At 41.1% G+C, this 288,358-nt stretch overlaps 6 protein-coding genes and 4 long non-coding RNA genes across 13 annotated transcripts in view; 7 read left to right on the forward strand and 3 right to left on the reverse strand.

Moving 5' to 3' along the window:
• Positions 1 to 31,208: 31,208 nt before the first annotated feature.
• LOC311291255 (atypical chemokine receptor 2) lies at positions 31,209 to 33,295 on the forward strand. The gene has a single exon (XM_084410179.1). The coding sequence runs from the start codon at positions 31,514 to 31,516 to the stop codon at positions 32,603 to 32,605; it is 1,092 nt and encodes a 363-aa protein (XP_084266305.1). The 5' UTR covers positions 31,209 to 31,513; the 3' UTR covers positions 32,606 to 33,295.
• A 2,960-nt stretch (positions 33,296 to 36,255) lies between these two features.
• Positions 36,256 to 38,286, forward strand: LOC311292140 (5-beta-cholestane-3-alpha,7-alpha-diol 12-alpha-hydroxylase-like). Its single transcript, XM_084411680.1, has one exon. It carries the CDS (start codon positions 36,312 to 36,314, stop codon positions 37,842 to 37,844), a length of 1,533 nt encoding a protein of 510 aa, XP_084267806.1. The 5' UTR covers positions 36,256 to 36,311; the 3' UTR covers positions 37,845 to 38,286.
• A 1,466-nt stretch (positions 38,287 to 39,752) lies between these two features.
• Positions 39,753 to 171,098, forward strand: gjc2 (gap junction protein gamma 2). 2 transcript variants are annotated; one of them, XM_084411627.1, is made up of 2 exons: positions 39,753 to 39,840; positions 167,039 to 171,098. In XM_084411627.1, the coding sequence occupies exon 2, from the start codon at positions 167,068 to 167,070 to the stop codon at positions 168,325 to 168,327; it is 1,260 nt and encodes a 419-aa protein (XP_084267753.1). In that variant the 5' UTR covers positions 39,753 to 39,840; positions 167,039 to 167,067; the 3' UTR covers positions 168,328 to 171,098. The 2 variants fall into 2 exon arrangements, with proteins under 2 accessions (XP_084267753.1, XP_084267752.1); XM_084411626.1 differs by lacking the exon at positions 39,753 to 39,840 and adding an exon at positions 93,082 to 93,329.
• Positions 171,099 to 188,191: 17,093 nt separating this feature from the next.
• On the forward strand, positions 188,192 to 190,463 carry LOC311291973. Of its 2 annotated transcripts, none has more exons than XR_014627641.1 (5): positions 188,192 to 188,539; positions 189,197 to 189,330; positions 189,513 to 189,575; positions 189,744 to 189,838; positions 190,207 to 190,463. It is a non-coding gene; the product is annotated as an uncharacterized lncRNA (long non-coding RNA). The 2 variants fall into 2 exon arrangements; XR_014627642.1 differs by lacking the exon at positions 188,192 to 188,539 and adding an exon at positions 188,664 to 188,808.
• Positions 190,464 to 201,054: 10,591 nt separating this feature from the next.
• Positions 201,055 to 288,358, forward strand: part of LOC311292113 — an 843,631-nt gene continuing 756,327 nt past the window's right edge. The window contains exon 1 of the long non-coding RNA XR_014627670.1: positions 201,055 to 201,385. This is a non-coding gene — a long non-coding RNA (uncharacterized lncRNA). The remainder of the gene's footprint in view (positions 201,386 to 288,358) is intronic.
• LOC311292509 lies at positions 250,716 to 251,178 on the reverse strand. The gene is made up of 3 exons (XR_014627730.1): positions 251,087 to 251,178; positions 250,928 to 250,988; positions 250,716 to 250,823 (listed from the first exon to the last, which is right to left on the reverse strand). It is a non-coding gene; the product is annotated as an uncharacterized lncRNA (long non-coding RNA).
• Positions 257,608 to 258,304, reverse strand: LOC311292372. Its single transcript, XR_014627713.1, has 4 exons — positions 258,213 to 258,304; positions 258,054 to 258,114; positions 257,837 to 257,949; positions 257,608 to 257,662 (listed from the first exon to the last, which is right to left on the reverse strand). It is a non-coding gene; the product is annotated as an uncharacterized lncRNA (long non-coding RNA).
• On the forward strand, positions 260,002 to 270,992 carry iba57 (iron-sulfur cluster assembly factor IBA57). The gene is made up of 3 exons (XM_084411685.1): positions 260,002 to 260,511; positions 267,967 to 268,319; positions 270,450 to 270,992. The coding sequence occupies exons 1-3, from the start codon at positions 260,171 to 260,173 to the stop codon at positions 270,839 to 270,841; spliced, it is 1,086 nt and encodes a 361-aa protein (XP_084267811.1). The 5' UTR covers positions 260,002 to 260,170; the 3' UTR covers positions 270,842 to 270,992.
• On the reverse strand, positions 272,345 to 285,987 carry jmjd4 (jumonji domain containing 4). Its single transcript, XM_084410879.1, has 6 exons — positions 285,353 to 285,987; positions 284,671 to 284,836; positions 284,408 to 284,533; positions 283,490 to 283,757; positions 280,306 to 280,452; positions 272,345 to 272,712 (listed from the first exon to the last, which is right to left on the reverse strand). The coding sequence occupies exons 1-6, from the start codon at positions 285,603 to 285,605 to the stop codon at positions 272,404 to 272,406; spliced, it is 1,269 nt and encodes a 422-aa protein (XP_084267005.1). The 5' UTR covers positions 285,606 to 285,987; the 3' UTR covers positions 272,345 to 272,403.
• snap47 (synaptosome associated protein 47) overlaps positions 286,179 to 288,358 on the forward strand; it is a 14,469-nt gene continuing 12,289 nt past the window's right edge. For both annotated transcript variants that reach the window (XR_014627599.1, XM_084410880.1), the window contains exons 1-2: positions 286,179 to 286,434; positions 287,593 to 288,132. Coding sequence is in view for 1 of the 2 variants with exons in the window: in XM_084410880.1 (XP_084267006.1) it covers positions 287,639 to 288,132 (494 nt within the window). In the remaining variant the exon portion in view is untranslated. The remainder of the gene's footprint in view (positions 286,435 to 287,592; positions 288,133 to 288,358) is intronic.

The raw sequence follows: 288,358 nt of genomic DNA on the forward strand, positions 1-288,358 counted from the left end.
TCGAAAACAGTTGTGTACAGTCTTTGATGAATAGAAAGTTCAAAAGAACAGCATTTATCTGAAATCTAAAGCTTTTGTAACGTTAAACACTACCGCTCAAAAGTTTGTGGTTAGTAATAATTAAAATTTTATTTTTTGGGGAAAGAAATAAAATAAATCAGTACTTTTATTTATGAAGGATGAGTTAAACTGATCAACAGTTACAGTAAAGACATTTATAATGTTAAAAATATATATATTTGAAAAATATATGCTGTTCTTTTGAACTTTACATTCATCAAAGCATTTTGAAAAAAAAAAAAATCTGTACACAACTGTTTTCAACATTGAAAATAATAATGAATATTTATTGAGCATCAATCATCATATTAGTATGATTTCTGAAGGATCATGTGACACTGAAGACTGGAGTAATGATGCTGAAAACTCAACTTTGATCACAGAAATGAATTACTATGTAAAATATTTTAAAATTGAAAACAGCTGTTTTAAATTGGAATAATATTTCACAATATTACTGTTTTTGTTTGTATTTTTAATCAATAAATGCAGCCTTGGTGAGCAGAAGAGACTTCTCCTAAAAACATTAAAAATATTACTGACCCCAAACTTTTGAACAATAATATATATATATATATATATATATATACATATATATGTATGTGTGTGTATGTATATATATATATATATATATATATATATAAATATAGCTGCGAGCAGCGATGGAGGGCCAAAGCCGGCGGTACCGCCACCCCGGTGCCTTTAGGTAACTAAAGGCACCGGGGTTGCGGTGCCACCGGCTTGGGCCCGTAATCGCTGCTCGCAGCTATATTTATTATTATTATTATTATTATTATTATTATTTTGTCAACCTTTCGGGCACTTTTGGGGCTCTTAACATGCTCGAAAACTCTTGAAATTTTGCACACACGTCAGAACCCGCGGCCATCAGGGCCGGACTGAAGCTGGTACCCGGGCGTGGCAGGGGGGCTCGACAGCGCCCCCTGGAACGGGATCCGAACACGTGTCCATAAATCAAACACGCTTGCATGTAATAATATGAAACTCGGTACACATATAGATCTCATCCGGCCGAACAACTTTCGTGCTCTAAGTTTTACGCCAGCCAAACAGGAAGTTGGCTATTTAGCGTTGTTTGGAAACGCATGCTGTGGAATTTAATGTACTCCTCCTAGGGAATTCATCGATTCGCCTCCAAACTCGGTGTGCATAAAGTCAAGACATTGAGGATGCTAAATTGCGGACGGATTTTTGATATCTCGAACGGTTTGGCCGTGGCGAGGAAACAAATTAATGGCGAAAAAATGAAACAGGAAGTGTGTTATAACTTCTGCATACATTAACTGATCTTGATGAAACTTCAGCAGTGTGTTCGTTGTAAGAGGCCGATCGCACAGATTTGACTATTGTGAGTCAAAGTTATAGCGCCACCAACAGGCAGCAGGAAGTACATCACTTTCAAAATGCTTTGAAATCAGTGTCTTATTTTTACCCGATTTGCTTCAAACTTTATGTGTACAATGTAGACACACGGCAGATGTAAACCTGTGAAAGGATTATTGATATCTTAGATACTGTTGCCGTGGCAACGCATCAAACTTTAATATTCTTTTTTGATGCTTTTGAGACTCTTAACATACTTGAAATTGCATGAAACTCAACAGACACATCACATTTATTAGCCAGTAGACATGTGCAAAGTTTCAGAAACGGGGGTGGTGGAATGGCTCAGTAGCGCCACCTTTAGTCAAAAATGGGGGGTTTAGTTTTTCCTAGAATCACAAAACTTGGTATGTGTATTGTTCTCATCAAGACGGACAACTTTCTAATTTACATGAACCATCTCCGACCAACAGGAAGAGAGATATTTTGGTTTGAATGTGGATTTTCTGAAGAATTTTCTCTCCCTCTCTCTGTGTCTGTGTGTGTGTGAGGGGAGGGGGGGATTTGACTATTGCTTTTATATTGTTAATCAAGGTTTCAGGGGCTTTTGGGGTCCTTAACGTGCTCAAAAACTCTTGAAACTTTGCACACAGGTCAGAACCCACGGCCATCAGGGCCGGGCTGAAGCTGGTACCCGGGCGTGGCTGGGGGGCTCAACAGCGCCCCCTTGAACGGGGTTCTAAAACTTGATCCATATATCAAACACGCTCGCATGAATTAATATGAAACTCGGTACACATATAGATCTCATCGGGCCGAACAACTTTATCCCGGTCAAGTTTTACGCCAGCCCAACAGGAAGTCGGCTATTATGGGTTGTTTGGAAAACGCTTGCTGTGGAATGTGAAATACTCCTCCTAGAAAATTCACCGTGTCCCCTTCAAACTCGGTGTGCATGTAGTCAAGACTTTGAGGATGCTAAATTGCGGACGGATTTTTGATATCTCGAACGGTTTGGCTGTGGCGAGGAATCGAATTTATGGCGAGAAAAGAGAAACACGGAAGTGGAATAACTTCTGCATACATTAACTGATCTTGATGAAACTTCAGCAGTGTGTTCGTGGTAAGAGGCCGATCAGATGGATGTAGCTATTGTGAGTCAAAGTTATAGCGCCACCAACTGGCAGCAGGAAGTGTGTCACTTTCAACATGCTTTTGACAAAAGTGGGGGGGTTACTTTTAACTACAGTAAAGAAAAAATAGTTTGTATATTGTTCTCATCAAGCCGGACAACTTTCTAATTTACATTCAATAGCTCTGGCCATCAGGAAGTCAGATATTTTGGTCTGAATGTGATTTTTTTTGCAAAATCAGCCTCTGAATTTTTAGCCACTCCTCTTAAACTATTTATTTTATTCGTACCAAACTTTTTCAACATGATGAAACTACATTAAATATGCTAAATTGTGAATGGATAATAAATATCTCAAACGGTTTTGCTATGGCGAGGGATTAAAGTAAAAATCTTCTAAAAATGTAATTATATACCATTTATTTCTATATAAAAGTATACAAATATCACAACTAAACCTATTTTATTCTGTTTTTGCAATTCAAGAAGAATGAAAAAGTTAAAAACAGGCTATTTAGTGCTATTTGTTTCAACAAAAAAGCAAACATAGGGCTATACTGCCCTCTTGTGTCCAAAAGGATATCAAAATAGTATATAAAACGTTTTACTAGGTAGGCCTATTGTATTTAAATATAAATTTATTAGGTATATGACTGTGAGGATATTTTCCCATCGGTTAAGCGACGTGTGACACGAGCGGGTGCTTTTAAATCGCTAATATAAAAGTGAAAGTAAAAAAACGGACGTCCGCACGGACATTGATAATGGTGCATGTTGGAAAGAATGATACTTTTAAACATAACACTAAACCGCCATTAGGTGTCGCCAGGCGACCATCTTAATGAGCGAGTCATTGATTCATTCGTTCAAACGATTCATTCCAATGACTGAGTCATTCATGATTGAGACAGATGTTTATGGATTGACCATTGAATCTTTGAGTCAAGCGATTCGTTTCAAAATGCTGAATCATTCAGTAATGAGAAAACAAGTTGCTGTGATCTTTGTTTAACTATTTTTGCTGCTGAAACAGAACAAAAACAGTCAATATTGCATCTAAAATGTAAGTGACTTGATTGTAACTGTTTATTAACCTGTTGTATGAAATCAATGTCACAGTTTCAATTGTGATTGTATTCAGGAAATAGTTGCCTACTCGTCAAGTGAGGTTGCTTAACTCTATCATATGTTATAAAATATATAAAAACTCCATATTTGTAATTTTTATAGTCAGTATGTTGTTAACTGGGTTGCTTTTTTGTGTGCTGCGCTCATTTGTTTACAATTCTCCTAGAGAAGCAGCATGAGCCTCAGCAGTGCAACCTTGTTACCATTGATCAGTAATACATTTATTATTAACTGCTGATTGCAACTTAAAATGAATGTAATGAAATTAGAATAATCTCTCGTTTTAGTGATTCCCAAGTTATTTTTTTGTTATTGACGTTCTAATCAGGCTATACTTTGGTCGGGCAAGTAAAATTCTCTTTCAGGTAGGCCTATTGTATTTATATATAAATATATTAGGGATGTGACTGTGATAAAATTTTCCCACCGGTTAATCGACATGTGACACCGCTGAGGGCTTTTAAATCGCTAACTATAGTATACTATATACTAGTAAAATACAGACGTCCGCACAGACATTGATAATGGTGCGGAGTAGAGCGAGCATTTTCAATGTATTCCTATGGATGTAGGAATTAACTAAAACATTTTATTTATGTTTTTGTGTCCACTGTTCAACCGCAACCGCGTCAAACACACATTCCAGAATTGCAATCTTGACATTCATTATAGCCCTAATACAATATAATAATAAAAATAGTCAACCTAACATAAACGAATTACACTGCTCTGTTTAAATAGTCAGTAGTACAATCTGTACCATTCACAGTAAGCAGAGCTCCACTGTGATGTTTCCAAGCACATTTTTGCGCGCGTGAAGAGGATGATTTTTTCCATCGATATTGGAACACGAGTGAAGTACAAAGCCTATAATAAAGAATAGTTTAGCATCCAAATACATCGCAAAAATTGAAACATTTTGATTCTAATGAGAGGGTTACGTGAGACCAACACTGCTTACTTTCGTTTTTATTTTTACATTAAATTTAAAGGATTTGTTGTGGAATATTTTGAGTGTATCATAAAATCAGAATAAGGTAATACAAGTAATATTTTCTGTCTTATAACTATATATAAATATATATATATATATATATATATATGTGTGTGTGTGTGTGTGTGTGTGTGTGTATATATATATATATGGAGGGCCAAAGCCGGTGGCACCGCCATCCCCGGTGCCTTTAGGTAACTAAAGGCACCGGGGTGGCGGTGCCACCGGCTTGGGCCCGCAATCGCTGCTCGCAGCTATATTTTATTATTATTTTTTTATCAACCTTTCGGGCACTTTTGGGGCCCTTAACGTGCTCGAAAACTCTTGAAACTTTGCACACGGGTCAGAACCCGCGGCCATTAGGGCCGGGATGAAGCTGGGACACGGGCGTGGCAGGGAGGCTCGACAGCGCCCCCTGGAACGGGGTCCGAAAACTTGGTCCATAAATCAAACACGCTTGCATGTAATAATATGAAACTTGGTACACATATAGATCTCATCGGGCCAAACAACTTTCGTACTTTTACTTTTTACGCCAGCCCAACAGGAAGTCGGCTATTATGGGTTGTTTGGAAACGCATGCTGTGGAATTTAATGTACTCCTCCTAGGGAATTCATCCATTCGCCTCCAAACTCAGTCAGCATGAAGTCAAGACATTGAGGATGCTAAATTGCGGACGGATTTTTGATATCTCGAACGGTTTGGCTGTGGCGAGGACACGAATTTATGGCGAATAATGGAAACAGGAAGTGTGTTATAACTTCTGCATACATTAACTGATCTTGATTAAACTTCAGCAGTGTGTTCGTTGTAAGAGGCTGATCACATGGATGTGACTATTGTGAGTCAAAGTTATAGCGCCACCAACTGGCAGCAGGAAGTGTGTCCCTTTCAAAATGCTTTGAAATCACCCTCTTATTTTTACCCGATTTGCTTCAAACTTTATGTGTATAATGTAAACACACGGCAGATGTAGACCTGTGAAAGGATTTTTGATATCTTTAATACTGTTGCCATGGCAACGCTTCAAACTTTAATATTCTTTTTTGATGCTTTTGAGACTCTTAACATACTTGAAATTGGATGAAACTCGACAGACACATCACATTTATTAGCCCGTAGACATGTGCAAAGTTTCAGAAACGGGCGTGGTGAGGGGCTCAGTAGCGCCACCTTTAGTCATAAGTGGGGGGGTTAGTTTTATCAACAGCAACAAAACTTGGTATGTGTATTGTTCTCATCAAGACGGACAACTTTCTTATTTACATGAACTATCTCTGACCAACAGGAAGAGAGATATTTTGGTTTGAATGTGGATTTTCTGAAGAATTTTCTCTCCCTCTCTCTGTGTCTCTGTGTGTGTGAGGGGAGGGGGGGATTTGACTATTGCTTTTATATTGTTAATCAAGGTTTCAGGGGCTTTTGGGGTCCTTAACGTGCTCAAAAACTCTTGAAACTTTGCACACAAGTCAGAACCCCCTGCCATCAGGGACGGGCTGAAGCTGGTACCCGGGCGTGGCAGGGGGGCTCAACAGCGCCCCCTTGAACGGGGTCCCAAAACTTGGTCCATAGATCAAACACGCTTGCATGAATTAATATGAAACTCGGTACACATATAGATCTCATCGGGCCGAACAACTTTCCCCCGGTCAAGTTTTACGCCAGCCCAACAGGAAGTCGGCTATTATTGGTTGTTTGGAAAACGCTTCCTGTGGAATGCGAAGTACTCCTCCTAGAAAATTCACCGTGTCCCCTCCAAACTCGGTGTGCATGTAGTCAAGACTTTGAGGATGCTAAATTGCGGACGGATTTTTGATATCTCGAACGGTTTGGCCGTGGCGAGGAATCGAATTTATGGCGAGAAAAGAGAAACACGAAGTGGAATAACTTCTGCATACATTAACTGATCTTGATGAAACTTCAGCAGTGTGTTCGTGGTAAGAGGCCGATCAGATGGATGTAACTATTGTGATTCAAAGTTATAGCGCCACCAACTGGCAGCAGGAAGTGTGTCACTTTCAACATGTTTTTGACAAAAGTGGGGGGGTTAGTTTTAACTCCAGTAAAAAAAACTCAGTTCATATATTGATCTCATCGACCCGGACAACTTTCTAATTTAAAGTCATTAGCTCTGACCATCAGGAAGTCAGATATTTTGGTCTGAATGTGGATTTTTTTGCTAAATCAGCCTCTGAATTTTTAGCCACCTTTATCTAAGTGGTTATTTTATTCCCACCAAACTTTTTCAACATGATAAAAATATATTAATGATGCTAAATTGTGAACGGATAATAAATATCTCAAACGGTTTTGCTATGGCGAGGGATTAAAGTAATGTCAAAAAAGTAAACACTAAAAGGCTCATATATTCTAAAAATGTAATTATACACCATTTATTACTACATAGAAGTATACAAATATCAGAACTTAACTCATTTTATTCTTTTTTTTTTCAATTTAAGAATGAAGTTTAAGTTTAAAAACTGCCAGAATGGTTGTTTAGTCTAAACAATAAATAAATAAAGTCAAACATAGTGCTATACTGCCCTCTTGTGTTCAAAATCAGGTAGGCCTATTATATCTATATAAAAATATACTAGGTATGTGACGGTGATAATATTTTACCACCGGTTAACTGACGTGTGACACTGCTGGGGGCTTTTTAATCGCTAACTTAAAAACGAAAGTAAAATATGTTCGTCCGCACGGACATTGATAATGGTGCGGAGCAGAGCGAGCGTTTTCAATAAATTCCTATGGAAGGAGGAATGACCTAAGAAACGTTGACTCTGTTCTGCTCGTTCCTCGCTGAGGACGCGCACCATTATGAATGCCTGTGCAGCCGTGAGCATTTTAGTTTCATTTTCGGGGCGGATTGCTTGAATGTATTTAAAAAAAGCACAATGTTGTGTTTTATTGCTACTGTACAAAAATATAAGTTAACACTTTGCAGTTTGAATGATGTTCTGAACAAAATGACAGAGTATGTTTTTATGTGTCCACTGTTCAATCGCGCCCTCGTTTTAGTGATTCCCAAGTTATTTTTTCATTTAAGTTTTTTACATTGTTCTAATCAGGTCAGGCAAGTAAAATTATCTGTCTTATCCCTTACATTTTTATATAATTATATAAATATATAATACACTACTGTTCAAAAATTTGGCGTCAGTAAGATTTTTAAGCTAAGTTTCTTCTGCTCACCAAGGCTGCATTTGTTTGATTAAAAATACAAACAAAAACAGTAATATTGTAAAATAGTATTCCAATTTAAAACAGCTGCTTTCTATTTTAATATATTTTAAACTGTTATTTATTCCTGTGATCAAAGCTGAGTTTTCAGCATCATTATTCCAGTCGTCACTGTCACATGATCCTTCAGAAATTATTCTAATATGATGATTGATGCTCAAGAAACATTCATTATTATTTTAAATGTCGAAAACAGTTATGTACAGTCTTTGATGAATAGAAAGTTCAAAAGAACAGCATTTATCTGAAATCTAAAGCTTTTGTAACATTAAACACTACCGTTCAGAAGTTTGGGGTCAGTAATAATTTTAATTTTATTTTTGGGGGAAAGAAATAAATAAATCAATACTTTTATTCATCGAGAATGAGTTAAACTGATAAAAAGTTACAGTACAGACATTTATAATGTTAAAAAAAATTATATTTGAAATAAATGCTGTTCTTTTGAACTTTACATTCATCAACGCATTTTGAAAAAAAATCTGTACACAACTGTTTTCAACATTGAAAATAATAATTAATATTTATTGACCATCAATCATCATATTAGAATGGTTTCTGAAGGATCATGTGACACTGAAGACGGGAGTAATGATGCTGAAAACTCAGCTTTGATCACATAAATTAATTACAGTGTAAAATATTTTAAAATAGAAAACAGCTGTTTTAAATTGGAATAATATTTCACAATATTACTGTTTTTGTTTGTATTTTTAATCAAATAAATGCAGCCTTGGTGAGCAGAAGAGACTTCTCCTAAAAAATTTTTTGTATAATATATATATATATATATATATATAAATATAAATATAGCTGCGAGCAGCGATGGAGGGCCAAAGCCGGCGGTACCGCCACCCCCGGTGCCTTTAGGTAACTAAAGGCACCGGGGTTGCGGTGCCACCGGCTTGGGCCCGTAATCGCTGCTCGCAGCTATATTTTTTGTTTGTTTTTGCGCACAAAAAGTATTCTCGTCGCATGATAAACTTAATGTAGTGCCACTGTAGTTACTTGGACTATTTTAACGATGTTTTAATAACTATTCTGGGCCGGTGAGTTTCGGTCACACTGGAAGCCTATGGAGGAGTCAAAATTCTGTCAGATTTCATCAAAAATATCTTAATTTGTGTTCCGAAGATGAACGAAAGACTTACATGGTTGGAACAACATGAGGGTGAGTAATTACTGACAGAATTTTCATTTTTGGGTGAACTAACCCTTTAATGTAAAATTTAGTTATTTTGGGTCATCGTTGTGCTGAAGAGTAGAGCAAACAGTGTTGCCAGTATTTTACTGTAAAAAAAGCCTGGTAAGGTCTAACAGTGTACCTCACAGGATCACTGTCATCAGAGAATTGTAAACTTATATCTAAAGTGTTTTAAATTGTATTCTTTTTGCAGATTGATTGCAGTGTCATACAGCTTATGACAGATGACCAGCTGAAGGAATATCTGCCTTCCTATGGTGACCGACTGGCTATTCATGGATACTGCAGGCGAAAAGAACAAGATCCCAGAGGCCGAAAAAGTAAACTTTTTGATCGGCTGAGAACCAGAAGCAGAGGTGTCACTGACAATGTATGTGAAAAAAGAAGGTAAAAAAATGCTCAAAAGAGTATGCGAAATATTGAAATGGGATGGATGCATTTTCAAGAAGGGAAGTTTATTCAGGTCCGAACAAAAAAAGGTGGGGGTAGGCCTACACGTAAAATTTGCGTGTCAAAGGACTGTACAAAAAGGATCTACTTGAAAAGGCTGCCGAGTTGTTTTTTCCAGGTGAAAAATGTTCCGTGGGAAGCTTCACAGATTTTGTGGTTGATGTAACAGACTTTCAAGAGCAAACAATAGATGACCAGATTACAGTTGGAGAACTTTATGAGCTGACCAAATTACAAATTACAAATTACGACACGACTTTGGTCAACAACAGTGGGAAAACATCGGCCGAATCATTGCATTTGGTTGGCAAAGAGAGAAGTACCTGCCTGTAAAAATAGCACCTGTAATGCTGGAACAAGTCTTGTGGATTGCTTTCTCAGATATGTTACAGAATCAGACAGAATGATCCTAGAATCATGCCGTTCACATTTTGAAGATGTCGACAAAGAAGAGCTCTTTGAGGTCATGGATCATCATAACTCTCGAAGAGTCCCAACAGCAGAAAATATCGAGCAGCTCTTGGAGGAGATGGCACATCAGAAGCTGATTCAAGAACTTGCGTTTGTGATAGAGCAGTGGCATAATGTGCTTGCACCTATGAGAATTGAGCTCCAGAACATCGCAGCTGTCTATGATGAACTACAACCGACATCAAGAAAGGTCATGAAATCAATAGCCTACCCTGCTACAATGAATTTACAACAAAAACACACTGGCAGGTATCTAAGTACATTTCTTAGAGAATCAGATAAACAACACCTGTCCCTCTTCCTTCGGTTTTGTACCGGCCGGGTCAGATTTGTTCCTAGGAAAGAACATCACTGTTAGCTTGGAAGGCTTTCAGAGATTGCACACACATGCGACTGTTACCTGGAGCTGCCTGTGAATTATGACAACTACCCAGAGTTTCGCCATGAAATAAACAAAGTGTTTGAGAGCAACATATGGGTCATGGATATAGTCTAGTACACTTAGTACAGACTTACTATTAGTAAGATTAAGCTTCAATTGAAGTTAAGCTTCAACAACATAATTGAGGTCACAACAGGCTTTATTTCTTGATGTTTTTTTCAAGATGTGTTTTACATGTTCACATTTCCAAAGTTCCTGTTAGTACTCTCTCTGAGGCACAAGTTTGAAAGGGTCAGTTACAAAGTTTCTACCATAATTTATTTTGCCATGTATTTTGATAAAAATAATGTTTTTATTTGAATGCACTTTATTATACAACACTTTCCTTTTGTTTTTCTAGTATTAATTTATAGCATCACTGTTCAGTCATGCCCAATAACACAAGTACAGTTTATTGTACAATTTTTTGTTATGCAATTTTGGAAAGTGTTATTTTGAGTCAATTAAACCATTCCCTGGTTAAAACACAACCTGTTTGTCTTCCGTACTGACTCTTATAATACAAATCTCAAATGTTGTCTTTAGCAACACATATTTTTTAGTTATGAGGCTCCAACTCACTTTTAATTAGCACTCTAAGAGTTATGTACAAGTCCACTGCTGCAAACACATCATTTGTATGGTTCAAATCATGCTCTGACATAAGATCAACACATACGTTAAAAGTGTCTTCATCGCATGGAAAGTCCTTGAAAACACACTCTTCTAAACAGACTTGAACCTTCTCCAAGACACAATGGATGCAGATGGTCTGTGGCTCCATATAGATGAGACACTGCATACATGATGGATGGTCGGCCATGTGGTGACCGTGAGTTGTGGACTGGCCGTATTCTGTGGTTGTTCCAAGCAAAGATATCTCATCAAGCTCTTCCTGTAAGAAAACATGTTTTGATAGAGTTAGATGTCTGGGAGGCTGTGTGTGTAGCAGGAGAATCACAGAGAGCATGAATCATTGGAACCAGGTAATCAAATCACAGAAAAATGTGCAATGAAGAGTATTTTAAGATATTTTACATTTTTGGTATGCATAATCAACCCGGTATCACGCTAAAGCGTGCAATACACACGCTGGTCCACTAGCGGATGCGTGTCAATGTCACGCTTTGTCAGGGGAGGCTGCAGACCTGGAGCCGGTAGATCTACACCCCAGGCAGTTTTACGCCCCAGCAGTTTTACGCCCCTGCTGTTCCAGATGCGTCCAGTAGGGGGAGACTGTACAGCGACACGAATTGAGGTATATTAAATAATCTAAGTTATTGTTGTTTAGCAATGATGCAACATTTATTATTTATAAACGATTAGCTTGATAGAGCAAAAAGTTCTGGACGGTCAGGTTGATGTTCTGTCTGGCTTAAACTTAGCTAAGCACGTGTAAGTTTAGCTGCCCTAGTCTTCTCTACTCACTTTCAAATTTTTTTTTTTTTTTTTGAATTTTCTTTTGTTGCCTGTCTTTATCTTGCGTGAGATGGCCTCTTCTGGTAAGACTATGTTTACTCCTTTCTGGTTTGAGTTGTTTCTTATAAATGAGATGATCTAACTATCTAATTTATATCTAAATATAAATTTTTCTTAAAATAGCTTACTGAACTGGACTAAAATGTAGGCTGTGTGCACTTAATGTGGGATTTATCATACTCTGTCTTTACCAAATTCTCTTTAACTTGCATCCCATAAAGGTGTGTGTTTGCTTTAGCTACTTAAGGAAATGAAAATCTCTCTCTCTCTCTCTCTCTAAACTTGTATAAACTATAATAAACACCCATCTCTTTTTTTAACTGCATTCCAAACCAATAGCTTCTCTAGTAAATAAATGCATTACAGAGACATACATGGACATGTTTTTAATGTCATTTTCAATTTTCTCTGCACAGTCGTCAGTGGCCAAAAGAAATCAAAGTGTCTTGACACTTTTTCCAAGTGTTCCACCAACAAGTGCCTGTGCCGTTGTACTTTGAAAATCAGGAGCAAATTGATGCAATCCACACTCACCTGACATAAATTCTGCAGCACACCCACACACACTGTGACAATATCAAATTCACCATGGATGTCCTTTTTACATTTTTTAATGTTTAATTTTTTTTTTTTTTTAATGAAATACCCACAGATATGAAACTCAAATTAAAAAGGCAGTTTGTGTTCACTTTCTTTTATGTGGTCTGTGACTCTTTTATGTGGGTCTACAGTGATACTGCAGGGTCTCCAATAAGTCTTATAGTTTCTCTCAGTTGCTTTGATGCATTTCTCAGATCACAACTGAAATCACATCATCTTGTCACTTGTGCACATCATAAAAGTAATTTCTCATTCTTTTATACAAATTGCAAATGCTTCAGTACATTCATGAAATTGATAATGTACAACTGTCTGCTGTTACATTATCAACTCTTTATGTCATGTTGATCAAAATATAGGCCTATTATACTATTTCTCTGTTGAATTGTCATACTTCTCAAAACATAGGCATTAGTTCCTTGCATAAGTCATTAAATGCAAAATGGCTGACTATATAAACTGTCAAGCATGTTTTCAATACATTTCTATTAGACTTTATTTTGTAAATGTGTCCTGAATTGATCAATTGCGGAGGTGATAAAGGAAGCAGCAAGGCAATTCATAACCAATTGCATGAATTTACCAAAGCACTGGCAATTTGTTCAAAAGTAGTTACGAGAATTTAAGTAGTGATCTGAGAAATGTACCAAAGCAACTGTGATAAAAAATTAAGTATTCAGGAATTTTATACAAAATTTAACACTGCTAACTGCTGCGTGTGAATTTGACAAGATCAAATTCACCATGGATGTCCTTTTTTTAATGTTTAAATTTTTTTTTTAATCAGTGAGCAGAAACACTTTGACAGGAGAATAGAAAAACAGTTAAAGACGAGTGGCAAGCCATAGGGGAGTCATCTACAGGAGTCATCATCATAATTCATAAATGGTGTTGATAAATAATGTTTTTGTGAACAACAATATAGTCTATTTCTTCTAAATGGCCTTTGGAATTTTAGAAAAGGGATACATTGTGTTTGTCTTCATAAAATGCTATGTAGGACACTGTTTTGTAGCTGTATGATGACCAATAGTGAATAGTACAGCAGATATTTAATCAAGGATCCATATGATTACACGGTGCTGTATGTCTAATGGGCTGAATATGGTTAATATCTAAATGTAACTTTATATAAATTCACAACAACATATTTCACTCAGTCTCCAGTATATAAAAATATTCTATATTATAAAAATATATTCTATATATTCGTAAAACTGCCTGGGGCGTAGATCTACCGGCTCCAGGCTATATGGGGAGGCTGCAGACCTGGAGCCGGTAGATCTACCCCAGGCAGTTTTACGCCCCAGCAGTTTTACGCCCCTGCTGTTCCAGATGCGTCCAGTAGGGGGATATACTGCGAAATAACACCATTAAATCGACGCTCAAAACTTCCACATTAATAACCTTCCCGTTCATAGACTTTGCCCAATTGTATGTTTTTTGTTAATTTAAATATAAACGTTACAGTGTTGATCTGCACTATCAATATCTGTAGATATTCAGTTGGGCTTCACTCTCTTCACTCAGCCTACAGATGACTGTTTGTTTTTGTAAATTAAAAAATAATAATACACATAGTTGGATCAGATGACAAGTAATGATATATGACCTACTGTAGAATAGTTCATTGAATATTGAATATAGAATATATTTTTATAATATAGAATATTTTTATATACAGGAGACTGAGTGAAATATGTTGTTGTGAATTTATATAAAGTTACATTTAGATATTAACCATATTCAGCCCATTAGACATACAGTCCACGTCCAAGTGATCTGACCTGACGTGTACGCAGACTGGTGCATAGATATATAAACTAGATGTCGCCTTGTCTACGGCAGTTCATTGGAACGAATGTCTTTAAGGCGACATCTAGTGTATATATCTATGCACCAGTCTGCGTACACGTCACACACCAGGATGCGCGCGCGCCCTCAGATCACTTGGATGTGGCTGTGTATAAGAGGTAAAAACGATATAAATACTGTTCGTTTTCTCACACAAACCGCTCGTTTCGTGTCTTAGGCCATCAATGTGTACTTACGATGGGGAATTGTTTAATTTGGATGACGGGGAATTGTTTTAATTTGGACTCTGTGCATGCTCTTTGAGACAGTGACCATAGACCTGCATTAAATGACTGACAGACAAGAACGGTTTGACCTAAAAATATAAAAATTGAAACTACTGCGGAAAAAAAGACACCTACATCTTGGATGCCCTTGAGGTAAGCTAAAACATACCAAAATTTAATTTCAAAGTGAACTATCCCTTTAATGCAGCTCAGAAATGGCATGTATGTATATACACAGCAAATTATAATTGCATAAATTATGTTAAGAGATTAATGTTTTAAATGTAACATTTTAATGTAGAAATATTAAATAATTGAAATAAATGAAAAAGTCTACTTTTTAACTATGAAACTAAAACCGCCAGTAGGTGGCGGCAAGCCACCATCTTAATGAGTGAGTTGAATTCTTTATTCAACCGATTCATTCAAAAATGATAATTCATTTAACTAAACAAACAACTGTATGTCTGAATGGGTAAATTAATAAAATTGTTTACTCGTCTGATTCGTATGCTGATTCTTTGCCCGGCCATGCTAATAGCACACATGAACTTATTTTTTGTAAGGGATATCAACAGACACGTTGGCCAAAACACAAGAAGAATGTTGATCCAGACTTACAGGGATACTTTCCTGTGCGACATGAGCTTGCTGTCGTGGATATGCATTGTCAGGGGAACATACCTTCTCTTGGTACCTGAGTCATTGGTACCAGAAGAAACTCATAGAACTGGCCCATGAATTGCATCAAGGTATAGTCCGTCTGAAGCAAAGACTTTGGACAATTGCACTGGTGGCCTAAGATGGACAACCATACTGAAGTTCTGATACACAACTCTCATACGTGCAAACAAAATTACAAGTCTGCTGTGACACATGATGCTCCTCTCAATCCTGTTGAATTGCCTTCTGCTGCATGGGAAAAGGTCTCCATTGATATTGTCGGACCATTCGAAACTGCGCCATCAGACTGCAGATATGCAATAACACTTGTGGATTACATCAGCTAATGGCTGGAAGTCGCTTTTGAGTTCAGGGTTGACACATCTACAGTTAAACAGTTCTTGACTACTGTTTTTGCTCGAGAAGGAAACCTAAAGGAGTTGGTCTCGGACCTCAGTTTATCTCTGCTGAGTTTCTGAGAGAGACATACATCATTTCAGATCTGCTGTTTATTATCCACGTGCGAATGGAGAAGTCAAGAGGTTCAACAGAGTCCTGAAAGACTGTCTACAAACTGCTTCAATTGAAGGAGAACCTTGAATCTAGGTTGAATCCAGGTGTTACACCATCTGAGTTACTCCATGGTCAGCGTATGAGAACCAAGTTACAAATCATGTACTTTTCTGTAAAAGAAACTGACAGAAACATTTACATTTGGCAGACGCATTTATCCAAAGCGACTTAAGCCTGTTTTTATACTTCTGCGTCGAACTCACGCCGTAGCTACGTCGTAGGCTGTGTGTAGCGCGCGTACCCTTCGGCGTACCCTGACGTGCACCTCTCCAAAAAAGTAACAACAACAAAAAAGTAACAAAAGTAACAACGCGTCAACTCTACGCGGACACAAGCGCTGTGATTGGTCTGCTAGAACCCCTTCCTCGGGTTTCACATGCTCCCTCTGCGCGCGTCAACGCGGACAACGACGCAGAAGTATAAATGAAAACCAATGCGTTGCCTACAGCGTAGAGGCTTCGGCGTAGGTCCGATGCAGAAGTATAAAACAGGCTTTACATTGCATTTCAAGGTACACATTTTTTTACATTCACACCAGTTCTTGCTTTCCCTGGGAATTAAACCAAAGTAGAAGAAATGCAAAGCCTTCAAGATTCCAACCTGGTGATCTAGTTCAAGTTAAGAAACCTTGGATGATAAATAAGGGTGATCGGAAGTTCACACAACCAAAAGCTGTTGTACAGAAGAAAGGTGATGATGGTAGGTGTGGAATGCCTCACGTCTTGCTAAAAATGTCGAAATCTAGTGCAAGTGTTACTCCTACTCAGGTACAAAATGGAACAACACTAAGTCCGTTGAATAGGTCTGCTAGAGTTAGACAAAAACCTGTCTGGACTAAGGACTATGTTTTAGATATTGAAAGGAATATGAAGAACTTGAGATAGCTGTGTTAATAACTGAATGAATAAGACACGGAAAAAAAAAACCAAAAAAACAAACAATGTATTTCATTGTTTCATAATACTTGTTTATTCTTGACTTGTTTATTTATGTTGTGATATACAAACAGCTGTATTCTTTCTGAAAAGGGGAAGATGTTGTGTTTTCTTTCCGTTGTATTGCTATACTATTCATTTCCAGTAAGATGGCACTGTTGTGTTTACATATTCAACTGATGTAAGTAGTTAGTTGAGTAAAGTGACTAAATTTTTTCACTGCAAATCTCAGTGTTTGTTTTGAAAATGAAGGAAATGGTTTGGAACAACTTGAGGGTGAGTGATGACAGAATTTAGAATTTTTATTTTTGATGAACTATTACATTAAATAGAAAATTCAGTGTTTTATTTGTATTTTTACCCAGCTTCTTCAAGAGCATGTGTCTTTTGGAACCTCATTATTTTGTGTCTTTTTTATAGTGACATTTGTCTTATTTGTCTTATAACAACTATGAAATCTTTGTCCAATGTACTGGCAGAAAAAAATAATTTGTCATAACATGTACAACATTACATTCACATTCTTTTTATTTACAATAGTATGAAGTTGTGATTTCCCCCCTATTTCCTCAACAATTTGGCTTCATTGTAATGAAGTAAATGATCTTTGAAAAGTTGGAAAAACTAAGGTCATTCGTATGAATTCATACGAATTGGCCAATTCGTAAAATATGTACGATTTTGCAAAAATCGTACTAATTCGTACGAAAGTCCTTACGTCACAAGTGTTGCAGCCAAGCTTCATGTCGAACCATTTTCTTTTCACTTCTGGGACTGTTCGATTAACGGATGAAACCCCATTAACTGCATCTGTAATATGCTGCAAAGCATTTTTACCTAAAGCATTTAGGTAAAAGCATTACCTAATACCTAAAAGCAAATTTCAATTTTTTTAGGACCCGATACGCCTCTAAGCTTGAAAATAAAATGTGGCGTTTTGAATGAACCAGTGGCGGTTCTACATTGAATTACACCCTGGGCGAGACCCCCTTCGAGCGATTAGATCTCGTGTTTGAGTTAAAACCGAATTATTGTTAAGCATAGCAAGATAACATAGCAAAAAGGCTAACAAATAAGAGTTATACCCACCAATTAATATTGCCCCTTCATTCATGACATGGATACCGTAATCATACAGAGAAAACATAGTTGCATACCTTTATCTTTCGCTCGTTTCTAAATTGGGCACCTGATGGCTGTGACCTTTCTTGTTCTTGTAGAGTTGACGCCCCCTCCCCTTTCCCCTTCTCAAACAAACAGCTTCTGTGCACGGCATCTTCTCAGCAAGCAGGGGCCGCAAATTTGCCAATTCCCCACACAGTGAAATGATAGATAATAGAAAATTATTTTTCAAATTTTTTATTTTGATTTATTTTATTTTATTTTTTTCTGCTCGTGCCGGCGGCGCCCCCCCAAAAATACTGCCCCGGGCGATTGCCCGGTTCGCCGTGCCAAAAAACGCTACTAGAATGAACTTCTGATAATAAAACTTCAATTTCTGCATCTGAGAAATTTCTCTTCTTCATTCGCTTTTGAGAAGGCATGTTGAAATCCTTCGTTTGGTGTCATAATATTATGCCCATATATAGTTGTCAGTCGGTTTTAATGGGCGGGATTTATGGTAATTGAGAGAATGAGCATGCACGCGCGTCCCATTTAAGACTGATTGGAATTCATTAACACACACACACATTTCACTATCAAATCTGACGTTTACGAAGTATTTGTGAATCAGGAGAAGAATTTTCGGGAATGTCTCTTTATGCGCAAATCACTCACATATTTACTCGTATATTTACGAATGTTTCATGAATGAGACCCAATTGGTATTTATATTTGTTCTAGCTTGACAACCTTATTGCCTTTTTGTTTATTTTCTAATATATTTCTAATTACAGATGGGTACACAGATTAAATTTCAAGTCTACCCCACAATCTTTTTGAAAATGCAACATAAACATACTTATTTTACAGTTACAAGAACAAGAACATAGCAAAATGATTCAGCTTTTAGTGAGTTTAAAGTATATGTAGCCTGCCTTATTTATAACCATGTGTAGGCATACTGCAATATATTTTAAATATTTATGTAATGAACATGCCTTCATTTCAAAAGTAATATGTTTTTTTTTTTTTTTTTTTTTACATTTTAAAAAGGACATTAATAAATAAATGTCCATAGCGCTGCTATACTATTCATGGCCACTAGGTGGCACTGTGGTTTTTACATGTTCATTTGTCAGAAGGAAACTTTTAGAGTCTATAAACTCATTGCAGCTCATAGATATGTACACTAGAGCTGTGTCCCAAAGTGAAGGCTGCATCCTTCGAAGGACGCAGACTTCAAATGATGCAGCCTATGCGTCCTCCGAACGACGCACCATGTAGCCTTCGTGGGATTTCCTAATTGCACAGCCAGGTGTTCCCGATTACCGCTCCATGGAGGCGCCAAGCAACGGTGCGAGAGTATGCTGCCATCCTGATAATTCATTTGATATAATTGAGTAAACAGCTATGGAGCAAGAATTGGCTATCATCATTTTTATGTTTTATATTTTACTGGAGGACATGGACATGGTACGGATGTTTCAGGTCATGTGATTTTGTAGGCTAGTGTATTATTTTTTATTATGCACATAAATAAACCATGGTAAATATATTTTCACAGGTTTTCAACCCTATTTGAATATAAAACCCAGTTGAATATAAAAAGTCCATGGCGAATGTTACTCCCGCTCTTCATCGACAGCTGTCAGTCACTGTTGCTAGGCGACAAGAACAATCCTCCGTAGGCTAGACCGGTCCGAGCGCTTCAGATGCGCCAAATGTGACGGAGCTGTAGTTAGCAACAATTTGTTAATATTGTGACAATAGGTCTACATTTTGTTACTTCAATTTTCAAAATAACCAGTGGTGATATGTAAGGAACTACATACTTCGTTAATACTCGAAGTAATTTTCCCACACAGGACAGCAACACTACAAAATTGTTATTTTAAAATATGATGCATTGTTTTACATTAAACTACACAAAAGTATATAGTTTAAATGTATCAACCTTGAAAATATTCAGAAGTAAAATGCAACATATGCAGTAATAAAAAAGCAGAACCATCATAAAAACCCTGACAAGTTTTTTTTCCTGCAGAATTCCTTTACTTTTACTCTTGATGCCTTAAGTACATTAGAGTATGCAAGATAATTTTGCTTAACTAAGGTTTAAAATATATGACTAGTAGTTTTTCCCCAATGTGGTATTAGTGGTTATTAAAAGTACTTTAGTGTAATAAAGTATCTCAATATTTATTCCATGAGTCAGCCCTGCAAACCTGTTGGTAGATAACTTGGTGGATAGTGAAAATATGCAGTCAAACACTCTGGAGAGCATCCCAGATTATGTCCCACCAGCAGGAGGCCTTACCAGGCTCTCTATTGTGGAGCCCATCCCGGTCCAGCAGCACACCAGGGTCTCCCACTCAGCTGAATAAGAGTCTACATCATTTTTTCTTATTTTATATACTGCAAATTTAAATATTTATGTTGATTTTGAGATGTTTAACGTATGTTGTAAATAGTTGGGGGGGAAAAGGTAGAGAAGAATTTGTTTCATGTAGAAATTATGACTGTCATTACAAAAATAAACAATGTCCAGAGCAATGAATTCTCTTTTATTTACACATTTAAAGTTGCATAAAAATAAATAAATGTACAGAATTTTTTTTCCCTTTTAAAAAATATAAGTGAAAAAAAGTTCAACAAGAATATATACTGTATATATATATATTTCTCAATCATTCTTTCAAGAAGAGAAAACAGCCTGTCCATCCTCTCCCTACTCTCCTGTGCTCTCCTCGCCTCTGCAGTCCCATGTCTTCTCTAATCAAGTCCAAAAACTCGTCCTCTCTGTCTCGCCTTCTTCGTGGTGCTGGTGTGGGTTCCCCTGGCTCTTCCTCTTCTTGGTCACCCACTGCTGAACTCGCCCTGGTGTGTCCTCAGGGATTGAGGGGTTGGTGCGATGCCTCTATCCCAACACCTCACCCATGAGGACAAACTAGGGTAAAGTTTCAGCAGTGGGTTCCCACTCACACCCTCTCCTGTCCCAGGACACTTGCAATCCTAAGGCAGAGCAAATTAACCATGGCTTGTTAACAACAACAGCACAAAACATTTCAGCAAAGATGTGATCTCAACTTTCTAACTTTGTATTTTTAAAATCATATTCATATTCAGAAATCATATTTATGAATACTCAAATTTGGTTAAAACCTTTGTAGACATAGCTTGCATGACAGCACTACAAAAACACATAAAAGTGAAACCCCATTGCCTTATCTAGTGCTTTTCTTATGTTTGTGGGCTTTATTGGGTGAGTGATATTTCTTATTTACACAAGTTAGACAGACTCGTGCAAATATTACAATAATTTTTTTTTAATTTAGTTTTTTTTTTTTTTTATTGCAATTTAATAAATTGGTCTGTCTGCTCCTTGCTCCCTGAAACAATTATTAAGTTAACATTAGCACAAGTTTTGCCTCAGACCACCTGACAAATGAAGCCACGCAATGGTGACGAAGGAGTTAAGTTTATAAGAAAGAAAAACTTGTGGCTTTTAACTCAGGTTTCGCTAGCTATTTGAGTAAATGAAAACATAATACTTACATTTAAATGTGAATTTGCCGTCCACCACCGAACTCTAGGCCGTCATAAAAAAAAAAAAAAATGCTGTCGTCACCGCCGCGCGATGAATTATGGGGTAGAATAGTCCGCTAAGTGTCCATTTATGTATCCTTCCTTTCACGGGGAAACGAAGGGTGCATTTGGCGTCGCTTTTACCTTCGTCGCGCAGCGATGACGCAACCGGCCTTCGAATACGGACTTCGGAGGATGCAGAATTTAATTGGGACAGCCTTCATAGCGCCGCGGTGACGCAATCGGCCTTCAAATGCGACCTCCGAAGTGTGCAGCCTTTGAATTGGGACGTCCTTCGTCGCGGCGCTGTGACGTTTAGTCGTGCCGCTGTGACGCAATCGGCCTTCAAATACGGACTTCGGAGGATGCAGTCTTCACATTGGGACACAGCTTAGATGTCGCCTAAGCATTTGTCAAAACCGCCGCCATCTTGGAACAGGGGTCTTGTCATAGGAAGTAGCTAGGTAACGCTGCTATCTCCGCCTGTACTTCGAATTCATGGATGATGCCGGACTTTTGTGCTGCGTATGGATGTGCGTATGGATGTTCGTATGGATGTTCACACGAACGAAATCTAAAAACCAGACAGCAAAATGCTTAACGTGTAGCCTAATTAAAGGTTGCGTTCATATTCTAGGCTCATCTGTTTTTTTGTACATAGATAGCCTACTTTGTTATGATTTTAGTAACATAATGATTAATAAATGCATGCACAATTATCCGTGAACTTGATTTGAACAAATGCCTTTCAACTTGTGTGTGCAAAATTCAGAATTAAATGAATGTGCAGCGATTTGTACAAATAGAGAGTCTGTAGGCCTACTATACTGTTGTAGCCATTAAATAAGCGCATTTAGTTTCATATTTGTTAAAATATTCTAATGTAATTTTTTTTCCATTTATGTTGATTTATGAAAAGTGAACAGCACGAGTAAGATAGGATGCGCAATATATCGAGAGACATGGAATGGGTCAGACATGATTTTGACCACTTCATTAAGTTTTGTTTTGTAGAAAGCCTTTCTTTAAAGTGAATTTCGTTTTGTATAAATTGTATCTTAATTTTAATAATTTTTTCATCAACCAAATGCCTGGATTTAATAAATAAGAAGCAAATACAGACAATATAATCATGGAGGCGCCAGCACGGTCACTTGCACTGCACGTTAACTGGAGCGCATCTCATCCTAACTTAACGAAACTCAGTGTATGCCTCACATAGACATGAGAAATACATCAAATACACAAAGCTTGAAATGTCTTTAAACGAAATAATTCAAAACGAAAAGAAAAAGGCTACTCTCTGCAGGGACGTGCACAGGGGGGTTGCTCAGGTTGCCCGGGCAACTGCCCATATGCCCTTCTCGACTCACGTTGCCCTTCCGAAAAAAAATAAAAAAAAATAAAAAAAATAAATAAATAAAAACAATGGATGCAGAATTTCACGTAGGCCTAAATAAAAAAAAAAATCGCAAAGCCTCATTCACTTCCATTCGGGCACCGAAAGTGAAAGTCAGTAGGGGAAGGGCAAACTCTGTTTACGTGGCTGCAGCGCTGCACGCGACCGGCACCTGAGTTGAGCCTGCATGAGCAGACACATGTGCGAGTTAAAATTGTATGTGGTCGCATTTGTGCGAGTGCATGGTCATGTAGCCTACTAAGTTAAATTCAGCATGAATTTTCCTGCATTGAACTTGTTTTAGCGCCCACCAAAGTGAATTTTTGTCCCGCCAAAGTCTTATTTGATCGGTGAGTAACGTAGATGAACTGCTGCGCTTGTGACAGGGCGCATGTTTAACTGAAAGAACGAGCAGAGAGAGAGAGAGAGACCCAGCAAACACAGAACGTTGGCGCAACGTAGCCAACCTTCTAACAACGTTTTAACAACATGGCCAAAAGGTTGCTATAACTACGTTGTGTAGTGAAGGTTGTTACAGCGTTGTCACAATGTTGACATTAAACCACCGTTCATGGCCATTGCTTAAGGTTGTGCCTAGGGTGTCTGGACGATCACTGGACTACATAATGTACTCGTCACTGCCCTGAAGCGCGAAAATCAGCCTTTTAAATTCCAACCACCTGTTGGGCTCGGTTGGGCTCATTGTGTTCTCATTCATCATCGAACAAGGATACGTGAGTATTGCGTTTAATTTAGCCTACCTCAGCTATCAAACACAACCTACAACTTTAATTTCTAATGTGATTAATGTAGCCTCGCTTGCACCTTTTTAGTTTGTCATTTGATTTTTCCGCTATCTCATTCGTTTCTTTGCTCCTCTGGATTTGTGGATGTTTCCCCGGTTACCGACCTTTTTCGGCCGGCTTTCAACTACTGTCTGCCCCAGACCCGGTTTTGTTCATTAAATGTTCTGATCTGACTTTGCTTTTTATGTTTTATTTATTATAGCCTACTTAAAATAAATTTGTATATTCGTTTATTTCTTTTCTTTTTTCTTTTTTTTTCACAAATGTATTACTTTTGGAAGTGCAATTTGATTACCATATGCAGATTTAATAAAGTTGAATTAATGAAACTTTCTGTCATTTTTACTCTTCAAATTGTACACTTGCAGGTGTTGATAGCCCCATTAAATAATAATATAGATAAACAATAAACGATAAAAAGTGGGGGATATAGCAGCATATAAAAATATTGTCAGAATGTCGTCTCTCAGTTGCTGAATGTCACGCAACAACGTTGCTACAGCCCTGTCGCGTCTTACAATTCTATGTTGTTACAATGTTGCGAGCACGTAGACAGCGACGTTGCCATAGCAGAAATGCAACGTGCCAGAGACGTTGCCACAACGTAAATGTGTTTGCTGGGGAGCCGGTCGCGCGCGCGCACTCTCTCTCTTCGGAGCCAGGCGAAAGTGTAAACAAGACTTCACCAGAGCCCGTCTATGGAGAGCCTGCCCACTCCCTATTAAGTCCTATTGTACCGAATTTTGGTTGTAGTTCCACCAGAGTTCCACTGGGGGCGATCACCATGAGTGCAAAATGAATGGGAGTCTATGGGGCTAGACAGCTAAATGTGTCTCTTTCACCCGATTGCCGTTGAGAAATCTCACATTTGAGTGTAGGTTCTCTTACGAGAGGTACTCTCGTACTGCGTAATATCTTACGCTATGGGGAAATCTCTTTTCCGCGAGATATTGAAGCCAAAAATTATCCTTAATTTTGTATTAATGTAAAACGCATTGCGGCAGCAGGCAAACATAGGCGAGACAGCTTGCGCGCCTATTGGTTGCCCTGCGGCAACTGCAGCAGCCTATCGATGAGGCCCTGTCGTGACGTCAGATCCAATGGGCCGAGGCGGGCGTGGCCTAGGGCTATAAATATAGCTTCGAGAGGCTAGCTCACCGATTTTTCATCTCTTCAGCGGAGCTCACGCATCGCTGGATCCTGAGTGAAGAAGCCGCGCCGTCGAGAAAACCTTTCAGCGGGACGAGCCGTGCATCTGGAGTCGCTGGCCGCGCCGCCTTCAGCCGCCGTTCCTGCTGTGCTATCCAGCGTTATATCCTTTCATTGCTAAGTGTGTGTTCGCCGTCGCGACTCACACTTCCTTCTCTAAAAGAGCAGAGCGTCTTTTTTAAGATGTCTCGAACCTCCTGTGGCTCATGCCGAGCCCCACTCAGCGACGGGGACCGCCACATCGTCTGCGTTTCCTGCCTGGGTGAAGGACATGCAGCTCTCGCGCTCACCGACGGCGGATGCCCTCACTGTGAGCTACTGCCTATGGCAACTCTGAGGACTCGCCTGGCATCCTTCCACGAGACTGCACTCCCCGCTGTGATGCCGCGCCGTAAAAAGTGCCGTGCTCAGCGGGTCCCTGAGCCTCCTCCCACCGAAAAAAGCTCGCCGGTTCGCCCGCCAGCTTCGCCGCCTGCTTCGCCTGAGTCTCTCACTCCTGGACAGTGGCCGCCGTTGGCCGCCGCTTCCGTTAGAGATGACGAAGAAGAAGCGGTAGTCATCGAGGAGGACAGCTGCTCTATTCTGGCGTCAGGCAGTGAGGATTGGTCGAGCTCTGCGGACCTCGCCCCTTCTTCTGCCCGCGAGCCGTCAGTTAAAAAGGGCCAGTATTGAAGCTGAGCTGATGCGTCTGCTCACACAGGCCACAGAGAGCCTCGGCCTCGAGTGGCCAGCGCCCGACGAGCCTGCACACAACCGGCTGGACGGTTGTTTCCTGCGAGGGGACCGCGTTTCGACGCCTTCAAGACCCGCCCCGTTTCTTCCTGAGCTTCACGAAGAACTAGCGAAGTCTTGGAGCGCCCCCTTCTCGGCCAGGCTGCGTACTTCTGCCTCAGCGGCATTCTCCGTGGTGGACGATGCTAAAGGCAGAGGATACCTCACTCTTCCTCTGGTGGAAGAGGCAGTAGAAGTCCATCTTTGCCCGCCCTCTGCTGGACGGCGTGCTAAGACGGCGCTGCCTTCAAAAGCCTGCCGCGCTACATCAGCCCTGCACAGTCGCGCTTATACCGCCGCTGGACAGGCTGCATCAGCGATGCACACTATGGCCACACTTCAGATCTTTCAAGCCAACCTTCTCCGAAAATTGGACGAGGAAGGCGTGGAAGCTATCAGCGTGCCGGATTTAAGGAGTGCTACTGATTTCGCACTCCGCGCTACTAAATCCGCTGCACAGGCCATAGGGCGGAACGTGGCTTCTCTCACCGTGGCTGAGAGACACCTTTGGCTAAAGCTATCAGAGATGCCGGACTCGGAGCGCTCCGCGTTCCTCAACGCCCCCATCTCGCCTGCTGGCCTCTTTGGATCGTCCGTCAAGGATTTCGCGGACAGATTCGCTGAGGTTCAAAAGACATCGCAGGCTATGAAGCACTTTTTGCCAAAGCGCTCTAGCTCCGCAGCAGGCCGCCCTAAACAGCTGTCTGCCCGAAGCTCGCAGCCGCCGCCCCTGCCGCCGCCTCACAGCGTCGACAAGCCCGGGACCCGAGACCGCGCTCTCGCTCTGCCGGCCGAAGATTGAGATAAAGCCCGAGGCCTCAAAGTCTTCCTAGCCCGCCTAGGAAAACGACGGTGTTCAAGTCCCGCTGCGGCCGGACTTCCACCAAAACTTCTCGCTCGTTCAGTTCCATTACATACGACTGTTCCAGTGTATTCTGCAGTAAACAAGCCGGTTACACTGCCCGCTTGCCTGCACACAAACGCCGTTTTTACGGCGACCCAGATAAATCCTGTAAAGAGTGTATTTTCTGGTGTTCCGGCCACGGCCGATGGTGTTATGAGTGTAGTAAAAATGCCCACTGCCCAGTGCCCATTCCTACACACAAACACAGCCCGACCCACAGGGCTCGCGCACATAAAATCGACTCATGTCGATTGCGCAATAAATGTAGTGAGCGTGCCCACGTCCCAGTGCCCACAAACACTACACACTGCATGTCTCTCAGTTTCTGTAAAAACGAAACCAACGCACATACAGTCTGCTCGTGCAGACGGTGTTTTCAGTGCAAATGTGCCCGCTGTCTCGCGCCCACATTCACTCACAGACATGCCGAATCCTACGGTTCTCCCCCCGCTCGCCATCTCTCAGCTACCCGCCGCGAAAAAGTCGAGCACAGGCGGACCGCCCGCTGTTATAAGCGCACCCCCCGCCTCGAACGCTGCAAGTGCGGTGTCTATATTACAGCACACAGAGGCTCTCCGGCCGCCACTAAGTCACGGCCAGAGCCCAGATCTCATTCAACCCCTAGCTATCCATGCGAACGCGTGGGCAAAGCTTCCCGGGGTATCAGAATGGGTGCTGAACATTATAAAAAGAGGCTATTCGCCACAGCTGCGCGGCGCGGATCGAAACCACGGTACAAAAGGAAGTAGCACATCTACTTTGTGCCGAAATTGCGAAACTGTTGAGCAAAGGGGCCATAGAGCCTTTATCTCAAGCTCAGAGCGAGGGGGGGCTATACAGCAGATATTTTCTGGTTCCAAAAAAAGACGGGGGTCTCAGACCCATTCTAGATCTAAGACAGCTGAACAAAGCGCTTTCAAAACGCCCGTTCAGAATGCTCACGACCAAGAAAATCCTCTCGCAAGTTCGCCAGGGGGACTGGTTTGTGTCAATAGATCTGAAAGACGCGTATTTCCAAATACAGTTAGCGTCACGTCACAGGCGATTCTTGAGATTCGCCTTCGAGGGCCAGGCATATCAATACACAGTCCTGCCGTTTGGCCTGTCCCTCGCTCCCCTGAAACTTCAGGGACCTGTCCTGTCCTGTCCTGAACTACTTGGACGATTGGCTGGTTCTAGCTCAGTCACACTCAGAGCTCATAGAACACAAAACCATTTTACTCAAGCATCTCGAGAATCTGGGTCTCGAAGTCAATTGGGCGAAAAGTTCACTGTCTCCCAGTCAGAGAATATCTTTTCTGGGCACAGAATTGGACTCACTGTCTGTGACAGCTCGACTAACGCCGCAGCGCAGACTGGCTACGCAGCACATGACGAAATCCTTCCGCTGCGGCGCTATAGTCCAACTCAAAAAATTTCAGAGGATGCTGGGTCTCATGGCCGCAGCATCGGCAGCCCTTCAGCTGGGTTTGCTTCGCATGCGCCCGCTGCAGTTCTGGCTGCAGACGCGAGTGCCGTGCAGAGCGTGGACTTCCGGTCATTTTCGCCTCAAGGTTGATCAGAAATGCATCTTAGCACTGGCACCTTGGAAAGCGACCGACTGGTACCAGTCAGGAGTAAGCCTGGGGACTTCCTCGAGTGTGAAGGTGGTGTCCACCTCGGGATGCCTCCACCTCTACGAGACGGCTCTATTCCTCAAAATGGTCCGTGTTCGCTAGCTGGTGCACAGCACGCGGCTTTTCACCCCAGAACTGCGGGGTGACGGAGGTTCTCTCCTTCCTGCAAGAGCTACTGGATGAAGGCAGAGCCCCATCCACGCTCAAAGTGTACGTGGCAGCCATAACAGCGTTTTCAAAACCAACGCTTGGCCAGTCACTGGGAAGGAACGATCTGGTCATTCGCTTCCTTAGAGGAGCCAGAAGGTTAAACCCTCCCAGACCTCCCTCAGTTCCCATATGGGACCTTTCCACTGTCCTGGAGGCCATGAAAGGTGCCCCATTTGAGCCAATTCAATCAATAGATATCAAACACTTGTCTTTCAAAACAGTGTTTCTTCTGGCTCTCGCTTCAGTAAAGCGCATAGGGGACTTACAAGCGCTCTCGGTGAGTGCGACTTGTATGGAGTTCGGGCCAAATGACTCGAAAGTCATACTAAAACCGAGGCACGGTTACGTTCCCAAATCCCTCAACACACCGTTCAGGGCTCAGGTGATTTCCCTGTCTGCCCTGCCGGTCTCTAACGAGGAGGAGGACGCCAGCTTCCTTTGCCCGGTCAGGGCATTAAGGACTTATGTGTCTCGCACGTCTTTTTTCAGACAGACAGAGCAGCTCTTTGTTTCACTCTACGGACGTTCTAAAGGACTTGCCGCTTCGAAACAGAGCCTATCCAGATGGATAGTCGATGCTATAACGCTGGCTTATACCTCTAAGGGCTTACAATGCCCATTAGGTGTCAGAGCGCACTCCACGAGAGGTGTGGCCTCATCGTGGGCTTGGTCTAGTGGGATTGCCTTGCAAGATATCTGTATGGCGGCAGGCTGGGCCTCCCCGTCTACATTTATAAGGTTTTATAACCTAGAGGTTCCCGCTTTGCAGGCTAAGCTGCTTTCGGTCTAAGATCGGTACTCTCTGCCCGGTAAGTTCGGCCAGAATACTGAAACTACTGTTGCCTTATCTTCTCTGAAAAGCGTTCAGCTGACATAAAACATAAAACTTTAATTAAACGAAAAAAACTATCCAGTGATGAAATGTTTTCTGTGTTGACACAAATCTTGGATGCCCATGTCCTAACTGCTGGGATAATCACACAGCGCGCATGACACGTCCAATTCGCGAACTAATGATCCCTTTGAACCGATTAATTTGAATGAATGTTGTTAAAACAACTGATCTTTCCAACACTGAACTCAGGAGACGTCTAAATCGGTGTATAACTAATCAGTAACACTTTACAATAAGGTTCTATTTATTACATAAATTACATAAAAAGTACAGTTTGCTTACTCAAGCTTAAAGGAGAACTCCGGTCAATTTTAACATTGAGCTAATTTTTTTGTACATTTGGAGTGCTGTCAGTACAGAGAACAACGACAAAAATCGGTGTTGCCTACAACGTGTTGACTTCAATGGGGCAAGTTTTAAACCTGCTTTTAGCCTCTTAACATCCTTGATGTGTCATTACAAGTGCACAGGTCATGTGAGTGATTCCTTCTGAGTGAACGCGGGTGAATCTGACTGCAGTAGATGTGAAAGAAATATATAAAAAATTATGTTTATTCAGCCAGCACACATACCTGTATTTACATCCTGTTTTCGGTCGAAGTCCACAATCGATTTTGTCGATTTACTGATTTACCGATTTTGTCGATTTACTGGCTGAATAAACATAATTTTTTATATATTTCTTTCACATCTACTGCAGTCAGATTCACCCGCGTTCACTCAGAAGGAATCACTCACGTGACCTGTGCACTTGTAATGACACATCAAGGATGTTAAGAGGCTAAAAGCAGGTTTAAACCTTGCCCCATTGAAGTCAACAGGGTGCAAATTTTTAAACGAGGATAACACGGTGTAGGCAACACCGATTTTTGTCATTGTTCTCTGTACTGACAGCACTCCAAATGTACAAAAAAATGAGCTCAATGTTAAAATTGACCGGAGTTCTCCTTTAAGCTTTCAAATAAATAAAACCACTTGTTTTTTTTTGAAAAGCATATGACTACATTTTTCCACACAGTGCTATCAAGAAGAATCGTTAAAGAACCTTTTTTCAGGTCAGAGCAACTGCCCCTCAAAATTCCTGTGCACGTCCCTGCGTGTTCGATTCTAGTACGTGGTGGATCCTACATTCAATATATGTTCTCATTGTTTCTGTAGTATCCTGAAGTAACCACTAGGTGTCATTTGTGTATCAAAGTTGTTGTGTTCTAGCTTGGAAAAGTTAGTTAAAGAAGATGTGCCATGCAGGAGGCATGGTGTGTTATGTCTGTTACTGTAACTGTTGTAAACAGAAAGTTAAGTATTAACTTCAACTAAATTCATGTAGTAGTATGATTTATATGGAAGATATTACAGTTTCACTGATGTTCTCTGGATATGCGAGTTACTGGTATACTGGGTGTGCCTGTAAAATGTCAGTAGAAGGTGTGTTAAGCTGTGCCATTATTTATAAAGATTACTTTATTGTATTTGAAGCACAAAATAATGATGCCATTATCAAACTTCAAATTTACTTGGAATGCAATGTGTTTTAAAAGCACTAAAAGTTTGTTTTCAGTATAATATGAATGTATTATCAACACTCTTGCAGTGTAATTGAAAATTATATTAAATACAACTTTAGTTGAATAAATGCATTTGTACAAATATAAATGTAATGCAAATGTAAAATGTAATTTGTAAATGTAAAATGCATTTAGTACAAAATTAGTTGTTCCAATTTAACAGACGTTAAGTATACCAATTTATAGTGGGCCACAAATACATTTAGTTATACTAAAGGACAAATTGTGCTTAAGAATACTATATATTTTTTTTTTCATTAGGGTAAGACAAACCAGAAAAGCAAAATTACTATTGCATTTTATGTGTGTTTGTCAGTGATATGCCCATTTCCTGCTCCTCCCAATGCTCAGCGAAGCAAGTTTCCTCTCTTATTGTTGATATAGACTGCTCTAAAAAAGTGCTTTAGAACTGCAAACTACTTCTCAGAGCCATTGTGTTAGTATTAGCATTCCAGGATGTGCACTCCATGCTAATATTTTCCATGCTTACGGCTGTTTTTTTTTTGTATTTCCAACAGACTGGGATTTTCCTGAAGAATGAAATGGAAAACGTTTATGGGCAAGTATCCTGAGTGCCATACTTATGTGAAAGTACTCTTAAGTTAAAGGGATTTTCTATCAATAACAAAAATTTGCAACAAAGACTTACAGCTGATTTCAAACCATGGATATTTTAAACTCAGAGGACAACAGCAATTATGAGGACTATCATAATGCAGAAGGACTTGAAGAATATGGACTCTGCAAGAAGACACATCTGAAGGAATTCAGCAGTGTGTTTCTACCTATATTCTACTCCATTACCTGTGCGCTGAGCATTATTGCTAATTTAACCCTCCTAATATTGTTCATCAAATACAAAACTCTGAGGAAGGTGTTGCCTCTGCACATGGTCATATCGGATTTTATTTTTACACTGAGCCTTCCATTCTGGGCAGTGTATGCCAGCAGTGAATGGATCTTTGGTGATCAAAGCTGTAAGGCAATCACATTGATTTACATGGTCAGTTTGTATAGCAGCAATCTCTTTGTTGCTAGTCAGAGCTTGCAAAGATTTATGGACATTGTATGTGTTGTTTCTAACATCAGGATCTTCAACAGTCCAAAGAGGAATACTATTATGTGCATTTTGGTGTGGCTTTTATCAGTTTTGGCTGCTGCTGTCCATGTCAGCTTTGTTGAGACTCAAAAGGTCCATGAACTGAACATTTGCACTTTCAACTTCCACAATAAAGTTGGCTGGAAAATCTATGTAAGATTTCAGATGAACATACTTGGGTTTGTCATACCATTTTTAGTGCTCCTATTTTGTTCCATCAGACTACCATGTGTTTCTGTGGTAAGGAACACATTCCAGATGTTTAAATATGAAATTGGATTCACTGTCATGTTTTTTCTCCTCTGGTTCCCCTACAGTGTTGTAATTTTCTTGCATGCTTTGCAAGACCTTCACATTTTTTATACATGTTCCACTAACATACACTTGGACTTTGCTATTCAGGTTACAGAATGTATTGCTTTCATGCATGTTTTCATAAATCCTCTTTTGTATATATTTTTAAACAAAAAAGTCTGGAAACTATTGAGAAATGCTTCCAAAAGTCCAAGGGAGTATCTGCTTGAGGAAAGCAACAGTTCATCAAACATGTCCTGTCAGGATGGTGCTATAGAGCTACGGTCAGTTCAGCAATATCAGATCCATGACCTGAGCTTTTGTGCTGAACGACCTAATAATTTACTACCAGAGCCAATGTAAAAGCTTGTGAAAAAAAAAGAAAAGAAAAGATTACTGTGTGTATCTCAGTTTAATAATTATACCAACACAGATTCCACTCCATTACTCACTACGGTTTATTTTCGCATATAATTATAAACACATATTTTTTGCAGTTTATATGTTTATATTAGCTTGGTTTTATATAAATTTTTTTAATGACAACATTTGTTGTTGAAGTTAGTTGAGCTTCTTTCCACAAGCAATGGCTGATTCAGCAAAAATAAAACCAAAGTCAAAATAACGTGTGTGCGCGTGTGTGTGTCTTTAAGATTAAACCCTGTGAGGTGGGGGGAAAACACTATCAGCATGTTGTTGTCAAGCTAAAATGCTGTTTTTTCTGCAAAACATTAATATTGACAATGTAAAATACAATGTTTTCAACAGATTTTGAGATATGCTGAATCAGTTCAACAAGTGACCTTTCCCCAACATTCTTATCATAAAGATAACGGTAGCCTTGACCTTTCACAGTTTGGATTAAAAATGACTCTGCTAGAAGCATAATTAAACAAAGCTCAATTATTCTTTTGTTTTCTTTTATCTTCTAGAACTTTACTTTAAGTTTGGATTGTTGGATAGTTATATAATGCAACACACTGGTATTTTGTTATATATTTTACAGATTTGTACAGTCTTTACCAGGATTATTATTTTTTTTTTACTTACAAATAAAACACCATTTTATATTCTATCTTTTTATTTATTTATTTTTCTCCAGAAATTACAATGGAAGGTCAAATTCATTACTTGTTTGCTGTTTAAAAGTCATGTCTCTCAAAAAAAAAAAAAAAAAAACCTGTATCTATAATGCAAAGTTCAAGGCCTATTTAAATTGTTGCTCTCAAACTTATGGAGGCAATCACTAGGGCCTTTATCAAGCTGAATGGCTAAGTCAGAAAGAGTATTTCTAGCCTAGATGTACAGTATCCGAATAGTGTATTTTTGAGGAGGTCAAATTTTTATACTTGTGAGTAATTTTTTTAAACTTAAACATTTGCTAAAAGGAATTTACAACACCCTCATCACACACCACTTTGTCCATATTGCGGTTTTAGGGGAGTGAGCATATGGCCCCCTAAAGGGCTAAAATGCAATGTTGTCAAATTGGACAGATGGTGAATGATGAAAACGGTGCTTATAGATGGAGTTTATAGATCATTTCAGATGATTGACACCCCAGAGTGTACCGGAATTTTGGTACTGATGTGTAAATAGTGTCTCACCAGTAAAAAGACAAAATACCATTGCTTGTGTGAACAGAAAATTTGTGTATTTACTGGAAAAGTCAAAATCTGGTAATTTTACAGTAGTTTACCGAGTTTAATGTGTAAAAGGGGCTAATGATTTCCACTGAGGGGGACCACCACCCATTTGGTCAGTAACGACTCTGTTCATCTGGGTGCTCCGGTCTGCGTGTTTCCCTGACTTCGGTCTGAGATGCAGGGATAAGCTCCACCATATGATCCTACAAAGAAAATAGATGGATTTAGAATTCAAGATTAAATAATTTATTTTCATAACAACTTTGTATTTTACATTATGGTCACTGGTCATCAAACGTCTTAGGGTTACATATGTAACCTGGTTACCTGAGAATGCTTCCAGTGTGTGCCGGTGTCTAAGGCAAATAAGAAATCAGGCCAGTGCTTTTGACCACGACAGTCATATGGCGTCACTGGCATGACTATAAAAGGTTGCTGACAATAAACACCATCAACTTCGATTTGCGGAGTAAGGGCTCACTCCACCAGGGGTTTCCTCCAGGTATTCTTTGGAAGTCTGAAGTGCAAGAGGCGTCTGAAGCCTGGCCCAGTACTTGAGATGCATGCCTGGCTGGTCAGCCTCTGTACTGGGCTAGATGCCCCAGTACCCTCCGGTAATCCCATTTGTGTATTCTCTCATGGTGTGATTTCCCTGTCAGTAAACCTGTGTCTTTCCCATGACAGATTTTGCTCTGCCTCCTCTCTGCATCTGTAGTGGTCCCGTCCCTTTTCAGGAAGGACCTACTGCAGAGATTCTTCCATACTGTATGTATCACTACCCCACACTGCTGCTGCTGCTGCTGCTGCAGAGCAAGTACAGAGACTTGCTACCGCCAGTGCCAATACATATTACAGACACACTGCTGTGAGCATGTAAGACATACTGCTGCTGCACAGATAGCATATATGAAACTGCCTGTAGCAGATCTAGGTGGAGCTCGGGAAGGTGGAGGGTTTCAGATGAACTCTGACAGAGCACTGCACACTGCTACAGCAAACACTGACCAACTATTTAAATGATGAGCAGCAAGATCTTCCTGAAAATCAATGATGTGGATTATCCAAAACGAACTCTCCCATAAATTATTACACTGTTTTATTTGTATTACATTTACATTTAGTCATTTTCCATTGTTTTTTTTTCCCAGAGCAATTAAAAAAAATAAGGAACATCACTTCATACTCTTAAAACTGCCATTTTAGTATTTTAAGTATGGTTGGCTCTTGATAAATTGCTCGTTGTGCTTGTTGTGTTCCTCAAATACGATTTGGATAAAAGCCTCTGACTAAACATGAATATATTGCAAACAATCAAACAAATAAATAAATAACATTTACATTTTTTAAGTTAGGTCATTCTGAATAGTTGACATTACTGATGTTCAGGATCTAAAATGACATGCTAATATTTTATCTTCAATGGTTAACTAAACTCAGCATTTACAAAATACAATTAATAATATTAATATTTAAGGAAATTGGACCATATACATTTCACCAAACTGTACTGATTAATATGTCTGTTATTCTTCAGTGCTCTGTAAAGTAAAGTAAATGCAGGTATTGGTAGACATTTAGCAACAGGCAATGAATCAAGGTAACCTTTATTGCAACATCAAGGTTATATCTAACTACTGCAACAAAATATATCTTATCTCAGTGATAAGAACAGCCTTGATCCTTTCCCTTCTACATCATGACATATATCTGCAGACTGTGATGTAGAAGATAGACATTTGACTATAACAGTAGGCTAATCTGAATCCAGCATAAACTATTATTTGCTTCCTCCTAGCCATAGTGTGTGAATGATTAGTATTAAACTATTGAATTATTATTAGTTAATAGATTTATTAATGTTTTGTACTTACAATTTGATATTTAAACCCCAGCTTTCTTTTCACATACTATTTGTTACTATATAACATTCATTTCAGAAAATAAATTATTCGATTTATAAATGATACATTTAGTACATCTGGACATGTAACAAGTGACAAATATCAAATGATATCACCTTGGTTGGGAATTTTTCATTTTTTTTTTTTTTTCTTCTTCATTTAAGGAAGCCCTGATCTTATACATTATGGCAATTTAATAATGTGATTCACCCAAAATGTCAAATTGTTTAAGTGAAATCTAAGCAAAATGTTGATAAACTGATCGCATAAATGATCTGAATAGTGTCCAACTTATGTTTTAAAATATAGCACAAAAAATAAATAAAAAGGATTATTTCCCAGCCAAATTCCTGCAGCGAATGGAACTGCATACACAAAAACAATCATTCCCTGCACTACAGAAATTCACAAGAAGTCATGTGATTTGGAATAACTGCAGGAGGTGGAGCCTACACACAGCTGCCAGGAAAGAGGAATTAAAAAGAGAGCATAGTGCAGCTACGAGAACGCCAAAAGAGGAACATGGGCAGCCTTTTTCAAATCCTGCTTGCACTTTTTATCTCTGTCATAGGGGCCCTCTACCTTTTGGGGTCTTTTCGCCGCAGGCGACCTGGAGAACCCCGTCTGGATAAGGGACCTATTCCCTGGCTTGGTCATGTTCTGGAATTCAGGAAGGACACAGCCAAATTCCTGCAGCGAATGAAAGAAAAACATGGAGATATTTTTACAGTGCAGCTAGGAGGCTTTTATTTCACTTTCATTACAGATCCACTTTCTTTTGGCCCAGTGGTGAAAGAGTCAAGAACAAAGCTGGACTTTACTAAATTTGCAGAACTACTAGTTGCAAGAGTATTTGGCTATCATTCCTTGGAAAATGAACACAAGTTTCTCCAGGCATCAAGTACCAAGCACCTCATGGGAGATGGTCTGGTTGTCATGACTCAGGCTATGATGTGCAATCTTCAGAATTTGATGCTCCACAGCATTGGATCTGGGAATGACAAGCCATGGCAAGAAACTGGACTATTTGCTTACAGCTACAACATTGTCTTTCGCGCTGGCTATCTTGCGCTGTTTGGTAATGAGTCACACAAAAGTACAGGGACTTTGGAAAAAGCTAAGGAAATTGACCGGGAGCATTCGAATGAACTTTTCTGGGAATTCAGAAAATATGACCAGTTATTCCCGAATCTGGCTTATGGTGTCCTGGGACCCAGTGAGAAGATGGAGTCAGAGCGTTTGAAAAGGCTGTTCTGGAACACACTTTCAGTGCAGAAGATGAGATCTAGAGACAACATCAGCGGATGGATACATGAACAGCAACAGGTGAGAGCTGACCAGGGCATGCAAGAGTTCATGCAGGATCGATACATGTTTCTGCTTCTGTGGGCATCTCAAGGAAACACAGGTCCTGCAGCATTCTGGCTACTCTTGTATCTGATGAAACACCCTGAGGCTATGAACAGCATTAAGAATGAAGTTGAGCGGGTGCTCAGAGAAACTGGGCAGGAAGTAAAACAAGGTGGGCCACTAATTGACCTGACTAGGGATATGCTCCTCAAAACTCCCATTCTAGACAGTGCAGTGGAGGAGACCCTCCGTCTCACAGCTGCCCCTGTCCTTACAAGAGCTGTCATGCAGGATATGACCATCAAGATGGCCAACGGACAAGAGTACAAGATCCGTGAGGGTGACAGAGTGGCGATTTTCCCCTACACAGCTGTTCAGGTAGACCCAGAAGTTTACCCAGATCCCTTGACCTTCAAGTATGACCGTTTTCTCACACCAGATGGAAGCAAAAAGACAGATTTCTACAAGGGTGGAAAGAAACTCAAGTATTACAACATGCCTTGGGGAGCAGGAACCACTATGTGTCCAGGAAGATTCTTCGCCACAAATGAGCTGAAGCAGTTTGTCTTTCTCATGTTGTCCTACTTTGACTTGGAGCTGAAAAATCCAAATGAAGAGATTCCAGGCATTGATATCAGACGATGGGGCTTTGGCTCCATGCAACCAACGAAAGACATCCAGTTTAGATACAGACTTCGATTTTAAAAAAATTCTAGTTATTATTATTCTATGATTAAATACACTGAAGCTTCAACAATACTTATTATCAGACAGTATTCCTTTATGCAAGCTGACTTTAAAACCGACATGCTCACATTTCCACTGTATTTATATGGTGAGATTGCTGGAAAAGGTTAATTACAGTCCTAAATACCTGAGGTGTTGCTTCTGATATATCTCACAGCCTGCAAGTCTCAACAGTCCCATGTGCTTGCATTTACTCTGTGTTACACAAAGATTGTATATATGCAAGAACAAATGTCATACAACATACACAGGAACAAGATATTTTTGTGTATAATCATCTACTTAAAAATAAAATAAAAATCAACATATTGTGATGATTTCCCGTGTGCTATTTGTGAGAAAAACAAGATATATATATGGTGTATATCATATATAAAATAAAGACATTAAGCTACTTGTCTTTTTGTTGTTCCTTATTGACTGAACTGATATTTATTTTAAATTGCCAATGTAAAATGCCCCATTTAAAAAAACTAAAAAAAAACTAATTTAGGGTCAACTTTATTTGCTTGACCTTTGCAACAAGGTACTTTATAATATATTTTTATATATTATTGACATAGAAAAATGCCTGCTAAAACAAAGCATTGAATCTGTCTACTTCATTTACACATTTACACTATCTATCAGAGATCTAAGTTCTTATTTATTTGTTGGACTTATTATTGTTGAATGTACTGGGAGTTATCACACCATATGTTACAAGAGCTTAATCTTGTGCTTAAGCTTGAGTCAAAAGTTTACAATTATATGTATTTTCTCCAGTAGTGATTCTTGGTGGGACAAGTTTAGGAACAGTTTATAAAGTTCATAGCTCCAAATTTTAACTTCAATTTACTCATGATGCATAAAATAATGAAAGTCCAATGTTACTTTGGACCCCAATCACATCTGTTGCATAAAAGTAAAACAGTTGTTAGTTATAATAGTTAAAATATCTGCCAGAAAATGTTTGGAATGTCATGAGGGTGAGTAAATGATGACAGAATTTTCATTTCTGGAAAATATCCTTTTAAGGAATGTGTCTACAGAAACTAAAATGTAACTATCCTGCGAAATTCTTTCTGCCTTTTATGGGAGTGGAAGTCATTATGACCTCTCTCCTGTTTTGTTTTATTTAGTAGGTATAAAGCATCAGATAAACAGGAAGAAACTATGAGTGTTGGATCAGTTTATCCAGGCAGGCTGGTGAGAAATCCAGAATAAACACCAGCTGTGTTGATTTCTGATGTTGGTTAGTGCTGGTATGAAGCTGGTATAGCCGGTTTTTTGTTGTTGTTTTTGTACACACAAACTCTAAAAAGGAAAAAAAAAGAGACAAAAGTCTCATATAGTTCAAATGACTTATTCCAAGACTTTTGAAGTCATTATTCTTCAGAAGTTATTATTCTTCACTGCTGCATTTTATCCAATCTCATTAATGTTTTTACTTGCTATGACACGTGCAAGTTTGTCATTACTGATTCTCCTTTTCAGGTTCCTTATGTTGTTTTGTTATTGCTTTTTCCCAGATTACGGATATGTCCTTAAATTATATGATATGACTATTATATTTCTCATTTTAAATAAGAAATGAAGATCAACCATTAGAAAAACATAACTGAACAATCTACTATAATTAGTGTTAAAATTAGTCCCCCTTTTAGGACTTAAACAAAAAATCCATTGCCTTTAAAGGGTTGAAGACTAACTGAGATGATGGCTCTGTGACAGAATCATGTTGGAAACCACAATAAAAGAAACACAAACAGAAGGGAGAACAATGGATCTATTGGCTTGTGGTGTTGCTCCTGTGTGTCACTGCCTGTACTTGGTAGTGAATGGTTTTGAGGGAAAATGATCCATTGTGCCTCTTTTCGCCTTGTTGTGTAGATAGAGTCAAAGTCTGTGGGTTTGTGATCAATTCATAGTAATTTTACAAAGACTTAAGAAGATCTGTCATCACTATGGAGAGGTAGGTGATTTGCTTGTACTAAGGAAAAATACTATTGGAAGAGTACTTTTTTACATCTTATACTACCGGTCAAAAGTTTTAGATCGGTAAGATTTTGAATGTTTTTAAAAGAAGTATCTTATGCTCACCTAGGCTGCATTTATTTGATTAAAAAATACCAACAAAAAGTCATATTGTGAAATATTATAAAAATTTAAAACAGCTGTTTTCTATGTGAATATACAGTAAAGTGTAATTTATTCCTGTGATCAAAGCTAAATTTTCAGCATCATTACTCCAGTCTTCAGTGTCACATGATCCTTCAGAAATCATTCCAGTATGATGATTTGAAGATCAAGAAACATTTATGATTATTATCAATGTTGAAAACAGTTATTTACATTTTTATTTCATGATGCTATGATGAATAGAAAGTTCAAAAGAACAGCATTTATCTGAAATGGAAAGCTTTTGTAACATTAAACACTACCCTTCAAAAGTTTGGGGTCAGTAAGAATTTTAATTTTATTTTGGGGGGAAATAAATAAAATAAATCAATACTTTTATTCATCAAGGATGAGTTAAATTGATCAAAAGTTACAGTAAAGACATTTATAATGTTAGAATATATATTTTAAATAAATGCTGTTCTTTTGAACTTTCTACTCATCAAAGAATTTTGAAAAAAAATTGTACACAACTGTTTTCAACACTGAAAATAATAATGAATGTTTTTTTTTTAGCATAAAATCAGCATATTAAAATAATGTCTGAAGGATTATGTGACAATGAAGACTGGAGTAATGATGCTGAAAATTCAGCTTTCATCTGAGAAATAAATTACATTTTAAAATATATTAAAATAGAAAACAATCATTTTAAATTGTCATAATATTTTACAATATATATATATTTTTTTTTGTATCAAATAAATGCAGCCTTGGTGAGCAGAAGAGACTTCTTTTAAAAACATTAAAATCTTACCGATCTAAAACTTTTGACCAGTAGTGTGTATATATATATTTATATATATGTAACATTATTTAATATTTGTAGTGGTTAATTAAATGTATGTTTTTATGTTCTCTTGTAAACTATTATCAAACAATCAGGGTGATTTGTTTCTTTTTATGCACAAAATAGAATAATTTGAATATCAGATTGATACACCTACTAGATTCATCCTATCTGGCAGGTCACAGCCTATCTTGCCAAACACATTTAAGTTGTAAGCAATGCACCAAGACTATTTTCATAGGGATTGAAAAAGACTAGCATGATTTAATACTCTAATAGGGGCTGAAATGACTAAGTCCTCCCAGCCCCGCGTATGTTAAGCTGGTGGAGGTAATGGCGTGCCAGGCTGGCTCGAGTTACCAAGGGAGTGAAGAGATGGCTCGTGGAAGGCTGGACGAGCGATTACTTTCTGGCCATAGCCCAGTATACCAAGCTGATCTGCTGGAGACTTGCACCAGGGTCAGGGTCTCTCCCCTGACGTGATCACCGAGTTGCGCCACACCACAGACCTAGGGTCTCATTTATAAAACTGTGCGTAGGATCCTTACTAAAAGTGTACGTGCGCCCGAAAGCCAAAAATGGCGTATGGCAAAAAAAAAAAAAAAAAATCAGACTTGACCCTGTGCAGAATTCCCTTAATAAATCCCAGTCATTCCCAGATTATGCGCACATGCATCTCCTCCCCGAAATAACCATATATGGAGCTTACAACACCTCGTTTTTCTATGCATATCCTCATCTGCATATAATTTGCATATATTCCTATTCTTCCACGTGATACTATGTTTAACGGTACAAGACATTAGGAAAATATGAGATACGGACATGCCGTCATATTAAACTGCTAAAAAAGTAGCCTATCCTTGTCTTGTTTTTGAATAAATAAATCAAATCGTATAAAATACATTTCAGAGAAAGTTTTTCTCAATCTTTTCCACTGGCCAAATAGTATTCTTAAGTGATTTATATTTTTAATGGAAACAGATAGGCCTTATTGTGCACTATTTGCGCGAAAATATTTTCTCAGACAATCTGCTATTATCATGGTAAGCAATCCTCGCTGTAGTTAAAACATTCAAACACAGCATGCCACAGGAAAAGTGTTCAAAAGCATCGCATCCACAACATATATATTCTATTTATTAGAATGTACTTTCTTTGTAACTTCTCAATAATGATTTAATGTAATATAAGTGCTTAACTCCATTAATGAGAATGGCATATTTAATCTAAATGTGTATATCTGTTCTGTCCTCACTAGACGTGTCACTTCTTGATCCAGCTAGACAGAGAGTGAACAGGCGAGATATTGGTTCATGGCTTTTAAAGGGATACTTCACCTCTGGAAAGATGAATGTGTATTTAAAATAGGTAATTTATGTAGAAGAAATGTGAAATTATTTTTGAATTTGGAGCTTTCTAGACTAAGAAAAGCCAGAAAATGTATTTTTGGCTTATGTGGATGAAAGACAACAACTCCCAGAATGCACTTGCTTCGCTGCCCTAGGAGGCCCCTCCCAAGCCATGCCTACCGGTAAGAGAGCGCAGTTGAAAACAACAAAGCTAGGCTACTAGCGAGTCTCCATGAGTCTCCGTTTGCCCTGGATTTCGAGATCGCCCAAAATGTCCAGGATTCGGCTTTTGCGTTCTACAGTCCCCATTCATTATGTTTACTGTGGCGAGCAGGACGAGGCTGAGGGCCGCGGGAGAACGCCGCGAGGCCGGTGGTGTGATTACTGAGACGCACTGGTCTCGCATCTCTCATGGAGGAGCGGGAATTTTATTAGCAATGTTAAAACGCACATCAACCGATCACTTGTTTAGCGATCATGTAAACACTACATTCAGATTCACCAATCGGAATGAATTCAGTTAGATTGAAACAAAAGGTGTGCATGTAAACAATGAATGGCGACTGCAGAAAGCAAAAGCCGAATCCCGGACATTTTGGACGATCTCGACGGCCGGACATGTCCGGGAAAAAGAGGATGGTAACCAGTGGCGTAACTTTGTTTTAAAAAGTGGGTGGGACGTTTTTTTTTTTTTTTTTACGGGGGGGGGGGGGTTATGAATGCTAAATCATAAATCGATGTATGTACAATAACATGTCCATCAATCGATTGAAATAGTACATGGGTTTAATTTGTCGTTTAATGAGGTTTGATATATGTTGGTATTGGTAAATCCTTTAAAAAATTGTGTTTGCTGAAATGGTCCAGTGGTAGAACTATTGCCAAGCGTGTAAGAGGTTGTGGGTTCTAATCCGCACTCGTATATATATTTTTTTTTTCTCATTAAAACCCATTATGTTTATCAGTGGTTGTATATCAGGCAATCATACGTTTATATGCATTTTGTTTTGTAATTTCACCGGAACGAATAGAGAGTCTCCACAACGGATTGAAGCACGCGTCCGAGTGATGACTGTGCGCGAGCCACAAGAGAACACAGTATCCATGCCTGTGTCTGTATCTGTATCTGCTCGCAGCGACAACGAGCACTTTGATCACTTGATTTCAAAAACAACACATTTCAGTGCTAGATCGCCTCTTACAAACGAACTAAATGAATGCTCTGCTAGTTAACTGGAGATCTTTTATTTATTTGTATTGGTACATTCGTGCCGCGAGATGTTTCAAAAGTGGTGGGGACAATATCGACCTTAGCAAAAAGTGGTGGGGACATGTCCCACCCGTCCCACCCGCAAATTACGCCTATGATGGTAACCCATACTACTCAGCTTTCTCCTACTAAGTTTTCTCCACAGAACAAGAGCCTGTTAACTTAGCTTCCAAAGAAAGACGGCTGAACTATCTGTACATTCTGTGAGTGAGATCCCACCCCCCATGGGCAGGTTGAGAACATGGGGACAGCTCCTCCTACTGGCTGTAGTCTTTAGCCTCTGGCCAGAAAATCCTCCGATGACACAATATGACGATTTTTGCATCATCTGAGGATTTTTTCCAGATAAAAAATACATAAATCTCTCCTCTCAGGGGGATATGAGGGTGGAAAGCAAGGTAATTCGAAAATACTACAGGTTTTCTACTAATACAAAGCTTAATGCTAAATCCTGAAGTATCCCTTTAATCTTCCATTAGCTTTCATGAATCTTTTCTCGTTTAACTTTAACATTGTAAAACTGTAAACAGACATAGAAAATACAGCAATTAGAATTGTACATATTCAAAGTGCATAGTGTAGTAACAGTGTAGTTGTAGATGTGAGTACAGAAACTAACCACTAGGTGTCAGTAGTATTACACTTACCGGAATAGTATGCAGACTGAGAAGCAGTAGAGTGGATGTGTTGTTGCTGTTCCTGCTCGCGACCTGAAAGTGAATAAAAGATACATTTTGTTACAAAACAGTTTCTTTAATGAATTAAGAAACATTAAATGGTACCAGGAGTGGTGATGATCACCAACACTGACAGTCGTCATGGAAAGTGTTAAACCGCCTGACGCTGTGAACTGGACTGGAAATATTTATCACGAATGGCGCACGTTTAAACAGAGATTTGTGCTGTACTTGCAAGCAGTGGGCCTTGATGAAGCGTCGGATGCACGCAAGATTGCATTGCTTCTCACCGTCGCGGGACCTCAGGCGATAGAGGTGTTTAACACACTCGTGTTTGTACAGGCCGAGGACAAAAGCAAATACGACATGGTAATGGAGAAGTTTGATTCACACTGCACACCGAAAAAAAAACGAGACTTTTGAAAGGTATGTTTTCTGTTCTCGTCTACAACAACAAGGAGAGACTTTTGACAGTTTCTTAATGGATTCAAAGTTGAAAGCTAGGACATGCAATTTCGGACTGTTGCAAGATTCAATGATACGTGACCAAATTGTGTTCGGCATCACTGATAAAAAAGTGAGGGAGAGGCTCTTGAGAGAGACGGAGCTAACCTTGAATGAAGCAGTGCGGATATGTCACGCCAGTGAGATAGCTCTTCAGCATGCTAAAACCTTTGGTGACAACACAAAGTTGAGCGGGAGTGACAGTTCAGCTGTAGCTGCAGTAACAGAAGATGCAGAAAAGCAGAATGAGTAAACTGAAACAGCAAAAGGAGAAAGAACTGTTAAACTGTAAGAGATGTGGCAAAAGATACCCGCCAAAACAGTGCCCAGCCTATGGCAAAGTCTGTGCCAAATGTAAAGGGCAGAATCATTTTGCCAAGCAATGCTTTTCAAAGGGCGGACAAAGTCAAAGAGAGTTTGTGCATGCAGTGGAAGAAACAACCCTAAGTGACACATTCTTCGTTGGAATGGTGCAGCAGGCCGATATCAGTCAAGAAAGAACAGAACAGACTGATGTGAATAGTGTGGCACGGGACAAGTGGATGACTGCTCTGGAAATAAATGGAGTAGCAGTATCACTCAAGCTAGACACAGGAGCAAAAGTCAATCTGATTTCGGAGTATGATGTCAGAGCAATGAAAACACGTATAAGTCAGAAAATGGTGCAACTCAAAGCCTATAATGGGCAGAATATTACAACAAAAGGAACATGCACTATCAGGGTAAAAGTTAAAAACGGAGAACATCAACTCATGTTCGTGGTTGTTCCAGATGGCCATGATTCTGTGTTGGGAGACAAGGCATGTGAAGACCTGGGTCTAGTAAGAAGAATATACACCATAAATAATGGGGAAACACAGAACAGTGTGGAACATATAGCGAAACAGTTTCCAGACATATTTGAAGGGTTTGGAGTATTACCATTCACCTCAAAAAAATACAGTTGAAAAAAGATGTGCAGCCAGTAGTCCACGCACCAAGAGCTGGAAAGAATAACATCAATGGGAGTCATAGAAAAAGTGGAAGAGCCTACAGAGTGGGTTAACTCAATGGTGTGTGTGAGGAAAACCAATGGTGATCTACGTGTGTGTATGGATCCAAAGGACTTAAACGCAAACATTCAGAGAGAACATTATCAAATTCCGACACGTGAGGACAGCATGAAGTATTCCACAGGGCTATGGAACACATAATTAAAGGCATCGAGGGTGTGCGTGTTTATGTTGATGACATTGTATTGTGGGGATCCACAATAGAACAGCACAACAAAAAGCTCATGGATGTCCTACAGCGAGTAAGGAAGTATGGGCTGAAATTGAATAAGAACAAATGTCAGTTTGGAGCGAAGGAAATCACATTCCTAGAAAATAAGTTGTCAGAAGGGGGTGTGGAACCAGACAAGAGTAAAATACAAGCAATACTCAAAATGCCCAGACCCACAGAAAGAAAGGCTGTATTGAGAGTGATGGGGATGATCAATTTTGTCAGAAAGTTCATACCAAACCTGTCTTCAAAAACAGTTTATTTGAGAGAACTGTTAGATGAAAGGCGAGTTCAAATGGACAGCTGATCATGAACAGGAATGGGGATGACTGAAGACTCTCCTCACTACAGAGCCTGTGCTGATGTTCTTTGACCCAACAAAGAGGAAAAAGATCTCGACAGATGCATCCAAAGATGGACTGGGTGCAGTTCTACTGCAGGCAGAGGGAGAGAATTGGAGGCCAGTAGCATATGCCTTGAGAACAAGTGTTGATACGCACAGATAGAAAAAGAGTGCCTGGGTTTGGTGTATGGAGTGGAGAGATTTCACAGCTATGTATACCGACATTTGTGGCAGAGACAGATAGCAAGCCATTAATTGCCATCATTAAAAAGAACTTGAATCAAATGTCTCCAAGAATCCAACGACTGATGATGCCACTGCAGAGGTATGATATGGAGCTAATGTACACTCAAGGGAAGTATCTAGTTCTGGCAGATGCTCTGTCCAGAGCTGTGGAACAGAGTGGAAAATGTGAAAGTCCCAAAGAGGCTGATGTGACTCATGTGATGCATGTGAACATGGTAGCTGAAGCTCTTCCAGTCACAGATGCAAAACTCAAACAAATTGCAGTGGAGACTGAGAAAGATACGTGTCTGCAGTTGGTCATTACACATCTGAATGAAGGTTGGCCTAGGGGAGAATGTGGCCAGTACTACAACATCAGAACAGAATTGAGTGTTGTCAAGAGGCTTCTGCTGAGACAGAAGAGGATAATTATCCCTCATTCACTGCGACAGGAAATGTTGAAAAAACTGCATGAGGGACACCTTGGAGTATAAAAATGTAAAAGAAGGGCTAGAACTGCAATCTATTGGCCCGGAATAAACGCAGACATCGACAGGATGGTGTCAACCTGTGATACTTGCTTGAAGCATCATGCTAAGCAACAGAAGGACCCAATGATCATCACTGATCCACCAGATGAACCATGGCAGAAAGTTGGGACTGACTTATTCTTCCTGGATGGACGAACTATTTGCTTGTGATAGACAATCTGTCAAACTATCCAGAGATTGCGTTGCTTCCCAATACATCTGCTGCTTGTGTGATAACACACATAAAATCCATCTTTGCAAGACATGGTATTCCGCAGGTGCTTTGCAGTGATAATGGGCCATGCTACAGTGGCAAAGACTTCCAGAAGTTTGCTGAGGAATATGTATTTCAACATGTGACATTGAGCCCATTATATCCACAGTCAAATGGAAAGGCAGAGAAAGGAGTACACATAGTGAAGCTACTACTCAAGAGAGCAGTGGACAGCCAATCAGATCCTTATTTAGCTCTGCTGAATTACCGTGCTTCTCCACTCGAACACAGTGTGTCTCCTGCCGAAATCTAGCCTGGAAATCTAGATGCACCCTAGCGGCAGCAAAATTTATTTTGCAGCCAGGGTAGTCTATTAACTCTCAGTTGACTTTCGAGTTGGAAAAAACAAAATTAGGTCAGGCCAATCACATCGTGTATAGAGTAGGCGGGGCGGGCTTAACATAATGACGACAGAGTTGCGATGGTTCCCTGCTACTTGAAAACAAAGAATGGCTGCTGCTGCTGGCGAACAGTCTTTCGAATTAGCTTTGGCCGCGACTCTGGAGGACTTAGAGTTAAAGGGACACTAAGTAGGAATTTCCCCCATCTAGTGGTGAAACTGTATTTTGCATTCAAACGAATAATGCTCTCCAGCGCCTCACTTTTTCAAATGCGCGTTGCATCTACGGTAGACGTTATGTACCAAAAAGCTATGACAGGATGTCTTATAATAGCACTTCGAGTTTTTCTTCGGGTGAACAGGTTTGTTATTTAAAACAAACTGAAACTTGAATCAACGAAAAAAAGAATGTTACAGTATAAATTACTGACTGTGAAAAACATTAACTATGGTAGTTAGTAGTAATGCCGCCTTTATTCGTTATATTTTTGAAGTACGTGCATCGTCATCATCCGTGCCTTCTCTAACGTTACTTTACTCAATAGCTGCTATTCATCAAAGAGCCTGTTTAACTTACTATGAATAGAATAGATAAATAGATATAACTATAAATGTTCTACTATCTATATAATAAAGTTCACAACCAAGCAATGAAAAATAAGCTTGTAATTAAGACCGTAACATTGACTTACCTGTCGAGAAGAAAGCAGGCAACTTCAGCATCTCTTGTTTTGAAAGCTTTCTCCTGCATTAGCTATCCCGACATTAACCCTTGTTTTTGTAATCTCCGGTCACGTTTCCTTTTACGGTCTATTTTGGACTTTTTCGATGACGAGGACTCCTTATCCTGTGACTCATATGTATGTATGAATGAACGGTGTATAAATAACCGTGCAGTGCAGCCTTTTAAACTTGCCGCGGCAGTGACAAGCGCCTCTCAACTGCTCTGCTCCTCCGCTTCTGCTGGCTTCAGTCATGTGACGCTGGCTCTGAACGAAACGCGTTGTGGAAACGCGTTGGCCTAGTACTTTTTGTCCCTCTCTGCTATTATAGTTTTTCAAGATGGCGGAACTACATGGAAGCCTCCGTGGACCTACCCGTCCCATGTATATAAAGATAATAAATTCTTCGTTTACGAGGATTAGTCTGATCATTGGCATAGGTATTTGTACACCATTGAGGGCATATTTATGAATAAAAATATTGATTTTAGATAATAAAATACCTAAAAAGCTACTTATTGTCCCTTTAAGTTTTTCTTTGACTTAAGTGCCGTTCTTTGCTCTTTTCTCATTCTTAAAAAAGGAAGATCGTAGTTTTGCCGGCCAGATATGGCAAAAGTTTAATCTATCAACTCGTTTAGCTCCGCTGTTGGGAAAACGCTCTGGTTGGTTGAAGCGCTGTCCTATTCCGTGCAGAGGGAATTTGAAAGACAGCCGTTTATCCCGCCCCTCGGATTGAGCCGTGTCTATGGTGAGTTGCCAGACCAAACATCTTGATGTAGGAATCCCAAAAATCCTAATGGGGCGCAGATTACGAACCACACTTCCTTGCTTAGCAACATCAAACAAGAACAAATATCTGAAAAGAAAACAAAAGCACCTGAAACGTAGACAAAAAGCTAATTATGACACGGCATCAAAAAGTCTAGAACAACTCTCCAAAAATGACACAGTAAGACTTGAGGATTGCAGTTCCTGGACTAAAAGAGCCACAGTCCTGGAGGAGGTGAAGCCAAGATCTTACACTGTCAGAACAGGATGGTCAAATCCTGAGGAGAAATCTGAGAAGTCTTTTGAAAACAAAAGAGACAGTACTGGTGGATACATATACAGGTGACACAGACTGTGCAGAGTCAACAACATCTGAAACACTTCCAGTACTGGATAACAAAGAGCCAGCTAAAGAAATGAGTTCAGATTTGCATTCACCTGTACTGAGAAGATCGAAACGCACAGTAAAGCCTCCTGATAGGCTTAACCTGTGAATTTTGCTTAAACATTTTAATTTTCATATAAGGAAAGGTCAATAGGGAAATGTAATCGTTTGATTATTAATACTGTGATTGCAATGTAAATAATTCTTGAGATTGTTGTTTGATGCATTACATCTTGTATAATGTGTACAGTGTTTGCTTAGTGTTAGCTAATCTATAAGTAATTAGTTGTAATAACTTGTTCTTTACGTCTAATGGAAAGGGGATGTAGTGATAGTGTAGTTGTAGATGTAAGTAAAGAAACTAACCACTAGGTGTCAGTAGTATTACACTTACCGGTAGAGTATGCAGACTGAGAAGTAGTAGAGTGGATGTGTTGATTGCTGTTCCTGCTCGTGACCTGAAAGTGAATAAAAGATAAGTTTTGTTACAAAACAGTTTCTTAAATGAATTAAGAAACATTACACATAGTTGACTGAACAGTATTTACTGCCTAAATAAAGCATTCAAATGAAACATTACATCAACACATTAAGCATTAAACATTACATTGTCATGTGCATCTGTTAATTATATTCCTTGTTTTAGGTAATGGCTTGTAATCACGGAATCCAAATTAGCCTAATAATCATAACAAAAGATCGCTAGCGAACGGCACTGACTAATGCTCACGCTTTACACGTCACTTTACGTTTCGTTTTTAGCAACATTTGCATCTCTAGATTAATGAGTTTACTGACAAACATCTTAAACCTACTAAACATCATATTTATATGACAAATGACTTACAGCCTTATGCGGGCCACGACTTCACCGCACGAGTCGCTCTTCAGCCATGATTGAACTCAACTCAACACAATTGTCATACGAAAGTTACCATACACCATCCTCGCCACAAGAGGGCGCTCAAAGGTCAACATTTAACCAAATCAAACTTTCCTTACAATTAAACTGAACCATTACAATATCAGATGTAAAACATAGTTTAAATCATTATTTTATTTATTTAAACTGTTATTGTGAACATGTACAGTATTTATGATTAGGACTCATAATGAAGATTTACGGGTGTCCTTCATCTGCCGTCAGATATGCTACAATAAGCTTCACTAAAAAGCCCAATGCGCTCGCTCCATGGAAATTTAAGAAGGGATGGGTGTTTTCTTTAAGTGAAAGGCTAGAGTGAAATGATATGTGTATTATCTTGCTGTATATGTGTAATTTTCTAGTGACCAAAAAACTATTTAACTCCAGCTCAACATTGGTGTCGCCAAACTGCTCCATCTCCAAAATGTTTGTACGCATGGGTTAGAGTTTGCATGCAGGTGTGCAAATTTTCCCGTCAAGTTTTTTTTATTTATAAATCACAACTTATGCGTTGGAAGTGGTGTACGCCTCTTTCAGGGCCTGTTTTATGCGTACGCAACGGTTATAAATGAGGCTCCTGACGCTCCGGGCCACCAAGCAGACCGCCGCTGCGGTCGGGAGATTGACTATGAGAAAAAGAGAAGTCCTTTCTCCTTTATGCTCCAGTTTCGCCCTCTGAGTTGTTCGGCACATTCGTCAAGGCGGTGGTTGGAAAATTCAGAGGCGAAGGCGCGCTCGGTGGCTTTTCGTTCTTATATACTGCACCGGTCCGAGTCTGCACCCAGACAGCCAAGGGGCCCTGGTCCGAGGACCGAAGACGGGGCCAGAGGAACAGTCATTGTCGATTTTTTAGTTGGTCTCCGTTTCCTCTAGCCCTTATTCTTGTGAAGCTGTTACAGGAACTCTGTTGCTGCTTTGTCCTAATGTTTATGCTAAAGCACGTCTAGCCTAGTGATAGCTGGAGATGTGGGCTTTCTGATTTAAGCCCCTCTACTAGATTTAAAGAGGAAGTAGTTCCTCTTGGCTTCCTCTCACTGCGAGAGTCATTCTGTTGAAGCCCAGACTGTGCTTAGTATGTTGGAAGGTCATAGGCCCATCAGCCTCCTCAAGTCACCTTTATTTATATAGCGCTTTTTTACAATACAGATTGTTTCAAAGCAGCTTTACAGTGATAACAGGAAAATAATGCAACAAACTTGTTTCTAGAAGAAAATAGCATCATAATCCAGCTTAAGTAAGTTCAGTGATGGTTCATTTTTGTTGTAAAAAAGTTATTAATTTAGTTAATTTATATATATAACCGCTCTGGAGAAAACCGTGATGTAGCCGTGATGTAGAGTCAGAAAGGGAGCTTCTCCTGTAGGCTCCTCACTCTTTGAGCTCCATCTGTTGTGTGCATCTTAGCCTTCCCCTAGATATCGTTTTACCTATTGTAAACACTAGAACCACATGGGTGTGAGAACGGTAGGCTTCCTCTTGTTTTGAGAGTCATCCAGTTGAGGCCTCTGCTTCCCAGAGCTCCATGGAGGCAGTACCTGTCTCTAGTTGGAGACTTTGGTCAGGTTCACTCTCTAAGGAGCTGAGTAGGCGCTTGTTGACACTGACATGCTCAGGTTGAGCTATATTGTTACTCCTCTCATTTCAGAGAGTCATTATACAGAGTATATGGCTCCCTAGAGTTTCTAGCATAAGCCCCAGCATTTGCCCAAGACATTTTCAGGCCTTCAACTGGAAAGAGACTCCTTGGTAGTCGGGCTGGTCTAGATGCAGACTTCAGCACTCCACTTGATTAAATGGTCACCAGGCTGAGTACGTCCCTCCTGGGGCCAAGTAGCTATGTCAAGCTGCAGCTTTGTAAGCAGACTTTCTTATTAACCTCTTTCCAGAGTCTAAATGCGCTTTTGTGAGTTGTTGGCCCACTCAGGGCCTCCTTTACAATAAGTGTTTTTACATAGAGTGGGTGTTGTACCTTTCTAACAAGGCTTTGTGTTACTACTAACAGCTCCCTAGAGCTCTGTGAATAGCATAGTGTTGTAGGGCCCTGTAAGGTGCCTCCACATTATTGCCACCAAGAAGCGTAGATAGTACTCCCTCGGTGGAGAGGGTATTTTTGTAGAGGTACTCCGTTTCTGCAATAGCCACTGGGTAAGCTTGCGTAGTACTCCCCTTGTGTGAGAGGGTCGATGTGCAGGGTACTTTTCTCCCTGGGCCTAAAGTGTATCAGGCCCTCATTGGTTTCTTTGGCCTAAGTACATATAGCAAGCTAGACATTGTTAAGTGACTGGCTCTCAAATAGTCCTCCTTGACAGTCAGGCTACTCCAGATGCAGACTTCAGTACTCCCCTTGGTTTAAGAGTCGCCATGTTGAGTACGTCGCCTGGGTCTAGATAGCTCTGCCAAGCATGCTTTTCATACCTCTTTTTAAGAGTCTGAATGTGCTTTTTAAGTCGTTGGCCCTCTTTGGGTCCTGCTCACTTTTGACTGAGAGCAGGTTGTTGGCTACAGTACGAGTTTGTCTCCCTGGTATGGGGGTTGACTTTGGTCCCTAGGGCCAGGGCCATACTTCCTTAAAGGAACCACCCTCAAAGATGGGTTCTGGTTTCCAAGCCTTTGAGCTTGGCTCTGGTTCAAGTCCTCCTTGTGAATCAGGAAGGTACTTCCTCAATGAGACATAAAGCTCAGACAGTGGCCAAAGGGTATAGTGCTACTGACAGCCTGGTGCGTACCTGTAGGGGAATTTAACTCTGGTATTTCAGTAAACCATGGAGCTAAATATTTTTCTGCTTGTCACAGCCAGTTAATGACAGGTATGCCCTCAGCATGACAGCGTGGGTATTTTGTTCCCCAAAGTGTCTCAGGAGTAGGGTGACCACCTGCTAATAAGCCCAAGGGGGGACAAGGGGTATGTTTCTGAGGGACAATGTGGGACACTGCCTGGCGCGGCGGTGCCCCCAGCCCACGGGCAGACTCACTGATAGTGGTTTACCCATTTCTAGCACATACCACCTTACATGGTATATTAATAATGCCCTATTCTCCTAAACGTGTAATTGCTGATGTATGCTCATGAATAGGCCAACCAATGTGTATTTTTTTTCTAAATAAAGACTCATCATATTTTGAACATTCAATGAATTGACAGATGTACTTCCACTTAAGATTTACTATTTAATTTTATTTATTTTTCATTACAATTTATTCACTTTAAATAAATTATAATATAAAATTATAGGATTAACAGGAATTGTAGCTGCTCAACAACACCACAGGAACAGTAAAAAAAAAAAAAAAGTATTTAAAAAAAAAATACGACTGACATCGTATTCCCCTCCATGTCCGATTGAGAAGGACGTTTTGCAAAGGTCACAAAAAGCCCTCTCGGTATCCCCCTCAACACCTTTCAGCCACAAATATTAATTTCCCCAGTCTTTCTTGTACCCACACCTTCTCTTTTTAATTAATGATGGCGTTGCCTCTCAGACTCAGTCTCTTTCTCGAATTTTTCGAATTGGAAAGCGCGCATCTAAAAGTTCCTTCCCAGTGTGTCTGGTATGCGCGTGCGTGCGCTGTCATGACAACAACGAAAATGTTGACAACAACCTAGTCAGCAGTTAGGGGTTTGTGTGGCAACAATAGCGTGCTAAAATGTCAAGTAATGTTCGTTTGTCTGCTTGAGGCTCGAGGATATAGCGCGACCAACTTTTTTTTGAGCAAGCATAGATTATGCGTGACACGGTCTCAATTTGCGGGACGCGTGAATTGGGCTTCAAACGCTGTGCGCGCACGCGCTATGCGGGACGGGTGGTCACCCTACTCAGGAGACACTGCGAGTTTCCTTTTGATAGGGAACGTCTCGAGTTACGACTGTAACCCTGGTTCCCTGATAACAGGGAATGAGACACTTCATCATTTTTGAAAAAGTGACCCAAGGCAAGTATTGAGAAATGTATCCTAGCGATTGTAAAATAAAATAAAAACATCTGTAAAGTGCTGTCCCAAGCTGAAAGTCAGTATGGAAAATTGTGTAAAGAATTTAGAAAAAGTGATCTAAGTATTGAGAAGTGTGCCCTAGCAATTGTTAAAAAAACCCTTTATTTAATTTTTAGATTAGGAATATTTCAATATGGTTTCACTGTTGAAATGGAGAAAATTGCTGCTTGTTAATTTTTGTATTTTATTACGTTTTTAACTTAAGTTTAACAGTTTTGAAAAGACTATGAAAACATGCAAATTACCATGTAGTTACATAAAGTTTTGGCGGTGGCTGTGTCTGAGTGAGAAAAGAATTCATATCATTTTAAAGTAGTAGTCATTGAATGACCTATGACCTTGTTCCATGAACTCATTTACCAAAGAATCATTTACTCGCGTGGGGCAGATCAAATGGCACAAATGTACCAAGACCATGTGATTTTGTACCTTTTTTCTTACAGTAAAAATAATATATAAATCTCACTAAAAGCATATTTTTTTTATGACAGTTGTAATGCTGCTGTGCACACACTCACGACTAAGATACTGTCCAAATAGTCTTTAATTAAACACACAGGAGATCACTGGAGACTCAAAAATAGGAACACAGGAGATCACTGCGGAGACACACAAATAGAAAAAACAAAGTAAACAGGAAATACAAATGCAACTAAATGAGACACATGCAGATCATAGGTAACCACAGAAACTAACAGGGACATAATCAGTAACCTAGGAAACAGAAACTAAACATGGAAGAAATGGGGACAAACGGAAACCGATCGGGGGGGTATTGCAGAAAGCAGTATAAGAAATTATGGTCTGTTCCCAACAACTTCCACTCCAATATATATATATATCAAAATGTTCCTTCACTTAAAAGAGCTTAATTATCATATAGAGACAATTACATCCAATCTCAGTAATATGTAAATAGTATCACAGAGGGCAACCAACAACCATCTTGATTACAGGGACTTCAAATAGCTCAAATATCACTTCAGATAGATTTTATCACCTAAACCTTTTGCTGTTCTGATTTCATTTACATTTAAAACAGAGCTTCATTTACATGTTGAAGGGAAAGACGATGTGCTTAATTTACATGTAGAGGGGGAAGACAAATGAAATAGAGGATAAATGTTTGAGCTGAGAGGATGAGATTCATTCTGTTTGACTCCGCTGAATCCAAGGTGCTTTGTGTACCTTGCCACTGCTATGCTGTAATAAACTTCATTTTTGAGATCTTCGACGTCCACTTCATTTTTTCTTACAGCAGGTTATGTGACATACCTGGGTATGTTTAAAAGTAAGTTACCTCCGTTTTTAGGGACAAAAACGGAGGTAACTTTCAGGGTAAGTAGCCATTGCAACTTACTCTCTGAGCATTACTCTCTGATGAGGCTCCAGTGGGCGTGACAGATTGTGCATATATATACAGTCACAATCTGTTCTGTTCTATTTCAGTTATCATGGACATTCATATATATATATATATATATATATATATATATAATTCTCATCTCACACATGATTGATCTGCATTTAGACGCTTTTTTTTTGCAACAGGACATATTCTATGCTATCATGTATTTCTAAAAAAAAAAAAAAAAATGATATATCTTACATTTCAAGCAACGTGGAAACAAAATTACTTTTACAAAGATAAGCAAGCAAAGATAACATTTAGTTTAAGTCTTTATTTGCATTATATAATTAGCATCAAACAATGTAGTTCTTATTCACAGTGATTAAAGATTATTAAATGAAACGATTGAAAAATGATTGCACAACCACCAAATAGGTGGCGATATTCACTAAGGACCCTATGTCAATAGAAGTAGTATGGTGTGTTTTTTCTTATAGTGACTCGTAGATTCGTCGCTCTGTTGAGAATGTTTTGTGTGTTAACTATGAACGGACGCGTTTTTGAAAACAGCATACTTCGAGGAAGCAAGGTTTGTGTTAATCAACAGAGAGATCAGGGCAGGGACGTGTCTAGAGGGGTGGCACGGGGTGGCACCGGCCCCCCCTGGAATATGATTGGCCTCCCCTGGGCCCTAGCTGTCTCACGTCACCGAGGTCAGATAAATCCCATCACATAGAGCCTCTTTCACCTAGATTTCATCATATATAAACTGTGTCTGTTCCCCGAATTAGGAAATACCAAAAACTTCCAAACCCATCTAAAAAATTTTGATGTAAAAAAAAAAAAAAAAAAACGGATATAATACAGATGAGCAAATTATAAAGCTTGGGTTGCTGAATATTCGATCCCTTACTTATTGTTAATGGTATGATTACAGACTATAACCTAGTTGTGCTGTGTTTGACAGAAACCTGGCTAAAACCAAACGATTACATTACTTTAAATCAGTGGTTCTCAACCTTTTGCAACTCATGGCCCTTGAGTGTTTAAAAACATTCCGAGGACCACCTTTCCACATATGATAGTATGAGAACACAGAATAACAGAAAATTCTAAAAGTACAATGATATACTCTGCTGTTAATCTGTTATGCCACTGTAGCAGAGTCAGCTATAGATGAAAACTGTCCTTGTATCAAAAAGACTTTGCAGGTTTACTCAGTAACCATTCCTGTAACAATAACAGGCTAACATACCTGTAACAACAGGTCAGACACACAAGAGGGGATTCTCTCTATTCACGATCACTATAACACAAATGTTATTTCTCGTGCCATTTATACGCCCCAAATTATTATTTTTTTGCTTGCATATAATTAGGATTAGGGGTGGGAAGTGCGTGCGTATTACACGCCATACAGTGCGTATCATTTGCACGCGAAAACTGCATCATATGCACGCCAAAATATTTTGCCGTATAAATGGCACGAGAAATAGGCCTAACATTCGTGGTATAGATACAAAATGTTCAACAAAGTTCATTCACCCCAATTTACATAGCCTATACTGTAGGCCTAAGTGTAATTTATCAAATACAGTTAGTGATATGAACATGACTGTTTAAAACAATATTAAACAGCCCAGTTTTGTTCAAATGTCTCTGAAGCTTTGATGGTTTTAGCGCCTCATTTGACAACATTTCTCCACATTCAACACCTGAATCCACATTCAACAACATTTCTCCACACGCGCCTTCGACTTAAGGGGGTCGCGCACCGGACGAGAAGCGCAGCGGCACGTCTTTAAAATTCGAACACATTATTTTCTATGAGTGTACACACCGGCGGCGTCTGTCCTCAGCGCTAGCTATGGCTCAATATTCTGTTCAAAAACCTTTCGCGCCACTGAGCGCCATTTACATAGTTTTATATTAAATTTACTACATTATATTTGTAAAGCGTCATTAATGTAGCCTATATACTGACTTCACCCTGTGCTGCAAGATACATTTAGTTTTATATTCAAATTTACAGATCAGCTGCGTGGATGAAAATGACCGGATTTTCAGGTGAGATTCTCAATTAATTCAGTTATGTACGTCCTGAGGTAAAGTGTTCAGACTGCAGACTCAGCAACGATTGTATTTAATTCGCTCCGTGCACAAAATGGCGACCGTTGACGTTTCGAACTTGAGTGTGTGGGCCAGTACTTCCGGTGAAAACTTCCGGTGATCTGACAGCGAGAGCGAGAGACAACCATAGACAGTAAAAGAAATGGACACAGCGACCCCATTGGAACTCAATTGAGACAAGTGAAGCCCATTTTTAGCGATTTCTTAGCACTTCCTTTCCTGACGCGCAGACTCAAACCGAGCAAAGCTTTACACGGACCACGTGAGCAACCCGTCTGTCTTCTAGTAGCTGTGCCAAGAAAAATCTGAATCATTCCCTTCCGAATCTTGCAGAGACGGAGAGTGTGAGTAGGAGCTGTCCATAAGCTTGGAGCAGGAGCAACTTTTGCTAGGTATTCTGATTAATTATATTGTCATTTTGCCTCCACGTCCCCCCGATTGCCCGCGAGCTTCTCCTCCCGTCCATACGGTAATCTCTCTACTGTGCGACAGAGAGTCGCGTGGTTATGACGCAATCGTTAGCCTACTTTTACAAAAACTGCTTCTACGGGGCCATAACATAAGCTACAAGGTAATGGAGCATTTTATACATTGTCGTGTTTCTTTAGAAATAAATAATGGACAAATGGAGTCTTTAAACGCCTCAGATGTAAAGTTATTCGCTGTCAAAGTGACGCCAAAATGAATGGGAGTCAATGGGATGCTAACTGCAGGTGAAGTTCTGCTACAAGATGGCGGCACGCGGCCGACTTCAACTTCCGGTCGACTTACTTCCCCCCTGGAGACAACAGCGACGGAGTTCCATTACCACAGCGATATTTTTCACAATGAGTGTTTTTAGGATTCAAGAGAGGTGACTTGCCTTTCAGAGGGTGACAGCCTCAGCACTTAATTGTTGTGTGCCGTTATGTACAGTTTCGTCACGTTATAACAGAGAAGTCAGTTTTCATGCATTCCCCGTTGACGCTGCAGTACAGGCTGAGTGGATGCAGGAGATCCGGAGGGATGACTTCAACCCGACCAAATTTTTAAATGCATATCATTTTCTGTGTATTTCACCTGTGCGTTTCTATGCTTTCTATTACTGCATTTATTTTGTGCAAGTGAGATGAGTTAAGACCATCTGTTTAATAAATAATTATCTGTCTGGTGTTTATATGCAGCACATACAGTATTGTACTACGTGTAAAATATACACAAACTTACCCATATTAAATTGTTTGTGGTACCTACAGTTAAAAATGTAAAATATGTGATAATAATATTGATCGAGCAATTGTAAGTAAAAACAGTAGTCAGATTAATGAATGAAATACAACTGTTCACGAACAGAATATTGTATTTGACTCATGCTGCATACGCAATAACAATTATGCCTATACTGTAAATGGGTCAATGACGTGACGGGTCATTTTTTTTTTGTCCAAAGGCCTTAATAATAATAATAAAAAAACAAATATATAACATCCAAAGTATGTAAGGTAGTACAACTTGATCTCTTTTACTGAATCCAAAAGGTTTTAATTATATTAAACTACATATAAAGGTATTTGAAAGATTTTGAAGTGTCAAAAAGTCATTCGGTAAAACCGATATATTAAATATTTAAATGGAATAATATTGCTTTTAATAACTAAAGGAACTACAATAATACAAATATTAAGCAGATAAGGCTCTTTTTTTTTACATTTCCCCCTTTCTCCTTCCCCTCTCCTATATGTTGGAGTGTTTAGAGTAGTCCAATAAATGATTACATTTATGAGATCAGTGATATTTTGTTTTAATATTTCTTCTGTGGTACACACTATATACTATCTCAACATCAATGTCAAATACATTTTTAACTTTCAAATCAGTGGTTAAACCGAACGACTTTTTTGGTGACATTTTTTCCATCTTGTAAAAAATGACAAAAAACTTTGTTAATTGATTGTACAAACCACAAAATCTTAAACTAAAAAAAACTAAGTAAACTAAAAAATGGTTTCAAATATAGTTATATCTCCATTCTATTTTTTTTACTTTTAAAAACCTTATTCGTCAATGACCCAAATATAGAGTTATAACTACGATTAGAGTTGTTTGCATAAAATGCACCGTGAACATTCACATGTTTGCCCTGTGATAGGCTGCCTACAATTATCTCCATAAATACTATTTTCTCAATTCTGCGCATATATTTTTACTTACTTAACGTACATCAATTGCTCGATCAATATTATTATCACATATTTTACATTTTTAACTGTAGGTACCACAAACAATTTAATATGGGTAAGTTTGTGTATATTTTACACGTAGTACAATACTGTATGTGCTGCATATAAACACCAGACAGATAATTATTTATTAAACAGATGGTCTTAACTCATCTCACTTGCACAAAATAAATGCAGTAATAGAAAGCATAGAAACGCACAGGTGAAATACACAGAAAATGATATGCATTTAAAAATTTGGTCGGGTTGAAGTCATCCCTCCGGATCTTCTGTATCCACTCAGCGTCAACGGGGAATGCATGAAAACTGACTTCTCTGTTATAATGTGACGAAACTGTACATAACGGCACACAACAATGAAGTGCTGAGGCTGTCACCCTCTGAAAGGCAAGTCACCTCTCTTGAATCCTAAAAACACTCAATGTGAAAAATATCACTGTGGTAATGGAACTCGGTCGTTGTTGTCTCCCGCTCTCGCTGTCAGATCACCGGAAGTTTTCACCGGAAGTACTGGCCCACACACTCAAGTTCGAAACGTCAACGGTCGCCATTTTGTGCACGGAGCGAATTGTAATTGAAAACTGAATTGCAATCATAACATAGTACAGACATTATCTTAATTTCGTAATGTCCTTAAACATAACAATATTGCTGGCCATAAACTGAGAAAGTGCGCGTGTTCGATACCTCGAGTTGTAGACGCAGCGCTGCGCTTCTCGTCCGTGTGCGACGCTCGACTCCCTCAGTACCTGCCCTTACTAACCAAATTAACCAAATTTAATGTATTCAGCGTCGTATTTTCTCACCACACACTTCGAAGCTTTTCCCTGCACAGGTCTGTCTCCCACATCTGCTTTTCTTTTCAGAAAACGATTAACAATATTACAGTAAGGTAATGTTACTGCGTCTGATCCGATCTGTGTTGTGATATTTAAACCTAAATTTGCTTTTAGATAATGCATTTTGACTTGACTTGAGTGTTTTTGATCATATAAATTCATAAGAACAATTAGATAATTAGAAAATAACAAGATTTGTAAATAAAAAAATAAAAAAAATAATAATTTGGGGGTAGTCTACCACTGCCTACACGGCCCACCAGAGGGCCGCGGCCCACCGGTTGAGAATCACTGCTTTAAATGAATCCACCCCCCAAGATTACTGTTATATACATGAACCTCGTCTGAAAGGCAAAGGGGGAGGTGTTGCTGTAATTTATAGTAATATTTTCAGAATTACTAAGAAGTCTAGTTTCAAATGTAATTCTTTTGAAGGGTTGGTGCTTAATGTAACAATATATAGTGTAAATGATAAATCACGTTTGAGATTTGTGCTGGCTACTGCATGCAGGCCACCAGGGCACCATACAGACTTTATCAAAAAATTTGCTGACTTTCTATCAGAGTTAGTACTGGCTGTGAAAAAGTCCTAATTGTTGGTGATTTTAATATACATGTAGATAACAAAAAAATATGCATTGGGATTGACATTGAAAGACATTCTTAACTCTATTGGAGTTAGACAATGTGTCAGGACCTGACGTGTCATTGTTGTAATCATACTCTAGATCTAATATTATCACATGGAATCAATGTTGATGCCATTGAAATTCTGCAGCAAAGCGATGACATCTCAGATCATTATTTAGTCCTGTGTAAACTTTATTTAGCCAAGGCTGCAAAGCCAACTCCATGTTACAAATATGTTGGACCTATCACTTCTGCCACTAAAAATTGCTTTATTAATAATCTTCCTGATCAGTTTCATCATCTCAGCATCCCAGATAGTTTAGAAGAACTCGATATTGCAACAGAAACTTTTAACTCTCTCTTTTCCAGCACTTTTTAGACACAGTTGCTCCTTTGCGCTTAAAGAAGATTAAAGAAAATAGTCCAATGCCGTGGTACAACGAGCACACTCAGGCCCTTAAGAGAGCAGCCAGAAAAATGGAACGCAACTGGAAGAAAACAAAACTAGAGGTATTTCGCATTTCATGGAAAGAGAGCACGATTGCATACAGAGAGGCCTTAAAAGCTGCTAGTTCTGCTTATTTTTCAAACCTATTAGAAGAAAATAAACAAAACCCTAGGTATTTATTTGAAACAGTGGCTAAACTAACGAAAAATAAAGCTTCAAGCCCAGAAGTTTCCAAGCAGCACAGCAGTAATGACTTTATGAACTTCTTCACTTATAAGATTGATAATATCAGGGAGAAAATTATAACTATGCAACCATCTACTACAGTATTGCATCAGGCAGTGCATTGTAGTCTCCCTAAGGAAAAATTGGATTCATTCATTGCTATAGGAGAGGAAGAATTTTCTAAACTCGTTAAATCATCTAAACCCACAACATGTATGTTAGACCCTATACCGTTTAAGCTACTGAAAGAGATGCTTCCAGAGGTCATAGATCCTCTTCTTACTATCATTAATTAATCTTTGTCATTAGTAAACGTACCAAAAACTTTTAAGCTGGCTATGATTAAACCGCTTGTTAAAAAAATGCAACTTGATCCTACAGAATTAGTCAATTACAGGCCGATCTCGAATCTACCTTTTCTGTCATAGATACTAGAAAAGGCAGTATCTTCACAACTATGTTCCTTTTTAGAAAGAAATTATATCTGCAAGGATTTTCAATCAGGATTTAGACCATACCATAGTACTGAGACAGCTCTCATTAGAGTCACAAATGATTTGCTCTTATCATCCGATTGTGGTTGTATCTCGCTATTAGTGTTGCTCGATCTTAGTGCTGCATTTGACACTATCGACCACAACATTCTTTTAAATAGACTCGAAAATTATGTTGGCATTAGTGGAATTGCATTAGAATGGTTTAAATCTTACTTATCTGACCGTTATCAGTTTGTAGTAGTAAATGAAGAGATGTCTTATCAATCAAAAGTTCAGTATGTACATGCTACCCTTGGGAGGAAGCATGGCATTAGTTTTCACTGTTATGCTGATGATAAGCAGCTCTATTTTTCTTCACACCCTGACGAAACTTACCAATTCACAAAATTAACGGAATGCACAGCTGATATAAAAAACTGGATGACTAGCAATTTCCTACTACTTAATTCTGAAAAAAACAGAGATTCTAATATTGGACAAAAAACTTCCTCACGTAATAACCTAGAATACTGTCTAACACTTGATGGCTGCTCTGTCAAGTCCTCGTCGTTGGTTAGGAACCTGGGTGTCCTCTTTGATACCAATATTTCATTTGAAAGTCATGTGTCTAGTATCTGTAAAACCGCATTTTTTTATCTTAAAAATATATCTAAATGACGTCATATGCTCTCAGTGAAAAATGCAGAACAATTAGTTAATGTGTTCATTACATCAAGGCTAGATTATTGTAAAGCTATTATGGGTGGTTGCCCTGCACGCTTAATAAACAAACTACTGCTGTTCCAAAATGCAGCAGCAAGAGTTCTTACCAGAACCAGGAAGTATGACCATGTTAGCCCGGTTCTGTCAATGCTGTATTGGCTCCCTATTAAACAACGTATACATTTTTAAATATTGCTGATTACTTACAAAGCACTAAATGGTTTAGCTCCCCAGTGCTTGAGCAAGCTCTTAACGCATTATAGTCCGTCACTTCTATTGCGATCTCAAAATTCCGGCCAGTTGATAATACCTAGAATATCAAAATCGACTGCTGGCGGTAGATCCTTTTCCTATTTAGCACCAAAACTTTGGAACAATCTTCCTAACATTGTCCGTGAAGCAGACACACTCTGTCAGTTCAAATCTAGACTAAAAACACATCTCTTTGGCCTAGCATACACATAACACATTATAGACTTCTATAATTCAATGTTAGGCTGCATAGATTAGGTCAGCCGGAACCGGGAACACTCCCCATAAATCCTGATGTACTTGTTACATCATAAGAAGGATGGCGTCTACGCTAATATTAGGCTCTCTGTTTATCCGAGGTTTACCGCAGTCCGCTGTATCCAGGCCGTATCCAGATCTGATGAAGGACCTGCGCCTGGACACGATGACAACGCAGTCCTGAAGTGTCAACCAGTCCCTCCCCTGTGAAGGCCTCCTTCCCTTCCCTTTACCTCAGTACAGATAAAATGTTGTCGGGATAATTCCAGTTCGTGTGGCTACGCAGACGCGAAACATATTTTCTGTATTATACATTTTTAAGGCCAGAAAAGTAGTTTATTGAGGGTTGATTTGTAAAGAAGGACTACACGCCTGCTATTCTATTTTGGCTCCTGAGATGGGTAGGGGGGCGTCCCATCCCTGTGCGTTGAGCCGACCAGATGAACCAGTTGTTTCCAGTGCTCACGATCTTGTGCCAGTTGCTCTGCATCCTCCACAGCAACTCCATGTTGTTGGAGGTCGCCCGCAAGGACGTCAAGCCATCGGGTTTACCTCGTGGTCGTCTCCAGCCTGCGGCACTCAGATCAAACTGGAAATTGGCTCTCGTCGGATGGTCAGGAGGAAGGTGGAGGACATGGCCGAACCAGCGGGTGCGACGTTGCGCAGCCAGGCAGGATGCTCTGGGCTGGCACGTGCGGGCTCTAAGCACTTGATTAGAAACCCGCTGGGGCCACCTGATGTTCTCGATGGTTCTGAGAGCCCTGCTATCAAAGCCATCTAATCTTGCAGCCAGTGTCTTGTTTAAGGGCCAAGTCTCCGAGCCATAAAGCAGGATGGAGAGTACTGCTAAGTTGTAAATCCGGAGCTTCGTCTTGTGTGAGATGGTCTGGTGCCGCCAGAGTGGCTTCAAGAGAGACTGTAGGGCTGACGCAGCCAGGGCTCTTCTGCGGGTAATCTCTGGTTTAAGGTCCCTGTTGTCTGTCACTATGGATCCCAGATACACAAAGTTCTTGACAGGCTCTACAATGTCATTGCCAAGCCGCAGGGAAGGTGGATGCAGTCTGTCACCGACATACATGAACTTGGTTTTCGTCCAGCTCACCTGGCTGTAGGACGTGCTGAGCAGGATGGTGTCGTCAGCATAATCCAGGTCAGTAGCTGCCGAAGGACACTCACAAACCCTGGACATCAGATGGTCAATGATGCAGTTGAAGAGGTCAGGAACAGCCACGCAGCCCTGGCGAACGCCACTGGAGATGGGAAACCAGTCTGAGTCTCTGCCGTTGATGCGGACACAGCTCTGAGCATTGCTATAAAGCAGCTTGAACAGGGCAACGATCTTGGGTAGTGCTCCAAGGGCCTGTAGGATACTCCACAGTGAAGTGTGGCAGACGGTGTCAAAGGCATCCTTCAGATCTATGAACCCAATGTAAAGATGGCGATCTTTACGGAATTCATAGGTCTTCTCTATCGGCAAGCGAGCGGCGGAGATTTGGTCTTTTGTGGAGCGGTTAGGCATGAAACCAGCCTGCTGGGGACGGCGGCTGCTTCTGATGGCTGGGAAAGCACGAGTGAGCAAGATCCTGGTAAAGAGCTTGCCGGGGATGGAGAGAAGGGTAATGCCTCTGTGGTTGCCGCAGACTAGCCTGTCACCCTTACGTTTCCAGAAGGGCAAGATGACTCCTCTGGTCCAGTCGCCTCATTGAATATGTGGGTAAGCCACTCGACAATGCTTTCACTGCCTGATTTTAGCATCTCAGCGGTTATTGCACAGATGCCGGGGGCTTTCCTGTTGTTAAATTTTTCCAGAGTGGCTCTGACTTCCTCAGGTGTGACAGGGGCTGTACTGCAGACAACACTAGGGGCTGCAGCGTTAGCGGCCGATGAGATGGCGGGATCAGCCGGGGAGGTACCGTGCTGCAGAAGGAGGCTGAAGTCCTCTTTCCAGCGTTCGAGGCAGTTTGCTTCAGTTGCTATAAGGTTGCCATCAGAATCTTTCACCAGGGCTGTCTTGATGCGTGGGCCATTACGGGCTTGGCGCAGCAGACTGAAGACACGGCTCATGTCGTTGTTATTGGCCGCGGACTCTAGGTGTTTAGCTTCTGCTTGCCAGAACTTCTCCCTATCCTTGGCTATAGCCACATTGCGCTGGCGGTTCAGTCGCTGATACTCCGTCAGGTCACCTCGGAGCCGGGCCTCACGCCGCCGGTTGATGATGTTGAGTGTCCTCTCCGATATCCAAGGCTTTTTCGGGGAAGGTTGTGCCGACAGGTGAGCCTGTGGACCGATCACTGCTGGACAGAGTGGCGTTGGCATCGGTGAGGATGATGGTGATGTCGTGTAGTGAGGCTTGGCCAACAGCCTGATGGAGTTGGTCAAAGAAGGCATCCTTCGCATCCTCATCAGCAACATCGGTGGGGGCATAAGCAACGATTACTGTCATCTTGCCGTGTTGGTGGAGAAAGCGGGCCGACAGTAATCTGTCGCTCAGGGGTGTCCAGCTGATGAGGGACTTGCGGAGGGCCTTTGGGATGGCAAGTGCCATGCCATAAAGGCCTGTCCGTCTCTCGGGGCCACTCCAGAAGTAGCAATGATCGCCTGCTGTTGTTTCGCCATTGCCGTGCCATCGGACTTCACAGAGCCCTGCCAAGGAGATGTTATAGCGGCAGAGCTCTCCGGACAGCAGGGTGGCAGCTCTGGGCGAAGGAGTGTCTGGACATTCCATGTGGCGACTCGGGTCCTGCGGCGAAGGTTGATCCGTACTCGTTGGTTGGGGGCAGGCTGGGGTCCGTTACCGTGTTGGGCAGTCCGGCTTCTTTCTCTGATCGGTTTTGTAACAAAAGGGTTTCTCCTGGGTGGGTTGTTAGCCCTCCGCAGGATAGTCGGTTGGTGGGGCTGCCACCTCACAGCGTACCGACATGCTGGGGTCTTTGTTTGTCTGGAACCTACCCTGGAGACCAGCCCGCCAAGGGTGACCCTACCAGGAGTGAGCTCCCGACGGTATAGCTCTCCAGGGTCACTGGAACGCGCAAGCCCCCTCGCCACGTCAAGGTCAGACCCGAGAGAGAGACACGCCTGCGCATATATATATTCAAACGCGCATACCTTGGGACTGGACACATGTGTGCGACATCTGCGTTTTAGCGGTTTGCGTTTTTGAAGTTTGCGCAGAGATAAAGGATAATCTTTTGCACCTTTGAACCTATTTCAGGCATCTTCGAGACTCCAGGCACTGTTGTTGTGCGGATGGGCGGCCGGAGCGCATTAGGGTTTTCCTGTTAGAACGGGGCTGTGTTATCGGCCCCTAAATTAATAACTAATGATCTTCGAACTTTAGCTGGACAATAACTTTATCCTAGAGCTGTTGTAAAGCCTAAACAATCTGTTACAGTAATTTCCTATTATCACTGTAAAGCTGCTTTGAAACAATCCATATTGTTAAAAGCGCTATATAAATTAAGGTGACTTGACTTGACTGATACGCCAGATAGATTATGTTAGCTAGTTAGTTTAGCTAACGTAACTTTGGCAGACTACTGAATTGAGATGACTTGTCAGTGTTATTCAGCGGCAGCGCACACCACCACATAAATATAAAATAGATAAATATTACTTTATCTGTTGTTTTAAAGACTAAAGGCACAATAATCTTTTGCCAAAAAAGCTGTGGCATGGTAAACATTAAAATGTGAGAATGTTAACTAACACTATAGCTACATGCAACTCTGTGTAATTTAGATACTTAATGGGTTTTTGTTTATTTTTAGGCAGAATTTAGTGGGGGAAAAAGTTGAGAATGAAAAGAGGACAGAGTCAGACTCAGCAACAGGACACCCAAGGTTTATTTAAGAAGAAACCATGTCAGAGACAGATTTCATGCAGAGAAAATTCTTGGTCCAACAGAATAGAAAGCTGTTTGGATGCCCAATGAGCACTTAGAACTATGTAATGGCAATACAACCAGGCTTTAACTGTGATTGATATTAGGGTCAGGCAGTGGTGGAAAGAGTACTGAAAAAACATACTCAAGTAAAAGTACCATTACATTCCAAAAAATGTAGTGTGAGTAGAGTAAAAAGTACTTGTCCAAAAAACTACTTGAGTAAGAGTAAAAAAATTGCTTATTTTAAAGTACTCATGAGTAGTGAGTAGTGAGTACTGATCTGTGGATTCTACCCCCTCATAATAAACACTGTGCACTACAATTAATAAAGTAAAAAAAAACATTGTACATATTGTAATTCACATTATGGTTTTGTTATTTGTCAGAAAGATTAAATATATATATATATATATATTTTTTTTTTAATGCATCAAAACAGTACACTCATCACCATTTAAATCACATTGTTTGAAATTATTATTATTTTTTTTAATTAGGTGTAAGGCCACTGAGCCTGAGCATGCTTGTTGCACATAAAATATCAATGTTCATAACTGTGCAAAGAATAAAAAAAAAAACGTTAGAAACTCATACGATAGTTCAGCATCACACACCATGAGATGGGTTAAACAGAGAGATAAAAAATACCCAATTTCTCTCCAAAACGGTACCAGTTTTTGTGTTCTGATAAAGAAATGAGAATCACTAATATAATCAGTTTACCTCATCTAATGCACTGAAACCTTGAAAAATGTTTTTGCGCAAGTGCACTTGCTAAATGAAGGCGGATTGTATTTAATTTGCTTAATTTGGCTTAATTTGATTTGACGACAGTCATAAGACTGATTACTCAAACCAAACACGTTGATGGATAAAAATAAAATTTTAAAACAAGCATGTAATGAGTAACGACCACAAACAGAAGGAAAATAGCGGAGTAAAAGTACCGATACATCACTTAAAATGTACTCAAGTAAAAGTAAAATTACAAAAATTTTAAACTACTCAAAAAAGTACAATTTCTGAAAAAACTGCTTAATTAAAGTAACGTGAGTATTTGTAATTCATTACTTCACACCACTGGGGTCAGGAGATCCTATTGATCCTAAAATCCTTTGAAGGACATGACAAGGTATATACTTTGTTTTATTTAAAAACATTTTTATTTTTTAAAGATATTTGTGTGGCACCAGGTTGGGCCTCTCCACACAATTTTATCAGAATTTTATCAATTTTATCAGAATTGTATAATATATTTGAGTATCTCAGGTTCTATCTGTTTGTAAAGGTGTCAGTTCCCTTTCGAGAACAGTTCACTCATATTGCGTCGCTAGACGCTATGGGAAAACTCCTTTTCTCGAGAATTTTGAAGCCTTTATTTTAAAACGCAGTGCAGCTGCACAGCCAGCACAGTGCAGAGCTGTATAGCGTGCTGATTAGCTGGGCTGCGGGAACTGCAACCTATGGCGAAGCGGCGCGAACCTATCAGGGTGCTTCCTGCCTTGCGCATGTCGAAAACCACCAGAATGGGCGTGGCTGCTGACTATAAAAGCGGCCCATTTCACTGCGTCCAAAGGCAAGGATTGGTCGGGCTCAACCATTGACCCCGCCCCCCTGTCTCTCAGTCCAGCGGAAGTGGCACCAGGGCGAGCACAGACACCGAGCTTATCCGTGTTCTCGCCAGGGCCGTTGAGGAGCTCGGCCTCGATTGGTCTTCACCAGAAGAGCCAACTAGAAGCCGCCTTGATGAGTGGTTTCTGCCAGGGCGCCAACAGGCCCCTCGCCAGCGGCCAGCACCGTTCTTCCCTGAAGTTCATGACGAACTAAGTCAGTAGTAGCCCCCTACTAGGCCCGCCTATGCACCTCAGCCTCTGCAGTGCTCTCAACCCTTGAAGGCGCAGAGGAAAAGGGGTCTAAAGGGTCTAAAGTTCATCTAAGCCATGCAGGACCACTTCAGCTCTCGCCGGCCGAGCCTACACTTCGGCTGGTCAAGCTGCCTTAGCCCTGCACACTATGGCGGTCCACCAAGTGTTCCAGGCAAAACTCCTCCGCTCCTTGGACGAGCCTGGACCGGACCCAACGGCCTTCAAGGATCTGTGCAGCGCCACTGACCTGGCCCTGCATGCCACAAAGACCACCGCCCATGCCATTGGAAGAAGCATGGCCAGCCTGGTAGTACTAGAGCGCCACCTGTGGCTCAATCTCACAGAGATAAAGGACGCAGACAAGATTGCCTTCCTGGACTCCACTATATCTACCACTGGTCTCTTCGGTCCCACGGTGAAGGGCTTTGCTGAGCGTTTCATTGAAGCACAGAAGTCTTCGCAGGCCATGCAACACTTCTTGCCCAAACGCTCCAGTTCAGCTTCAGGTCGCCCAAAGAATGCGCCAATCCCACAGCCAGCCAAACCAGCCCCACTGGTTTCTCAGCCCCGCCCAGCGGCTGAAACCAATCGATGACCACAAGTAGCTAAGCGCTTCCCGTTCCTGCAACACCAGGGCCCCCGGCCTAAAGTTATGCTGGACCCTGAGCCTCGGAAGCCTTCCTAGTCCAAGGACAGGAAGGAAGAGAAAGGGGTTAAGTCTCGCTGCGGCCGGACCACCCCCGAAGAGAGCTCATGTGCTTCCCCCAGCCCCCTCTTTAGTTCAGGTGGCTGGAAATGTTCCATTTGCAACCTACGGGCCCATTTCAGTTCACGCACAAATATAAAGCACAAACATTTTCAGAAAAAGAGCTCTTTTCCACTTCAAAACACCTCCCCTAAACTTCGTTCAGCCCCTAGTCACTCGGGTCAAGGCCTGGGAAGACAGCTCTGATGTGTCAAAATGGGTACTGAACACGGTAAAACGAGGTTACTCGCTCCAATTCGCTTGCAGACTTGCACTTCCATGCCTTAGTCGAAACATCGGTAAGGAGCAACGTGGCTCACGTCCTCCGCACCGAAGTGTAAAATCTAATAGCGAAAGGAGCTGTCGAGACAGTTCCCCTGTCACAAAGCGAGTCAGGCTTTTACAGCCGTTACTTCCTCATCCCGAAAAAAGATGGTGGCCTCAGGCCTATTCTAGATCTTAGATACCTGAACAAGGCCCTCATGAAATGACCATTCAGGATGCTAACAACCAAACAAATCCGCAGATTCGCCTAATCACAGGCCATTCTTGAGATTCGCCTTCGAGGTGCGGGCTTATCAGTACACAGTCCTACCATTCGGACTGTCACTGGCACCTCGTACGTTTACAAAATGCATGGACACAGCTCTTTCCCCCCCTGAGACAGCAGGGAATGCGCATTCTGAACTACCTTGACGATTGGCTCGTTCTGGCACAATCGGAGGCCGAGTTACAAACCCACAGATCCTGGCTCCTCAGCCATCTAGAATGCCTTGGGCTCAGGATCAAGGATCAACTTCTCCAAGAGTGTACTGTCCCCCAGCCAGCGTATAACCTTCTTGGGAACAGTTATCGACTCTGTTCAGATGAGAGCTTGGCTCATGCCAGACCGCTCTCTCTCCATTCAACAGCTAGCTGCTTCGTTCAAAGCGGGTAAGAACCTGCCCCTCAGAACATTTCAAAGGGCACTGGACGCTGAAGCCCCCAGTCCTGGCTCATGCATGGCGGTTTGGCCACCTACACATCAGGGTAAACCACGGCTGTATCAAAGCCCTGGCCCCTTGGAAAGACACCAGCTGTTACCAGTTTGGTGTAAGCATGGGTCTAGTCTCGAGGCTCTGTATGAGGGCAGGCCAACCTCTGGCCTCTGGTCGATCTCAGAGAAGCGGCTACATATCAACTGCCTCGAAATGAGAGCAGTCTTTCTAGCCCTAAAAACCTTCCTCACAAACTTGGCGGAAAACCACGTCTTGGTCCAGAAGGACAACATGGCAGTGGTGTCGTATATAACTCACCAGGTTGGTCTCAGGTCAAACAACCTGTACACCATGGCCAAACAGATCCTTTTATGGGAACACACCAACCTGCGTTCGCTAAGATCTATACTGAACCAGGGTGCAGATATGCTATCTCGAGACAATGTCCCCCCCGGGGAATCGTCTCTCCACCCTCAGACGGTTCATTTAATTTGGAGTGTCTTCGGGAGGGCTGAGGTAGACCTCTTCACCTCAGAAGACAACTCTCACTGCCCAACATTCTTTTCAAAGAACAGGGATGCGCTCGTCCACAAATGGCCCAGCCATCCTCTTTACGCATTCCCTCCGGTCTCAATGCTCCCTCAGGTCATCGAACGGATCAGGGAGAACAAGTGTGCAGTCCTCCTCTGTCGGACCCAAACATGGTTCCCTGAGTTGATGCAGCTGCAAGAGGTCCCTGGCCTATACCGCTGAGGAAGGACCTCCTCACGCAGGTGAACAGGACAATCTGGCACCCCCGTCCCGACTTGTGGGCCCTACATGTATGGCCCCTCAACAGGGTATCTGGGGGCCTCCCGGAAAGAGTCCTAAGCACTATCACCGAGGCTAGGGCTCCGTCAATGAGACGCCTCTACGCCCTTAAGTGGTCAGTGTTCACCGGCTGGTGTGTAGCTTAGAACCTAGACCCCTACTCGTGTGAAGTACCACTGGTACTTTCATTTCTTCAAGAGCTGCTGGACGCGGGTCGTACCCCTTCTACGCTCAAAGTATACGTGGCGGCCATAGCAGCCTTTCATGCTCCTGTGGCCGGCCAATCCTTGGGAAGGAACGACCTGATTGTGCGCTTCCTCAAAGGGGCCAGGAGGCTTAACCCGCCTCAACCTCCCTCTATACCCGCCTGGGACCTATCTACGGTCCTCAGGGCCCTTAAGGGACCCCCTTTCGAGCCGCTTCAGTCGGCTGACTTGAAGCCTCTTTTGCTCAAGACTGCACTCTTGCTAGCCCTAGCATCGGTCAAGCGAGTGGGCGATTTACAAGCGCTCTCCATGAATGCTTTCTGCCTTGAGTTTGGGCCCAAAGACTCCAAAGTCGTCCTCAAACCAAGACATGGCTATGTACCCAAGGTGCTCTTGACTCCGTTCAGAGCCCAGGTCATTTTGCTATCGGCCCTTCCCCTATCGGGAAGACGATAGAGAATCGAGTCTACTCTGCCCTGTTAGGGCTCTCAGAGTTTATTTAGAGCGTTCTGCCCCGTTCAGACAGTCGGAATAGCTCTTTGTATGATTTGGTGGCCGCACCAAAGGGCTCCCGGTCACGAAGCAGAGATTGTCATGATGGATAGTGGCCTCAATGGGCCTTCAATACCCCATAGGCGTCATGGCCCATTCCACAAGGGGCATGGCCTCTTAATGGGCATGAAGTACCAATTGAAGACATTTGTCGGCGGCCGGTTGGTCTTCACCATCCACATTTGTAAGATTTTGTAACTTGGAAGTGCCGGCTCTGCAGGCACGAGTCCTTTCTATCTAGGAGGTCTTGGCCCCTGAAGGGGGTATGCCCCTCTAGGTATCCCTTCGTGGGCTCTGACATTAGTCCGGTCCCCGTTGGATTTTGACTTTTAGTTCTACGATAAGCCTCTGGCTTCACAGCCCCAGACGTTAGTTCAGATCGAAGTCGTCAGCTAATAGCACAGTGTTTTGAAATGGGTTCCCATAGCGTCTAGCGACGCAATACGGATGAACCATTCTCGAAAGGGAACGTACTCAGTTACTAACGTAACCTCGGTTCCCTGAGAGCAACAGGAACGAGTATTGCGTAGACAGCCGTGCTATTAAGCTTCACATTCAGGTACTGTCGCTTCAGTTGTTTTAACCTGATTCCTATGGTGAAATGGGCCGCTTTTATAGTCAGCAGCCACGCCCATTCTGGCGGGTTTCGGCAGTGCATTTTAAAATAAAGGCTCAATATTCTCGAGAAAAGGATTTTTCTCATAGGGTCTACCGACACAATACTCATTCCCGTTACTCTCAGGGAACCGAGGTTACGTTAGTAACCGAGTACGTTCATATTTTTCAGTCAGTCTGTGCATTCGTTTTTACAGGCAAAAATGGCAATCACTCTGTAGTATGGTGCTGTGCTATAATGTTCCCATAGTGTCAGCTACTGACACTGACTTCAAACTAGTTCAGTTTATTGCTTTCTTTGTTATTGACTTGAAATCCTCACATTAGGTGATAGGCAATCTTATGTAAAAAGCAAGCTATTATTGATTATGAAATGTATGTTTGAAAAAATGTATAATAAAAAAAGCTATATTTTGTATCTCATGCAATAACATTCATACATCATTAAGTGTGGCTTAAGTGTACACTTATGGGCCACTGTATATATAAGTTAGATTAATTTACTGTATATTATAAGCTTTAGTTTAATAATCTAGCAACAAGGCTTCTGACCTTTTCAAGGGGGAACACGTGACAAGTTCAAATTCTCAACTTTGTTTGGATTTGCACTTACATATGCTAGAGAAAGTTTATATCAGTGTTTTTTTGTTTATATACAAGAACCACCTACAAGTAGGCAAAGGTTTCCTGCATATATATCTTTTTGTGCTTCTGTAAGAAGTCCTTTAAAATGATTAAATTCTAATAGAAATAGATTTGAATCCCATTATTAATCTGACTCTAAATCACATGAGTTAGATAGATATATTTGATTAATCGCAGTAATTTGATCGTTTAGTTTTTCATACTCATTCATTAGGGACCCTACAGTGCATTATCATGAGTTTCATGGTCTCAAACTGGCAAGTCTAATTGTAGTCAGAGGTTGCAGGGCTTGCTAATAACATTAAATCTGGCCTACTGCTTGCTCACAACTAAATTAGTTAATTTTAGCTTTGCATAGAAGTGGTTAAGTTGTTGATGATAAGAAATCTAGAAGTCCCAGATAATTGCCAAATGAAGTATTATAATTCTGGTCAGAGATTTTCCATAACATCAGACTCCTCGTAATCTACTTGGCATAATGATTTCAGAAGAATAAACCAAATGTAACACTTTCGTTTGGTGGGTAAAACTGATAAAAGTTAATTGTAAAAGAAAGAAAAGAGAGCGAGAGCGAGATGAATTTGAATTCTCTTTATTACAGTTTTTATAAAAGACACCACACAACTGGTGTGAGAACTGTGCACTTACAGAAAATGTGCAAAAACCAAATTATTGTCAGAAACAATAATTTTTTTTTTTTTTTTTGCTACACCATTTCAACTCAAAAGAAAGAAGATCCTCCATTGATTTATAAAAAATTATAATATTATTGTAAAACTAGATTTTACAAGAGACCAAGTAGAAAATTCAACAACTGACAGACAAACTGCCTTTATTGCACATATTAAAGCAGCACTAGGTAACTTTTCAACCTTCATAGTATATTTCCAAGACTCTTGTGATGGTACATCGACTTAAAATAGGTTGAATGACACGTCTGCCATAGCCTGACGGGGTCTGTATCGTTTTTAATCGTACTTTAAAACTTCGGGTTTCGGGTAGTAACCCGAGCAGCACAAAAAGAACTACAAAATTCGACTGCTTTACGGCAAAGGCTACCTCACTTCCCACAACACGTCCTCACATGCTGTTGGACTTGTAAATAACGTTATATTGCTTATATTGTACATCACTCGGACAAGCTTTCACTGGTTGGTGTGAGCTAAAAAGCACCTGGCGTTCTTGTTGATGGATTAGTAGACATCTTCAGAGGCTAGCTGTGCTTGTTCGATGTCCGACGATTTGTAACGCGTTGTGTTTATTCCCCAATCGAACTCGTGTAACTGTCTGTCACATGTTCTACCGTCCACAGCATTACTTGATAGACAAAAATAGGACAAGAATGAGCATCAAACAGAAACAACCCGCTTACGGGGTGTTCGAGGCGCACATACAATACAGACTGCCAGTTCAACAGGGCGCGCGCAGCTCTTAAAGGGGCCACACCTTATTTCCACTCGTTATAGCTTCCATCCGACTGAACAGGGACCGGTATACAGGGGATCAGGCCGTGAGTGAAGAGACTGCTGCGTGAGTGGTATTTACGACAGTAACGTTAATTACAAGTATTCCACAGCGACTGTAGGGGTCGTTGTTTGACCAAAACGGAAATCTTACCTAGTGGGGCTTTAACAACCCAAAACAAAAGTCATCAAAGATAATGTTTCATTAAAAAAGATTTCTCAATAAAATAAACAAAGGTTCCAACTTACCGTACTGTCTGAAAGCATGAGAAACAGTTTCTCTTTTATAACAAAAAGGACCCAACCTCAGGATTTAAAATAGAAATAAAAGCATTAACAGCCATTAGCCCATGGAGAACTCTCCACTGTATAATCACCTAATCTCTTTGTCAACTATGGCTTATACAGAACCCTCCATTCTGGTTTTCTACTTTGTTATTTAAACTCTCCTTGTTAAAACCAGAACACAGGATTTGTACAAAACTTTACCCATAGTTGAAAAAAAAAATACATCCCAAAACACTGTTTTCCTAGTTCTAGCTCCTGTGGTGAAAATCAAGTTTCTTTTAATAGGTTATCTAGACACTGCGAAGCGGTCGCTATAGGAACACCTTCTGTGTGACGAATGTCTGAAGCCCTTATACAATCACGCCAATTTGACTGGTCAGTAGCGCTTAGCACCGCCCAAAGAATACATCACCAGTAGCGGTTTTTGGCACGGGCGAACCGGGCAATCGCCCGGGGCGGCATTTTTGGGGGGGCGCCGCCGGCACGAGCAGAAAAAAAAAAAAAAAAAAAAAAAAAAATTGCGCCGCAAAGCGGTTTTCTATTATCTATCATTTCACTGTGTAGGGAATTGGCAAATTTGCGGCCCCTGCTTGCTGAGAAGATGCCGTGCACAGAAGCTGTTTGTTTGAGAAGGGGAAAGGGGAGGGGGCGCGGAGGCGTGGAGGCGCGGGCGCGGATGACAGTTCACCTCTGGGTCTCTTCCAAATGGAACGGACAAGAGGGGGGAACGGGGATCCATATAGTTATCTAAGTAAGTGACACCTCGACTTTCTTTCAAATAACGCACATTTCATTCATAATATTATAAATACAGGCCTCTATATTTCCTGCACATTTTTGTTTTTCTGAATTGTCTGAATGGCTAATAAAAATAGGTAATACAAAACGATTACTTGGTCACCACCATGGTGAATTGGTTTAGTTTTGACTTCTGGTCGTGACTCGTCGTGAGTGACAGTTGTTATGGGGGAGATCAGGGGAAATCTGTTGATTGTCGATGTCGAGTGCCAAATAAGAGATGAACAAGAAAGGTCACAGCCATCAGGTGCCCAATTTAGAAACGAGCGAAAGATAAAGGTATGCAACTATGTTTTCTCTGTATGATTACGGTATCCATGTCATGAATGAAGGGGCAATATTAATTGGTGGGTATAACTCTTATTTGTTAGCCTTTTTGCTATGTTATCTTGCTATGCTTAACAATAATTCGGTTTTAACTCAAACACGAGATCTAATCGCTCGAAGGGGGTCTCGCCCAGGGTGTAATTCAATGTAGAACCGCCACTGTACGTCACATAGCTTCATATCAGCGTACTATGAGCTATTTGATCATATTTTATTCCTCCAGGAAGCGTATTTTCTGTTGCCTGTTGGAAAGCGACATTTCTCATGTTCATTGCCATACTTCATCAGGTTCACTCCTCTTAAGCGGACACGATAAGCTACAGGAAATGCATCGACCCGTGCGACAGGTTCATCGCAGGAGGAGACACTCATGAGGGGTGCGTGAAATGTTTGGGCCTTAATCACTCTCATGCGGCCTATCTGACTGTCGACACTGCGATAGCCTGCGTTTAAAAGTTTTGCGAGCCAGAGCACATGGAGAGTGAGCAGACGGAATATTATCCCTTTCTCTCTCTCTCTCTCGCTTGCGCGACGCAGAACTTTGTTGATGATGTGCTGTCTTTGATGTGTCAGCGGCCTTTGACTCTGAGGAGCTCATAGACGATGTGTTTAGTTCTCTCCCTCCGAGCAGACAGGAGAAACGCACTTCTCTGTTGTACAATGAGCTGTTAGATGTTGTCACTCACGCTGTAGACAAGCTGGGGCTAGAATAGGAATGCGAGCCCGCACAAACTCAGGCCCAGTTGAAACTGGCTGATCGATATTTGACCAGCCTCACCCCAGCTCAGCCCCGTAAGCCTCTCCCCTTCTTCCAAGACCTCCACCACGAAGTTTCAAAGTCTTGGAAGCAGCCATTTTTAGCACGCATTACTAACCCTGCTGCCACTGATTTCGCCATGGTTTAAAAAATGGAGGAGCACGGCTACGCGGCAATGCCGGCCGTTGAAGAAACGCTCGTGGCCCATCTCACGCCGACTTCAGCTCCAGCTTGGAAGTCATGGCCCTTGCTGCCATCCGAACCGTGCAGGATTACTTCCGCTTCATGCTGGATGCCCCCATATCAAAAGACGGCCTATTTGGTGAGTCTGTGACCGTTGTGGTGGAAAAATGTCTGGCAGCGAAACAGCAATCGTCCTTGGAGGCCAGGCCCAGACCATCGGAGAGTTTAGATCAGGGGTGTCAAACTCAGTTCCTGGAGGGCCACAACCCTGCAGAGTTTAGCTTCAACCCTAATTAAACACACCTGATCCAGCTAATCAAGATCTTCAGGATTACTAGAAACTTCCAGGCAGGTGTTTTTGGAGCTGGTTGGACCTAAACTCTGCAGGACAGTGGCCCTCCAGGAACTGAGTTTGACACCCCTGGTTTAGATGAACGGCACAAGCGTATTCGTCTCTTTCATTGTGGCCTCCTGAAGCCTGACGTTAAAGTCTAATACCCAGACCAGAGATTGGATGCGTACTTCCACATCCAGGTCGTCAAGAGATACAGAAATTCCTCAGGTTTGCTTTCGAGGGGAAACCCTGTATTCTTCCGTTCGAACTGGCTCTGGCTCCTCGAACGTTCAAAAAGTGTGTGTACGCGGCTCTGGCCCCGTTGCGGCACCAGGGCGTCCGAATACTAAACTACCTGGACGATTGGCTGATATTAGCTCAATCTCAGGAACTGGCAATAGTACATCGGGATTTGGTACCCAGCCATTTAAGGAGCTTGGGTTTACGCATAAACTTGCAGAAGAGTGTGTTGCTACCACGCCATCAAATGGCTTTTCTGGGCGTGGAACTAGACATATGAGGAGAAACACCTCATATGTGCCACTCCCATTATAAGGGGCTTTCCTTGTCATTAATGCTTCGATAACACGCCTACGTCTCCTTTGATTAAAACTAATGGCTAGTACGGTGGCTGGGATATACATAAATCTACTAACATCCATTGCCATGATTTTTGGACTTATCGCGAGTGGAAAAAATTACGTTTTAGTCGCATAACATCGGCAACTTGGTGACCATGGTTATTGATTTAACGATCACATCTGTTTGTATTCTGTTCATTATCCCTGTGTATTTAAGTACCTCAGTTTGGTTATTTCATTTGTACTAAGCACTCTGTTTCGTGGTCTCTCGCTTTTTTTTATGTACCTGAGTGGATTTTGTTTAATAAATGTAACTTTGATTTTGAATATGGATCATCTTCATCTTCATAGGAAACTAGACATTACAGTCTTCATATCAAAGGGGTAAAGACGCATCTTTTTATTCAACACTTCAGCACTTCTTCTATTCTATTCTGAATCTCTCTTTTAAAAAAAAAACTTGCTACGTGCACTTTGCTAGACTAACTGGGACTTGACACAGCACTTACATGATTAAATGTAAAATAATGTCATCATTCTTTCGTAAATTTCTCATTAACGGTTATGTTTCAATCGCTGTGTTTCTGCATGTCTGTATAATTTCCACGAGTTCAGAATTCTCTGTATCTCTACCAGGATTAGTCTTTGCACTTTCGTGTGATTCTGTGCTTTCTGTACTTAATGTTTTCAGATCCGATGAGATTGATCTGGGCTCAGCTGTCTCAGTGGACAGTGCAACATCCGCCCCATTAGTTTCACGTTTTAGCAAACGTGTGGTGTAGGTAGATGGCAGACGAATAGGATAAATGCAAAAAGACTTCATTAACAGAGAATTTACCCATAACCATACTCAAACTAAACATTAACGAGAACCAACAAAGGGAACAGAAACACAGGCAAACAAGGATGATTGAAAAACACAGGTGTGGCAAGAGGGAACTGATGAGTAACAATAGTAACAAAAAAGATAGAAATTAGTATTAGTAACCAACGAGAACACAGGCAAACGGGAGCAAAGCAGACAGAGTGAAAATTAAACTAAAATGAGCATAGCTGTGACAATTAGTAGTAAAATCCCCTGCCTTGTCAACTCCGACTCGACCCGGCCCTCTATAGACGGAACTGCAACATTAGAGTCGACCATGAAATTAATGTCTGCTGTAGTATCTGGCGTTTCCCTTTTTTGTTAGGACAAGCAAGGACTATTCAAGGACTTTGCTGCATGAGATTATGCTTGTGTTAGGATTTCATCACCAACAGACGGGGGGACATTCGATAGAGTAATTTTTTTAGATGGCATTGAAAGAGGGAACACAAGAGTAAATTTCATCATCAATGATAATGGCACTAACTCTCCATTTTAAGAAAGATAACAGTAGCACTATTCATTCTCGAGGCTGAAAGGATACATTCATGCCCCACAACTTCTCCCATTCTCCCACTGCCAAGCAACACTCTTCCGCACCCACTGCGGATGCCACTTTTACCGCATGGTGCCGCGTGAGTGAATTCAAGCCTCTTTCACCCGGTCCCGTCATGCTTCCCCAAACACAGGTAGCACAAGGCCCGAACCTGCAATACCCCACCCAGAAAAAGCTCCAAAGCCCCACAAAAACTAATGACATAATAGGAAAGGAAAAAAGAAACTAGATAAGAGTAAACACTTGCCCACAGCACAGCAGTCACTCACACTCAGGACATTCCACCCACTCGCTCCCAGCAAATATTTAGAGATGAAAAGAACGAAGGATGCATGTGTGACAGCAGGGAGGCACACAGCATTATACATCCTGGTTTCACTGGTATTCATTCAAAGGTATTCATACGTAACTCTACAAGGTATAAGAACATACTCTTTTTTGTACATTTAGGTATATGCTGAAAAACTCACAGTTTGCTGGGAGACAAAAGAGTAGTAGAGGTAAATATCTAACTGTAACAGATTTTCTGATTATGGTCACAACTGGGGATGGAGATGAAAATTGTTGAATAAAAACTTGAATTTGGGCCTGTTCCTCAAACAAAATCAATCATGTTGATTGTAGCAAATTAGCTCTAAAGAAATATTAATAATCAATCATAACTTGTTATAATTGATTATGAATATTTGGATCAGTTAATCAGTTTAGAATTAATTTCAATTTGTAAAATTTATATTACAATCAATTAACCTGTTTGTGCCGTGAACACTCAGGGCCCTATTTTAAAGATCTGAAACGCAATATCAAACGCGAAACGCAAGTAACTTTGTGGGCGGATCTCTGACGCAAATCTAAAAATGGGTTGGTCTGAAGTAGCTACATTACTCATAGGTGTGATTTGGGCGTAACGTGAAATAAACCAATCAGACCGCCATCTCACATTCCCTTTAAAAGCAGGCGCGCTTGTTCCATGGCGGATTGCTATTATAACAGCGGATTTGCCAGGCGCACGCCAGGAGCGGTTCACCGCCGAGGAGACCGACGTTCTTGTCAGGGCCGTAAAAGACAGAGAAGTGACATTGTATGGGGATGGGAGAAACCCACCCAAATAAGCTTCGGTTAAACAGGCGTATAATAATTTTGGTAAATGTGTAAGCAAGATTTATGCCTATTTTTCACATCTTCATGGACACCACAGATTTCTCTCATGTGGAATGTTTTTCCTTGTAATTATGTATGGTTTGCAAAAATGGCAACTGTTGCGTCTGTGTGTAGATGAGAGAAGCAAAGTGTATGCCCGTTGTGCACACGCTACATTATGGCCAAGCATGCGCCCTTAAAATAGAATGCGCCACTGAAAACGTGCAACTGACTTTAGACAAGGTTTTTCCTGGTCTGTGGCGGAATTGTTTTCTGGAACTGCATAATACCACCAAGGAACATTTGCGCCGGAACATGCCTGCTCTTTTCGCTGAACCGCCCCCTGGGAGCGCAAGTTCATTCCCTAATTTACCGACGTGCGTCTGTGGAGGGAAAAGTCCGCTGTGCGTCAGGTGCAAAATAGGAATGATACATGCATCGGTGTACAAAGTCAATTGCGCTGGGTGCAAGATAGGGCCCTCAGTGTTAATTGTTTATTAATTCTAAGAAATGTACATTTGCAGGGTATGGGAAATGTCTTTCTTACTTTACAGTATACTACTAAGAGAAAGTAGTTCAAATCTGCGTGATTAGGGACTCCAGTATATATGAGCTTTAAATACGGTCAACTTTAAGTGTGATATGAACAAGACTTTATTAACTAGACTACACACTTAAACTACTCTAACATACATACATGCATACAGTTTACCAAGAAAAAGAGAACTGAAGCAGAATTCAGGAGAGCAAGTTATAGCATTGTTTGAAATTCAGTAGATCAACAGCCTTGAGCAAACCATCAGTTTAGTTCTAACACGCCCTTCTTTAAAATGGGTAAGGATACTTAATGTATCAAATAATGAGACTAAGTTCGATACTTGCATGTCTCGCCCATTTGAATTAAACTGTCCTGATGCATTTGTTGAGGCTCCAGTTGATCTTTGCTAATGTTGTCTTGATGAGAGAGAACCAGTGTTAGTCAGAGGATCTTTGGTGAATGGAAAGACAAGGCTGCAGCCTGGCACAAGCTTGGGGGTCCTTAGAAAACTAGTTCAACATCATCTTCACATTAGGATCTCAGAAAGGGACTAAGAGACGTGATCTTGTGATCAGTGATTTTTAAAGTGTTAAGATGTTACACCCTCTGGAGTTTATGATAATTTTATAGTGCATCAAATATTTATATATTAAATGAATTAAATAAGGGTTTATGAACATTTGTATATCTGTTAAGTTGTTTATATGTAAATAATGTATGTTTTAGTTGCTGTCAATATTGTAGCCTACATTTTAAAGTCTATGCAAACGTAAGTATATGTATGTGTGGTAGAACCACACTTTACGTAAAATACATACAAATACAAGGCCTACTCAAGCTCATGTTGCATTAGATGAGTGTTCTCGGTAAAGAACTCCAGAGAAACAAACTACACTGTTTGTATTCTTCAGTACAATTATAGTTATACAGCTTTCTAACTGACCACAAATGAGAAACATTAAACTTATTTACATCACGTAACTACTTAACCACAAGTCAATCTAAGCTTGATGCACAGGGGTCTTGTCCTATACTTGCTCTAATTTTTACGACCCTGCCATCTAGTGGTCATTAGTACAGATGCAAATTCTGAAACTACTGAAATTTTGTGAATGCGATTGTAAGGCTAATAAACCAATATTCTTATAATTAATTATTATTAACATTACATGTCATGTAGCAAAAATACTTCTGTTTTGCAATTTAGTTAGTTTCAATTTAGATTATCAGCATGAAAATTTGAGTGAAAAGTTAGAACAGAAAAATGCACATGAATGTGAGAATTTCAAGAGAACATCTCTCCTGTTTGGCAATATGCACTCAAACTAACATGGCCATGGTTTGTGCAAAGCCTGATGATCATTTTATCCAGCATTATTTTAGAATGTTGCAAAAAGAATGTTGTGCGCTTCAATAAAATCTAACCAAATGACATGATGTCATACATAATTTCAGTACAAACTGCTAATAGGATACAAGTACTTTCCAGTGCACAGGACTTCTAATTACAACTTATAACACAATAAATGTACATTGTAGTAGTTTCTTAACAGACCATTTGGTAGAATTGCTACCAAATATTGTGGGACCAGCATCCCTGTCAATATGTTAACCATTATCGCAGAAGTATATGTGACACATCACTGCATAAATGTGTTATGCTCTAATATGCCGCTTATGTCCTGACATGTATGACCGCCTGAGATAATACTTGTGAGCATAATGATCTTGGTCAGTGATGACTATTATTACTGTCAGAGCTGAAGTGGGGATGCCTAGGGTGTGAGTTGGCTGAGTTCATCCAGAACACTGCAGCTCAGCGTTCATCCTCCTCCCTGAGGAGAGGATGTGGCTCTGTGTTGCTAAAAAACCCTAGGACTGAAGAAGAGTCCTTGGGTTTAGCCTCACCCCCACATGACATGGGCAATTTTGACAAGAACATGTGAAAGAGAAAGAACCTTAGGCTTGCTGAAGTTGAGTGTTAAAAACAATTCCAAATGATGAATGCAGTGTCTATGATTAAGTTGGCATGCATGCAACAGTTGCATACCGCATGTACAAGTTTGAGTAAAAAAATACTCCTAGGAGTAGCTAATCCTACATGCATGATACCTCAAATTGCACAATTTGTTAAAGAAATGCTAAAAACACCTTAGCAACCACATAGCAATGGCCTGGCAACCAAATATAACACAATAAAACTATAGCAGTGAGTTTCGCATGAGTCTCACATTTTCTCCAGAATATGTAAAAGTTTCATCTATTAATGCTATTTAGTTTTGCGTTTACTATGCAATGCTATATCTGTGATATCACTGTCAAAATCGAATTTAGCTATTGGCAAATGGAGCAGCCTGTGCCTGTTAAGCAGCTGTTTTTTGAAGTATTGTTATTAACTTCAACTGGACCAAAGTAAATTGAAAAGACTCTAATCTCAGTTTACTGGAAGTTACTGGAAAATACATTGATGCAAGCAAAAATAATTCCGAACAAAAATGTTCTCAAAGACGTACATGTATTTTAAATGTAAATGACTGTGAATAATGTGCTTGTAAAACTCCAAATAATTCCACTCAGCTTGATTCAATGTACATGATAAATCCAATGGGTCTTTCACTACCATCTTCCATCTTATTTGAAAGAACTGCACCTAGGCCATAAGAAGAAGCATCATATGATAAAATGACATCCTTCTGAGGGTCATACTTGTGGACCAGAACTTGTACCAAGTGAAATGTTTTTTTTTAGACTGAGTAAAAGCAGCCTCTTGTTCCAAACCCCAGTTCTATTGCAGCAATGTGTGCACAGGGGTTAATACAGTAAACAAGTTGCGCAAGAAATTATTATAGTAGTTTAAAAGTCCAAAATATGCCTTCAACTGTCACATTAAAACAAGCACTATGGGTGCAGCCCATTCAGAGTGTTTAACAAGTTCTATGATGTTTTCTCTAAACAGGCATTATATTTCAGCTTATACCCTTGCTGCCTTTGTATAAAGGACTGGTCTGGCTTTGAATTTTTATTATTATTTCCTTGTCCACATAAATCTTCGCCGGTGGGCACTTCAATTCACTCAATTCCTCTTTAAACAATTCTGTATGTTAGCTAAGCACTTCAGGCAAGGTTCAGTTATTTCATTTGAAGAAGACGTGATTAAATGCGCATACACAGTGCTGGTTCATGTTTATAGAGCACTAGGATATATGAAATATGTCCATAAAAACTTGAAACATGCTTTCTCCTGTCCGTATACAATCTATCCCACATAGCAACATTGTGGATCAGATCTGGCCCACATCTGGCACATTTTGAATGATGATCTGGCCCACATGCAAGAACTACAACTGACTTCCAGCCACAGCCTTAGATGAAATCAGCTGAAGATAAAAGAAGACATCAAATCTCTCAAGAGTTGTTTAATAGAGGAGGATTAAACAACTCCACAAACAGCATTACCAGCTTTGCTTATTATTAATCAGACTGACTTTATTTCTGTCAGACATCTACAATAGTTATTATTTTTATATATAATATTTATATTTAACCCAATAATATTGGGTTTTATTTAAAGTCACCATAAAATTGATTAGTGTTTCCATTAGTTGGGCTCTTAACTCTTATTTGTAACATTATTATAACATTATTACAAAGTCCTGGATTTCTGCCCACTTAACTTAAACCAAAAACCTTCTATTTACAGTTATACAATATTTATTGGAGATATTAATATAGCAAAAGATAAATGCAGTAATAGATATGTTAGTTACTGAAGTGTATGTTAATTATTTGCCATGTTCAACAGTGTTGGTCATCTAAATATGAAAACATTTAGTGGAAAAAAGTAGTCAATAATAAAAAAATTTTTTAAATAAATAATAATGTTAGAGAAGTATCCTTTACATTTTTACACATAATTTAACCTGTTAAGGAGATACTTGAATGTTTCAATTTGAATATGGAAGACTCCTGTGAATTTTGTGGTGTTGTTAAAGAATCTGTTAACCATCTTTACTTTGGGCATTTCACCCATTTGAACATTGTTTTTTATTTAAAGTGGGTCATATATGTAGTCGAAATGTAAAAGAAATTTTGAATTTGGTGCCTTTGTGACCGAGAAAAGACAAAAAATAACTTCAGGACGCATTTGTATGAAAGACAACAACTCCCACAATGCACCACATTGCACAGCTCCGCAAGCCACTCCCACTAATCCAGAAAGCGCATATCTGCCTATAAGAGAAATCACTCTTCCGTCTACAAGTCTAGCTACCACCAGAGCTTGAAATTAATTTCACATTCACACAAAATGTCTAGATAGTTGGCAAACTCATTAGTGCATTACTCCTCGTTTGTATTTCTTTCGAAAAGGTGAATTATTGCATGGTACCTGGATGTTCAGTCAGAACATATGCGGTGCGAAACTAGGATAGTTCACAACACAAACGTCCGTGTCCTCGTCTGATTCAGAGATTTCGTCCAGGAGAAATTGTCATCGTTGAAATTCTTTGCCACAGACAATCTATGAGTTAGATCTTCTATCTCTGTGTTCGTAGCGGTTCATAGTTGCATAGTGAGATCACCGGCGCCACCAGTCCGCCCTAACCCGAGCCAGTCCGGGCTCCTCGTCCGCGGCAGGCAGGTCTTCTGCCTCGGCTGCTCTTCGCTATAATGCGGCTTGTAAAGGTAGCCACAAACACCTGATTCAAGCATCAGACTTCCGAAATCCTCTTCCTCTAGTCTATATCATATTGAGCACTCTCCTCCGCTATTGTCATAACTTTACATCTGTCTCCACAGCACCTGTTAGCTTAGCTTCAAACAAGATGGAGGATATTGCTTTCAGTTTCAGAGAGTAAAGTCCCACCCACTGATCTGTAATAGGTCTGTAGCGTGAGCGGGTCCCGCCCCCTGGGAAAGATGAGGAACGAGTGCTTGTAGTCTCAACAGAAATCCCCCCCTCTTACACTTCCTCCTACAATGACGCAAAATGACGTTTTTTGCGTCATTGTAGGAGGAAGTGTAAAAGGTAAATAACGGATTTCTCCCGTCTCAGGGGAAAATGAGAGAGTGTTGCACGACCATTCAATAGTATGACTGGGTTTCTAACAATACAAAGCTTAATGCAAATGGGTGAAGTGTCCCTTTAAAGGAGAACTCCGGTCAATTTTAACATTGAGCTCATTTTTTTGTACATTTGGAGTGCTGTCAATACAGAGAACAACAACAAAAATCGGTGTTGCCTACACCGAGTTATTCTATTTTTAAAATTTGCACCCTGTTGACTTCAATGGGGCAAGTAGTAAACCTGCTTTTAGCCTCTTGACATCCTTGATGTGTCATTACAAGTGCACAGAAAATGTGAGTGATTCCTTCTGAGTGAACACGAGTGAATCTGACTGCAGTAGATGTGAAAGATATGTATAAAAATTATGTTATTTAAGCCAGCGCAAATACCTGTGTTTACATCCTGTTTTCGGTTGAAGTCCAAAGTAGTCGATTGCCGAGTTCACGCGCATAGGTTTAGTTGCTATGATCACGCGCGTGAACTCGGCAATCGACTACTTTGGACTTCAACCGAAAACAGCGCGCGGCAACACTTTGATAGCACTTAGCTTAGCCCAGTTCACTCATTAGGATCCAAACAGAGATGAAGCTAGAAGCGACCAAACACCTCCACGTTTTCCATATTTAAATACAGTTACACGAGTAGTTACACGACCAAGTATGGTGACACAAAATAAAAGGTGGCGCTTTTCTAAGTGGGTAAAAAGGATAAATTGAGCGTCAGCGTCAGTTCTGGCAGGCCAGGTAGTCAAGACGCTGCTAATGCTATTTGCTAACAACCCTGTCCCGTCAGCTGATCTGCTCCAGCTGAGCTGCATTAGCTTATTAACTCCCCTCGCTGCTCAATGGCCAAAGCTCAAACAAGGCGCCCTATTTAAAGCACATTCAGTTTGCTCATACATGCTTGCTGCTCACTTCTGCTGCCCGCCACCTCCCCAGCTCCTCCTTATGCATAACGTGGCATTTGCTTTATGTCATGTTGCTTGCTCTGTTCACAGGGGGGATATTTTAGCTCTCACAGTCCTAAACTGTGTGAGCGTTCCCTTATGCTGCTGCTGCTGTCCTCTGACTCTCTGCTATTTCATGGTGCTCATGAAAGGTCAGAGGACTCCCTGAACAGAGCCATACCGCCAAATTTCAATTCAGGAACATCAACTTGTTTGCAATCTATTCAATAAAAATTCTTAAATTATTTTTATTGTCTGTGTGTTCTTGACTTAATGGACCTGACAGAACTATAATGTATGGCGGAATAGCACTTGGGAGCACTTCGACTCGGCGCAGGGAAGGAGACCAGATGCTGTTTTTTTTTTAATGGATGCCATTGGAGAAGAGGCTTAACTATACTGAATAAACCATTCTTGTGAGGAAAACGTGTAGTATTAAGTGTAAAACATGTTGAAGATTAGCGAACAGGCTGCCGATTCATTATAAGCTATTTCCTCAAAAAAGATGTTAATTCAGCGTAGTGAAAGCTCTCCATACGATTTGTAAACAAACAAACAAACGACTTTTATGATTTATTTTCATACAAAATCTGTTGCTCCATCAATGTTCAATAAAAAGTTTTTTTTTTTTTTGCAATCATACACTACGGGAGTAGTGAAAACCACATTTTTCTTAAGGTGTGCCTTTAGTCCCTGCTGTACCAACAATATCTTATTTTACTGTAAAAAATCACAGCAATTATTATCATGCTCCCACAATTCATAGCATAAATGTAAATATTTACTGTAAAATTTACAGAAATTGTTTACAACAATAACAAATAAAAATAAACATACATACAATAACTTACTGTATTTATCTGCATTTCTATATCACTATGTTACAGCTCCTTTTTATGTTACTGAATTTTGCAGATAGGTTGTTCCAAGCATCTTGGAGAAAATGTCACAGTTAAAAAATAGCAGATATTTAAATCACATACTGTACTTTCGGAGGTCCTGTGTGGAACTGCTGGTAAGATTAAAGGGAATGTTAACAGATTTTTAAGACTTCCTCTGCCTTTACAGCAGGGCACAGGATTTATCAATGTTCTTTTGCAATTCAGTGTAGCAAAAGAGTTTAAGGGGAATTTTTTTGTTTGTTTTCTTACAGTTTTGTGCTCAAACAACAAGTTTAAGTGTGAGCCCACCGATCTTGGATATGAGAATGCATTTGCTACCCTATATAGCAACTTCATAGCATGCTGCAGCCTTAAATATATATGTAGTTTGTGTGATGTTCTAGTGATGTCCTTCTGCACTTGATTACAGCGCTAGCCGAACAAGAGGCTTCATATTTTGAGGAAAGTTTCTTTGGCAATGTTGGCATGAACCTTTGGGCAGTTGTTCTAAGTCACCTCAGTGGATTCATGTTTTCATCAAACTCTGTGTAAGGGCCATTGGCCCAAAGGCAGTCGAAGCCTGGCTCAATGAGAAGATGTAACCAAATGAGACTGCCACAACAAAAACTGCCTATAGGTTAGCCGCCACACTAGCTGATGGGTCCACCCAATGTGTCTGTGTGTGTATGTGTGTATTTGTCTGTGACTGAGAGAGAGAAAGTATATGGAGTGGTTCTTTGGAAGGACTTTGGAGTTACATGCTTGTGTAGATTGGGGTCTTCTGTCAGTGTTTCTCTGAGGGCACTTCTCAGTCACATGGCTGAACTTGATCTATTACATAAACCCAGACATCTGTGACCCAAGACTACCCCCATCAACTTAAGATATTTGGAGAAACTGAAGTTGACTTTACAAAGAGCAAAAACTAGCTGCTCACTTCAGCAGCCACTCCAACTGCATCATCCTAACAATGCTATATCTACATTTTTTTGTTGTTGACATTATTCAACTGCTTAAAAAAAGCAAAAGCAAAATGCATTCAATGACCACTTCTTTCAAATTACATGAATTCTTTTCTCACTAAGACCAAAATTTGATGTACCTACAGTCCAATTAGCATATTACATACTCTTTTCATAACCTAAAACAACATAATACAAAACTAAATCAGACAGAAGTTTGCTACATTTCTGCAGTAATACCATGTTGAAATATATTCCAAATCTAAAAAAATTAAATACTATCAAAACAATTAGATGTAGCTGAACACTTACACAGTTGGGGAGACCTTAGGAATAATTTTGTACTGTAATGTAAACATTCTGATGTAACATAAACTGCAGTGAAATTTTCATTGTGTAGTGCCTGTTGTTAGTGTTTTTAGGTCATTGTTTTATTAGTTTTATGAGCTTAGAGTGTGTTTGTTGGGTGACAACATTTGCTATTGTTATGGAAGAATGAGCTGATTTAAGATTTGTATGAAATGTTTTGGTAGTTCAAGTGCGGTTTGAATTTGAAATTACAGTTTTTAAAATTGCTTACACAATTTTTGAAACTATTCCTCCTTTTCTTAAAACACTACACATAAAACCACAAAGCACACAAACGACATGAAAAACATCACACATCTCTTGCAAAGCTTTCAAAACGTTTGAACTCTTCTAAAAAATGTGCTTTTGCGTAGTAACTGTACACACAATCCATCAAATGATTAGCCATGGATTAGGTTTAACATGCCAATCTCATGGATATGACAAATGTAAAACACTACTCTCTTGTGTCTTTTGCTTGTTCAATGGAGTGTACAGGAGTTTGTCATAGACCTCACACGTGTGTATATACAGTATGTATGCACAACAAATTGATCATCTTTAGTTATTGAACTGAACTGAATCAACACTGAACTGACTTGAGCTATATAATGACACTATTGTGCTTGCAATTTTGCAGACTTGGTCTGAAGATTAGGTAAGTGAGTGAGTGAATGGTTTCTCTGAGTAGGCCTCAAGTATCACTTTTAGTGTGTGAGTATTTAAAAAAAAAACGGTAAAGCTGCTTTACAGCAAAATTTGAATTTCAATTTGTGAATCTGCTTTGAAATAATCTGTATAGTATAAAGCGCTTTAGAAATAAAGGTGACTTGACTTGTATGCATATTCAGTATATATTTACAAAATAAATAGAAATGCAAGACTGAAAAAATATTTGCTTCTCAAAACACTGAGTTTTGGTTTTTGAATAAATTAGGTATATTTATACTATAAACAGAAATGCTAGGTTGTAATAATTTATATATTTCTCAAAAGACTGAGTTTTAATTTCTAAGTGAACAAATTAGGTATAAGTGTTTCAGACATGATCATGTGGGTAATCGGTAAATGAGTGTGGCATTTAAATGGCAGTGTGAAACCAAGAGCTGTTAGTTTTGAATGATGTGTCTTCTGTCAAGTCTTCGTTGTCGCTTTTGAATCTGGGTGTGCTCTTTGATACCAATCTTTCATTTGAAAGTCACGTTTTTAGTATCTGTAAAACCGCATTTTTCCATCTTAAAATATTGCTGATTACCTACAAAGCACTAAATGGTTTAGCTCCCCAGTACTTGAGCGAGCTCTTAACGCATTATAGTGCTTCATGTCTATTGAGATCTCAAAATTCCGGCCAGTTGATAATACCTAGAATATCAAAATCGACTGCTGGCGGTAGTTCCTTTTCCTATTTAGCACCAAAACTTTGGAACAGTCTTCCTAACATTGTCCGGGAAGCAGACACACTCTGTCAGTTCAAATCTAGACTAAAAACACATCTCTTTGACCTAGCATACACTTTATAAACTTCTATAATTCAATGTTAGACTGCATAGATTAGGTCAGCCAGAACTGCAAACACTTCACATAAATCCTGATGTACTTGTTACATCATAAGAAGAATGGCTTGTCTATGCTAATATTAGTCTCTCTGTTTATCCCGAGGTTTACCGCAGTCCAGGATGTATCGAATGAAGGTGACTTGACTTGACATGTGTCTAATGTAAATAACTGTGTTTAGCATTTTGTTTTGTTTGTTTTACAATTGCAAACTGAGTGTAAAGCAGATAATGTGCTTGGAGTTTTGGAGAAAAATAGGTATATGAGCGAATGGGTTCACTGAGTGGGCTTCAAGTACCACTTTTAGTGTGCAGGCAACTTTGAAAAACTGTACCTGGGGTGCCAAGCTGAAAGTTGGTAAGGAGAACTGTGTGAAGAGTGTTGAATAACTAACTACTGAGAAATGTGTCCAAGCGACTGTAAAAAATAAAATTATTACATTAACATTTTAAGTCTTGAGATACAGGGTGATATGTGCGGCAATATCTGTGATATGTTCTGTGCTGGAAGTGGGCAGAGAGGCATGGCCTTTGGAGGATGGAAGCCAACAGCCCATCTGAATGGGTCGGCTGCTCATCCAGCCCATAGAGGCTTATAAGGACACGCATGTCCATGGAAGTCCACCAGTAGTTTTCTGCTCACTGAACATACATTGCTCTGTCATAGCATATCTATTAGCAAAAACAATGGTTGGGCACTCCCTCTAGACAACGGCCTTTCTTCTGTAGAGCTGTGATAAGCGGAACAAATTAAAAGCAGAAAGATATTAAAGTTTGTCTCTGTCTTTCTGGATTAATGATAAACAATTTATTGTTGGAGTTAGGGTTTATACAGGGCCTTAATAAAGTTACTCAGTTAATAATATTATATAATAGCTGCAAAGTAAAATTATCATATGTAGTCAAGTAAACAGAAAACAGTTCTCTCAAAAAATTCAATTCTCTGCAGAGTCGGGTGAAGTACTAGGCTATGTTACATGACAATGTGTAAATGGCAGATTTATTGTAGTATTTCCAAATTGTATTATTATAAGTGAGCAGTACGTACTCTATTACCTGCCTGCTATGTTCTACAAGATCACAGTAGAGTGATCATTTACAACAATAACTGTGCTGGAACACCCCAGCAGTCAGTCTTGGATTTTAAACCCTTGATCCAGGGCAATTAGCCAAAGGAACTATTCCCCCCCTCTTTATACTTCCTCTCTCGACAGTTGGGTATGCAAAACGAGCTAGACTCAGAGATGAGTGTGAGGCTTGAGTGAGAGAGACGGTCTCTCATGAGCTGTCCACAATGGGCTTGTGGGATGCGGAGCTGTCTGTCTCTTGCGCGCTGCAACTTTTAGACAATAATAAATCACAATTCCATTTGACTGTGGACAGGCGACCACAAGTGGAATGCTGAGACGACGCCACAGTTTTGCGGAAAATTATGACCGGATGGAGCATGAGTCTTCTGAAGGTGTTTCCTTGGCGCAACTTCCTAAGGTCTGTATGTAGTTTTTCTTGTTGTCTACAACAAGTGTACTTGTTCTTGTTGTCTTACAAGTGTAAGAGGCGAATGATATAAGCGATTTTAAAGTGAGCATCATGCTAAAATTATTATTTTACTTACTTTTTTTATAGGAATGGTTGCATTGGTTCTTAGTAATTCTTCATGTTATGTTACATTTTGCAATTATTCAAGTAGAAGATAAGTGACCAGATTATGAGACATATTTGAAGGTATGACGGAATGTGTGAAATGTAGACAACAGTAGTATAATATCATAAAGACTTATGAATGAACATCATTATAATCCATTACCATAGAAATTTGGGTAACCTTTATTTATTTATTTATCAAAAAAGTCTTAGCCCTTTAATTTATTTAAATACATGCTCTGTACTAATAAATATAATTTAAATGTAGCTAAATCTGCTGCTTTGACTCCTGCAAAAGGACATTCACACCAAGACTGTTGCCAACTGTATTAAATGGAAAGTAGCTAAATCCTGCTCGAAAAGTCGCTGTCGCTAGGTCATTACTTACAAATTGTAGTCGGTTACTGATTCCAAATTACATGACAAAAATTGCAGTTAGTAATGTCATCCATTTCATTACACATTTAGGGGGATATAATCAGACTACTTTTTTGATTACTTTTAGTAGGTGTGGGTGAAATGACAAAATCTTATATCAGATATGAGTAATTTTATTTCACAACAATGATGTATATCACAATATAGTTATGTTTGCTTTAAATAAGGTTATGATTTTTTTTGACACCATTGAAATTTCCTAGTCCAATACGACTAATAATACAAGCAGGGCTAGAAATAGCTGAGATTCACTGCAGACTCGTTTGGAAGATTTTTTATTATATATATATATATATCAATGACTTTTCAGGTGTATTTAAATATAAGATCTTCTATAATCTATAATAACATTAAACATATATCATGTTTCCTCCAAACAACGTTTTCTTAAGTATCAAGACACATGAAATATGAAAGGTCAGTGAACAACATTTGAACAACATTTATGAATTGTGTGTGGCACAAACACATTCAACTGAATTTCTGCTTAATTACCTGTTTGATTTTGGCCAAATTAAAGATACATCGTGTACGAATCTGCATGTGTGGTGCATGAGGAATTTAACAGGTCACACAAACATTTTAAATACATTTATCCTCAGCTTTAAGAAAACTGTAGAAAGTTTTGGATGGCAACCTCTCAGTTTAGTGCTTTGAAAATCAACTGTTATTAAACCATTTGAAGGTGAATCCTGTTTTAAGGGAAAGGGAAGCTAATGTGCATTCTAAAAATCTAAATAATTTGGATAATAATCTATCATATATAATTGACTCATCCCTTTTCTTAAAAGGGTTGAAATGTGATGTTTTTCATTTTATAAAACGTTTTGTTTTGAGGATGTTACTATTGTTTTTTTTTTTTTTAAACCAAGTTGCTACCTAATCATGTAGTTCTATTCTAATACAAGAATTGTCTAAAATAATTTCAACTGCTGGTTCTATTTCCCCCCCAGAAATTAAAGAGTATCCTATTAATGAGTTGATCGTCCCCAAGTTCATCCTCACAATTTTTTATTTATTATTTAAAATAGAGATTACAATTCTCCCACGATTCTGATCAGACAGCTAAACAAAAAAGATATGCAATTTACAAGAGATTCTGACAAAATGTTAGTTGATATGTGTGTGTGTGTGTATATATATATATATATATATATATATATATATATATATATATATGAATGATTCAATGAATCACTCATAGAGACCTCACTTTTTCATTACTGGATGAATCAGTGATTTTGAACAAATCTCTTTAATGAATAATTCAATGTCAACGTATTCAATGTATTTTTAACAGTCACATGTCACCACCTACTGGTGCAATTACGTAATTGATACAATCTTTATTTGAAGCATCAACTTACTTTCAAAATGTGATTTACTATGTCTTGATCGCTACCATAGACATCAGTGTTTATATCCGATATTATAAACTTTTTTTTATAGTATTTCTGTGACCATTTTAATTACTGTAACACAGAAATAATGATCCTGTGTGGTTGAAAAGACTGTTCGTGAAGCAGTTTCATAGGCCTATCTATACATGACAACTGCTGACTCAGTGGCATCTGAATGTGTGCTGTGATCATACGTGTCAAAGGTTTAATAGACACTGTCATTTAGGAGTAAAATTGCATAGATGTTTGAATTGAGATTGTGATCTTTTAATGATTAATCATGCAATTTTATTGCGCTATGTTTTTGTGCTGAATTCGTATCGCTTTCATAGGCTATTTGGAAAATAAAAGATAGAAATCCCATTCATTTCCCTAACAAGATCAAAACAATTTGAACTGGAATAGTTGCAATTCACTGCCATCATAAAGCTCAGATGCGTCAGGGTGTTTATTAATATAACTCCAATTGTATTCGTCTGAAAGAAGAAAGTCATATACACCCAGAATGGCATTCTGTTGTTGTTTCTTATTCACTCACCTGTCAAACTGCTGTATAAACACAATAACACACTTGTAGCTGTTATGGCTGTATATCAGGGCGATACGTTTAGAATCGCCTTTGACCGCTTCAGAGTGGCTGGCTACGGGCATGCACTAACATGTCCTTAAAACAACCCTTAAAGGGGTCATATAATGGCATTTTTGTACAAGCTAATATGATTCTTTAGGGTCTAAATTAAAAGTTTGTAATATACTTTAATTAAAAATTCTCATTAGTATGGTAAGAAAACGTACTCGGTTACTAACTGTAACGAGGTATGTTGTTACGGGAAGAAGGAGGCGGGAACCGGCGAACATTTAAACACTTTAATGACATAAAATAAAACAAATACAAAACGAAAGTAAAAGACAGCAGCCCCTCACGGACGACTGCTGTCACACAAAACAGAAACAAAACATCAAATAAAACACAGGCCTGTTCCTCTCTCGCTCTTCACTGTCTTCGCTCCTCCTTTATGCTTCCACTCCTACGTGAGAGATGCGAGACCGGTGCGTCGCGCACGTGTCGCTCATTATCAATCACGCCACCGGCCTCGCGCCGTCCTCCCACGGCCCTCGACCTCGTCGTGCTCGCCACACTAACGTAACCTTGGTTCTCTCTAGAAGAGGGAACGAGTACTGCGTAATATCTTACGCTAGGGGAAAATCTCTTTTCCGCGAGATATTGAAGCCAAAAATTATCCTTAATTTTGAAATAATGTAAAACGCGTTGCGGCAGCATGCAGACATAGGCAAGACGGCTTGTGCGCCTATTGGCTGCCCTGCGGCAACTGCGGCAGCCTATCGAGAGAGGCCCTTCGTGACGTCAGATCCAGCGTCACATCCCGCCAAAACGGGCGTGGCTTGGGCCTATAAATACAGCTCGACAGGCTGATAGAATCTGGTTTTTCATCACCGAAGCGAACCAGAGCGTGTTGCAGGCACGGCAAAGATACGCAGTACTCGTTCCCTCTTCTAGAGAGAACCGAGGTTACGTCAGTAACCGAGTACGTTCTCTTACGAGAGGTCTCTCGAACTGCGTAATATCTTACGCTAGGGGAACACAGTGTAAAACGGCGAAAAAGAACGGAGGTCCACGCTCGACGCGATACTCGTGCTTTTAGCCAGAACTGCAGTGGGCGCATGCGAAGCAGACCCAACTGGAGTACTGATGATGCTGAGGCCATGAGACCCAGCATTCTCTGAAACTTTCTGAGTGGGACTATAGTGCCGCAGCGGAAGGATTTCGTCATGCGCTGAATATTCAGTCTGTGCTGTGGCGATAGTTGTGCTGTCATAGACAGCGAGTCCAGTTCTGTGCCCAGAAAATATATTCTCTGACTGGGAGACAGTGAACTCTTCGCCCAATTGACTTTGAGACCTAGATTCTCGAGATGTTCGAGTAATATGGTCCTGTGTTCTATGAGCTCTGAGTGTGATCGAGCTAGAATCAGCCAATCGTCCAAGTAGTTCAAAACTCGCAAGCCCCGAAGTTTCAGGGGTGCAAGCGCCGCGTACATGCACATCGTGAATGTACGGGGTGCTAGGGACAAGCCGAACGGCAGGACTGTGTATTGATATGCCTGGCCCTCGAAGGCGAATCTCAAAAATCGCCTGTGACGTGACGCTATTTGTATTTGGAAATACGCGTCCTTCAGATCTATTGACATAAACCAGTCCCCTTGGCGAATTTGCGTGAGGATTTTCCTAGTTGTGAGCATTCTGAACCGGCGTTTCGAAAGCACTTTGTTCAGCTGTCTCAGATCTAGAATGGGTCTGAGACCCCCGTTTTTTTTGGTACCAGAAAATATCTGCTGTATAGACCCCCTTCGCTCTGAGCTTGAGATAAAGGCTCTATGGCCCCTTTGCTCAACAGTTTTGCTATTCCGGCTCGAAGTAGATGTGCTACTTCCTTTTCTACCGTAGTTTCGAAATCGCACCGCATAACGGCGGGGACGTCGAGCGAACTGTAGCGAATAGCCTCTCTTTATAATGTTCAGCACCCATTCTGATACCCCGGGAAGCTTTGCCCATGCACTTGCATGAATAGCTAGGGGTTGAATGAGATCTGGGCTCTGGCCAGACGTGGTGGCGACCGAAGAGCACAGGTATGCTGTAACATAGACGCCGTGCTTGCAGCGTTCGAGGCGGGGGGCGCGCTGATCACAGCGGGCAGCCTGCCCGCGCTCGGCTCTCTTATGGCGGCTTGCTGTCTCGCCGAAGCAGTCTCGCCGAAAGATGCCAGGCGAGTCCACAAAGTCACCATGGGCATCAGCTCGCAGTGAGGGCAGCCGCCGTCAGCGAACGCGAGAGCTGCATGTTCCTCACCCAGGCAGGAAACGCAGATGACATGGCGGTCCCCATCGCTGAGTGGGGCTCGACACAAGCCACAGAAGGTGCGAGGCATCTTAAAGACGCTCTGCTTTTTTAGAAAAGAGAGTGTGAGTCGCGGCGGCGAACACACACTTAGCAGAGAAAGGATATAACACGCCGGACAGCGTAGCAGGAACGGCAACTGAAGGCGGCGAGTTGTCGGCCAGCGGCTTCAGATGTAAACAGCTCATCCCGCAGAAGGCTTTATCAGACGGTGCGGCTTCTTCCTCTCAGGATCCAGCGATGCGAGCGCTTCGCTGAAGAGATGAAAAATCTGATTCTATCAGCCTGTCGAGCTGTATTTATAGGCCCAAGCCACGCCCGTTTCGGCGGGACGTGACGCAGTGGGCGCGAACGAAGGGCCTCTCTCGATAGGCTGCTGCAGTTGCCGCAGGGCAGCCAATAGGCGTGCGAGCCGTCTTGCCTATGTCTGCATGATGCCGCAACGCGTTTTACATTATTTTAAAATGAAGGATCATTTTTGGCTTCAATATCTCGCGGAAAAGAGATTTTCCCCTAGCGTAAGATATTACGCAGTACGAGAGACCTCTCGTAAGAGAACACTCATTTGACCTCGTGTTGCCTTGACAACAGTTGAGGGTATATTTTGAAGAATGGCAGCGGGAGTCTCTGAGGACACTGTGCAACCGTATCAATTTGAACCGGAGTCGGACCCGAACAAAATGACGGCCCCGAAGAAGTTCGACAATTAAAGGAGTCATAACCTGCAATTTTCACTTTTCCACGAGAATCAATGTATGTTATGATCGACTTACGATTATACACTGGCCGGGAAGCCGATATTTAAAAGTGAAACGTTTGTTTACCTCAGGGTAAATAAACCAGCGCGCGTGCACGCGCACTCAAATACGAGATTTTGATTTCAGCTCCCTCTTGACGTCATGAGGTAGTAGGATATACCATATATGGACACTGCAGCAGGAAGCCCACCCTTCCCCTCTCCCCCTCATATTCAGTTCAGTCGAGAAAGATGGAGAAACCGAGTGCACACCGGACTTGCTCTGTGGTTGATTGCCATAAAAAACATGTAAATGTGTTTTATCTCCCAAAATCGGACGAAACTATCAGGGACCAGTGGATGAAATTCATTTTTAATGATGCTGTCCCAACAACCCTTTCAACTGGCGTATCGTTATGTGTGTGCGCTTTATTGTATATTATATAACTATGACAACATATCATTGTATTGATTTTTTATAGAATAGATAACGATACATAGATAAATAAAACAAACAGTCAAGTAATAATAAACATAAAGAAAAAACACGTTACCTGTCTAAAGAAGAAAAATATTGAATGTCTAAATAACGTGAAACAAGGCAAAAACAGCACATGATAGTAAACGTCTCATCTCAATAACCACTGTAAGCTGATAAAATAAGTAGACTACATCTCCGTTAATGTAATCGACATCAAATAAAAGGTAAACCTATGTGGGAGAAAATAGCAACAAACGTTTTACCGATGTTAATGTATGTCTCAGTCAAAATGATTGTCTTTACCATTCAGAGACATCTTGATGCAGACGTCCATCCAACAACTCTACATCTTCCCTTTCCAGCTCTGGTTCAGAGTCCGGCTCAAACATGTAGGGTTGAATCCCGCAGGTCGCGGCCGGGTCGGGTTCATTCACCACTTGCGCCATGATGTCAGTTTGTAATGATGCTGAAGTTACCTGCGTGTCAACCCCCCTCCTTCCTTCAACCAATCAACGCGCCCCTCATTTGCATTATTAAAATGAGCGTCCACGACAGCCAAAACATCGCATTGATCTCGCGAGACAATAATGCCTTCAGAAATAAGGGTAAAAGTAGGTCTGTGTTTATTTTTTTTCCACTTTTCTTTTTTAGAAGGGCCTGAAAGACTATAATACAGCAGTAGGTATCCAATGTAATACTAGGTTATGACTCCTTTAAGGCTCGAACAGGACGTTTCTGAATGGTTGGTTAATGTAATGTCACTTTGATCTATCTTTGTGTGTACAGGCAGGGTAGAGTAGTGAGATACAAACGCTATGTGTTTACTGATGTATACGTTAGTTCATTGACAGATTGATGTTACAGCTAATGGTCATGAAAATTTTTTTCCGGTAATTCACTAGTTCACACTTACAAATAAGTCAGATAGAATAAATGCGTATTTGGCGTGCTGTCCGTTGTTCATTATAAACGTGGGATTATGAATTATATTGAGAACGTCGTACATATGTGACCCCTAGGGGGCGCTCTGACACACACAATTTGGATATCTAAACTAGAAAACCCAAACAGCGCTCCCCTTTAACCTATTTAGGCAGGTTGTATCCAATGAAGGCACAGAAATGGGACTGATGTACTCAAATATAATTTTATTAAACACTAGACAATAATATACTGATTGGCAATCAGAGCAGACAAATGTTCCCCGTAGGTAACAGTGAACAATTCTGCAATAAATAAATCACAGTGAATAAAAGTCTCATAGTAAATGAGGTACAGGATATAAAGTCTAACAATATCAAGACTACAGTGAATAAAGTCGAATAAATAGATACTGTTCACATACACACAACACTCCAACACTGCAAGAGACACTAACCAAATCGGCCGTGCATATGTAACCTTTGGTTAAATATAAAAATACCCGACTACGCCACCTAGGTTCCTTCTCTACCCAGGAAAGTATAAAGTAATACAAATAACCCCAAAAGAGAGTTAAACCAAAAAGAATTACAACAAGAGGAAGGACCCTGCTGGTTCGGATTGCACTGAAGACGGAGACGTGACTTTCCAAAAATATACCAAATTTATTTAAGTCATTCACTTAAAAACATCAAAATAGATCTCAAATACAGCTTACCAATTAATACCGACAGAAACAAGAGACCACAATTTGACCACTTTAACAGAAGGGAAAAACACAGCAAATCAGTGAGTAAACAGAACATAAAACAAGTGTCACACCAAATAAAGTGAATATCAAAAGAAAACAAATACACTCCCCCTTCTATTAAGCCTCAATATCACAGTTCCCGCCACCAGCAGATATAACTGGCAAATGGATTGAATAGGAAAAAAAACCAATGGAAGCACCTATGGTGTTGATATGGTGTTACTAGGTGGCTGGTAGTTGTCACAGATGGTTACTATGGAGTTTTTATAGAGTTCTTAGCATGATCTTGGCATGATTTAACACTTAACTAATCACTATTAGCATGTAGCTATTCACTGCTAGCATGTGTAGTATGTTGGAAGTGATGTTTGCTAGCATGAGTCAAAAGAGCCAAACCTCATCTCTATACGATGTTCTGATACAGAGATATAGGTCTTACAAAACGGTTGCTAGGGTACTCGAGTTTGGTTGCTATGGAGTTGCTTGGGAGCTGGAAGATTTAAACTTAACAAGTTTATAGTGGTTTGAAGTTTACAGTAGTTTACAGTAGTTTGAAGTTTGACAGATAGATAAATAAGTTAGATAGACACACACAAACACACACACACACACACACATACACACACACACACCCACTAACTCGCTCACACACTCACTCATAAACTCAGTGTGTGTGTCTGAGTTTAGAGTTTATAAGTGTATACATTGATGAGTTTATAAGTGTATGAGTTCTTGAGTTTTGAGTTTATAAGTTTAAATCAGTTTAGAGTTTATAAGTTTAAATGAGATTAAGAGTTCAGAGTTGATTAATTTATGAGTTTAAGAGTTCATAAGTTTATGAATTCATAAGTTTATAAGTTAATTAGTTTATAAGTGTTTATAGTTTATAGTTTATTAGTTTAAATGAGTCTCAATGGCTCATATAGTATATAGAACGGCAGTTTGGTTTAGTCTTCAAGGTGTTTAGATTTAAATTTTTGTCGGTTTGAATTTTTTAGAACTCCCCAATGTAAGTCAATGGAGTTTTTGAATGAGTTTTTTCGAGTTTTGATCGTCATTTTTAGGAAAACCGTAAGTCCGATCAGTCTGAAAAGATATAGCATACCGAGTCAGATCAGTTTGAGTGTCTGAGCCGAGTTTGGAGTATGTAGAGTTAAAGCTCTAGGAGGAGTTTGATATAGATTTTTTTAGGGTCAGAAGAATAATAATAATAAGTTTAAATAGGATTTCAATATGTTGGCTTTCTCAAGCCAACTTAATAAGTTTAAATAGGATTTCAATATGTTGGCTCTCTCAAGCCAACTTAATAATAACTAGATGCGAAAGTTCGTCGAGACAAACTTTAAGTTGGCTTGAGAAAGTTTGGACCGGAAAGTTTTTTGCTAGGCGGTTGTTAGGATGTTATGGGTGGTCGCTATGATGTTGCTAGGTGGTTGCTAAGGTATTCTGGGTGGTTGCTAGGCGGTTGCTAGGGTGTTTTGGGTGGTTGCTAGGTGGTTGCTAGGGTGTTCTGGGTGGTTGCTAGGATATTTTTGGTGGTTGCTAGGGTCTTTTGGGTGGTTGCTAGGCGGTTGCTAGGGTCTTTTGGGTGGTTGCTAGGGTCTTTTGGGTAATTGCTAGGCGGTTGCTAGGGTGTTTTGGGTGGTTGCTAGGGTCTTTTGGGTGGTTGCTAGGCGGTTGCTAGGGTATTTTGGATGGTTACTAGGGTGTTCTGGGTGGTTGCTAAGCAGTTGCTAGGGTGTTATGGGTGGTTGCTAGGGTGTTTTGGGTGGTTGCTAAGATATTTTGGGTGGTTGCTAGGGTCTTTTGGGTGGTTGCTAGGCGGTTGCTAGGGTATTTTGGGTGGTTGCTAGGGTGTTCTGGGTGGTTGCTAGGGTATTTTGGGTGGTTGCTAGAGTGTTCTGGGTGGTTGTTAGGCAGTTGCTACGGTGTTCTGAGTGGTTGCTATGGTGTTGCTAGGGTGTCCTAAGGTATTTTGGGTGGTTGCTAGGGTGTTCTGGGTGGTTGCTATGGTGTTGCTAGGGTGTTCTAAGGTATTTTGGGTGGTTGCTAGGGTGTTCTGGGTGGTTGCTATGGTGTAGCTAGGGTGTTCTAAGGTATTTTGGGTGGTTGCTAGGGTGTTCTGAGTGGTTGCTATGGTGTTGCTAGGGTGTTCTAAGGTATTTTGGATGGTTGCTAGGGTGTTCTGGGTGGTTGTTAGGCAGTTGCTAGGGTGTTCTAAGGTATTTTGGATGGTTGCTAGGGTGTTCTGGGTGGTTGTTAGGCAGTTGCTAGGGTGTTCTGAGTGGTTGCTATGGTGTTGCTAGGGTGTCCTAAGGTATTTTGGGTGGTTGCTAGGGTGTTCTGAGTGGTTGCTATGGTGTTGCTATGGTGTTCTAAGGTATTTTGGGTGGTTGCTATGGTGTTGCTAGGGTGTTCTAAGGTATTTTGGGTGGTTGCTAGGGTGTTCTGGGTGGTTGTTAGGCAGTTGCTAGGGTGTTCTGAGTGGTTGCTATGGTGTTGCTAGGGTGTTCTAAGGTATTTTGGGTGGTTGCTAGGGTGTTCTGAGTGGTTGCTATGGTGTTGCTAGGGTGTTCTAAGGTATTTTGGGTGGTTGCTAGGGTGTTCTGGGTGGTTGCTAGGCGGTTGCTAGGGTGTTCTGGGTGGTTGCTATGGTATTCAGGGCGGTTGATATGGTGTTACTAGGTGGTTGGTAGTTGTCACAGATGGTTACTATGGAGTTTTTGGCATGATTCAACACTTAACTAATTGCTATTAGCATGTAGCTATTCACTGCTAGCATGTGTAGCATGTTGGAAGTGCTGTTTGCTAGCATGAGTCAAAAGAGCCAAAACTCATCTCTATACGATGTTCTGATACAGAGATATAGGTCTTGCAAAACGGTTGCTAGGGTACTCAAGTTTGGTTGCTATGGAGTTGCTTGGGAGCTGGAAGCTTTAAACTTAAGAAGTTTAAAGTGGTTTGAAGTTTAAAGTAGTTTACGAGTTTTAGAGTTTTGAGTTAATAAGTTTAAATGAGTTTAGAGTTTAAGTTTAAATGAGTTTAGAGTGTGTGTGTGTGTGTGTGTGTGTGTGTGTGTGTGTGTGTGTGTGTGTGTGTGTGTGTGTGTGTGTGTGTGTGTGAACACACACACACACACACACACACACACACACTCAGAGTTTATGAGTTTAGAGTTTATAAGTGTATAAATGGATGAGTTTATAAGTGTACAAGTTTTTGAGTTTAGTGTATAAGTTTAAATGAGTTTTGAGTTTATAAGTTTAAATGAGTTTAAGAGTTCAGAGTTTATTAATTTATGAGTTTAAGAGTTCATAAGTCTATGAATTCATGAGTTTATTAGTTAATTAGTTATTAAATTTAAGTTAATTAGTTTATAAGTGTATGAGATTAGAGTTTATTAGTTTAAATGAGTTTCATTGGCTAATATATATAGAACGGCAGTTTGGTTTAGTCTTCAAGGTGTTTAGATTTGAATTTTTGTCGGTTGGTGAGTTTGAATCTGGATTTGAATTTTTTAGAACTCCCCAATGTAAGTCAATGGGAGTTTTTCCGAGTTTTGATCGTCATTTGTAGGAAAACCGTAAGTCCGATCAGTCTGAAAAGATATAGCAACTAACTTCAGATCAGTTTGAGTGTCTGAGCCGAGTTTGGAGTATGTAGAGTTAAAGCTCTAGGGCGAGTTTGAGTCAACAGTTTTTCACAGAAGATTAATAATAACTAGATGCGAAAGTTCGTCGAGACAAACTTTAAGTTGGCTTGAGAAAGTTTGGACCGGAAAGTTTTTTGCTAGGCGGTTGTTAGGATGTTATGGGTGGTCGCTATGGTGTTGCTAGGCGGTTGCTAAGGTATTCTGGGTGGTTGCTAGGCGGTTGCTAGGGTATTTTGGGTGGTTGCTAGGGTGTTTTGGGTGGTTGCTAGGGTGTTTTGGGTGGTTGCTAGGCGGTTGCCAGGGTCTTTTGTGTGGTTGCTAGGCGGTTGCTAGGGTGTTCTGGGTGGTTGCTAGGATATTTTGGGTGGTTGCTAGGGTCTTTTGGGTGGTTGCTAGGGTATTTTGGGTGGTTGCTAGGCGGTTGCTAGGGTGTTTTGGGTGGTTGCTAGGCGGTTTTGGGTGGTTGCTAGGCGGTTGCTAGGGTATTTTGGGTGGTTGCTAGGGTGTTCTGGGTGGTTGCTAGGCAGTTGCTAGGGTGTTATGGGTGGTTGCTATGGTGTTGCTAGGCGTTGCTAAGGTATTCTGGGTGGTTGCTAGGTGGTGGCCAGGGTGTTCTGGGTGGTTGCTAGGCTGTTTTGGGTGGTTGCTAGGGTATTCTGGGTGGTTGCTAGGGTCTTTTGGGTGGTTGCTAGGCGGTTGCTAGGGTCTTTTGGGTGGTTGCTAGGGTCTTTTGGGTGGTTGCTACGGTGTTCTGGGTGGTTGCTAGGGTCTTTTGGGTGGTTGCTAGGCGGTTGCTAGGGTGTTCTGGGGGGTTGCTATGGTATTCAGGGCGGTTGATATGGTGTTACTAGGTGGTTGGTAGTTATCACAGATGGTTACTATGGAGTTTTTATAGAGTTCTTAGCATGATCTTGGCATGATTTAACACTTAACTAATCGCTATTAGCATGTAGCTATTCACTGCTAGCATATGTAGCATGTTGGAAGTGCTGTTTGCTAGCATGAGTCAAAAGAGCCAAACCTCATCTCTATACGATGTTCTGATACAGAGATATAGGTCTTGCAAAACGGTTGCTAGGGTACTCAAGTTTGGTTGCTATGGAGTTGCTTGGGAGCTGGGAGCTTTAAACTTAAGAAGTTTAAATTGGTTTGAAGTTTAAAGTAGTTTAAAGTAGTTTGAAGTTTATGATAGATATATAAATAAGTTAGATAGATACAAACAAACAACACACACACACACACACACACACACACACACACACACACACACACACACACACACACACACACTCACACACAGACTACCTCGCTCACACACTCACTCAGACACACACACACACACACACACACACACTCAGAGTTTATGAGTTTAGAGTTTATAAGTGTACAAGTTTTTGAGTTTAGAGTTTATAAGTTTAAATGAGTTTAGAGTTCAGAATTTATTAATTTATGAGTTTAAGAGTTCATAAGTCTATGAATTCATGAGTTTATTAGTTAATTAGTTATTAAATTTAAGTTAATTAGTTTATAAGTGTATGAGATTAGAGTTTATTAGTTTAAATGAGTTTCATTGGCTAATATATATAGAATGGCAGTTTGAATTAGTTTTCAAGGGATTTAGATTTAAATTTTTGTCGGTTGGTGAGTTTGAATTTTTTTAGAATGCCCAATGTTAAGTCAATGGGAGTTTTTCCGAGTTTTGATCGTCATTTGTAGGAAAACCGTAAGTCCGATCAGTCTGAAAAGATAAAGCAACTCGAGTCAGAACAGTTTGAAGGTCTGAGCCGAGTTTGGAGTATGTAGAGTTAAAGCTCTAGGAGGAGATTGAGTGTAATTTTTTGGTAAGAAGAATAATAATAATAAGTTTAAATAGAATTTCAATATGTTGGCTCTCTCAAGCCAACTTAATAATAAGTTTAAGTACAATATCAGTAAGTTGGCTTTCTCAAGCCAACTTAACTAGATGCGAAAGTTCTTCGAGACAAACTTTAAGTTGGCTTGAGAAAGTTTGGAGCAGAACGTTTTTTTGCTAGGCGGTTGCTAGGATGTTATGGGTGGTTGCTATGGTGTTGCTAGGGTATTTTGGGCGGTTGCTAGGGTGTTCTGGGTGGTTGCTAGGTGGTTGCTAGGGTGTCCTGGGTGGTTGCTAAGGTCTTTTGGGTGGTTGCTAGGCAGTTGCTAGGGTTTTCTGGGTGGTTGCTAGGCTGTTTTGGGTGGTTGCTAGGCGGTTGCTAGGATATTTCTGATGGTTGCTAGGGTCTTTTGGGTGGTTGCTAGGCGGTTGCTAGGATATTTTAGGTGGTTGCTAGGGTCTTTTGGGTGGTTGCTAGGTGGTTGCTAGGGTCTTTTGGGTGGTTGCTAGGATATTTTAGGTGGTTGCTAGGCGGTTGCTAGGGTCTTTTGGGTGGTTGCTAGGCGGTTGCTAGGATATTTTAGGTGGTTGCTAGGGTCTATTGGGTGGTTGCTAGGCGGTTGCTAGGGTCTTTTGGGTGGTTGCTAGGGTCTTTTGGGTGGTTGCTAGGCGGTTGCTAGGGTGTTTTGGGTGGTTGCTAGGATATTTTGGGTGGTTGCTAGGGTCTTTTGGGTGGTTGCTAGGCGGTTGCTAGGGTGTTTTGGGTGGTTGCTAGGATCTTTTGGGTGGTTGCTAGGGTCTTTTGGGTGGTTGCTAGGCGGTTGCTAGGGTGTTTTGGGTGGTTGCTAGGGTCTTTTGGGTGGTTGCTAGGCGGTTGCTAGGTCTTTTGGGTGGTTGCTAGGATATTTTGGGTGGTTGCTAGGGTCTTTTGGGTGGTTGCTAGGGTATTTAGGGTGGTTGCTAGGGTGTTCTGGGTGGTTGCTAGGCGGTTGGTAGGGTGTTCTGGGTGGTTGCTAGGGTCTTTTGGGTAGTTGCTAGGCGGTTGCTAGGATATTTTGGGTAGTTGCTAGGGTCTTTTGGGTGGTTGCTAGGATATTTTCGGTGGTTGCTAGGGGTCTTTTGGGTGGTTGCTAGGTGGTTGCTAGGGTATTTTATTTTACAGGCAGGGTAGAGTAGTGAGATACAAACGCTATGTGTTTACTGATGTATACGTTAGTTCATTGACAGATTGATGTTACAGCTAATGGTCATGAAAATTTTTTTCCGGTAATTCACTAGTTCACACTTACAAATAAGTCAGATAGAATAAATGCGTATTTGGCGTGCTGTCCGTTGTTCATTATAAACGTGGGATTATGAATTATATTGAGAACGTCGTACATATGTGACCCCTAGGGGGCGCTCTGACACACACAATTTGGATATCTAAACTAGAAAACCCAAACAGCGCTCCCCTTTAACCTATTTAGGCAGGTTGTATCCAATGAAGGCACAGAAATGGGACTGATGTACTCAAATATAATTTTATTAAACACTAGACAATAATATACTGATTGGCAATCAGAGCAGACAAATGTTCCCCGTAGGTAACAGTGAACAATTCTGCAATAAATAAATCACAGTGAATAAAAGTCTCATAGTAAATGAGGTACAGGATATAAAGTCTAACAATATCAAGACTACAGTGAATAAAGTCGAATAAATAGATACTGTTCACATACACACAACACTCCAACACTGCAAGAGACACTAACCAAATCGGCCGTGCATATGTAACCTTTGGTTAAATATAAAAATACCCGACTACGCCACCTAGGTTCCTTCTCTACCCAGGAAAGTATAAAGTAATACAAATAACCCCAAAAGAGAGTTAAACCAAAAAGAATTACAACAAGAGGAAGGACCCTGCTGGTTCGGATTGCACTGAAGACGGAGACGTGACTTTCCAAAAATATACCAAATTTATTTAAGTCATTCACTTAAAAACATCAAAATAGATCTCAAATACAGCTTACCAATTAATACCGACAGAAACAAGAGACCACAATTTGACCACTTTAACAGAAGGGAAAAACACAGCAAATCAGTGAGTAAACAGAACATAAAACAAGTGTCACACCAAATAAAGTGAATATCAAAAGAAAACAAATACACTCCCCCTTCTATTAAGCCTCAATATCACAGTTCCCGCCACCAGCAGATATAACTGGCAAATGGATTGAATAGGAAAAAAAACCAATGGAAGCACCTATGGTGTTGATATGGTGTTACTAGGTGGCTGGTAGTTGTCACAGATGGTTACTATGGAGTTTTTATAGAGTTCTTAGCATGATCTTGGCATGATTTAACACTTAACTAATCACTATTAGCATGTAGCTATTCACTGCTAGCATGTGTAGTATGTTGGAAGTGATGTTTGCTAGCATGAGTCAAAAGAGCCAAACCTCATCTCTATACGATGTTCTGATACAGAGATATAGGTCTTACAAAACGGTTGCTAGGGTACTCGAGTTTGGTTGCTATGGAGTTGCTTGGGAGCTGGAAGATTTAAACTTAACAAGTTTATAGTGGTTTGAAGTTTACAGTAGTTTACAGTAGTTTGAAGTTTGACAGATAGATAAATAAGTTAGATAGACACACACAAACACACACACACACACACATACACACACACACACACACCCACTAACTCGCTCACACACTCACTCATAAACTCAGTGTGTGTGTCTGAGTTTAGAGTTTATAAGTGTATACATTGATGAGTTTATAAGTGTATGAGTTCTTGAGTTTTGAGTTTATAAGTTTAAATCAGTTTAGAGTTTATAAGTTTAAATGAGATTAAGAGTTCAGAGTTGATTAATTTATGAGTTTAAGAGTTCATAAGTTTATGAATTCATAAGTTTATAAGTTAATTAGTTTATAAGTGTTTATAGTTTATAGTTTATTAGTTTAAATGAGTCTCAATGGCTCATATAGTATATAGAACGGCAGTTTGGTTTAGTCTTCAAGGTGTTTAGATTTAAATTTTTGTCGGTTTGAATTTTTTAGAACTCCCCAATGTAAGTCAATGGAGTTTTTGAATGAGTTTTTTCGAGTTTTGATCGTCATTTTTAGGAAAACCGTAAGTCCGATCAGTCTGAAAAGATATAGCATACCGAGTCAGATCAGTTTGAGTGTCTGAGCCGAGTTTGGAGTATGTAGAGTTAAAGCTCTAGGAGGAGTTTGATATAGATTTTTTTAGGGTCAGAAGAATAATAATAACTAGATGCGAAAGTTCGTCGAGACAAACTTTAAGTTGGCTTGAGAAAGTTTGGACCGGAAAGTTTTTTGCTAGGCGGTTGTTAGGATGTTATGGGTGGTCGCTATGATGTTGCTAGGTGGTTGCTAAGGTATTCTGGGTGGTTGCTAGGCGGTTGCTAGGGTGTTTTGGGTGGTTGCTAGGCGGTTGCTAGGGTCTTTTGGGTGGTTGCTAGGCGGTTGCTAGGGTCTTTTGTGTGGTTGCTAGGTGGTTGCTAGGGTGTTCTGGGTGGTTGCTAGGATATTTTTGGTGGTTGCTAGGGTCTTTTGGGTGGTTGCTAGGCGGTTGCTAGGGTGTTTTGGGTGGTTGCTAGGGTCTTTTGGGTGGTTGCTAGGCGGTTGCTAGGGTATTTTGGGTGGTTACTAGGGTGTTCTGGGTGGTTGCTAAGCAGTTGCTAGGGTGTTATGGGTGGTTCCTAGGGTGTTTTGGGTGGTTGCTAAGATATTTTGGGTGGTTGCTAGGGTCTTTTGGGTGGTTGCTAGGCGGTTGCTAGGGTATTTTGGGTGGTTGCTAGGGTCTTTTGGGTGGTTGCTAGGGTCTTTTGGGTGGTTGCTAGGCGGTTGCTAGGGTGTTTTGGGTGGTTGCTAGGGTCTTTTGGGTGGTTGCTAGGGTGTTCTGGGTGGTTGCTAGGCGGTTGCTAGGATATTTTGGGTGGTTGCTAGGCTGTTTTGGGTGGTTGCTAGGGTATTTTGGGTGGTTGCTAGAGTGTTCTGGGTGGTTGTTAGGCAGTTGCTACGGTGTTCTGAGTGGTTGCTATGGTGTTGCTAGGGTGTCCTAAGGTATTTTGGGTGGTTGCTAGGGTGTTCTGGGTGGTTGCTATGGTGTTGCTAGGGTGTTCTAAGTTATTTTAGGTGGTTGCTAGGGTGTTCTGGGTGGTTGCTATGGTGTAGCTAGGGTGTTCTAAGGTATTTTGGGTGGTTGCTAGGGTGTTCTGAGTGGTTGCTATGGTGTTGCTAGGGTGTTCTAAGGTATTTTGGGTGGTTGCTAGGGTGTTCTGGGTGGTTGTTAGGCAGTTGCTATGGTGTTCTGAGTGGTTGCTATGGTGTTGCTAGGGTGTTCTAAGGTATTTTGGGTGGTTGCTAGGGTGTTCTGGGTGGTTGTTAGGCAGTTGCTAGGGTGTTCTGAGTGGTTGCTAGGGTGTCCTAAGGTATTTTGGGTGGTTGCTTGGGTGTTCTGAGTGGTTGCTATGGTGTTGCTATGGTGTTCTAAGGTATTTTGGGTGGTTGCTAGGGTGTTTTGGGTGGTTGCTATGGTGTTGCTAGGGTGTTCTAAGGTATTTTGGGTGGTTGCTAGGGTGTTCTGGGTGGTTGTTAGGCATTTGCTAGGGTGTTCTGAGTGGTTGCTATGGTGTTGCTAGGGTGTTCTAAGGTATTTTGGGTGGTTGCTAGGGTGTTCTGAGTGGTTGCTATGGTGTTGCTAGGGTGTTCTAAGGTATTTTGGGTGGTTGCTAGGGTGTTCTGGGTGGTTGCTAGGCGGTTGCTAGGGTGTTCTGGGTGGTTGCTATGGTATTCAGGGCGGTTGATATGGTGTTACTAGGTGGTTGGTAGTTGTCACAGATGGTTACTATGGAGTTTTTATAGAGTTCTTAGCATGATCTTGGCATGATTCAACACTTAACTAATTGCTATTAGCATGTAGCTATTCACTGCTAGCATGTGTAGCATGTTGGAAGTGCTGTTTGCTAGCATGAGTCAAAAGAGCCAAAACTCATCTCTATACGATGTTCTGATACAGAGATATAGGTCTTGCAAAACGGTTGCTAGGGTACTCAAGTTTGGTTGCTATGGAGTTGCTTGGGAGCTGGAAGCATTAAACTAAAGAAGTTTAAAGTGGTTTGAAGTTTAAAGTAGTTTAAAGTAGTTTGAAGTTTATGATAGATATATAAATAAGTTAGATAGATACACACAAACACACACACACACACACACACACACACACACACACACACACACACACACACACTCTCACACAGACTACCTCGCTCACACACTCACTCAGACACACACACACACACACACACACAGAGAGTTTATGAGTTTAGAGTTTATAAGTGTACAAGTTTTTGAGTTTAGAGTTTATAAGTTTAAATGAGTTTAGAGTTCAGAATTTATTAATTTATGAGTTTAAGAGTTCATAAGTCTATGAATTCATGAGTTTATTAGTTAATTAGTTATTAAATTTAAGTTAATTAGTTTATAAGTGTATGAGATTAGAGTTTATTAGTTTAAATGAGTTTCATTGGCTAATATATATAGAATGGCAGTTTGAATTAGTTTTCAAGGGATTTAGATTTAAATTTTTGTCGGTTGGTGAGTTTGAATTTTTTTAGAATGCCCAATGTTAAGTCAATGGGAGTTTTTCCGAGTTTTGATCGTCATTTGTAGGAAAACCGTAAGTCCGATCAGTCTGAAAAGATAAAGCAACTCGAGTCAGAACAGTTTGAAGGTTTGAGCCGAGTTTGGAGTATGTAGAGTTAAAGCTCTAGGAGGAGATTGAGTGTAATTTTTTGGTAAGAAGAATAATAATAATAAGTTTAAATAGGATTTCAATATGTTGGCTTTCTCAAGCCAACTTAACTAGATGCGAAAGTTCGTCGAGACAAACTTTAAGTTGGCTTGAGGAAGTTTGGACCAGAAAGTTTTTTGCTAGGCAGTTGCTAGGATGTTATGGGTGGTCGCTATGGTGTTGCTAGGCGGTTGCTAGGGTATTCTGGGTGGTTGCTATGGTGTTGCTAGGCGGTTGCTAAGGTATTTTGGGTGGTTGCTAGGTGGTTGCTAGGGTGTTCTGGGTGGTTGCTATGCTGTTGCTAGGCGGTTGCTAAGGTATTTTGGGTGGTTGCTAGGCGGTTGCTAAGGTATTTTGGGTGGTTGCTAGGGTATTCTGGGTGGTTGCTAGGGGGTTCTGGGTGGTTGCTAGGCGGTTGCTAGGATATTTTGGGTGGTTGCTAGGGTCTTTTGGGTGGTTGCTAGGTGGTTGCTAGGGTATTTTAGGTGGTTGCTAGGCGTTGCTAGGGTGTCCTGGGTGGTTGCTAGGGTCTTTTGGGTGGTTGCTAGGGTATTCTGGGTGGTTGCTAGGCAGTTGCCAGGATATTTTGAGTGGTTGCTAGGGTCTTTTGGGTGGTTGCTAGGCGGTTGCTAGGGTGTTTTGGGTGGTTGCTAGGCGGTTGCTAGGGTATTTTGGGTGGTTGCTAGGGTGTTCTGGGTGGTTGCTAGGGTATTTTGGGTGGTTGCTAGGGTGTTCTGGGTGGTTGCTAGGGTGTTCTGGGTGGTTGCTAAGGTATTTTGGGTGGTTGCTAGGGTATTCTGGGTGGTTGCTAGGGGGTTCTGGGTGGTTGCTAGGCGGTTGCTAGGATATTTTGGGTGGTTGCTAGGGTCTTTTGGGTGGTTGCTAGGTGGTTGCTAGGGTATTTTAGGTGGTTGCTAGGCGTTGCTAGGGTGTCCTGGGTGGTTGCTAGGGTCTTTTGGGTGGTTGCTAGGGTATTCTGGGTGGTTGCTAGGCAGTTGCCAGGATATTTTGAGTGGTTGCTAGGGTCTTTTGGGTGGTTGCTAGGCGGTTGCTAGGGTGTTTTGGGTGGTTGCTAGGCGGTTGCTAGGGTATTTTGGGTGGTTGCTAGGGTGTTCTGGGTGGTTGCTAGGGTATTTTGGGTGGTTGCTAGGGTGTTCTGGGTGGTTGCTAGGGTGTTCTGGGTGGTTGCTAGGGTATTTTGGGTGGTTGCTAGGGTCTTTTGGGTGGTTGCTAGGCGGTTGCTAGGGTGTTTTGGGTGGTTGCTAGGGTTTTTTGGGTGGTTGCTAGGCGGTTGCTAGGGTTTCTGGGTGGTTGCTAGGGTCTTTTGGGTGGTTGCTACGGTGTTCTGGGTGGTTGCTAGGGTCTTTTGGGTGGTTGCTAGGCGGTTGCTAGGGTGTTCTGGGGGGTTGCTATGGTATTCAGGGCAGTTGATATGGTGTTACTAGGTGGTTGGTAGTTGTCACAGATGGTTACTATGGAGTTTTTATAGAGTTCTTAGCATGATCTTGGCATGATTTAACACTTAACTAATCGCTATTAGCATGTAGCTATTCACTGCTAGCATATGTAGCATGTTGGAAGTGCTGTTTGCTAGCATGAGTCAAAAGAGCCAAAACTCATCTCTATACAATGTTCTGATACAGAGATATAGGTCTTGCAAAACGGTTGCTAGGGTACTCAAGTTTGGTTGCTATGGAGTTGCTTGGGAGCTGGGAGCTTTAAACTTAAGAAGTTTAAATTGGTTTAAAGTTTAAAGTAGTTTGAAGTTTATGACAGAGAGATAGATAGATAAATAAGTTAGATAGATACACACACACACACACACACACACACACACACACACACACACACAGACTACCTCGCTCACACACTCACTCAGACACACACACACACACACACACACACACACACACACACACTCAGAGTTTATGAGTTTAGAGTTTATAAGTGTATAAACTGATGAGTTTATAAGTGTATGAGTTTTTGAGTTTAGAGTTTATAAGTTTAAATGAGTTTAGAGTTCAGAGTTTATTAATTTATGAGTTTAAGAGTTCATAAGTCTATGAATTCATGAGTTTATTAGTTAATTAGTTATTAAATTTAAGTTAATTAGTTTATAAATGTATGAGATTAGAGTTTATTAGTTTAAATGAGTTTCATTGGCTAATATATATAGAACGGCAGTTTGGTTTAGTCTTCAAGGTATTTAGATTTGAATTTTTGTCGGTTGGTCAGTTTGAATCTGGATTTGAATTTTTTAGAACTCCCCAATGTAAGTCAATGGGAGTTTTTCCGAGTTTTCATCATCATTTGTAGGAAAACCGTAAGTCCGATCAGTCTGAAAAGATAAAGCAACGCGAGTCAGAACAGTTTGAGTGTCTGAGCCGAGTTTGGAGTATGTAGAGTTAAAGCTCTAGGACGAGTTTCATATAGAAATTTTAGTCTCGGAATAATAATAATAAGTTTAAATAGGATTTCAATATGTTGGCTCTCTCAAGCCAACTTAATAAGTTTAAATAGGATTTCAATATGTTGGCTTTCTCAAGCCAACTTAATAAGTTTAAATAGGATTTCAATATGTTGGCTCTCTCAAGCCAACTTAATAATAACTAGATGCGAAAGTTCGTCGAGACAAACTTTAAGTTGGCTTGAGAAAGTTTGGACCGGAAAGTTTTTTGCTAGGCGGTTGTTAGGATGTTATGGGTGGTCGCTATGATGTTGCTAGGTGGTTGCTAAGGTATTCTGGGTGGTTGCTAGGCGGTTGCTAGGGTGTTTTGGGTGGTTGCTAGGTGGTTGCTAGGGTGTTCTGGGTGGTTGCTAGGATATTTTTGGTGGTTGCTAGGGTCTTTTGGGTGGTTGCTAGGCGGTTGCTAGGGTCTTTTGGGTGGTTGCTAGGGTCTTTTGGGTAATTGCTAGGCGGTTGCTAGGGTGTTTTGGGTGGTTGCTAGGGTCTTTTGGGTGGTTGCTAGGCGGTTGCTAGGGTATTTTGGGTGGTTACTAGGGTGTTCTGGGTGGTTGCTAAGCAGTTGCTAGGGTGTTATGGGTGGTTGCTAGGGTGTTTTGGGTGGTTGCTAAGATATTTTGGGTGGTTGCTAGGGTGTTCTGGGTGGTTGCTAGGGTATTTTGGGTGGTTGCTAGAGTGTTCTGGGTGGTTGTTAGGCAGTTGCTACGGTGTTCTGAGTGGTTGCTATGGTGTTGCTAGGGTGTCCTAAGGTATTTTGGGTGGTTGCTAGGGTGTTCTGGGTGGTTGCTATGGTGTTGCTAGGGTGTTCTAAGGTATTTTAGGTGGTTGCTAGGGTGTTCTGGGTGGTTGCTATGGTGTAGCTAGGGTGTTCTAAGGTATTTTGGGTGGTTGCTAGGGTGTTCTGAGTGGTTGCTATGGTGTTGCTAGGGTGTTCTAAGGTATTTTGGATGGTTGCTAGGGTGTTCTGGGTGGTTGTTAGGCAGTTGCTAGGGTGTTCTGAGTGGTTGCTATGGTGTTGCTAGGGTGTCCTAAGGTATTTTGGGTGGTTGCTAGGGTGTTCTGAGTGGTTGCTATGGTGTTGCTATGGTGTTCTAAGGTATTTTGGGTGGTTGCTAGGGTGTTCTGGGTGGTTGCTATGGTGTTGCTAGGGTGTTCTAAGGTATTTTGGGTGGTTGCTAGGGTGTTCTGGGTGGTTGTTAGGCAGTTGCTAGGGTGTTCTGAGTGGTTGCTATGGTGTTGCTAGGGTGTTCTGAGTGGTTGCTATGGTGTTGCTAGGGTGTTCTAAGGTATTTTGGGTGGTTGCTAGGGTGTTCTGGGTGGTTGCTAGGCGGTTGCTAGGGTGTTCTGGGTGGTTGCTATGGTATTCAGGGCGGTTGATATGGTGTTACTAGGTGGTTGGTAGTTGTCACAGATGGTTACTATGGAGTTTTTGGCATGATTCAACACTTAACTAATTGCTATTAGCATGTAGCTATTCACTGCTAGCATGTGTAGCATGTTGGAAGTGCTGTTTGCTAGCATGAGTCAAAAGAGCCAAAACTCATCTCTATACGATGTTCTGATACAGAGATATAGGTCTTGCAAAACGGTTGCTAGGGTACTCAAGTTTGGTTGCTATGGAGTTGCTTGGGAGCTGGAAGCATTAAACTAAAGAAGTTTAAAGTGGTTTGAAGTTTAAAGTAGTTTAAAGTAGTTTGAAGTTTATGATAGATATATAAATAAGTTAGATAGATACACACAAACACACACACACACACACACACACACACACACACACACACACACACACACACACACACACACACACACACACACACACACACACACACACACACACACACACACTCAGACTACCTCGCTCACACACTCACTCAGACACACACACACACACACACTCAGAGTTTATGAGTTTAGAGTTTATAAGTGTACGAGTTTTTGAGTTTAGAGTTTATAAGTTTAAATGAGTTTAGAGTTCAGAGTTTATTAATTTATGAGTTTAAGAGTTCATAAGTCTATGAATTCATGAGTTTATTAGTTAATTAGCTATTAAATTTAAGTTAATTAGTTTATAAATGTATGAGATTAGAGTTTATTAGTTTAAATGAGTTTCATTGGCTAATATATATAGAACGGCAGTTTGGTTTAGTCTTCAAGGTGTTTAGATTTAAATTTTTGTCGGTTGGTGAGTTTGAATCTGGATTTGAATTTTTTAGAACTCCCCATTGTAAGTCAATGGGAGTTTTTCCGAGTTTTGATCGTCATTTTTAGGAAAACCGTAAGTCCGATCAGTCTGAAAAGATATAGCACACCGAGTCAGATCTGTTTGAGTGTCTGAGCCGATTTTGGAGTATGTAGAGTTAAAGCTCTAGGAGGAGTTTGAGTCAGATTTTTTAGTAAGAAGAATAATAATAACTAGATGCGAAAGTTCGTCGAGACAAACTTTAAGTTGGCTTGAGAAAGTTTGGACTGGAAAGTTTAAAGTTTAAAGTAGTTTGAAGATTAAAGTAGTTTGAAGTTTAATTTAGTTTAAAGTTTAAAGAAGTTTGAAGTTTAATTTAGTTTAAAGTTTAAAGTAGTTTGAAGTTTAATTTAGTTTAAAGTTTAAATCGGTTTGAAGTTAAAAGTAGTTTAAAGTTTAAAGTAGTTTACAGTTAAAAAGTTGTTGGGGGTTTTCTAGTGGGTTGCTAGGGTGTTCTGGGTGGTTGCTATGGTGTTGCTAGGCGGTTGCTAGGGTATTCTGGGTGGTTGCTAGGGTCTTCTGGGTGGTTGCTATGGTGTTGCTAGGCGGTTGCTAGGGTATTCTGGGTGGTTGCTAGGGTGTTCTGGGTGGTTGCTAGGGTGTTGCTAGGCGGTTGCTAGGGTGTTATGGGTGGTTGCTATGCTGTTGCTAGGTGGTTGCTAGGGTATTCTGGTTGGTTGCTAGGGTGTTCTCGTGGTTGCTAGGCGGTTGCTAGGGTGTTCTGGGTGGTTGCTAGGTGGTTGCTAGGGTGTTCTGGGTGGTTGCTATGGTGTTACTAGGTGGTTTTCTATGGTGTTACTAGGCGGTTGCTAGGGTATTCTGGGTGGTTGCTAGGGTGTTTTGGGTGGTTGCTAGGCGGTTGCTAGGGTGTTCTGGGTGGTTGCTATGGTGTTGCTAGGTGGTTGCTAGGGTATTCTGGGTGGTTGCTAGGCGGTTGCTAGGGTGTTCTGGGTGGTTGCTATGGTGTTACTAGGCGGTTGCTAGGGTATTCTGGGTGGTTGCTAGGCGGTTGCTAGGGTGTTCTGGGTGGTTGCTATGCTGTTGCTAGGCGGTTGCTAGGGTATTCTGGGTGGTTGCTAGGCGGTTGCTAGGCGGTTGCTAGGGTATTCTGGGTGGTTGTTAGGCGGTTGCTAGGGTGTTTTGGGTGGTTGCTAGGGTGTTCTGGGTGGTTGCTATGATGTTGCTAGGCGGTTGCTAGGGTGTTTTGGTGGTTGCTATGGTGTTGCTAGGCGGTTGCTAGGGTATTCTGGGTGGTTGCTAGGATGTTGCTAGGGTGTTTTGGTGGTTGCTAGGATGTTGCTAGGCGGTTACTAGGTTGTTCTGGGTGGTTGCTATGCTGTTGCTAGGGTGTTTTGGTGGTCGCTATGGTGTTGCTAGGCGGTTGCTAGGGTGTTCTGGGTGGCTGCTATCATGTTGCTAGGTGGTTGCTAGGGTGTTTTGGTGGTTGCTATGGTGTTGCTAGGGTATTCTGGGTGGTTGCTAGGTGGTTGCTAGGGTGTTCTGGGTGGTTGCTATGGTGTTACTAGGTGGTTGGTAGTTGTCTCAGATGGTTACTATGGAGTCTTTATAGAGTTCTTAGCATGATCTTGGCATGATATAGCACTTAACTAATCGCTATTAGCATGTAGCTATTCACTGCTAGCATGTGTAGCATGTTGGAATTGCTGTTTGCTAGCATGAGTCAAAAGAGCCAAACCTCATCTCTATACGATGTTCTGATACAGAGATATAGGTCTTGCAAAACGGTTGCTAGGGTACTCAAGTTTGGTTGCTATGGAGTTGCTTGGGAGCTGGAAGCTTTAAACTTAAGAAGTTTAAAGTGGTTTGAAGTTTACAGTAGTTTACAGTAGTTTGAAGTTTGACAGATAGATAAATAAGTTAGATAGACACACACACACACACACACACACACACACAAACACACACACACACACACACACACACACACTAACTCGCTCACACACTCACTCATAAACTCAGTGTGTGTGTCTGAGTTTAGAGTTTATAAGTGTATAAATTGATGAGTTTATAAGTGTATGAGTTCTTGAGTTTTGAGTTTATAAGTTTAAATCAGTTTAGAGTTTATAAGTTTAAATGAGATTAAGAGTTCAGAGTTTATTAATTTAAGAGCTTAAGAGTTCATAAGTTTATGAATTCATTAGTTTATAAGTTAATTAGTTTATAAGTGTTTATAGTTTAGAGTTTATTAGTTTAAATGAGTCTCAATGGCTCATATAGTATATAGAACGGCAGTTTGATTTAGTCTTCAAGGTGTTTAGATTTAAATTTTTGTCGGTTTGAATTTTTTAGAACTCCCCAATGTAAGTCAATGGGAGTTTTTGAATGAGTTTTTTCGAGTTTTGATCGTCATTTTTAGGAAAACCGTAAGTCCGATCAGTCTGAAAAGATAAAGCAACTCGAGTCAGATCAGTTTGAGTGTCTGAGCCGAGTTTGGAGTATGTAGCGTTAAAGCTCTAGGAGGAGTTAGTCTCAGATTTTTTTCCGCTCAGAAGAATAATAATAATAATAATAATAAGTTTAAATAGGATTTCAATATGTTGGCTTTCTCAAGCCAACTTAACTAGATGCGAAAGTTCGTCGAGACAAACTTTAAGTTGGCTTGAGAAAGTTTGGAGCACAACGTTTTTTGCTAGGCGGTTGCTAGGATGTTATGGGTGGTTGCTAGGGTATTTTGGGCGGTTGCTAGGGTGTTCTGGGTGGTTGCTAGGTGGTTGCTATGGTGTCCTGGGTGGTTGCTAAGGTCTTTTGGGTGGTTGCTAGGGTATTTTGGGTGGTTGCTAGGGTGTTCTGGGTGGTTGCTAGGCGGTTGCTAGGGTTTTCTGGGTGGTTGCTAGGCTGTTTTGGGTGGTTGCTAGGGTATTCTGGGTGGTTGCTAGGCGGTTGCTAGGATATTTCTGATGGTTGCTAGGGTCTTTGGGGTGGTTGCTAGGCGGTTGCTAGGATATTTTGGGTGGTTGCTAGGCGGTTGCTAGGATATTTTAGGTGGTTGCTAGGGTCTTTTGGGTGGTTGCTAGGCAGTTGCTAGGGTCTTTTGGGTGGTTGCTAGGGTGTTTTGGGTGGTTGCTAGGCGGTTGCTAGGGTGTTTTGGGTGGTTGCTAGGATGTTTTGGGTGGTTGCTAGGGTCTTTTGGGTGGTTGCTAGGCAGTTGCTAGGGTGTTTTGAGTGGTTGCTAGGATATTTTAGGTGGTTGCTAGGGTCTTTTGGGTGGTTGCTAGGGTCTTTTGGGTGGTTGCTAGGCGGTTGCTAGGGTGTGTTGGGTGGTTGCTAGGATATTTTGGGTGGTTGCTAGGGTCTTTTGGGTGGTTGCTAGGTGGTTGCTAGGGTGTTTTGGGTGGTTGCTAGGGTATTTTGGGTGGTTGCTAGGGTGTTCTGGGTGGTTGCTAGGCGGTTGCTAGGGTGTTTTGGGTGCTTGCTAGGATGTTTTGGGTGGTTGCTATGGTCTTTTGGGTGGTTGCTAGGCAGTTGCTAGGGTGTTTTGAGTGGTTGCTAGGATATTTTGGGTGGTTGCTAGGGTCTTTTGGGTGGTTGCTAGGCGGTTGCTAGGGTCTTTTGGGTGGTTGCTAGGGTGTTTTGGGTGGTTGCTAGGATGTTTTGGGTGGTTGCTAGGGTCTTTTGGGTGGTTGCTAGGCGGTTGCTAGGGTGTTTTGGGTGGTTGCTAGGATATTTTGGGTGGTTGCTAGGGTCTTTTGGGTGGTTGCTAGGTGGTTCCTAGGGTGTTTTGGGTGGTTGCTAGGGTGTTCTGGGTGGTTGCTAGGCGGTTGCTAGGGTGTTTTGCGTGGTTGCTAGGATATTTTGGGTGGTTGCTAGGGTCTTTTGGGTGGTTGCTAGGGTGTTCTGGGTGGTTGCTAGGCGGTTGCTAGGGTGTTATGGGTGGTTGCTATGGTGTTGCTAGGCGGTTGCTAAGGTATTCAGGGCGGTTGATATGGTGTTACTAGGTGGCTGGTAGTTGTCACAGATGGTTACTATGGAGTTTTTAGAGAGTTCTTAGCATGATCTTGGCATGATTTAACACTTAACTAATCACTATTAGCATGTAGCTATTCACTGCTAGCATGTGTAGTATGTTGGAAGTGCTGTTTGCTAGCATGAGTCAAAAGAGCCAAACCTCATCTCTATACGATGTTCTGATACAGAGATATAGGTCTTACAAAACGGTTGCTAGGGTACTCGAGTTTGGTTGCTATGGAGTTGCTTGGGAGCTGGAAGATTTAAACTTAAGAAGTTTATAGTGGTTTGAAGTTTACAGTAGTTTACAGTAGTTTGAAGTTTGACAGATAGATAAATAAGTTAGATAGAGACACACACACACACACACACACACACAAACACACACACACACACACACACACTAACTCGCTCACACACTCACTCATAAACTCAGTGTGTGTGTCTGAGTTTAGAGTTTATAAGTGTATAAATTGATGAGTTTATAAGTGTATGAGTTCTTGAGTTTTGAGTTTATAAGTTTAAATCAGTTTAGAGTTTATAAGTTTAAATGAGTTTAAGAGTTCAGAGTTTATTAATTTATGAGTTTAAGAGTTCATAAGTCTATGAATTCATGAGTTTATAAGTTAATTAGTTTATAAGTGTTTATAGTTTAGAGTTTATTAGTTTAAATGAGTCTCAATGGCTCATATAGAGCTGGTAAGTCCCGCCCCTTCCGTAAAACCCCGCTGGACCTCAAAGTTGAAAAACCGTCAATGCAAGTGAATGGGAGAAAATAATTATTTTCTGGTCCCGTTTGAATTGTGCCATGAATGTGAACATATGTTGTCTGTGAATTTTTTTTATAACTTTTCATGTTACGAGTTTGACAGTATATGGTATGATTCTTCAGCTAGCAGTTGTGGAAAAGACATAACGAGAAAGACTACATGTCGCCTATGTGACGTCACCCCATAAAGTTGACTTACCCGTGGTTTTCACCAACTTCAACGATTTTGTCCTCTCCCTGAAAGAAGGCGGTGAAGTGCACCAAAGACACAGCCATGTTTAGCGGGATCCGTGAGCTAGTCCGTGTGCTAGTGGTGTTGACGTTTCAAACGCGTCGAGAGTTGTAGTCCACAAAGTGCTCTCACACAAAGTCTAACCGTATCAAACTTCTACCCGCTAAATTGTATCATTCTTTACACGGAAAGTTATATAAAAAATTCACAGACAACATATGTTCACATTCATGGCACAATTCAAACGGGACCAGAAAATAATTATTTTCTCCCATTCACTTGCATTGACGGTTTTTCAACTTTGAGGTCCAGCGGTGTTAGCGAAGGGGGCGGGACTTACCAGCTCTATAGTATATAGAACGGCAGTTTGGTTTAGTCTTCAAGGTGTTTAGATTTAAATTTTTGTCGGTTTGAATTTTTTAGAACTCCCCAATGTAAGTCAATGGGAGTTTTTGAATGAGTTTTTTCGAGTTTTGATCGTCATTTTTAGGAAAACCGTAAGTCCGATCAGTCTGAAAAGATAGAGCACACCGAGTCAGATCAGTTTGAGTGTCTGAGCCGAGTTTGGAGTATGTAGAGTTAAAGCTCTAAGAGGAGTTTGAGTTGTAAATTTTTAGGGTCAGAATAATAATAATAATATGTTTAAATAGGATTTCAATATGTTGGCTCTCTCAAGCCAACTTAATAAGTTTAAATAGGATTTCAATATGTTGGCTCTCTCAAGCCAACTTAATAAGTTTAAATAGGATTTCAATATGTTGGCTCTCTCAAGCCAACTTAATAATAAGTTTAAATAGGATTTCAATATGTTGGCTCTCTCAAGCCAACTTAATAATAATAATAATAAGTTTAAATAGGATTTCAATATGTTGGCTTTCTCAAGCCAACTTAATATGTTTAAATAGGATTTCAATATGTTGGCTCTCTCAAGCCAACTTAATAAGTTTAAATAGGATTTCAGTAAGTTGGCTTTCTCAAGCCAACTTAATAATGCAACTAAGTTTTTTTCGGCTGTACAGCAGATCTAGAAGAAATAGCGTCACAGTCCAGCTTAAGTAAATTCAGTGATGGTTAATTTTTGTTGTAAGAAAGTTATTAATTTATGTAGCAGGGTGACTGAATCCACTTATGAGGATATAATTCACCTGTGCTTAGTTTATTAAGCCCCCTCCCCTTTCTTGTTAACCCCCGCATAACTGAGGGTTTCTTGGGCTATTCGTGAGAATCGAGTATCAATGCTGAACTGATCGCGTATAATTGCGACTGCGTCGCTGTTTTGCCTCGACATCCATCAGGATAGTAACTTTTTAAAAAAGTTTTTTTTTTTTTTAGCTGCTGTGTTTCTGTTGCACGTCGCTTGTGAAGACTGTGCAATTCGTCTGACTGTGCGGGCGGGCTGTCTCTTCTGGCCGCCGCCTATTGAATTCTCGTGTTTGTAAGCATCTTGTTTAGCTTTGTGTAAGCTGGCTGGCTGTCTCTTTTGGCCGCCGCCTATTGAACTCCATTGATTCATAAACGTATATGTATGATTATTTGTTTTTGTTCTTTTTATTTCGTGTCATATTTTTGATCACTAAAACTGAGTGAGCTTGTTTTCATGTGGTGTTGTGAGTCCTAATTCTAGGTCAAGTGGTTTAAATCCTTAAAGTATTTGACATCTTATCATCTTGGATTGTATTTATGTTTGTGTGTTTCTCATTGTTTTTTTTGTTGCAGGAGCTGGGGGTTTCTGGAGGGTGAAGGCGAAACTGCCATTTGTGTGGTGTGCTCACACCTAGTGCTGTGTCTGCTGACATCTAACCTTCACGTGTGTGTTTGGGTATTTGTAGTGGACTATTGGGGGAGGTTATTTTCCAATTTGGCAGCTGGCCCTTACCTCCAGATACCTCTGCTCTTGGTTGATGAGTTTCTTTAAATTTAGTTTTATTTGGTGTGCGCCCGTGCGTGCCGTGCGTGCGTGCAGATTCTGATTGATGGTGTTCATCATATTATAATGCCAGTGTAAGAGTTTAACTTTGAATTTCTAACTATTTATTCAACATTGGCGAACAAAATAAAACTTTTCTATTAATGACTCATGTCTTTTCACCCACTCACTCCAAACGAACCTGTGTGCCCTTAGGGCTATTTCCCTGGGTTTCCGGGGTGGCGTAGTCGATCATATATTGCCATTTCTGTTAAAAGTGTGGTAAACCTTTCTCAATTCTCTTACTCTCGCAACGCTACATTTAGTTAATATAGCCACTCTGGAGAAAAAAGTGATGTCATTGTCCAGCTCAGTTCAGTTCTCATATAATGGTGTCAATGCAGGAAGTTCAATAATACTGTGGAATATTAAGTGTCCCCAACTAAGCAACCCAAAGGCGACAGTGGCAAGGAACCAAAACTCCATCAGGTGACAGAATGGAGTAAAAAAACTTTGGGAGAAACCAGGCTCAACAACAGTGTATGATTATGATTCAGGCAGCATAACAGGTCAGAAGTCAGATTGGATTGGAACATTCAGAATATTTATTCAGTTCCATCTGGTTGAAGATCAGAGTCATCATGCTGGTATGGAGACTTGTTTGTTGAAGATCAGTGCCAATGGCTGTCGTGCCGATGAGGCCTTCACAGGGGAGAGTATAGTTGACAATCTCTGCTGACACTTTAGGGATGCGTTGTGGTTGTGTCTAGGCGCAGGTCCACCGTCTGATCTGGATACGGCCTGGATCCGGCTGACTACAGTAAACCTCAGAATAAACAGAAAGACTAACATTAATGTAAATGCCATTCTTCTTATGTTGTAACGAGTACATCGGGTGTGATAGGAAGTGTTCCCGGTTCCGGCTGACCTAGTTTATGCAGCCTAACAATCAATTCTGTCTGTATCATCTCAGTGAGCTTTCATGAGGGTTTACGCATGCGCTGTAAGGTGAATTTAGCGTTTTCCGACGTTTTGGTGTGGATGAGAAACTTTTGGAAAATGCCTGAAAACGGACAGAGAGCGTTTTGAAATGAAAACTCCATTTTCAAATCTATCCGGATTAATGTAGATGACTTAGTCTCTCTGCCTATTAACCCAGTTCAGTTGTTTGTCTCATCGCTAAGTCTTGTTTTGTGTTCCACAGCATTACTGAGCGTTTTCCTAGTTTTCTTCTATTCCTGGTTTTAAAATCTGCCCGTTGTTGTGGAAATTCTTTCTCAACTTTAAATAATAATTGGAAGACAGCTGGAGATTTCAAAAGTTATAAAGATCTTTATTTCTTGCAAGAAATAGACATTCACATACAGAACGCATCTGGTATGGGAAGGCCCCGACTTCTGCTTTTTGCCCAGCTTATATACACAAAACACATCCTGATTAGGCTTCACCATTCGTTTACCTTAAGAGGAGGCATCTCGTCCAAAATCTTTGTCTTGCATAAATTATATCCAAACAGAACAATATCATGCCTAGATACAAGTTCCTGTTTTTAGCTGCTGCTCAAAATTCACACCTTTTGTCTATCGTTATTTTGATCTGAAGCTGCGCACATATTTTCACACTTGAAGCCCAACAATAGGTCACTTGAGTACTCTTAGTCTCTTTGCTACTAAGTCTCCTATAACTCAAAACATTTTGTTCCTGCAAGCTTGTCTTAACTTATGCATTTCTAAAACTTGGTTACATATCTTTAATAACGTGCTTTAGCTTATATGAATATATTTCTTTAAATGCTCATGAGGAAAAAATAAAGTGACAGATGTTAATACAAGTTGTACACTTCTAAAAGCAAAAACACATCTAAGAGTAAAAAACACATCTAAATGTAAAATTTCTATCACATTCCACCCCATGTTCATTCAAAGAACATACACAAAATTTGACATTTACTTCTTCCATAATCATAGTACATTGCCTTTTAACTTTGAATCAAGTTTCATTATCCTTTGCTAAATTTCGAATCACCTTGATCTATTAGGCCTTTAGATACTGCTGATTAACCATTTTTCTTAACCTTATTTTACTAGCTTTTAATTCAAGCAGGCGATTGTTTTACTTAGTCAGATCTATTTAAGGATCTGTGTAATAAAATCTAACCAAAAAGTTCTAGAATACTTTCATTTTTATCCTTAACACAAATATCAATAATTATATTATTTTGTTTCAAACAATGTCATTAATTTTAAAATTAACTCTCACCCAGCTGTTGCCATGAGAATAGCTTTAGCTGCTGATGTCATTTAATCTTTTATTATCTATCCTAAAATCCTATTTTTCCAGAATTAACATGTCCTGCCTCTATTTGTTGGCAATGCGGAATAATTCATAATGGATCCATTGATCCAGATCATTAAATCTATAACTTCATTTTGAATTAAGAAAGCTTTTTAGAATTTTGTTTTATGAGCAAATATTCTATTTCACTGAAATGTTCTAACTGTTGAGATTCATTTCAGTTTAAATTTGACACGTTTGTGTTACATTGTTCTTGGTCTTGGTTTTAACTTTGTGCCCCCTACATAATTATTTTTAATTCAAGACCTTTCTCAACAAAACAAATCCATATTTCATTTCTGGAAGCCGGGCTAAATAAGCAAGCACTGTTACTGTATTCCTAGATAGACTAGACCCGCAGTCACCTCTCAGATATCAAATACAAACATTAGACAATACATGAAAGGAACATTTCAATAATCACACTGGTAACTTCTTTAACCAATAATATCCAGAAATTAAATATGTTTCCCAAAAATCAATCTCCTTTTGAAAGTTTTTCTTTTGCATTTTAACAAATGGAAACACCTAAAAAATATTTAATTTAGTCATTCATTCATCGCTATAGAAGTTTACCCTATTATCCATTCGGACCTAGTCCGGCAAAGTAACTTATCCTCTCTTATTAGAGAACAATTATTATTTTTTAGCATCTATTTAAAACCCTCAAGTTTCTTCAAAAATAGTCCCTATAGATTATTTATCATCTTTACAGTAATGTACCTAGTTAAGAGTCCCTATACTCTACAGAATTAAGAGATTTTCCTCTTCTCAATTTACATGTACCTGAAATATTTTCAAATTAATCAGTAATTGTTCAAATCATGAGATCTAAATACTCAAGTCCTACAGTATAGTTTGATTAAAACAAATAAAACATCAATAAACATCACACAAAATTAATTATTATACTAAGCTTAAAACATTAGTTGGTCCACATCTTCCTCCAGATGTGTTGATCATCTCGTTGCCCCATGGACGTTCCATCTTCACCAGGGTGATTCTTTGCGAAACGTTGCAATGGGCTCTCCCACGTCGGCAAGGGAGGAAAGTTACTAGCACTTCCTTTGTCCCTCACTTTACGCGGTGCATTGTCGTTGGTGTTGGCGTTTGGGGTTGCTGAGGGCTGGTTGGCGTAGTTTAAGGTGAGAAGCTTGGACGGAGGTGTCACACACTGCAACCTTGCTGATAGTTGCAAGATTTTTCCTCAGAACACAACCGCAGTCCACTGGACCTTGTTTGTGGAGTGAACCATAAGAACAACCTGTGAATGGAGACCTTAAGTATTTTTGTTAGTGACAACATGTATCATGTCGCCAGACTCATCTGCTTATCCGGCCGGTCGTCCTTTTTTGATGAGACCTGTAAAATTTCATGTTAAACAGTAACAAGACAATATTTTATACATTTGGAACAGAATCAGTTCTGTTCGATGAGATCCATCATGACATCCTGTAAAAAGTAAAACGTTAAGTATGGGTGGACAGGGCAAGCTAGCTTGCTCTCTTCCTTCCCAAAGTTATACGCTGTACGTGTGTGGCATTGTTTATTTCTGCCACAACAACAACCCAGCTCAGGATAGTTAGTCAAAATCATCCATGGCCATTATTTTATTGGGAATATTTTCTTCCCTGTTGGGTCATATTTTAATTTTTTAGATACAGCTGTTTTGATTGACATCATTTATGTCTCTCAACACCATAATTCACACTCTCACTTTCACACACTCCACACACACCTCTCTGGCCAGAGATTCATTCATTCATTCATTCATTCATTCTTGTCTGCCTTAGCAGTTTATGAACTGAATGGGGAACATATATTAGGAGTGGAATACCACCAAATATGAACGGTAACAAAGTTCGACGACGACAAACTACTGAACGTAGACACACTGTGGCATTCCCCTTGCGACAGTGTCTGTACGTTACGATATCAATTCTCAGTTGTCCGATGCAGTCGTCGTGTGTTTGAGTTTAACACCGTGAACGTAAACCTAACTTTTCAAAATCAAATAGATTAAACACTTTAAATAGAAATCGTATAGACCTACAATTGCAGTTGAGAGAATCCGTTTTAATTTCCCAAATGCAATTTGTCATTCTCTGCACAATTTCAATTTCCCAACTTTTTGTTGTTGCTCATAAGCTATTTAAAAGAAGATTTGAAAATCTTCACACAATCTTTGATCCATGGACAAAATAAAAAATAACATTTCTATCTCTTACCCCTGATGATGACAGCATGTGATTTCAAATGTTCATAATTAGAAAACATTGTTTCTATTGAATCTAGAAAATTACCTTTTAAATGAAATGGAGTGACCAATATTTTTGTCAACCCACAATTTATATTTAAAGTTGGTCACCCAATCTCATTCCCATATGCACAATGCACAAAAAAAGTATCTTAGTTAAACATACAGTAAACCATTGACTCTTAGAATCTCATAGATCAAAACCATTTTTCCACACTGTCTCCCAGGGATAACGGGATACAAATTCTAGACGCCTTCATATAAAAAGTATAATATTTAAACACGTGCAATTCATGTAGTACTATTTATTCATCACTTTAACAGTTCTGATTCCCTTAATATTTTCTCTTAGTAGTAGTGACTGTTTGTAAAACCCTGTGCTCTCAGATGGCCACACATTTTGTCAGCCACCAATCTTTTAGTGAGTCACATTGTTTCACAAAAAGCCCCAATTCTCTCCACTCTGCAGTCTGTGGTTTAGCTAAAAAGATGTGAGGGACGGCCCCCTCAACATCATACAGTGATGCTTGGCTATCAGTCAATTCAACCTTCACAGCACACCATTTATCTGACCAAATTAACTCTGAGGTTTTCAGTTCCTCAATCTCTAGTTCAGACCATTTTTCAGCAAACATTTCATCTGGCTCACTGCTAACATGACATGTGCAATGCAAATCACTTTCTTCCATGAAATCATGGTCAGGAGGCATCCTATCTGTGGCTTTGTTTTGCAGACCACACTGAGGAGTGCTCCATTTAAAAACATATAATATTTCAGTTGGCATTTCGCACCATATTCATATCAGCAGTGAGGCCACTGTCATCACAATACAAATTCAGCTTTAGTTTACACATCAAATCTCTTCCCAGAAGATTACAAGGACAGGTAGCAGTTACAAGAAAAGCATGAGAAAATGAGTGATCACCAATCTGACAAGACAAATCTGCTGTATATGGTTCCTTTACCAGATGCCCTGTGGCACTTCTGGAGGTAGTCCATTTTCCAGATAATACAGTTATATCAGGCAATTGTTCATTTTTAATTACTGAGTTCTTCACTCCACTGTTAATTTAGAAATTAATTTTCCTACCCTCGATACTGATATCAATCATTGGTAATTTTGCAAATGCTTTATACATTCGTTCAGTGTCAGCAAGCGAATTTTCTTCATTGCAAGAAACAGCAAGCATATTTTCTTCATTGCAAGAAACAGCAAGCATATTTTCTTCATTGCAAGGAGCAGAAAAAAGAGATAAGATTAAACTTATTTACCACCTGGGAGTCAGACCCTTCACCGTCGCTCCCCTCCCCCTCCTTCTTTCAATCTCCTTGTGGCTCTGGTGGCTGTTGGAATCCTCTGTTCTTTGGAGGATCCGGACAGTCATTTCTCCAGTGTCCTTTTCGCCCACAATTGTAACAAACTTCAGGGTCCATTGCGGGTCGGTCACCCATTCCACGTCCTCTTCCACCCCATCTTCAGCAGAGCCAGTTGAGTGTCTTTGTCAATCTTTTCCTGTTTGTTCTTGGCTTGGTCTCTCAGCAGCTGTTGTTGATGCGTTGCGTGTCGTCGGATTTCTTCCAGACGCGCTTGGCCTTTTTCCCTATTTCAGGGTCCAGACCGTCCAGAAAAAACAGTTTTCAGATATCTTTCATACGTACTTATCTTTGATTGTCTGGCCTGTGTTTCTCTTTGGGTTGGTGAATATTTACGAATTTTGCAGATGGAGGAGTGTAGTCTGGAGGAGCAGAGGGCAGGGTGATCGAACCTAGCAAGCTTCGATGTTCAGGGTGTCTTGGTGGTCTTGCTTGCAGACTCGTTCCCTCTTCTTCTTTGTCTTTGTCTTTTGCCTTCCATTGCTCCTGGTTGTCTTTGTGGTTCGTGGAGGACCACTGTTGGTGGTGGTTGGTAGGGGGAGTAGGGAGCCGGACAGCGGTCGTCCTCAGCCAGGCGGGTTTTCATGCATCTCATTTCCTCGGAAGAATTAGAAACAGAGTTTAGTAAAGTTTTTTTCTCTGGCTTCCTCTTTCTGGCTTCCTCTGATTGCACTCTCTAATGGTTGCTAATGCTGCATTTTTCTGTCTTCTTTGTCTGGTAATTGCCTCATTTAACCATACATCTATAATTCGACCATTAAAGTCATCTGTATATTTTTCTGTATATTTTTGGACTTGTTTTTTGTCCAATTTTCCTTTGTCTTTTGCAGATGGCTTACACTCAGACATTAAAAACTTATGCTTACATTAAACACACATTAATTAACTGTGGTATCCTATGATGCCACCCCGTTCCATTTTTCTTGGTCATGGAATAATAATTCCCTTTTGAGAAATCCACTGTCTCCAACTCTTTATCATTAACATTACCCATTTTGCACTAATTTTACTCAACAGTATTTATATTTGCGTATTTAAATTCTTCAGTATTTATATTTGCGTATTTAAATCTTTCTCCTCACGTGGTCACCACGTACTATATTCACTGTGTTAATTCTTTCCCCTAGCGTGGCCACCACGCCTGCCTAAATCCGTCAATCTAGGACTTTCAAAAATGCCCACATCCGTCGATGCTAGGTCTTTTTCCCAGACAAGTGCCTTCTCAAATGTTTGAAAGTTACTTTCAGGCTTATTTCAAACTGGCCACCTTGTCTAGACGTTTGAGAAACTTACTTTCAGGCTTATTCTCAAACTCTGGCCCTTCTGGGAAAACAATTAACACCTGGGATCTGAGAAGTTACTTTCAGGCTTATTCTCAAAAACCCTGTTTGGAAATTACTTTCAGGCTTATTCCAAACTCCCTGACCCTTTTAGGAAAAATATTCAATACGCAAATCATTTTCTTATTTACCACGTAAATAATTTTCTCTCACCGTGCTTTTTGCAGCTTGGTTCTTTATTCGGGATCGCGTCCACCTAGGCCTGCCGTGGTGTCTACAATTCTCCCGTCCCTTGCAGTTTTAGCGTTGGGGTACCGGAGCCAGAGACTTTCTTGTCTTTGGGATGTTCAATCAATTGCTTCGTCCACGGAGGTCATCAGCTTTGCGATTCCCATTCCTCGTCGCCATTTGTTGTGGAAATTCTTTCTCAACTTTAAATAATAATTGGAAGACAGCTGGAGATTTCAAAAGTTATAAAGATCTTTATTTCTTGCAAGAAATAGACATTCACATACAGAACGCATCTGGTATGGGAAGGCCTGTTAAAAACCAACCCTCAACAAACTACTTGTCTGGCCTCAAAAATTTATACTACAGAATTTATCGCTTCCGCATAGCCACATGAACCAGAATTATCCCGGCGACGATTTATCTGTACAGAGGTAAAGGGAAGGGAAGGAGGCCTTCACAGGGGAGAGGCTAGTTGACACTTCAGGACTGCGTTGTCGTCGTGTCCAGGCGCAGGTCCTTCATCAGAGCTTGATACGACATGGATCTGGTGGACTGCGGTAAACCTCGGGATAAACAGAGAGACTAATATTAGCGTAGACATCTATAATGTGTTATGTGTATGCTAGGCCAAAGAGATGTGTTTTTAGCCTAGATTTGAACTGACAGAGTGTGTCTGCTTCTCAGACAATGTTAGGAAGACTGTTCCAAAGTTTTGATGCTAAATAGGAAAAGGATCTACCGCCAGCAGTCGATTATCAACTGGCCGGAATATTGAGATCTCAGTAGACATGAAGGACTATAATGCGTTAAGAGTTCGCTCAAGTACTGGGGAGCTAAACCATTTAGTGCTTTGTAAGTAATCAGCCATATTTTAAAATGTATACGATGTTTAATAGGGAGCCAGTGCAGTGTTGACAGAACCGGGCTAACATGGTCATACTTTCTGGTCCTGGTAAGAACTCTAGATGCTGTGTTTTGGACCAGCTGTAGTTTGTTTATTAAGCATGCAGAGTAAACAAACTACAGCTGGTCCAAAACACAGCATCTAGAGTTCTAGAGCATCTAGAGCATCCAGAGCATCTAGAGATTCCACAGCATCTAGAGCATCTAGATTATTGTAATGCTATTGCATTACAATAATCTAGCCTTGATGTTATGAATGCATGAACCAACTGTTCCGCATTTGTCATTGAAAGCATATGTCATAATTTATATATATTTTTAAGATGGAAAAATGCGGTTTTACAAATACTAGACACATGACTTTCAAATGAAAGATTGGTATCAAAGCAGTGGCAGTTCTGCATTGAATTACACCCTGGGCGAGACCCCCTTCGAGCGATTAGATCTCGTGTTTGAGTTAAAACCGAATTATTGTTAAGCATACAGTAGCAAGATAACATAGCAAAAAGGCTAACAAATAAGAGTTATACCCACCAATTAATATTGCCCCTTCATTCATGACATGGATACCGTAATCATACAGAGAAAACATAGTTGCATACCTTTATCTTTCGCTCGTTTCTAAATTGGGCACCTGATGGCTGTGACCTTTCTTGTTCATCTCTTATTTGGCACTCGACATCGACAATCAACAGATTTCCCCTGATCTCCCCCATAACAACTGTCACTCACGACGAGTCACGACCAGAAGTCAAAACTAAACCAATTCACCTTGGTGGTGACCAAGTAATCGTTTTGTATTACCTATTTTTATTAGCCATTCAGACAATTCAGAAAAACAAAAATGTGCAGGAAATATAGAGGCCTGTATTTATAATATTATGAATGAAATGTGCGTTATTTGAAAGAAAGTCGAGGTGTCACTTACTTAGATAACTATATGGATCCCCGTTCCCCCCTCTTGTCCGTTCCATTTGGAAGAGACCCAGAGGTGAACTGTCATCCGCGCCCACGCCTCCACGCCTCCGTGCCCCCTCCCCTTTCCCCTTCTCAAACAAACAGCTTCTGTGCACGGCATCTTCTCAGCAAGCAGGGGCCGCAAATTTGCCAATTCCCTACACAGTGAAATGATAGATAATAGAAAACCGCTTCGCGGCGCAATTATTATTATTATTATTATTCTTAATTTTTTTTTCTGCTCGTGCCGGCGGCGCCCCCCCAAAAATGCCGCCCCGGGCGATTGCCCGGTTCGCCCGTGCCAAAAACCGCTACTGTATCAAAGAAAACACCCAGGTTCCTAACCGACGACGAAGACTTGACAGAGCAGCCATCAAGTGTTAGACAGTATTCTAGGTTATTATGTGAGGACTTTTTTTGTCCAATAATTACAATCTCTGTTTTTTCAGAATTAAGTAGTAGGAAATTACTAGTCATCCAGTTTTTTTATATCAGCTATGCATTCCATTAATTTTGTACATTTTGTAAATTACATTAAAATTGGATTCTGAACAATGATCAAACTATAGATGGAGTAGATTGAGTTCATCAACACCCCCAAAGCTTGCACAGTCATATAGCACCTCCTGGGTCGACATTTCATTCAGTAACATTAGGCTGGATCTAAGCCTAATCCTTTTTTTTCATATGGATCTGCTTACATATGAGATCACTCGTTTCTGCTTCTTCTTTGCCTGTGTTTTGATCTGGAGATACTGTACTCATTCAGGAGTACTCACCCCTACCTTATAACAGTGATAATACAGAAAGCTGTAAAAACTCGTCAATGGAAGAGAGTTAATATTCGGAATATAGTGAAAACTATTATTAGCACGGCAACAAAATCATCAGATTATAGATTTTAAGCACATACCACAAGACACTTCTCTTAAATACAAACAAGACTTTATTGAACTATTCTAATTAACGTTAACTAATATCTAACACATAAACCCACACATTCATACAAGTTGCAGAAAGAAAGAGAGGAAAGAATGAGTTTTAAGTGAGTGAAATAATTAAATCCCAAGTTTCTCGCAATATATGCAGTTTATAAGACCTGACCTGAACGAACTATCAATTGTTAATTTAACCCTTCAATCATTTCTTGGACTGAGTTATCACATTTTATATCAATGCACCAGTTCAGCTAGAATCTGGAGGCATTACTTGCATTTGTTGCTGTTCTTTGAATGGGGATCCCAGAGGGCTTTTCCCAGGTTTTCTGGAGGTCTTGTTGTATCTGGAGCTACATCATGGGAAGCCAATCAGCGTTGGTGTGTTGGGACGATTAATTAGCGGAGTCTCGTATTTGAAGATTGAGGTTTGAGGCAAGCAAAGACGTAGACTGCAGCTTTGCGCTAAAACTTAACTTAGAAAACGAGACTCTCAACAGAAAAGAAACTAAGAAAAAGAAAGAAAAGGAAAGAAGTGAGGCTAGATTAATTAAATGGCTTGTTTCTTCATGATGATGTTAGCAGCTTAACTCTAACTTGACTTGTTTGTGTCCTGAGTTTGACCAACTCTTGATGTTCTTCTGATCAGTAAGACATCGGGTCTCATCTACTAATACACACACACACACACACACACACACACACACACACTTACTATATATATACTGTACAGTAAAAGAGTATGTGAGTTACAGCTCAAGCTGTGAGTTTCTGCATAAAGATGCAGATTCGGGTTATCTACAGCTGGCTAATCAGAGGTCTGTAATCAGTGTCTGTATTTTTTGTGTTTTAAAGTGCCCCTATTATGGATTTTTGAAAATTACCTTTCATGCAGTGTGTAATGTAGCTGTATGTGAATGTAAACAGTCTGCAAAGTTGTAAAGCTTAAAGAGTCAAAGAGTCGTTTGGAGTTCGAATCTATTTTACATTTGCATAATGCCCGCCTACGTTCTGCGTGGACAGGACATATTGCTGCATCTCATTTGTGTGGATATCATGTCGTCAAGACGCTGTGCTTTCCGCTGTGAGAGTAAATTCGGTTTATGTTCACTTCCAAAGGATGAGGCTGTGAAGAATCAGTGGTTAAAATTAATCTTTACCACAATACCACAGCAGTATAATCCCAAACTTTTGCTGTGTTCCCTTTTTATTGTTTCCCTGTTCCCATTTTACTGACGGCTGCTTCACAAATCAAGCAGTCAACGCCGGGATTCGCAAAATGCTTGCTCTGGAAAGATGGATCAGTACCCAGTTTATTTGGACTAACTTGCTCCTCAGAATCACAACCTGTAAGTATGACTAATTATTGATGTATATATTTTCTACCGGTGTTCAAAATACTTAGTTTTGTGTTTTATATTGTGTAGGTCTCCTGCTAACTGGCTGAATCATATTATTATTGCTGTCTGAAATACTTAGCTAATCAGCTGTGGGCCACTATTACCTAAAACGTACTCGGTTACTAAACGTAACCTCTGTTCTCTCTAGAGAGGGAACGAGTATTGCGTAAGTAGCTTACGCTGCGGGAAAGTCTCCTTTCTCGAGATACTGAAGCCAAAAAATTATCCTTAATTTTTAATAATCTTGTCAACGCAGTGCGGCAGCATGCAGACCTAGGGCAGGCAGCTCGCGTGCCCATTGGCTGCTCTGCGGCAACTGCAGCAGCCTATCGCTGAGCCCTTGGCGTGACGTCACGACCAATGAGCGCGCTTGGCGTGTGTGTGGCCTAGCGTATATAAGGAGGGCTCAGAGGCTGCTTCACTGGTTTCTGTCGCATGAAGCGAAATGAGCTCGTGGTGCGAGCACGGCGGGTTACGCAATACTCGTTCCCTCTCTAGAGAGAACAGAGGTTACGTTTAGTAACCGAGTACGTTCTCTTACGAGAGGTTCTCTCGTATTGCGTAAGTAGCTTACGCTGCGGGAACTCCCTTGTCAACGCCGTGCACATGCCCAGCATCCACTGAATGAGTCCCAGGGGAAGCCCGGGGAACGTGATAGCGGAGCCGGGCGGCCAAGAGAAGGCCAGCGCAGTACACAAGCACATACTATGGGGGCGCGGAGCGGCACAGCCGGTCCGAACTAACACTTCCCTACGTAGTGCAGCTCAACCAGTAGAGCTAAATCACACAACGTAGCCCGCGCACAGACAGTGGGCTGGCTACGCGCGACTTAGACTGATAACACTTTTTCGCCTGCAAGGCGGGAACTTCCAGGTTGTAAAACCTAACAAATGTGGAGGGGGAGGCCCAGCCTGCCGCTGCACAAATGTCATGAATGGAAATCCCGCTGGACCACGCCCACGATGAGGCCATGCCTCTGGTGGAGTGCACTCGAATGCCCAGTGGGCATTGCAGGTCTTTAGACGCATAAGCAGCAGCAATAGCGTCCACTATCCATCTGGACAGGGTGTGTTTCGAGGCGGCGAGACCTTTGGTGCGCCCACCAAATGAAACAAAAAGCTGCTCTGAGCGCCTGAAGGCGGCAGAGCGCGAAATATAGTTTCTCAACGCCCTGACTGGGCAAAGGAGATTACTATCTGCCTCGCTGCCAGAAATCGGCAGGGCTGAGAGAGAAATGACCTGCGCTCTGAAGGGAGTGCCCAAAATTTTGGGAACATACCCATGCCTTGGTCGGAGAATAACTTTGGAGTCATTGGGTCCGAACTCGAGGCACGCAGCGTTAGTGGATAACGCGTGAAGGTCTCCCACTCGTTTGACTGAAGACAGCGCTATCAGAAAAACGGTTTTGAGCGTGAGGTATTTCATATCCACAGTTTCCACGGGTTCAAATGGATGTGCTTTCAGGGCTTCCAAGACCAGTGAAAGATCCCACATAGGAACCGAAGGGGGTCGTGGGGGGTTCATCCTCCTAGCTCCTCTAAGGAAGCGGATGACGAACTCGTTCCTTCCTAATGCGCGGCCCAGCTCTGAGACAGAGAACGCTGAAATGGCCGCGACATAAACTTTGAGCGTGGAGGGGGACCTGCCCGCGTCCAGTAGCTCTTGAAGGAAGCACAAAACTTGCGATACCCCACATGTCTGTGGATTGAGCCCCTTGGCAGTGCACCATCTGTTAAACACCGACCATTTAGACGTGTAGAGCCGCCTCGTAGAGGGAGCTCTAGATTGTATGATCGTGTTCATGACCCCTTCTGGCAGATCAGCATGTAATCGTTGAGGCTCCACGCATGCAGAGACCAGCGCTCTGGATGGGGATGCCAGATCGAGCCGCGGGCTTGAGAGAGAAGGTCTCTCCGCACCGGAATCGGCCAGGGGGCTGAATCTGCCAATTGTATCAGTTCCGGGAACCAAGCTTGGTTCTCCCAGTACGGGGCTATGAGGAGCACTGTGTGGCGCGCTTCCCTGAATCTCTTGATGACCTGAGGCAGCAGAGAGATCGGGGGGAAAGCATATAGCGGGCCGCTGGGCCCGGTCTGGGCCAGCGCGTCCTCGTTCTTCGAGAAGAACTCTGGGCAGTGAGCGTTGTCTTTTGACACAAAAAGGTCGACCTTCGCTTTGCCGAAACGGCGCCATAGTGACTGGACTGTTTGGGGGTGAAGAGACCTAGCCTGGGTTTCCCCATACTGCCTTGAGCAGCGCGATTTTATTCACGCTGCAAGGTAGTCTGGCTACCATGGGCTAATTTTTCCCCTGAAATAGGGAACCAATCACAGAACGGGGAGGGAGCAGCAAGACGATGACGAAGTATATGCGACACACCGAAGCAGTTTGTTTATCTATGGATCCAACATGACAGACGTAAAAATATATGCATATTTAGTTTAGCAAGCAAACACATCTACAAAAATATGCCTGTATTTCAAGTTGATAAAATAATTTAAAATCCACATCAGTTTATTTGTGCCGACGCGCCACCCCTCCCAGGATCTATAACGTTACCTAGGCTACTTCCACTTTTAAAAATTCATCATAACCGCGCGCGCGATCAAATACAATACGTCATCAAAAATCAAGTCCAGTGTGTGGGAGAAATTTGGAGTTATCTGAAGAAAATATTGTAAAAAGCTTTGCTGCAAACATTTTCGTGTTGGATAGCCGCAAATGTGGAACTTCATCCCTGAGGAAGCACGCAGATAACTGGTAACAAAGCCGTTCTATCGAACGGTATTTTTCATATTTAACACTGTTAGTATGTGTGGTGTGCAGGGCGTGTTTGAACCCAAAATTGTCAGATGTAGGCTAGACGAAATTGCGTGGCATATAGTGGTGTAGCCGCGTCTGTTCGATTTGTGTGGTAACGTTAGCCATGTTCTTCATGTATCGGCCTTTTGACAGCTTCGGCTGAAGTTGTCCTTGTGTTAATTGTCGTGTAATAACTTCTGTATGACCTGGCAATAAACATTTTTGTAAGTGTCTATAATGTGATAGTCTAAACTGATTTTATTTCGGGTGCGGGTCGGGTGTCGGTTCTATTTTAAGCGGGTCGGTGCAGATTTTTATTAGTGCTGCTGTTGGAAAACGGGTCGGGTGCGGATTTACAAAATCGGACCCGTGCAGGACTCTCTGGTGTACACATAAATCTCTGACCCATCGTCGTCTTCTTCGTTGAATATCTGTCGCTCTACTTACGTCATCTGGTATAATTTGAAACGATTAGCTATAAGCTACGTACAGGCGCATTTGATAGACATTTGTAGCGCCCAATAAACGGCTCTGGGCATTCGTAAACCACGCCTCAAATACGAGAAAATGAACATGTAGTATCCAGACCACGTCTCAAAGAGAAAGTGGTCTGACGTTAGCCAGGCTAGAAGAGACCCCTCCCCAGGGGGAACGTTGTCCCTGGACAGTCTGTCGGGGCCCTCGTTTCAGGTGGCCAGGCACATGCACTGCTCTCAGTGAGCGCAGAGAGTGCTGAGCCCACACGAGGAGGCGTTCCGCCAGGGCGCAGAGCGTCTTTGATCTGACACCGCCCTGGCGATTCACATAGGCCACTACCGATGTATTGTCCGTGCGGACTAGAACATGGTGACCATGGAGGAATGGGAGGAAGTGTTTGAGCGCTTTCTCGACCGCGAGCATCTCTAGACAGTTTATGTGTAGGAGATTCTCCTGGTCTGACCAGCGGCCACAGACCGGTCTGCCTTCGAAGAGCGCTCCCCAACCTAGGTTGGAAGCGTCTGTCGAGACCACTTTCCGGTGTGAGATCACCCCCATAATCACTCCTGTGTGATACCATTCGGCTGCTAACCAGGGCTGCAGGGCTGAAACCCAGCCCTGAGTCACTCTGATCAGCGAGCCGCCGGCCGCCTAGGCTCGACGGGGCACGCGCGTTCTCAGCCAGCGTTGAAGCGGGCGCATGCGCAGTAAGCCCAGCTGAAGCACTGCCGCAGCTGAGGCCATATGCCCCAGGATACGCTGGAATGCCGGATGCGGCACGCGCGCTGCTCCGACAATCTGGCCGTCATAGCCACCGAGTCCAGTTCTATTCCAAGAAAGGAAATTGACTGACGGGGCGAGAGTGAGCTCTTGGTCCAGTTGACCGAGAGACCTAGACCTTCCAGATGGCTGAGGAGCGCTGTTCTGTGAGACACAAGCTCTGTCTCTGACTGCGCTAGAACAAGCCAATCGTCCAGATAGTTCAGTATTCGCATTCCCTGTCTTCTCAGGGGAGCAAGAGCCATGCCCATGCATTTCGTAAATGTACGGGGTCGACAGGCCGAACGGCAGGACTGTGTATTGATATACTCGACCGTCGAAGGCGAATCTCAAGAATGGCCTGTGACGGGGAGTTATTTGGATCTGGAAATACGCGTCTTTCAGATCGAGAGAGATAAACCAGTCTCCTGGGCGGATCTGCGCAAGGATCTGTCTGGTTGTAATCATCTTGAACGGCCGTCTCATGAGGGCCTTGTTCAGATGTCTCAGATCTAAAATAGGTCTTAACGCTCCGTCCTTCTTGGGAACGAGGAAGTAACGGCTGTAAAAGCTTGACTCGCTCTGGGAAGCATGAACCTGTTCTATGGCCCCTTTGCGCAGCAGCTTCGCTATTTCTGCTTGAAGCAGGTGCGCTGCTTCCAAACCCACTTTCGTCTCCGTCTGCGCTAGAAAGCGCGGGGGGCGACGAGCGAATTGAAGCGAATAGCCGTGTTTTATAGTGTTCAACACTCATTCTGACGCGCCCTGAATAGCTTCCCATGCTTTTGCACGCATAGCTAGGGGTCGAATGGTCTCTGGGTTCAGATCGCCGCGCTGTGCAGGATGGGGAACCTGTATCAGAGAGGATGGGGCGGCGCGCGTGCCGCCGGTGCTCGAACACGGGGGCTGATAAACAGTATTGGCCGGCTGTACAGCGTTCAGCAGCTCGGTCCCGGAGGATGGAGCGCGTTTTGCTGTCAAACACCCCTGGCGCGAGAGCGGCGTGGGGGTTATAGTGTCTGAAAGTGAGTGCGCGTGCTCGTGAGCATATGCAGGGTTTACACTTATAACACGGCCAGTGTTTGGGAGCTTTAGAGGGTCTGTAACCCGGGGTAATCGTATGGCAGAGCGAGCAGCGGGTAGGTGTGAGCACAGAGACGTGGGCACATTTACTACACTTAACACTCGAGCGGTGTGTTTCCGCTTTATGAGATAGCGCTCTGCGCGCGTTGTCATGGGAACCATGTTTGTGTGAGGCAGTGAACACACGGGAGTGGGCACTTTTTCTACACTTAATATCCCCTCGGCCTGAGCCGTAGCAATTTGAGGTAACTGAATGGCAGAGCGAGCAGCGGGTAGGTGTGAGCACAGAGTTGTGGGCACATTTACTACACTTAATACTCGAGCGGCGTGTGTCCGCTTTAAGAGAGAGTGCTCTGAGCGCGTTACCATGGGGACCGTGTTTGTGTGAAGCAGTGAGCACATGGAAGTGGGCACATTTTCTACACTTAAGACACCTTCGGCCGGAGCCGGAAGACCCGAACTTATACTCTTTTTGAGATTTATCTGGGTCGCCGTGAAAACGGCGTTTGTGTGCAGGCGAGCGAGTGGTGTTACTGGCTCGTTGGCTGCGGTGTAAGCTGCTGCAGTAGCCTGAATAGAGGAAGAGGTGCATAGCCTGCGACGCCTTCTGTACTTCAGAGAAGCGATCCACTATCCCGCTGACCGCAGGGCCGAAGAGGCCGGTGGGCGAGAGTCAAGGCTGAGTGATCCGAGCCCTTCTCGTCCAGTTCACGGAGGAGGTCGGCTTGCAGGATCTGAAGTACAGCCATCGAATGCAGGGCGGAAGCAGCCTGGCCGGAGGCGGCGAAAGCGCGGCCGGCGAGAGCTGAGGTGGTCCTGCAGGCTTTGGACGGCAGGGCAGACTTTGAGCGCCATCTAGCAGACGGCGTGCAAAGGTGCGTTGCCACCGCCTCCTCAACGGAGGGGATGCCGGTATATCCTTTCTCAGCGGCCCCGTCCACCTGGGAGAGAGCCGAGGAAACAGGCGAGCGGAGTCTGGCGGAGAAGGGCGCATTCCACGACTTAGAAAGCTCAGCGTGGAGCTCAGGCAGGAAGGGTGCTGACCTAGAGGCAGGCGCTTGGCGGCGGCTAGGCAGAAAACACCCGTCGAGTCGATTGGGCGCAGGCTCCTTTGGTGGGGACCAATCCAGTCCCATCCTTTCGACCGCTTGAGTGAGGAGGCGGAGAAGCTCCGCGTCGACACTGGCGCGGGATCTGCCAGACTCTAAAGTCGAGGAGGCGGAGCGGTGAGAGCCCGACCATTCCTCGCTGTCAGACGCAAGCAGAGAGCAGCTGTCAGCGGCGTCATCTGCGTCATCTCCCAGGGCGACGGCAGAGCGGGCGGAAGCCGGCTGCTGCGCGTCGGAGAAGGGCGGGGGAGAAGGAGAGAGCGAGGCTCGCGGGAGCGGTTCCGGCGAGCACTCAGCTGTAGCGTCCGGTTCAGGCGGCCTTTGAGAGCGGCGTTTCTTCTTACGCGGCCCGGAAGAGGCGGCCGGAGAAGGTGGAGGATCCTCAAATTTAGCGAGTCGAGCCCGTAGGGTCGACATCGGTAACTCCTCAAACTGCTCGCAGCTGCCCTCAGAGAGAGCGCGGGCTGCGTGGTCGAAGCCCAGGCAGAGAGCGCATAGCACGTGGCGGTCTCCGTCGCTGAGCGAGGCTCTGCACGAGCCACAGGATAAGCGAGGCATTTGCAACAACGCCTCGCGCTCTTTTAGATGCAAGTGTGTCGCGGGGCGAACACACAAACACACAAACACAGAGCGGAAAAGGATATAGTGCCGGATAGCACAGCAGGCAGGGAAGGCTGAAGGCGGCGAAAGCGGCCGGCGTCCTCAGGCTGAGATCCTCGGCATGCTGGTCGCTTGCTTCGACGGCGGCTTCCTCAGAGTCCAGCGATGCGAAGAGCTTCGCTGAAGAGACAGAAATCAGTGAAGCAGCCTCTGAGCCCTGCTTATATACGCTAGGCCACACCCCAAATGACGGGCTGTGACGCCAAGCGCGCTCATTGGTCGTGACGTCACGCCAAGGGCTCAGCGATAGGCTGCTGCAGTTGCCGCAGAGCAGCCAATGGGCATGCGAGCTGCCTGCCCTAGGTCTGCATGCTGCCGCACTGCGTTGACAAGATTATTAAAAATTAAGGATAATTTTTTGGCTTCAGTATCTCGAGAAAGGAGACTTTCCCGCAGCGTAAGCTACTTACGCAATACGAGAGAAGCAAATTCTGTGTGTCTATTATTGCAGATTGTCTGTCGTTCTTACTACTTTGAGTAAAGATAAAGGATGGAGCAAGATTTGTTTTACCAACGTTTGTTTCTTCAGTCATTCACATTAGTGCTCGGCTAATGTATGGACCATTATTGATTCAGTTCCCACATGTTCACCGCATTAAATTAGAAAAATACACATCGGTTTGTTGATGGACATACACTTGTTAATGCTGATTGTGAGGAATTACAGTTGCAACATCTCATAATGTACCTCAAACTGAGTAGTGTTTCACTGAGAAACGTCCTGCTCAAGTCGTTCTTGTGATGGAGGTTCGGGTTGAATGACTAGTTCTTCCAGTGTTTCATCTTCGGATTTGTGCTCAGATTGATATGGTTAAATCTACGTCATCGTTCGTTACTGTCTTTTGTTTACGGTGTACAATCGCTGAGCTGTAGGAAGCCTCAGGATCAAGCTGTAGTTCAGTTAAGCAATGAGCGTTTTTGTTTTTGACATGCACTGTGCACGGTAGACCAATCACAACAGACTGAGCTGTCTGGCCAATCAGTGCAGAGTTCAGTAGCGGAAAGGAGGAATTTAGAGAGATTGATTGAGTCGTTTGAGAATCAAAGAAAAATGTGGTGATGTGCAATGTTTATTATGAGAAAATGAAACAGTTTTTTACCTTTGATGCATGTAAACCTGTTGTAGGAGAACTCCAAAACAAAATCAGGAGACTTTAAAATAGCATAATAGGGGCACTTTAACTTGTTTTGAGGATGACACACTTGCATTGCTCAGGGATCTTGCTGCGTGTTCTCTCAGCGCATCTTTAGAGAGCCTCATGTTTGCTGAGGGCGACGAAAGGAAAGGGTGTGCGGAAAACCCTTATATGGACATGGTTTGGGCATGTTTTTTGCAAAATACTAACCTAGTGTACGTGATCGCTCTTTTAGAATACTCCAAATTCATTAACGTTTAGACAAGGTTAGGAACAAATCCATGTGCGTATGCACGTTTTGAGAATTAGGTGGAAACTTTTTGTGAGAACTTCTCCTGTACGTATAAATATGAATAATCCATGCAATTGAGAATGAGACTCATTGTATTTAGTTCGGAGTGTGACCATATTCTCATTCCCCCACATAAATCAGCGTTATCTTATCAGTCACATGGTCCCTAACTTTCCCACTCTTGCAGAGTATAATTTACGGGTTGCGGGAATGGGGATGTGTTCCATTAATAAAATTATTATTAGTGTTTTTGTTGTTGTTATTAATAATTGCTCAAATACAAAGTATTTATTCCATTTCCGCATGTGTGTGTGTGTGTGTGTGTGTGTGTGTGTGTGAGAGAGAGAGAGAGAGAGAGAGAGAGAGAGAGAGATTATGACTGGTGTTGTTTATTGTTAAGTGTTTGTTGCCTTTTTGGACTTGTTGCTTTCCATCTGCACTGTCTCCTTCCTCTGTCTCCTCCTCTAATGGGCCTACCCTTTTCGCCACCTTCTCTGGGCCAGCATCCTCTAACCTGGCCTTTTTAAGGGGACTTTCCTCTCAGGGCGAATGAGAGGATGCTTAATTGCTTTTTACCTGACATCTTTGAAAGACAGATGCAATGCTTAATGCATCCATGGCCAGGATATAATTATAAAATATGACATGATTTTAAAAGTGACCTATAACATCGACTATGCAATACACTTTAATTTATTTAGTGCTAATACAATTATTAAGCCTATTTGGAGAGAGAGATGTTTATAATGTGACAATATGTCAGTCATTGTGTGATAACGAAAATATGACTAGGCCTAGACTACTTGTTCTGAGCAGGTGTTGTCAGTGAACAGGCTGTAAAACTGTTGGCTAAGTTACAGACACTCATGAAAAACTGATGCTAATTATCTGGGAAACATTCAAGCAGTCAAGTTGTCACTGTTTGTGTCAAACAAGTTGTGATTTGTAACATTAAAACAGGAGATCATGACTTACACTGTGCTCAAAGTGATGCTCGGAGCTCGGAGAAGTGTTCATTTCGTTGACTAAATATTTTCGTCATTATTTTCGTCACGAATATATTTTTGCGGACGAAAACGAAACGAAAACTAAAAAAGAAGTTACTGATGGAGACTAAAACTATGACTAAATTGATTGACATTATCGTCAACGAATAAAGGACGAGACGAAAATAGAATGTGACGAAAATCCAATCAGCAGACGGGAGAGATGCGAGGAATGAACAAAAGAACCAATCGGCAAAACGGAGCAGGCGAGACTGCATGAGAAGAGAACCAACCAGAGCCTGACTTATTGAGACGTTTTTAACCGAGCTCCCGGGAAGACGGCATTCGAAGAGACGATAGCCGTTTCTCAATATGCGTTCTTGTCTGTACTTGTGTTCTTGTGGACTTGTGAAACGTCATCAGTAGCTGCCCTAGTACTGTTCCAATTCAAAGTTCACATCTAGCCAAGTCCAGTTCAAATCCCCGGATGTGTTCTTGATCCACCCCTTTTACCGAGGATGCATCGAGAGGTGACTTGTGCGAACTTGAGACAGCTAGGTATCCCAGAATGCATCTCACACCAACCAGCAAGCGTCAATAGCAGAGGAGAAACCCCGCGTAATTTAAAAATACTGCTATAATTGTGTCACGAAATGTAGTTTTAAGAGTGTTTCAGGCGAGAATGTAGTTGTTTAAAGATCAAATCTTTGGTTTATTTATAAAGATAGCGCCTATTTGAAAATTTTATCTGACGTTTTCGGAGTTGTGAGAACCAGGCAATCGGCCGCTCGGCGCTCGTACCCCGCCGAGAACAGCCTTTCCTCGGCTAGTGCTGCTGACTTGCCGCTGGCTCGGATGTCTCTAGTCTAGTGGTTTAACATGAGATATAAATCGTCTTGTGTATATCTAACGGGCGATTTATTTATTTTATTTGTATCATTAATCTATAATTTGTTACCTGGCAAAACATTTTAGCTGAGGGCAAAGTGAAGTTTCATAGCTTTATTTAACGTTAGTCTATTTAACTTAACGTTGTAGCCTACAGAGCTGACTTATTATGTTTGAGTGAATCGTTGGCTTTATTATTGTATAGCTTCTTATACCTTTTAGGCTACTTATACTTTTAGAATGGCTATTATTAATCATTAAAACTGACATTTAACAAAATATGTCATTTTATTTTATATATTTAAAACATATAAAATATTTTATTATAGCCTACATGTTGCCTACATTCTCTTCATTGTATGTACTGTACATATATAATAAAATTAAATGACACAACCCTGTCTCTTTTTGCTAAATGTTAGTTTTAATGATCAATATTATAATGTTTTTTTTTATTCATCATATTTTTAAAATGAAAACAAAAAGAGTCAGGGTTGTGCTTTATATTTCGTGTTGTTATAAATATGCAGTGAAGATAATCAATTGCGTTGCCTGAACCACATTTGTGTGGACATTATGTTTAAGATTTTTTTTAATGAAAATGAAAAGAGGCAGAGTGGTGGTTTATAATATATTTTGTTTTATTCGTAGACTAGATATAGCCTACATAAAGAGATAACCGGATAGCCAGAGCGAGCCGAGTGACATTATCAAGTACGCCGCTGTTCCATTTGCAGAATTATCGGACTTGCGTCCTCCCGTCCTCGGGAGTTCGTTCTCCTGAGTCGAACTTGTCAAGTCCGAACTACCAAGGACTCAAGTCCGAACTTTGCGTACTTGGTATCAGGTCCGTAGCCAGACTATTGAAAGGGGGGGTTCTTCTTTTCAAAAAGTGGACCTTTTTGCAGTTTTTCTCGCCCTTTTGTATTTTGTTAGTTTTATTTCCTGCGCCCTGGGCATCAAGAGTCAAGGCCCCGGCGTAGTTAGGGGGGTTCGGGGGCATGCTCCCCCGAGAAAATTTGTATTTCTCTGATCTGCATATGTGCAATTTAGGGCTTTTGAAGGCCAAAAAATTATAAGAAATAGGCTAGCTTTAAAACCTATCATTAGATTATTTGTCAATACCTCTCCTCATCTTCATATTTCTTTTTCTCTCAGTCTTCTTATCCTGGCCTATTTCTTCCCCTCCTAAAGCTGAACTTAGTCTTTTCATTTTCGTCTGTGTCAGTGACGAAAGTAGGCTCAACTGATATTTATACGTTTTAGGAATAATTTTCTTAGACAAGTTAATTTACTCAAGGCTAAAGCTGTAGCCTAAGTCAGTATTGACATTAGGAACCTTCTGCAAGCTTTGGAATTTGAAAACGTCTGTTTTTAAATGTTAAAAGTAATTTTAAATCATAGAAATTATAGTCTACGTTTACCGCAGTTGGTGGAATTGGCAGACGTTCCCTTAAGCATCGTGCGCTGTGGAAACGCGTCAAAGCATTCTCAGGTATAATTATGCAGCATTAATGCATGAATGATTTTGAATGAATATTTTCATCATGTCGATATACAATGGTCACATAATATTAAAACTAATCTTGCTATTGATATCTTTGTTAGACCCGACCCTATAGAACAAAATGTCCGGCTAATATCGAACCTAAAACGAATTTACCGCGCTCAACCAGCGTGCATTTCACGAATTAGTAATCGCTGGCGTTCAGCGGGGAGGGACGAAAGTCTGCGTGAACCCGCGTAGATGCACTTTATGCAGTGAAGACTGTAAAGTGTTTGATAACTTTATTAAATTTCTGTGTATTTCCTCCTACCTGTCAGTGCCCCTTAGATGTCATGTGCCCCTGAGCAAGTGACCAGTTGCCCTAATGGTTAATCCGGCCCTCACCTGCCATGTCTATCGGCTCGCTTTCGGGTTATAGCCTACTTTCCGCGACTGCGCAACAGGGTTATAGGTTGCCAGGTTGAGGTGACAAATGGGTTGAAATTGTAGTATATGGTGTGTGGATTGTGTGAATATAATGCATTTAATACAAGATCTGGCAACTGGTCAACATAAGACAAACTTGGTCCGATTATAGGCTACATTAAAGGTGTTTGGGCCATGCAAATGATGGGAGTTTCCCGGGAGAAATAACAAACCGGGAGGGGTCCGGGAGATAGGGCTAAAAAACGGGAGAAACCCGGGAAAAACGGGAGTGTTGACAGGTATCCGTAATCCGCGGCACACACACACAAGTCCAGCTACAATAATCATATTAATTTGAAACGGCAACCCAGTATATTTGTCACAAGCATTGATTAAAACAATGATGACAATAATCACATAAAAAAAAAAAAAAAAAAACGAATTCTGGACCTTTGGCAGTGAGGGGGGGGGGGGGGGGGGGGGGGAGACCACCCGAACCCCCCCGAACCCCCCCTGCCTACGGGCTTTGAGAAACGGCTGATGTCTAAAAGAGCGACAAAATGCTGGGAGAAAAAGAATCCCCTTCGACTTGTGGGCACACTTCACGTTTGACGACGAACAAAACAAAACAAAGTGTAAAGCATGCGGAGCGGTCATTAGTGGCAAGAACACAACCAATTTGAAAAGACATTTACAGACGAGCCACCCGGACATTTTCTCAAAGGTAAGTTAAATTCACAACGATGTTCTTTTGTTTATTGAGCTAAACAAAATTGGAAGACTGCAGTGCGTAGATGTTGTAGAATTAAATATTACGAACTGAAAAGTACTGTAAAATAGCCCCTTCTTCAAGTTAGATGAGAGCACCATACGAATACGTAAAATTATGCTACATACATTTGATTAATACTAATGTTTAGTATATTTCATAATGTTCTACTTGTTGACAATATCACAAATATTTCTAGATTAGTCATGTGAAACGTGACTGTTCACATCCTATCATTATACATACTAATCTAGCAATATTGTGGTATTTAAAACATACAATATTGCTAGACAAAGGAATACCTTATAAAATCTTGTTGCCTTTTTTCTTTATCCACCTAGCTGCCAACTTATTAAATATTTACTTTTTTCACTCTTTTATTTGTGGTCAGTGCTTTAATATTTATTGCTTGTGCAAATAAAGTGATTGCAATGAATAAATAATATAAACGTATTTAAACTATTTTCCTTTTTTATGTCACAGCTACAGAAGTCTACTGATGAAGGCGGTGAACCAAGCGCAAAAAAGGCAAAAATATCCAATCAAAACATTGTAGAAGCACTGTTAGCTACTACAAAGTACAAAAGCAATGCCAGAGAACAGCAAGTAAAAGAGGAGGCTATAGCAAAATGGATTGGACGTTCAGGGTTACCACTAACTACAGTAGAAGATGAGGACTTTATTCTTATGATAGAAACATTTGATAAGAAAATGACAGTGCCAAAGAAAACAAAGATCAGCAATCTGATTGAAAAACACTATGAGGAAGAAATGACAAAGTTTAAGAAACGACTGTGTGGTGCTCGCAAAGTGTCAATTGGAATTGACCTATGGACTAAAAAGGGACTGTCTGCATCATTCCTTGGCATAAGTTGTTGCTTTTTTTGTGTTGAACAAAACAATCCAGAACACATCCTGCTCGCTCTTGAACAAGTTTCCCATCCACACACTGCCCAGTCCATTAAGGCCTGTGTGGATAAGTGCATGTAGGAATGGGGCATTTCAAATGACAAAATTGTGACTGTAATAACGGACAATGGTAGCAATATGGTAGCCGCATTTAAACACAGTACTCAAGAAGAAGAAGAGGCTAGCTCAGATGATCAAGAGGAGCCCCCCCGAGGTGAAAGTGATTCAGAGGAGGAGATTGAAGACCATCGGTAAGCCACTTTTATTCATAATTTCATTTGACAGTAAGTTAATGTATTACCTCATTTACCTGATATGTATTTACTTTCTTTTTGGTAGCTATCAAAACGTGGAGATGGATATGGAACGGATGCCATGTGTGGTTCACACGCTGCAGCTTGTGGTCCACATGCTAAACAAGGAGGCAAGTGTGAAGCGAATCCTTGACAAAGCTCTTTCGCAAGTCATCTGTTGCTACACAGAAGATTTTGGATAAGTGTGGCCTAATTGTTGTGAATGATTGTCCCACGCGCTGGTCAAGTACATATTACATGATTGCACGACTCCTCAAAGTTAAAGATCCTCTTTGCGAAATAGCGAATGAGATGGGGTGGGACAACTTACTCTCTAGTGAGTGGCAGAAGCTCAGCTCATTGCATGAACTCATGTTGCCTTTTGCCGAACACACACAGACTCTTCAGAGTGACACGATGCCTATGTCACTGATCGTCCCTGCCCTCTTAGATTTGCATAGCCACCTTACTGATTTTGAAGAAAACACAAATCATCGGGATTTTGCCACTCTAGCACGAAAAATGAAAGTCAATTTGAACCAGCGCTTTGCCTGGGTATTAGATCCATCAGATGAAAAGTTCTCTCCACTTGTTGCTGCTGCTTTCTTTCTCAACCCTACTGTGTGTGATACTCTCCTTGATGTGGCTGATGACAGTGTTCAGGAACTTTTTAAGCAGGCAGAGGGGTATGTGGTCCAGTGCACTCAGAGTCAAGAGACTCACCCTGATGATGATGTGGAGGAACTGAATGGACCAGAGACTGACCCTGGACCATCATCCTCCTCCTCAAGGCAGCCAGCCTTCAGATTTCTGTCCAAATGCCGTGCAAAGCCTAAACCAAAGTCCTCCACATGTAGCATCAGGCAGCAACTAAGCAAGTACAAGGAGGAGCTCTCACAGCCCATTACTTGTGATTCAGGAATCCAGTTTTGGCTTGGGAAATGTGACACATTTTATCACAGCTTGAAACCATTAGCATTAGATCTGTTAGCAATGCCGGCTTTGCAAGCTTTCGCGGAGAGAGTTTTTAGTGTCACAGGTGACCTAACCAGAGGAAAGCGTAACAGAGCAAAAGTCACTTTAGCACAAAGTGCTTTCTTGAAAATGAATAGAGGTAAATAAGTGTTAGTATTCTATGGTTGAATTGCCAGCATTGTGGTAGCAAGAAGAAAATGTCGTTCAGTGCACTTTAGATTCAAATGAAAGATGTTTGCACTTATTGTTCAGCTCAGCTGTAAGCTTTAAGGTCCTGGACCTAACTTTATTTTTCTTTTATTGATGGTGAATTGGCAGCTAGTTATGGTTTACATTAACCATGACAGTGTTTGTTGCTGCATAAAAGCTTTTGAATTGAAATAAAGACACAGTTGTGTTGAAATAAAGTTAAATTTGTGTTTTATTTGTGTTTTATATATTTTGGTTAAGTTTGTTTCCTATACCAGTGGTAAAAAATTGTCTAGTAAATCTGTTATTGATTTTAGTCTTATTTTAGTCGACTAAAATACCAAGCAATTTTAGTCGGCTAAAATAAGACTAAAATTAAAACAAATCAGATGACTAAAACTAAAAAGAATTATAGTCAAAAGACTAAGACTAAAACTAAATTAAAATTTCTTGTCAAAATTAACACTGGCTCGGAGTGGTTTCCTCTGTGGGTGAACGAAACTTTCGGAAAAAAACGTTGTAGCAGAATCACGTGACCAATTTCAGGATATGCTTTTTTAGCATTAAAAATGAATCTTACATTTTAAAGTTAAAAATGTAAAATCTTACCCAAATTCAGTAGTGCTATTTTCTGATTGGCTATTGTGTAGCCCCTTTCTTTTTTTTTGATTGGCTGATAAGTGGCAGGCTCGACTAAGAATTCCAGGGGAGACGCGCTTGATTCCTGCCGGTTCCATAGTGAGAGCGGTGCGGCCAGAGAAATTTTGGGCGCTGCGGCATATTAAATATATTATAAATAGTTTTTCCGCATGAGAAATACAATGTGTGGTGGGAGTGCGTGACAAAAGAACGAAATGAGTGACACTTGAGAACCCTGGAGATTTAAAGGAAGAATGCAGAATTAGAGATGAGACACAATACAAAAGAGAATAGTTCATGAGTATATCACTGGAAAATGAAGGGTTATGATCAGGAAAGAGCTTTAGGACCTGTGTTAAAAAAGCTTTCCAGCGCTGGAGAGACCTAAGCGGGAAGGCCTGAAAACAGACATGGACGTTACTTTTATTCGCTCCATATGTGAGTAACTGGGTTCGTGTATCATTATTTGTCTGGAGCTGCTGTGCTGTTGGCACCTAACAACAAACTTTGTTGTAATTATGTTTACTGTACGTTCATTTTTGTGTGCTTTCTTGTCATTTGTTCATCATCTGCGCTTTATTTTTTGTGAAGCATTATTTTGTTGCGCTTCTGCTATGATAAACAGACATCCACTCTCGAATTTTGTGCATAACGGAGGCCAGCTAGTCAGAGTCGTGCTGACAACTGCTAGAGAATACGGTGTTTAGTGTCATTGTTAGTACACTCGCCTCAGGGGGGATCGGTGTTCGAGACCGACTCGGAGCAGGGTGGTTAGGATTGAAGGCTGAGTTTTGGAGGCGGAGCATTAAGAGAGGGGTGTGTTTGTTTGAGTTGATTTCAAATATCAACAATGTCCAACAGCGTTTTAGAAATATAGCTTACCCCACCTTTAATATATTCAGCAGTATTATTGATTTGTCTGCTCTGACACTATCGGATGAGAACTGAGCTGGATGATGACATCACTGTTTTCTGCAGAGCTGCTTTATAGCTGAATTGAACTAATTTCATTATTGATAAACTTTACACAGTCATTGAACTGAACTGAATGAACACCAAACTTTTTTTCAGCTGAACAATGAAACTGTCTTTTTAGAGCTGTTACAGCAGAATTAAATTCTGTTTGCATCATTATCACTTTCATGTTTATCACTGCTTTGAAACAATCTGTACTGTAAAATACGCTGTATAAATAAAGATCCAAACAAAACAAAACAAAACATAACATAACAAAAACAAACAAACCCAAGAGCACACAGTGAGGGAACAAACACCCCGACCATGTGCTCACAACAAAAACATAGGGTACGTTCAGACTGTCAGTCCAAATCCATTTTTTTCCAGCTACATTCTTATGTGGTTTGAAATCCTATTAAAATCTCTCAAATCTTGATCAGATTTCATGTGGTTTATGTGACTTTCTCATGGCATGTAAAACGTAAACTTCAGATGCTGTTATAGGAAACATGCTCATTGCAGAAACAAGGTTGTGTTGTTGCAAAGTGCCGGACAAGCAGAAAATAACAATATGACGGAGATGTATTGAAACCTAAAAGAGAGCGCAGCAGTGCTTCTTTGTTGTTATATTTACTCAGAATGAAGTGCATCATAGGCAGTATAAGGATGAAAGAAAAATGAAATAAAAGAGAGCGCAGCAGTGCTTCTTTGTTGTTATATTTACTCAGAATGAAGTGCATCACGGGCACGCACCACGTTGATCGTACATGACGATTACATATAACTGCACATAACAAAGCACAAATAAGAAATTGAACAGTATATAAAAATATTAGAAAAATAACATTTTAGTATATTATAATGGAATTGAAGAAATTGTACAAACATAAACAGCTTTACACAAATCCGGCGAAACACGGAAGTAAAGCAGCGCCGCCATTACTGCGTGCCTTGCTGCTAAGTAGAGTGTTGGTCCTGTAGGCGGCTGTAGCAGATGTAGCTGTACGAAATGTTCTTTTTATCTATTCATCTTTAATTTTGTACAGTAGCCCTGCTGTATGGCTACAACACTTCCCTCGGCCAGCTATGCAGTCACACACTACTTCGAGAACTTTGCAGTTTTCTCTCTGTATTGTTACTGACACATTATGGTACGAGTTCACTGCCTGTGAAAACCTCATGACACCTTTTAATGTGATGAGCTCATCTGCGAATGAAGTATCTGGCCAATCCATCCGAAGCTCATGTAATTCTTACCTTCAATCAATGCCCTGTAGTTTAGGTTCTGAAGCTCGCATGCCAGATGATTAATAAAATAATCTTGAATACCTGTAAGCTGCCAACTCTCACGCTTTCACCGTGAGACACACGCAACTTTTCACACGCTCTCACGCCACACATCCATTTTCTCACGCACAGAAAAATCGCGAAGCAAAGAGGACACGGAGACCGACAGACTAGACAGAGCAGTTTAGTTATGATATAAAAAAAGCTCAGCTCTCAGATTCTGTCAATTTTATTACGAAATTCAAACAATAAATACCGTTTTGGTGTTTGTAAATGTGACGTGACAGATCCCTAGCGGGACGTGAACCGATCATCTCTAGCTAATAGTAAATAAACACGAATGAACAATGTTAAAAGAAACAGTACAACTTACCGAAATGTATATTCATCATACATAATATCGATCAATCAGTGTTTTTTTTAACCGCGGAAAGGGTCAATAAAACAGCTGGAGAACAATTATGTCATATAGCCTAACATTTACCTCAGGAAAGCCATTTAATGACCATAATAGGCGCACGTTAGTTGGCTAGAAAAAAAGAGCTATAGAGAGTATTTTGCTAAATATGTGTACTATATTACATATTTATTATATTTTTACTCATATCATTAAATAAAGTTGTTATTATAATTAAAAAAAGCATTATATTTATACTGATACAACAATACAACTGATATTAATACTGATAAGGCTCTCTGTATAACTTACAGCATTAGGTGAGTTTTTTTTTCTTGAGAAAAATTAACGCCCATCTTGTGTACCTAATATTTATCCAAATTAGTCAATATTAAATCAAATCACAAGAATTGAACTGAATTGAAATCCTGAAATTTGTTTCAAGTAATAATAAAAAAACGTAGCTTACCAGAAATTGTACCATATAATATAAACATAGCAACATGGTGTCACTGAACCTAATAAAATTTAGTTTAGTTACTAAAATGTTTTGACAATCACAATATTTAAGCCCCAGGATCCGCTTTCATTGAAATGTCATTAGAGGGCACCGGCAAGTGTCACTTCGCAGGCACGCAGTAATGGCGGCAGGCAAGATGGCGGCGCCCATAGAGATCGCGGCGGATTTGTGTATAGGTGTGTTCGACATCGGCTGCGGCTGGATGTAACAGATCGGCGAGAGTAGCCGCGTGCAGGTGGGGAGGAGCTGCAAACGGAGACGTGAAGTCGGACACATTCTGGTTCCCGTAGTGACCGCTCACGTGGTGTTTGCATACTTTATCACAGCTGAAGTGAAATAAATGCAATATTTGCCAAATAATACACAGATGTTTCAGAGACATTTTCATTAATACTTTATGTAGCTACTGCTTCATACAGCGTCTGTTTGAACAAGAATAAAGTTCAACATAAACTAGCTACTATCAATGAAGTGGAGTCTACGTTTTTTAATCAGTTTTAATTTGATGAACATGACACAATATAACATCGCAACAACATGAAAAGGGTGTTTACTGTTATAAAAAAATGATTTGTGAGCTTTAGAGGAACTAAAGCTGTTCGAATAAACACGAAACACACGTGATCGTTGTCATGCGGTGAATCCGGCCAATCGTGGAACAGCTGTGTCATCATCAGCCCTCGTGCAGCCCAGTGCAGCCGCTCTTGAGAAGCTGCGCTGGCTGAGTTCCCCAGCTACTCTCAAATCGCTCTCGCGGTACTTTGATGGCATACGGTCTGCGCAGAGCTGCATGAAGTCGAACAAGCCTTATATTACATAAGCATCTGTAGCCACGAGTCGCATTGGTGTGACGTCAACTCCCCTCTTCGATTGATTGGCTAGAGGAGTAGCTGTCAATCTAGAACTAGTGGACCAATGGTGACACTTAAGCCCGCCCTAATTTACATGAAACTCGAACTGCAACATTTGGGAAAGCAAGCGCAGAACATAGAAAGACAAGCGAAGAGAAAAACAGCACAAGCATACAAAAGAGTAAAACATGAGCAGAAAATGCAAGAGAGCACAAAGCACAGAGTAATATAACCAAGGAAAACATACTTTTTAAGAAAGCATGACCATGAGTTTAAGTTTTGTGCAAAATAACTTTTAATGCATTTAAAGTTTTTATTCATGCTTGTTATTTCTTGATTCACGCTTATCATATTTTGATTCGTGACCACGTTGTTTGCTATTCTGATCCTTTTGCATTATTTTTTTTCAGTTTGTGCAATATATTTTTACATGTGTTTTTAAATTTTTGATTCACGCTTATTATTTTATGATACGTGACCGCTATATATTTGGTGGGAATTTGATCCCATTTCAACCCAAGCCAGAGAAAATAAAATAAAAAATTAGAAAACATAGATAAACATAATATCTTTAACATCTTAAACGTTTCTCCTTGACAAATATGAGGTTACTTTAACATGAAATGTTGACTTTTACTTAAGTTTCCTGCTTCTTACACTTGTCTCCTGAGACAAAACTCTAACACTCTCACAATGGTCTCCTTTAAAGTTTTAGAAGAGATCTCTACAACATCACAGACTGTGCTTAGTTTTTTTTCTTTACCTAGAGACACTGGTTGCTCATTTGTTTCCTCTAAAGTTTCAGAAGAGATTTCATCATCACTAACCTAAAGACACAGGTAGGTTCACATTTTTCTTCTCTAAAGTTTAGATGAGATCTCTACAACATCACACACTGTATCCACTGGAATGATGTTAATTCAGTTTGGCAGAGGGATTGACAGAGGTTTGGCAGAGGGAGTTTTGTGTTTACTCTGCCTAGGTAAGGAAACGACTCCAGTTGAGTTGGTGACAGTGGCAATAGGACTGCAAGTATCTCCCGATCTCCTGGATCTTACGTTCAGTCTGGCGGTTGGTTTGGGGATGATAACCAGATGATAGGCTAACGGAGAACCCCAGTAGCTGGAAGAAGGATCGCCAGACTCGAGAACTGAGGCCACCGGTCGGAAACAATATCCTCAGGCAATCCGAAATAACAAAAGACATGATGGAATAGGGATTTTGCTGTCTCAAGTGCAGATGGTAGGACCTCTTAGTGGTATTAACTTGCAGGCTTTTGAGTATCGATCTACCACTACTAGAATGCAAATGTTGGAATTTGAGGGTGGTAGGTAATGGCAAAAGTGTTGCAGTGGAACTCACACTTCTCTAGTTTCAGATAGAGGTGATGTTCTCTCAGCTTCTGGAGGACCTGTTTCAGGTGTAAGCGATGTTTGGCATGTTTCTGGGAGTAAATGAGGATGTGGTCGATGTTGATTATGACAAAGCGTTGGAGAAACTCCCGGAACACCTCATTCATGATTACCTGGAATACGGAGGGTGAGTTGGACATCCCACACGGCATAATGAGATATTCGTATTGGCCCACTGGTGTTATGAAAGCGGTTTTCCACTCATCACCCTCACGTATTCAAATGAGGTTATAAGGACTCCGCAGGTCCAGCTTGGTGCTCCCTTCAACTGCTCCAAGGCACCTGGGACCAGAGGAAGTGAATACCGGAATTTGATTGTCTGAGCGTTCAGGGTACGGTAATCAATGCACAGCTTCAAGCCTCCATCCTTGCTCGAAGTGGCAGGGAATGTTGATGGTTGGATCTTGGAATGCATGGTACTCAGGTTTGATGTCCATCTCAAGACTCTCGATGGAATTGGAGTTGAGTGTAACGTCCTGGGTAGATGAGGGTTTGGTTTGTCGTTGTGGTCGTGAGGAAGATTTCTGAACAGAAGATAGACAGTTATCGTGACAATACTCACTCCATCTCAATATTTCCCCTGTATTCCAGTTCACCACTGGTAAGTGTTGGGTCATCCACGGGCGTCCCAAGATGATGTCGGCAGTGGAACGGTCCAGCAGCAGAAATTAAATATGCTCAGAAAATGTAGAAGTCATTACTATAATAGTAGTACATGTCAGCAATGCTATGAGAGGAGGCAGATAAATTGTACTCACTACTTGGCGTGGTGGTCATTCTGGACAGTTGGGAAGTACATGTGCTTCACCCCCACAATATAGGCACAGCCTATTTTGTATACGTTGCTGATGCTCCGCACGAGAAAGATGGAAAGGAAGTGTCTATTTGCATTGGTTCCTATGCTGGAAGGGTGACAGATGTTTTGGCAGGAGGTTGCAAGATGGTTGTGTCCAACATGCATGCAGTGAGGTGCTGGGAGATGTGGATAGACTGCTGAATAAAGCTCTCTAATCCAATAACATCGTCGTAGATGGCCATCTGTTGGCGGATGTCAGGATTCAAGCCTCTTCTGAATGCAGGGAGTAATTCAGTCTCATTCCAGCCGCTAACGGCCACTAGAGTCCAGAATCTGAGGGTATAATCACTCATGGATGCTCTATCCTTGTCGCATACAGAAGAGTTCATCATGCACTTATAATGAAGAAGCAGTGGGACTGAATACCTCTTTAAGATGATTAGTGAAGGCCGTCTGCGAACTAGTTGCTGGTCTATTGGATTCCCAAATTGATTGCGCCCACTGCAATGCATACCCAGAAATAGAAGAGATGAAGAAAGGGATTCTCCCTTTCTCCGGGGGAAACAACTGTAGCTACATTTCGAAGAAGAGTGAACACCGCAGTAAAAATCCGCTGCAATCCTCCTCCTCGCCAGAGTAGGTTGCTGGTCGGGTTATGGGACTGGCAGGGGCAAATTAAGAAGTCATTATGGCTGATGGCAACAGTGACTGACGGACATCAATTGCCAGTTCAGCATATGGATCCTGCTGACGTTACTCGCTCGCTTCTGCACCATGCTGCATGTTAGAGCACAAAATGAGCACAAAATGAGACTAACCCTAACCCTAACCCACCCTAACCCTAACCCCTAACCCTAACCCTCTCGTAAGAGAACTAGTATCTACTAATATCCTACCAAATTAAAAGGAAGTAACTAATTTATTATGAATAGAATAGTTCAATATAAAATATTCAGATATTATAAACTGATTGATGAAGTAAAGCAATAACATGAGATTGAAAAATTATTCAGCAACACTTTATCTAAAGTTTAATTGCACCTATGAGTTGTATTTAATATCAGTCAGTTGGGGGAAGTTCATCTAAAAGTTGATGAGAGTGTTTTGTTTACTATATTTAGCTATTAAAATAGTTTACCAAATAAATCATTTACCAAATAAAAGAAAATTCATACAAGGTTAAGTAGCCTACCTTTTCATTTCTAAAGTATTTGGGATTATTTATTATACAAAGCCCTTTTTGTTGATTTTGCAAGAATAACTGCAGATATAAAGAACTATATCGTGAAATATATCGTTACCGTGAAATAAAATTAGTCATACCGTGAAACAGAATTTTGGTCATACCGCCCACCCCTAAACCATGCTAATGCAATTCCACTAATGCCAACATAATTTTCGAGTCTATTTAAAAGAATGTTGTGGTCGATAGTGTCAAATGCAGCACTAAGATCGAGTAACACTAATAGCGAGATACAACCACGATCGGATGATAGGAGCAAATCATTTGTAACTCTAATGAGAGCAGTCTCAGTACTATGGTACGGTCTAAATCCTGACTGGAAATCCTCACAGATATCATTTACTTTGTGTATTGGTATTACCAGGATACTGCCTTTTCTAGTATCTTTGACAGAAAAGGTAGATTCGAGATCGGCCTGTAATTGACTAATTCTATAGGATCAAGTTGCGTTTTTTTAACAAGCGGTTTGATCATAGCCAGCTTAAAAGTTTTCGGTACATATCCTAATGACAAAGATTAATTAATGATATGAAGAAGAGGATCTGTGACCTCTGGAAGCATCTCTTTCAGTAGCTTAGCCGGTATAGGATCTAACATACATAGATTTAGATGATTTAACGAGTTTAGTAAATTCTTCCTCTCCTATAGCAACGAATGAATCAAATTTTTCTTCAAGGAGACTACAATGCACTGCCTGATGCAATACTGTAGTAGATGGTTGCATAGTTATAATTTTCTCCCTGATATTATCAATCTTGTTAGTAAAGACGTTCATAAAGTCATTACTGCTGTGCTGCTTGGAAACGTCTGGGGTTGAAGATTTATTTTTCGTTAATTTAGCCACTATTTCAAATAAATACCTAGGGTTTTGTTTATTTTCTTCTAATAGGGTTGAAAAATAAGCAGATCTAGCAACTTTTAAGGCCTCTCTGTATGCAATCGAACTCTCTTTCCATGAAATGCGAAATACCTCTAGTTTTGTTTTCTTCCAGTTGCGCTCAGTTTTTCTGGCTGCTCTCTTAAGGGCCTGAGTGTGCTCGTTGTACCATGGCGTTGGACTATTTTCTTTAATCTTCTCAAAGCGCAAAGGAGGAACTGTGTCTAAAGTGCTGGAAAAGAGAGAGTTAAAAGTTTCTGTCGCAATATCTAGTTCTTCTAAGCTATCTGGGCTGCTGAGATGATGAAATTGATCAGGAAGATCATTAATAATGCAATCTTTAGTGGCAGAAGTGATAGGTCTAACATATTTGTAACACGGAGTCGACTTTGCTGCCTTGGCTAAATGAAGTTTACACGATACTAAATAATGATCTGAGATGTCATCGCTCTGCTGCAGAATTTCAATGGCATCAACATTTATTCCATGTGATAATATTAGATCTAGAGTATGATTACGAGAATGAGTAGGTCCTGACACGTGTTGTCTAACTCCAGTAGAGTTCAGAATGTCTTTAAATGCCAATCCCAATGCATCTTTTTCGTTATCTACATGTATATTAAAATCACCAACAATTAGTACTTTATCTGCAGCCAATACTATCTCTGATAGAAAATCAGCAAATTCTTTGATAAAGTCTTTAGGGTGCCCTGGTGGCCTGTATACAGTAGCCAGCACAAATGTTAAACGTGATTTATCATTTACACTAGATCAGGGGTGCCCAATCCAAACCAAATCCTGCACAGTTCATCTCCAACCCTAATCAAACACACCTGAAACAACCAATTAAGGTCTTCAGGATCACTTGAAAATTAAAGGCAGGTGTGTTTGATTAGGGTTGGAGATGAACTGTGCTGGACAATCGATCGGCAGGAGCAGGATTTGGCCCCCCTGCACTAGATAGTGTTACATTTAGAAACAACACTTTTAAATTGTATTTAAAACAAGACTTCTCAGTAATTCTGAAGATATTACTATAAATTACAGCAACACCTCCCCCTTTGCCTTTCAGACGAGGTTCATGTTTATAACAGTAATCTTGCGGGGTGGACTCATTTAAAGTAATATAATTGCCAGGTGTCTGTCAAACACAGCACATCTAGGTTATAATCTGTAATCATATCATTAACAATCAATGCTTTTGAAGTAAGGGATCGAATATTCAGCAACCCGAGCTTTATCATTTGTTCATCCATATTATATCTGTTTTTTATTTGTTGAACATCAATTAAATTTTTACCCTTGAATGGGTTTAGGAGTTTTTTGTATGTCCTAATTCGGGGAACAGACACAGTCTTTATATGATGATAGCTAGGTGAAAGAGGCTCTATGTGATGGGATTTATCTGACCTTGGTGACGTGAGACAGCTAGCAGACGATCGGTTTAGCCAGTCTGTCTGCTTCCTGACCTGAGGCCCAGATTTTCATGTTTGAGCTCTAAGACTATGTGCCATACACACCATTTACACGGTGTAAATTCTGTCGTACCTACTAACATCTTGAAAATACGAATATTTTCATGCAAATTTATGTCAGAACTAGGGCTGCACGTTTTCAAGTTTTTCATTAACCGTTAACCGAGGCCCTTAGCGGTTAATACTCGGTTAACCATATATGGTAGCATAGTGTGCGCGCCGCAACCCCGAGATAGGCGTAATTTGCGGGTGAGACATGTCCCCACCACTATTTTCTAAGGTCGATATTGTCCCCACCACTTTTGAAACATCTCGCGGCAGGAATACCAATACAAATAAACAAAACATCTCCAGTTAACTAGCAGAGCATTCATTTCATTCGTTTTTTTTTTAGGCGATCTAGCGCTGAAATGTTTTGTTTTTTAAATCAAGTGATCAAAGTGCTTGTTGCCGCTGCGATCGAGAAGGGTCTTGTAAAACGTGCTGAGGTATTATTAATTCGTGGCCACGAAACAATTCACCTGAATATTCACCAATTCACACACCAAAAAAAGGAATAAAAAGCTGTACGAGAATAGTCGGCCTTCACTGAAGAGCTATCTTCACAGGTAAGAAAAACAGTTTAATAATTATTATTAATTCGTGGCCACGAAATAATTCACCAATTCGCAAAAAATAGGTCTTTAGCATTCACTAATTAATAGTAGGCCTATCAAACTGTTTTTGGCCACGTTGTAATTCGTTAAATCAAAATGAGGGAGGGAATTTGTTCAACGTGTCCACGATTTATTAAAACGAGGGAACAAATAAGTCGTCGTAACAACTAATTATTTAGATCAGTGGACAGGGCGCATAAGAACAAACAGTGAGAGAGCCCCGGCCGCGCGCGCGCGCACTCTCACCGCCTTCAAACAACACGAGCGCTGTATTGCTCTCTCTCCCTCGCGCATATCAACACAATAGTAAAAGGTCGGAAGACCGATTGTGTTTTATAGATTAGTAGTTTGTTCAGATAAAGTGTTTGATTAGCAAGTACATGTTTAGGAAATGCATAATACAAATTGTATGGGTTAACGTAACGGTAAACGGACTCTGCGGGTAAAACTGTTGTGATGAATTTGCGCATGCGCGGGGTAAAACTGCTGGGGTAAAGCTGTGGCTCTGCGGCTCTGCAGACAGATATTATTGTGCTGCCATCAGTGGCGCGGATACTATTTGTTTCTGGCTCGCGCAGAGCCTTCACTCTCGGACGCGCGCTTTCTTTGCCCGCTTCATATTAGAAAACTGGTCTAGCGGTCTCTGGTGGTGCAAAAATTTATTACACCTAAATTCAATGCACGCCATTGACGCCACTTAACCGAGCAAAATGTTTCACTCGGTTACGCAATTTTTAACGGTTAATCGGTTAATCGGTTAACCATGGACACCCCTAGTCAGAACAGCTTTACAAATGATTTACACAATTTGTTCTGCTTGTGTTTCCTGAATGAGGCCCATTGTCTTTTAATACAAAATCCTAGCTATATAAGTGTTAAGCCTATAATGAGTAAAATCAAAACATACAACAATAGGTCCATGATTCTGCACCAGAAGAAAAGAGCAATCCAAAGATTAAGTTGACTATGCTGATTCGTCATCTCCACAGTATAGTGAACAAGCGCACCTATAGAGGGAAATGCACCTTTCAATTGGATTTCATAATCAGAGTATTTTGGTTAATATATGTGATGTTCTCCAGTTCTTCTTGCAGTCGAAGATGGAGCAACATTCTGCTCTTAAATTTAAGTTATCTGCGGCGCATCACGGCTCCGACAAGGTTTTGTTCCATCCTCCACGCATTGCCAACTCACACCAGGAGCATTTTAGAAGCGAAGCAACTGGATTCGTAAGACCACGAGATTTGCCATATTTGTATTTGAACTGTGCGGCTTGGACACAGCACAGAGAGCCGCTTCTGGGACGCTAAACACAAGGTTTGATTAGAGTGGCCACGATCACTGTCGATATTTGGTATCAAACGTCAAGACATATTTTGATACTCTATGGTATCGAGGCAAATTGGCCTGTGCCTAAAAAGTATCAAACTCGATACCAAGCCCTACTGTTGACAGCACAAATGCAATGATCTTACCATTGATCTCGCCAAACACATTGTGCCTCATTAAGACATTCACATATTTGTATTGTGAGTTGGCATTGAGGTCCACCCTATTTTACCATGGTCCACTCACTGTAAAATTTCTGGCCTCGCCACTAAGCTGATATATTCATCTCTATGACGTAATAAAAGCCATAATAAATAAGACAATCAACATCATTTAAAAGCTAAATAAATAAATTGGTTTTCAAGAGAGATTTAAAAAGTGATATGGAGGAAGCAGCCCTAAGTTGTGCTGGCAGGCTGTTGCACAACCTAGGTCCCACCACCGAAAAGGCTCTATCTCCTCTACGTTTCAGCCTTGTATGAATGAGTAAATTTTGGTTCCCTTTCAGTCGAGAACGTCAGACGTAGTCAACGTCGACTGAATGGGGATCACGCCTAGTGAGCCTGTCTTCTTCGTACTACTATTTAATCAAGCCAATTCAACATTGGTGTGCGTGATTACACGCGCCGCCCTGCCGCGCGGGTATAAACACGAACGTGGACGCACGCACCAGTTGCCTTTCGCTTCGGAGCCGATCGAATGTCTCTGAAGTTAATACTGTTTACACAGCAAGCGAGTGTGTCAGTGTTCTGGCGGGAAGACCTCCCAGTGTTGGTGTTTCTACAGCGTGAGTGCAGCGGTGATCGTGAGCTTCTTGAGCTCTCAACTGTTTTAACAGCAACAAATTTCTATTTGAGCGAGAAGTGAGTGCTTCACTGTTTCAGTTCACTGATTCAGTGTTGCCGCGGTCATTCCCTGTGTGCTCCGGCACTGGTGATGGTCCCATTTCCTAAAAGAGCAACAGGTGTTTGGTGTTTTAAGCCCCCAACGGCGCCTTCCAGGCAGCGAGGGGATGGGTAGGTTTAAGGTTGAGGGTAGGGTTAGCTGCCTCTAAGGAGCCATTGGGGGCTTAAAACACCATCGAGCAGAGCAACACGGGTGCGTTTGCATCTTTAAAAAAAGAAAAGAAATAAAATAAAAAAAAGAAAAGAAAGAAAGAAAAAGATGTCATTCCGCCTGTGCGTTTCTTCATTGCATTCGTTCCCTGTCTCTCTTGTAATGGTCACAATTGTTGCATCATGTGTTTGGGCTTACAGCACGCTGAAGCAGCTTTTGTGGACAGTTCATGTTCTCATTGTGGGAATATGACTATCGCGGTGTTGAGGTCGAGGCTCGCCTTCGTCTACGAAGCGCGAGTCCCCATTACCACGCCCTGCCTTCGGGTGCTGCGTGGGGTGGGTGACAGGAGGATAGTGTTGGATGTCTTGCCCGGTAACCATTCCCTGTTGGCTCCTCACTCCTTCCTTCCACCGCAGCCGGTGGAGTCCCCTGTGGAGCGTGCTGGTCCATCCGTAATGGGTGGACCGGCCGTTTCACCCGGGGCTCCCCCAGAGGACAGGACGCCGATTGCAGCATCTGAGGGTGAGCTTGCCTCTGGAGATGATGACTCTACTGCGTTGTCTCCCTCTGGGAGTGTAAAGTTGCTTGAGCCGGATCCAGAACTGTCAGCTATGCTGATTTGGGCTGCCGAGGCTGTCGGGCTCAAGTTGAACCCTCCATTGTGTCCCGCTCAGTCTCGGTTGGATGATTGGTATCTCGGGGTGGGCCGTGCTGGTTCTCAGCTCGCCGCCCCAGTGCCCTTCTTTCCCAAAGTGCATGGAGAGCTTACTAGGTCATGGATGGCACCTTTTACTGCCGAAAACTGCCTGAGTGGTTCTTCCCCCCTCGCTACCTTTGAGGGAGGAGCGGTGAAGGGTTATGAGGAGGGAAGGAGGGAACGGACGACGTAGTCCTCTCGCCACTACTGCTGGACCACCGCTGACTCTGGGGGCCAATTGGCTCCTCAGCAAAAAAGCAACTGGTGCATGCGTCCACGTCCGTGTTTATACCCGCGCGACGGGGCGGAGCGTGTAATCACGCACGCCAATGTTGAATTGGCTTGATTAAATAGTAGAAGAATAGCCCGAAGAAGACAGGCTCACTAGGCGTGATCCCCATTCAGTTGACCTCGACTACGTCCTCCATTCCCTCCTTCAGGCAATAGCAGGTAGGAGTAAAATACAGGGGCCTGTCCTGGAAAAATGCTCCACTTTCAGGACCGCACATCAGGTCACCAAATTACACAGGTGGTGATGGGTTTCATAGACACACTGAAAACCAACTTTGCCAATAGGTTTGATCATTTTAGTATTCCCACTGAAGTGAGGAAATTTGTTAAGGACACTTTCTGTGTGAATGTTGAGGGAGAGTTTGCATCAAAAGCAAAGGACAGTCACTAGATGAGGCGTCTGTACAACTTGAGCTCATTGACATTCAGTCATCAGATGACCTGCTGCAGTCATTACAGGTGACAGGTTCTGAGATGTTTTGGACACGTGAAGTCAGCCAGGAGAAATTCCCTAATTCAAGGGGTCTCACCATTTTTTGTTCTCACAATGTTTGGCACTACTTACAGTCATCTTTCTCGCACATGAATGCCATTCAAACGAGTAAAACCGCATCCCTCACAGCCCAGCACCTCCACCACTGTATGCATATTGCGCTGACAACATATAAACCTGATTTCACTGCTCTTGCAATTTTTTTTTTATTTCTCTCATTAGAAGGCAGCCTAAATGTTTGCCAATTATTGAGATGGCTGTTGTAATTTAAATAGGGCTACTGACATAATTTACTTTGAAAAAAAAATAAAACAATGTTATGTTCCATATTATGGATTTTTTTGTTATGTGCACTTAAGTCACAGTTAAATTCTAAATGAGTGCGATATTGCTGTAGAAAAAGCCTACAATGCATTGTTGTTTTTATGCAGTTTCAAAATAAAACATGAGCATGTTTAAATGTAGGAAAAAAGCCTACTTGGGCGTCTTTGGTGCAAAAATACAACATATGGGCTCCTATATTGCTGTTGTGTCATCACTCATATTCCAAGCCATATCTCTCCGGCCCCAACTGGGCCCCCATGACAAACTAATTGAATAGCCCTGCCATAAAGTGTTTATTTCTGAATGTGATTGTTGTTGGTACATTTTACCAGTATTTACTTTAAATAAAAAAAAAATTAAATATGAAAAATATGCAATATGAGTCGTCTTGTATTCTGAACAATACGGCATTTAATTATTTTATCCAGAGAAAAACGTTGGATTATGCAACAGACATTATAGAGCTAAGTGCCTTCCCGCAGTTAATTAATCAGTCTTTTTAGCCGTTATGCTGATGCTGAAACTGTCGATAAATATTGTGTTTACGATTGATATGATCAATATGTCCATATTGTATCTTTCAGCATACAAACATACAAAAATTTTAAATTTGTACCTGTAAATATTATATACTAAAAATGAGACTCGGCCCTGCAAACATCATTGCCATATCAGAATGTTACCTTTAAGCAGCAATATTATGTCAAGGCAAATAAGCCTTTTTAGTTTTTAGTGTCAAAATATTTAATTTTCACAATATCTTTTATACACTTTTTCTTTGACTTACCTTCCTTATTTTTCTCCTATCTGCAGATCATAAGTAAAGAGTCTCTGTCACCAACATGAGTTGGAGCTTTCTCACTCGACTACTGGAGGAAATCCACAACCACTCCACGTTTGTGGGGAAAGTTTGGCTAACTGTCTTAATCATTTTCCGGATTGTTCTGACTGCAGTGGGAGGTGAATCAATCTACTCAGATGAGCAGACAAAGTTCACCTGTAACACTAAGCAACCTGGCTGTGACAACGTATGCTATGATTCCTTTGCCCCACTCTCACATGTACGGTTCTGGGTGTTCCAGATAATCATGATATCCACCCCCTCTGTCATGTATCTAGGTTATGCCATTCATAAGATCGCCCGTACCTCGGAGGAGGAATGGCGTAAGAGCCAGATTTATCAAAAGAGGAGCCACAATACTCAGTGGAGAAATGGACACCACCTAGAGGAGGTCTGTGGAAATGTAGATGATGATGAGGAGGATACAGAGCCAATGATCTATGAAGAAGACACTTTGGATGTGCAGGAGGTCAAACCAGAGACGGACAAGGGCAAAGGCCTAGATCCAATAAAGCATGATGGCCGGCGTAGGATAATGCAAGAAGGCTTAATGAGAATGTATGTGCTTCAGCTTTTATCCCGTGCCATCTTTGAGGTGGGATTCCTCACGGGTCAGTATCTCCTTTATGGCTTCCGTGTTAACCCTTCTTATGTCTGCAATAAGATCCCATGTCCGCATAGAGTAGACTGCTTTGTTTCACGACCCACTGAGAAGACCATCTTTTTACTCATCATGTATGTGGTGAGCTGTCTTTGTCTGCTGCTCAATGTTTGTGAGATGTTCCACTTGGGGATTGGTACCTTCCGTGACAGTCTTCGTAAACGTCGAAACCAGGGCCAACGACCTTCCTACAGCTACCCTTACTCCAGGAACATTTCTAGTTCTCCACCAGGGTACAACCTTGTGGTTAAATCTGACAAACCAGGTCGCATTCCCAACAGTATCATCTTACATGACCAGAACATGGCCAGAGTGGTTTCAGAACAGCATTGCACAAGTCCTGATGAGAATATTCCATCTGACCTTGCTACCTTGCACCACCATTTACGAGTAGCACAGGAACAACTTGACATGGCATTTCAGACATACAACACAAAAAACGCTCATCTTTCCAGAACTAGCAGCCCAGTATCTGGTGGTACAATGACTGAGCAGAACCGGGCCAATACAGCTCAGGAGAAACAGGGTGCACGACCTAAAGCAAGCACTGAGAGGGCAGGGACAATAGTAAAAAATGGAAAGACATCTGTGTGGATTTAATGGCAAACTCTTACCTGACTAGTTGAACCATTCTCCTCAGAAAACATTTTGTCCCAGCCAATGCAAACTACAGTCGAGAGGGCATGATTGAGCATGATGTCCCCAGGTTGAACAATAAACAAAAATTAAAAATAAATATTGTAGAAGGGTAGTATTCATTTCTAAAACTTTCTTAACACAATGCATTAGTATTCCCCCTTTCAGAATAATTCTTAATGTGCTTTTATTTAATGCTATATATATTAGGTGTTACGCTTCTCTATATTCCAAAGCATGCACGTGTATTGACCATCTTGGAAATCTGTTAAACAATTTAGTCTTTAATGGATCATTGATTGAATTGAACTATATAGAACAACCCCTATGTATCTATTCCATTTAAATAGTCCTCATAGCTGTAAAACATGTTCTTCTTCTCTTTATGTTCTCCTATTGTTATTAGTCTCTGGCTCTGTTCCAAACCCAAGCGAGCTGCCCACTTAGCCCTAAGTTTTAAGGCATGCTGGCGATGCCTAGGCTGTTCCAGTCAGTAAGCAACAAGATTATGCTTCTAAAATTCCTAATTTAACATCAGCATCACATTTATCCTTTGTGGATAAAGCAATCCCTGAATGCATTGTTATAAAAGTGTGATCAAATATGGTGGATGCAAGTTGCAAGAAACTCAACAATAAATATACTTGCTGTACATCATATAAAAATGTAATAATTAAAATGGTTATATTATAAAAAAATGCACTTTCACACAACAAGTGTCTGTGCTATGTATTTTTGGCCTTATTACAACATCTTTAAACTGATTTAAAAAAATCTTATTTACACATCTTTGGCTTAGCAATATGTGTTTTACACCAAACTTAATTGGAATCAATTGCGAGCATCAATTTTCTTGTGTGATCACGAGTTGTTCTGATGAGTGATCTTTAACATTGTTGTTATGTAAAGTGGTTTCACATTGTATGGGATACTGCCTTGAAAGATAGCTGCCTTAAAACCAACAAGGTTTTGGAACAGAGCCTTTAACTCAAAATGATGAGAGAATTTAAATTTTGGGGTGGAGTATCCGTTTAATTAATCTTAAAAAAGATTATGATGATTTCCAATTTTCTCAGTTTCTTCATTATGAATAAACATGGAGATATTAATGTGCATTAATAGCTTCTGTATGCATTCATATTATGTGGCACTAAAATTATGCATTGAGATTTGCAATGATAAATTGTGCCATTGTCTTATGAAGGTATTTTATATGTGCAGTTCACCCCAAAATTTACATTTGTTATTATTTATTGATCCTCATGTCATTTCAAAATTATATAACTTCTTTCTTCTGTAGAATAAAAATGAATTTCAGTGAATGAGGACAGAGGGTTCCATGCTACAAAAAGGAAGCTACAAAAAAGGGTTCCATGCTACAAAAAACACATTAAACGTATTATAAAAGTGGTCCAAATTGTGTGCTATATTCCAAGTCTTCTGAAGCCATACAACAACTCTGTTAATTTAAATCATTATTCAATGAAAACCGTGACATTCAAATTTATGACAGTTCATGAGTGAAGTAGCATGTTAATGAGGTGGCAGTGTGCAATTCATGAACAGATGACTCTTCGGTGTCAGATGTTTTTTAATTTATCAATGTAGTCTGAAGTTTGACTGTTCTTGAGTTTGACTGACTCAAAGAATTTTGACTTAACAGGTTGGAGAAGATGTTTGTCAGGAAATAGCAATTTCAATTTTATTCTGTGTCTCACACAAAACTATCATATGACTTCTGAAGACTTGAAACATAAAGCATGAGTCATATGGACCACTTTTTACTGTATAAGCGACTGTTGTGAAGCTTAATGTGACCATTTATTGTAATTGCATGGACAAGAGCAGTCAGTACAAAAGCTGCTTCTTTTGTGTTTCATTGAAGAGGAAAAAGTCACACAGTTGTGGAACAACATGAGGGTGAGTAAGCAACAATTTTTAGTTTTGGGTGAACTATTCCTTTTGAATAAGATATATATTTTAATTATTTTAAAATTAGTTGGTATTATTTGCATTGTTCTTGTTCCTTGTCAAATTGGGAGGTGTCATTAGATTATGCATCAAATAAAAATACATAAGCCTGAATGTCAGCATTAAGTTGGGCAGGTAAGAACATCTTCATCACTGCACACCTCATCAGGGACGTGCATAGCCATTCTGGGACTAGGATGTCCAAAAAAGGTGACTTAAAGCAGCATTATTGTGTCTTGTCCAAGACCATTATGCATACAATTTATCTCTTAGCTGTCTGGGGTAAAATATATCCACTTTACCTTTTGGCAAATTGGTGAAAAATTCTTATGAATATGTATAATTTGATTCTTACGAAACACAAATTTTAGAAAAAAGAAAATATAAATGTCCACCCATAAACCTAACCCTTAGTGGGGTGTAAGCAGATTGTACAACAATGTACAAATGAGATTTGCACCAATTCACCAAAACATACAATAGTTTTGAATTGAGTTTTGAGTGTGTAGGGTGTAACTAGTATACTGTTTTTTTAAGGAACTATCATGAAATAAGACAGTTGCAGCTGCTTTAACTTTCATGTTTAATAATTACCACACTTAATAATTCTTGAATAGGATTTTTGAAAGAAGTTTTGAAAGCTCTGAAATATTGTATAATATGGAAATGGATTTGAGTACAATGCAGTAGGTCTTTAAATTTTATTTTAGAAACACCGTTCCAAAATGTGCCTTTACCAATTACGATTGTACTGATGATTTGTTTGTGATTATTAAGGACAATAATAAATTTAGGATTCATTTATTGAGATTCTTTGCCTGTGAGAGTGTTTTGAATCACTGATAAATGTAATTTTTTTCTAGTATATACTGTTCACAAAAACAATATTTCAGAGATATGCATTATTACTCAGACTTTAATGCCCTAGCTAAATATAAGAGGAAATAATGCTCTGCAGAAAAGACAATATAATTTCACGAGTTCACATGTTAATGAAATCTGATGTAATATTATAATGCATATTTGGCTTGCTGTCCCAGAGTACTCCCCCCTAATGCATGTATAGATCAGGGGTCGGCAAGTAACTTTGGCCGCGGGCTAATATTTTTTTTAGCCAGTAGATGGCGGGCCAGCTACACAGAGTAGGCCTATGGATACAAATTAAATACTCTTATATAGGCCTATAATCGCGGAATATGTTGGGTCCGTCACCGTCCGTGGATCATTCGTTCAATCGTTTTTTCAAATTAAAACCAAAAATAAAAAGATGAAAACCGACTTGTTTTTCCATTATTTATTTCCTGAACTAAAATGAAAAAACGATAACGACGGGTTTTCTGATTTTCTGATTGTGCTCAGATCAAAAATAGAAAAAATGAATTACTGGATTAGACAAATTTTATTTAATTTTGAATTTAACACCTTAGGCATATATCAAGGAAATAATTTTAAACAGATCAAGTACTATTGTGGTAAGAGATTACAGCCATTTTAATAAAGGTGTGAATAGCAATCATGCCTCATTCGCTTACAGTCCGACTTTTGAACTTTATTCCATTTTATTATTATTATTTATTCGGGACACACACATAGGCTGTACCTAAGGTTTAAGGAGGTCTGCGTGGGACTGTTTTTTTTTTCGTCCCGCTCCCACAAGGTTCTATTCAGCAACCGCTTAAAATACACTCGGTGTTCACCCGCTTTATTTCCCGACCTGACGGGTCCGCAAAATTTAGATCTCGTTTCCATAATCTCACATTCAAATGTCTCTAACGGAAAGAATGAGATTAAGTAGCCTATAATAATTATAAATGCTATACAAAAATTGTGTTCGTGTAAATATAAATATTAGGCCAAGGCTATTTTAACATTGTACTGCAGAGAAAAAAATGCCACAGAAAAGAATTATGAAATATAAATAACATAAATTAAATAGGACAAAGCCTATCACTGAAATTTCTAAGCAACATAAACGAAAATCATATTGCCCTACTGACAAATGAAGTAGGCTATTTTCTGCCGAACTATTTCAAACATCCTTGCAAAAAAAGAATGTTGTTGACTGACAATGGTTTCAGTACCAAACAGCTCCTCAGGTGTACAGGTGGTCAGAAGTAAGTGCGGATACGCTGTCAAAAGATGTCGGGAGTGGGCTATTGTCAGTCAGACCGCCCGCTCCGTCCAAAGTACACCAGAGTTCTGACCACTACCGTCTTTTGGCGCGCGAATGGACACAAAGTGTTCAAGCGTATAACTAGACGTGGCAGGCGCGAATTTTACGCGCTATTCGCGTCCGGTATGAACGCACAGTTATACCTTAAAATGTAATCCCGCGCCGCATGATTCCCTATGGCTTTTCTCAAGTAGTGGAAGAGTTTTGTGCAGCATTTAGGACTTCCAAAATAATCCGGCGGGCCAGAAAATATTGCTGGCGGGCCAGCCGCCAGTTGTATAGGTATCTATGAGCAGACCCAGCCTAGTGTGAGGTGATGGGGTGGTGGCGGGATGCTGAGAAATTTGTCATGAGACAGGAGGTAGGGAAGGCTTTATTTATACTGGCTTCTTATTGTGCTGATTGGATTACATGAACATGCTCCTCCCGAATTTTGTTACATAAAAGTTCATTTATGTAAATTCATCAGTAGCACAGATTCAATGACTGCTGTTGGAAAATATGTACTGTATAAATATGAATAACTGGTACAGCATGTAGGGAGGAAAAACAGTATATATAAACCCCCCACAAATGCAGGTAATAGATACACGTGTGTATGGCAATCCACAAATACATGAAAGATCCACATGTGACTTGTGGCTGTGCATGTGAATGAGAAGACACATGTGAAGTGTCGCACAGGTGTTGCTCATCAGCAATCACGCCACCGTCCTTGCGCTGTTCTCCAATGGCCCTTGGCCTCGTCCTGCTTGCCACATACCCCCATTGCCCCTCGCAGGCCGGGGGGGGGGGTACCCATGAGACTGAGCTCTACTCCTCTATCGATCTTCACTGTCGTCGCTCCTCCTTTTATACTTCCGCTCCTCCATGAGAAATACGAGACCGGTGCGTCACACAGGTGTCGCTCATCAGCAATCATGCCACCGGCTTTTGCGCCATTCTCCCACGGCCCTCAGCCTCATCCTGCTCGCCACAATAAAAAGTCTTTGAAGTAATCTCCACTTTTATGCTTTGTTTCCAACAGTTAAAATGACAAATAAATGCATACTCCAAGAGCAAGTTTGATTATACCATCTGGATGCTCAAAATGTATCGTGTGAATGCATGTTTTAAACAGCTTATTGTACATGTAAGTTAATCGCCGTTCTAAACTAATGCGCTGCTGCATTGTAAAGCACACACATACAGACAGTAGCTCGCACATCACATCAAGCCCTGACTATAACCCACATCTTTACTATTAGTAGAGAGACACTTCCAGGTAAAATAAATTCACACGCAATCACTCTCTCACTAATGCATTCATATTTATGTAATCTTTACTGTGCTACGTTATCTGTATCTGATTTAGAATGAGCAGATATCTGAGAAATATAATGACCCAAAGACAAAAGAACTGATACAAATAAGCTGTAATGTAGGAGCAATAGCCTTGTGGGCAGCACTGTGTCATATGCCATAGCTGTGCACAAGGCAACCCGCGTTCGAGTTTCAGCCCAAGAATTCAGGCTTATTTGTTTATTAATGACATCATCACAGACTAGTCGACGGCAACTCGACTTAAATCACATAAATGTTGACTTAAAAAAAACAACTGAAGTCTTACGTATTGGGGTCTCACATGGGAGCCCCAATCACCTCTGAGTAGTAAAAAACGGGCCAATAAATTTTGGCAAGTGAGATTTGCATGTCAAGCTAAGGCCTATTCAGATTTTTGCTTCGGAGCCAAGTGGTTGCGCAAAGTGATCTCTCTCTTCCAATCGCCTAACCAAGAGCATTCTTCCTTATCTAAAAGAGCTTGCCTATGAAAGGAGGTCTTTCTTGCCAGTGAAAGGGCACATTGGCCCTCATTTATCATTCTTGCGTAGAAACGGGCGTATATGTTGGCGTAAGATTATGCTTACACTCTTCTCACCGCCTGAATTATGAAGCTGTGCGTACCTTTGAAATCCAGGTGTACGCAATACCTGCGCTTGATAAATGCCGCGGCTGAAAACGAGCGTCATTAGAATAACACGCCCCTATATATTCAAGTCTCCGCTCCCCCCACGCCCTCATTTTACGCCATGGACACACGGAAGACGGCAAAGAAGAGAAACTTCTTTGAGAAAGAGAAGAAACCAGGGAAGTGGAAAGAAACAAATTTGATTTCTAGATTTTTATTATGAATGACGCTTATTGTTATTTAGAAGAAGAATGTCGTTATTATTATTATTTGTATTATTATTATTATTATTATTATTATTTAAAAGAAGAAGAATGTCATTTTTATTATTTTGTCAGTCTGAAATATTTTTTTGGTCATTGAAAGACTATCATTACTAAACCCAGTCCGTGCACACCTGCCGGGCCTAACCCTGGCCTAACCATCGTTTCAAAGAATAGTACAACGGCGAGCGCGTCGAGTAAACGCCTCGTCCGTTTGGGGAGGTGCGCGCGCAGTCTGCGGAGACTCGCGCTGCGGAGCCAGGCGAAAGTATAAACAAGGCTTGAAACATCAGGTAAAGCGCACAGGCTCGCAACTTAAGGAATACATATGCCTACAATTCAAATGCTTTGGTAAAGTCACACAAATTAAACATTGAAGTCCATGTTGCACAAAAATAAACACTGAAGTTTATAATTACTATGTTGTTGTTTCTTTACAGTGGGTCATAATATATCATATCTTTTAGTTTGTCAGTGCGTTTTGTGGTGTTAGGAATTGTTTTTCTGCGCATTCCCGCACTCAAAACGTGCGTACACCACCTCCTGAGCTGGCGTAGGATTTGAGAGTGCCGTACGCCAACGTCCATATTGATAAATCTCAAAGTCACCGTGGTTTTGGGTGTACGCCAGGTGTACGCTGGAAATTTGGTGTACGCACTTTTGATAAATGAGGGCCATTCAGTGGTGTTTTGCCATTCATAAAAGGATTTTGCACAGTTACATGCAGCAATTCACCCCTCGGCACTTTGCTGCAGAAGAGCAGATTTCCCTATAAGAGCAAGCACGGGCTGCAAGATTCTTTTTAAAGACGCCTCTCCATCCATGCATTCTTGGATGCGGTCATTTCATGTCTTCGTCTGATGACCATGATCGCTGTCTCACATTTCTGGGCCATAAGCATGCTGATCTTTATATTTTCTTTATAGTTTATTTCATGTAAAGATTAATATAGGGTTCTAGTAAGTAGCGTGCCATACGCAGATTCACCTGCCGTTAGGTATGGCTTCCACAGGTCAAAGAACGTCATTATCTCTCCGCCATGGTTTTAGGTGCGTGCCAGAGGCGAGTGCTGCAATATAAGATGTTTTGCTAGCGGTTGGTGAGCAGATATGCTATGAAAATATTGTTTTCTCAAAACAGAAGCATTGTAAACAAGTGTAACGTGGTGGTGGTTGTGGTGGTGGTGGTGGTGGGGGTAAACGATGGACAAATACCAGATTGTATAGTGGTAATCTAATATGACAAGCTGACTATGCCACCCCTTTTCAGAGAAAGGGGAAATAACTACCCAATGGAAATAGGGCACACAGGTTCGTTACCATGGAGGGCAAAGATACGTGGATATCAGTACAAAATAAAGTTAGTTTAAGTACACAAAAACTCAGGTTAATGCAAGGCAGAATGTCACTAGTACAGCACCGTTCATCAACACACACACACACACACACACACACACACACACACACACACACACACACACCCACTCGAGATGCGCGGATGGGCTATTATTTCATCCGCAACCGCATCACAAAAATCATCATCCGTCCGCCATCCAGCCGCACCAACGTTTTTGACCAATTTTCAAAACCGCACCCGCCCGCCATCCGTTGATTTGTGTATACATATATTTTTCATTTGATTGGTTCAACCGCCCGCCACCCGCCCGAATTTAATTAAAATATTATTTTTCGTCACGTCATCCGCCCAATCCGCGGTTTATCCGCTGAGTCCGCGGCTGTAACCGCCAACCGCGCATCTCTACCCCCCACACACACCCCCACCCCCCCCCACACACACACACCCTACACACACACACCCCCCCCACACCCACACAACACACACACCCCCATAACACACCCCCCCCCACACCCACACACACCCCCCCACACAACACACACGCCCCCCACAACACACCCCCACACAACACCCCCCCACACAACACCCCCCCCCACACACAACACACACCCCCCCACACAACACACTCCCCCACACAACACACACACACACACACACACACACATACCCCACACCCCCCCACACACACCCCCACACCCCCCCCCACACACACAACACACACACACACACACCCCACACACAACACACAACACACACACACACCCCACACACACACAACACACACAACACACACAACATACACCCCCCACACAACACACACCCCCCACACAACACCCCCCCCACACAACACACAACACACAACACACACACCCCACACAACACACACACCCCCCCCCCACACACAACACACACACCCCCCCCCCCACACACAACACACACACCCCACACACACACACCCCACCCCCCCCCCCCCCCCCACACACACAACACAACACACAACACACAACACAACACACACACAACACACAACACACAACACACACACACACTGTGAGGTGTAAGCAATTATAAGCGGCAAACCACACTCAGTGCTTGAAATACCACCACCCAAAAGCAAGAAAAGCTAGCCTCCCAACCCGGGCTCCATCAGCCTAAAATAAACAAAAAAAAGATTAATGAATACACTGAACAAATGATACTAGACACAAATAATAATAACTAAATTCTGAGGAGTTGATGCAAAACTCACCACAAAGGGAGCACTAACTTGTAGACAAAACAAAATAACAAAAAATCACAGAACAACAAAAGTTACAACTTCTTAAATTGCAAAATTATTAACATCAAACTAAAAAACAAATTAAAGAAAAATACAAATTAGCACACATGCAGCCAATGGTAATATGACTGAAGAGCGAGCCCACATACACAACTTCGGCACATGCGGCGGTGAACGGATTAAATGTTGTAGCGTGGGAAACATACACAAACATAAAACAGCAGCAAAACAGCAGCACCGTCTAAATGGCCTAAATGCAGAAAATGTACTCGGTTACTAACGTAACCTCGGTTCTCTCTAGTAGAGGAAACGAGTACTGCGTAAGAGTATCTTACGCTAGGGGAAAATCCTTTTTCCGCGAGATATTGAAGCCAAAAATTATCCTTAATTTTGTAATAATGCAAAACGCGTTGCGGCAGCATACAGACATAGGCAAGACGGCTCGCGCGCCTATTGGCTGTTCTGCGGCAACTGCAGCAGCCTATCGAGCGAGGCCTAGCGTAACGTCAGACCCAATGAGGGTGCTTCGCGCCCGCTGCGTCACGTCCCGCCGAAACGGGCGTGGCCTAGGCCTATAAATATAGCTCCCCATATGGAAAAGGTTTGCTAAAAACTCCTGTGATTCTTATATGTTCCAACAGAATATTGTAAGGGACATATATGCTGCAAAAACCACATATATAAATTGTATAATATTGGTGTATTTTTAATCATATTATGTCATATATGTCCTACATACAACTGAAGCCACATGATGTAAAAACATAGGAAAATAATGCTAATTTAATATGAACGTCCAACATGGATGTGTATAAAACAGTGCAGTTTACCAATCAGTATAAGGCTGTACTTCACTCATGCTTGTTCTTATCTTGTCCAGCCCTATGCCTGTAGTCAATCATGGTTACTGTATATACTGTATAATCAGCCTTAGATGAAACCAGGGCCGTGCAGAGACCTCTGGAGGGGCAGGTGCTCAAAGTATAAAAGGGGGGCACATGGAACAAGGCTTTAAATGGGGCTGTGTTTTTCCTGTCTTAAAATGAGGCGGAGGTGGTAAAATCCTAATAATGTATTTTAATAATAAGATAATAAAATGTGTATTTTTTTGTAGATCATCATATAGCCTAATGTGTTTCCCACATCATTTTTGTGGGTGGAGCTTGGTACCTCTAGGGGGGTCCGGGGGCATGCCCCCCCCGTAAGAAAATTTTGTACATTTTAAAGATAAATTCATTAATCTGGTGCACTTTGAGTCACCCGAATCTGCCCGAATCCACTGTTAAAAATAAATAATCCATCCGCAAACCGCCCATATTCTTTGATTTAGATATCTGCATCTGATCATCACTTTACAATTATTCAAATTCTTAGTGTTAAGCATGATAGTATGGTAACATATCACACTGAAGTAGGCTGATTTAAAATGAACATTTATATACAATAAAAGTTCTTCTTTTGGCAAAATTACATTTCCTTAATAGCCTAAACAGAGGCTTTTCTCCCTTCAAACTTAAAATGTCAATGTTTCATTACATCACTGTTTGAAATCTCTAATTTTTTGTATCTTTTATAAAGGGCATCTTTCCCCTAATTTTATTAAATGTATGTGTGGCATTGAGAGTATTTTTCTTAAAGATCTTCTAGTGTAATGACTACGCCACCTGGGAGTTCTTAACCCAGGAATACCAACCTAATAAATAGGCTGCACAGATTTAATTCCCTCTTATAAGACAAAAGACGTGGATGAATAAATAATTGTTTTATTTTTCTAGTCACAGTAATAATAATTAATTCAAGACAAAGACGATACAAGGAAAATGTTCAAAATAATACTTCAACACTGAGACTTCACAACATCAATACACAATAAATACACAGAGAGACAATCTCAACTTTTTTCAGATGATAGGACCGAGTGTGACCAGCAGGGGGGGACTCAGTGAGCACCAAAACACTCAGTAAATAGCACAATAAATGCAAAAGAAAACCAAACACACAATTAATATCACCTTCACACACTGGTGCTCATACACAGCACAAAAGTAATCAGCAAATCAAGCCCCACCCCTTTGCTTTTGAACACTCAACCCAAAATGAAATCAAAGAAAGGAATCACATAGATTGATCAAATACAGTTCACAATAAACGGATACAAAATAACAAGTTAATTAAACAATAAACATTTGAAAGAAAACAATACAATTAGCAAACACACAACACTCTCCTTGTAAACATACACACTCCCACGTAGCCCCACACACACACGCTCGCACGCACACACACACTTACACACGCGCCCACACACACACTAAAACTACAGGAAGGCGATATTCCTCTCCTTGCCAACCTGCATACGGTTTTAAGCACTAGCAGTTTCGATTCGGCTATAGCCAGAGTTGAATGAAGTTGACATAACTCCGTTGGTTTAAATCCAGTTGAAACAACAGCAAAACAGCAGCGCTCCGTGATTAACGAGCGAACGACAGGTTACCCCAGCAACCGAATCCTCCCCGCCACTCGGCAGAATATACTGCCCCTCTGAAACAACAACTATAATTAAGAGAAATCTCATGGAGCATAACACAAATACAAATAACCTGCATACTTGGGGTGCAATGAATCCCAGTCACAGCAGTCCGACAGGTGAAATCAATGTGCACGCTGTAAATAGAACAGAAGGGATTGTAATTCACCCACTGCCCTATAAACTGAAGGATAAACACTATAAACAATCGCGTTCCTACCTGTGAAAAATCTACACCAGAACGTCAGCCGTGGGAAACAGCACTCAATCTCCTACGTGCCATACAGGGGACCAACCAGACAAATTTCCCGCATGCAGCTCAGCATGCGGAACCGGAAAGCAAGGAAGAAGCTCGGTGACGTGGTTCACTACAGAGCAGATATATATGCGCCGCCCTTAGCTGGGATAGGCTCAAATAAATAAACCTGAAGCAACCAATAGTGGCCCAAAACCACACATCTATACTGCCACATTCGCTCCAACTTTCATTTCAAATTCTTAAATTTGATCAATATATTATAGTTATTATATTATAGTTACCAATCACATTAAATAATTTACATTGAAAAATGATAACTGTATTAAATTAGATTATTTTAAATATTTTTGAATATACAAAAATAAGGAGTGTTGAAAAGATGATACTTTATGAAACTAAACCGCCAGTAGGAGGCGGCAGGCGACCGTTTTAATGAGCGAGTCATTGAGTCATTCATTCAAACGATTCGTTCAATCGGCTGATTTATTCAGAATGAGGCAGTTTGTGAATGGGTAATTGAATCTTTGACTCAACCGATTCGTTCAAAATGCTGAATCATTCAGTAATGCAACAAGTGTTGCTGTGAGATGCGCTATGGTTCTGCGGTGATATTTGTTTGGAACTATTTTCGCTGCTGAAACAGAACAAAAACAGTCATTGCGTCTAAAATGTAAGTGACTTAATTTTAACTATTTGTTTATTGACCTGTTATGAAATCAGTCTCGGTTTTAATCTTGATGGCATTCAGGAAAACAGTTACTTCTACAGCCTACACACTGCAATATAAACAACATCTCTGCATGCTCTCTTCACGTCGTCCTTGTAAAATAATAATAATAAGTAAACAAACATCAAAATCAATTCGCTGAAAATGAAATGCCACTTACCAGCAGCCGCAGATTTTAAGATATCTTCTGGTAGTGCGCGTAGCCGCGCGAAATTAAAGAATGTGCGTGCAGCGTGAGGAATCGTTCTGGATGAGTTCGTCAGGTGAAAGGTCATCATGTTGATCATTTCATTTACGGCTAAATTATTATTTATTAATTTTACTAATAGTTAGGTTGGGCAGGCATCCACAAAAGGGCCTTTAATTACAAAAAAAGGAGAGGAAATTTTGCCTTGACAAAAGGGCACTTTGGGCACCAAGGGGCAAAGGGGCAGGTGCTCGAGCACCCAACGCCCCCCCCCCCCTCTGCACGTGCCTGTCGTATACAGCATGTGGTATTCTCTTTTGTTAAAGGTATAGCGGAGGATCTTTCCAAATTTTAGATAAGACCCGCCCTCTCCACTTTTTGAAAAGTTTGATTGATTCACCAGAATGATTGACAATTAGGAGGACCAATAGTTTAGACTACCCACCAGGAAGTAAAACATCCTCCGCTATACCTTTAAGTACTTAATATTTGCATAACATTTGTGAGTGGATCATTTATTTATTTCACTTATTAGATTTTGTCGTGTTCCACTGTCGTCTCCCTGCTGTTAAGGGTGGCCAACAGCACCTGCATTTCAAGGTAATTTATATTCATATTCACCATATTAACAGTCATCAAATGTGTACAAAATACTAGACATTTCTTTTTCTTTTTTTAGGTGTCATTGCTGCTTTGAGTGTCTATGTAAGTATCCCTTTAAACTTACTATATAATGTTCATCAGAGTCATTAGTCATTTGTTTCCCTGCTGTTAAGGGTGACCAGAAGCACCTTCATTTCAAGGTAATTATATTCATATTCACCATATTAACAGTCATCAAATGTGTACAAAATACTAGACATTTCTTTTTCTTTTTTTAGGTGTCATTGCTGCTTTGAGTGTCTATGTAAGTATCCCTTTAAACTTACTATATAATGTTCATCAGAGTCATTAGTCATTTGTTTCCCTGCTGTTAAGGGTGGCCAACAGCACCTGCATTTCAAGGTAATTTATATTCATATTCATATTCACCATATTAACAGTCATCAAATGTGTACAAAATACTAGACATTTCTTTTTCTTTTTTTTTAGGTGTCATTGCTGCTTTGAGTGTCTATGTAAGTATCCCTTTAAACTTACTATATAATGTTCATCAGAGTCATTAGTCATTTCTTTATAATATTCTGTCTGCATGTATTTTGTCTTTATTAACAAGGTTTTGTTTGTTAGTAAACACATTACACTGGCACTACAACATAATGTAGTTTTCTGGGACAGCATTCACATCACAGCTTGAAGGAATAGCTAGAATTGTTTATCCTCACTAGTAGATTGGCTTTCTCATTTTGTTAATGTGAGACAAATTGTCACATTTATCAGTTTGTAAGGGCTAATCCACAGCTAGAAACAATGATTTAACCGTTTATGAAAAAATGTGTGAGAAGTCTTTCCATCCTCAATTGTGTAAGTAACCCCCTTACATATAATTTTAGTTGTAACTATATTTCTAGTGCATTTTTGTATTGTCTGTTGTTATTTATGTAAATGATACTTGCCATTTTGCATTTAACAATGTAACTGACTTTAATTATTTCTGTGTTTGTCTGTCCTGACCTGTCCTATACTTTCCTCTCCATAATTGTGTATTATTCACTCAAACCTTTATCTTGCTTACTAATTTTAAAAAAAAAGCCTCTTCCATCCTTTCTCTTCCAAAACTCATAAATGGCCTGCCACCTCTTGCCACCTGCTGACTTGCTTGCACTATAAACTTCAAAATGCAAACTCACATCTGCTTCTAACCCTTATGCACCTATGCTTAGCTTGCCAACGCATCTTTAAAAAAAGGCCTGTACCCATGAATTGATCTATGATCATGTAGAAGTCTTGTTGCATCTTGATACATCTAAGTACATACTCAAAACCACAAATATTTGCACCCATACTCACGTCCTGTAAGATCACCGTCTCAGGTAACAAAACTGTGCTGCATCTTCAGAAATAGTAAGAGAGAGTTTCTAAAGTTTTTAACTCTTTTAAAGTAAATTTTTTTTTGATTAACCTAACTTCAAGTCAGTCAATTAACTGTTGTATTACTGTTACTAATATACTCGTTATATATTAAATATTTAACTTTTCTATATATCTGATTGCATAAAAGGTGTTACGTTATCTTTATCTACGTTAAACACATTATCTTTTGTGTTTGTTTTCTCAAACATATTTGCTTGATTGCCAGTGCTGAAACATCACCATGCCAAGAAAAGGAAAGAGGAGTCAATCTCAGAAACAGCGCAGAAACCTAGAAGCTTCATGTGGCTCCAGTAGTACTTCTGGAACAGGTAAGTTTGGTGAAAAACAGTATGTTCTGTCTGTTACAGCATCTCACTGTCAAAGCGATTCTAGGTACAAGATTTACTCCAGAGGCCGTCAAGTGTACATGCAATGCCTTAATGTTCCTAGCTGTCCATAATGAACACAATGAGTTGCGCAGTTTCGATTTAGACCGCATTTTACAGAAAGGTGATGCAGTTTACACTAGTGTCAAACGAACACTGCAGAGCAAATGGCAATTTGTGGCTAATTTCTTAAACTTTGATGAGCTGCCAAGCACAGTTAAGACCAACTCAGGTTCATGCTACAACATCCTGAAACATCCTCAGAGAGTTGGATTTCTAAAAGATTCACCTGTCCTAGGCGAGTATGAAAACCTTGAGAATACTCTGCAATGCCTCAGAGCTGATGTGAGTGACGCGTTGCTGATGTGTGGAACCACGTGTATCGCCGTATTCAGAGATCGCTCAGGGAGGTTTGGTTATTTTGATTCTCACTGCAGATCAGCAAATGGAATGCCTGAAGATGAAAGCACAGGTACGGCCGTGATGTTGACCTTCTTCCGTTTAGAAGACATGATCGAGAGGCTGCTGCTATTATTTCAATGGTGTTTCGATTTGAGAGACCAGCAACAATTTGATCTGCTGCCTGTATCATTCATTAGCAGGATAACTGAAAGCAGTGTACGTCCTGAAGTCTCCCCGAACTGCTGTGAGCTTGAACGTGATGTACAACCATCTGTCTCTTTTGAGAACAAAGCTCTGTCAAACAATGAACAATGCAGGTCTGCTGATGTCTCACAACAGTGTGTCCAAGATCCGGTTCAACAACCATCTGAGACTAACGTTAATGGAGCCACATCAATTAATGATCAAGCCCACTTGACTTATCCAGATAAAATTGATGTTCAAACTACCGTCACTCAGAATCAAGACAGTAATAAAAATATGTCATTCAGTGAACTTTCTCATGGCATACTGTCACAGGATCAAATGCCAGTGTCAGCTCCTAATCACCAATATTCACAATCGACAATCAAGCAGACAGAAAAACTGAACAAGAAGCGAAGGCGAAAGGCTTATTATAAAAAATGGCAGAAAGAAATGGTTCAGAAGCAAGGTGTTCATGACAAAAAACAGGCTGTATGTAAAGTCTATGATTCTAAAACAAGTAGTGAATCCAGGGAAAGACGTAAACAAGCCATGAAGAACAAGTATTGGAATAGTATGATTTACAGAGAGCGAAAAAAGGCTTATGTAATTAGCAAGTATAGAAATAATGAACAATTCAGGGAGAAACAAAAGAAGTATATAATTAAAAATTACAGGAATGATGCACAATTCAGGGAGAAACAAAAGAATTATATAGTTAAAAATTACAGGAATGATGTACAATTCAGAGAGAGACAGAAGGACTATATATTGAGAAATTATAGGAACAATGCTAAATATAAGAAACAGCATAGGCAATATCTTGTTGATCGATATTCAAAGGATCCAATTTTTAGGCAAAGGCAAATAGACCATTACACAAACCGATGCAAAAATGATCCTAACTTCTTTGAAAAAAGGAAGAACATTTTTAAACAACGTTATCACTGTGATGTACATTTTAGGGCTCGTCAGAAAGAATATAATTTATTCAAATCTAAAAACAAAATATCTGCACTCAAGGTACTTCACACAGTATGCTGTGCACAAGACATACTGCACAAATACAAAAAAATGCACCAGCAGAGAGACACATTACAAAATACCCAGCCTGACGCAGTACAAGATCCGACTGTGTTAAGAGCTTTAAATGTTTTCAGAGACGTTATAAAACAGGGGCCAACTTATGTCTGCACATGCTGTGCCAGAGCACTCTTCTCAAATCAAGTGAAATCATGTGATCGTGAGCGCTATCAGAAGAATCCGACAGTTGCTTCAGTTTGCTTGACTGGAAACTATGTTCACGTCTGCTCCGACTGCCCTGATCAATGTGCCTTGGAGAACAGGAAAACAGTGGATCTGTCACTGCTGCCATAACACACTATTGAGAGGTCTGATGCCTGACATTGCTTTAGCCAATAAACTTCAGTTCGCTCCCATTCCTCCAGAACTCTGCGATTTGAATGTTCTTGAAAGACACGTTATTGCAAAGTACATTCCTTTTGCTAAGATTATTACACTACCGAAAGGCCAGCAAAGAGCTATTAAAGGCGCCGTGATTTCTGTTGCATCTGAAGTAGAAACAACAGTGAATTCTTTACCCAGACCAAGAAGTGAATCACAACTGCTTACAGTGAAACTCAAAAGACGTCTGTGTTACCAAGGCCACTATCAGTTTCAGACTTTGAACATGCAAAAGGTTTTGTCTGCTTTAAGAAAGCTAAAAGATATCCATTCAGAATATAAAGATATCGTCATTAATGCAGAACTCTCTGAGGAAGAAATGTTTAATGAGCATGAAGAGTGTGCAAATGAAATCACAACTCCTGATGAGGAAATGGATATTGAGAACACTGAAGAACAGAGCAATGAGAATGAACCCAATGATTCTAACGATGACACTCCTGCAGAAGAGCAATCGAGAGGCCTTGCCTTGGACACATGTCTTCAGCCCCCAGATCTCGGCCAGCAGCTGTTGTCTTATAATGATGGAATATTTTGCATTGCCCCAGCAGAGAGAAACACTCCTGTAAACACTTTCAAAATTCCTAAACTTGAGTCTATGGCGTTTCCAGTGCAGTTTCCTGATGGCAAGAACACTTTTGATGAGCTGGACAGAACAAAACATGTTTCCCCCAGCAGATACTTTAACTCTAGACTATTCTCTATTGACAATCGTTGTGCGAAGGATACCAACTATATCTTCTTTGCGCAGTTTGTAACTGAAATGAATATGGCAACATCTAGTATGTCTATCCAGCTGAGGAAAGGAAAACCCATGACCCGTGATGGACGCAGAATAAACTGTTCAATGTTGCAGGACAAACAGGAGCTAGAAAAGCTTGTAATAAATAAGGAAGCTACACGATTCATGCAACCATTAAGAGGGACTCCAGCATACTGGGAGAAATCTCTCCGTGATCTGTTTGCTATGCTGAGACAGCTGGGCACTCCTACATTTTTCTGTACGTTTAGTGCTGCTGAGATGAGATGGCCTGATGTGATTACTGCTATTAAAGCACAACAAGGTGAAACCGTGAACTTTGCTGAATTAGACTGGTCCGAAAAATGTGAAATCCTCAGAAGTAACCCTGTGACAGCGATGAGAATTTTTGAAAAGCGAGTTGAAGCCTTGATGAGAGATTTGATCAATTCACCTGCTCGACCTATTGGTGAGGTAATTGACTTTTTTTACAGAGTAGAGTTCCAGCTACGTGGCTCTCCACACATTCACTGCTTATTTTGGGTGAAAGATGCTCCAGAGTTTGAAAAAGATCAAGATCAGGATGTGTGTGATTTCATTGATAAATACATCTCATGCAAATTACCAGACCCAGACAAAGACCCAGAACTACATAAAATTGTAAGTGAAGTACAGATGCACAGTCGTAACCACTCAAAATCCTGTAGAAAGAACAAGAAGCACTGCCGGTTTGGATTTCCTAAACCACCCATTAACAGGACCATGATATCACGCCCCAGGCCTCCTCCTGCAGAGAATGATGATGAAGGTAATGAATCAGAGGAAAGAAATGATGCCAGTTTCGCAAAAGAACAGCTACAGAAGGTGTGGGATCTACTGAATGACTCGACTCAAGAGTTTTGATAGCATTACACAGCTACTTCATAAAGCAAACCCAGCTGGCATTCGACTGACCTTAAACGTTTAAATGTGGTTGAAATAATGTCAGTTTATGGAAAAACATTAATTCAACGTCAAAACAATGTTGAACACCAAATGGTTGAAATGGTGTTGTTAACTCACTGTGGATTCAACATAGAAATATAAATAAAATTTGAGTTGTACGTCAAATCAACATTATTTTTACAACCATGACTTTTAAACATTTTGTTGAAATATATCAGTAGAAAAATAACGTTGTTCCAACATCCAAACAATGCTGATCAATTAACTGTTGAAAAAGTGTTGATGCATGAATAATGATACAACGTTGAAAGATCAACTCTGAATTAAACGTTTGTTAAGTAACATTAATTCAACGTCAAAACAACGTTGAACACTAAATGGTTGAAGTGGTGTTGTTAACTCACTACGGATTCAACATAGAAATAAAAATAAATTTTTTAGTTGTACGTCAAATCAACATTATTTTTTTTACAACCATGACTTTTAAACATTTTGTTGAAATATAGGCTATCAGTAGAAAAATAACGTTCCAACATCCAAACAATGCTGATCAATTAACTGTTGAAAAAGTGTTGATACATGAATAATGATACAACGTTGAAAGATCAACTCTGAATTAAACGTTTGTTAAGTAACATTAATTCAACGTCAAAACAACGTTGAACACTAAATGGTTGTAGTGGTGTTGTTAACTCACGGATTCAACATAGAAATAAAAATATTTGTTTTAGTTGTACGTCAAATCAACATTGTTTTTTTACAACCATGACTTTTAAACATTTTGTTGAAATATATCAATAGAAAAATAACGTTGTTCCAACATCCAAACAATGCTGATCAATAAACTGTTGAAAAAGTGTTGATACATGAATAATGATACAACGTTGAAAGATCAACTCTGAATTAAACGTTTGTTGAGTCGTGATAAAAGCGCTTTCTAACGTTACATCTTTTCTTTTTTTTTTTCTTTTTTTTTTGCATAACACATTTGTCACAATTTGCCGAAAAAAGAAATTGATCTTGTAATACATCATTTAGATACAATTCATGTTTTCATAAGGAATAAAAAATAAAAATAAATACACATCAGCCAAAAGAGAATTGAGACGCTTTCTACATCTCCTGGCGTACTTTGAGAGCAACTCCAGTCTGATTGATCATTTTGGAATATCGTTCAACACAAGAGCTTGATTGGAGGACGGCGGTTGTCCATCACACAACTGTGATTCTATTGGCTCTGACGGTTCCAGACAACACCCGATTGCGCATGCGCGAAGTGGGTCTGTGTTGTCATCGTCAGGCAGATTCTGACCTGGACGGGTTCGGAATGAATTTGGTGGTAACATCTCAAACGGTAAGCAAAGTTTTTGAAGTCACATTTTATAACTAGAAAATTCCTAAATAAATGTTGTGTGTGCCTGACTCTGTCACATATATTAATATGGGCGTCGTGACGTCATACTTGGCGTGGCGGCCATGTTGATGGCCTCGCGAATGTAAACATACAGCAAGTCGAACGAGGAGAAACAGAGTAGGGAGAAGAAAAGAAAGAAAAAAGATGCTAGAATCCCGAAAAGGATGTGGAATTTACCGGGATACGTTAAATGGGGAAACCAGGGACCAGTATGTGGACAAATTTTCCTGTAAAATATCCCGTATTTTAATACCTTACTCTCATAACATTAATGTTAGCCCTTCCATCGGACCTGTCAGTCTCTGCACTGTTGTCCTGTTTCTACCCCCTTGCCCTTTCAGCGAAACAGATGTTTTCAAAGCATCGTTTTGCTTACTTGAAGTCAACCTTAGCGTGATATTGGCCTTTTTAAGATAACAGCGTGGTTGTTGTGAGAGCACGATTTCATGCCAATCTGTAAGCAAAGTCACGTTAGACCTAGCTTCACAACTCGCATAGTTAATGCTGCAGTTTTGTAGTACGAATTTTTGCTGTCAGCAGAGGGATAGCAACAGAAAGATGAATGTTGAAATTTTCATTTTTCGGGATATTTTATAGGAAAATACTATACGGGAAGACAGCGGGACAAGAGCTCTGCTGGAACAAGTTATGAAGTGAAGCCGGCAAACACTGAAGAAGAGCTTGAAGCTTTAGAGAATCACTTGGAGGACAAGAATGAGGGAGTAGAACTGGTAAGTTTTAAATAATTAATCTTGTAAAGTGCTGGCAAAGTTTCATTATGACAATTGGCTTGTTCACTTTGGTGACCACTACAAACTCCTCGTCCTCATCATGTGCCTGCTTTGTGGAGGTCTGACTCTGACCACATTTTCTGGTTATAATTTTAATTTCTTGTTTCTTGTTCTTTTCCGAGTAAACAACTGAAGATGTTGGGAGGCGTTGATGCTGCAGACCATGTGAAGAAGTCAATGGCTGCGTAAGTAACTTTATGTTCCTTTTTTGCATTAGTTTACAGTGATGTTCCCTGTCATATACTCTGTCATGCACTCCCCCCACACACCCACTTACTCACTCTCTGCTACATTTTCATAATGAACTTGATTGCAATATAATATTCTAATATAAATCTGTTTAACCATGGCAGAACTATGACAAATAAAATGATGGCCATAATGAGCCTCAGAGGAAGAAGTGGGAAGGTTGCCTTCATGAAGACCCGTCTCTACAAGATAATCTGTGGTGAGTTTGCTTTAACATAGTAGTTTTGTAACAGTGTTTTAAATAATTGAATATAGTAAGCAGAATAATAATTCATAAGAAATGAAGAAATCATTTTAGTTGGAGGACTCTACAGAGCATGGTCAAATATTATATACAGTACTCCATTCTGGGCTCTAGACTAACTTCTCTACCGGCAGCACTGGTTACTACCAACTGCCTTTTGTTGCTTGCCCAAGCACATGATTATCAATGACCTTGCACATTGATCAATACTAATTTATATACTTGAAACATTGGCAATTCCACAAAAGTTGATATTTGCAAAATATTTTAATTTGAGAGGTTAACGTTTGCTAATACTGATCTGTCCCCCCCCCCCTCATCAGACGCTGTCTTGAGCTCATTTGATACAACTACAACAAAAGTAGACGAATACATGGCCAAATACTTGAAATATGCACCAGAGAGGATAGGTGGCGGTGGCAGAAAGAAGTAACAAGAAGGGAAGATTTAACCAGCCGTGTTCAATGTTGCCCAATGTTTGGGCCGTTTTTCTAAAGGTTAAAGTTCGACACGTGTAAAATGATGTTGTGTGAAATGTTGGCACACTTGCAGCCATGCAATAAAGCATGTTTCTTACGTCAGTGAAATGTCTTTATTAATCTTCTTCCTGGTCTTGCTTTGACCAATTGGCTTCTTCCTAGCTGACTGTTCAACGTTGATTAGATTGACGTTGTAATGACATTGCTATTTCAACGTTGATTAGATTTGCAAAATCTAAACTAAAATCAATATTGATTCAACGTTGGCAAATTCACCTATGTTGAGAAACGTGACGTTGGAATGACGTTGCTATTTCAACGTTGATTAGATTGACGTTGGAATGACGTTTCTATTTCAACGTTGATTAGATTGACGTTGGAATGACGTTGCTATTTCAACGTTGATTAGATTGACGTTGGAATGACGTTGCTATTTCAACGTTGATTAGATTGACGTTGGAATGACGTTGCTATTTCAACGTTGATTAGATTGACGTTGGAATGACGTTTCTATTTCAACGTTGATTAGATTGACGTTGGAATGACGTTGCTATTTCAACGTTGATTAGATTGACGTTGGAATGACGTTGCTATTTCAACGTTGATTAGATTGACGTTGGAATGACGTTTCTATTTCAACGTTGATTAGATTGACGTTGGAATGACGTTTCTATTTCAACGTTGATTAGATTGACGTTGGAATGACGTTTCTATTTCAACGTTGATTAGATTGACGTTGGAATGACGTTGCTATTTCAACGTTGATTAGATTGACGTTGGAATGACGTTGCTATTTCAACGTTGATTAGATTGACGTTGGAATGACGTTGCTATTTCAACGTTGATTAGATTGACGTTGGAATGACGTTTCTATTTCAACGTTGATTAGATTGACGTTGGAATGACGTTTCTATTTCAACGTTGATTAGATTGACGTTGGAATGACGTTGCTATTTCAACGTTGATTAGATTGACGTTGGAATGACGTTGCTATTTCAATGTTGATTAGATTGACGTTGGAATGACGTTGCTATTTCAATGTTGATTAGATTGACGTTGGAATGACGTTGCTATTTCAACGTTGATTAGATTGACGTTGGAATGACGTTGCTATTTCAACGTTGATTAGATTTGCAAAATCTAAACAAAATCCAACGGTTATCCAACACTGACACCTGACGTTGATTCAACGCTGACTCTACGTTAAAATGCCAGCTGGGAACATGACGTATGAAGAGTACGAGAAACATATTGATTCTATTTCTACATCAAGTTCAATATTCATGGAGAGACGACCACAGGACTGCTGGGTGAACGGCTATAATCCAATGTTGTTAAGAGCCTGGGATGCAAACATGGACATACAGTTCATTCTGAACCCCTACAGCTGCATCATGTATATTGTCTCATACATTTGAACATGCTGAACATGAGATGAGTGATTACCTTAAGAAAGTGATAAAAGACTCGAACCATGATAACCTGTCTGAACGTGAGTGCATGAAGCAGATCATGAATGCATATTCAAAGAACAGAGAAGTCAGTGCTCAGGAGGCAGTCGCTCGCACATGCAGTCTGAAATTAAAATCATCATCACGTGCTGTCATATTCATACCTACTGATGACCACGCTGTAAAGATGAGTTTACCAATGAGGTGCTTGGAGAGCATGGATGATGACATAGAGAATGTGTGGATGACAGGATTGCCAGAAAAGTACAAGGCCAGACCAAACAGACCTGAATTTGAGAACATGTGCATGGCTGAATTTGCAAGTGAATACCGCATTGTTTATGCAGGAAAGACAAAAGGTAAAAATGTTTTGCCACTTCAAAAAAACTTGGGACACATACAGAAAAGAACCAGGGGAAAACCTGCTGTCATCAGATTTGCCCGTTTTTCACAGCAGAAAACCCCAGAAAAATTCTATAGAACTTTTCTAAAGCTTTACTTGCCATATCGCTCAGATGAGCAGCTGAAGTCGGCCAGATTCCAGACATATGAATCATTTTATGCATTCGCTTCAGTAAAACTACCAGGAACTGATGAACTGCAGCGTGTGTACAATATTGTAAACGAAAACCGTGAGAAATATGAAAAGCATAATGAGTCTATAGAACAGGCAATTGAGGATTTTGAACAGAATGGTCCCGTTGAAGATGCATGGACTACATTGGCTCCAGCAAATGAAATGGTCCGTTTGGAGAGCATATCAGAACATGAACCCACTGATCCTAATGATGTGAACGAGCAGGAGGATATTCCTGAATACACAGCATCTACCTCTGTCAGTAACACAGCCATGCCACTCGTGGAAGCTGCCCAGCTGAATCCTGCACAAATTCGCAAAATGTACCAGAGTTTGAATCAAACACAAGCTTCCATATTTTATGCAGTCCGAGACTGGTGCAAAAGATGTGTCTCTGGTGAAAACCCACAACAGTTTCTGTATTTTTTGAATGGAGGAGCAGGAGTTGGTAAATCACACGTTATCAAATCTATTTATGCTGAAGCAACTAAGATTTTGCTTAGGCTTCCATGCATACGAGAGCATACTGACATTTCCAAGCCAACTGTTCTTTTAGCAGCATTCACAGGAACTGCAGCATTTAACATCTCAGGTAAAACACTGCACTGTCTTCTGAAACTCCCAAGAAACTTGAAGCCTCCATACCAAGGCCTGGGAAACAGCTTGGATGAAATCAGGGCAGACCTTTCTAATACACACATTTTAATTATCGATGAAATATCAATGGTGTCAAAACAGTTGTTTTCCTATGTGAACTGGAGACTGCAACAGATTAAGGGAAACAAGAAACTTTTTGGTGGCTTATCTGTATTAGCTGTGGGAGATTATTATCAATTACCACGTGTGGGAAGAGCAAAACCACTCTGTGTGTATGAGGACCATGTGCTGGACTACTGGACAGATCATTTTCAAATGACAACTATGACACAGATCATGAGACAGAGAGATGATCTTGCATATGCTGAGTTGCTCAACAGACTGAGAGTAAAAAAGAAGTACGAGAAGCTGACGGATGCAGACAGGTGCATGTTAGAAACTGTGATAAGATCCTCCCCTGAAGAGTCACCTACTGATGCATTACACATCTATGCAACCAATAAAGAGGTAGACAATCACAACAGTGAAGCCATTTCCTCCCGCTTTTCAAATGTCATTACCATAAATGCACATGATTACAAAAAAGATCCCCGAACAGGAGAAATGAAAAGACAAGCGACACCATTTAAAGGAGACAATCGTGACCTTATTGACACACTACAGATTGCTATTGGTGCACGAGTGATGCTAACCAGAAATATTGATGTGGGCGATGGACTGGTTAACGGCACTTTTGGGAAAGTGGCCCAAATAATAACCCATACCCGAGACGGATTTGTTCAATTAATTGGTCTTCATTTAGATAATGTGACTGCTGGAAAAAAAAACATAGCAACAAAGCACCTGATGGAGATGACAACATTGTCTATATTGAGAGGTCAGAGGAACCACTGAAAAGAAAAGGAACAATGCGAAGACAATTTCCCATGAAGCTTGCTTTCGCATGTACCATCCATAAAGTGCAAGGAATGACGACTGACCGCGCTGTTGTATCTCTGAAGCACATATTCGAATCAGGCATGGCATACGTTGCACTCAGCAGAACAACATCACTCAGTGGACTGCACATTACTGACTTTGATGAAAAGAAAATTTTCTGTGATCCAAAAATAAGTGCCTCCTTGGAGAACATGCCAAGAGCGGATTTTCACAGTATCCAGCCCATCTTACATATTGTACAGGATTCCAACCTGAATTCAGCTCTTAAAATCATTCACCATAACACAGAGGGACTGGAGTGTCACATGGATGATTTAAAATGCCACCATGAGCTTCTCTTGGCTGATGTTTTGTGCCTCACTGAAACACACCTGTCAGGCTCAGCTGTTCCTGCACATCTACATCTGGATGGATACACCATGTACAAACGCAACAGGCATGCATCCTACACAAACTATACACATTTGGCAAACAAGAACGGTGGTGGAGTGGCCATTTATGTGAAGAACAACTTTCAAGTTTGTCCTCTGATGTACATACAGAATGTTACTGACTTGGAATATTTGGTTTTGAAGATAGAAGCCCCCAAACAAGCACTTCTTGCTGTAATCTACAGACCACCAAGTTATAATTTGGCAGAGTTTTTGGCACACCTGAACGCCCTCTTGACATCTCTGGAGATCATTGATTTCAGGCCTCTAATCGTCTGTGGCGACTTCAATGAAGATCAGCTTTCTCGTTGCAACAAACCTATTCTGAATTTGTTTGAAGATAAAGGATACACACAGTTAAAGGGATAGTTCACCCAAAAATGAAAATTCTGTCATCATTTACTCTCCCTCAAGTTGTTCCAAACCTGTATGACTTTCTTTCTTCTGCTGAACACAAAAGAAGATATTTTGAAGAAAGTCGGTAACCAAACGACTGATGGACCCCATTGACTTCCATAGTAGGAAAAAAAAAATACTATGGATGTCAATGGGGACCAGCAACTGATTAATTACCAACCTTCTTTAAAATATCTTCTTTTGTGTTTAGCAGAAGAAAGGAAATCATACAGGTTTGGAACAACTTGAGGGAGAGTAAATGATGACAGAATTTTCATTTTTGGGTGAACTATCCCTTTAATCAGCACCGGGACAACAGAAAAAAACACTCTTCTAGATCCTGTATTCATAAGCGGCGCACACTCAAACGTCAGAGCAGGAGTTCTACAGACGTATTACAGCTATCATGATCCGGTCTATTGTGTTTTAGAGTAGAAACATCAAATATATCATCACTAATCTGCATCACACATTCAACCCTGCTGTAAGATAACATCTTTATTTCAAGAAAAAAATGCTAATACAAATAAATTGATACTACAGAACTGTTCACATTGTCTACTTCTTGTGTGCATGTGTGTGTGAATGTGTTACATATAGACTGTGTGTTTGTTTGTTTGTTTGTTTGTTTGTTTGTTTGTTTGTTAGATAAGGAATGGATGGAGAGTGAATGTCTTTTTCAAGGATCGCCACCTTGACGTGGTGGAAAGGCTTGAGTGTTCCAGTGATCCCAAGAGTAAGTAATTATGGAGCTTTTTACTCCAGTTTGACTTACTTACGGGTGAGGTTCCAGACTAAGTGCGATCCAAATGGGCATTAACTGAATAAAATAATTTTTGAAGCATAATTACTTGATTTTGTCTTTCTTGATCCACACACACATTCAGACACTCACTTACACACACACACGCTCACTAACACACACACTCACACATGCACACACTCACTCACACACACACACACGCCAACTAACACACACACAGAACACACACATACACTTGCATCTCACACACACTCACTCAGACACACTCACTTACACATAGATCACTCACTCACACTCACTTAGATAGATTTAGAGTTTATAAGTTTAAATGAAGCAAAGATAGTAGTTTGAAGTTTAAATTAGTTTGCGATAGATGAGTTTAACACACACTCACGCACATACACTCACACACACACACGGAGGTGTTGGAAGTGCTGTTTGCTAGCATGAGTCAAAAGAGCCAAACCTCATCTCTATACGATGTTCTGATACAGAGATATAGGTCTTGCAAAACAGTTGCTAGGGTTCTCAAGTTTGGTTGCAAAACGGTTGCTAGGGTGTTTTGGGTGGTTGCTAGGCGGTTGCTAGGGTGTTCTGAGTGGATGCGAGGCGGTTGCTAAGGTATTCTGGGTGGTTGCTAGGGTGTTACTAGGCAGTTGCTAGGGTATTCTGGGTGGTTGCTAGGGTGTTCTGGGTGGTTGCTATGGTGTTGCTAGGCGGTTGCTAGGGTATTCTGGGTGGTTGCTAGGCGGTTGCTAGGGTATTCTGGGTGGTTGCTATGGTGTTGCTAGGCAGTTGCTAGGGTATTCTGGGTCGTTGCTATGGTGTTGCTAGGGTATTCTGGGTGGTTGCTATGGTGTTGCTAGGCGTTTGCTAGGGTGTTCTGGTGGTTGCTATGGTGTTGCTAGGCGGTTGTTAAGGTATTCAGGGCGGTTGATATGGTGTTACTAGGTGGCTGGTAGTTGTCACAGATGGTTGCTATGGAGTTTTTATAGAGTTCTTAGCATGATCTTGGCATGATTTAACACTTAACTAATCACTATTAGCATGTAGCTATTCACTGCTAGCATGTGTAGCATGTTGGAAGTGCTGTTTGCTAGCATGAGTCAAAAGAGCCAAACCTCATCTCTATACGATGTTCTGATACAGAGATATAGGTCTTACAAAACGGTTGCTAGGGTACTCGAGTTTGGTTGCTATGGAGTTGCTTGGGAGCTGGAAGCTTTAAACTTAAGAAGTTTAAAGTGGTTTGAAGTTTATGACAGATAGATAAATAAGTTGGATAGATAGACAGACACACACACACACACACACACACACACACACACTAACTCGCTCACACACTCACTCAGACACACACACTCAGAGTTTATGAGTTTAGAGTTTATAAGTGTATAAATTGATGAGTTTATAAGTGTAAGAGTTTTTGAGTTTAAGAGTTCAGAGTTTATAAGTTTAAATGAGTTTAAGAGTTCAGAGTTTATTAATTTATGAGTTTAAGAGTTCATAAGTCTATGAATTCATGAGTTTATAAGTTAATTAGTTTATAAGTGTTTATAGTTTAGAGTTTATTAGTTTAAATGAGTCTCAATGGCTCATATAGTATATAGAACGGCAGTTTGGTTTAGTCTTCAAGGTGTTTAGATTTAAATTTTTGTCGGTTTGAATTTTTTAGAACTCCCCAATGTAAGTCAATGGGAGTTTTTGAATGAGTTTTTTCGAGTTTTGATCGTCATTTGTAGGAAAACCGTAAGTCCGATCAGTCTGAAAAGATAGAGCACACCGAGTCAGATCAGTTTGAGTGTCTGAGCCGAGTTTGGAGTATGTAGAGTTAAAGCTCTAAGAGGAGTTTGAGTTGTAAATTTTTAGGGTCAGAATAATAATAACTAGATGCGAAAGTTCGTCGAGACAAACTTTAAGTTGGCTTGAGAAAGTTTGAACCAGAAAGTTTTTTGCTAGGCGGTTGCTAGGATGTTATGGGTGATTGCTATGGTGTTGCTAGGGTATTATGGGCAGTTGCTAGGGTGTTCTGGGTGGTTGCTAGGTGGTTGCTAGGGTGTCCTGGGTGGTTGCTAGGGTCTTTTGGGTGGTTGCTAGGGTATTTTGGGTGGTTGCTAGGCAGTTCCTAGGGTGTTCTGGGTGGTTGCTAGGCTGTTTTGGGTGGTTGCTAGGATATTTTGGGTGGTTGCTAGGGTCTTTTGGGTAGTTGCTAGGCGGTTGCTAGGATATTTTGGGTAGTTGCTAGGGTCTTTTGGGTGGTTGCTAGGCGGTTGCTAGGGTATTTTGGGTGGTTGCTAGGGTCTTTTGGGTAGTTGCTAGGCGGTTGCTAGGATATTTTGGGTAGTTGCTAGGGTCTTTTGGGTGGTTGCTAGGCGGTTGCTAGGGTATTTTGGGTGGTTGCTAGGATATTTTTGGTGGTTGCTAGGCAGTTGCTAGGGTGTTTTGGGTGGTTGCTAGGATATTTTGGGTGGTTGCTAAGTGGTTGCTAGGGTCTTTTGGGTGGTTGCTAGGATATTTTGGGTGGTTGCTAGGGTCTTTTGGGTGGTTGCTAGGTGGTTGCTAGGGTGTTTTGGGTGGTTGCTAGGATATTTTGGGTGGTTGCTAGGGTCTTTTGGGTGGTTGCTAGGGTATTTTGGGTGGTTGCTAGGGTGTTCTGGGTGGTTGCTAGGGTCTTTTGGGTAGTTGCTAGGCGGTTGCTAGGATATTTTGGGTAGTTGCTAGGGTCTTTTGGGTGGTTGCTAGGCGGTTGCTAGGATATTTTCGGTGGTTGTTAGGGTCTTTTGGGTGGTTGCTAGGCGGTTGCTAGGGTATTTTGGGTGGTTGCTAGGATATTTTTGGTGGTTGCTAGGCAGTTGCTAGGGTGTTTTGGGTGGTTGCTAGGATATTTTGGGTGGTTGCTAGGTGGTTGCTAGGGTCTTTTGGGTGGTTGCTAGACGGTTGCTAGGGTGTTTTGGGTGGTTGCTAGGATATTTTGGGTGGTTGCTAGGGTGTTTTGGGTGGTTGCTAGGATATTTTGGGTGGTTGCTAGGGTCTTTTGGGTGGTTGCTAGGGTGTTCTGGGTGGTTGCTAGGCGGTTGCTAGGATATTTTGGGTAGTTGCTAGGGTCTTTTGGGTGGTTGCTAGGCGGTTGCTAGGATATTTTCGGTGGTTGCTAGGGTCTTTTGGGTGGTTGCTAGGGTATTTTGGGTGGTTGCTAGGTGGTTGCTAGGGTCTTTTGGGTGGTTGCTAGGTGGTTGCTAGAGTATTCTGGGTGGTTGCTAGAGTATTCTGGGTGGTTGCTAGGCGGTTGCTAGGGTGTTCTGAGTGGTTGCTATGGTGTTGCTAGGCGGTTGCTAGGGTATTCTGGGTTGTTGCTATGGTGTTGCTAGGGTATTCTGGGTGGTTGCTATGGTGTTGCTAGGGGGTTGCTAGGCGTTTGCTAGGGTGTTCTGGTGGTTGCTATGGTGTTGCTAGGCGGTTGTTAAGGTATTCAGGGCGGTTGATATGGTGTTACTAGGTGGCTGGTAGTTGTCACAGATGGTTGCTATGGAGTTTTTATAGAGTTCTTAGTATGATCTTGGCATGATTTAACACTTAACTAATCACTATTAGCATGTAGCTATTCACTGCTAGCATGTGTAGCATGTTGGAAGTGCTGTTTGCTAGCATGAGTCAAAAGAGCCAAACCTCATCTCTATACGATGTTCTGATACAGAGATATAGGTCTTACAAAACGGTTGCTAGGGTACTCGAGTTTGGTTGCTATGGAGTTGCTTGGGAGCTGGAAGCTTTAAACTTAAGAAGTTTAAAGTGGTTTGAAGTTTAAAGTAGTTTGAAGTTTATGACAGATAGATAAATAAGTTGGATAGATAGACAGACACACACACACACACACACACATACACACACACACACACACACACACTAACTCGCTCACACACTCACTCAGACACACACACTCAAGAGTTTATGAGTTTAGAGTTTATAAGTGTATAAATTGATGAGTTTATAAGTGTAAGAGTTTTTGAGTTTAGAGTTTATAAGTTTAAATGAGTTTAAAGGAGTCATAATGTAGAAATTTCACTTTTCCACGAGAATCAATGTATGTTATGATTGCATAATGATTGTACACTGGCCGGGAAGCCGATATTTAAAAGTGAAGCGTTTGTTTACCTCAGGGTTTGTAAAATAGGCCACGTGCACGCGCACGAAAAAACGAGATTTTGATTTCTTCCCCCTCTTGACGTCAAGACGGGGGAGGATATACCAAATATGGACACCGCAAACCTATGCCGCGGGAAGCCCGCCCCTCTCCCCCTCTCCCCCTCAGATTCAGTTTAGTGGACTCGCGAAAGATGGAGAAACCGAGTGCACACCTGAGATGCTCTGTGGTTGACTGCCACAAACAACATGCAAATGTGTTTTATCTACCAAAAACGGACGAAACTATCAGGGAACAGTGGAGGAAATTCATTTTTAATGACGCTGTCCCAACAACTCTTTCAAGTGGCGTATCGTTAGGTGTGTGCGCTAAACATTTTACACCGGAATCATTTACAAATTTGGGGCAATATCAGGCGAACTTGGCCTCGAAGCTCCGTTTGGGAAAAGGTGCCATCCCAACCATCAGGGACTTGCCAGAAATTGAAAAGGTAAAACTGTGTTTTTATTGCTCTACTGTGGTTAACAAATAGCAGCTAACTGCTAATGCGGCTATTGTATGTAACGTTACCTTCGAGGTAAACACGGGGAATGGACTCTACGAATGCTAGCCACATCTTTCCACTTTGTTTTACACTAGCAGCTACAGTAGTGACGGTACAGGAGTCCATGCTCAGTGGCTAAAACTGTTTAAATGCAAGTATGAAAACAATATACCGTATTTTCCGCACTATAAGGCGCACTTAAAAGCCTTTATTTTTTTCAAAAAACGACAGTGCGCCTTATAATCCGGAGCGCCTTATATGGATCTGGCGCCTTATGTTAACGTCTGTTAAACAACCGCTGACTTAAACCTTGTTTATACTTTCGCCTGACACCGGAGCGCGAGCCTCCGCTGACTGCGCGCGCAACTCCCCAAACAGACGCGGCATTTATACTTGACGCAACTGTTTTGTTTTAGACTGAACACCAGACCATACAACTGATTTAGACGCGCAAACTGGGTGCCGGTGTGATGAGATGTACTACTAATATCCGTCTGCTCTGGCAGATTCGGCTCAAAGTCATGCATCTTCGGATTCAGAGGCGCGCGCGCTGTTAAGCCGAATCTGCCTGAGCAGACGGATATTATTTTTTTTTATTAACTTCGCGCTCATGCGGACGCGTCGAGTATAAACAAGGTATCTTGGTTTACATTTGGACTTTGGATGTGATCTTAGGCTTGAAAAGGTTGGTGACCACTGCATAACGCAAACCCAGTCAAACGTTTGACTGCAGTATCTTCTATTCTATATGCGCCTTATAATCCGGTGCGCCCTATATATGAAAACAGTTCTAAAATAGGCCATTCATTGAAGGTGCGCCTTATAATCCGGTGCGCCTTATAGTGCGGAAAATACGGTACCACTAAACATTATTAGCCAAACTCATGCAAAACATGCAGTTTGAAAATAGCTTTCAGTTAGTGGGGCTTCTGTAAGAATGTATCTGGAAATGGTGTATTTTTTCTACGACCAATCAACGCGCCCCTCATTTGCATTATTATAATGACCGTCCACGACAGCCAAAACATCGCATCAGATCTCGCGAGACAATAATGCCTTTAGAAATAAGGGTCTGAGGAGCTCTGTGTTTATTTTTTTTCCACTTTTCTTTTTTAGAAGTGCCTGAAAGACTATAATAGAGCATTGGGTATCCAAGGTAACACAACATTATGACTCCTTTAAGAGTTCAGAGTTTATAAGTTTAAATGAGTTTAAGAGTTCAGAGTTTATTCATTTATGAGTTTAAGAGTTCATAAGTCTATGAATTCATGAGTTTATAAGTTAATTAGCTTATAAGTGTTTATAGTTTATAGTTTATTAGTTTAAATGAGTCCCAATGGCTCATATAGTATATAGAACGGCAGTTTGGTTTAGTCTTCAAGGTGTTTAGATTTAAATTTTTGTCGGTTTGAATTTTTTAGAACTCCCCAATGTAAGTCAATGGGAGTTTTTGAATGAGTTTTTTCGAGTTTTGATCGTCATTTGTAGGAAAACCGTAAGTACGATCAGTCTGAAAAGATAGAGCACACCGAGTCAGATCAGTTTGAGTGTCTGAGCCGAGTTTGGAGTATGTAGAGTTAAAGCTCTTAGAGGAGTTTGAGTTGTAAATTTTTAGGGTCAGAATAATAATAATAACTAGATGCGAAAGTTCGTCGAGACAAACTTTAAGTTGGCTTGAGAAAGTTTGGAGCAGAAAGTCTTTTGCTAGGCGGTTGCTAAGATGTTATGGGTGGTTGCTTTGGTGTTGCTAGGGTATTTTGGGCGGTTGCTAGGGTGTTCTGGGTGGTTGCTAGGGTGTCCTGGGTGGTTGCTAGGGCCTTTTGGGTGGTTGCTAGGCGGTTGCTAGGATATTTTCGGTGGTTGCTAGGGTCTTTTGGGTGGTTGCTAGGCGGTTGCTAGGGTCTTTAGGGTGGTTGCTAGGCTGTTTTGGGTGGTTGCTAGGCGGTTGCTAGGATATTTTGGGTGGTTGCTAGGTGGTTGCTAGGGTCTTTTGGGTGGTTGCTAGGCGGTTGCTAGGGTGTTTTGGGTGGTTGCTAGGCGGTTGCTAGGGTTTCTGGGTGGTTGCTAGGGTATTTTGGGTGGTTGCTAGGGTGTTCTGGGTGGTTGCTAGGCGGTTGCTAGGGTCTTTTGGGTGGTTGCTAGGCGGTTGCTAGGGTTTCTGGGTGGTTGCTAGGGTATTCTGGGTGGTTGCTAGGCGGTTGCTGGGATATTTTGGGTGGTTGCTAGGGTCTTTTGGGTGGTTGCTAGGCGGTTGTTAGGGTGTTTTGGGTGGTTGCTAGGCGGTTGCTAGGGTCTTTTGGGTGGTTGCTAGGCCGTTGCTAGGGTATTTTGGGTGGTTGCTAGGGTGTTCTGGGTGGTTGCTAGGCGGTTGCTAGGGTGTTCTGGGTGGTTGCTATGGTATTGAGGGCGGTTGATATGGTGTTACTAGGTGGTTGGTAGTTGTCACAGATGGTTACTATGGAGTTTTTATAGAGTTCTTAGCATGATCTTGGCATGATTTAACACTTAACTAATCGCTATTAGCATGTAGCTATTCAGTGCTAGCATGTGTAGCATGTTGGAAGTGCTGTTTGCTAGCATGAGTCAAAAGAGCCAAACCTCATCTCTGTACGATGTTCTGATACAGAGATATAGGTCTTGCAAAACGGTTGCTAGGGTACTCGAGTTTGGTTGCTATGGAGTTGCTTGGGAGCTGGAAGATTTAAACTTAACAAGTTTATAGTGGTTTGAAGTTTACAGTAGTTTACAGTAGTTTGAAGTTTGACAGATAGATAAATAAGTTAGATAGACACACACAAACACACACACACACACACACACACACACACACACACACACACACACACACCCACTAACTCGCTCACACACTCACTCATAAACTCAGTGTGTGTGTCTGAGTTTAGAGTTTATAAGTGTATACATTGATGAGTTTATAAGTGTATGAGTTCTTGAGTTTTGAGTTTATAAGTTTAAATCAGTTTAGAGTTTATAAGTTTAAATGAGATTAAGAGTTCAGAGTTGATTAATTTATGAGTTTAAGAGTTCATAAGTTTATGAATTCATAAGTTTATAAGTTAATTAGTTTATAGGTGTTTATAGTTTAGAGTTTATTAGTTTAAATGAGTCTCAATGGCTCATATAGTATATAGAATGGCAGTTTGGTTTAGTCTTCAAGGTGTTTAGATTTAAATTTTTGTCGGTTTGAATTTTTTAGAACTCCCCAATGTAAGTCAATGGAGTTTTTGAATGAGTTTTTTTGAGTTTTGATCGTCATTTTTAGGAAAACCGTAAGTCCGATCAGTCTGAAAAGATATAGCATACCGAGTCAGATCAGTTTGAGTGTCTGAGCCGAGTTTGGAGTATGTAGAGTTAAAGCTCTAGGAGGAGTTTGATATAGATTTTTTTAGGGTCAGAAGAATAATAATAATAAGTTTAAATAGGATTTCAATATGTTGGCTTTCTCAAGCCAACTTAACTAGATGCGAAAGTTCGTCGAGACAAACTTTAAGTTGGCTTGAGAAAGTTTGGAGCAGAACGTTTTTTGCTAGGCGGTTGCTAGGATGTTATGGGTGGTTGCTATGGTGTTGCTAGGGTATTTTGGGCGGTTGCTAGGGTGTTCTGGGTGGTTGCTAGGTGGTTGCTAGGGTGTCCTGGGTGGTTGCTAAGGTCTTTTGGGTGGTTGCTAGGCAGTTGCTAGGGTTTTCTGGGTGGTTGCTAGGCTGTTTTGGGTGGTTGCTAGGCGGTTGCTAGGATATTTCTGATGGTTGCTAGGGTCTTTTGGGTGGTTGCTAGGCGGTTGCTAGGATATTTTGGGTGGTTGCTAGGGTCTTTTGGGTGGTTGCTAGGCGGTTGCTAGGATATTTTAGGTGGTTGCTAGGGTCTTTTGGGTGGTTGCTAGGTGGTTGCTAGGGTCTTTTGGGTGGTTGCTAGGATATTTTAGGTGGTTGCTAGGCGGTTGCTAGGGTCTTTTGGGTGGTTGCTAGGCGGTTGCTAGGATATTTTAGGCGGTTGCTAGGGTCTTTTAGGTGGTTGCTAGGCGGTTGCTAGGGTGTTTTGGGTGGTTGCTAGGGTCTTTTGGGTGGTTGCTAGGCGGTTGCTAGGGTGTTTTGGGTGGTTGCTAGGATATTTTGGGTGGTTGCTAGGGTCTTTTGGGTGGTTGCTAGGCGGTTGCTAGGGTGTTTTGGGTGGTTGCTAGGATCTTTTGGGTGGTTGCTAGGGTCTTTTGGGTGGTTTCTAGGCAGTTGCTAGGGTGTTTTGGGTGGTTGCTAGGGTCTTTTGGGTGGTTGCTAGGCGGTTGCTAGGTCTTTTGGGTGGTTGCTAGGATATTTTGGGTGGTTGCTAGGGTGTTCTGGGTGGTTGCTAGGCGGTTGGTAGGGTGTTCTGGGTGGTTGCTAGGGTCTTTTGGGTAGTTGCTAGGCGGTTGCTAGGATATTTTGGGTAGTTGCTAGGGTCTTTTGGGTGGTTGCTAGGATATTTTCGGTGGTTGCTAGGGGTCTTTTGGGTGGTTGCTAGGCGGTTGCTAGGGTATTTTGGGTGGTTGCTAGGATATTTTTGGTGGTTGCTAGGGTCTTTTGGGTGGTTGCTAGGCGGTTGCTAGGGTGTTTTGGGTGGTTGCTAGGATATTTTGGGTGGTTGCTAGGTGGTTGCTAGGGTCTTTTGGGTGGTTGCTAGGTGGTTGCTAGGGTGTTATGGGTGGTTGCTAGGTGTTGCTAGGCAGTTGCTAAGGTATTCAGGGTGGTTGATATGGTGTTACTAGGTGGCTGGTAGTTGTCACAGATGGTTACTATGGAGTTTTTATAGAGTTCTTAGCATGATCTTGGCATGATTTAACACTTAACTAATCACTATTAGCATGTAGCTATTCACTGCTAGCATGTGTAGTATGTTGGAAGTGATGTTTGCTAGCATGAGTCAAAAGAGCCAAACCTCATCTCTATACGATGTTCTGATACAGAGATATAGGTCTTACAAAACGGTTGCTAGGGTACTCGAGTTTGGTTGCTATGGAGTTGCTTGGGAGCTGGAAGATTTAAACTTAAGAAGTTTATAGTGGTTTGAAGTTTACAGTAGTTTACAGTAGTTTGAAGTTTGACAGATAGATAAATAAGTTAGATAGACACACACACACACACACACACACACAAACACACACACACACACACACACACACAGACACACACACACACACACACACACACACTAACTCGCTCACACACTCACTCATAAACTCAGTGTGTGTGTCTGAGTTTAGAGTTTATAAGTGTATAAATTGATGAGTTTATAAGTGTATGAGTTCTTGAGTTTTGAGTTTATAAGTTTAAATCAGTTTAGAGTTTATAAGTTTAAATGAGATTAAGAGTTCAGAGTTTATTAATTTATGAGTTTAAGAGTTCATAAGTTTATGAATTCATGAGTTTATAAGTTAATTAGTTTATAAGTGTTTATAGTTTAGAGTTTATTAGTTTAAATGAGTCTCATTGGCTCATATAGTATATAGAACGGCAGTTTGGTTTAGTCTTCAAGGTGTTTAGATTTAAATTTTTGTCGGTTTGAATTTTTTAGAACTCCCCAATGTAAGTCAATGGGAGTTTTTGAATGAGTTTTTTCGAGTTTTGATCGTCATTTGTAGGAAAACTGTAAGTCCGATCAGTCTGAAAAGATATAGCATACCGAGTCAGATCAGTTTGAGTGTCTGAGCCGAGTTTGGAGTATGTAGCTCCAGGAGGAGGAGTTTGCTCTAGGAGGAGTTTGATATAGATTTTTTTAGGGTCAGAAGAATAATAATAACTAGATGCGAAAGTTCGTCGAGACAAACTTTAAGTTGGCTTGAGAAAGTTTGGACCGGAAAGTTTTTTGCTAGGCGGTTGTTAGGATGTTATGGGTGGTCGCTATGGTGTTGCTAGGCGGTTGCTAAGGTATTCTGGGTGGTTGCTAGGCGGTTGCTAGGGTGTTTTGGGTGGTTGCTAGGCGGTTGCTAGGGTCTTTTGTGTGGTTGCTAGGGGGTTGCTAGGTGGTTGCTAGGGTGTTCTGGGTGGTTGCTAGGATATTTTTGGTGGTTGCTAGGGTCTTTTGGGTGGTTGCTAGGCGGTTGCTAGGGTCTTTTGGGTGGTTGCTAGGCGGTTGCTAGGGTATTTTGGGTGGTTACTAGGGTGTTCTGGGTGGTTGCTAGGCAGTTGCTAGGGTGTTATGGGTGGTTGCTAGGGTGTTTTGGGTGGTTGCTAAGATATTTTGGGTGGTTGCTAGGGTCTTTTGGGTGGTTGCTAGGTGGTTGCTAGGGTATTTTGGGTGGTTGCTAGGGTGTTCTGGGTGGTTGCTAGGCGGTTGCTAGGGTATTTTGGGTGGTTGCTAGAGTGTTCTGGGTGGTTGTTAGGCAGTTGCTACGGTGTTCTGAGTGGTTGCTATGGAGTTGCTAGGGTGTCCTAAGGTATTTTGGGTGGTTGCTAGGGTGTTCTGGGTGGTTGTTAGGCAGTTGCTACGGTGTTCTGAGTGGTTGCTATGGTGTTGCTAGGGTGTTCTAAGGTATTTTGGGTGGTTGCTAGGGTGTTCTGGGTGGTTGTTAGGCAGTTGCTAGGGTGTTCTGAGTGGTTGCTATGGTGTTGCTAGGGTGTCCTAAGGTATTTTGGGTGGTTGCTAGGGTGTTCTGAGTGGTTGCTATGGTGTTGCTATGGTGTTCTAAGGTATTTTGGGTGGTTGCTAGGGTGTTCTGGGTGGTTGCTATGGTGTTGCTAGGGTGTTCTAAGGTATTTTGGGTGGTTGCTAGGGTGTTCTGGGTGGTTGTTAGGCAGTTGCTAGGGTGTTCTGAGTGGTTGCTATGGTGTTGCTAGGGTGTTCTAAGGTATTTTGGGTGGTTGCTAGGGTGTTCTGAGTGGTTGCTATGGTGTTGCTAGGGTGTTCTAAGGTATTTTGAGTGGTTGCTAGGGTGTTCTGGGTGGTTGTTAGGCAGTTGCTACGGTGTTCTGAGTGGTTGCTATGGTGTTGCTATGGTGTTCTAAGGTATTTTGGGTGGTTGCTAGGGTGTTCTGGGTGGTTGTTAGGCAGTTGCTAGGGTGTTCTGAGTGGTTGCTATGGTGTTGCTAGGGTGTCCTAAGGTATCTTGGGTGGTTGCTAGGGTGTTCTTAGTGGTTGCTATGGTGTTGCTATGGTGTTCTAAGGTATTTTGGGTGGTTGCTAGGGTGTTCTGGGTGGTTGCTATGGTGTTGCTAGGGTGTTCTAAGGTATTTTGGGTGGTTGCTAGGGTGTTCTGGGTGGTTGTTAGGCAGTTGCTAGGGTGTTCTGAGTGGTTGCTATGGTGTTGCTAGGGTGTTCTAAGGTATTTTGGGTGGTTGCTAGGGTGTTCTGAGTGGTTGCTATGGTGTTGCTAGGGTGTTCTAAGGTATTTTGGGTGGTTGCTAGGGTGTTCTGGGTGGTTGCTAGGCGGTTGCTAGGGTGTTCTGGGTGGTTGCTATGGTATTCAGGGCGGTTGATATGGTGTTACTAGCTGGTTGGTAGTTGTCACAGATGGTTACTATGGAGTTTTTATAGAGTTCTTAGCATGATCTTGGCATGATTCAACACTTAACTAATTGCTATTAGCATGTAGCTATTCACTGCTAGCATGTGTAGCATGTTGGAAGTGCTGTTTGCTAGCATGAGTCAAAAGAGCCAAAACTCATCTCTATACGATGTTCTGATACAGAGATATAGGTCTTGCAAAACGGTTGCTAGGGTACTCAAGTTTGGTTGCTATGGAGTTGCTTGGGAGCTGGAAGCATTAAACTAAAGAAGTTTAAAGTGGTTTGAAGTTTAAAGTAGTTTAAAGTAGTTTGAAGTTTATGATAGATATATAAATAAGTTAGATAGATACACACAAACACACACACACACACACACACACACACACACACACACACACTCAGACTACCTCGCTCACACACTCACTCAGACACAAACACACACACACTCAGAGTTTATGAGTTTAGAGTTTATAAGTGTACGAGTTTTTGAGTTTAGAGTTTATAAGTTTAAATGAGTTTAGAGTTCAGAGTTTATTAATTTATGAGTTTAAGAGTTCATAAGTCTATGAATTCATGAGTTTATTAGTTAATTAGCTATTAAATTTAAGTTAATTAGTTTATAAGTGTATGAGATTAGAGTTTATTAGTTTAAATGAGTTTCATTGGCTAATATATATAGAATGGCAGTTTGAATTAGTTTTCAAGGGATTTAGATTTAAATTTTTGTCGGTTGGTGAGTTTGAATTTTTTTAGAACTCCCCATTGTAAGTCAATGGGAGTTTTTCCGAGTTTTGATCGTCATTTGTAGGAAAACCGTAAGTCCGATCAGTCTGAAAAGATAAAGCAACGCGAGTCAGAACAGTTTGAGTGTCTGAGCCGAGTTTGGAGTATGTAGAGTTAAAGCTCTAGGACGAGTTTCATATAGAAATTTTAGTCTCGGAATAATAATAATAATAATAATAATAATAAGTTTAAATAGGATTTCAATATGTTGGCTCTCTCAAGCCAACTTAATAAGTTTAAATAGGATTTCAATATGTTGGCTTTCTCAAGCCAACTTAATAAGTTTAAATAGGATTTCAATATGTTGGCTTTCTCAAGCCAACTTAATAAGTTTAAATAGGATTTCAATATGTTGGCTCTCTCAAGCCAACTTAACTAGATGCGAAAGTTCGTCGAGACAAACTTTAAGTTGGCTTGAGAAAGTTTGGAGCAGAAAGTTTTTTGCTAGGCGGTTGCTAAGATGTTATGGGTGGTTGCTTTGGTGTTGCTAGGGTATTTTGGGCGGTTGCTAGGGTGTTCTGGGTGGTTGCTAGGGTGTCCTGGGTGGTTGCTAGGGTCTTTTGGGTGGTTGCTAGGCGGTTGCTAGGATATTTTCGGTGGTTGCTAGGGTCTTTTGGGTGGTTGCTAGGCGGTTGCTAGGGTATTTTGGGTGGTTGCTAGGATATTTTTGGTGGTTGCTAGGGTCTTTTGGGTGGTTGCTAGGCGGTTGCTAGGGTGTTTAGGGTGGTTGCTAGGATATTTTGGGTGGTTGCTAGGGTCTTTTGGGTGGTTGCTAGGCGGTTGCTAGGGTGTTTTGGGTGGTTGCTAGGATATTTTGGGTGGTTGCTAGGGTCTTTTGGGTGGTTGCTAGGGTGTTTTGGGTGGTTGCTAGGGTCTTTTGGGCGGTTGCTAGGGTGTTTTGGGTGGTTGCTAGGATATTTTGGGTGGTTGCTAGGGTCTTTTGGGTGGTTGCTAGGGTGTTTTGGGTGGTTGCTAAGGTCTTTTGGGTGGTTGCTAGGGTGTTCTGGGTGGTTGCTAGGCGGTTGCTAGGGTGTTCTGGGTGGTTGCTAGGGTCTTTTGGGTGGTTGCTAGGCGGTTGCTAGGGTGTTTTGGGTGGTTGCTAGGATATTTTGGGTGGTTGCTAGGGTCTTTTGGGTGGTTGCTAGGGTGTTTTGGGTGGTTGCTAGGGTATTTTGGGTGGTTGCTAGGCGGTTGCTAGGCGGTTGCTAGGGTGTTCTGGGTGGTTGCTAGGATATTTTGGGTGGTTGCTAGGTGGTTGCTAGGGTCTTTTGGGTGGTTGCTAGGCGGTTGCTAGGGTGTTTTGGGTGGTTGCTAGGGTCTTTTGGGTGGTTGCTAGGGTGTTCTGGGTGGTTGCTAGGCGGTTGCTAGGGTGTTCTGGGTGGTTGCTATGGTATTCAGGGCGGTTGATATGGTGTTACTAGGTGGTTGGTAGTTGTCACAGATGGTTACTATGGAGTTTTTATAGAGTTCTTAGCATGATCTTGGCATGATTTAACACTTAACTAATTGCTATTAGCATGTAGCTATTCACTGCTAGCATGTGTAGCATGTTGGAAGTGCTGTTTGCTAGCATGAGTCAAAAGAGCCAAACCTCATCTCTATACGATGTTCTGATACAGAGATATAGGTCTTGCAAAACAGTTGCTAGGGTACTCAAGTTTGGTTGCTATGGAGTTGCTTGGGAGCTGGAAGCATTAAACTTAAGAAGTTTAAAGTGGTTTGAAGTTTAAAGTAGTTTAAAGTAGTTTGAAGTTTATGATAGATATATAAATAAGTTAGATAGATACACACAAACACACACACACACACACACACACACACACACACACACACACACTCACTCAGACTACCTCGCTCACACACTCACTCAGACACACACACACACACTCAGAGTTTATGAGTTTAGAGTTTATAAGTGTACGAGTTTTTGAGTTTAGAGTTTATAAGTTTAAATGAGTTTAGAGTTCAGAGTTTATTAATTTATGAGTTTAAGAGTTCATAAGTCTATGAATTCATGAGTTTATTAGTTAATTAGTTATTAAATTTAAGTTAATTAGTTTATAAGTGTATGAGATTAGAGTTTATTAGTTTAAATGAGTTTCATTGGCTAATATATATAGAACGGCAGTTTGGTTTAGTCTTCAAGGTGTTTAGATTTAAATTTTTGTCGGTTGGTGAGTTTGAATCTGGATTTGAATTTTTTAGAACTCCCCATTGTAAGTCAATGGGAGTTTTTCCGAGTTTTGATCGTCATTTGTAGGAAAACCGTAAGTCCGATCAGTCTGAAAAGATATAGTGTCCCGGGGTGACAAATAAGCCCGGGACTATCCCCGCCAGAGAAATGCCCTTGTTGAGATCCGGGAAGTGAAACACCATCCCAAAGCCAGGGTGAGTGCCTGTCACTATGGTAACCGAGTGGCGGATTGATAGCAGGTGTGGGTAATTTGCGCTGAGCGTTTGAATGGGGCCACGCTAGCTCATGAGAGTATAAAAAGTCAGAAGAAGAGAAAGCATGTGTTGTTGTTTCCTCTCCTGCTTGTGGTGCTTTTGTTCTCGTTTGGATGTGGCTGGCTCCTGTTGGGAAGTGTTCTCTGAAGTGTGTCGTTGAGGGCTCGTTGTGAGGAAAAAGGAACGTCGTGTGTATGAGGAATTGAAGACGGAGGGAGAGAGGATTTAAAGAGGGAAGTGCATCGTCGGGATGAAAGAGTGAAGATAAGTAACTGATTATGGAATCTCCTACCACACGTTTGATACTGAGATAGATGTGGGTTGAAGTGCTTGGAGTGTACTGTATGGATATCACTGAGTGAATTAAACTGATTCTCTGCCATTCTTATCTCCTCTTCCCGTTCGGATGGTGAACGAATCCAGTTTATGCCTATGAAGTGTTTAAATTCTCCTCCCTCTCACTGCCGATCCTTTGCGTTTTGAACCGAGACCCAGGGTGAGTGCTGGCCTTAAGTATACTTGATGAGTGGATTTGCAGTGTTTGAATTGACGTTCCGTCTCTTCCCCCGTGTGGTATATTGGAGTGGAAATTCCTGTGCGTGTGTGAAGGTCTGCTTTTAACTGCCGTGTGCTCGCCCAAGAGGCAGGGTGGTATATTGTACATCTTCAGAGCTTGGAGAGATCGAGTACGTCCAATTGCGGAAAGGCTTGGGAAGGACAGCTGGAGTGATGTTTCTGTCTTCCCCACGACACATGTGAGAACATTATATTGCTGTGTGGAGTATTGACTCTGTCTGCCCTAGAGAAAGCCCAGCCCAGTCTGTGACTGTGAGTGTGCTGCAGCCCTGAAGCCCACCTGTATGGAGTGAAGTTCCTGGTTTCTCCGCGACACATGTGAGAACATTATATTGCTGTGTGAAGTATTGACTCTGTCTGCCCTAGAGAAAGCCCAGCCCAGTCTGTGACTGTGAGTGTGCTGCAGCCCTGAAGCCCACCTGTATGGAGTGAAGTTCCTGGTTTCTCCGCGACACCTGTGAGAACATTATATTGCTGTGTGAAGTTATGATTCTGTCTGTTCCAGAGAAAGCCCAGTTCAGTCTGTGACTGAGTTCACTACAGCTTGAAGCCCACCGAGAAAGCCCAGTTCAGTCTGTGACTGTGAGTTCACTACAGCTTTGAAGCCCACCTGTACGGTGTGAAGTTCCTGTCTTCCCCACGACACCTGTGCGAACATTATATTGCTGTGTGAAGTTATGATTCTGTCTGTTCCAGAGAAAGCCCAGTTCAGTCTGTGACTGAGTTCACTACAGCTTTGAAGCCCACCTGTACGGTGTGAAGTTCCTGTCTTCCCCACGACACCTGTGAGAACATTATATTGCTGTGTGAAGTTATGATTCTGTCTGTTCCAGAGAAAGCCCAGTTCAGTCTGTGACTGAGTTCACTACAGCTTTGAAGCCCACCTGTACGGTGTGAAGTTCCTGTCTTCCCCACGACACCTGTGAGAACATTATATTGCTGTGTGAAGTTATGATTCTGTCCGTCCTAGAGAAAGCCCAGTTCAGGCTGTGACTAAAGCCCAGCTTGGCCTGTGACCGTGAGTCCGCTACAGCCCTGAAGCCATCGGTACGGTGTGAAGTCCCTGTCTTTCTTGCGACACACGGGAGCCATTCTACCTGTGACCGTGAGTCCGCTACAGCCCTGAAGTTCATCTGTAGGGTGCGAAGTACTCACCCGTCCAAGACACCCGTGAGAGTTGTGCACCGCTCCTGAGCTTGCCCCCTCCTGCCCTAGGGGAAGTCTCGTATGGTGTTTACGGAGGACCTGCTGCAGTCTACCTGTCCATTCCTTACCGTTGTAATTGCCCTTGGTGTAGAAGGAGCCTGGTCGACCTACTTACCGTAAGATACCTTACCTACACATTATTGACTGCTGTGAACTGTTCCCCACGTGGAAGAGGAGAGGAAGCTTTGACCATCTGCTCATTGGAAAACTCACCCGTTTCACCTCCTCCCATTGTGAACCTGATACCAGCGTGGAAGAAGGAGCGCGGTCAATCTATCTACCGTAAGATACTTACCTGCCCATCATCGACTGCTGTGAACTGTCCCCTACGTGAAAGAGGAGAGGAAGCTTTGACCATCCGCTCATCGGAGAACTCACCTGTCCATTACCCCCCCACCGTGCACCTGATACCAGCCTGGGAGAAGGAACGTCGACAACCTACTTACCGTAAGATACTTACCTGTCCATTATCGACTGCTGGGAACTGTTCCCCTCACGTGCAAGAGGAAAGGAAACTTGGATCATCTACCCACCTGTGAGGAACTCACCTGTCCAATACTTACCTGTCCAGCACTCCTCACTGGGAATCGCCGCCCGTGGGGAAGGGTGTGTCTGCTTGCCCCGCCTGGGATCCTCCCTGGACGAGGGAGAGAAGAAGATTTTTAGATTAGGATTATAAATTATTTTACTCTCAATAAAATTGTTACTTTTATCCTCCGTCTCTGGTCTCGTCTCTGGCACGCTCCTCAAAGTGTTCTTGGTCTAGGGGTGGGTGTAGTCTGGTTCGGCCCATCCCGACCTGTGACAATAGCACACCTGGCCAGATCAGTTTGAGTGTCTGAGCCGAGTTTGGAGTATGTAGAGTTAAAGCTCTAGGACGAGTTTCATATAGAAATTTTAGTCTCGGAATAATAATAATAAGTTTAAATAGGATTTCAATATGTTGGCTCTCTCAAGCCAACTTAATAAGTTTAAATAGGATTTCAATATGTTGGCTCTCTCAAGCCAACTTAATAAGTTTAAATAGGATTTCAATATGTTGGCTTTCTCAAGCCAACTTAATAATAAGTTTAAATGGATTTCAATATGTTGGCTCTCTCAAGCCAACTTAATAATAAGTTTAAATAGGATTTCAATATGTTGGCTCTCTCAAGCCAACTTAATAATAATAATAATAATAAGTTTAAATAGGATTTCAATATGTTGGCTCTCTCAAGCCAACTTAATAATAATAATAATAATAATAAGTTTAAATAGGATTTCAATATGTTGGCTCTCTCAAGCCAACTTAATAATAATAATAATAATAAGTTTAAATAGGATTTCAATATGTTGGCTCTCTCAAGCCAACTTAATAATAAGTTTAAATAGGATTTCAATATGTTGGCTCTCTCAAGCCAACTTAATAATAAGTTTAAATAGGATTTCAATATGTTGGCTCTCTCAAGCCAACTTAATAATAAGTTTAAATAGGATTTCAATATGTTGGCTCTCTCAAGCCAACTTAATAATAAGTTTAAATAGGATTTCAATATGTTGGCTCTCTCAAGCCAACTTAATATGTTTAAATAGGATTTCAATATGTTGGCTCTCTCAAGCCAACTTAATAAGAATAATAAGTATGAGCAATAACAATAGTGATGCCTTGCTTTCAGCAAGCACCACTAATAAGAATAATAAGTATGAGCAATAACAATAGTGATGCCTTGCTTTCAGCAAGCACCACTAATAATAATAAACAGAGCAATTCCAAGAGGGTCCTCACACCATCGGTGCTCGGGCCCTAATAAGTTTAAATAGGATTTCAATATGTTGGCTCTCTCAAGCCAACTTAATAAGTTTAAGTACAATATCAGTGAGTTGGCTTTCTCAAGCCAACTTAATAAGTTTAAGTACAATATCAGTAAGTTGCCTCTCTCAAGCCAACTTAATAAGTTTAAGTACAATATCAGTAAGTTGGCTTTCTCAAGCCAACTAAATAATAAGTTTAAGTACAATATCAGTAAGTTGGCTCTCTCAAGCCAACTTAAAAGGTTTAAATAGGATTTCAGTAAGTTGGCTTTCTCAAGCCAACTTAATAATAATAAGTTTAAGTACAATATCAGTAAGTTGGCTTTCTCAAGCCAACTTAATAAGTTTAAGTACAATATCAGTAAGTTGGCTTTCTCAAGCCAACTTAATAATAATAAGTTTAAGTACAATATCAGTAAGTTGGCTTTCTCAAGCCAACTTAATAAGTTTAAGTACAATATCAGTAAGTTGGCTTTCTCAAGCCAACTTAATAAGTTTAAGTACAATATCAGTAAGTTGGCTTTCTCAAGCCAACTTAATAAGTTTAAGTACAATATCAGTAAGTTGGCTTTCTCAAGCCAACTTAATAAGTTTAAGTACAATATCAGTAAGTTGGCTTTCTCAAGCCAACTTAATAATAATAAGTTTAAGTACAATATCAGTAAGTTGGCTTTCTCAAGCCAACTTAATAATAATACGTTTAAGTACAATATCAGTAAGTTGGCTTTCTCAAGCCAACTTAATAACAAAGATCCTTGCTCCTTCTCAATTATCTGGTAATATTCTATTCACAAAATACAACCAATAGTACGGTAATGTTAAAAGTAATCCCCCGGGCACTATTTGCGTTGATCCGCCGATTAGAACAGGAAAAAAATGCTCCACATTCACATTGCTCTGTCATCTTAACTGCTGCCACGCAACGAAACTAGGAGTACGACCGGTTTAAGATGGCGGCCGCATTTCTCAGTGCGCAGCAGCCAATAGGGCATCTAGTCTCTATATAATATCTATGATTTGCGTCTAGGCCAGTTTCTATAAAACAGTCTGCACTGTTGGGCTTAGAGAGATTCTCTGGTGTCCAGATACATTTTCAGTCTTGTTACTGCTTGGGTATGTGGTATTCCTGTGCCACGAAGGTATGGTAAATGTTTATATGATGTAGCAAGCTAAGCATTTATATTGTATCTAATACTGGGCTATTGGAAAATAGGTGTTTGACTGATTGCCAGATGCTTCCGGGTAATCGTGCTGTGTATTACTGAAGGTATTATTTGTGCATTTTACTGTTAATCATAATGTGGGTGTCATTGTTGGGACATATGCATTTTAATGAGCACATTTGCGCACAGGTCTTGGGCAAAGCACCCGCCGGGTAGCTGTACCGCAATTAAGCAGCAACATCAAGAAGGTAAATGTTTATTGTTTATTGTGTTACGAGTAGATCCAGTGTGTTAGGACTAAAAGCTTTGAACACCTGTAAAATGAACAACGCGCGCTGCGCAAAAACACTACGTGAACTAACTCGAGGCCCAGATAGAAGGAAATGAATAGTGGAATAAAGTCGTTATTTTTGTTGTTTTTTGCGCACAAAAAGTATTCTCGTCGCTTGATATACTTAAGATTGAGCCACTGTAGTCACTTGGACTATATTAACGATCTCTTTAATAACTTTTCTGGGCCAGCAAGTTTCGGTCACCTAGAAGTCTATGGAGGAGTGAGCCAGCGCTCAGATTTAATAAAAAATATCTTAATTTGTGTTCCGAAGATGAACGAAGGTCTTACGGGGTTGAAACAACATGAGGGTGAGTAATTACTGACAGAATTCTCATTTTTGGGTGAACTAACCCTTTAAAACTCATAATTCAGGTGAATAGTATTATATCAACTAATATTTACAGTATTAAATCAACAAAACAGAGGACTCTATTCACTCCTGTTACTTTAACTCACTCCTGTTATTTTTCATATAAGTAACAGGACTGAAAGTAACAGGATTGAGTTTTTAAGCAAAAAGTTATCAAATACATGACATATGGCCACATAGCATACATGCTAATAGCATGAGGAGACTGAGCAAGAAAAGTTAACAAAAGTTAATATCTTTAAAATCAACAAATACATTCTAAGAAATTATTTAGGTAACATGATAGTATATTGAGATTGACCTTCTCAGTCATAGTTACAATTTCATCAAATATACAGAAATTAAAATGAGAGGACTTACTTATGGTCTTCCCATTGCCTTTAGAAGATCAAGATGATGCAATTTCCTGTTGAAAATGTGTCTTTTGGAATATTCCAAGTTTTTCAGAGGGGGAATGTGTTAGGGTAACAGGGTAAAATATTAGATAAAATATTTTTTTTTTCTCATAAAAACAAACAAACATTTTAAATAGATTGGATATAAAGTCACACAACAATCCCCAAAACTTAAGATTTCTGAAGGATTTTAATCATTATATTTCATGGCAAAGTTTAGAGACCGAGAGTGGGGACATGCAGAAAATGCTATTTTTTGTGTTCTATGTAGTTTTTATTAATGTTTTTAATTATACATTTTATAATTTATAGTTAGCTTAATATGCAGGACATTTTGTTTAATAATAAAATGTATTTTAGAGTTAATTTTCATGCAATTTTATACATATGATGTTCTGGGGACATAAATGTCACCCATTCGGTGGAATGGCTCATAAACGTATTTAATGAATATGCTGTGTGTAACAACTGTTATGTAGGATTGTGAAGACTGGCGCAAAGGGCTGTTTATCCACTGTGTCAGATCGTATGTCAACATTGAGGTAAAAGAAAATAATGTTTTTATGAAATGTTTGCGATGCTACGTGATTTTTTGTGCATGTGTATTTCAAGCACTAATTTTAATGATTTTGTGTCTGCAGGCAGATTGCTCCTGCTGCTTTGCCTTGCCTAAATTAAGTTTTATATATATCTTTTCTTTTCTTTATTGTGGTTATTTTGCCGTAGCCTCTGTCTAATGCTCTGTCTGACTGATGTGATATTGGCTGTTCTAGTAATGTATAGTTTTACATTCTCTATCCACTCTGATAGTGATAACTTTCTTGTCCTTTTCTTCCTTTTTCAAGAGTACTAGAGTAGCTGGTTCCTGGTTCCGTCCTCGCGCACTGCACCACGTATTGTAGTGGTAAACTGCACTTCACAATATTCATTGAATCATTGGCTTTGTGTCTGTGTCTGTGTCTGTGTCTGTGTCTGTGTCTGATCGTGGGCACCAGATCCCGTATCCCGGACAGGTAACCTGCCTTGACAGTGAATCAGTATTTTCCCAGTAAAATTGTTAATTGTATTGTCCTTTGTAACAGCCAATACAAGGTCTGGTCTCTCGCTTTAGTACTGTGCCTCTAGTATGACAGTGTGGCTCTTTTAATTATACCATTGTACAATAAAGTTTTGTTATTGCTTTTCTACTGAAAGCACGTCTCTGTCTAGTTCATCTTTGGTGTATTTCTACGAACCTGCTTGCCTTAGATTAGGTATTTAGCAGTTAAGGTGCAAAGTATATCCTGGTGTGAGAGGCACAAGGTGGCGTAGTCAAGAACCTTTAAACCTAGATCTGGTCAAAGTTCCATAAGGTCACATATGCAACCGTCTACTACAGTATCGCATCAGGCAGTGCATTTAAGTCTCCCTGAGGAAAGTTTTTATTCATTTATTGCTATAGGAGAGGAAAAATTTTGCAAACTCGTTAATTCATCTAAATCGACAACATGTATGTTAGACCCTATACCGACTAAGCTACTGAAAGAGATGCTCCCAGAGGTCATAGATCCTCTTCTTAATATCATTAATTCGTCTTTGTCTCTAGGATACGTACCAAAAACCTTTAAGCTGGCTATGATTAAACCGCTTGTTAAAAAAACGCAACTTGATCCTACAGAATTAGTCAATTACAGGCCGATCTCGAATCTGCCTTTTCTGCCAAAGATACACTACCGTTCAAAAGTTTGGGGTCAGTAAGATTTTTTTATGTTTTTAAAAGTATCTTCTGCTCACCAAGGCTGAATTTATTTGATTAAAATACAAACAAAAACAGTAATATTGTGAAATAGGTATTATTTTCCAATTTAAAACAGCTGTTTCCTATGTGTGTATACAGTAAAGTGTAATTTTCAGCATCATTACTCCAGTCTTCAGTGTCACATGATCCTTCAGAAATCATTCTAATATGATGATTTGATGCTCAAGAAACATTTATGATTATTATCAATGTTGAAAACAGTAATTTACATTTTTATTTCATGATGCTATGATGAATAGAAAGTTCAAAAGAACAGCATTTATCTGAAATCTAAAGCTTTTGTAATATTAAACACTACTGTTCAAAAGTTTGGGGTCAGTAAGAATTTTAATTTTATTTTTGGGGGAAAGAAATACAATAAACTGATCAAAAGTTACAGTAAAGACATTTATAATGCTAGAAAATATTCTATTTTAAATAAATGATATATTATGAAATATTAGAATGATTTCTGAAGGATCATGTGACACTGAAGACTGGAGTAATGATGCTGAAAATTCAGCTTTGATCACAGGAATAAATTACAGTTTAAAATATATTAAAATAGAAAACAGTCATTTTAAATTGTCATAATATTTCACAATATTACTTTATTTTTATTTTTATTATTATTATTGTTTTTTTATCAATTAAATGCAGCCTTGGTGAGTAGAAGATTACGGTGACGCATTGCTGCCACATACATATTTTTTCCTCCCAATTATGTCGTAATAACGAGATCTTATGTCGTTTTAACGACATCTTTTCTCGTAATAACGAGATCTTATGTCGTTAAAACGACATCTTTTTCTCGTAATAACGAGATCTTATGTCGTTAAAACGACATCTTTTTCTCGTAATAACGAGATGTTATGTCATTAAAACAACATCTTTTTTTGCCCTTATGTGTAGTCATGTACAAAATATGCCTTTATCCACATAAAATTGACAGCCTATCGCGCCTTTATCACACGTTCAAAAAGCTTAAGCAAATATAGCAGCCCCCAATCATGCAAAATTAATCAATGAGACCCTTTTTTGAAAATATATTTTATATAGGCTAGGATTTTTTATATTTTATATTTTATATTTAAGTTTTTTTTAATATGATATATTATATAGGCCTAATAAGATTTATTTTTGTTAATATGCTATATCTTCATTACCTAGAGATATAATTAAACAAAAAGTAGTCAAAACACATCTAACAGAACATAGCCTAAGTTGTTTATTTTTTACAACATTGTGTTCTTATTTTGTTTAATTAACGAAATGTCAATCTTCATCTTTATAACAGAAGATACAATACAATACAAAAATCTTCAAGATAACGGATTGTCACCTTATAAACAGTCATTTTTTAATGGAATAATACACCCTTATAATAAAGAAAAAGCTTCAGTGATAAAGAATATGAACGCAATGCATTTAATTATACGTTAAGCGTTTTCCTTCCATAGAAGCCCTTTATTATAAAGAAAATAGGTGGCTCTTAACGTGTCTTTCTATGGGAGGATGGCATTGCGGTGCACAGCAAATTTTCAATGCATTCAATGCAAATATTCAATGGTATTCAATGCAAAACAAAAATGAAAAATACAAGTAGCCAATAAAATAAACAAATTATTGTGGCATTAATTAGCCCATAAACAATATTTATTTTAAAGCCTAAACGAATTTGTTTAAAGAAAAACACCAGCGTTGGGCGTTTATCTGTATAGGCTTAATGTTTCAGCCGCCCTTTTCAAACTGCCGCAATAAAATGCAACAAAATTTGATTAGTTAAACATGAAGAGGATTATCCGTCTGGCATGGCCGCTCGCTCTAACGTTAACCTAGATAAAGGTTTGCTATTATGAAGCGCATATCCAAGTGTTTGTGCAGAGTGTGGAGCGCGCACTATGACATGGATGGAGGCGCCGGTGCCATCACTCGCATTTTCCTATCAACAGTGGAAACAACTTAAAATACTCCATCATTTCTGGTCATACAGAAAATAATAATACATCAGTCGCAACTACTTTTATTTGTGTAAACTCACAACAACAAGAAAACGGTGTGCTTTTGTAAAATAAAATAAAACAAACAGGGCGCGCTTTCATGATCTCTGAATTGGAGCAAATACGGTACCATCTGATAATGTAATCCTGTCTGTATGAAAGGCGCATCTAGGCTACATTACAGCGGAGATGTATGGAGATACAGTGCTGGCAGCCTACACTGAAAAGACTAGTTCATTAATAAACAATTAAAATGCTTCGTTATTTTTTTCAGATACATTTATTATATCATTAGCCTACTTTTGCCGGCGCCTTTCGGCAAGTTTAATGCTTGCGCTTGAGCGCGGAATATAGGCTATAGCCTACATGCACCCAGCATTGAATATAAACGTGCGATTAGTCCTAATTGCTTAAATGAATGACTACTAGTCTAGAAAAATCCTTTAGTCTATGGCAACTCTAATCAATAGCCTACAGTTAATATTTGACATTATTTCATTAGTAATTATTATCCAGCTCTTCACATTTAATTAGTTGAGCTAGCATAATTAATGAACTAATAAAATAATAAAAGAAATTTTTAATTAAGATACTAACCATATATTTCTATATAGCATTGCTTATTCCACCACACAAAGGACTGTTTATAAGGTGACATGTGAAGATTGTAGGCTGTATATTGAAGATTTTTGTATTTATTGTATTGTATCTTCTGTTATAAAGACGACATTTCGTTAATTAAACAAAATAAGAACACAATGTTGTAAAATTTTCTGTTTTGTGTTTTGACTACTTTTTGGTTAATTATATCTCTAGGTAATGAATGAAGATATAGCCTATTAACAAAAATAAATCTTATATATAATATATTAGCCTATATATAAAAAAAAAAACTTATAGGCCTATTTAAAATATTTTCCAAAAAGGGCTTCATTGATTAATTTTGCATGATTGGGGGCTGCTATATTTGCTTAAGCTTTTTGAACGTGTGATAAAGGCGCGATAGGCTGTCAATTTTATGTGGATAAAGGCATATTTTGTACATGACTACACATGTCCTTATAAGGGCAAAAAAAGATGTTGTTTTAACGACATAACATCTCGTTATTACGAGAAAAAGATGTCGTTTTAACGACATAAGATCTCGTTATTACGAGAAAAAGATGTCGTTTTAACGACATAAGATCTCGTTATTACGAGAAAAGATGTCGTTAAAACGACATAAGATCTCGTTATTACGACATAAGATCTCGTTATTACGAGAAAAGATGTCGTTAAAACGACATAAGATCTCGTTATTACGAGAAAAGATGTCGTTAAAACGACATAAGATCGTACTCGGTTACTAACGTAACCTCGGTTCTCTCTAGAAGAGGGAACGAGTACTGCGTTTTATCAAAACGCTACGGGAAAAGTCTCTTTTCACGAAACACTGAAGCAAAAAATTATCCTTTAATTTTCATATATGTAAAACGCGTTGCGGCAGCAGCAGTCAGCTATGGCGAGACGGCTTGCTCGCTCATTGGCTGCTCTGCGGCAACTGCTTAAGCCTATCGAGCGAGGCCTGAGATGACGTCAGGCCAATGAGGGCGCTTCGCGCCCTCCTCGCCACTTCCTGCCGAAACAGGCGTGGCTTACCTCTATAAAAGGAGCTCGAGAAGGCTGATTCACTTGATTTTGATCGCCGAAGCGAACCAGAGTGAACCGTACGCACGGCAGAGAACGCAGTACTCGTTCCCTCTTCTAGAGAGAACCGAGGTTACGTTAGTAACCGAGTACATTCTCTTACGAGAGTTCTCTCGTACTGCGTTTTATCAAAACGCTACGGGAACCCCTTGCAAAACGCCGTGCGTGCTGGGATAAAAAACACTGATCACCGGAAGCTATTTCAGGCACACAGTGCATAATCACCAGATTGACTCACACAGAGTCAGGGAATAAGGGTGGGAGCCTTAATTCCCTATACTGTAGCGTCGTAGAATAGACATGTCCACAGACGCAAGTATAACATCACATAGACAGGGTAGGGAACCTGAACTAATGTGGGAAATGTGGGTCTTACACAGTTCTGCCCAAGATAGTCGGTAGCGCATTGCGCATGGGTTTCAGCGGTCTGACTAGACGGCTGAACAGATTACACCGACAAAAGCTTAGCCTGTAAGGCGGGAACCTCTAGGTTATAAAACCTGATAAATGTAGACGGAGAGGCCCAGCCTGCCGCCGTACATATATCCTGTAGGGAAATCCCGCTGGACCAAGCCCACGAAGAAGCAACGCTTCTCGTAGAGTGCGCTCTAACTCCCAACGGGCATGGAATGCCCTTGGCAGTATAAGCCAGCGCTATGGCGTCAACTATCCATCTGGATAGACTTTGTTTCGAAACAGCCATTCCTTTGGAACGTCCGCTGAACGAGACAAAGAGCTGCTCTGTCTGTCTGAAGACAGCAGAGCGGGACATATAAGCTCTTAAAGCCCTAACAGGGCAAAGAAAACTCGAGTCCCCTTCCTCACTCGATGCCGGCAGGGCAGCCAGGGAAATAACCTGAGCCCGAAAAGGCGTGTTGAGGGATTTCGGCACATAGCCGTGCTTAGGTTTGAGTATGACTTTAGAGTCATTAGGACCAAACTCCAAGCATGCCGGGCTCACAGAGAGCGCGTGCAGATCGCCTATGCGCTTCACTGAAGCGAGAGCCATCAAAAACACTGTTTTGAAAGACAAATGTTTGAGGCTAATAGACTGGATAGGCTCGAAAGGGGCACCTTTCATGGCCGCCAGGACCGTAGAAAGGTCCCACATAGGGACTGAAGGAAGTCTGGGTGGATTCAGTCTCCTAGCTCCCCTGAGGAAGCGGATGACTAAATCATTCCTTCCCAGTGACTGACCCAGCGTTGAACCGGAGAACGCTGAAATAGCCGCCACATACACTTTGAGCGTGGAAGGGGATCTGCCCTTATCCAACAGCTCTTGTAGGAAGGAGAGAACCTCCGTTACCTCACATTCGAGGGGTGAAAGGCTCCGAGCTGTACACCAGCCGGAGAAAACCGACCACTTTGAAGCATAGAGTCGCCTGGTCGACGGCGCTCTAGCCTCCGTGATGGTATTCATGACTCCCTCTGCGAGACCAACGGGTATCCGTTGAGCGCCCACACATGAAGGGACCATAGTTCCAGGTGTGGGTGCCAGATCGAGCCCCTGGCCTGCGAGAGGAGATCTCTCCTCAACGGCACTGGCCATGGAGCGATGTCTGCTAACTGCATCAGAACTGGGAACCATGCCTGGTTCTTCCAGAACGGTGCTACAAGCAGCACTGGGCATTTCGTTTTCCTGACCCGTTCCAACACCTGAGGCAGGAGGGAGATGGGGGGAAAAGCGTATAGCAGGCAGCGCGGCCACTTTTGGGACAGCGCGCTGTCGGTCTTTGAAAAGAATGCGGGGCAGTGAGCGTTTTCGCGGGACGCGAATAGGTCCACCTCCGCTTTGCCGAATCTCTCCCACAACAGCTGGACTGTTTGTGGGTGTAGAGACCATTCGCCCGTAGGAACGTTGTTCCTGGACAGTCTGTCCGGGCCCACATTCAGCAGCCCGGGCACATGTACTGCTCTCAGCGAGCGCAGGTTGTGCTGAGCCCATAGCAGGAGGCGTTTCGCCAGCCTGTACAGGGGTATGGAATTCAGACCGCCCTGGCGATTTATGTAGGACACCACTGCCATGTTGTCCGAACGGACTATGACGTGTTGGTCCTTGATGTGGGGACAAAAACGCGTCAGCGCGTTGTGCACTGCCAGCATTTCTAGGCAGTTTATGTGTTGGAGCTTTTCCCGTTCCGACCATAGGCCGAAGGACGGTCTGCCCTCGAGCAGCGCTCCCCATCCCGAGGTGGATGCGTCCGTAGACACCATCCTCACCCTCGAGGAAGTCCCCAGGCTTACACCTGATTGGTACCAGTCTTTCGCCATCCAAGGCACCAGGGCTGTGACACAGTCCTGATCGACCTTGAGGCGTAAATGACCGGACACCCACGCTCTGCGCGGAACCCGCGCTTTCAACCAGAACTGCAGCGGGCGCATGCGGAGCAAGCCCAGCCGGAGAACTGACGATGCTGAGGCCATGAGACCCAGCATCCTTTGAAATTTTCTGAGCGGGGTGAAAGCGCCGCGGCGGAAAGACATCGCCGCGCGCTGAATGTTCAGCACGCGCTGTGGCGACAGCCGCGCTGTCATAGACTGTGAGTCCAGAACTATACCCAGAAACGGAATCGTTTGGCTGGGGTTCAGTGAACTCTTCGCCCAAATGACCGTGATACCAAGATTCTCGAGGTGATCGAGTAAAATGGCTCTGTGCTCTATGAGCTGAGATCGTGATTGGGCTAGGATCAACCAGTCGTCCAAATAGTTCAGCACTCGCATGCCTCTGAGTCTGAGAGGAGCGAGCGCTGCGTCCATGCATTTCGTAAATGTACGAGGTGCCAGGGACAAGCCGAAAGGCAGGACTGTATACTGGTATGTCTGACCCTCGAAGGCGAATCTCAAGAATCGCCTGTGATGTGACGCTATCTGTATTTGAAAATACGCGTCCTTCAGATCTATCGACATGAACCAGTCTTCTCGGCGAACATGCGCGAGAATTTTGCTGGTTGTGAGCATTTTGAAACGGCGTTTCACTAATACTCTGTTCAGTCGTCTGAGATCCCGAATGGGTCTGATACCGCCGTCCTTTTTGGGGACTAGAAAGTATCTGCTGTATATCCCCTGTTCGCTTTGAACTCGGGGAACAAGCTCTATCGCCCCTTTGCTTATCAGTTTTGATATTTCGGCGCGAAGTAGGTGTGCTACATTCAGCGGAACCGAAGTTTCGACGCGCGCTGTGAAGCGCGGAGGGCGTCGACAAAACTGTAGCGAGAAGCCTCTCTTTATAATGCCTAAGACCCAGTGCGAAATCCCTGGAAGCGCTGCCCATGCATCTGCATGGTTGGCTAAGGGCCGGATACAGAGCGCGCTCTGTTCGCCGTGCGACAGAGGTGCTATGGGGCTCACAAACATAGGCGTTATGCCTGCGGCATTTGAGGCGGGGGGCGCGCTTAATACCCCGGCCTGGGGTTCGAACCTCCGATCGCCCGCACGCAAGTCTAAGAATCTACCACTGGACCACAGTGAAGATACATAGACAAAGTCAGCGCGAGTATTATCCACACTGGCGTTTGCTTGCAGGCCTGTACCACGTACTCGTGGGCAGCAAAAAACACGTCTGCAGTTGCCTCTCGGGGAACAGACAGAAGCCCCTTTCACACAGCGCATTGAACCCGGGAAATTGCCGGCAAATTGCCGGAACGCCTTCTGTGTGAACGCAAACATGACCCGGGTTTAATGCCGTGATCGATGCCGGGTTGGGGACCTAGTAACATTGCCGTGTTCAGTCCCGGAACGCGCGCTGTGTGAACAAAAGCCGTAATAATGCCGTGTCGTAGTGATGACGCTGAAGCCGGGATCGTTCGCCAGCTGTGAAACGGTACGAAATGCGCAATTTTATGATCGAATCAGAGAAATAAATGCACAAGCGTGGTTTCGCAGCTCATAAGCAAACTGAAGACGCTGCTGAGACATTACAAGTCACATCGATGTCACGTGTCTTTCCGGGACATACACGGGTTGTGTGTGAACGCGCTCTCTGATTCCGGAAAATCACTGGCAGTGTGAATGAACCAAAATCAAATGAACCCGGGTCAAATCCCGGGTCACTTTATCCGTGTATTTTCCGGAATCTCTGTGTGAAAGGGGCTAGAGTGATTTGCATTTTCAGAACGCCTGCAAAATGGCAGAATGTGAGAAGAGTGGAAATCGCCCAGATTCAGCGGGGCTGAAAACACTCCATTCTCTTTCGCCAGTGACGCGCGGGAACCGTAGAAACGGTGTTCGGTTGCAGGCAAGCGGGTACTACGCGCTCGCTGGCTGCAAAATGCATCTCTGCAGTCGCCTTCAGGGGACTTACAGAGCAAAGCATTGGCGGCATAAATATATATGCCGCTAGACCAGGATCCGAACCCCGGTCTCCCACGTGGAGACACTATAATTCCACCACTGAGCCACAGGGGGATACAGGCTTTGAAAGCGGCGTCAACATGTATTCTTCGGCGTTTGCTGGCAGGCAAGCGTGTAACAGACTCACTTTCTGCAATAATATTTCCAGTCGCCGAACAGGGAACTGAGAAATGTGAGAGAAAAGAGTTCAGACCGACCAACGGTGGGACTAAGAACACTCTTTTCTCCTTCGCCGGTGAATGACGCGTGCAGAGGCAGGGTAGTTTTTCTTGTAACGTAAAGAAAAACTAATCCCGCCGTCCGCTTCCAGGAAGGGCAGCCTCGGAAAGGATGCCTGGCGAGTCCTCAGAGTCACCGTAGGCAATTGGCTCGGAGCGAGCGCGAGCGCTGCATGAGAAGGCGTCTTGAAAAAGACGCAGCTCTTTTAGGGGTGAGTGTTGCAGCGAACACACACACACACAGAAAACAGAGCAATAGCAATAAAGGATATAGGCGTCGGAAAGCGCAGCAGGTACGGCTGTAGAAGGCGGCGTTGGCCAGCGGCTTCGAGGGCTCGTCCCGCTGAAGTGCTTGCTTCGAACGACGCTTGCTTCCGTGATCCAGCGATGCGTGCGCTTCGCTGAAGAGATTAAAATCAAGTGAATCAGCCTTCTCGAGCTCCTTTTATAGAGATAAGCCACGCCTGTTTCGGCGGGAAGTGGCGAGGAGGGCGCGAAGCGCCCTCATTGGCCTGACGTCATCTCAGGCCTCGCTCGATAGGCTTAAGCAGTTGCCGCAGAGCAGCCAATGAGCGAGCAAGCCGTCTCGCCATAGCTGACTGCTGCTGCCGCAACGCGTTTTACATATATGAAAATTAAAGGATAATTTTTTGCTTCAGTGTTTCGTGAAAAGAGACTTTTCCGTAGCGTTTTGATAAAACGCAGTACGAGAGAACTCTCGTAAGAGAACTCGTTATTACGACATAATTGATGGGAAAAAATAATATGTATGTGGCAGCAATGCGTCACCGTAGAAGATACTTCTTTTAAAAACATTAAAAAATCTTCCTGACCCCAAACTTTTGAATGGTAGTGTATTAGAAAAAGCAGTATCCTCACAACTGTGTTCCTTTCTTGAAAGAAATGATATCTGCAAGGATTTTCAGTCCGGATTTAGTCCGTACCATAGTACTGAGACAGCTCTCATTAGAGTTACAAATAATTTGCTCTTATCATCCGATCGTGGTTGTATCTCTCTATTAGTGTTACTTGATCTTAGTGCTGCATTTGACACCATTGACCACAACATTTTTTTAAATAGACTAGAAAACTATGTTGGCATTAGTGGAATTGGACTAGCATGGTTTACTTTAAATCATACTTATCTGACCGTTATCAGTTTGTAGCAGTAAATTAAGAGATGTCTTATCGATCACAAGTTTAGTATGCTGCTGTTCACTCTGTACATGCTACCATTAGGAGATATCATTAGGAAACATGGAATTAGCTTTCACTGTTATGCTGATGATACTCAGCTGTATATTTCTTCAAAACCTAACGAAACTTACCAATTCACCAAATTAACAAAAAGCAGCTCTGATATAAAAATTGGATGACTAGTAATTTCCTACTTCTAAATTCTGAAAAAACAGAGATTCTAATTATTGGACAAACTCCCACACGTAATTATCTAGAATACTGTCCAACACTTGATGGCTGCTCTGTTAAAGCAGGGCTCAGTAACTTCGGGATTTCTTCGCTGTATTCTCGCTTTTTGCTCGCAGGTTTCTCTCTAGAGCTCCCCCCACAGCTTCGGAAAAGATATTTGACAACACTGTTGTAAAAACTCGTTGGCTATTCTCAGACACCAGAGGCTAGCAGATCAACGGCATCAAAGCAGATGGGATATTCTTTAAAACGTCTTCTTCATTCGGGTTCGAACAGCGTGAGGGAGCGCAATAATGACGGCATTTTAGCAGATTTATTTTGGCCGTAAAGCAATTGTTTACATCGCGAGACCTGATATCACGCGAGACTTCCTGACGCGGCGGCCGGCGCGGCCCGCCACCCCAAAGTTGCAAGTGCGTATTTTCCGCTCACGGGCACCAGGGGGGTGCGAAACGACCACCATTCAACCCGAAATGAGTAATATAACCATTCCAATGACTCCGAAGCTGTTCAGTTAAGGTAAAAAAAGTTACTTAGTTCACCTTTAAGTCTTCGTCGTCGGTTAGGAACCTGGGTGTGCTCTTTGATACCAATCTTTCATTTGAAAGTCACGTGTCTAGTGTCTGTAAAACTGCATTCTTCCATCTTAAAAATATATCTAATTTACGCCATATGCTCTCATTGACAAATGCGGAACAATTAGTTCATGCGTTCATGACCTCAAGGTTAGATTACTGTAATGTTCTACTGGGTGGTTGCCCTGCATGTTTAATAATCAAATTACAGCTGTCAACACTGCATTGGCTGCCTATTAAACATCGTATACATTTTAAAATATTACTGATTACTTACAAAACACTAAATGGTTTAGCTCCGCAGTACTTAAGCGAGCTCTTAGTCCTTCACGTCTATTGCAATCTTAAAATTCCGGCCAGTTAATAATACCTAGAATATCAAAATCGACTGCTGGCGGTAGATCCTTTTCCTATTTAGCACCAAAACTTTGGAACAGTCTTCCTAACATTGTCCGGGAAGCAGACACACTCTGTCAGTTCAAAGCTAGATTAAAGACACTCTTTGACCTAGCATTCACATAATACATTATAGACTTCTATAATTCAATGTTAGGCTGCATAGTTTAGGTCAGCTGGAACCGGGAACACTTCCCATAAATCCTGATGTACTCGTTACATCATAAGAAGAATGGCATCTACGCTAATTTTAGTGTCTTTGTTTATCCCGAGGTTTTCCCACAGCCTGCCGGATCCAGGCCGTATCCAGATCTGATGAAGGACCTTCACCTGGAAATGATGACAACGCAGTGCTGAAGTGCCAACTAGTCTCTCCCTATGGAGGATCCCTTTACCACTCTACAGATAAAGCGTTGTTGGGAAAATTCGTTTTGTGTACCTACCCCGAAGTGACAAAATAAAATAAAATTCTGTATCAAAATTCAAATAAAAAAAAGGAAAGACCAGTACTTTGTTTAGCCTTGGTTTGTAGGGAATTACAAACCTGCGCACATATATTCAAACGCACATACAGTGAGGAAAATAAGTATTTGAACACCCTGCTATTTTGCAAGTTCTCCCACTTAGAAATCATGGAGGGGTCTGAAATTGTCATCGTAGGTGCATGTCCACTGTGAGAGACATAATCAAAAAAAATAAATAATCCAGGATGATTTTTTAACTATTCATTTGTATGATACAGCTGCAAATAAGTATTTGAACACCTGAGAAAACGTACTCGGTTACTAACGTAACCTCGGTTCTCTCTAGAGAGAGGAACGAGTACTGCGTAGAATACGCTAGGGGAAAATCCTTTTCCACGAGAATACTGAAGCCAAAAAATTATCCTTAATTTTGTATTAATGTAAAACGCGTTGCGGCAGCATACAGACATAGGCGAGGCAGCTCGCGCGCCTATTGGCTGGTCTGCTGGCAACTGCTTAAGCCTATCGAGCGAGACCTAGAGTGACGTCAGACCCAATGAGGGCGCGAAGCGTCACGTCCCGCCGAGACGGGCGTGGCTTAGGTCTATAAATACCGCTCGCAGGCATTATATCTCTGGTTTTTCATAGTCGAAGCAACCAGAGCGCGTGCAGGCACGGCAGGATACGCAGTACTCGTTCCTCTCTCTAGAGAGAACCGAGGTTACGTTAGTAACCGAGTACGTTCTCTTACGAGAGATTCTCTCGTACTGCGTAGAATACGCTAGGGGAACCTACTGTAAAACGCCGTGCGTGCTGGGATCTGATACTATAGACTCAAGGGCGACAGCCCGGAGTTCATACAGTACATAATCACCCAGGGGACTCACAGGGAATCCTGGAAGAGAGGGGGGGTTTAGCCACTATCTTCCTTATAGCAGCATAGAGCAAGGTTTGCAATACTCAATAGCTGCATAACTGACAGCGCCAGTTATGAGATTTTGGCCGTACTAGACCGACAGTAGTCTGGCCTGTAGTGCGGGAACCTCTAGGTTGTAAAACCTTATAAATGTAGACGGAGAGGCCCAGCCTGCCGCCATACAAATATCTTGCAAGGCAATCCCACTTGACCAGGCCCACGATGAAGCCATGCTTCTCGTGGAGTGCGCTTTGACACCCAGCGGGCACTGCATGCCCTTGGTTGTGTAAGCTAGCGCTATTGCGTCCACTACCCATCTGGATAGGGTCTGTTTCGAAGCGGCTAGTCCCTTAGAACGCCCGCTGAACGAAACAAAGAGCTGCTCCGTCTGTCTGAACATAGACGAGCGAGACACATAAGCTCTTAACGCCCTGACTGGGCAAAGGGAGCTTTCGTCCATATTTCCTTCAGTGACCGGCAGAGCAGACGGAGATGACCTGTGCTCTGAACGGTGTATTGAGGGATTTAGGAACATAACCGTGCTTAGGTTTGAGTATAACTCTAGAGTCATTCGGCCCAAATTCCATGCACGTCGCGCTTACTGAGAGCGCGTGTAAGTCCCCTATGCGCTTCACTGAAGCGAGAGCCAGAAGAAACGCCGTCTTGAAAGACAGGTGTTTAAGATCAATCTTCTGCAAGGGCTCGAATGGATGACCTTTCATGGCTTCCAGTACCGTAGAAAGGTCCCATATAGGGATCGTGGGAGGTCTGGGAGGATTCAGTCTCTTAGCTCCTCTAAGGAAGCGAATGACTAAATCGTTCCTTCCAATAGACTGGCCGAGTGTGGTCGAAGAGAACACTGCTATGGCCGCTACATAGACTTTGAGCGTGGAAGGGGACCTGCCCCTATCCAACAGCTCCTGTAGGAAGGAGAGAACCTCCGTCACACCGCAATGCAGGGGTGACACACCACGAGCTGTGCACCAGCTAGAGAACACTGACCATTTTGAGGCATAGAGACTTCGCGTAGACGGAGCTCTGGCCTGTGTGATAGTGTTTAACACTCCCTGTGGGAGGTCAGCGGGTACCCGTTGATGGCCCACACATGGAGGGACCACAGCTCTGGGTGAGGATGCCAAATCGAGCCGTTGGCTTGAGAAAGGAGATCCCTCCTCAGAGGCACTGGCCACGGGGCGGTGCTCGCTAACTGCATCACAATTGGGAACCAAGGTTGGCTCATCCAAAGTGGGGCTACAAGCAGCACTGAGCATCCTTCATCCCTGACCCGTTCTACCACCTGAGTCAGGAGGGAGACGGGGGAAAAGCGTAGAGAGGACGGCGAGGCCACTCGTGGGTCAGCGCGTCCTTGCTCTTCGAGAAAAATTCTGGACAGTGAGCGTTTTCTTGAGACGCGAACAGGTCTACTTCCGCTCTGCCGAATTTCTTCCACAGCAGCTGGACTGTCTGTGGGTGCAAAGACCATTCTCCTGTCGGAACCTGGTTCCTGGACAGTCTGTCTGGTCCTATATTTAGGAGCCCTGGCACGTGCGCTGCTCTCAGCGAGAGTAGGTTGCTGCGGGTCCATATCAGGAGGCGCCTGGTTAGCCTGTACAGAGTCAGGGACCTGAGGCCGCCCTGGCGATTTATGTAGGACACCACTGAAACGTTGTCTGAACGTATTAGCACGTGGTGTCCCTTTATGCGGGGACAAAAGCGCGTGAGCGCTTTGCTCACTGCCAACATTTCGAGGCAGTTGATATGTAAGAGCTTCTCCTGCTTTGACCATTGGCCAAAAAGCGGTCTGCCCTCGAGCAGCGCTCCCCATCCCGAGGTGGATGCGTCCGTGGACACCACCATCACTCTCGAGGAAGTCCCCAGGCTTACACCTGATTGGTACCAGTCTTTTGCCTCCCAAGGTTTCAAAGCTGCAATGCACGCTTGATTGACCTTGACGCGAAGCCGACCGGAGGCCCACGCTGTGCGTGGTACCCTCTTTCTGAGCCAGAACTGCAGTGGGCGCATGCGCAGAAGGCCCAACTGGAGAACTGAAGATGCTGAGGCCATCAGGCCGAGCATCCTTTGAAAGGCTTTTGAGAGGGACTATCGCGCCGCAGCGGAACGAGCCGGCTGCGCGCCGAATGTCCAGTGTGCGCTGAGATGACAGGCGTGCTGTCATTAGCAGCGAGTTCAGCTCTATTCCCAGAAAAGATATAATCTGTCTGGGGAATAGCGAGCTCTTTTCCCAGTTCACTGCGAGACCGAGATTCTCGAGGTGATCGAGTAAAATGGTCCTGTGCTCTACGAGCTCTGAGTGAGATTGGGCTAGAATCAGCCAGTCGTCCAGATAGTTCAGCACTCGTATACCCCGTAGTCTGAGGGGTGCGAGCGCTGCGTCCATGCACTTCGTAAATGTACGGGGTGCCAGGGACAAGCCGAAAGGCAGGACTGTGTACTGATATGCCTGGCCCTCGAAGGCGAATCTCAAAAATTGCCTGTGACGTGACGCTATCTGTATTTGAAAATACGCGTCCTTTAGATCTATTGACACAAACCAGTCCCTCTGGCGGACATGCGCAAGGATTTTTCTGGTTGTGAGCATCCTGAACTGTTCAGCTGCCGCAGATCTAGTATGGGTCTGAGACCCCCGTCTTTTTTGGGCACCAGGAAGTATCTGCTGTAAAGCCCCCCTTCGCTTTGAGCTTGAGATAGGGGTTCTATAGCCCCTTTGCTAAACAGTTTTAAAATCTCGGCTCGAAGTAGATGAGCTACTTTCGATTCTACCGTGGTCTCGACGCGCGCCATGAAGCGGCGAGGGCGTCGGCGAAACTGTAGCGAATAGCCTTCTTTTATGATGTTCAGCACCCATCTCGAAACCCCGGGAAGCTTTTCCCACGCAGGTGCGCGAGTAGCTAGGGGCTGGATGCGAAGCATGCTCTGATCGGTTCGCGATACAGCGGCTTTTGTGTGCTGTGACATAAGCGTCGCGCTCATGACATCTGAGGCAGGGGGCGCGCTGATAACAGCGGGCAGAATGCCCGCACTCGACTCCTCTGCAGTGTCTAGCTGAGAGGAGGAGGGCTGGGCTAGTTTCATGTCTGTGTGTGGGCGTGGGCGCAGAGCAGCGGGCACATACACCACCTTTACAGCATTGCTCGCGTGAGCAGAGCATATGCATACTGGTCCTGTATTTATAGGGACCGTGAGACATGTGGGAAGTAGCGTTTGTGGGCACTGGGTAGTGGGCACTTTTGCTACATTTGAAGCGCAATCGATCTGAGTCGATTTTATGTGCGCGAGCCCTGTGTGAAGGGCTGTGCTTGTGTGTAGGAATGGGCACTGAGTAGTGGGCATTTTGTCTACACATGAAACACCGTCGGCCGTGGCTGGGACACCAGAAAATACACTCTTTATGGGATTTATCTGGGTAGCCGTAAAAACGGCTTTTGTGTGCAGGCAAGCGGGCAATGGAACCGGCTTGTTGGCTGCTAAATACGCTGGACCAGTCACATTTCCTGGAACTGGACGAGCGGCAAGCTTTGGTGGAAGTCCGGCCGCAGCGGGACTTGGACACCGTCGCTTTCCTAGGCGTGCTAGGATGATTTCGGGGCATCTGGCTTCAACGCAATCTTTTGCCGCGGGCCACGCGGGGCGGGGCGGCGGCCGGATGAGCGAGAGCGCGGTCTCGAGCTCTGGGTTTGGCGGCGTTGTGAAGAGGAGGCGGTGGGCGGAGGCTTAGGCTGTGAGCTCTGAGCAGACGGTTTCGCACGGCCTGCTGCAGAACTGGAGCGCTTCGGGAGGAAGTGCTTCATGGCCTGGGTCGCTTTCTGCACCTCAGCAAACATGTCGGCGAAATCTTTGACCGAGGTTCCGAAGAGGCCGGCAGGGGAAAGCGGCGCGTCGAGGAACGCGGTGCGTTCTGACTCAGTCATGACCGAGAGCGTCAGCCACAGATGTCTCTCAGACACGGTGAGCGAGGCCATGCTCCGTCCAATGGCCTGTGCTGCTGACTTGGTGGCGCGAAGAGCGAAGTCTGTAGCGCTCCTCAAGTCCGGCACGCAGATTGCGTCAGGTCCTCTCTCGTCCAGCTGACGGAGGAGATCGGCCTGGTATATCTGGAGCGTGGCCATGGTGTGCAACGCTGACGCGGCCTGCCCGGCGGCGGAGAAAGCGCGGCGGAGCAGGGCTGACGTCGTGCGGCAGGCTTTTGAGGGCAGCGCCATCTTAGCACGCCGTCCAGCAGAGGGCGGGCATAAGTGCGCTGCAATAGCCTCTTCGACCGGCGGTAAGGAGTGGTAGCCTCTGTTCTTTGCGTCGTCGACAGCGGAGAACGCCAAAGAGACAGAGGATCGTGTCCTGGCCGAAAAAGGGGAGCCCCAAGACTTAGCGACTTCTTCATGAAGCTCAGGAAGAAAAGGCGCTGGCTTGGATGCAGGTGACACGCGCTCCCCAGGCAGGAAGTAGCCGTCCAGCCGGTTGTGAGCAGGCTGCTCAGGCGTAATCCACTCGAGGCCGAGGCTCGCCGTGGCCTGAGTGAGCACGCGCATGAGCTCCGCCTCAATGCTCGCTCTCTTACTCGTAGAAGCACGGGCAGGGGGGGCGGGATCCTCAGAGCTCGCCCAATCCTCACTGCCTGATGCTATGAGAGAGCAGGAATCCCCCTCTCGCAGCAGCGCGTCGATCTCATCAGCGTCATCGACAGAAGCGGCGGCAGACCGCGGCCGCTGTCCGTCCGGAAGTGAAGCTGATGAAACCGGAGAAGCAGGCGGGCGCACCGGCGAGCTTTGACGGCTGGGAAAGGGCTCCGGGATTCGCTGAGCGCGGCGCTTTTTACGGCGCGGCACAACAGCAGGTGTGGGCGCAGTCTCGCTGAACAGTGCCAAGCGAGTCCTCAGAGTCGCAGTGATGGCAGCCGCCATCAGCGAGCGCGAGAGCTGCATGTTCTTGACCCAGGCAGGAAGCGCAGATGACATGGCGGTCCCCGTCGCTGAGTGTGGCTTTGCACGAGCCACAAGAAGGCATCTTGAAAAAGACGCAGCTCTTTTAGATAGTGTGAGTCGCGCCGGCGAACACACACACACAGTGCAAGAAAGGATATGGGCGCTGGATAGCGCAGCAGGAAGGCGATGAAGGCGGCGCGGCCAGCAGCTTCGTCGACTCGTCCCGCTGAAGTGCTTCTTCAACAGCGCGGCTTCTTCTCGGATCCAGCGATGTGAGTTGCTTCGCTGAAGGATGAAAAATCAGAGATATAATGCCTGCGAGCGGTATTTATAGACCTAAGCCACGCCCGTCTCGGCGGGACGTGACGCAGAGGGCGCGAAGCGCCCTCATTGGGTCTGACGTCACTCTAGGTCTCGCTCGATAGGCTTAAGCAGTTGCCAGCAGACCAGCCAATAGGCGCGCGAGCTGCCTCGCCTATGTCTGTATGCTGCCGCAACGCGTTTTACATTAATACAAAATTAAGGATAATTTTTTGGCTTCAGTATTCTCGTGGAAAAGGATTTTCCCCTAGCGTATTCTACGCAGTACGAGAGAATCTCTCGTAAGAGAATCAATATTTGGTACAGTAGCCTTTGTTTGCAATTACAGAGGTCAAACGTTTCCTGTAGTTTTTCACCAGGTTTGCACACACTGCAGGAGGGATTTTGGCCCACTCCTCCACATAGATCTTCTCTAGATCAGTCAGGTTTCTGGGCTGTCGCTGAGAAACACGGAGTTTGAGCTCCCTCCAAAGATTCTCTATTGGGTTTAGGTCTGGAGACTGGCTAGGCCACGCCAGAACCTTGATATGCTTCTTACAGAGCCACTCCTTGGTTATCCTGGCTGTGTGCTTCGGGTAATTGTCATGTTGGAAGACCCAGCCTCGACCCATCTTCAATGCTCTAACTGAGGGAAGGAGGTTGTTCCCCAAAATCTCGCAATACATGGCCCCGGTCATCCTCTCCTTAATACAGTGCAGTCGCCCTGTCCCATGTGCAGAAAAACACCCCCAAAGCATGATGCTACCACCCCCATGCTTCACAGTAGGGATGGTGTTCTTGGGATGGTACTCATCATTCTTCTTCCTCCAAACACGTTTAGTGGAATTATGACCAAAAAGTTCTATTTTGGTCTCATCTGACCACATGACTTTCTCCCATGACTCCTCTGGATCATCCAAATGGTCATTGGCAAACTTAAGACGGGCCTTGACATGTGCTGGTTTAAGCAGGGGAACCTTCCGTGCCATGCATGATTTCAAACCATGACGTCTTAGTGTATTACCAACAGTAACCTTGGAAACGGTGGTCCCAGCTCTTTTCAGGTCATTGACCAGCTCCTCCCGTGTAGTTCTGGGCTGATTTCTCACCTTTCTTAGGATCATTGAGACCCCACGAGGTGAGATCTTGCATGGAGCCCCAGTCCGATGGAGATTGACAGTCATGTTTAGCTTCTTCCATTTTCTAATGATTGCTCCAACAGTGGACCTTTTTTCACCAAGCTGCTTGGCAATTTCCCCGTAGCCCTTTCCAGCCTTGTGGAGGTGTACAATTTTGTCTCTAGTGTCTTTGGACAGCTCTTTGGTCTTGGCCATGTTAGTAGTTGGATTCTTACTGATTGTATGGGGTGGACAGGTGTCTTTATGCAGCTAACGACCTCAAACAGGTGCATCTAATTTAGGATAATAAATGGAGTGGAGGTGGACATTTTAAAGGCAGACTAACAGGTCTTTGAGGGTCAGAATTCTAGCTGATAGACAGGTGTTCAAATACTTATTTGCAGCTGTATCATACAAATAAATAGTAAAAAAATCATATATTGTGATTTCTGGATTTTTTTTTTTTGATTATGTCTCTCACAGTGGACATGCACCTACGATGACAATTTCAGACCCCTCCATGATTTCCAAGTGGGAGAACTTGCAAAATAGCAGGGTGTTCAAATACTTATTTTCCTCACTGTACCTATAGAACCAATTCTTAATGCGCATGTGAACGCCATCAGCGTTTATCACAGGTTCACGTTTAAAGTCTGTGTAGAGAGAATGGTGTCGTCTTAGCGGCCCCTAATTTAATAACAAATGATCGCAAATCGTTGCGACGGAAGTGAATCAATCAAAACTAACTTTAGCTGGAAAATAACTTTATTAAAGAACCGCTATAAAGCCAAAACAATCTCTGTTACCTTAAATCTACATTGTTAAAGGCACTATATAAATGAAGATGACTTGACTTGACTTGACTCGTCATTTACTGTGGGCTTTGCGGATGAAGAGCCTCGCAAGCCCACGTTATCCTCTAAGCCTGAGCCACTCCACGTCATGCCCACTCTAATGTTGGCAACTCCAGTGCTCACACCTCTCGCTAGCGCAGTCACGCCAGAGCCTCATCAAAGAGTATAGAAGTAACAAGAGGCGAAACGCCGTTGCAGTTTTGACAACAGCCACTAGGTGGCACTTCGGTAGCGCGGCCGCCATTTTGGACTGAACCAGCGGCTTTACCGTTAGCACAACTACTGTATACAGCATTAACATTATGAGTGGAAATAATTGGAAACAAAGAAAACAGTGTTCTGCCATCAACTGCAACAACTACCAGTGTACAACCAATCAACTAGCATTTCATAGATTAGATCCAGAGAGGTAAAGTAGAAAAGGTTTTTATTAACATTAAAGTGAGCTAACGTCAACGATAACAGGTGCTGTAACGTTAATGTAAGCTATCCCATAACCGCAGTAACAGTTTGCTAACGTTATGTATTTGGTCGAAATTGAGTCAAGACTCGAAGTGGGCTTTTTAAATCGCATACTTTCACATCGCATATATGAACACCTAAACTGGCAAATGACCGCTTGATTAATTCATTGTTATCACTAAATTATCCTTTTAACTGTCACCTTTTTTTCGCATAAACATGAAAATCACTATCCAAACTTAAATGGTTGTAATTCAAGAATGCTTTGGAATATAGACCTATGGTTGGTCTTGTTTTAAAGAAGACATTTGTCAGATTATTGTTGAAGTGAAAAAAAAAATTATGAAAGTGAAACAGAAATAAGTTATAAGTTTGAGTTTATTAAAATGTACAAATTTAAACATAGAATTATTTATATTTTATATAAAATATATATATTAATTACAAAATATATTTTACTCTATAACTGCAAGAAAAGGAAAGCAAAAAATCTGAACAAGTTGTGTTCCACATTTTATTTTTATCTTTCTCTCGCTCCCTCACCCTTTCTGCCGTGTGCTCTACGCGGTTTGGAGCTGCGCGCTCTTGCTCGCTCGCTCTAGATTCCGGGAGATTTTAGCTAATTTGTGGGCATCAGGGAGCTGCTATCAATATGCGGGAGACTCCCGGAACTTCCGGGAGACATGGGATGTCTGCTATAGAGATATTAAAAACTAGAAACTACTACTTAGTTATTTTAACCGCTTTTGAATTTGAACCGGTATCGTTCATTTCTATGACAGCTGTGTTGCGTTCAGTCCAAGATGGCGGAGCTGCAGCTCTGCGCATGGGTGCGTTTGTTGCAATGGAACGTTCTATTGAGTTTCGCCTCTTGGTACTTCTATACTCTTTGGCCTCATCCCGTTGTGGCCGTTCACGTCATGTATGCCGAGCCAGAGACTGTTGACGTCATGTCTGCCGAGTCAGAGACTGTTTACGTCATGTCTGCTGTGTTTTCAGACAAGATGGCCGCTGCACTTGAGACAGTTCCAGAGGATACAGCACTCATGATAGTACCACAGCTATTTTGTGTGTGGGTAGCACACACATCGGCTCCAGCCCGTGAGCGCTCGCCCAAGTTGGCCGCCACACCTGAGAGTTCGTCTTCGGCCAAGATGGTCGCCGCCACGCCTAAGAGTTCGTTTCCAGCCAAGATGAGATGGCCGCCTCGCCTGTGTCTGATGACAAGATGGCCGCCTCTATGTCTGTGTCTTTGGACAAGATGGCCGACTCCACGCCTGAGTCTTCGGACAAGATGGCCGACTCTACGCCTGAACTGTCAGGTCCACCCTGGCCGCCTGCCCAGCCTGCTCCGCCTGCTCCGTCCTGGTCTCCTGCCCAGCTGGCGCCACCCACGCTCCATGGTCCAGGTCAGTCTACACTCCTCTGCCATTGCCATGTCCTGGTCCCGTTCCCCTGCACGGACTTGTCCCTCCATCCCCTCCCCCAAGACCGCCTCCGCTCCACCACCCTCCTGAACTATTTTTTTTGGGGGGGGGGGGGGGGGGGGGGGTGTTTGATGGGGGTCAGGAGCCGCCCTTGTGGGGGGGCTGCTATGTCATGTTTTGGGGTTTTTGTTTCTTGTTCCTGGTTTTTGTCTGTCATGTGATCCTGTTTTAGTCATGTGATCCTGCCATGTGTTCCCTTGTCTGTTGTGTCATGCTGTAACTGGTTCATTGTTAATTATTCACAGGTGTCCCTTTTCTTGTCATTAGTCTTGTGTGTATTTAAGCCCTCTTGTTTGTCATGTGTCCTTGTCGAGTATTGAATGTCCCTGTTCTAAGTCTATGTTCTTGTTTTGAGATCTCATGCCTTTTTTTATTTTTGTTTGATCACGTTTTGGTATTAAAGTTGCACTTGGGTTCTCTATATCTTGCCTCCAGAGGATTCTTTGCGTTACACAGTGTTCGTAAGAATTAAAACAAATTATCCCACTGTTATTTCTACAAGAGCCAAAAAATTTATTATTTATCTGAGAGCCTCAAAATTCAGGCAATTCATTTTTTTTACTGACCCTTATTCATTCAAACACCCAAAGTCTTTTTTTTTCTTCCTATGAAATAGAATTTTGACCTGTTTGTCCTGCTCATTTCTGTCATTACAATGACAGTCAATGGTGATTTCTTTTTCTGAAGGTTCAATAGCATCAAACAATTCCATGTGACTTTTGAAGCTTCAGAACAGGAAGTGACCATTGACTTTTATTGTATGGACAGAAATAAGTAGGACAAACTGGCCATAATTCACCTTTTTAGTTCAGAAAAGCGAAAAACAAAATAGATTCAGTGACTTAGCTTAGTAAATAATGACTGAATTTTCATCTTTGGGTGAACTATTCTTTGAAGCTATAGTAAATTATTGTCAGATTTAAAATGATGATGAATTTAGCAGAACATACCAGATCCATAACTAATAGGATATGATCTTTTGTGCTGTTGTTCCTCCTGTCTTTTTGAAAATTGAGGAGGTGGGTTCAGAAATGATCAAAAACGACAAATCAGGTTGGTTGCTGATACATTTGTGACAGTCTTTACAATATTATCATACACCAACACTAACAGTATTTCTTTAACAGCATTTACAGACATACAAAATTATTACAAACGAACATGAACCTGAATTACACATCTAAAGGACTTAAATTTATAATTGCATTCAATAACCATCCAAGTAATTAATCACAGCTGACATTACATTATAAAGACTTACCTCTAAAGTGCTGGCTATCTGTTCTTAAATTCAGCGATGAAATGCAAATCTTCGATCATCTCATGCATCTCGTGCATAAATGTTCTGTCCATCAGCACCTTGATAATATGTGTAAGTTTTGAGCATAATGTGGGACCACAACTCATTCCATGTTTTAAAAGTGCATGGGCAGTAAGGAAATGCATATGGATATGAGTGTCTGTGCCCATGTACCAACCTGAAGTGTTTTAAAAGCTTAGATCTGGATGTGTGAGAAGAGCCACAATCTCTGCATGTCACATGTAGGAAACAAAAAATTAAGATGTGAGTAATCAAAGAATAATAATAATAGAAAAAAAAATTCTAGGTTGCCAACTACTAAACTGTAGTAAAATTATGTTGGATAGCTTACCTTAATAGATGCTAGATGCCATCTTATTCAAGTCGGTCTGTCAAATGTGCTTATTGCCTAGGCCTAGGCCTATGTGTTATTCGGTGCTTCAGTTTCAGGGTTATTATTTAACATTAAATAAAGATGCTCAACATTAAGGCAGTTATTAAAATTGATACTAAAACTTGATAAAACTGCTTTATTGGGGTACAACATGGAGAAACTCCATGTATAGGTGAATTTTTGTATAGGTGAATTTAAATATTATCCAAGTCATATAAGAGCTAAAAAACACTAACAATAAGGTCAGAACCACTTGAGGAATACAGCAACTTCAATAAAATACTAACAAAAACATAAGATTATCCACAATTGACAATTCTAATCTACTGACAGCCTTTATATTAAAGGATATGAAGTAAAATAACTCACCTGTTTGCCCAGATTAAAACAAAATGTTGATTGCATCCTTCGTTTGAGCATGATTTGATTCCCACAAAATGAAGAAAGAGTGCGTTGAACCGACGTGCTTTCAAATATTTACGAATGCGCAAATATAACTCCACTTGTTGACCAAAGTGCGGTACTGCAGAAGCAATTGTGGTAGATTTTTCCCTAAACCTAACTACCTGTGGCGTCTCCAAATCGACACCAATACCTTTATCTTGGGGCGTCTACAAATCGACACCCAATTCCTTTATACTCTAGCTCTTGCATCTTCAGTCGACAACTGGCCGAGTTTCTAACTAACTTGCTTCCCTAAACTAGCTTCCTGCGCAGGAATAAATCGACAAACAGACCTAAAAATGTCCTTTAAATGCTTTAATCACGGCCAGGAGATCTTCCCGAGCAGTTCTCAGGGAATCTCTCCCAAGAAGCAAGGCTGGAGGATCTCAGACAAATTCCATTGAGAATCCCACAGTGCACAAGAATACAACAGTTTTTATAGTTTAGAGGTATGGCATAAATGTATGCTGCATTACATAATTTCCCCACTATTTGATTGGTTCTTCATATGCAAACCCCTCTGTTACTAGGTAAAGCAAACTTTGGTTTAATGATGACTTCATTTGCTAATCACAAGATTCTAACAGACTGTCTAGTTTCATTTCCCAAACTATGTTATTAATACACAAACACGCACACACTCAAAGACACAAGTTTTCCATTGGTTTCATACAGTACATCCTGTTCAAATATTAGATGTTAAATAAAGGTTAGATGTTAGAAACACGGTTAGTTTAATATACAGTTTAAAATTTCTACGACACAATACAACTGCATTTCGTTCATTTAACTTAATAAATGACGCATGGAAATGTGCAGTACAATGCAAAAGACTTTAATAAACTTCCAAAGCTCAATCAAACATAAAACAGTTATATACAGTTGACTTCACATGTTGGCAAATCAAAGAAGAATACAAAGATAATGCAAGGTGCTTCATATATAATGAAAGTGATGAGACCCTTACATTAAGTGAGTTGTGTAAATTTGAGAAATTACTTTTTCTAATTCTGTCAACACAGCTGTATGAGTTTTAATGCACAAACATAAGAGCATTATTTAATTTGAACATAGTTACATTCTTTGGACCAACAACAGCCATATTTCCTGTACCTCAAACAGTGGCGCTTGCAACGGGTTTGATTCCCAGGGAAAGCAAGAACTGATAAGAATGTAAAATGTGTACCTTGAAATGTAATGTAAGTCGCTTTGGATAAAAGCGTCTGCCAAATATGTAAATATTTCATTTTGTGTGTGCTTGTGTGTGTGTGTGTGTGTGTGTGTGTGTGTGTGTGTTTTTCTTTATCTGGCAGTACATCCTCTCGCACTTGAACTGTTCTCTGATGCCTCAGGTCTGTCAGTGAACCAGTCTAAGATTGAGATTATGGCTGTTCACCATCTGGATGATTCAAGTATATCTGGAATACAGGTTAACCCTCAAGCCGCCTCTACATAGCAGCCCTTAATTCCACATTCGTGGACAAATTTGGGCACGAAGGTCCCAGGTGTGATCCAACATTTTTTTTAAATAAATAAATAAATGTTATATCACTATCTTCGATAAAATAAAAACTATCAATTTATGCCGTTTTTTATTATTATATTTTTTTATTTATTTACCTCTAAAAGTACCATATTTTCTATGTAAATTATGCATATTTTTATGTTATATTTAATATTTCTTTAACTTCAGTAAAAATAAATAAATAAATAAATAAATAAATCATTCCATTAAGTTCAGACAGCCAAAACCTAAAAATGTGGTGACTTTGGTGACATCTGGTGTCATATGTTGGTAAAAAAAACACAAAAAAAGCAATAATATCCATAACCACTAGATGGCTGTAGTACTCAATGGCTGCATATAGGCTGAAATATATAAACCTTAAAGGGATACTCCACTTTTTTCGGAAATAAGATCATTTTACATCTCCCCCAGAGTTAAACAGTTGAGTTTTACCGTTTTAGAATCCATTCAGCCGAACTCCGGGTCTGACGGTACCACTTTTAGCATAGCTTAGCACAGATCATTGATTCTGATGAGTCCAGTAGCATTTCTTTCAAAATGACCAAAGAGTTTCAATATTTTTCCTATTTAAAACTTGACTCTTCTGTAGTTAAACCGTGTACTAAGATCGACGGAAAATGAAAAGTTGCGATTTTCTAAGCCTATATGGCTAGGAACTACTCTCATTCCAGCGTAATAATCAAGGAACTGTGCGGCTGTACCATGAGTGCAGCAGGCGTAATGATATGACGCAGCGCCTGAAAATAGTCCCCAGCTCGGTAACTTCTTCCAACGTGACCGGGACTAAGTTTGTCTAACCTATTAGCAGAGGTGGAAAGAGTACTGAAAATTTGTACTCAAGTGCAAGTACCGTTACATTGCTGAAATAATACTCAATTACAAGTAAAAGTACTGGTGTCAAAAAAGTAATTAAGTAAAAGTACAAATTACTCTTCTCAAAAACTACTCAGAGTACTAGTTACTAATTACTTTTTAGCTGGCGATAGTTAATGCATTACCAATAAAAATATACAACCAAATCATAGATTTATGTAGAAAATAGCTACTTTTAACACATTTTTACCTTATTGTCGAAGGACATTAATTAGTGGATACTGGAATTTCTAACTTCAATATGACACCTTGAAATATGTCAATATTCAGTAGGCCTAGCCTATAATTTTTAATACCATCGGGAAAACTACTACATACTAAATATTTGAATATCTACATTTTTGTCCATCCATTTTGTCAAGGCAATCATTATTTTCAAGCATTGAAAAGCACAACACTCATTGTAACAGTAGCTAATGGAAAAGTTTAATTCAAGTCTTCTGAAGAGACACGTCCACTTTATAAGGTGAGATTTTAATTTAGGCTTTTGTTTACATATTTAAACATTGATCAATAACCATTTCAATAATCTAATATTTACTCACTCAGTGTATTTGTCTTTACAATAGGGTAACGTGAACTGTTGCAATAGCTCACACACAGCACAAGGAAGCTTGATTTCAATTCAAACTGAATTTAATTTGCAAAAAGACTAGATTTTTCATAACTTTTGACAGCGTTTAATTCAAGAGCATGGAGAGATTGGAGCTGGACGTCATTTGAGTCTGCAGTGAGAACCACTTGGAGAGATTCGCGATTACACATGATATGACACACAGTCCGAGAGCGCACACTCAATATCCGAGTCCAGTTCATTCGTAGCCTACATTTGAGAGCTCGCGTCCAGTTTTCTGCGATTACATGAATGTGCCCTCGCGTTATAATATTGTTCGTGACATTTGCCATTAAAATATGCCATAGAAACTTGCAGGTATTAATAAAATTATGCGTAATAGGCCTACCTGCAATCCCGCGCTGAGGGGAGGCGGGTGTGTCAAACTCGCTGTCGTTGAGATGAGAGAATGAGAACGCGCAGCTGGTATCGTATTGGTGTATAGGCCAAAATGAGTATTGACAGATATTTCAGTATTGATATGTATCAAAATATAGATATTTTGACAGTACTACTATGTAGTTTGTTGTTCCAAACTTTCAGTCCAGCCATTAATCACTCTGAGCTCCTCGCCTCCTTCATGATCAGCTCTTCAAAACCTGCTGCGACTGTGGCGCGGCTTTCATTCAGTCCAGATATCAGGGGTTTTATTGGTCCGTTTACGATCGAATATTTTTATTGGCTACCGAAATGCCATTCAAAGATTTGAATATCAATTCAAATTGTACTCAGTAACGAAATGTGATTTTACAAGTAGCGAAGTAGATTACTTAGCTTAATATGTACTTGAGTACAAGTAAAATTACAGATTTAAAAATATACTCAAAAAAGTACAAGTACCCAAAAAAACGACTTAATTACAGTAACGTGAGTAGTTGTAATTCGTTACTTCCACCTCTGCCTATTAGACCTATTTTCAGGCGCTGCGTCATATCATTACGCCTGCTGCACTCATGGTACAGCCGCACAGTTCCTTGATTATTACGCCGGAATGAGAGTAGTTCCTAGTCATATAGGCTTAGAAAATCGCAACTTTTCATTTTCCGTCGATCTTAGTACACGGTTTAACTACAGAAGAGTCAAGGTTTAAATAGGAAAAATATTGAAACTCTTTGGTCATTTTGAAAGAAATGCTACTGGACTCATCAGAATCAATGATCTGTGCTAAGCTATGCTAAAAGTGGTACCGTCAGACCCGGAGTTCGGCTGAATGGATTCTAAAACGGTAAAACTCAACTGTTTAACTCTGGGGGAGATGTAAAATGAGCATATTTCCGAAAAAAGTGGAGTATCCCTTTAAGTTTTTTATTTTATCTCAAGTTAAAATTGTATTTTAAAAAAAAAGTAAAAAAAATAAAATAAATAAAAAAAGTCTGTGTTGGGTGAGACTATACAAAGATGCCAAAATATGGTTAGACACATCTGACCATGCTATAAGGAAAAGACAAAGTAGTAGATCATTTATAATTTATTTCAAACAAAAAACATCAAATAAGTAAAAAAAGTAAACAGTACCAAACGGTTTTGTATGTGTGAGTGACTGTTTTTATTTGACAAAAACAAAAAACCCAGCTCTGTTATAGGCACATTGAATTTTTTGATTTTGATTTATTTATTTAAAAGGGACAACGCACATTAATCAACATGAGGACAAAGTCCAAAATGTAAATGTGCCAGATTTAGCCATACAGGCTAATTTTCATCTGCAGTCCCTAGCAGGTTGATGGTTAAGAGAAAACAATAAATACACTTCAACAATACAATAAATACATATAAATACAATAAAAACAAAAAACAAAAACAAGTATCATACACAGTAGACACAGATCAAAGTGTATAAACACACATTTGAATACATCAACAACATATATGCACACAGAGACACCATTAAAATAATGAATGCAAATATATTATTCTGTATTATGGCAGCATATTTGATTTGACAATAACCAATGTTTTATGGATTTGGAGAATGATTTAATAGATGTGTTGTTCCTTAGTTCTGTGGAATGCTTTTTTTGTGGTTGGATGTGTTTGTGTTTGTGAGTGTTTTGTGAGTGTTTGCCACATTGAAAATGTTGTACAGGCTCACTCAGATGTATGATCTGCATTGTGTTGGATCTATTGATTTTTATTCGACAAATAAAAAAACAATGCTCTGAATTATAGTTTTTCCCATTCATCCCTATGGGTGCCCATTTTTGTCCACGAAGACGAATTTAAGGTTTTTTTTTTTTTTTTTTTTTTAACCACTTAACATTGTAGAATTGTAGATATATATTTATATTTAAAATAAATTAAAAATAAATTAAAAAAATAAATAAATTAAAAATAATAATTATTTTGCCCACATTTGTCCCGAATACGGTTTGAGGAACAGTTAGATACTTGGGTATTGTAATTAGCAAATCAGCCTCAGAGAGAATTACATAATTTTTTTCCCACAAAGATTTCAAAAAACAAAAAATATTTTTAACTGTTCACTCCAAATAAATGTATCTATTCAAGGTCGTGTATTGATTTCCAAAGCTGAAAGGATCTCCTGACTTGTATATCCTGCATTAGCTCTACAGCAATTGACAAAATTGTATTTAAATTTATCTAGAGAGGCAAGACAGAGTATGTTAAAAAGGAAAACCATAATTAGAAGTGTATCAGAAGGAGGATTAAATGCTTTAGATTTTGAAAATAATATATTTAAAGTTAACTGGATCAAGCACTGTCTTTGTGAGAATCATTTTCCATTGTTCTTCATCCCCAAGCTAATCTTTAATAAATGTGGTGGTCTTAACTTTTTACTTGCTCGTGATTTTAAATGCACTAAACTCCCAATTAAGTTGTCGAATTTTCACAAACAAGCTTTGGATGCGTGGAAATTGTTCTACAAAAACACATTTTCTCCCCATTCCTGTGTTATTTGGAATAATCAATATATATTATTCAAAATCAAGACTTTTTTTTTTTGGAGTGAGTGGTTTGACAAATATATATTTTTTATTACAGACTTATTAATTCAGTTATTTTTTATTACAGACTTATTAATTCATATTACACTGAATTTGTTAATAATTTTGGGACATATGTATCTTCAAAAGAATATTTAAAACTAATTCATTGTATTTCCCTGAAACTACTTCACCTTATCAAAATTGAAAAGATCTATAATCCTGTAATTGGTTCTCTTCTGGCTCTCACTGTTGGGGGCCTTTCTATTAGTGATAAAAAAGTAATAATATTTTATTAGAAAAATCTTAACTAAAGAAAAAAGTATTTTCTTTCAGATTCTGTGGTCAGATATTAATAAATATGTAATTCCTAATAAATAAACTCACTTTAAAATAATAAACAGATATTATCCATGTAATGATTTTATCAGTAAGTTTAAAGAAGGGGTTTCTCCATTATGTCTCCATTCTCCATTATTTATTTTTTAGGTGTTTTACAAATTTGTCACTATAACTGATGTAATGGTCTTGTTTATGGATTGTGATACCGGTTTATTGGAAATGGATAATATAACTAAAATTTTATTTTATAGTTAAGACTATAAGAACTCTTCCATTTCCATATCGAGGGCTTGAAGCCAGAGGGGCGTAAGTGGCATTTTGGGCAAATATGAGTTCTTAGTATCAAAATAAAGGTCTCTATGAGCTCTATCCAGTGGTGCCAAAAATAGTTATCTGAGATCAAACTGTATTGAATAAAGCAACAAAACAATAAAGACCTAACACAAAAGTGTGAGTAATGTTTGGAGCCAGAAGGGCGTAAGTGTAGTTGGTGCCCTAAAATAGCATTCAAAATGGCTGACACAACTGCAAAAAATTAAAGAGATAGTTCACTTTGAAATTAAATTTTGGTATGTTTTAGCTTACCTCAAGGGCATCCAAGATGTAGGTGTCTTTTTTTCCGCAGTAGATTCAATTTTGATATTTTTAGGTCAAACCGTTCTTGTCTGTCAGTCATATAATGCAGGTCTATGGTCACCACCTCAAAGAGCATGCACAGAGTCCAAATTAAAACAATTCCCCATCGTCCAAATTAAACAATTCCCCATCGTAAGTACACATCGATGGCCTGAGACACGAAACGAGCGGTTTGTGTGAGAAAACAAACAGTATTTATATCGTTTTTACCTTTTGTACACAGCGACGTCTAAGTGATCTGATCTGACGTGTACGCAGACTGGTGCATACACTAGATGTCGCCTTGGCTACGGCATTCGTTCAATGAACTGCCGTCGCCAAGGCGACATCTAGTGTATATATCTATGCACCAGTCTGCGTACACGTCACACACTAGGAAGCGCCCGCGCCCTCAGATCACTTGGACATCGCTGTGTACAAAAGGTAAAAACGATATAAATACTGTTCGTTTTCTCACACAAACTGCTCGTTTCGTGTCTCAGGCCATCAATGTGTGCTTACGATGGGGAATTGTTTAATTTGGACGATGGGGAATTGTTTTAATTTGGACTCTGTGCATGCTCTTTGAGGTGGTGACCACAGACCTGCATTATATGACTGACGGACAAGAACGGTTTGACCTAAAAATATCAAAATTGAATCTACTGCGGAAAAAAAGACACCTACATCTTGGATGCCCTTGAGGTAAGCTAAAACATACCAAAATTTTATTTCAAAGTGAACTATCCCTTTAATGAATGTAATTAAATAAATTGAACAACTCATGAATTGCCAATCAGAAGTGTTTTTAGCAAGTTCAGTGACTTTTATTACAGTCTTTACTGTTCAGCAGATGCCCAGAATGGAAAAGTGAAACGAGAAAAAAAAATAAAATAATAAAAATAATGAATGTTAAATGAAAATTAATTACTTGTTCAAGTGTTATTCAAGTGTTAATTATTCAATCAATTCCCCTTTTGACCAATTATTTTCTGCATTGTTCCGCAGATACGCCCAATATGTCCATAGAAGACTTGGAAATGTTTGGTGCCAAAAAGGCGTATCTGACGTTTTTGCCATATTTTTTTTATTGTAAAATGTTTTAGAACATGTTCATTGTGTTAATATGCCATAAGTTTATTACTTAAATACTCATTCATGTAAGTGTGACCCCCAAGGGGCCTTTTTACATCAATCACAAGTGGATCACCAACAATCCAAATTTTAGATGTTTACAAGCAGGCTATCCCAATGAAGGGAAATGAAAGGAGAGAGAGGGACTGGAGTATTATAAAAATATAAACAGTTTATTTTATTCTTCTCAAGTTGGACATAAAACATGAACATGAAAAACAGACTCTAGGCCTCTGGGCAACAAATTCAGGAACGGGGACAACAAAGTGCAAAATCAAGGTGTTTGAATAAATAGCACTCAAATTCAGCAAAACTCAAACACAGAATAAATAGGGCACATCACAAATCACATGCACAAAAAAACAAAAATAATTTACACTCAGCAAACAAGTGGGCACACAATACAATTGTTACCCCCCCCAGGATATTGCACCAACCCAATGGCCTAAAATACAAACATTAGATACACAAACATGAAACATACAACAACACACACACGGGAGAGACTGATGAACAACCCAGTGGGCCTCCCTCCCACACACACACACGCTCGCACACAACTAAATACTAAAAACAAAGCACAGGAAAAACAGTGGCCAAGATGGCATGTGACGGTCCTCCTGCAAAGAAAACAGTTACAATACCATACAAGTAATTATACAGGTCAAATCAAAGCTATGCTTAGTTTATAACCTGTGCATCAATAGGCTAAAAGTTACTTAAAACAAAAGATCTTCAATTAAATACAAGCAGTCGGAACAGGGCAAGGTGCTAAAGCAGCCTACTTTACCAACCTATATGAATGCTGAATGCAGACCGCAGCGTCGAGCCAAGAGCTTGTTTAGTTGTAATATTGTAGCGATCGCTTTATTCCGTCTGGTTTTTACTCGTACATTCCCAGGCCAAACTATAATACAGACATGGCGAGTCAACATGACTACATACATATAAACAAGCGTTCCGTGATGAAAATGTACACACGGGAGGGAGAAAGAAAGCCAGTGAACTTACATTCTCAGCACAACAAACAGCACTCAGCAAACTTTGTAGTGGTCACACTCTAAACCCATAACTAATATAAACAGAACACAAATCAATGAGAGTTCATTACGGCCAGTGCCTAAAGAAAAAAAACTGAACGCTGCTCACGAGTAAAAGCAGAAAACTTACATTTTCGTTGAAACGCGCAGACACAATTCATAGCCAGTGAGGGCTCGTGAAGACAGGAAGCTGTATGTAACCACGGCACTGAATAACCGCACACACCAGATCGCGCTACAAAATGCAATAGTCTGAATCAAAATCAGATCCATGCCAACCATGTTTACACAAGGAGGCCAAAATACATTTAAGCATGAACTCACATCAACTCGTACAACCAACCAAGAGTCCAAGGAACCAAAAGTCTGTAGCAAAACACTAATGAGAGAGAGACCGCCAGCTTACTGGATTTAAAGGTGCAGAGCCAAATGACCACCAGCTGATTCAAATCAAGGCACAATTCCCACTGCCTACGTCCTACCCGCTACATTCACCCACCCTTAAATGTCACCGTCCCGGTGACTAGGGCAAGGGTCAAACCCAAGGTCTAAAAACAGCGCTATGGGAGGAAATGGTTAGATCGTTTTCTGCCGAGGCCACCGGTGATCTTCTAACAGTCGTGTATGGGAGGTTGTGAGGGTTAGGATGGTGGCCTGCATTTGTTCTAACAGTTCTCCTTGAAACAAGGGTATTGCCAGATGTTGATACTTCCCCTTCAACACCCAAGGAGTCACGTATTAAATGTTGGGGTGTAGTCTGCCCCTGCTGTTCAAGAGCTGGAGGCTGCGACGCTCCAAACTCAGTGGGAGGTGTTAATCCTCTTACAGGAGGTGCATCAATTGCCACCAATACTCCAAAATCATCACCTTCCTCCATACTACCATCAACATCATCCCCTATGGAGTTTGGCATGCTTACATTAAGCATCTCGGCCCCAGGTACAAGATAGGGTGAACCTGGGTCAGTTGGGAGGGGCCGCAGTTCTTTCCGGTTGATATTCTTCTCTGGACCTAACTGATCCCTTGGCCTAATTTTATAAAGTGTACCAACCTCATCAAGGCACCTCACAATCTCATACACCACATTTTCCCAATGATCACTAATCTTGTGCCGTCCATGCGGGTGACTACGACGATACACCAGTGTACCAGGGGGCAAAAGTGGCAAAGGAACCAAATGATTCTTTGCTCGTTGTTGAGCGGCTGCCTCCAAATGAGCTCGGGCCTGGCTATAGATTGCAGAGAGATGCTCCTGGTGTTCTTGAACCCACTCGGCAGTAGTAGTAGAGTCTGATGGAGTGTCAATTGTGCCCAACAAAGAATCGAGTGGAAGAGTGGGCTTACGCCCAAACATCAGTTCATTCGGAGAAAACCCCGTAGACTGATGAGCTGTGGTGTTATAAGCAAATAAAACCTGTGGCAGATGGTAGGGCCACCGTCTCTTCTTGTCAGGAGGTAGTGTACGAAGCAAGTCATGCAATGTGCGATTAAATCGCTCGCATTGTCCGTTGCCCTCTGGATGGTATGGGCTAGTGCGGGATTTACGAATCCCATACACTCTGCACAATTGTTGGAACAGCTCACCTTCAAAATTGCGCCCTTGATCGGTATGAATACGTAATGGGACACCATAAATGTAAAACCACTGCTCTGTCAAGACTCGAGCTACCGTTGACGACTTCTGGTCTGCCGTAGGATATGCCTGCGCAAATTTAGAGAACACATCAGTGACAACCAAAAGATTCTCTTTCCCATCACTAGATTTTTCCAATATGGAAAAGTCAATGGCTACAATTTCTAAAGGCCTTGATGCCAACAGACTACCCATAAAAGTCCTCAGTTTTGGCTGAGTTGCCTTGGCAACCACACACCGCCGACATTCACGGCACCACCGGTCGACATCCTTCCGCATAAAGGGCCAATAGCATCGCTGGCGGACAAGACTAGTTGTTCGTTCTACCCCCTGATGGCCATGATCATCATGCAAGGCTGTGAGCACTTCTGTCTGAAGAGCCTGAGGCAGCAGTAGCTGCAAGACCTCTTTAGTGCTGCCAGGGACATGTGTCTTCCTGTATAGGACACCCTCATAGACTACCAAGTCTGCCCATTGACGGACAAGCTCCACAACAGCAGGGGACTCACTGGACCTCTCTGGGGCTGTAGGAGGACTGCCCCTCTTCCAATATACAAGGAAGGCCTTCAAAACAGGGTCCTCAGCCTGCAAGAGTAGGAGATTTTCCCTAGTTCTTGTAGGGCATGCATCTATGGCCTGTATTTCAACAGAAGGGGACATGACCATACTCTTAATTTCGACTGGCACTGAGATCCCCAAGGCCATCTCATCCATAGAGACTGGGACTGATGGTGCCGGCAAGCGAGATAGCGCATCCGCATTCTTGTTGCATGCGCCAGGACGGTACTCTATGGTGAAGTCAAAAAGAGCTAGTTGTGCAGCCCAACGTTGCTCTACGGCTCCTAACTTAGCTGTCCGTAAGTAACAGAGCGGGTTGTTATCGGTCAGAACAGTAAATTTGGTACCCAGCAGATAATCCCGAAACTTGTCTGTTACTGCCCACTTAAGTGCCAACAGTTCAAGTTTCATGGCTGAGTAATTATCCATGTTTCGTTCAGTTGGTCGCAAGCCCCTGCTTGCATTAACGACAGGACGCCAAGGCCCTCCATCCTGCTCTTGAGATAAAACCGCACCGAGCCCCAGCCCACTAGCATCTACCTCGAGGACAAATGGTTTGCTAAAGTCGGCGTAACCCAAAACTGGTGCGCTTATCAGTTTGTCCCTCAAAGTATTGAATGCTTGATCACAGCCCCAGTCCCAATGGTCCCGCAAAGTGGCATTACGCCCCGTCCTATTCCTTTTAGGGTGTGGCTGGAGCTTTGCCACCAATTTATGTAGAGGAGCCGCATACCTCGCAAACCCCTGCACAAAACGCCGATAATACGACGCGAACCCAAGGAATGATCGCAGCTCTGCAACTGTAGATGGAGTGCTCCAATCCCTAACTGCACTGATCTTGTCAGGGTCCGTAGAGACCCCAGAGGCCGAGACAACGTGGCCCAAGAACTTTACTTCAGGCTGAAAAAAATGACACTTCTTTAGTTTGAGCTTAAGACCGTGCTCGCGTAGACGACTGAATACCAACTCCAAACGTTCCAGATGTTGTTTGAACGTAGATGAAAAAACGACCACATCATCTAAGTACAGGAGAAGGGAATGGAAACGCTGGTCCCCGAATATTCTTTCCATCAGCCGCTGAAAAGTCCCGGGTGCATTGCACAACCCATATGGCATCCTCTGGAACTCAAACAGGCCAAATGGCGTGCAAAAAGCGGTTTTAGCCCGATCCTTCTCAGCAACTGACACCTGGTTATAACCACTCGCAAGGTCGAGAGTGGAGAAGAGAGACGCACCTGTGAGGGCATCCAAAGACTCCTCAATTCTTGGCAATGGAAAGGCATCTTTCCTAGTCTTTGCGTTTAGTTGTCTATAGTCGACACAAAGACGAATAGATCCATCTTTCTTCTCCACAACCACGATGGGTGAGAAATAAGGACTACAGCTCGGTTTTACCACTCCCTGATCTAACAACTCCTGGATATGTGCCTTCACTACATCATACTGGGATGGTGGAAGTCGTCTATAGCGCTGCCGCACCGGAATGTCGTCAATCACAGGAATCTCATGCTCGATCAAGTTGGTACAGCCTAAGAGTGCCTCACTACAGCTAAAAGTATCACTATACTTCTGAAGTAAAGACTTTGCTTCCCATTGCTCGGACTCAGTTAGATTAGGCCAGGAAAGGTCCGCAAACCCCAACGAGGGAGTTATAGCAGCCTCCATTGACCGAATGAACGCGACAGGGCCTTGGGTACCATTTTCTTCCTGAAAGCAGATGGATTTGCTAGCGGAACGTGCAGTGATCAAGTGCATTTCCCCCAACAGGGTACGTGGTTTTATCCACCGATCTACCTGGCCCACATTAACAACTGGCACTTGTACTATCCCATTTCCAATGGGGAGCAATGAGATTGGAATAATTAAGTCTGGTGGCAACTGCCACCCTGCCCCTGCTGGTTCTAACAGTACAGAAGAAATCAATGGGCCAAGCCCCTGCCTACAGGTGGCTGACACAAACTTTAAAGAGCCAGCTGGAACACAGGTGGAGGACCCAGGGGCAGTCAAAACCCTGCCTAGAAAACCAGATGTAGAAAAGTCCTCGAGGCGTTGGCACGCTAATAAGGCATGTTCCCAAACAGCTGGGACTGTTAACCCGGAAGAAGTAAACAAACTTGCACCGTCTTGGCAAAAAAACTCTTGCAGGCAGCAACGGAGGACATTCATCCCAATCAATCCTGGGACAGAGTCCTTGTTTGTCTTAAGTCTGGACCCGGGTGGATCTTGAACCACCAAGATGCCTATAGAAGGAAGAACTTTTCCTAAGACTTCTACATCCAATTCTAAATAACCTCGATATGGGATATCTAGACCGTTGGCCGCTTTTAACTGTAACCAACCACAGGAACGTAGCTGGTCACACCCCAGAACGCGGAAATGGTTATTAAAGAAGGACTCCGTGATTGTAGATACCATAGAACCGGTATCTATAAGACAAGTAACAGTTACACCGCCCATCTGGACATCTGCCACTGGACACTCGCCCACCAATGCAGAAGGACAGGACAAAAGAGATGTTAACGAGTCTGAGCCCATCAAACCCCCTTCTAGTGCTTGGCTCCATGCACTAGAGGGTGCTAGTTTCCCTGTTGCCCGCTAGAAGAGTCATCCCTCCCATTCCCAGCGGGTGGCCTGGACCCAACCCCCACACGCTGTGTCTGCCGTGAGCCAACCGGGCAATCCCTAGCCATGTGGCCTACTTGCTCACAACGCAGACAAATAGGCCTGCCATCCACATCAAAACGAAACCGCCTCTGGTGATTAATCTGCCTAGTTGGTAGATTGGATGGCCCTGAGCCAGGGGACAAATGTTTAAGAATAGTATCTAATTGGGCCTGCTGCCTACGTAAACAGTCTTTGAGCTCTGTCAATTCATTACTTGGTTGTGGTACAACGACCTGAGCTTCTGCCTGCCACGCTCCCACCACCCTTGAACCAGCGTCACACGAAAAAGCCCTTGCACGGACAGGACGAGGCCCCTCGCCATCATCGGCCCAGCGAAATGCCTCACGACGCAAGTCCAAAAAGGAGGAATCAGGATTAAGGCGGATGTATTGTTTTAATTCTCTACGCAACATTTTGTCTCTAACGTTTTCTACAAATTGATCACGGAGAACACAGTCAGGTTTAGCAATTGCAGTTGTGTTTTTACGTTGTGCGACGTCCATAAGTGACATTAATGAATGTGAAAATTCACGCAACGTTTCTCCCTCCCGTTGACGACATTGGAAAAATTTCTGTTGGGCGTCAATATAAGACTGGCTACAGCCAAAAGTCTCAGTCAGTATAGAGAAAATATTTTCAGGCTCGGATCTAACTGAAGCTGGATGGAGTTTAATTTCTAGCTTTGCCTCCCCATCCAGAAGGTCATACACGAAATGCGCCTGCTCCCCTATGGACATATGCCTAACCTGCAAACATCGACGGACCTCCTCAATCCATTCCTCCACCGGAGGAGACTCTGAACCACCAGAGAACCTGGGATATTTACGTTCTCTAGGAACATACACATACCTTAATCCAGAAGACCCTGGCTCCTGAAAATTTGGCTCTTGGCGATTTGACTCTTGCTGACTCTGCTCTCCCTGTTCTACAGCCCCAGCAGATGCTACATTTCCCTGACGTAGCCTTTCATTGTCAGCCTGCAACCGTTTAATCTGCTCCATTAGCTGCCCGACCTGTTCCTCCAGCTCCTGAGACATTTTCAAACCGAACAAAGCCAAAAAGGAAAGAGAGAAAAAAAAGTGATGTTTCTTTATTTTTTTATATTTTTTTTATATATAAATACAAACCACTTGCAGAACCGCTGTCCAGGCCCAGTCCTCAACCACTGCTTTTCCTGTACTCTACCTGCACCCAATACACATACATACACACAAAACAACAAAAACAATAACAAATTACACCAGTCCCAATCAACCCTGCCGACTACGCCAAATGTGACCCCCAAGGGGCCTTTTTACATCAATCACAAGTGGATCACCAACAATCCAAATTTTAGATGTTTACAAGCAGGCTATCCCAATGAAGGGAAATGAAAGGAGAGAGAGGGACTGGAGTATTATAAAAATATAAACAGTTTATTTTATTCTTCTCAAGTTGGACATAAAACATGAACATGAAAAACAGACTCAGGAACAAATTCAGGAACAGGGACAACAAAGTGCAAAATCAAGGTGTTTGAATAAATAGCACTCAAATTCAGCAAAACTCAAACACAGAATAAATAGGGCACATCACAAATCACATGCACAAAAAAACAAAAATAATTTACACTCAGCAAACAAGTGGGCACACAATACAATTGTTACCCCCCCAGGATATTGCACCAAACCAATGGCCTAAAATACAAACATTAGATACACAAACATGAAACATACAACAACACACACACGGGAGAGACTGATGAACAACCCAGTGGGCCTCCCTCCCACACACACACACGCTCGCACACAACTAAATACTAAAAACAAAGCACAGGAAAAACAGTGGCCAAGATGGCATGTGACGGTCCTCCTGCAAAGAAAACAGTTACAATACCATACAAGTAATTATACAGGTCAAATCAAAGCTATGCTTAGTTTATAACCTGTGCATCAATAGGCTAAAAGTTACTTAAAACAAAAGATCTTCAATTAAATACAAGCAGTCGGAACAGGGCAAGGTGCTAAAGCAGCCTACTTTACCAACCTGTATGAATGCTGAATGCAGACCGCAGCGTCGAGCCAAGAGCTTGTTTAGTTGTAATATTGTAGCGATCGCTTTATTCCGTCTGGTTTTTACTCGTACATTCCCAGGCCAAACTATAATACAGACATGGCGAGTCAACATGACTACATACATATAAACAAGCGTTCAGTGATGAAAATGTACACACGGGAGGGAGAAAGAAAGCCAGTGAACTTACATTCTCAGCACAACAAACAGCACTCAGCAAACTTTGTAGTGGTCACACTCTAAACCCATAACTAATATAAACAGAACACAAATCAATGAGAGTTCATTACGGCCAGTGCCTAAAGAAAAAAAACTGAACGCTGCTCACGAGTAAAAGCAGAAAACTTACATTTTCGTTGAAACGCGCAGACACAATTCATAGCCAGTGAGGGCTCGTGAAGACAGGAAGCTGTATGTAACCACGGCACTGAATAACCGCACACACCAGATCGCGCTACAAAATGCAATAGTCTGAATCAAAATCAGATCCATGCCAACCATGTTTACACAAGGAGGCCAAAATACATTTAAGCATGAACTCACATCAACTCGTACAACCAACCAAGAGTCCAAGGAACCAAAAGTCTGTAGCAAAACACTAATGAGAGAGAGACCGTCAGCTTACTGGATTTAAAGGTGCAGAGCCAAATGACCACCAGCTGATTCAAATCAAGGCACAATTCCCACTGCCTACGTCCTACCCGCTACATAAGTATGCCTGTGGTTGCAATATTTGTGGTTTAAGGTCAATAATACAGGTGATTGATATGTGGTCAAAATTTTGTTTTGTCTCTCCTGTAAAGTTTGTTAGAAGCCACTTACGCCCCTCTGGCTCCAAGCCCTTAGGCTTGTTTGAGATGAGCAAAATCTGCGCAGAATCGATCACCGGTGATCAGCGCGAGATGCATGCCGGTTAGAAATGTGTCCGAGTGCGGTCCGCCTTGCTCTGATGTCATGCTGACGTATGTCAAAAATCTCTCGCGAGCGCAAGGCACACCTGTCGAATTCTGCAGTCGAGAGCAGTTGCTCTCCACTGACTGTGCTGATCAGAAGCATGATGGGAAACGACTTGCTGACGACACAGCTTAATGTTCATTGGTTTAAACAACCGTGATAATTGTTCTCTTTTAAAATGTTTGATTTTAAAACTCTGATATCATGTTTTATGTGTATACGTTATGTGTGAATATTCCCAAACTATCTAACAGTGCGATCTCTATGGGTTATGCAATTTAATTTTTATAAAAAATAAATAAATAAAAACACATATATGTCTGTATTAAAGAAAAAAAATATTGATAAACATGTATTTGGAATGGAATTAAATAACAAGTACTTTGGGTGTCTTGTTCATTTTATTTATTTTCATATAAAAGCAACATAAATTGAATTACATCCAGTTTATTAGCAACACTGTGCACGAGCGTGAATCCCGCGATATCCATCTTTTATCTCGCAGGTGTCAGATCCACTACGAGAAGAGAGATCTGTCCGGCTTGCCTGCGCTTTTTTCACTCCTCCTCTCACTGCAGCCGCCTACTCTCGACTACATTTCAGGCGAGGCAAGGCGCATCTCAAACAAGCCTCTTGATATGGTTTGAGTGAGCACTATGCAACAAAGTATCGCGAGAGCGACGGTAAACCTTCGCCATAGTAGGGTTCGTATTTCGCTTCAAACTCAACATTCGCAATGATATGGAGCTCAGAGAGAGATGATGAGGAATAAGCTTAGGGAGATGGGAGTTCAGAACATTACATTAAAAGGGTTATTGAGCAGTGATAGGGTTCAGACTAGAATTCTTATGACTTTCTTAAGAGAAATAGGGGTTTTTAATAGGATATGAGGAAATGTAGTATTTAGGAGGGTTAAAAGTATACATATTGCTGTTGTCATGATTATAATAATAATAATAATTATTATTATTATAATTATAATTATTATATATTATTATTATAATAATTATAATTATAATAATAATTATTATTATAATAATGCTTTTCCATTCTATAATAATAATAATAATAATTATTATTGTTGTTGTTATTATTGTGCAGAATGACTGGGATGAGGTGTGTGTGAGTGGGGTAGGGGGATTTAGTCTGTAAACCTATTTTCTGGTTCACACTCCGGAGCAGAAGGTGGCGGAAATGTACCAATAAGCTGGATGCCAACCGCTGTAAAATAGTAAAAAGAAGAAGAAGAACATTCGCAATGCAGTATGGGAATGAAAATGGAAGGTGGGAGACAAGATAACACAAACTCTCGTTCTGTGGAGCTTTCATAGTTGCGCTGAAGAAAACTACACAATGCAAAGGGTGATTTTGTTTGGCAGTACTTTCAGAGCGATCGTGGCAGGATCAGCCGGACTCCATGCGCACTATTTTCTCTGTACGAGACATGAGAGTGTGAGCAGGACTCAGATTAGAAAACATTCTCAAGATCAACCCACTAACTATACAGGACACTTTAGCTTTTACAGCTTACCACACAGGACTCTCATCAATGTGTCTGGAGAAGACATGAATTCATTTCTTCAAGGGATAATAACCAATGACACAGCTCTACTGGCAGAGGATGCACTGCGTGCGATGTATGCACACATGCTCAATGTTCAAGGCAGGACACTGTATGACATCATAATTTACAGGTAATATGCTACATTGTTTTATCATATGTTTGAATTGTAAACTAGACACGGAATGTAATATTAATATATTTTTAGATGTGCTGGAATTTTGTAAATAAGACTAGTAAAATGTGGGCGTGACCTCAGCATTATCTCACTGTCCCACCCTGGACTTTTTGTTACTCTGCTCTTCTAAAGTGCTATTCTATATGTCAGTAAAGGCAATGTGATTTTAGCAGTTCATAAACATCAGATTATATTGATATATCCAAAGTGGCATACAAATGAGTGGTACAAACAGATGTGATTAATCCACATGAAGAAAACAGGTAGAAGTAAATAGCTAGCTCTATACCACATTTCAGTTGAATATATTATACAACCCTATTGGGTCTCTCTGTGTCAACTCAACCAGAGGACTGTCATGTCCAATTTGTTTTTTGCCCCAAGTTTGCATGCCTGTAACTCAAGAAGTATTAAAGATATCTTGATATCCTTTTAGATTCTGGTTCTTGTCACACCTTTCTTTTGGTTTACTATCTTCATTTTAAAGGCCACAAATGGTTAAAGGGATAGTTCACCCAAAAATGAAAATTCTGTCAGTAATTACTCACCCTCATGTTGTTCCAACCGCGTAAGACCTTCGTTCATCTTCGGAACACAAATTAAGATGTTTTTGATGAAATCTGAGCCTTGTCTCACTCCTCCATAGGCTGCTAGGTGGCCCAAACTTGCTGGCCCAGAAAAGTTATTAAAGAGATCGTTAATATAGTCCAAGTGGCTACAGTGGCTCAATCTTAAGTATATCAAGCACGAGAATACTTTTTGTGCGCAAAAACAAACAAAAATAACGACTTTATTCTACTATTCATTTCCTTCTCTCTCGACCTCTAGTTGGTTCGCGTAGTGTTTTTGCGCAGCGTGTCTGTGTTACACGTCACCACGTAGGCTCACTATTGGCCGACGCTGGTCATGTGTGTGATGCGTGATGACGTGCAACACAGACGCGCAGCGCAAAAACACTACGAGGCCCAGAGAGAAGGAAATGAATAAATAGTGGAATAAAGTCGTTATTTTTATTTGTTTTTGCGCACAAAAAGTATTCTCGTCGCTTGATATACTTAAGATTGAGCCACTGGAGTCACTTGGACTATATTAACGATCTCTTTAATAACTTTTCTGGGCCAGCAAGTTTGGGCCACCTAGCAGCCTATGGAGGAGTGAGACAAGGCTCAGATTTCATAAAAAATATCTTAATTTGTGTTCCGAAGATGAACGAAGGTCTTACGCGATTGGAACAACATGAGGGTGAGTAATTACTGACAGAATTTTCATTTTTGGGTGAACTATCCCTTTAAATCCCAGCCATATGGAGATCTTAATGTATGGGGTGAATTGTCTCAAAATGATTAACACATGCATGCACAATTATCCATGAACTTAATAAATGTTGCAGATATGTTTTACTACCCACAACCAAATTCCTCCCTGTGTAAAATTCAGAATTAAATGAATGTGTTGCAATTTGTTATTTTGTATTAGTATATCATAATTTGCGCATGCAACAAAGAAGATGTGCATTTGTGGATCAGGTGACTCGTCCATTCATTGACTTCTTTTCTGAGTCAATCTTATCTGATTCATTTGGATTTTGAGACTTTCTTTTTCGTGGTTTTCAAGCATTTCACAACCCACACTCAAACAACTACCAGTGAATACGCCAGTGTTAATTATTAATGTGTGCACAACTACCCATCTTTGACAAATTCCCAAATGCACATTACTACATTTAAACTATTACTTTACAACTTGTGTTTTCAAAATCCGGAATTACACAAATGTGCAGCATTTTGTACAAATAGAGACATACTGTAGTTGTAAATACAAAACCTTGATTTTGTATTAATGTCGGTCAGAATTTGTGCATGCAGCAAGTAAGATGTGCATTTGTGAATCAGCTGACACCGGTACATTTATAGGTCCCTTTTAATGACTAACTCAAAGACAGTCCCTTGCTGCCACGTAGTGGCGTAACAATGTAACTGCACAGACTGACAGCCTGTCTATGTACAGAGACCATGATACTGGTGAAATATCAGCAAAAAAAAACTCATCCAGGCAGATTCGAGGATCAGAACTAACTGTTATACATATAACAATAGCCTAACAATCTTATTGTAAGGTTTATGTTCTGTTATTGTGGACCATTATTTTGTCATTCTCTTCAGTTAACATCACTTCCTGTTTCAACGCGGTTTAGTTTTGGTTACATTGGTTACTGAATGTGTTCTTGTTTTTGTGCCTGCTGACTACATCTTAATACTTATTTAGATAGCAATAAGTAAATAAATAAATGGCGATAATACCGCATATTTGCACTATTGAGCCACTCAAAATTACTGCAAGGGAAATTCCTTCACCACAACAACCCCTGATCCCCAAATGCATATCATCTTTGTCGCACATGAACATTATGATACACTAATACAAAAGAAAACATTTGTATTCACAAAGTGCCTTTATTTGTACAAATTGCTACACATTAATTTATTTCTGAATTTTGCACACACTAGTTGAAAGGCATTTGGTTGTGGATAGTACAACATATCTGCAACATTTATCAAGTTCATGGATAATTGTGCATGCATGTGTTAATCATTTTGAGACTAAATTCATGCCATATTAATGTGAGTAAATTGGTAAATTTTACACATTTTCAGTAGTCAAAAACCAAATGTGGGTCACTTTGAATACAGCTGATACTTTTTTCTTTCAAAGAGGAATATCTGAAGAACAAATAATGTTGAAACTAGAAATTTTTTTTTTTTTTTATCTTTCAACACAATTGCATAGAATATACCTGTGCCATAGATATTTTTTCCAACGTTTGCGTGCCTGTAACTGTAAAAGTATTAGTGATATCTTAATATCTTTCAAGATTCTAATCTATCTATAAATTCTGTCAGTCAGTCAGTCTGTGTGTCTGTATGTCTGTTATTCGCATATCTCTCGAACCGTTAGTCCGATGGATTCCAAACTTGACAGGTGTCTCGCTATGGGCACGAGTAAGTGCAGTGCCAAGTTGTGACGTTGTTTGGATTAGAAATGCAAAAGATATTGTTAAATATATCAGTAAAAGAAGCACTTAGAAGGTTGTGGTTTAAAAATAAACATTCTGACATTGGAGGGTTGTATCGGTCAAAGAAGCCCCAAGAAGGTTGTGGTTTAAAAATAAACATTCTGATAAACACTCTGTCAGCTACACTGTTTACTTCTGAATATTATATTTTATTCACGGCCATCATTTATAGTAACCTATTCACAAACTGTTTGCTCAAGCGTAGCATTTTTTCGGAGTTCACTGTGTAGCCTGCTCCCTGAATCATCGAGTTCACTGTGTAGCCTGCTCCCTGAATCGTCGAGTTCACTGTGTAGCCTGCTCCCTGAATCGTCGTGCTTATTCATTTGTGGGTGTTAACTGAATCTTTAAGCTGTTTACTTCTGTATATTATATCTATCTATAAATTACAGGAATGTCTTTCTGTTTGTGTGTGTGTGTTATTCGCATATCTCTCGAACCGTGCGAAGGATTTCAAACTTGACGGGTGTCTTGCTACGGGCATGACTACGTGCAGTGCCAAGTTTGACGTTGTTTGGATTAGAAATACAAAAGATATTGTTAAATATATATCGGTAAAAGAAGCACACACTGGCTTTTGCCGCTCTAGCCGTTGGCCACTCCCCCTCTCACACTGCACACTGAGTGAGCACAGTCCAGGACCAGAGACAGAGAGGGTCGAAGAAAGCAGCGGAGCTTAAGTAGCGTTTTCTCAGAGTTCACTGTGTAGCCTGCTCCCTGAATCGTGTAGTTCAATTTTCCACATTTATTGTATGTCATTATGTCAGTATCAGTATTTGCTTTCTACCATGCACAAATAAAAATGTCACTGAACTTTTGTTGTGTAATTGAAACAATGAGCACTCAAATACACCAAACCAACAATTACTTAAAACACACACAAAAACTGATTTTGCACGGGCACTTTGCACTGCTCCCTGAATCGACACGCTTATTCATTTGTGGATGTTAACTGAATCTGTAAGTCAGCTATGCTGTTTACTTCTGGATATTATATTTCATTCTGGTGCGCTTAATGTTATCGCTACTGTGTAATAGTAGCCTATGCTATTCACCAACTAAACATATCCTATTCAATGCGTTCACAGTCTCTTTCACGGGCATCATTTGTAGTAGCCTATTGACAACCTGTTTGCTCAAGCATAGCGTTTTCTCGGAGTTCACTGTGTGCTTTCTACCATGCACAAATAAAAATGTCTCTGAACTTTTGCTGTTTAATTGTAACAATGAGCACTCAAACACACCAAACCAACAATTACTAAAAACACACCAAAACTGATTTTGCACTAGTTCTTAATCAACTTTATAAAACTTAATAAACAGAGATATTGGGATGTCAATACGGTAACATGTAGTTACAAAAAGTATCAGCCGTATGCAGAGTGATCCACATTTGGTTTTAGTCTTCCAGAATCTGGCAGTAAGTTTTGGGAGTTCATTTTTAGTTCATCTCTCCAAAACGGACTTCGGGTAAGAGACTGAATAAAAATGAACTCCTAAAACTTACTGCCAGATTCTGGAAAACAAATTCTTCAGAAAAGTGGTAGTTCTGGAAAATGCTGGATACTAAAGGATTCCTGATGGTTTCACACTTAATTCTTCACCTTAATTCTGACCCTGCTGACCCAATGAGCATTTCAATTTAAATGGTCATGCCTTAACTGCAATTTCTAGTATTGCATTAGTATTGGATCCTTCTCATGGGCATTTAATAATTTAGTTAAATCTCTTTTTTGGCTTTAAGCTTTCATCTGTAAAAGAAAACGTGCCTAATAATTATGCACACCTGGATATAAGGCATTTTTAAGATTAAGTTATTAAGCTTTTTAAACAGCATTTTAAATTTTTTAGTTTTGTAAAGAAATTCATATGCAAGTACAGTTTATAATTAGCAACACAATTAATTTCAAGCCTTTAAGCAGAAGCTTTTAGTTCAAAAGGTTTTTAAGATCAGTAGAAGCATACATTCAGTCTGCGTGTTCAAACTTTTGACTGGTACTGGTGTAGATATGAATATTCATTTTAGATATTGAACCACTTCTAGAGTCATCTCAATGTGGAAAAAGGGGTTTGGATAAATGTTTTGGAATTGGTAAAATTAGCCTGAAAAAAAAAGAAAGATCAGAAAATTAACGTGCCTAATAATTCTGCACGCACTGTACACACAGAAACACATTTACTGAATAAAACTGAATTTGCTTCAACAGAGGAAATGATTGGATTACTAATAGTCCATGAGCCAGGGCCCCAAATTTGGTCCATCGGTATCATCTGGGGGGACAAAGTCTCATAGTGATTTTTGGCAAGGTATACACCCCTAGTACTAGAAAAATCACGATAGCAGTGCAGGGGTGGTAGCGAAATCACTTTTTTCAGCTCATGAAGTTACTAACCCCCTAAGATAAATTCTGTTTTTGAAGTCTGGTGTATATCTGGTTTAGGCTCATGCTAGGGATATTGTCAATATTCTATAATATGGTGCTTGGTATCGTTGGAAAGGGGACGTTTTAGGCTTTCATTTAAGCCCAGTACTGAATCTGTCTGACAAACACAGAGGTCACGTGACTTCTTTAAACCAGAAATAACACACATTTTTTTCACAATTTCCTCCTAAACTGTATGCTTTATTTTATCCCTGTGGCATGAAAGAACACCACGGACACAAAACTCAACAACTTCAATACTCAAGGCACTCTGATGACTCAGAAAATGTATAATATACCCATACTATTTATTTGTGAGAGCCTTAAATTAGACTTGTGCAGCCAGCACAAGTCTTCAAAATAGAATAGAGCCAATAGAATGGACAAATAGGATGGAGACCTATTAGTTGTAAAAGTCAATAAAGAAACAGGTTGTAAAGTGAATATATTTAATCAAAGACTGGTTTGTATGTTGATGTCCATTATTTTATTATCTAATCATCATCATTTTCCATGTCGTCCTCGTCTTCTTCATCTGAACTTTCTACACAGAAAGTCACCTGGTTTTCACACTCTGTCAGTTTACACATGTCTGTGCATCTGAGGCCATTTGCAAGACACACATCGTGGGAGTGAACATTTTTTTGTGCAGTTGCAGTCGAGTAGATCCAGGACAGCTTCAGGTGCTGGCTGGCCTTCCATCCAGTGCATCACCAACTGTTCACCTTCCTCCTCTGTCTCCATCTTCCATCCTCTGCCAACAGGGCTTGGCACTTGTGGGTCCTTTTCTAAACATCTTTTCCAAATACCAGCCTGATAGTTAGCTCGCAGTGTGTGTTGCCTCAAGCTATCCTTGCACGGTGGGAGTTGATGACTCTCGATTTCACCTTTCTTTGCACAGAAAAGGTGGTACCTGAGCTTGTTGATCATGGTGGTTGATGCTTTTGGGGCGTAGAGTACACATGTAAATGCCTCCAGTTTGTTGCTCAGTTCTGGTGAGAGGTCCCATTCCTGGCCCAACTTCAAGAATGTGTCTTGTGTTTCTTTGTTGTTCATCAGGAGTGTAAGTGCCCTTGTCTTCCCTTTGCCTGCAAAAGCGCTTACAGTGTCACATCCTGTGTAGGCGTGCAACCCAATGAGAGCCCGACAAGTGTCCATGCCAACAGTGGCTGCAACCTTCCTGATAGCTACCAGCCTTGTACGGGTTCTTGTGCCACACTTCAGGAACAATGGGGCCTCAATCTTGTCACAGAATGCTAAAGACATGATAAAGACATCTGTGTCTTCTGAACAGATAACTATAGATTGGTATCCCTCTCTTGCGGCATGGAGAAGTAGTCGTCCATCTGCTTCTTCTTGTTGACATTGAAGAGTTGACACCTCCTCACTGTCTTGATATGTGATTCTGTAACATTTGTCAATCACATTTGCATATAGAATCTTCTCCTGTAGCTTTTCTCTGTATTCTGGCTTCCTCCATTCATTCACTTCCTCCATTCATAACCCCGATCAACCTGACAATCCATTTCAGGATTTGGCCATCCTGACATGCCTGTCACACACGATTGCGTTTCCTAACACCAGATATCCACCTTCAAATACAAGATAAAAATGTTTCGTCTGCATGCTTTGACGTGCAAGTAATTAGCCACAATGCCCCGATTGCAGCAACTTTCATTTTTATTACATATATATTTCATGCCAATTTCCCAGGAAGAGACGACATGGGATGCAAACAGTGCTTTATTTGCAAATTGTTTATGTAAAATTCCAATTTAGCATTAAATTCATGGATGAAAACAGCTAATGTTTAATGTAAAGAGTGCAAATTTTTAGAGAATAGCATGTGCTAAACATAAAACAGACCTTCTGAATGTATGCATTAATATAACTCTTTTTTTTTTTTTTGTTCAGTTTAAAAGGAAACCCAAATGGACTTAATGGTGTACTTCTGGAGTGTGACAGCATTGTACAGGAATCCATTATGCGGCTTCTGAAAGTCTACAAGATACGTCGCAAAGTAAACATAAGCTTGTGTCCTAGTCTCTCGCTATGGGCTCTATTACCTCGGAATAAAGATGCAGTGCTGGGAAAGCCAAAGCCAGAAGTTACTGCAGCAGAGAAAGTGTTAGTATTGGAGAAAGACCCAAGAACTGAACTCATGGGCTGGAGAATGATCACCAGTTGTCAGGACAATCTACATGAGATTGTCTCTGCTTGTCAACAGGGCAACACTGAAGAATACCACAGACATCGCTATAAAAATGGTATTAAACGCTTTGAATTATTACTTGGATAAACTGAACCTGACAATCTTAACTTGTTGCATTTGTTAGTTATTGATAGTCTACATTGTTTTGAAGTTAAACATGCAGTAATTCTCTGTCTTATGTATAAGAGCTTAATGACCTCAAATGAATTAGTTTGACATACATACACTACCAGTGAGAAGTTTGGACACAACAACTTATTATTAGTATTATTATCATTATCATTCTTTGTACTTTTTACATAGAATAATAAAGACCTCATTACATAATGAAATTACGTAGTGACAAAATGTTAAACAGATCTAATATTTCAGCTTCTTCAAATTCCTTTTGTCTAGATTACAGCTCTGCACATTGTGGGTTTTTTCTCAACCACCTTCATGAAGCGGGGTGATCTTGAATGCTTTTAACACTTACAAGTTTTGTAAACAAATTCATTTGCAAGTACAGTTTATAATTATCTACTCAATTAATTTCAAGCCTTTAAGCAGAAGCTTTTAAGCTTTTAAAAGGTTTTTAAGATCAGTAGAAGCATACATTCAGTCTGCGTGTTCAAACTTTTGACTGGTACTAGAGTAGATATGTATATGCATTTTAGATATTGAACCACTTTTAGAGTCATCTCAATGTGGAAAAAGGGGCTTAATTCATGCTATATCATTTTTTTTTTTCCTGATATTGATGGTAATATTAAAATGTTAATATTCATCTTAAGTAATTCTCTACCTCAACAAAGTTTATATGGATATTTTTTGGTAATGATAATAATAGCATTTTGCCTGTTTTAAATGTTTAACGGTTGCACTTTAATTTACAGTTTGTGTACTTACAGTATACACTACCAGTCAAAAGTTTTGGATCGGTAATATTTTTATATTTTTTTAAAAGAAGTCTCTTCTGCTCACTAATTAGGCTGCATTTATTTGATTTAAAAATACACACAAAAAAAAACAGTAATATTGTTAAATATTATGACAATTTAAAATAACTGTTTTCTATTTTAATATATTTTAAAATGTGATTTATTCCTGTGATCAAAGCTGAATTTTCAGCATCATTCCAGTCTTCAGTCACATGATCCTTCAGAAATCATTCTAATAAGATGATTTGATGCTCAAAAAACATTCCTTATTATTATCAATGTTGAAAACAGTTGTGTACAATTTTTTTTTTTCAGGATTCTTTGATGAATAGAAAGTTTAAAAGAACAGCATTTATTTGAAATAGAATAGTTTGTAACATTATAAATGTCTTTAATTCATCCTTGATGAATAAAAGTATTGATTTTGATTAGTATTGAAAAAAAATCTTACTGACCCCAAACATTTGAATGGTAGTGTTTAATAATAAATGCTATTCTTTCGAATTTTCTATTGTGGGGGTGGTGTGGCGCAATGGATAAGACACATGCCTTTGGTGTGAGAGACCTGGGTTCGAATCCACTGTGAGACACCAATGTGTCCCTGAGCAAGACACTTAACCCCTAGTTGCTCCAGAGGCGTGCGACCTCTGACATATATAGCAATTGTAAGTCGCTTTGGATAAAAGCGTCAGCTAAAAATGAATAAATGTAAAAATGAATAAATGTATTCAACAAAGAATCCTGAAAAAAAAAGTAAATAACTGTTTTCAACATTGATAACAATGAGAAATGTTTCTTGAGAATCAAATCATCATAATAGAATGATTTCTGAAGGATCATGTGACTGAAGTAATGATGCTGAAAATTCAGCTTTGATCACAGGAATAAATTACACTTTATTATATATTTTAATTGTTGTAAAATGTAATAATATTTCATAAATAAAATAAAATAAACGCAGCCTTGGTGAGCAGAAGAGACTTCTTTTAAAAACATTAAAAATGATCTTACCGATCAAAAACTTTTCACTGGTGGTGAAGAAAGTACTGGTTAATATAAGGTAACTACATTGTTAAGGTTAGGTTTAGGGGGAGGGTCAGTGTTAGTACCTAATTATTACCCAGTTATTGTAATAGCTAACTATAATAAGTACATGGGGAGCAGGACTGTAAAATAAAGTGCTACCTGTTTAACTATTGAAAAATGATATTCAAGAGTTTGCACACCCTTTGTAATTAATCCTGTAATTTAATTAATTTCTATAGGACTACCTGAAGGTGTCAGAGACTTTCCGCCAGGTGAGGCCCTTCCACTGGAGTCTAATCTTGTTTACATGCAGGGAATTAGCTTCAGCAAGGGATGCTACATCGGACAGGAACTAACAGCAAGAACTCACCACACCGGTGTAATAAGGAAGCGCCTAATGCCTGTTACCATGTCTGCTCCAGCTGAGAACCTGGACCATGGGGCTGCTCTTGAGACTGAGGGGGGCAAACCAGCAGGGAAATACAGGGCAGGAATCGACAGGCTGGGACTTGGCCTTATACGCTTGGCTCATGCCAAAGAGTCACTCAAACTTAAATCCTCTGGTAATACGACGGTGACTTTACAGGCTACTGTGCCTGACTGGTGGCCAAAAAACACTGAAGATAAATGAATCGGAAACACTAGTAAGGTCTACCAGACAGCTTCAATTTTAATGCAGATAATATTTATTTAGAGATTACTTAAAATGTTTAATATAATACATTTTACACAAAAATCTGTTGACAGTGTCTTGATTAACACCTTGTAATAAAATGTATTTCAAAAATGTTTTATTGTTCATTTTCTAAAGCAAATCACATCATGGATGTAAAGCAACCTATTCTTATTTGAAAAACCGGACTGTCAAATAGCCAGAACAGAGTAAATTTTTTTTTTCTTCTGTCGTTGCAGAGAATAAGCATATATGAATACATCTTTATCACAACTCATTTATTTATAGGGGTGAGTGGGGTAAGATGCCCCTTTAATCTAGTAAACTAATTCTGTCATGTCATCTTATCAGAAAGGACCAAACATATACAGTTGCCGATAGATACACATTGAAATGGTGTTTTGAACAAGCAAATTTATCTTGGTCTTTGCATATTAATTGCATATTACACGTTGATGAATTGCCCGTGTATAAAGACCATGTAAATTAAATTATTGGGCTACAAATTATACTGTAGTCATGGATAAAGCATCCTTCCTGCAAGAGTTCAGTTCCAACCCTGCTCCAACTGCCTGTAATTATCAAGCATTCCTGAAGATCTTAATGAGCTGCTCCAGGTATGTTTGATTAGGATTGAATTTGGATCTGAACTTTGCAGGGAGGCAGATCTCCAGCAACAGGATAAGACATTGTTGGCGTAAACAATGACTACAGTACATTTGAAACCACATACTTTCTGAGTAGGTTATTTATTTGAAATAATAATTTCATGACTTTTAAAAAAGTATGTTCTGTAGAATGAACTTGCATGGTATAAATGTAATCCAGATGTAGTACAATCATCATGTTGTCATTGTCATGTGATCTATCAGTGTCAGTTGCATCGGTTCACTGCCATTACAATTCTTCTCCCATGGCCACATGGATAGTAAAGTGTCCATTGGATTCACACAAGCACACTCTGGAAGTTTTTAGTTTGGTTTAAAACAAAAATTCCCCTATCCAACAATTACATTTACAAAAAGAGACATTAGCTTTACATTAACAGCTCTTTCATATGCAGCACTTTAAGATTATTGAAAAACACTACTGAAAGTAAAATAATTCCATCTGCTGAAAAGTTGGACGTTGACACCCTTTGTTCAGTTTGTTAAGTTAATAACTCAATATTTTGTCACCTTGGAATTATACGATTTTCTATCTGACATTTTTGTAAAAATTGAGTTATTCACATATTCTTACTCTGTAGATAGAAACGTTTGTTTTCTAAATAAAATACACAACATAAAAAACAAAAAAACAATGTTAATAAGTTGTCACAAAGTCGAATGGAATGCAAAAACTTTGAAGCACAATATCTCAAAACTGCTCAGAATGCAGATAGAACCTTATAATTCCAAGGAGACGATTTGTTATGATACTTTTATTATGACAGCATAAACAACAATGAAAACACAAATATGCTGTTAAAATAATTTATTAAGACATTTGCCATAGTTGATCTTCCACATACAGTATAGTTATACAATTGTACGAACAGCCTCTCTGATCTCCTGAAGCAGTTCCTCAGGTTTGAAGCTCAGAGCTGAAGGGTCCAGTCTCTTAAAGTCTTCATTGCCAAGCATGCTTTCAAATATCTGCAATACTCTCTGGAGGTCAAAGGCTGCATGGTGAGGGCCTAATGCACACAGACTTTCTGCAAGGAGGTCTTGGCAATTATCTGCATTTCTGGGACATGAATTCAAAAAGGATATTCGAGTATTTGCAATGGTCTTAAGGAAAGAGGCAAACTCCCCATAATCGATTCCTGTACATGATTTCATGATCACCTGCAATAGAATATAAATTAATGTATTATCGCAGGAATTCAAAAAATATGTTTACAGTGGCCAAAAATACCTGGCTTAAGATTGACACGGTAATGCTTTACAATAAGGTTTCATTAGTTAATGTATTAACTAACATGAACTAACAATGAGCAATACATTTGTTACAGTATTTATTAATCTGTTTTAACATTAGTTAATAAAAATACAGCCGTTTATTGTTTGTTCATGTTAGTTCACAGAGCATTAACTAATGTTAACAAATACAACTTTTGATTTTAATAATTTATTTGTAAATGTTGAAATTAACATGAACTAAGATTAAGAAATGCGGTAGAAATGCTGTTCATTATTAATTCATGTTAAATAATGTACATTTATTGTAAAGTGTTACCCTTGACACACCACACTTAATTGTGTTATCACATTTATTCTTGTTTAATTTGTTTGGGCATGTTTTGGTTGTCAAACATTGTGAAGCACGTCCAAAATTGTTAAAAAAAGTAGAGTGAGGTTAGTTCTAAGGATCATTTGTTTGCAGATGCTATATGGCCAGCACAACCATTGGAAGACGACGCTGCTGTTACCTGTACATGTGAGTGTTTTTAATAGGACTTGGGAAGGTGTCTTGTGTTTCTCTCTCTTGTTTTTACTCTCAAGCTGTAATTGCTCACAGTGGCCTGTTGTATAAAGCTAGCTGAACAAACTCTGGGAGTAGGTTTAGAGTTGACAAAACCACACAAATCAGGTTCAGCAGGTTCACAACACTTGGTATAACCTTTCTCTGTCAACTCAGGGTTTAACTCTGAAGCGTTCATCTGAAAGTGTCACATGTGCAGCAAACAGTCAATCACACAGAACATGGAGCGCATCAGTTTGATTGACCCCTCGCGAGAGCTGCGCAATTCACTTCTCTGTTGAAAATTAAGAGATTATGAAAGATATCACGACTATAAATGCATTTACAAGGCAGAGATAAACACTGCTGCTGCAGAGAAAGTTTGAGAAGGCAGTTGATCATATAACTATATCAATGCAAGTGAATCAACTTAATTTAAATCATTTATATAGGTTCACAAAGAGCTCAAATATTAATATATTAAAACTAGTTTTTATATGTATATTCATATATATTTTAATGCAAAGTTGAATATTAATTGTCAATTCATATAATAACTATATGAATAGGCTATATTATACAAATTATAAATAAATATAATTCATATAATATAAATATAATAAATAATTAGCAGCAAAAAAATTGGCAGTTTTGTGTCTAAAATCACAAAATTACTCATTTTCAATATAAAATGTGATTGTGGACTGGATTTTTTTTCTTCACTCAAGGCGAGGAGGATTCGGAGGATCCTGGATCTGGGTGGATTGGGAGAAACGGCGAAGTGTGGTTTTCCACCAACGCGGAGACAACTCCCTTTCTTCAGCCTGCCAGAGGCGTGACTCCAGGGCTGACGCGCTATGCCATCACAAGGCATAGTCATACATGTTTGTATGACTGTACAAACATGTATGTGTTGACGCAAGTCATGCTGACAATAAGGTCAATCATCTCCTCCGTAAAAAACAGATTGAACACGGAATCCATGTTCTGGACCCTTGCGAAGGCATAGCACGTCGGCCCTGGAGTCACGCCTCTGGCAGGCTGAAGAAAGGGAGTTGTCTCCGCGTTGGTGGAAAACCACACTTTGCCGTTTCTCCCAATCCACCCAGATCCAGGATCCTCCGAATCCTCCTCGCCTTCAGTGGAAGCTAGAGAGGATGATGAGGGTGCCACATCCAAATCAGGATCTGACTCTCCTGAGTCTGTGGTGCTTGCTGCTCTTCTCACCATCAAATGACCAGCAGGCTTGCATGCACGCGTTTAAATCCACTTGCTTTGTTTTTGTTTAGTCTGCATTTCTCACACTGTAAAAAATGAATCATGAGTCTTGTAATTTTCATTAAAAAAATTGAGGTGATCATTAAAAATATTATGTATATTTTATTAAGAAAATTGTGGTTAGGGTTTTATTGAAAATATTGAGAAAATTTCACTAATAACACCAAGAGATGCATTTTCCTATTTTTTTTAAGGAAACATACACAATTTTAAGGCTTGAATTGAGGAACTGATAAACCTCATAAAATTAAGGAAAAGGGGCTACCTATTTATTTTAAGAGAATTAGCTCATTTATGCGGTTTTATTTAGAGACACCATTGTTTGTTCCCAGCATGCTTTGCACATGGCTGGAAATGGAGAGTAAATCTTGAAATTAAGTGTTATTTCATGTGTTTTTGAGTAAAGGGAAACATCTGTTAATGTTTAATGTTCAGGTATGTTTGACATTTGAAAGAGTTTATATTATGTTAAAGTTTTGATCGTTACCATTGTGCAGAAGAGTAGGGCTTATGGTTAGGTTGTGAATAACTGCATTTATTTAATATTATGAACCATATTGTTATATACATATAGCAATAACTCTGCTAATGATAGTGCAGTAACAAGTTTGATTCTGTGCTGTTCTAGCAGTATGCGGTCTTTTTATAAAACAATATATCTCAAAGTTAAATATAAACAGGTCATATCCATTCACTTAACTTCACACAATTTTGAGAATAAAAAATACTTCAAGTAAAAAAGCACATTTTCACTAAAAAATTGTGCATCATAGACTAAATAAATTAGGGCGTTTTACATGATTTATTCAGGTAGATTCCATGAATGAAATCAAGCTTTAACTACTCAAAAATATTATGTGTAATATTGTTACCATAATTTTTTTAAGTAAATAGCAGTAACATTTTTTACAGTGCACCATCAAAAGGCAGCAGATGCATAAATACACTTACTTTGTTTTTGTTTACTCCATGTAGTTCTGAGAGCTGAGGTGCATATTTTGATTTTCTCAGACGCATCAAGGTGAGTTCACACACACACACACACACACACACACACACACACACACACACACACACACACACACACACACACACACACACACACACACACACACACACACACACACACACACACACACACACCTTCTGTTTTTGATTGTTAGGGAGGGAAGCTTTTGTAATTTTACAAAATTATCTGAATAAACAGGTTAGTATTTAAAATCAGTTAGATTTGTTTTATTTATTTTGGCTTACCCCCTTCCAAAGATTATGCTCTCTGTTGCTTCTTTATTTAGTTTTTTTTTTCTTAATAAGTTTATTTCTTGCACTATAAAAGTGTTTGGGTGTTTCGAAGTGTTGGAAGTGAGAGTAGGGACTCCAGCTTTCCTGTGCTCCTCCCTGTCCTAATCTAGTTGATGGAATCTGCAAGCTGCTCCACGTCAATGTCAAGAGGAGCCAGTATTTAAGCAGGACCAGAGAGAGATTCCCAAGAAGAGGGTGAGAGTGTTGAGACATTGCCAGTCCTAGAGTGTTGCTCTTATTTATGTGTCTTAATCTTCAATTTGATGTTGTAGCTATAGTGTGCAGCTTTGTTATACAGTATATGTTGTGTCATTTGCCCACTATTGAGTGAAGAAGCAGTAGGGAGACGGGAGCCATTTTCTTCTGTTCTCATTTTCTCCTTTTTGTGCTATTTAGGAAGCAAGGTAACAGTTATGTTGTTTATTTGCCTTTGTTTCTACAGGTTAATTACTTTCTACTATCAGGTAGTGATCTTTTGTTTGTTGTTCTGGCCTTGCCCACCTCTTTTTTGTTGGAATTGTTAAGTTGGAACGCGCTGCTCTTGTGGTCAGTCGTATGATTGTCTGTAATAAAATGTCATATGCTTGGAATAATACGAATAAATTCATATTTAATTTCAAAATAGGAAAATAATGTTATATTTATTATTTCATTATTTAAATCTCATTTTTAAAAATAGGAAGCTAGACGCACGTACGCTATATTTGAAATGGTTTTCTGCCTTGCATTTTATCTCAAAAGGATGTTATTTTAAAAATAGGGAAATTAGCAGAAACAAGTTAATGCAGCCTCTTATTTACATGAGTTGTAAATAAGCTGAAAAATAAAGCTGCTTGGTTTGTGTTTTTTTTTCCTCTCCTTGAACTGCCACCTTACCGTGGTGGAGGGGTTTGAGTACCCGAATGACCCTAGGAGCTATGTTGTCTTGGGCTATATGCCCCTGGTAGGGTCTCCCAAGGCAAACAGGTCCTAGGTGACGGGTCAGACTAAGAGCGGTTCAAAAACCCTTATGATGCAAAAAAAAAACGAGGACCATGACGTTGCCCGGTATGGCGCAGCCGGGGCCCCACCCTGGAGCCAGGCCCGGGGTTGGGGCTCGTATGCGAGCGCCTGGTGGTCGGGCCTCCCCCATGGGGTCCGGCCGGGCTCAGCCCGAAGGAGCGACGTGGGGCCACCCTCCCGTGGACCCACCACCTGCAGGAGGGACCGTAAGGGGCCCTAAGTGGATTGGGCGGCGGTCGAAGGTGGGGGCCTAGACAACCCGATCCCTGGACGTGGAATCTAGCTCTAGGGACATGGAACGTCACCTCTCTGGCGGGGAAGGAGCCTGAAGTTGTGCGTGAGGTTCAGAGATTCCGACTAGAGATAGTTGGGATCACCTCTACGCACGGCTTGGGCTCTGGAACCACACTCCTCGAGAGAGAATGGACTCTTCACCACTCTGGAGTTGCCCATGGTGAGAGGCGGCGGGCTGGTGTGGGTTTGCTTATAGCCCCCCAGCTCAGCCGCCATGTGTTGGAGTTCACCCCGGTGAACGAGAGGGTCACTTCCCTGCGCCTTCGGGTCGGGGATAGGTCTCTCACTGTCGTTTGTGCCTACAGGCCAAGATCCCGGAGGGAGTCTGGAGATATTGAGTCCGAGTGGACCATGTTCTCCACCTCCATTGTCAACGTGGCCACTCGGAGCTGTGGCCGCAAGGTCTCTGGTGCCTGTCGAGGCGGCAATCCCCGAACCCGGTGGTGGACACCGGAAGTAAGGGATGCCGTCAAGCTGAAGAAGGGGTCCTATCGGGCCTGGTTGGCTTGTGGGACTCCTGACGCAGCTGATGGGTACCGACGGGCCAAGCGGACTGCAGCCCGGGTGGTTGTGGAGGCAAAAACTCGGGCCTGGGAGGAGTTCGGTGAGGCCATGGAGAAGGACTATCGGTCGGCCTCGAAGAGATTCTGGCAAACCGTCCGGCGCCTCAGGAGGGAGAAGCAGTGCCCTACCAACGCTGTTTACAGTGGAGGTGGGCAGCTGTTGACCTCGACTGGGGATATCACCGGACGGTGGAAGGAATACTTCGAGGATCTCCTCAATCCCGCCGTCACGTCTTCCATTGAGGAAGCAGAGGCTGAGGGCTCGGAGGCGGACTCGTCCATCACCCAAGCTGAAGTCACCGAGGTAGTCAAGAAACTCCTCGGTGGCAAGGCACCGGGGGTGGATAAGATCCGCCCTGAGTACCTCAAGTCTCTGGATGTTGTGGGGCTGTCTTGGCTGACACGCCTCTGCAGCATCGCGTGGCGGTCGGGGACAGTGCCTTTGGACTGGCAGACCGGGGTGGTGGTCCCTCTTTTCAAGAAGGGGGACCGGAGGGTGTGCTCCAACTATAGGGGGATCACACTTCTCAGCCTCCCTGGGAAAGTCTATGCCAGGGTACTGGAAAGGAGAATCCGGCCAATAGTAGAACCTCGGATTCAGGAGGAACAGTGTGGTTTTCGTCCCGGTCGTGGAACACTGGACCATCTCTATACCCTCTACAGGGTGCTGGAGGGCTAATGGGAGTTTGCCCAACCAATCCACATGTGCTTTGTGGATTTGGAGAAGGCATTCGACTGTGTCCCTCGCGGCATCTTGTGGAGGGTGCTCTGGGAGTATGGGGTTCGGGGCCCTTTGCTAAGGGCTATCCGGTCCCTGTACGACCGGAGCAGGAGCTTGGTTCGCATTGTCGGCAGTAAGTCAGACTTGTTCCCGGTGCACGTTGGACTCCGGCAGGGCTGCCCTTTGTCGCCAGTTCTGTTCATAATTTTTATGGACAGAATTTCTAGGCGCAGCCAGGGGCCGGAGGGGGTCAGGTTTGGGGACCACACGATTTCATTTCTGCTCTTTGTGGATGATGTTGTCGTGCTGGCCTCATCAGACCAGGACCTCCAGCATGCACTGGGACGGTTTGCAGCCGAGTGTGAAGCGGCTGGGATGAGAATCAGCACCTCCAAATCCGAGGCCATGGTTCTCAGTCGGAAAAGGGTGGTTTGCCCGCTTCAGGTTGGTGGAGAGCTCCTGCCTCAAGTGGAGGAGTTCAAGTATCTTGGGGTCTTGTTCACGAGTGAGGGAAGGATGGAACGGGAGATTGACAGGCGGATCGGTGCAGCTTCTGCAGTAATGCGGCCCCTGTACCGGTCTGTCGTGGTGAAGAAGGAGCTGAGCCGCAAGGCAAAGCTCTCGATTTACCGGTCAATCTACGTTCCTACTCTCACCTATGGTCATGAGCTGTGGGTCATGACCGAAAGGACAAGATCCCGGATACAAGCGGCCGAATGAGCTTTCTCCGCAGGGTGGCTGGGCGATCCCTTAGAGATAGGGTGAGAAGCTCGGTCACTCGGGAGGAGCTCAGAGTAGAGCCGCTGCTCCTCCACATCGAGAGGGGTCAGCTGAGGTGGCTCGGGCATCTTTTCCGGATGCCTCCTGGACGCCTTCCCGGGAAGGTGTTCCGGGCATGTCCCACCGGGAGGAGACCCTGGGGAAGACCTAGGACACGCTGGAGAGACTATGTCTCCCGGCTGGCCTGGGAACGCCTCGGTGTCCCCCCGGAAGAGCTGGAAGAAGTGTCTAGGGAGAGGGAAGTCTGGGCATCCCTGCTTAGACTGCTGCCCCCGCGACCCGGTCCCGGATAAGCGGTAGAAGATGGATGGATGGATGGATGGATGGTTTGTGTTTTTAATGTTGTGCACAATAGCCTACATATTTAAAAAAATGTATATATATTGCTGCCACAATAACGGCCCATTTCAAATGTTTACGTGCTTTTTTCTCTTTCTCCTTTTTGTTCACTGAGGTGGAGTGGTGATGAAATATTGTTCTTGTAAATAATTTCCAGCATTTCAGTAATAAAAGTGTACATCTTTAAAATGCATGCAAATTACAGTGAAGTGCAACAGTTATCGTACGAACGGTGCTTGGCAGTGATCAAAAAGAAATAGTTAATTTTGAAGTGATATCTTCTTGTAAACTCAGAGATGTGGATTTGGACGGCAATTAAATTACCACAAGACCTTGGAGTTTGTCAAAAAACAGTAAGTAATTCGGCCGGTGATTTTTACGCAAGTGGTGGGAGAAAAACACTGACATTCTGGATTCGGATGGCAATAAAATCACCAACTAATCCCTGTAAATATACGACCCCATGAGAAACAATTACCGTCCGAATAGGGCTTTAAGAGTTCTTTTTGCACCACCAATATTTTAATGATTTAAAAAGGTTAAGGTCATGATTTCACAGTAGTACAACACTACACCATATGAGTATGTTACCACCATTTGTTGTCTTCTTCAGGGATCTGATAGAGAGTTTGGACCCAGAAACAGTGATGCATGATGTCAGACTTAACAACCTAGAGCCAAAAAATAAACACAGTTACCTGACAATGCTGATGCCAGCTGTCCATAGTATCACGCCATTCCTCAATTTCTCTCTGGACAGAAGAAAGTTCATCTTGCAGGAACTGCCACATGATGTCCAAATTACAGCCATTCAGCCAGTTATGATTGATGGAAATGGTATCCTCCTATTATTAAGAGATGCATTATCGAAACTGAGGTGGCAGGCTGGTCAAAGAAGGTTTTTTTAATATACTATGATAACTAGGGACTTTTGAGTGAAATAAGACCCAAGTTTCATTAGATTCACCCAAATACTGCTAGATATATAATACATTCTAGATATAACATACACTCACCTAAAGGATTATTAGGAACACCTGTTCAATTTCTCATTAATGCAATTATCTAATCAACCAATCACATGGCAGTTGCTTCAATGCATTTAGGGGTGTGGTCCTGGTCAAGACAATCTCCTGAACTCCAAACTGAATGTCAGAATGGGAAAGAAAGGTGATTTAAGCAATTTTGAGCGTGGTATGGTTGTTGGTGCCAGACGGGCCAGTCTGAGTATTTCACAATCTGCTCAGTTACTGGGATTTTCACGCACAACCATTTCTAGGGTTTACAAAGAATGGTGTGAAAAGGGAAAAACATCCAGTATGCGGCAGTCCTGTGGGCGAAAATGCCTTGTTGATGCTAGAGGTCAGAGGAGAATGGGCCGACTGATTCAAGCTGATAGAAGAGCAACTTTGACTGAAATAACCACTCGTTACAACCGAGGTATGCAGCAAAGCATTTGTGAAGCCACAACACGCACAACCTTGAGGCGGATGGGCTACAACAGCTGAAGACCCCACCGGGTACCACTCATCTCCACTACAAATAGGAAAAAGAGGCTACAATTCGCACGAGCTCACCAAAATTGGACAGTTGAAGACTGGAAAAATGTTGCCTGGTCTGATGAGTCTCGATTTCTGTTGAGACATTCAGATGGTAGAGTCAGAATTTGGCGTAAACAGAATGAGAACATGGATCCATCATGCCTTGTTACCACTGTGCAGGCTGATGGTGGTGGTGTAATGATGTGGGGGATGTTTTCTTGGCACACTTTAGGCCCCTTAGTGTGCCAATTGGGCATCGTTTAAATGCCACGGCCTACCTGAGCATTGTTTCTGACCATGTCCATCCCTTTATGACCACCATGTACCCATCCTCTGATGACTACTTCCAGCAGGATAATGCACCATGTCACAAAGCTCGAATCATTTCAAATTGGTTTCTTGAACATGACAATGAGTTCACTGTACTAAAATGGCCCCCACAGTCACCAGATCTCAACCCAATAGAGCATCTTTGGGATGTGGTGGAACGGGAGCTTCGTGCCCTGGATGTGCATCCCACAAATCTCCATCAACTGCAAGATGCTATCCTATCAATATGGGCCAACATTTCTAAAGAATGCTTTCAGCACCTTGTTGAATCAATGCCACGTAGAATTAAGGCAGTTCTGAAGTCGAAAGGGGGTCAAACACAGTATTAGTATGGTGTTCCTAATAATCCTTTAGGTGAGTGTATTTTCTAATAATATAAAAAGAATTACGATAGTACAAAAAAAATAACAAAAGCTTATACTATTAGTAGATTACTTCCATAACCCCGGTTCTCAGATAACAGAAGTGGGGTATCTACCATGGGAACAAATCAGGCGTGACCGACTGCGGAAGCTCCAATTAAACCACCAGACTGACAGACCAATCGCTACAGCGATCAGTGTGCCCCGCCTCCCTATTATATAACTCACTGCAGCCCGCTGTCGCATAATTCTCATGCGATTAATCGCGATTAAGCTTTTCACAACCCTACGTATTACCAATCAACTCCATCTGTGAACTGTTAAATGGTAAATCCAATAATGTTTCATCTTTACAGGAAAGAATGCGAGAATGACGCAGTAGGGGGCTACAGCCAGTTATATACTAAGGAGGTGGGACTCCCTGATCGTTGTAGCAATTGGTCTGTTAATCTGACAGACGTTCATGCCTGAGGTGCTCCCATAGTTTGAAATCATCTTCTGGAGTGTCCAATTTTGCTCCAGGAGGGCCACTATCCTGCAGAGTTTACCTCCAATCCTAATCAAACACACCTGAGCCATCTAATCAAGGTCTTCAGGATCACTAGGCTGCGCTCCACTTTGCTTTTGGGTCAATCCATCTCAAGTAGTCCGATTTTAGTTGCTTGACCATGTCTTTTTTTCCTCATTTTTTGAGTGATTACTTTTATGGTATTGCAAAACATCAGGTTTAACCACAGTGGCTGTCTTGTCAAGGCCCACAACAAATTTTGGGTTATATGGAAGTTTACAGAAACCTCATTATCTCAGTTCAGGATCATCAGCTCAGGTATTAGCTGCTTGAAACAAAAAAAATATCTCAGTGCACATTACATGGTACATGTACATACAGTATATACATATTTTGGACTTTAAAGAGACTCTAACATAAACACTTTTATAGAGAGTATAGAATGTATAAAACGTAATGGGCAGAAAAATGTACAATGACAATTTTAGTAACAATATACTATAAATACATATTTTGAGCCCTTAAACCACTCTTACCTCTAAACCTAACCGTAGCCATTTCTTTAAAATATATACAGTATAAAGAAAAACATAACAGACAAACATATGTAATCACAATTGATTTATTGCAAAAACGTCCAAATGACGAAGTTGCATTCGCAGTCTGTATATAATAGTTTTGTGTAAAGTATATTATACTATGGGTATTATTACCCATTTAAATTGGTAATCACTGAAAATCTTATCCAATGAGCCAATAAGCATTTGATATCCCAATGAGCCAATAAGCATTTGATATCCCTGACACAATCTTTTGTTGTAAAGCTTCTTGAGGCTGCAAATTTTGAATTTGTAAGTGCAGGATTTTATGTTTCCAGTCACTGCTGAGCATGGAGATGAAGATCAGTGATTAAAGGCTTGAATAATATGGGTTCTGAAGATTTGGATTTCAAATAAAATGTACTGTTTTCATGATCATTTTGTAGCGTTTTTGTGGTTTTGCAAAATTGTTGCAAATACTTTAAGCAATATTGTTCCTCCAAGTACATGAGACAGGACATTGGCCCTCCAGGACAAGGATTGGACACCCCTGTTCTAATACATCTTACATATTTGGACACCATTAAACCATTATTACTTACCAAATTGTAAACTTGATGATGCCAACCACTAGGTACAAAGATTATCTCCCCAGCTTCTTGAATGATCTCTAAAGGCTGACAGGCCTCTTCAAACTGTGCATACAGACCTTTGTCTTGAAGTACGGGTGCTGTAACATCATAGGCTAAGTTGCCATGACAGTCCCGGAGGAACTCCTCTTGGCCTGGAGGGTACAGGAGCCATTTCTTACGTCCGCAGATGTTGGCAGACCAACTGTAAGAGCGAAACACATCTGCATGGAAAGGTGTCCTAGAGGCAAGAACAAAAATGTTACTATAGACATCCAAAGGTGTGACAAGTAGCTCATCAAGTAACTAACTTGACATATTTCTGCAAATGCACACCAATTTATTTAAATTTAAAAAACAGTTAAATATACCAAAAAAATATGTTTAAGCACACACAATTAGTAAAGTACAATTAGTAAAATATTTTGCCTTTATAAAACAAACAAACAAATGTATAATTTGGCAAGGAGTGCACAAACTATATTATAATGCCTTATAATTACATTGGGGTTCAAAAGTCTGAGAACACTTGTGAAAATGCTTCTATAATTTTCCAATTTAATATAACACTTCATTACAAATACTATATATAATATATATATATATATATACTGTATATATATATATAAATGTGTATACCATATTTTTTAGTAGTTTGCCTGTCCTCGTTGTGCTTTAAAGTGTTAAGAGCGTTTTGTGTATTTCAATGGAATCTGAACTTTTGTGCCAATTACTTAGAAATAGTGCAGAATCATAAATATTTCTTCACTTAACATCATAATGTTCCTTTGTTGTACATTTAGGTTTTCAAAATACAAAAACTGACCAGACTTTCAACGTGGACACAGACTTTTATACCCAACTGTATGTGGACATTTATTCATACGGTACCATGACCCCTTAGGTCCCATGTAGACAAAACGATAATCATCCACTTCAGATGTGTCCCAATATTCATTCAGCCAATCAGAGGAGAAGTAAATTGGGTTCTTGTAAGTATTATGCTCAGGAAAGTTCCTAAAATGAACAAACATAGTTGACATGTAAACTTCCTTGATTTTACTACAACGTTTCCAAGCTAATCTTATTCATTCCATTCAAAACTACAACATGTTGTACAATAACCTAGGTTATATGCTTTTAAAGAGCTGTACCTCTGCATATGCCAGTCCTTTAAGTAAAGACATCCTCTGGGTGAAGAATGCCCATTCTGTATGTACTCCCTCCAGTACTGGATAAACTCCTTAAAAGGCATGATCTGCTTCGGGTTGGAATTGTATTCTTTTGCACTGCAGTTTGCAACAGGAACAGGAGTCTCATCTGTATAATAAAATTAGGCTATTTATAGTTATAACATATTAAGGACACAGTTTTACATAGGATATGCATTAGGATACATGATTTTTTATCATTTGGGTACTATTTTACAGCTTTTAAAAATTGATACTCACCAATACACAACAAAATGACATTACAATCTTTTAAATAAGTAAATTTAATAATCAGTTAAGTCAACAGCAATGCAAAATACATGTTTCAAATGAACATAGGGAAATGTTACATTTCTGTAATGTGCAGTCATCACTTTTTTTTTCTGTGGACAAATGGCAGAAGCAAAAAAAGATGTAAATAATAAATAAATAAAAACCAAAGTAAATCTATTTAAAATCAGGCCTGGTGGCTTCACGGGGATGGCTGGGTGCACCTTGCCCAGTTACTGTACTCATGATGAGCTTGTCCCTCCCTGAGAGTCCATATCTTACATTTTAGAGCTGGAACTTGTGACATGTTAATGCAAGTATAATAAAATATAATAGAATAGCATTCTTTGCTCACCAAATTCATGCAGAAGTCTTTGTAAATTTGGTTTTCCATCAACCGTGACCCAATTTTTTCTGCAGTTCCAATCTTCTGTGAATTTTTTGGAAAACATGCATGGTTGATTTGGAATCAGGTAGTTCTTGAAGAATTTCAAGTAAGGTGTTTCTCTCTCTAAGTACTCAATGAAATAAGAGGAGCAGTGCTGTTGATGGATCTGCCTGGGCATTTTGGCCAAACTGCAGCAATTATGAAAGGTTTCCCTATCCATGACATCTCAGAAAGGAGCTCAGTCTTGTTTATTCACTAACATGATATTTCCACACGTTATTCCATGCTTGATATATCATAATATTAAAAACAAAACCTAAATAACAATTTTAAGTTCAAGATAATATCAACATATAGCCAACAGATAGAACACATTTCAGTAGCCTCATTCCTTTCCGGTGACCTGTTTGCGTGGTTGTATTTAGGCCCAACTAATGTTTCGACGGTGCAACGTTCACGATAACGGGTAATTAAAATTTCGATACAAACCGATTAATGTTTTCTATATGCATACAAGTCGAACATAATAGTGTTTTTCTGCGCCAGGTTTGGAAATGGCTATCCAGTTGCCCACCCGGAAGAAAACGTGTGCACACTAACTCAGTGATTAACTCGAGTTCGTGCGTAAAGAGCTAACGTAAACAATGAGCTGTATAACAACAAAATAAAAAGTTCATTAAATATCAGTTAATCAGCTCTAAATAACTATAGTTCGATTTACTTAAATAGATATATATGATGCTCCATCGTCATTTGCGCGGAATCTTTAATCATTCATTTTGCACGTCGGAGTGTAAACATGAGCGCACCAAACAATCTCCGCTGTGTTCAGCCTTTGGTTTACATCGCTACAACGCTTTTGCGTTTTTTCTTTTTATACCGAGAGACATTAAGGTGGAACAGCAAAAGTCTCGCTTCCGACTGAGATTTACCCTGCAGAGAACATTAAACCAACCCTTTACGATGTGAAGGGATGTTGTTTATCTTAATGCTTGATTTACTTCACAACCTGCCGTAGCTGTCAGTTGAAAGTCAAAATCATCATAAAGGTATGACATAAATTATATTTATTTCCTTATTACATGTAATGCCAACTACACTAGCATATACTGTTACTTTGCATACAGAACCGCTTGAAAAATAAATGTAAATGATGGTCTTTAAATATGTACATTTCTGTACTGTGTTGGTTTCATGTCTTACAATCAAATACATGAGCACAATACGTTTAATAGAACAATAAAACATTAGCACGATACGTTTAATGTGTTCTACAGGCATTTCATGATCTGTTTCTCAAGCAGTGGGTTCCAACTCTTTTTTTTTCTTCTTCTTCTTTTTGACTCGAAGGCCCTCTATATAATGTAATATTAACAGAACTGTAGGCTATATATATATATATATATATATATATATATATATATATATATATATATATATAACGTTATATATATATATTCAGTTCTGTTAATGTCCCAAATATACGATGATTATTTAACCGTTTATTCTGTCCCAACTTTCGGTCACTTTATGGATCATCAATCCATAAAATAGATCATGACTTATGATCTTTGAACGCTTCTTTCAATTATTTCATGGGCATGGTCGTGTTATGTTAGCCTATATAAATGTGTGTGTGTGTGTGTGTGTATGTATTGTCATGAATTAATTTTGTGATGTTCTTAAAAAAAAGAAAAAAGAAAGAAAGAATTGTGACTTCAGTTAAAATATAGATTTTTTTTATTTTAGTGTTTTATTAAGTTAGTTAGTTTTAATATATTTATATAATAATAATAATATATTATTTGAAATAATTTTACATCATGTGGTCATCCTGTTTGCTGGTGCCCCCTTGTGTACCTCTGTCCCCTGGTTGAGAATCACTAATTTAAAGGGTTTTCCCTCAAACATGTCCCAAAATTAGTGTTGACAAAGTTGTCTTTTCTGTCATCATCACCCTCATGTCATTCCAAACTGGTATGGTTTCCTGTCTTCTATAAAGTACAAAAGGAGTTTTTTGCAGAATGTTCAAGCTGCTCTTTTCAACGCAATGAATGTAACATCTCCTGTGTCTCACATCAGACAGAAAATAGTACAGGTTTAGAACGATATGAGGGTGAGGAAATAATTGATATACTTTTGATGTAGATAGAAGTGTCTGGTGATGACTACTTACTAATTTATTATTTACATCGCTCACTTGACAGGTGAGCTCCCTAAGTCAGGGTAGCTGTTCCAAATCATCACAAAAAGATGAGCCAAGAGGTATCCATCCATAGTTGGCCCGGCTCTTATTACATCAACAGTGAGAAACGCTGGGCCAGTGGCATTCTCTCCTTAACCCGCACCACCCTGCGCTTCACCTCTGAGGAGAAACAAGAGAATCTGACAAGCCTGAGGCTCTCGCGAATCATGGAGATCAAGATGGAGTCCTCCAGCTTAATCTTTAGTGCTCTTACTGTGTTGGAGCAGGGAAACATCAAGCACTGGTTTGGGTCTCTCAGGCCTTGCCGTACTACCGTTTTCCACGTGCTAGTGCACTTCTGGAGGGAACGGCTGCTGTCACCCACAGAGCCACAGGGAGCTGAAGCTCCTCTCAGTAAGGGCCAGGAGCTGATCAGCCTGATATCTGGAGCCCAACGGAGGTTGGAGGATACTGGAAAAGTCCTGAACCACCAGGGAGAGCAGTTTGACAACATGATTCAGGGCCTGGACAAGATTGAATCAGACTTGAGTGTGGCAGATAAGTAGGTTTTGCTCAGATTCAGAATCCTAAATATTCAACTTTGATACATACACTCTTGAAAAAATGTTCTTTATTGGCATCTATGGTTTCATGTAGAACCTTTAACATCCAAGGAACCTTTCCATTCCACAAATTGTTCTTTATAGTGGAAAAAAAGGTTCATTCATCCATTCCTTAAAAGGTTCTTTAGATTTTTAACATGTTCTTCACACTTAGAATAAATGGTT

This window comes from Rutilus rutilus (assembly GCF_951802725.1).
Source record: "Rutilus rutilus genome assembly, chromosome: 6".
NCBI lineage: Eukaryota > Metazoa > Chordata > Actinopteri > Cypriniformes > Leuciscidae > Rutilus > Rutilus rutilus.

Excerpts from the sequence above, each read along its gene's own strand:
- LOC311291255 (XM_084410179.1), top strand. The coding sequence starts at position 31,514 with ATGGATATTTTAAACTCAGAGGACAACAGCAATTATGAGGACTATCAT.
- LOC311292140 (XM_084411680.1), top strand. The coding sequence starts at position 36,312 with ATGGGCAGCCTTTTTCAAATCCTGCTTGCACTTTTTATCTCTGTCATA.
- gjc2 (XM_084411627.1), top strand. The coding sequence starts at position 167,068 with ATGAGTTGGAGCTTTCTCACTCGACTACTGGAGGAAATCCACAACCAC.
- iba57 (XM_084411685.1), top strand. The coding sequence starts at position 260,171 with ATGCAAAGGGTGATTTTGTTTGGCAGTACTTTCAGAGCGATCGTGGCA. Across the intron at positions 260,512-267,966 it reads TATGACATCATAATTTACAG|TTTAAAAGGAAACCCAAATG; the intron begins GTAATATGCTAC and ends TTTTTTGTTCAG. Across the intron at positions 268,320-270,449 it reads CAGACATCGCTATAAAAATG|GACTACCTGAAGGTGTCAGA; the intron begins GTATTAAACGCT and ends TAATTTCTATAG.
- jmjd4 (XM_084410879.1), bottom strand. The coding sequence starts at position 285,605 with ATGGATAGGGAAACCTTTCATAATTGCTGCAGTTTGGCCAAAATGCCC. Across the intron at positions 280,453-283,489 it reads ATCATCAAGTTTACAATTTG|GAGGATACCATTTCCATCAA; the intron begins GTAAGTAATAAT and ends TCTTAATAATAG. Across the intron at positions 272,713-280,305 it reads GCTGGCATCAGCATTGTCAG|GTGATCATGAAATCATGTAC; the intron begins GTAACTGTGTTT and ends ATTCTATTGCAG.